The sequence below is a fragment of the Ascaphus truei genome, chromosome 12 (genome assembly GCF_040206685.1).
Source record: "Ascaphus truei isolate aAscTru1 chromosome 12, aAscTru1.hap1, whole genome shotgun sequence".
NCBI classification, from domain to species: Eukaryota; Metazoa; Chordata; class Amphibia; order Anura; family Ascaphidae; genus Ascaphus; species Ascaphus truei.
The window spans coordinates 1,124,695-1,413,052 of record NC_134494.1 but is presented as its reverse complement, the minus strand read 5'-3'; the positions used below and the strand labels follow the sequence as shown (position 1 = coordinate 1,413,052).

Genomic DNA, 288,358 nt, shown 5'->3' with positions numbered 1-288,358 from the left:
AAAATAAAGTAAACAAGGCACCTGGCCCCGATGGCATACATCCAAGAGTTCTCAAGGAGTTAAGCTCAGTAATAGCCAAACCATTATATTTAATATTCAAGGACTCCATTTCCACAGGCTCCGTACCACAAGATTGGTGTAAAGCAGATGTGGTGCCTATATTTAAAAAGGGAGATAGATCACAATCGGGAATTACAGACCTGTAAGCCTGACTTCAATAGTGGGGAAACTACTTGAAGGTTTAATACGGGATAATATTTAGGAATAGCTAATGGAAACAATATTATTTATAGTCAGCATGGATTTATGAAGGATAGATCACGCCAAACTAACCTTATTTATTTCTTTGAGGAGGTAAGTAGGAATTTAGACCAGGGTAATGCAGTTGATGTGGTCTACTTAGATTTTGCAAAGGCTTTTGATACGGTTTCACACAAGAGGTTGGTGTACAAAATAAACAAAATTGGACAAAGTAATAATATATGCTCCTGGATTGAAAACTGGTTTAAGGATAGAAAACAGAGGGTTTTCATAAATTGAACTTTTTCAGGTTGGGCTAAAGTCGTGAGTGGAGTACGTCAGGGATCGGTACTGGGACCCCTGCTTTTTAACTTGTTTATTACTGACCTTGAGGTTGGGATCGAGAGCAAAGTCCACCTTTGCTGATGATACTAAATTGTGTAAGGTAATAGAATCAGAGCAGGATGTAATTTCTCTTCAGTAGGACTTGGAGAGACTGAAAACGTGGGCAGGTAAATGGCAGATGAGGTTTAATACAGATAAATGTAAGGTTATGCATTTTGGATGCAAGAATAAAAAGGTGACTTACAAATTAAATGGGGATAAATTGGGGGAATTCTTGATGGAGACGGATTTAGGAGTGCTTGTAGACTGCAGGCTTAGCAATAGTGCCCAATGTCATGCAGTAGCTGCAAAGGCAAACAAGATCTTATCTTGCATCAAACGGGCACTGGATGGAAGGGAAGTAAACATAATTATGCCCCTTTACAAAGCACTAGTAAGACCACACCTTGAATATGAAGTACAATTTTGGGCACCAATCCTAAGAAAAGACATTATGGAACTAGAGAGAGTGCAGAGAAAAGCCACCAAATTAATAAAGGGGATGGACAATCTAACTTATGAGGAGAGGCTATTTAAATTAGAAAAGAGACATCTAAGAGGGGATATGATAACTATATACAAATATATTTGGGACAATACAAGGAGCTTTCAAAAGAACTATTCATCCCATGGGCAGTACAAAGGACTCTGGGCCATCCCTTAAAGTTGGAGGAAAGGCGATTTCACCAGCAAGAAAGGAAAGGGTTCTATACAGTAAGGACAGTTAAAATGTGGAATTCATTACCAATGGAGACTGATGGCAGATATAATAAATTGTTCAAAACAAAAAAAAGTTGGACATCACAGGGATATACCAAATAAGTATACATGGAAAGGATGTTGATCCAGGGATTCATCCGATTGTCAATTCTTGGAGTCAGGAAGGAATTTATTTTTCCCTTATGAGATATCATTTGATCTCTGGGGTTTTTTGTTTTGCCTTCCTCTGGATCAATAAGTAGGTACGGATATAGGATAAAGTATCTGTTGTCTAAATTTAGCATAGGTTGAACTTGGACGTACATCTTTTTTCAACCTCATCTACTATGTAACTATGTATGCAAGAGTCAGGATGGTGTATAGTGAGAAATTAGGGCTGAGATGTAAGAAGGAGCAGAAGAGTGTAAAGCTTTAAAAGTGAATTGAATTGAGTGTGTGATTTGATAGGAAGCCAGGAGAGGGATTTCAGCATGGGAGACGCAGAGACAGATTTCGGAAAAAGTAGAGTGATTCTGGCAGCAGCGTTTAGGATAGATTGTAGGGGAGACAGGAAGGCAAGACAGCAGGAGGTTGCAGTAGTTAAGATTGGAGAGAATGAGGGTCTGTGTCAGAGTTTTAGCAGTCGAGGAACAGAGGAAAGGGAGTATATTGGTAATATCGCAGAGGGAAAAGAAAAAAAACACGACAGTTTTTTGCTACCTTTTGAATGTGCAAAGAGAATGATATAGCAAATATAGCAGAGAGACATTCAGAAACTTTGGTCTGTACAGCATGTGTAAGGTCAGGGATAGAAAATGAAATGTGTGTCATCAGCATAGAGGTGATATTTGAACCCAAGAGATGTGATTAGGTCACATAGAGAGAGTGTGTCACCTAGAAAAGAGAAGGGGTCCCAGGACAGAGCCCTGGGGTACCCGCCAAGAGAGGTCGAAAGAGGAGGAGGTGTAAGCAAAAGAGATACTGAAAGTACGATGGGAGAGGTAAGAGGAGATCCAGGATAGAGCTTTGTTAGGAATGCCAAGAGTTTGGAGAATGTGAAGCAGAAGAGGGTGGTCCGCAGTATCAAATGCTACAGAGAGGTCGAGTAATTTGAGCAGAGTGTAATGACCTCTGTCTTTGGCAGTATGGAGGTCCTTAGTTATTTTATTGAGGGCTGTTTTTGTGACGTGAGCAGTGCAAAAGTCAGATTGTAGAGGGTCTATTGAGAAAATGGAGCAAGCGAGAGAATAGAAGATGTTCAAGGAGTTTAGAGGCAAAAGGCCAGAGGGAGACAGGTCGATAGTTAGAAAGTCAGATATGGTCAAGGTTGCTGTTGAGTAATGGTATAACTGTTGCATGTTTGAAGGAGGAGGGAAAGGTACCAGAGTAGAGGGAGGAGTTAAAAATGTGTGTGAGCGTAGGGATTATAGTAAGAGCAAGAGGTTTTAGGAGATGGGAAAGAATTGGGTTGAGAGGGCAGATGATAGAGGAAGAAGAGGAGATCAGCTATGACATCCCCCTCCGTGACAGCAGATAGAGTCAAGGAATGCAGGAGAAGAGTTAGGAAGCTGTGTAGGATGGGAGGAGGATACAGAGGGATTGCCTGACGTATTGATTCCACCTTTTCCTTGAAATAGTCGGCAAAGTCGTGAGGTGAGATGGAGGAAGAAGAACAGGCAGAGGGTGGTCTGAGTAGAGCGTCAAATACAGAAGAGAGTCCGCATGGGTTAGACTTGTGCATGTTGATTAGTGAAGAAAAGTAGGTTTGTTTAGCCTGGGAGAAGGCAGTTGAAACAGGATAGCATACATTTGTAGAGAAGGAAGTATGCGAGAGTGTGAGATTTCCTCCAGAGGCGTTCAGAGGAACGAGTGTAGGAATGCAGCATGCGCGTGTGGGAATTTAGCCAGGGTCTGGGGTTCAAAGGACGAGAAAGGCAGAGAGAAAGCTGGGGATGTAGATCAAGAGAGGTGGATAGGGCAGAATTGGAGTTCCTGACCAGGTTGTCAGAGTCTGGAGCAGAGCTGAGAGAGCAGATGGAGGAGCTTAAAGTGGACTATACAGCTAGTAGGTTAAAAGAGCGCATGTCCTGCAGAACTAAGGGGTAGATGGAGGTGGAGAAGTGAGAGTAAGAAAATGAGATGGTCAGAAAGGAAAAGGGGAAATAGAGAAATCGGAGAGAGAAAAGTTTAGTGAAAACCAGGTCTAGGTAGTGGCCATCCTTGCAGGTGATGGCTGCAGTCCACTGTTGAAGGCCAAAAGGAAAAAGTTAAGAGAGAGAAAGCGGGAAGCCCAAGGGAGAGACCCATCTGTATGATAACCCTGACTTTGCTCTGGGTCTGAATAGCAGAAACTTTAGGGATTTGGAAACAACAATTGTTTTGAGACTTAAGGATTTAGAGGGTAGAATCAATATTAAGACATTTGATCAAATTAAGTCGGAAAAGGACATCCATAATACAGATTTTTTTTGATACCTCCAAATCCAGGCATTTTACACCAAAGACTCCTCACGTCCCCTATTAACAAATTTTGAAAATACTCTGCGTTTTCCTCTAGAATATACAGAGAAGTGATCTTTTCTAGCAAAGACTATCCTAGGAAATAACATTTTATGTCCCAATGGGATTCGGTAACAGGGAATGTACAGATGCAGCCACGAGTATTAGAACTCTGCCTGGGTAAATTCTGGGGCAGTCTCACAGTAAATGCCTCAAAGTTGCTGCAATATTGCCTCAACATTTCTGTCATGGAACAAAAACCACATTTCTGTTTCACCCCCCCTTTCCTTTGCAGCTTTTGCTTGTCACGTTCTCATTCCAGCTGCATGTATTTTGCTCTGTGCACTCACAGTGTCTGTGTGTTAGACACAGTGTTGCGATCCCTGTCCGTGCATTATGCCAGTGAGTTGCTACAGCAACCTCAGCTTTTCCGTCAGAATGGGCTAGTCTGCCTTCACCCCCTCTGCCTTGCTTACAGATGGTCTGTCCCCAGGCTATCTTGCTACCCAGCATACACTGGCACTCCCTTTTCCACTTCTACACTGGCTGAGTGAGTACCCATCCTGTAATTTGCTCTACTGGCAGGATTTATCCTTTTTCACCTTTCCCCACTATCAAGCGCACTCACCATAGAGACATTCTCTCCCAACACCATCATCCACAAGTGCCTTTGTTAATCCATGCCTTTTCTCAATAAAGTGAAGAAAGACAAAGAACTTGTTGTGCTTGTTAAAGGAACGAGTTGAACCTATCTGGGCTAATCATACCACACATGACCCTGGCCTCCAGAATAATTTCTATGAGATTCTTAATGGCCCATAGGATTAACACAGCAGGGGGTCCCTGCAAACTGAATGGGGCTGCAGTGACCCCCTGCTGTGTTAATCCGATGGGCCATTAAGAATCTCACAGAAATGTTGAGGCAATGTTGAGGCATTTACTGTGAGACTTCCCAGAAACTCCCAGTAATTTCTCAGGTAAGTGTTCTAATACTGGTAGCTGCATCAGTAGAGCGTAGGATCACAGCAAAAAGATTCCAAGGAAAAATAACTTGAGGGCAACGCCAAATAAAAATAGAAAGGCTTTTTAATTAATTAGCTCAGAATGTGAGTGAAAGAAAAACGCACCAACACGTTTCATCCCGTGGGACTGAAAGGCGTTGGTGTATTTGTTTCTTTCACTCACATTGTGAGCTAATGAATTAAAAAGTCTTTCTATTTTTACTTGGAGTTGCCCTCAAGTTATTTTTCCTTGGAATCTTTTTGCTGTGATCCTACGCTCTACATTGCCTGTTGCCGACTGTACCCTGCAGGATTGCACGCCCTCGAACATTGGATTTACTGTGTACACACCTATGGGCAGGTAATGGGCTATAGCCCTTATAGGTTTACCTTTGGCCTTACTATTAGGGATGCTTATACATAGTGGGGGGTACTATACAAAGGCCATTGGTTGTGGTAGTCAGTGGACACCACTAGGTCATTTGTCCCCCCGTTTATATTTATGGACATTAAGCTATAACGGACAGTTCTAGTGTGTTTATTATTGCTTCAACAATAACTGTGAGACACATTGTGTTCAGAGCAAACACTTATATGTGAGCACCATCTCTATGCAATCTCTCCAATGGGAATCAGACCTAGGCTCCACACTAGAAGAGTGGGACGAGATATTCTTGGTAGCGGCCAAAAGGTTCATCTGTACAACGTTAAAGGAGAATGCATATAAAAAGGTACTAATGAGATGGTATCTCACCCCCCACTAAAACTCTCAAAATAAACCCAAGGTTACTCCCCCATGTGCCCCAAACAATGTGGAGAGCCAGCGGATTTGGTACACGTTATTTGTTATTTATATGATTGTCACGTGTATTACTACTGTGAAGTGCTATGTACATTAATGGCACTATATAAATAAAGACATATACATACATACATACATGCTGTGGTCGTGCCCTCGGGTAGCCCCAATATGAGAGCAGATTTGAGAATGGCTTCAGAGGATTTTGGGCCTCGAGATTCCGATGGGCCCCTGGCTTTTCCTGTTGAACCAACCAGCACAGGAATTAGCCAGAGTAGAGAACAAATTAGTTGCACATTTCGCAACAGAAGTGAGGTGCGAGATCGCAGCATTGTGGAAACAGAATGAAATTCCATCCATTGACAAAAATTAAGAATAGATTTGGGTTTGTTTGCCAGATGGAAAAATTAATGAGTTTAGTTAAATGACACTGGCACGAAATTCCAAAAGGTCTGGTTGCCGTGGCTGGCCCAGACAGACAATCCACGGGTGAGCAATGCCCCTGCTTGACTGTGATAGTGTTAGATGCGTTCTACTTTGACAGGCTGCAGACCCCGGAGGGGACAAGGTGGCAAATTAAGGAAGAGGGCAGGTGAAGCAAAGCGCCTGGTTGCACGACAGTCATGACTCCAGGATGAAGTTGGACAGCGTTGCAAAGTACAGAGGACAATTCAGACAATTGACAAGATCTCTACCACCTCCCCACCCCCCCCCCCACCCCACCAATGTAATGCCATAGCCCAGGGAAGTAAGTGACAATGGATCTGCGTGGACTGGACTCTGAGGAAAGCTCAGCTGATTAGGACTTTCCAGCAATCCCAGAAATGGGCAGCTGGGCAGATGAGGTAACAAGATCAGAGGAGAGTGAATTTGATGGAGAGAATGGTGAGGAATGTAAGGAAGTAAAAAAGGAGGAGTATGAGTGAGGAGAGAAAGAGCCTTAAACATGCATGGAAAAAATGGACAGAGGATGAGTGGAAGGAAGGGGAAAGTCTCTGATATATGTACGAACAAAAGACAAAGAAATAATACAAAAATGGGCCGATTGGGTGAGGAAGGAGAGAAATATGGAACGTTTAGGTTTGATTATGGATGATTGGAGGGGAAGTCCAGACAAGTATGAAGGAATACTTAACGAGGAATGTTTTGTGAGCATTGGGAAGAGAGAAAGGGGAAAAATTGTATTCATTCAAAGGACACTACAATTTGGCATACAAGGTGTATGTGTGATGGGCAAGGGTAACCAGGCTTCATAATAAAAAGGTTAAGCCCTCTGGTTGCCCTTGTGAATCCAGCAGCTATCTATCACTATAATCCAGGGCCAGGTATCTTTACATGAAAAAATTAGTGACCCCCTGTTTTTCCACTTTCCATGTTCCCTTTACCCCAAACTCATTAAACTTGTTGTGTGTATGTTTAAGTGGGATATTTGGGTATAATTATTTTGTTTGCCAGAATTCTGGGTCCGGAGCTACTGGTAGTACCTTCATTCTACCCGACTTCAGGCACTGTTTGCCAGTACACAAGTAGAATTACATCGGGGCTGTGCAGCGTCCCCCAGACTCCTGAGTTTCGAGCCCCGATATCACAGTCCTAAGTCCTTTACAGTCATGAGTCTCCCCAATGTCCATGTATTAAAGTATGTTTTATGATATTTGATACATTTTTTATAAGACTTTTTGCAGGTTGCCATGGGCAACCAGTTAAGGTGCCAGCAAGTCTGCATAGAGTCCATAATTAAAAAAGGTGAGGATGTCCAGAGGTGTGAAAACATTTGGTGGGCGAGGGAAGGGCGAATGGCCAGGTCTAGACTACAAAGGACACCCAGTGGGGACACCTTTTGTAGTTTCAAGACTTGGTGGAGCCGGCCCTGCAGGTGGCAATGAGTTAGGGAGGATGTAACCATAGAGTGCTCTCCCTTTGGCTAAAACCATTTCCTGCTCATCCGGCTTTGAGCCTGCTGGGTACGTCTACTCCTCTGACACCAGCCGGGGACGAGCCCACTCTTTCTATTGGCTAACGGGGAGGAATTCCCACACACCGATTGGCTGCTCCTTCCCCATCCGTTCTGGGGATAAGTCAGCAGAATGTACTGTAGGTAAGGTGCTGACCAAGAGAGGGAGCAAGTCCATCCAAGCCAACCAATGAGGTCAGTCAAAGCTAAGGAGGCCGTTTCAAAGTTGCTCTGTTGAAAATAAGTGACTGACTTTGTTTGGAAGCCTGAAAAGTCTGCCTCGCAGAGACAAAGTCCTGTCTTTTGCGCCCAAGTTCTCAGAATCGAAAGGAGCAGTCGCGGCTAAGAATTGAAGCCGAAAAGAGGACCAGGAGAACCGGGAGTATATCCCAGTCAGGGTAAACTCATCCAAGCAGGCGCGCAGCCCCAAGGAAAGCCTAGATTTCCCCCCCAGACCCCCAATAAGTGTATTTTTTTTACTGTTCCTTGTGGATTTCTTCTTGTTGTACATGGGTTTACCAAAATAAACGCAATTTGTTTTTACTATCTTGTTCTACATAATAAATGATCCTGCTAATGGTGTATAAAGTACCTCCATTGATGTTGAGGATGTTTGATGAATAGTTAGAAACAGAGCAGTTTATAAAACAGGACATTTTATGTTGATTATTTTTACACAAGTAGAAACAGTAGGGGAACCCCTGCTACAGCCTTAGTGAAATGATACTGTGAACGGTGCTTAGGGTATAAACTGTAGTGTATATCGGAGAAAAAGGACCCAATGTAGCACTCGGGTTCACATTCTAGGGATTAGTGATTGACTTAAAAACATAATCTTTATTAAACAGCAAATATAAAATATTGGTCCAACGACGTACTGAAGGTAAGTTGATCCGGGTGTCCGGGTAAGTACTGGGATTGCAGGTCACAGTGTCATGATGAATCTGTATTAGATGTGACCCCAGTACTTACCCAGACACCCCTGTTTCAATCACCTACAACACAGGTTCGCATTAGGATTACTGTGTTGCAACAGTACCAGTGGTTTATTAAAACCGTCTGGCACATATTTATTATTTTGATCCAGAGCCAATATGGCTTCCTATATTTAGGATCAACTTACCTTCAGTACGTCGTTGGACCAATATTTTATATTTGCTGTTTAATAAAGATTATGTTTTTAAGTCAATCACTAATCCCCAGAATGTGAACCCGAGTGCTACATTGGGTCCTTTTTCTCCGATATCCACTTATTTTTACACAAGGAAGTTAACTTGGTAAATGTTATAATACAGCACGTTTGTTCGTTTTCTGTGATAAAGGAAGTTTTGATTTACTGGTTACAGAAATTAGGGGGAACAAATCGCAGATTGCTAGGGTGGAAGTAGGTAACTATGTAGAATTATAGTTACCTCTGCTGAAGAGAATTGTGGAGAACAAAGGAGAAAGATAAAGCAGCTGATCTGCACAATGGCTGCTAAGGATCAGGGGATCATGCAGAGAAGACCTGCTGTGGAGTGCTCGGGGAGGGAGGATTTGGCAGCACACCAAATTGAATTCAGTAGATGTTTTTTCTACAGACAGTTTTGAGCATCAGACCAGAAGAAATTGAATATATTTTTGCAGTGACACCAGGAAAAGTATAACAGGTAATATTCAGGAGCTTTGCTCTGTAAGAAGTGTGGGACGACCTTTACAAGGCTAAAAAAAGAGAGGGGGAAATAACCACAGTTTATATGAAAGAACTAAGAAATAGACACAAAAGACAACTTCAGTAGTTATTTACAATGAGCAGTGCTTGACAAATCACCCAAAAATCTACTCGCCGAACTAAAAAATTTACTCGCCACCTAGTCCCGCCCCAACCCCACCTCTAGTCCCGCCCCCAACCCCGCATTTAAAAAAACCCATAAATTGAATAAATTCCTAGTAAGAACATTCGTTTTTGACATAAGTTTATTTATTGTATTACAAGGGTGAGCAAACTTTTTATGCCGAGCCCCCCTTTTCATCCATAAAATTTCTCGGGCTCCCCCTGCCTGATGTAATCAAAATCAAATGAAAAAAAAAAAACCATTATTAAATGCTAAACAATATAAATCGAAATATGTCTAAATACTTATATATTTCAACAGCTCGCGCTTGCAAAATTAGGCTGCGTCCACGCTGCCGCTGAGAGCGATGACATCACCAACTCTCTAAGCATGAGCACAGGGTGTCCTGCATAATTTTGCAAGCGTGGATCGGGGCTATTTGTGTGTGTTTGTGTGTGGCTGTGTGTGGCTGTGTGTGTGTATTGACTGCTGCTAAGCGCTCTTCAAAGTCAATTTTGTTTGTCTCCCCAAGCGCCAAGCTTGGGAGAGCGTACGTGCACAAAGGCAATACTTTTGGGAGGCATTTATCCACCTCTTTGCTACCTCCCTTCCCTCTCCCCCCCTTTTATTTCTTCCTTCCCCTCCTTGCTCTTTGTCTTGCTATCCCCAGTGTCATCCACACTCCTACCTACAGTATTATTTATTTTTTTCCGTTTTCAATGTTGTGTTTACACTTTTTTTTTATTATTTCTGTAAATTCATAGTATGATTGATATAGTGGCAGCCGACCCTTTCATTCGCAGAGGATCACAGTGAAGCAGGTTGCCAGCGGAGGAGACCAGGAACACAGCGCTATTGCAGGGCAGACACCGAAGGAGGGGCGTTTGACTTCACAGTGCTCGGGCGTGCTCCTCCCCGTACCTCCGAAGCCCCTGCGCGTGCGCACACACACCATCACGTGGCCGTCACCTGCACTATCCTGTTCAGCCACCCGCACACATCTTCGGCTGCCCGCCCATGCACATCTTCTTGGCCGCCCCTCGCGCACAGCTTTTTCGTCCTGCCGCGCACAGCGTCTGCCGGCCCGCGCACCCAGTTTTCGCCGCACGCCGCCTTCGCCCCCCTAATCTTGCGCCTCATTGCCCCCCCCCCCAGTTTGCACACCACTGCATTACAACACACACTTTCTCAATCAATCCCCACACACACACACACTCAATCCCCACACACACACTCAATCCCCACACAAACACACACACTCAATCCCCACACACACTCAATCCCCCCCCACACACACTCAATCCCCACACACACACACACTCAATCCCCCCCACACACACACACTCAATCCCCACACACACACACTCAATCCCCACAAACACACACACAATCAAATCACCACACACACACACACACACACTCAAATCACCACACACACTCAATCCCCACAAACACACTCAATCCCCCCACACACACACACACACTCAATCCCCACACACACACTCAAATCCCCCCCACACACACACTCAAATCACCACACACACACAATCCCCCCACACACAATCCCCACACACACACACACACACAATCCCCCCCCACACACACTCAATCCCCCCACCACACACACTCAATCCCCACACACACACTCAATCCCCCACACACACTCAATCCCCCCCACACACACTCAATCACCACACACACTCAAATCCCCACACACACACTCAATCCCCCCACACACACACACTCAATCACCACATACAAACTCAAATCACCCCACACACACACTCAAATCCCCACACACACACTCAATCCCCCCACACACACACACTCAATCACCACATACAAACTCAAATCACCCCACACACACACTCAAATCACCACACACACACTCAATCCACACACACAATCAGTCACACAATTTCACCTGGGGGGCGACATGCTCCGATCCCCCAACCCCCCATGCTGCTGAAAACTGGTGCGGGAAGCAGACAGGAAGAGAAGGAGGGGCTGTCTGTGTGCAGAAAGAAGCCCCGCCCCCTCTGCAAGACACAGACACATAGAAGCAGCAGCACGGAGCTTGTGGCCGCCCGTGAACAGCGCTGCCCGCCCCCAGGTTTCCCTGCAAGCAGCCCGCACCCCCCCTACATAATTTTGTGCGCCCCACAGTTTGCGCACTGCTGCATTATACTACAATGTGTGTGTGTGTGTGTGTGTGTGTGTGTATGTCAAATCTAGAAAAAAAAGCCAGATGTGAATGTTTCCTGCACCCCTTAACTAGTGCCTGGATGCCCCCGCTTCACAATATTTAGAACAGCAATCCCGCCTGGGATCTCACCTGATCCGCAGTCCCTCAATGTCCAGGTACCCTCATTCCCGCAATGTTATACATTGGAGGGGAGGTGTTCCCTACCTGTCTTCTGGGTTACGGGGGATTCCAATGTCTTCCGTGTGAAGCTTGAGTCAGATCTGGAAGAAGGTAGTATAGGTTATTTCGGTGTAGTATAGGGCAGTTAAGATATACAGGGTAAATAAAATATCCAGATCCAGATTGTGAGACACAGAGGGTGAGACAGAGAGAGGGTGAGAGAGACGGAGAGAGAGGGTGAGAGAGACGGAGAGAGAGAGAAGGTGAGAAAGACGGAGAGAGAGCGAGAGAGACGGAGAGAGGGTGAGAGAGATAAAGTGAGAGAGAAGGTGAGAGAGAGAGAGAGACGGAGAGAGAGTGAGAGAGGAGAGAGATGGAGAGAGGGTGAGAGAGAGACGGAGAGAGGATGAGAGAGAGACGGAGAGAGGGTGAGAGAGAGGGTGAGAGACAAAGAGAGGGTGACTGCGGGGGGAAGGGGTGACTGGGTGGGGTGATTGGGGGTGTGGGTGATTGGGGGGTGGGGGGACTGACTGGTTGATTGGGGGGGTGGGTGACTGGGTGGGGTGATGGGATGGGGTGATTGGGGGGGTGGGGTGACGGGGTGTCTGACTGGGTGGGGATTACTGACTGTCTGACTGGGTGGGGTGACTGGGCGAATGGGCAGGGGGGGTGGGGGTGGGATGACTGACTATGACTGACTGGGTGGGGGGGTGACTGACTGGGTGGGGGGGTATGACTGACTGGGTGGGGGGATGACTGACTGGGTGGGGGAGTACCTCTGGTGTCCTACATGTACACACACACATACACACACACACACACACACACACACTCTCACTCTCATACACACACTCTCTCTCATACCCATGTAAACACACACTCTCTCTCATACCCATACACACACACACTCTCTCTCTCATACCCATACACACACATACTCTCTCTCATACCCATACACCCCCCAACACACTCTCTCTCATACCCATACACACTCTCCCATACACACACACACACACGGGAGGGGGGGTGAAACACCCGAGCTGCGCGGGCAGCGTAGCGCCGAAGGGGGGGTGGGGAGAGAAAAACCTGAGCCATGCGGGCAGCGGGAGAGCCGGAGGGGGGAGAAACACCTCCGCTACCTCCCGCGCGGGCAACGGGAGCGCCGGGGACCGGATGTATCAGTATATATATAAATATTTATTAAAGTGCATTAAATTCCTCCCACCTCAAGCATCTGTCCACAATCCTCTCCATGACCAGATCAGTGCAGGTCTTGTAAGTAGGAGGTGACAAAATAATACAGGAGGATATATAGGAGGAGGAGGAGCAGCAGAGCATGCACGCACACCCCCAACCCTCGAGCAGGGGATTTTGTTTTTGCAGAGCAGGGGAAAAGCTACTGGCCACGAGCCAATATCCGATCGCAGCTGGCGAGTTGGCTACCGGGTTTGTCGAGCACTGACAATGAGTATATGAAGATAACAGACATTGCAGCCTGGCTTAGGTCCATAATATAGTGGATGCGCGCGGCAGTTATAGTTTGCTGTTGTTAGCCAGCCATTGTATGCTAGCGCCGCCTGCGCGGCAGCGAGCGTGGAGTCGGACAATAGCGGGGAAGACTCCAAAAAGTAAGTATTTGCGCCGCTACCGCAATGTGTGTGTATGTATGTACAATATTAATAAATCATTTATTCTCACAGCATGTCTTTTTTTACATTTTTAATATACACACACACACACAGTGTGACATACACACACAGTGACAAACACACACACTACCTTCCAAGCCTGTCGCTCATAGCAGCACGGACTGTGCACAAAGTGTGCGTCACGTGCACGCGCGTTTGCAGAGGCGCACGCCCACTATATTACGGGCCTTAGCCAGCACTGCATATAAGAGCATGAGAGGGAGAGGAATGTTTTGATGATGGAATAAAAATAGGAATTTAATAAATTAAAGTACACCTGAGAGAAGACAGGGCTACAGGAGAGCTGCAGCACATCCCTAATGCCATCCATTTTGGGATATTTCACGGTGTGGTGTTCAATGCAGGGCAGCCCAACACCTGCAGGAAATGTGGGGGAAGCGGCCATCATGCCAGAGACTGCCAGACTGAATTTTGCACACGCTGCTATGAAAAGGGCCACACAAGGCAGAATTGCACAGAGACAATGATATGGAACCTGTGTGGGGACTGCCCTAACTCCTATGCTAACAAAATGAAAGATATATGTAACCCCTTCACCCCCTAGTGAGATAGAAGGGGATCTGGTGTTATGGTGCTCACCTGCAGGTTTCTAGGAGCCTACACCTGCAAGGGGCAGAGGTAATCCCTCACAGTAACTTGCAGTAAGTAACCTTGAGGCAGTGGAGCAAGACGCTTGCAGAGTAAGCAAAATTGAATTTGCCGCCTCCAAGCGCGTCACGTAAGCGGTTCACCTAATGAGGGCGATAGTCCATAGAGACTGAAGCCATACAGAGGTGCGCTGAGGCTGAGGGAAAGCGGTTCTTTCCCTGGCCTTAGAGATTGCGCCGTCCGTGGGCGTGTCTGGGGGCGGGCCAGTGAATTCACGGAGCTGGTTCTCCCTCATTCGGCGAACCGTTCACGTGACCGGCCCTCCCTGCGCTCCGGCAAGCTAAGAAACTAAAGATTTCTTAAGACACGCTTCCGCAGGCGTGCTGAAGCGTGCGCGAGCCCCTACTAAAGCCGCTCTCATTGCGGCTGCAGGGGCTCAGTGCCGAGCAGCAGCGCGCCTCAGCACGGGTCAGCGCCTAAGCGATGACCATGCCCGAGGCCTAAGGACTCTGGCATGGTGCCTCGGACCGCGCTCCTGCTCTGCCTCGCCTGCAGAAGCTGGTGCTTTTTTGTGGCCTGACAGGTGAGGCAGTGATCGCGCTTTGGGGGCGGGGCGAAGGTGTGGCGGAGGTGGGGCGGGAGGCGGGGCTAGTCCCTCATCCCCATTGGATGTTTGCTGTCACATGACTGCTCCTCCGCTCCCCTCAGCGCGTATATTTAAACTTGCCTGTCGCCTGCATTTCCACACGCCTCCGCACGGATGCATAAGCGGCTCCTTAGGCTACGGTCCCACTAACTAATAGAGCGCACGCCTGTGCGATCAAGCCCTGCCCACCCAGTTCCTCCAGTCCCAGTCCTTACCTTGTCACACACCTTTCCCCAGCAGTGCGCGACAGGTTTTCAGGCAGGCAGGGGAGTTTGAGATTGGCATTTGTGACGGAGGCCTGGCAACGCCCCCGCAAACCTACCGCCATGCCCCCTCCCGTCGCAAACGTTCTCTTTCCCCTCAGACCGCAGATCGCGGTCTAGCGCTGTGCATGCGCCGCCCCCCCGCCGGGCGCGTGCCACAGTGCTGACTGGGGACTCAGCCTAAAGCCGCGCTGATTACAGATGCAAGGGGGTATAGAATGTCAATAGGAGAGTGTGCTGTCTTTTTTTTCCATTTAATTTCCTACTGAGTGCGAATAGCCGTGCGGCTATTTGCACTCAACTTAACTGAGTGCGAATAGCTGAGCTGCTATGAACACTGTAATGTCAATAGGCTTCTATGCCTTTACTCACTACCAAAGCATCAGAAAGTCTTATAGCTTAGTGGTTATGCTCCAGGTCATTAACAGAGTGGACCTGGGTTCGATTTCTGGCTGGGAGTTTAATTTTTTTTCCATTTTATTTCCTACTGAGTGCGAATAGCCGTGCGGCTATTTGCACTTAACTGTGAATATCCACTGCCGTAACTTGATACAGACAGCCAGGAACTTTGCAAACTGGTTGGGGTTTATGGTCAGCAAGATCAGTATAATAATATATAATAATAGGATCAGGAGCAATAATCAGGACAGGTTTTCACTGCCCTGTAAGTCATACAGAACTAGTACCTCACACTACCCCTTCCACGTGTAGGCTGGCTTCACCCCCTCCCATGTGTAGGCTGGCTTCACCCCCTCCCACATGTAGGCTGGTTCACCCCCTCCCACGTGTAAGCTGGCTTCACCCCCTCCCACGTGTAGGCTGGCTTCACCCCCTCCCACGTGTAGGCTGGCTTCACCCCCTCCCACATGTAGGCTGGCTTCACCCCCTCCCACATGTAGGCTGGCTTCACCCCCTTCCACATGTAGGTTGGCTTCACCCCCTCCCACGTGTAGGCTGGCTTCACCCCCTCCCACTTGTAGGCTGGCTTCACCCCCTCCCACGTGGTGTAGGCTGGCTTCACCCCCTCCCACGTGTAGGCTGTCTTCACCCCCTCCCACGTGTAGGCTGGCTTCACCCCCTCCCACGTGTAGGCTGGCTTCACCCCCTCCCACGTGTAAGCTGGCTTCACCCCCTCCCACGTGTAGGCTGGCTTCACCCCCTCCCACGTGGTGTAAGCTAGCTTCACCCCCTCCCACGTGTAGGCTGGCTTCACCCCCTCTCACGTGTAGGCTGGCTTCACCCCCTCCCACGTGGTGTAGGCTGGCTTCACCCCCTCCCACGTGGTGTAGGTTGGCTTCACCCCCTCCCACGTGTAGGCTGGCTTCACCCCCTCTCACGTGGTGTAGGCTGGCTTCTCCCCCTCTCACGTGGTGTAGGCTGGCTTCTCCCCCTCCCACGTGGTGTAGGCTGGCTTCGCACCCTTCCACATTAGAGTAGCTGCTCTTGGTCTCCAAGCTCAAGGGAAATACATTTAGGACTCTCACCCCTCTCTGCACAAGGAGAAAGGCTTCTCTTTATCACCCCCAGTCTCTGGGCAAAACTCACTGGTGCTACTATAGCGTGCAGTCTACCGGTGATCTGTGGTCCACTTCTGTCAGTTTAACCCTCATTTGCATTCCTATAGTCAGTTGACTGTCTGATACCAATTATTCAGCGGGAATGCGAAATTGGTTGTGATTCATTCCGACGAGTGGCCTGCATATGGAAATTTAAATGCCATCGGTTACAGGCATTTTACGGTGAGCCATCAAGAAAATTACGTGGATCCAGTGTTCGGAGTAAACACGCAAGGGTTTGAAAGGTCGAGGTTGGATGGTAAAATACGCATTTTGAAGAAAATGAGAGGTGTTCCTAATGAGCTATTTCTTTTTTTTTTTTCAATTTTTTTTTATTGTTTTTCACAAAATACACACATATCATACATTTCGTTATACAAACATTGGAGGAGTACTAACTGTCATGTACAACACAGTAAATATTCACGAATCATTGTTCCTGTTTAAGTTAAATATGTAACTAGTTGTGTTGAGTATTGCCTATTCACATACTCCCCCATTAGGTACATTAAAATGGAAGCGGCCGCTTCTTTGTGTGCATCTTTTATTGTCAGGGAAGAAAAAAGAAAGGATAGGGGGAGAGAGAGGTGTGAAAGGAGAGGGGGAGGAAAGTAGAGTTGGGGAGGGAGAGAAAGGGAGGGGAGGAGGGGGGGGACCAGCCCAATTGGCCCCTTAGTTTTTTCCGATAGCTTTCGTAGTAGTCTGTTACACACCTGGCCATATTTCCCATGTCTTATAGAACTTGTCCATTTTTTGGGTTAGTTTTGCTGTAAGGAGCTCCATTGACTTTATTTCGCGGAGTCTTCGTAGTATTGTCTGTTTGGATGGTGGATTTATTTTTTTCCAGGCAGCTGCCACACAACAGCGAGCTGCCGTGAGTACGTGTATTGTCATTTTGTTTCTGCCGTCTCTAGCTCGTCAATTGGTTTAGCCAGCACCATGGTCAGCGGGTCCATCTCAACCTCCACCCCCAGGTATTCTCGGATTAATGATTTGATCATGACCCAGAACACCTGAATCTTTGGACAATTCCACCAGATGTGAGCCATATCTCCTCTTTGTCCGCATCCCCTCCAGCACAAATCTGGGGTCCCGGGGAAGATCTGGCTCAACCTACTCGGGGTTAAGTACCATTGAAATAGAATTTTATAAATGTTCTCTTTGGTGGTGGTGCATACAGTATTGATGTTTTGGAAGCTGCCTCCCAGATATCATCCCAGTCTTCCCTATCGATCTCTATGTTCAAATCTTCCGCCCATTTGAGCATATAATTGTGTTGGGAACAACCTGCTGTTCTTGCCAGACCCAGATACACTTCCGAAATCAACCCCTTACAGTAATATCCTTTCCTGCATAGGCGCTCAAAATTTGTTAATGGTTGAAATGTTAATTCTTTGGAAAGAGTTTGCAGGTAATGCCTGATCTGCAGGAAGCCAAATATTGGCAGGTTCACTGTTTGGTGTTTTTTCTCTAGTTCCTGAATCGATAGGATCTTTCCGTTTCCTATAAACTGCTCTGCTACCATTATCTTTAACTTTTTAAATTCACTGAGTCTCTGTGGGAACAAGCCTGGGGGGAACTCCGGGTTGTTAAATATGGGTGTTAGTTGTGAGGGTGAGGCCGTTAGGTTAAACCTATCTTTATTCCATATTCTCCATGTACATTTCATTGCTCCCAGCTTTAATGTTTCTGAGAAGGTCTCCCTACCCCTCTCGGTCCACAGGGTGGCCGGGAGTGAGAGAGGTCTCGCATAGCTTGTGGTTGGTTCGTTGTTCCACATTATAACTTGTTTGAGTTGGGCCGCCAAATAATATTTCATGATATCCGGGACTGCCAAGCCTCCGCTTTCCTTTGGTGCTAGCAAGATAGTTCTAGCTACCCATGGTCTTTTATTTTGCCAAATAAATTGGAAGATTTTGTTTTGCATATTTTTGAGTTCACCTAGTGGGATATCAATAGGGAGAGTCTGGAAGTAATACAGAAGTCTTGGTAGGATGTTCATTTTTACCGTGGCTATTCTTCCTAGCCAAGATATCTGATATCCATTCCAGCTTTGAAGGTCTTTTTTTAGTCTCTCAAATAGGGGTGGGTAATTATATTGAAATAGTGTTTTGTACTCCCGTGTTATTTGTATTCCTAGGTATTTGATTTTTGTGGAGCTCCACCTATAATTGAAATTTATTTGCAGTAATTTGACCTCGGGTGGGGTAGGGATATATTTAATGCTTCCGACTTATCCATATTAGTTTTGTATCCCGAGATTTTGCTGAATTTGTCTAATTGTGAGTGTAAATTCGGGAGTGAGGTCAAGGGGTTGGCCAGAGTCAGGATAATGTCATCAGCAAAGAGGGATATCTTATAGTTTGTCCCCCCAATTTCAATACCATTTATATTTTTATCCTCTCTAATTGTTGCTGCCAAGGGTTCGATAGAGAGGGCAAATAGAAGCGGAGACAAGGGGCATCCTTGTCGAGTACCATTCTTAATGTTTATAGGGTTTGCGTCTCCTCCTGGGAGCTTCACGACGGCCGTGGGACTTTTGTACAGGGCTCTGACCCCTGCCAGATAGTGGCCCTTAAATCCAAATTTGATTAATGTTTGATCTAAAAAGTCCCATCTGATCCTATCGAATGCTTTTTCCGCATCTAGACTCAATAGGATGGCCTTCGTGGATGAGAGATGTACATGGTCGATTATGTTAATGATTTTCCTGGTATTATCTGAGGCCTGCCTGCCGGAAATAAACCCGACTTGATCCATGTGTATTAGGCTTGGTAGTTTGGGGGTTAATCTGTTGGCTAAAATTTTACTGAAAAGTTTTAGATCCGAATTAAGGAGGGCTATGGGGCAATAACTACCGCACTGTAGTGGGTCTCTCCCTTCCTTTGGTATGACTGCTAGATTGGCCTTAGACATAGATGCTGGGATGGTTGTTCCCTCCAGAAACTCGTTGAACATATCAAGGAGATATGGAGCTAGAATTAGCTTGGATGTCTTATAATATTGATTGGAGAACCCATCTGGGCCTGGCGTTTTGCTAAGTTTTAGTTGGGAAATGGCATTTAAGAGCTCCTCTTGGGAGATTTCTTTGTTTAGTTCTGCAAGATCCCCTTCTGAGAGGCTTGGAAGGTTACATGAATCTAAATATTTAGCTATAGCTTCCTCGTTAGAGGATCTATTTTTTGGGAACTTTAGATTATATAATTTAGAGTAGAAGTCTGAGAATTCAGCTGCTATCTGTTTCTCGCAATATGTTTTGGCACCTGTCTTTGTTTGTAAAGCTGATACTTGGGCTTTATTTCTCAGACCTCTTAGCTTGGATGCTAATAACCGGTCGGCCTTATTCCCTTTATCGTAGTATTTTTGCCTGGTCCACCGCAGCGCCCTCTCCACCTCATCGAGTGGTATCTGTTTGAATTCAGATCTGGCTTTATCTAATATTTTGAGTAATTTTTTTGAGGGATTAGTTTTATGTTTTTGTTCCAGTAATTGGACTTTTCCCGCCAATTCGTTGTACAATTTCTGTCATGCTTTTTTCTTGTATGAGGCTATGGAAATGATATTCCCTCTGATTGTAGCCTTATGGGCCTCCCATAGCATCGCTGATGACTCTACGGAGCCCTTGTTCAGTGTAAAGTATTCTCTGAGTTTTTGTTTAATTTCTATTTCTACATCTGGTTGGTTTAACAGAGAATCATTTAGTTTCCAGTTGTATTGGCTATTTTTATAGAAGGGGAGGGAGAGCGTCAGCGAGACCGGGGCGTGGTCCGACCAGGATATTGATCCTATATCTGACTGGGAGGTTGCCTGGAAGATATCCTTAGTACCCAGAAAATAATCAATCCTTGATTAGGTCTGGTGCGGGGGGGAGAAGTAGGAGTAGTCCCTCTGACCCTGGTGCTGAGCTCGCCAGATATCTATTAATGCGAACTCTTTCAGTATGTTACGGAATTCCCTAGCATTTTTCTCCATAGCACGAGGGAGGGGGGTATCTAATGTGCTCATCCTGTCCTGGTCGGGGTCTACAAGCATATTTAGGTCTCCGACCAACAACAGTATAGTTCTAGGCTGGGGAGCTAGGCTGTCACAAAGTTCTCTCAGGAAGTCAGCTTGGGCCTCGTTTGGGGCGTACAGTATATATTGACCATAGTAATATCCACCCCGGACAAGGTGCCTTGGAGGATAAATAATCTGCCTTCCGGATCTGCAGTTTCTTTTTTTAAAGAAAATTTAACATTTTGTTTGAAAAAAATAGCTACCCCTCTCTTTTTGGTTGGGCAGGATGCATAGTAGGTCTGAGGGTAATATCTCTGGAAGGTATTGGGGGGGTTGTCGTGTTAAAGTGAGTTTCCTGTAAAAACAGGATGTCTCCCTTCGTCTTTTTGAGCTCCTGAAGAGCGAGACGTCTTTTAAGTACTGAGTTTAGTCCTCTGACATTTAGGGATATTAGTTTAAGTGTTGTGTTATGGGCCATTGTTACCTGGATGGTATTTCAGGGCTTCTGTCTGTCCCTCCACTTTCCCAAGGTGGTGGGCGTCTCTACAGTCATACCTTGTCTTGACCTCTGAGTGGGCTTTTTGTGGAATCTTGGTTTCTGGAGACCCTGGCCGTCTGCGTATGTGCTCATCCCTGCTGGGTGTGTGTGGATAGAAAAACAGGGTTGTGTTCATTTTTATGTGCGACTTTTCTTTTGTATAGAGTACCTGGTGCTGATGAGAGTTGGTTCTGCAAGATCGTCCCCTGTGTTCTCTGGGCACGTGGATGGCTGGGGGGGCATGGGGGGGATGGGGGAGGAGAGGAAAGAGAGGGGGATGAGAAAAGAGTGGAAAAAGAAAAGAAAGTGGGCTGTCCAAGAGCCCAGTTTTAGAGACCCTCATCTCTCTAAGGATGAAGGTAGTAGGCCTATTGCCTCTGGGAGACTTCCCTGAGCGCCGCTCTCTGAGAGCCATCAGGGAGGCCGGAGAGCCCTCCTTCAAAAGGCATTGCAACTAAACATATTAAATCACATAAAACTTGTTCAACCATATAACTTCCGGGTCTAACGTTGCGGGACCCTTAACTAATTGCTTTCATAACCTTATGCTTATATGTCATGCTAACCTCGGTTTGGCATAGGGGTAGGGATGTTCCCCAGCTAGGGGAGGGGGGGGGGACAGAAGTGGAGGGGGGGAGGGATATGACCCGGGGCAGGGGAGGAAGGGAGGGGGGGGATAAACTGGGCCAGGGGGGGAGCACGTGAGGGTAGGAGGGGAAGGGTGTAGGGGATGGGAAGGGGGGGCGCTGGGGGAGGGGGAGGTCTATACAAGTATCACCCCCTTGGGTACCTTTCCTGGGAGCAAGGGGAGAGGAAAGGGGGGAGGGGAGAGAAATGTGGTTCCCCTCTCCCCCAGACAATCATCCCCCCCCTTCCGCACAACCAAAGCCCCCCCCCCGTCCCACCAAACATCATCACCCCCCGTCTACATCGGGTCTTCTGTCCGCCGCTCCCTGCTCTCGTCCTGAGACTCTTTCTCGCATTCCCGGCAGAGGCCAAGAGCGCCGACACTCCGAAGGAGAGCGACTTCATCTCGCAGCAGGTAAGTGGAGATCCACCAGGGGGGGTAGACAGGGGAGCTGTTTCTCTCTTTTATCCAGGGGAAGGGAGATCTGGGGGTAATGGAGGGTGCAGTCCCGCCGCCTCCGTCGGGTCGGGACAAGTTCTGAGTCTCGATTCTTATTCTTCCCCCACCTGGTTTCGCTGGGTTGCGATTCTCTGGGAAGTTTGCGGTACCTTCTCAGTTGGTCTTTGGTTCTGAGCGCCGTCAGCTTCTTCATGGGCAGATCCTCCGCTCGCCTGCGGGATGCCCAGGCCCCTCATAAATCTCGGGATTTCTTCCGGGTAGGATAGAGTGTGGTACTTCCCTCCTGATTGCACAACGATTTTGAATGGGAACCCCCAACGATATTTTAAGTTGTTTTCTCTCAGTTTCTGCAGGAGGGGTTTTAACTTTCTTCTCCTGTCTACAGTTTTCCTCGAGAGATCACTATAGATTTCGATTCGTGTGTTACGGAATTGTAAGGCTCCCTTGTCTCTACTGGCTGCTAATAATTTCTCCTTCGTAGAGTAGTAGTGGAATTTAATCAGGACATCTCTGGTCCTCTTGGGGTCAGTAGATTTTGGCCCCGGGGCTCTGTGGGCCCTATCCATCTCCAGTTTATCAGGGGATAAGTCCGGGACTAGGTGGATAAATAAGTATGTCAGGTAAGTGCGGAGCTGGTCCGTCTCCACGGACTCCGGGACATACCTTATTCTCAGGTTCTGCCTCCGGTCGCGATTTTCTTGATCTTCGGCACTTTCCTTTAATTCCCTTATTTCCCAGTGTAACCGGTTTATTTCGTCCTCTGCGGAGGATTGGGCCTGCTCCAAGGCTTCCACCTTATGGTTCAGAGTGTCCGTCTTAGCAGCCAGGAGGTTCATATCACTCCTTAAGGTGTTGACCGCTTTAGTCAGGTCATCCTGGATTTCTTTCCTCATTCTCGTGAAGAGGTTCTCCAGGTATTCTTTATTAATGTCGATGTTTGCCATTTCTGGCTGCTGTGTTCTACCTGGGTCTTCCCGAGCGCGAGTCAGGCCGCCGTCTTGCGAGTCCTTGCAGCTCCCTGCAGGTCGCTGGTTTGGGGTAAAGTAGCTTGCGACTGTTTGCTGGGCTGCTTTTTTGCCCTTGCCGCTCATGCTCTGTATGTTCCCCTGTCTGCTTATGGTCCCCACTTAATTTTTTTTTATTCCCTTTTATTTAAGGGGGGGGAGGTGTGAGAGTGTTGCGGAGCTTCTGGGGTGTTTCTGAAGCTGCTGAGTAGTTGTTTATTTATTTATTTTGCTCAACGCTGTGTTACTGGGGAGGTAGGGGGTTGTGGCACACTGAGGCTCAGGCAGCAGTTGAAAGTTGATGGTTGGGACAGGCAGCTGTATACCCCTTTAAGGGGAGATGGTGCCTCAGTGGAGTATTCCTTTAAGATGGCCGCTTCCTCCCCTGCCGCCACGTGGTGAGTCTCACAGCTCCTGCAGCCAGGGGGTACTCTCCCCTGCCGGGATAGCCTGATGGGGGTATGTTTATTTATTTTATTTATTCTGGGGGGGGGGGGCAAGCAGAGACCGGGACCGCAATGGGGAGATGCTGCTGCAGCTCCGGCTTCCCCTCGGGGCCGCGGGAGGCCGCCGCGGGCACACTTCAAGGGCAGCGCTCGCAGGGGGGGAATCCCCAAACCCCGCAGTTAGAGTGGACTCCGCGGGACACTCGGAGCTTAGCCCCTTCGCCTCTCCTCCTCCCACACCGCGCCTCCAGGCATTTCTTCTGACTTTTTCGCGCGAGTCAGGGGAAGACTTCTACCGGGGGTCGGGGCTCACAGGAGGCCTCCCAGAGCGCTGGCAACCCCTCTCCAAATCGGCGGAGAAGGTACTTCTTGTGCCCAGCTGGTCTTAGGGGTTCAGGACTGTAGGTTTTGGGGGGGATTTGTTTATTTAATTGCTATTTTTATGGGTTATACGTTGGAGGGGCTCTGAGCCAATCTCTCAGGCAGCCATTCCTCTTGACGTCACAGGAAGTCTCCCTAATGAGCTATTTCAATGACACCCTGATCACTTTTTCTGGAAAGTGCTAAGAAAGGATGCAGAAGATTTGTTTTTACAATTTCTTAAAGACATACGAAGTGTTTATTGTTACAAACCAATGAGCTATATTGTTCCTTTGTAGTATAATATAAACCAATACATACCATATTGTTCCCTTGTTTAGTAGATAAAGTAGACTGCACGCTATAGTAGAACAGTAGATGTAGACTGCACGCTATAGTAGAACAGTAGAAGTAGACTGCAAGCTATAGTACCACCAACTCACTGTTGCCAGTCACCCCACTGGTCACATGGCCTACTAGATCTTTCCTAGCTCTGAGTCATGCCTCATGTGCCTGGAGATTGCAACAATATAGCTTAACTCAGAACCAGCTCACATGCAGGAGTATGTGTAATGGGTTTAACCCCTACACTGCCAGAGTGCTGCCATAGGCTGAGTTCAGACAGGCAGCGATGCGACGTGCGTGCGTTCGCCACTCTTTCGCTTTGGTGGGTGGCTGTTTTCAAACTGAAAACGACCTCCAGCGGCGAAGTACAGCGTCATCACCGCTCCACTTGTTAACAACTAAAGCACTTCGCCTGCCAATCACAAACAAACACACTTTCTTTTTTTTTAAATTATTATTAAATGGCTGAGTAGTCCCGCCTTCAAGTCGCGTCATTCTGTCTGCTGCGCATGAGCACATATCGCACAGCAGAGAGGCGCGGTAGTGTAGCAGCATGTCTGAGCTCAGGATGCTAAAAGGGGTCTGGTTTTAGCAAGGGTGCTACATATATGCCACAGCAGAGAAAAACAAATGCCTCATACTGCCAGAGACCGCAGCACAAGCAGGGGAGGAGGAGACACACCCAGCTCCTGCACAGCAAACAGGGAAGATAAGGAGACAGACACACAAGGACATGTTACTGTCATGGGAGAGGGAGTTTGGCCGGTATTAAAGGGGTTGCACCCCATATGGCCAACCCCTGACCTCACTTGGGAGGCAAGGGGTTAACTGGACTGTTGCCCAGTAATGTGTTTTTACCCTGATTCAGCACCCAAATGTGTATTCCCTGTAACAATGTATTTCCCCCATTCCAGTGTCTGCACCAACACTCACACTGGGATCCGTTCGGGGGGAGAAGGGTTAATAGTTAGGAAGTGATTATTTTGTTCCATTTTCCCACATTTGCAGGCTCCATTTTGCAGTTCCCCATAGGCCGCCATGGGAGCTCCATACAATCCTATGGGGATTCCGGTGATTTGGGCCCATTCTCAGAGAAGCCCTGCAGGTGGCGCCTGAGAGGAGGAGCGGCGGTCCCCCATTGTAAGTCAAAGGAGCCATTCATTTCAATGGGGATTCCTCGACGCCGACCTCCAGGAACGAGTTGGCAGCCATCGAAACCGCAGCCGCAGAAGCAGATACAATATCTAAAAAAGAGCTTTTGATCACACTAGTTCAAGTTCAAATACAATTGGCGTGGGAAACTTAGGTTCTAGGGCACCCAGGAATAACATTCTTTTTGCCCCTAGACCCTAGGAACCCCCACACTCGACCACCACTGTGTCCGAGAATTAAAGACCCCCGTAAAGGGTCGCGCTCACCACGAGGGTCACGCCATTGACTCTAATGGCAGAGGTAAGAGCCGCGAGTGAAAACGGCTAAGTCGGAATGAGCAGAAACCCAGAACCCATAACTCCGGATCTGTTCAACCTAGAGGACTGAGATTCTGCCACCACGTATCCTAGTTCCGGCAGGATTGCATGGCAAATACCGACCCTCTCGGGGCAACAGAACGGAGTCAGGGTAATTGCAAAGTTTGGGTTTCTGCCATTGACTTGCATGGCGGAAAAAAGCCTCATATTCCAAAAGAGCTTTTAAACTGTATTTTTCTATCTCCAGTTCTGGGGGTCATGGAAGGCTGATATTTGCCCACTATGGCATGAGGACCTGGCAAATTTCAGCCCTCTCAGACCCACAGAACGGATTATTTTAATATGTGTAGATATTAAAGAATATACTGTTTTGCAAGGCTGGTATAAAAGCCCGGGAAAGTAACTGGCTCTGCTTTATGTTAATGTTCAGGAGGATGACACTGATCAAAGACTTGACCACGCTGATTGTGTACAATAGGGCGGAGAAACGCAGAGCCTGAGTGGTCTGTAAGTGCCATAATTCACACTTACAGACAAGGGTTTCCTGACCAGATGCAAGGCTGGTAGACTTTCAGGCGCCCAAAGGTTAGGGTATGGGGCTGAAACTCCATATAAACGATTGTAAGCCCTATACCCAGTGTCTCTGTCTCTCCCTCTCAAATCAAATCAGCTTTATTGGCATGACAAACAAACATTTTAGTATTGCCAAAGCTTGAGTAATAGGGGGTGGGGACAACGATTCCATAAATACTAGGGGGTAGGGTATAATGGGTATACAGTACATTAATTATTGTGGGCAGGGTATAATGATTGCAGGGTATATGGTTAACATTTACAGTACTGTACACATAGGGATGTGTGGTTAGTGGGCGTCTCTCAGCCTGTGACAGGTGCTGCCAGCTGGCCAGCTCAGCCAGCTCTGCTGTGGTCTCATCTTCTCCCAGGAGGATCGCCATTCTTTGGTTCTCTTCTATGTCACTAAAGTTCTGGATAAGAGCAGTGGGTTTCTCTAGGTGGGCACTCCTCACTTCAGAGTATTGTGGGCAACGTAGCAGGAAGTGTGTTTCATCTTCTATCACTCCTAGATCACATCGCTGGCACAGTCTCATCTCCCAGGGCTTCCAGTTTTTTCTGTGTCTGCCTGTTTCTATTTCTAGGCTGTGGGCGCTCATTCTGAACTGGCCTAAGGTCTGTCTCTGCTTTTGGTCTTTTACCTTCAGTAGGTAGGGGGCCAGAGTGTAGGCTGTGGTAGGCCTCCAGCTTCTTTGAGCGCTGTATATCATTTTCCCACACAGTCATATATTGCTCCTTCATTTTGCTGGCAATTAAGTAATTTTTTTGGAAGGCTGTTGATCTGTGTGGGGTTTTGTTCTTGGAGTGAGAGGACAAGTTGTTTGATGGCAAAGGGTTTAGTGAGGTGGTCCTGGCTGCTCACTGCTCTGTAGCTGCCCAGTGGCATGGGTTCCGGAGCATCCAATGCTGGTAGAACAAGAGCAGGAGACCTGGGATTAGAAGACATGGAAACAGAAGTACGAGGACATTGATGTTCAGCCCGCCTCTCCAGAAGTCTTTGATCCACTCTGATGCACAAAGCGATTAGGGCTTCCAGTGAGGATGGTCTTTCACAAGCCGCCAGCTCATCCTTTAAGGATTCCGAAAGTCTCTGCCAGAAAGCCGCGGAAAGTGCCCCATCGTTCCAATCAGTCTCAGCCGTGATAGTCCGGAACTCCAGAGCGTAACGTGCCACTGATCTCTGACCCTGCGAAATGTGGAACAAGGAGGAAGCAGCCATATCACTACCAGGGGTGTCAAAGACTAAACAAAATGCTCTTTAAAAGTTAGGGAAGTTGTAAGTGAGTTCAGTTTTCAGCTTCCAGATTGGTGAAGCCCAGGTCAGGTGTCCCCGGTGAGAAGGGAAAAAACATAAGCTACCTTGGTACGATCCATGGGGAAGCGAGAGGGTGACAGTTCGAATTGTATCTCGCACTGATTTAAAAACCCATGGCATCCAAGCGGGTCCTCCGCGTATATACTGGGCGTAGGAATACGCAACTCCGAAGAACCTGTTTCTTCACGGGAGACAGTGGGAGGGATAATGGAAGTGGAGACATTAAGCTGGGGAATCTGAGAGGTTAAGGTAGCAACCTGTTGGTTAAGAGCGGTAACCTGGTTGTCCAAAAAGGTAAAGTGTTTGGTGATAGTGGTTAGGGTATCTTCCACCTCAGGGGGGTCTGGGTCTGATGGGCTCTGCATAATGTAACGCTCGGCCTGCCCACAAGCCAGATGAGACCCTGGGACTGAGGTGGAAAGGACTAATACCACACACCTAGCAGTAAACAGGGGCACGGCCGGAGTGTGGAAGAAGCGTAGTTGGCCCAGGTAACAAAAATAGAATGGGTGCCGTATTTGCCAGCTCCACCAAAGAAAGGTAAAGTCCGTAAGCCAATGGTTGTGGATGGAGAGAGCAGCGTAGTAGAGTGTCCATAAGCCTGGGTCATGGAGTGGAGAGAGCAGCATAGTAGAGTGTCCGTAAGCCGTGTCCAAGGGATATAGAAGTCTGCAGAGTAGTAATGTTCAAAGCGAAATCCAAGTGTTCCAGAGAGCAGCGTAGTAGAAGTCCAAAGCCAAATGTCGAGATCCAGGGAGGTCAGCAGTATATCCAGGGACAGGAAAAGGAACTGAAAGACAAAAGGGGATAGGCAACAGCAGATAGCACCAAGGTATAGAAGCTATGCAGAGCAAAGAGGAAATGGTGAGGGGAGACTAAATAGGGGGCTGGGACCTATCAGAGGAAGGGGAGGAACAGAGGAGTTGCCCGAGGGAGGACCTGATAGGGGAGAAGTATCTGAGAGGCTGGGGCCAATGGGAGCAAGGGGAGGGGACGGAGGAGCGGCCCGAGGGAGGACCTGATAGTGGAGAGGTGCCTAGGCAGCTGGGGCCTGTCAGAGCAAGGGGAGGAGTGGAGGAACGGCCCGGGGAAGGGCCTGATAGGAGAGAAGGGTCTGGGGGTGGTTCTGATGGAGCAGGGGCAGGGAAGCGCATGATATGGGTGGCGCACCAGGGGAGGCGGAGTCAGGTGCCTGGCGCCAGCAAATTGAAGCCTGGGTCCACACGTGCCCATAGGGGTGATGCGCGCGACCCGGAAGTGTGGGAGCAGCTGTGGAGGAGGCCGCACGGAGTGAGGCACGCGGCCGGGGAGCCTGGGCGGCACGGAGCAAAGGTAAGGAGGCACTGGAAGCGTGTGTAGCCGCAACACGGATCCTTACAAGCCCCCACCAGGTGCACGTGGTCGATAATGTTTAGTATTTTCCGAGTGTTGTCCGAAGCTTGTCTGCCCGAAACAAATCCTGAGGGAGGACACAAAGCGCAAAAACTTCCTCTCCAGGGTGGAAAAAATCACATGGAATCATAAACCGATGTAGGCAGCATATGTGGGGAAAAAAGAAGAAAAAAAATATAGTGCAACACAGTTTTAATTAATATAAAATACTAGAGCAAGGAGCTCCAATACACTCACATGCTCCAGAACAATTTAGGGCAGTTTAACCACTCTGGGTTCCGACGCAGAGTACATCCCTCTTCATCGCCTTCTCTGTGTTCCCCCCCTTCCTTCCCTTTCCCCCTCACCCTTTGACAAAGGCCCGCTGCGGCTGAAACGCGTCAGAAGATCCACCAGACTTTTACCATGATGCCTCAATAAACTTTTCCAGTCACCAACTCAGCCTTTCTAGCGATTTTTCTCTACGGCGGTGCATCGTCTCTACCTCTGGTGGGATGTGTGTCCATTGTTCCAGCGCGTCATCGATAGCACGCCGGGTTGTGGTGTCAGCGGATCGCTCAGCTACTGCAGGTCAAACACCAACCACCGATACAGAGGAGCTGCCTGGTGGTTTGCAGTATGGCTGTTTGCGACCCATCCTGATTCAATTATCCGGCTTTACCCACTCCATTAACCGTGAGTCTCCACATTCAATGTTATTCGTGCTCTTGGAGAGCCAATTGTTAGGAGATCTTATGCTCACATGTTTTATCCTGGAGACTAGCCATGATTTGATTTTCCAAGCAGGACACAGCTACCCATACTGACTGTTTGAGCGCCTGAATGGTTAACCCCTAGGTTACCCAGTATATGCTTTATTACCTCGAATAGTTCTTCTGGCGATATTTTCTCATTTAATTTGAGAACAGTTTCTTCAGGAAGCGCAGGTAAGATGCATTCTTCCAGATACTTAGAGATAGCCGCCAACCCGGACTGAGCACTTTGGGGGGGGGGGGGGGGTCAGGTTTTATAATTTGTTGTAGTTCTCTGAAAATTCCTGTGCAATTCCTTTGTCTTTGAAGGTTTTTAGGCCAGATTTTGTCAGAATTGCAGTAATTTGGGATTTCACCCATAAACCTCTTAATTTATTGGCCAACAGCCGGTCCGACTTGTTTCCTTTATCATAATAACGCTGATTAGTCCATCTTAGTGCCCTCTCCACCTCCTCTAGTTGGACTCTCTTTAAGTCAGTCCTCGCTTTATCCAATATTTAGTACACTTTTTTGGAGGGATTACTTTTGTGTTTGGTCTCCAGGGACTGTAGCCTGCCCGCTAGTTCCTTATATTATTTTTGTCTCTTTTTCTTTTGTTATGACGCTATAGAAATGAGGGAACCTTGGATTGCTGCCTTATGGGCTTCCCATAGCGTTGCTGGAGAACCGACCGACCCCTTGTTTATATCAAAATATTCTTTCAGATTTTGGGAAACTGTACTCACTATTTCAGGCGAATTTAATAGGGAGTCATTCAGCTTCCAGCTGTAGCTGGTGTTTTTAGTAAAAGGTAGAGAGAGCACCATTATGATGGGGGCATGGTCAGACCAGGATTGAGCCAATATTTGACTGGGATGATGCCTGGAGGACATCCCTGGTACCCAGAAAAAGATCAATCCTTGAGTAGGTCTGATGGGGAGGAGAAGAGTAAGTATAATCTCGCGGACCCTGATGTTTGATTCTCCAGATGTCAAATAGCGGGAAGTCCTCAAGCAAGCTTCTGATTTTTTTTAGCATTCAGAGCAATTGTTCGTGACGACCCTGAGCTCTGGGAGCTGGACCTGTCCTGATCTGGGGCGTAAGTCATGTTAAAATCTCCTGCCATGATTATTGAGGAAGGGTTAAGTGTACTTACAGTTTCCAATATTGTCTGCAGAAAGGGAAGCTGGCCTTCATTCGGAGAATAGATATTGACCAGAGCTAGCGGCACTCCCGATAGAGAGTCTAGAAGTATCATGAATCTGCCTTCAGGACCTACGACAATTTTTTCTAGGGCAAAAGGAATATTAGTATGAAACAGGATTGCAACTCCTCTTTTCTTCATGCGGCAAGAGCCGTAGTACGCCTGGAGGTATGTCCTACTAAAGGTATTTGGGGGGGAGTTCGTATTAAAGTGAGTCTCTTGTAGGACCAGGATATCCCCTTTTAGCTTATTTATCTCCTGTTGTGCTAGCCTTCGTTTGCTCACAGAGTTTAGCCCCTTTAAGTTTATGGAAATTATTCTTATGTTTGTTTTATGAGACATCTTGCTTTGGCTGAGTTCGGGCCCACTGTTTTAACCACTTTTCCAAGGCGGTCCGGCCCCTGTCGACTAAGTCTGTTGACCCTTTGGGCCATGCATGCGCCATCCCCCAGCCATCGAAGAGCCCCCAAGGAGGAGGGGAAGGAAACCCTTGGAGGGCAGGGGCGAGGAGGGGAAGGGAGAGGGGAGGAAAGGAAACGGAGATAGAAAGAAAAAGATGGGCTATAAGAGAGCCCAAGCATGTTCAACCTTCTTTGCCCTAACGGCAAAGGGGAAGGGCTTACTACCCTTTGGAGAGCTTCCTGCGCGCTTCTAGGGTGGCGCTCATAGAGGGGAATCCAAGCCCCCCCGTGGTCCTCTTTGTGAACCACTCTTTCAACCTGAGCAACCACATCTTTAACTTCTTACGGGGAAAACTATTTACAGTTTGTTAGAGGGGCTTCCACAATGCCTTAAAACCTTGTACATTTCAACATCTCAAAAAAGCAGAGTATAAACAACTTTCATATCTGTCCATAGTTTTATCATTTCGGGCAAGGGGCAGATAAAGGTACGCTCATGTCCCTGTTTTTATGGGTGGGCGGGGGAGGGGATGGGGCGCGAGGGGGGAGGAAGGGGGGGGAGGGAGTGAAAGGGGGAGGGGCAGGGAGGATTGGGGGGACGTGGGGGAGGGGTCCTCCTTGTGAATCACTCCTTAAGCTTACCCAAACACAGCCTTAGATCCTTGAGAGAAAGACTATTTTCAATTTGGGAAGGAGGACTTCTTCAAGGCCTCAGGACCCTGACCAACTCTGCATCTTAGATAAGCAGTATATAGACAGTTTTTATACATGTTCAGTATTTTACTATTATTGTGTTCGGGTGGAGCTAGGTACACGTATACCCCTAACTCTGAGAGTAGACGGAGAAAGGGGCGGAGGGGGGGAGGGGAGGAATATAGGGGTGGGGGAAGGGGGATGAGGGAGGAAGGGGGAAGGAGGGGGGTAAGGAGGAGGGAGGGGGCTAGGGGTGGAAGAAGAGGGAGTGGTGGGGGGGAAGAAGGGGGAGGGGAGGTGAAGGGGACGGGGAAGGGGGAGGGGAGGTGAAGGAAGGGGAGGGCCAAGGGAGGGGGTTGAAGCGGGGGTGAAGCTCTAATACCAGCTTCATCGAGACTGAGAAAACTTTATTCTGATCATCCAAGCGGGGCCCCGCAAGCCCCGCCTATGATCTAAACAGGGAAACAGTACATAAGTGAACCATGCCACAGTGAAAGGGGTAGAGGGAGGGAGAAATTTTCCTCTCGCGGTGGGCACAAAGGGCCCTCTATGCCGCCTTCACACTCAGGGGCCCTGAGGTCACCCTGCGACCCTGGTACGAACCATTTGCTATCTCCCCCCCTGACAGGCTGAAGGAGCCCTACTGGCACCCCCTGAGTATATAGACTTGGAGAGCGTGTGAACAGACACACAATGTTTGTGGGACATGGGACACAAAACGTAAAGCATACCGGGTCTGCCGGTGAGTTCTTCAGGTCCCGCGTCTAACCATGACAGCTCCAAAATGGGGCGACACCCCCGCTGACTCTCTGCCCTTGATGCACTGCAGAGTGATGCACCCACGATAGTCAAGGCCTCGGGTGTCTTCTGGTGGCGGGCCTCTCAGAGGCACGGCGCTCCCGGCGGTTCAGCACAGCAGCATCTACCTGGCAAACCTCTTCTTCGCCTCCCGCCATGGAGAGGCCCAGTTCTTTCAGGAAGCGTGGGATATCCTCAGGGTATGTGATTGAATGGAATTTCCCTTTCAGCGCCACTATGAGTTTGAAGGGGAATCCCCAACGATATCTTATGTCGTGGGATCCCAAGATTTCCGTTACCAGCCGCATCTCTCGCCTTCTTTCAATTGTCGCTTTAGACAGGTCACTGTAGATTTGAATTTGGGAATTCCTGAAGGGGATCTCTTCTTTTTGTCTGCTCGAGGTCAGGATTTTTTCCTTTATCGTATACGATTGAAATTTGACCAAGACATCCCTGGGTCTTTGGGGGTCCTGGGACTTTGGGCCGAAGGCCCTGTGGGCTCTGTCAATTTCAAGCACCTCATGGGTTAAGTTAGGTTGTCACGGTAGCTTGTGACAGGGTATAATATACACCAAAATATCTGGGTTGAATTGAACATGACTTAGATATAATAAATATAGTTATAGAAGGAGAACACACCTTTTTTAACTCAGGATCCGTTTACTCCCCAGCAATCCTATGGGAAGCCCATAAGGCAACCATTAGAGGGAAATTCATTTCCATCGCGTCCCACAGGAAAAAAGCCCGCCAATAGCTAATCAAGGAGCACACAGATAACATCAAAACGATAGAGCAAACCCATAAAGCTAACCCCTCAAAAAGAATATACAAAACATTCATAACAGCCAGAACAAAACTTAGACAAATCCAGCTGGAGGATGTGGAAAAGGCCCTCAAATGGACCAACCAACAATACTATGACAAGGGTAACAAGGCAGATAGACTCTTGGCCAGCAAATTGAGAGGGGTGCAGAAAAGATCCCAAATTACGGCGATCAAGAGCAGGTTCTGGTGAGATACAACATAGTGACAGCAAAATAGCAGCTGAATTCACAAAATTCTATACTGAACTCTATAATCTAAGATCTAAAAATGGCCGCCCTGAACCGATAGCATCTGAACTAATAGCGCAATATTTAGACAAATGTCAACTCCCCACATTAATGGAGGAGGAGAACACAGTCCTCAATGCTGAGATTTCAAAAGAGGAACTGGAAGAGGCGGTCAAGTCACTAAAAATCACTAAGTCTCCTGGCCCTGACGGTTTCACCAATGTCTATTACAAGAGATTCTTGCCCATACTATCCACGCATCTCTTAACAACATTCAACCATTTTATGGAAGGGAACCAAATCCCCCCATCAATGTCCCTGGCCAGCCTGGCTATTATACATAAGGAAGGGAGGGACCCGATGCAATGTGGAAGCTACCGCCCAATCTCCCTTCTCAACTGTGATCTTAAATTATATAGCAAAATACTTGCAAATAGATTAAACCCCATCTTACCGAGATTAATAAATATTGACCAAGTAGGATTTGTCGCGGGCAGGCAAGCCTCAGACAACACTCGGAAGATAATAGATATTATTGAGCATGTCCACCTCACCGGGACCAAAGCATTACTGCTGAGCCTAGACGCAGAGAAGGCGTTCGATAGAATAGATTGGCTATTCCTGGACCATACTACGCGCAAATTTGGCTTTAAAGACGCATATCTAGAAGGGGTCCGTAGACTATACCAAAACCCATCAGCAGCGGTAAAATTGCCAGGGGGCAGTAACCAGAGATTCAAGATCACGAATGGAACTCGGCAGGGATGCCCTCTATCCCCTCTCCTCTTTGCACTAACCGTAGAACCCTTGGCATCTGCAATAAGAGCCAATAGAGACATCAAAGGAATAGAAATTGGACACAGGCAGCACAAAATATCACTATTCGCAGACGATGTCATCCTAACCCTTACCCAACCCCAAACCTCTCTACCCAACCTCCAAAAAGAACTTCAGGATTTTGGAATAATATCAGGGTATAAAATTAACAATGACAAATTGGAAGCCCTGAATTTGAGCCTGCCAGAGCCAGAGGTGAAACTCCTCAAACTAAACTTTATTTACCGTTGGACCTCCTCGAGTATTATTGTTATATTACTTCCAGACTCTCCCAGTCCACATCCATGGCTCAGAATTAAAGAACATTCAAAAGATAATCTTCCACTTTATTTCGCAGGGTAAAAAACCCAGAGTTACCAGGACAGTTCTCTTGGCCTCAAGGGGGAGAGGAGGACTTGGCGTCCCAGACATTACAAGATACTATCAAGCCGCCCAATTGCGGCAGGTAGTAGGCTGGAACGCCAACCCAAACCAATACTGCTGGCTAGATATAGAAATGTACTATGCCGGGACGCCCTCACTGCCGGCTTGCCTTTGGTCCCTGAGCAGGGAAAACATGCAGAATAGTAAATTCAAATTAGGCCCGATGAGGCACACATGGGAGACATAGGCGAAATGCAAATTCAAATTCAAGCTCTCAGGATCTAATTCTCAACTCACACCAATCCACCAAAATCCAAAATTCCCACCTGGCTGTGAGCCCAGACAATTCGATCAATTTAAAACAAAAAATATCAGAGTGGTTGCTGACCTCTTGAGTCTTGGGCAGTTCCTGAGCATAATATGAAATAGTAGGGCTGAACGTGTTCAAATACCTACAAATTCGACACTTTGTTCAAACATTATCCCCAAGGTTGGAATTTCCCCCTCTCACTGGTTTCGAGCGGCTCTGTAGAGAAACGGGCCACCAGAAAGGTCTCATAATGCAAATTTGCGCAGAATTGGAGAGGGCTGTAGAAGCCCCCACACACGACTATATGCTGCATTGGGAAGCAGAATTGAACATAGTTATAGACCGAGAGGATTGGGAAAGTATTTGGGAAACAGCCTCAGGAGCTTCCATATGTGACAAAAGGTAGGGGAGTGGGGAGAGTGGGTGGACTGGGCGCTTCCTAGTTGATAATAAATTGGTGTAATAAGTGACACACCGGTTGATACACAGATAAACCTTACACCAAATAGTGAATTAAAAATATATAGTGTAAAAGAGCAGCTCAACTTCCTCTGATGGGACAGTTCCAAGTCCCAGGATGTGGAATTTTCTTTTCTTGGAGTTGAGGAGGAGCGCAGGGAAAAATCGTGATATGTAAAAGATAAAAATATATATAGTGCAGATGGTAAATCACTGCTAAAATGATAATCAACAATAGGAATCGAACTCACAAAAGTCATAGTAAATTATTGCATGTCAGAGATCCATCTCTCTCTGACTGGAGCCCTTTAGATATCAGGAATCAGGATGTCCCTCGGTGGATTGATATGATATGTAAGTGAAAGAAAATCATAATAGTGCATACTATTTGAACTATAAATAGTGTATTCGTCACAAATGGTAAAGGAAACTCACATTTTCCATATATAAGACGGATGGTGGAGAGAACCGCCGATAGAAGGGTGGTAGAGTGCGGAGCTGCTACCCGGTGCTTCACTTGCGCCTCACAGTGTATTTCCGCATCAGTCTCTGCCGTTGCGTCACTTCCGCTTTCGCGTCACAGGTGAGGGCGGGAAGCCAAAATGGGTCTGATGTCAGCAGTGAATTTGCCAGTCCTTCAGTGTGCAGGTTCCCTCAAAAAACTCTACGCGTTTCGCACACTGCTTCGTCAGGAGTATAATTGTATGGGTGTACCCTTGTGTCATATATAGGCCATTCAATTAGTGAGAAAAAAATGTGTATTTTATTTTAACCCCCTCAGCGCTCACACATAGCGCGAGGTCCAAACCCCATAAGTTAAATACATGTACATAGAGCAAGATAATATTTATTTAACATAAAACACATATATAATAGGATAAATATATTAGAAAATTATAAAATAAAACATAATAAATGGGTATTTGTATTACATATATTCAAAAAAGTATATACCCACTAAATGTTCATGTAAACTAGTGCTAAGAATACACGTTGTGTATAGAAAAGTGGAGAGATGAATGGAGGAAGAGGAGAGAGGAAAGACATAGTTAGTATTAAATAATAAAATATATAACTTAATTTTATCATAATTATAAAAGGACCTTAATATAGATTAAAAAATATTTAATATCAGTACAAAAGGAGAATAAACACACTAGATATACCACTCCTATTATCATTTATATAAAGGACAGTTAAAAGGAACTAAAAATATTTCTATTATAGTTAAATTAAGAAAGCACCAATATCAATATCTACATTTAGACCAAGGGGGGACAGAGTCTGCATTTTGTGAATCCAGTAGGTTTCTCTTCTGGCCAGACTATTTAACCTGTTGCCCCCCGCCAATGTTTAGTGACTTGTTCTATACCTGTATAATATAGGTATTTTGGGTCAGAGTTGTGAAAATTTAAAAATGTTTAGATAGGTTATGGCTGATGAGACCTTTTTTAATGTTGCCCACATGTTCCAATATGCGGGTACGTATTAGTCTTGAAGTGCGACCAATATACTGTAACCCGCATGGGCATTGCAATAAATATATTACATAATCCGATTTACAATTGATGTAGCTTTCTATCTTAAATGTCACACCTGTTGTTTTAGAAGTAAAATTAAATTTATCGTTTGCTTTGTATTTACATGCCGTACATGAGTAGCAGCCATAAAAACCTATTGGTTTATCCAACCAAGTGCCTGCTGTATCTTCTTTCCTAGTTTTGAATGTTGTTGGTGCCAATTTGTTTTTGAGATTTGGGGCTCTTTTAAAGAGGACTGTGGGATTCTCAGGAATATGACCCCTTAGAACAGGGTCATTTTTTAAAATGTGCCAGTGTTTGCAAATGACTTTTTTTTATTTCATTAGCATCCTTATTATAAGGTGTAAGGAATGACATACTATATTTGTTTTTATTATTAATAGTTTGGTCTTTGATTTTATCTATTAGCAACTCTTCTCTTTGGACTAAATTCACTTTTTCAACAGCTTTTTTTAAAAATATGTTCATTATAATTTCTGTCTTTAAATCTGTTTAGGAGGATCTTTGACTGTTGTTGGTACATTGTTTCTTCGCTACAATTTCTTTTAATTCTTCGTAGTTGCCCATAGGGAATATTTTTTATCCATTGTGGATTGTGACAGCTATTTTCTAATATAAAGTTATTGCTGTCGACCTTCTTGAAAAAAGTCTTTGTTTTCAACTCCCTATTTTCTATAAAAATGACTAAATCTAGGAACTCAACCTCATATTTACTCCATTTATGAGTGAATGAAATATTACGGTCATTATTTTCCAGGGCCCCAAAGAAATTAGATAACTCTTCCTCACTCCCTTTCCAGATGAATATCACGTCATCAATAAATCTGTGCCAGGAGACGAGGTTTGCACCGAGGTCATGGGGGGGTTCTATATACTCCTCCTCCCAAATCCCCATGAAGATGTTAGCATAACTCGGTGCAAATCTCGTCCCCATGGCAGTGCCGCATTTTTGTAAATAAAATTTGTTGTTGAACCAAAAGAAGTTTTTCTCTAAAATAAAGCCAATATATTTAAGAATAAACTCTACCTGTTCTTTCTTAATTTCCGTATCCCTCTCTAGGATTTTCTTAACTGACTCTATCCCATCACAGTGATTGATTGAAGTATACAAGGCCGAAACATCAGTCGTGACCAGAATGTATTCATCCTCCCATTTTATATCACCTAAAATTCTTATTATATCAGTGGTATCTTTTATATATGATTTGAAATTTGGTACATATTTGGATAGAAAACGGTCGATGTATTGGGATAAATTGCTAGTCAGCGAATCAATACCCGATATGATGGGTCTACCGGGGGGATTTAAAACGTCCCTATGTATCTTGGGTAAGAAGTAGAACAGTGGTAGCATAGGATTTTCCTTACATAAAAATTTAAATTCATTATCAGTTAAAATTCCTGAGTTTTTCCCTTCTAATAAAAGTTCTTTGAGTTGTTTAAAAAAGGGATTAGTGGGGTTGTGGTTAAGGATCTGGTAGGTCTTTTCATCGCTTAAAATCCTATTGGCTTCTTGTAAATACTTAGACCGGTCCATTACCACAACTCCACCTCCCTTGTCAGCTGGTTTTATAGTTAATTCTTCATTTTTATAAGACTTTCAAGAGCTTCCCTCTCATTTTTGGTCATATTGTGTTTAAAAGAATCTCGGTTCGCTGTAATGTTATTAAAATCTGCTAAAATCATTTGATAAAAAACTTCTAAAAAGTGTCCTTTATTGTGGCTGGGGTAAAACGTGGATCTTAATTTTAAATCTGTGTGTTTAAAAACATTATCAGTACGATTTAGTGGTAGTAGTTTGTCTGAATTTCTCAAATCAGTGTTAGTGGATGACTGATGTAAAAAGTGCCTTTGAATGGTTAATTTTCTTAAAAATAGATTAGCGTCTATAAACAGATGGAAGTTGTTAGACCTAATGCTCGGTGCAAAGGTTAAACCTTTTGAAATGACACTTTTTTGAGTCTCCTCTAATTTCACAGAACTCAAATTAAAAATGTTGTCATACTTTATTGCTACAACATTCTTTAATAAGTTTCGTCTTCCTCTTCTTCCTCCTCTTTTTCCTCTATCCTTCTTTTTTTCTGGCTTTTGTTCGTGTCTAGTTTCTCTAAGGGAGCGAATCTGTTTGAAGTTTCCCAAAGGTCTAGAAACTGGCCTGACTCAAAAAAAGCGGTCTGGGTTAATGGTTTAGCTAATTCTTTTGAGATCTCTCTACATTGTTTGAAAACATTTTCCCTATGTGGAATGTGGTTAGATGATGTTTCTTTTTTAGAATTTTTGTGATGTTTATTCGTATGCTGTTGTGGTATTTGTGTCCTATCTTTTGGTATTGCTCCAGTTTTGGATGTATGATCCCTATGTGAGGTTTCTATATGGATATTTCTAAAATCTTTGCGTTTATCACTACCTTTGTTTGTGGCCCAGTTTTTGATATTCCCCGTAGCGTAGTCTTCCTCATCGCGTTCGTATTTTCTATCCTTATTTTCCTTTAGAGTTTTTTCTAAGTTTTCTAATCTTTTTTGCAGCGTTCTATCATTCTCCCTAAAAACAGGATGGCCCATTAGGGGTTTTATTGTTTCCTTAATGGTATTTATCTCTTCATCCATATGCTGTAATGTTATGAGTTTCATCAATTCAGATGAAGCATGATCCACAATGCCTTCCCAGGCTTTCATGAATACAGCATCATCTAAATCGAATGATGGGCGCTTCTTAATTCTTAATTCTTAGCACTAGTTTACATGAACATTCAGTGGGTATATACTATTTTTGAATATATGTAATACAAATACCCATTTATTATGTTTTATTTTATAATTTTCTAATATATTTATCCTATTATATATGTGTTTTATGTTAAATAAAGATTATCTTGCTCTATGTACATGTATTTAACTTATGGGTTTTGGACCTCGCGCTATGTGTGAGCGCTGAGGGGGTTAAAATAAAATACACATTTTTTTCTCACTAATTGAATGGCCTATATATGACACAAGGGTACACCCATACAATTATACTCCTGACGAAGCAGTGTGCGAAACGCGTAGAGTTTTTTGAGGGAACCTGCACACTGAAGGACAGGCAAATTCACTGCTGACACCAGACCCATTTTGGCTTCTCGCCCTCACCTGTGACGCGAAAGCGGAAGTGACGCGACGGCAGAGACTGATGCGGAAATACACTGTGAGGCGCAAGTGAAGCACCGGGTAGCAGCTCCACACTCTACCACCCTTCTATCGGCGGTTCTCTCCACCATCCGTCTTATATATGGAAAATGTGTGTTTCCTTTACCATGTGTGACGAATACACTATTTATAGTTCAAATAGTATGCACTATTGTGGTTTTCTTTCACTTACATATCATATCAATCCACCGAGGGACATTCTGATTCCTGATATCTAAAGGGCTCCAGTCAGAGAGAGATGGATCTCTGACATGCAATAATTTACTACGACTTTTGTGAGTTCGATTCCTATTGTTGACTATCATTTTAGCAGTGATTTACCATCTGCACTATATATATATTTTTATCTTTTACATATCACGATTTTCCCCTGCGCTCCTCCTCAACTCCAAGAAAAGAAGCATCCATATGTACCACAATCAAAGAAAATATATACAAAATACTGTTTCGCTGGTATCTTACCCCAGTTAGAATAAATCAAATCTACCCCCTGGCATCCGATTTATGCTGGAGAGGCTGCGGTCAAAAGGGGGACATGGCCCATATTTGGTGGACATGTCCGGAAATTCAGAAATACTGGGAAACTATACAAAAATTAATTGAAGAGGTCACAGACCTCACAATCCCTATTGACCCGTTGACCTACCTGCTGGCCAAGCCCTTAGAAACTTTGGACCGACCAGCAGGTAAATTAATCTCCTTCATTCTCATAGCGGCTAGATGTGTGGTGGCGGCCGCCTGGAAGAAGGTGTCTCCCCCTATAAACAAACGGTAAAAAATAGGGTGCAAGAGGTGATGGAAATGGAGAAACTGTCAGCTTTTCTGAAAAGATCCACTGTCACCTTCAATAAGACATGGGACCCATGACTGACCCAAATGGCACCCCAATGTTGGCACATTATATAAGATAAGAAAATAAGAAAAATAGCCTAGAGGCCCTAGCAATAGAGACTGAGGAGAAGGGAAGCAACGCCCCCCTCCCCCCCACCTCCCTCCCCCGCCCTCTTCCCCCTCTCCTTCCTTTTCTGTTTCAACACTCGCGCTCCCCGCGTAGCCCCCGGAGGGCCAGGGGAACGTTGAGTCTTTCCCTTTTCTTCTGTTTTCTTTTTTCTCTCTTTCCCCTGATGAACACTGATAAAAAGGAGGAAAATCTGTATTAGGCCGCAATAATGTATGTGACTTGAACGCTGTGAAATGTTTAAATGCCTAATAAAAAACTTTGAAACAAAAGGCAAAAAAAAAAAAAAAGAAGGAGAACACACAAGATGATACAAATAACAGACAAGAAATGGACACTAACTTAAGGGTTGGACAATGAAGCAATCAGGTACAGGATTGGCAATTCATTCAGCAATACAGGTTCGAATGAAGACATTACGAAAAGACACAAAAGACACTGGGCATAGAGCTTACACTCGTTTATATGGAGTTTCACTCCTAAACCCTGGCATTGAGTGCAAGTCATTGGAGGACAATTATCTGTACCCAATCCCCCCTTGCCACCTCACCTGAGAGGCAAAGTAATACCTGCCCACTGGGTGGATATTATTCTAATCGGGCTTATTTCCCTAGCCCCCTTCCTACAAGACTGGTGTCTGAAAGTCTGCTTGGGACAGGAAAACCTTTGTCCCGAGGTGTGAAACACAACACTTATCATAAAGTACCCACGTCCTGCTTTCCTTTGTGCTAGCATACACAAGCAGGGTGGGGGAGCCTTTGATCAGGGGGTTTATTGTAGACCACTTGTCTTCACCTTGAGCATTAACATACCGTATGACCCAAAATACAATACATTTTTCAATATCTACACATATTAAAATAATCCGTTCTGTGGGTCTGAGCGGGCTGAAATTTTCCAGGTCCTCATGCCAAAGGACCCTTGCCATAGTGACCAAATATCAGCCTTCCACGACGCCCAGAACCGGAGATACAAAAAAAAAGTTAAAATCCCCTAGTAACTTTAATGCAGGATTCTCCGCTATAAGCTAAAAGAAATCACTGCGTTTCACTCTCCCATTGAAATCAATGGGCTCCACCGCTATAGGCTTTCTATGGAGCAACTCCACCATTGAGTCAATGGGGAACTCAATATTTTCACATTTGCCCATACTCCGTCTGGTTGATCGGAAAAGGCTGGAAATGGGCATGCAGTCAGGCCGGAACAGTGACTACCTGCGACCAAAATCCCAGCCCTTTGGTACTCACAGGACCGGAGATATAGGCTTACACTTTTCACACTTTCAGACTTAGCCGTTTCAAAGCCACGCGGCTTTCCTCCATTAGAATCAATATGGCCAGCGCCTCCTTAGGTAATGCGTGAAATGCGTAAATGGAGCGACCCTCTTGGCGAGCGCGACCCTTTACAGTGGTCCTTAATTTTCGGACCCGGTTGGAGGTCGAGTGTGGGGGTTCCTAGGGTATAGGGGCAAAAAGAATTTTATTCCTGGGTGCCCTAGAACCTAAGTTTCCCATGCCAATTTTGATTGAACTTGACTTAAAGTGATCAATGCTCTTTTTTAGACAATGTATCCGCTTCTGCGGTCTGCGGTTTGGATGGCTGTCAACCTGTTCCTGGAGGTCCCCATTGAAATGAATGGCTTCATTGACACAATGGGGAACCGCCGCTCCTCCTCTCGGACGCCACCTGCAGGTCTTCTCTGATATCAGGCCCAAATCGCAGAAATCCCCATAGGATTGTATGGAGCTGCTATGGCGGCCTATGGGAAACTGCAAAATGGAGCCTGCAAAGGCGGGAAAATGGAACAAAGGGCTACAATAACTTCCTAACATTTAACCCTGCTCCTCCCGAGTGGATCCCAGTGTGAGTGTTGGTGCAGACACTGAAATGGGGAAAAATACATTGTTACAGGGGAATAGACATTTGGGTGCTGAAGCAGGGTAAAAACACATTACTGGACCGCAGTCCAGTTAACCCCTTGCCTCCCAAGTGAGGTCAGGGGGTTACCATATGGGGTGCAACCCCTTTAATACCAGGCCAAACCCCCTCTCCCATGACAGTTAGGCAGTAAGCTTATGAAGAGATCTTTGATAAAGGGGACCAGGGCCTCAGGAGAATTCTCCTCAGGGACATTTCGAATTCTGAGATTTTGTCTCCGGGCCCTGTTCTCTTGGTCCTCTATCTGGTCCTTCATGGCCCTAATCTCCAGAAACATTCTGTTCATGTCCTCCTCCATGTTTGCATGGCTTCCCGCCACCTCCTCCATTTTACCTTCAAGACCCTCTGTCCTCTCCGACAGGCTGACAGGCTGTTTAGGTCCACTCTCATTTCTTTTATTGCTAGTGCAATATCTTCCTGGAAGCCTCTGCGCATCCTGGTGAATAGCTCCTCTAAGTATTCTTTATTTATTTCTCCTGCGAGGGCGCCTGGCGTGGGTTGTTGCTCCACCTTTGGCTATTCCGTTGCGCTTTCTGCTGCGACATCTTGGGAATTTTCTCCGTGCAGGGCTGTGCGCGGACCGGCCACAAAATAACTTGTTACACCGGCGGGTTTTGTTTATGTTTTTGCCGGTTGGACGTCCTCTGAGTCTGCGGCAACGGAACGTATTTGATGTTCTCTTTATGCGTGGTAAGTAGCTCGTTGTACAATCACGGGTGGGCTCAGGAGCTAGCTTCCTAAGTTGCCATCCAGTACAGCATCACCGGAGGTCTCCTGTAGTACTTTTTTTTAATGGTTGTGGGATATTTAATTTCAAAAAGTTCATGATCAATAATCTTTTGTTATTAGTGGCACTGATGTTTTAACTTTGAGGCACCTGCTGAGTTGGTCACATACTTGGTAACTATAAGGAAAGGTAGTCAGTGCCTGTTACTTTAATTGAGGGTTGATCTCTACTTTAAGACTCCAATCCCTTTTTTCCTGTAGCTGTACAGTTTAGCCTGTGTGCCTCCTTGGAGATCCCGTGGCTCGGCTGTGAACTCTGTCTACCTCGGGGGAGAGACCGGGCAGTTCACTCTGGCAGTCCCGCAGGTATGAGTGGTATGCTGCCTCTCTCCGCTCCTCCACACCTCCCTCATTCACATGGACGCGGCCACCATCTTGTCGTGGCACCCGGCTAATCCAGACCCCGATCGGAACCCCCACATTACCTCCGCTCGCAGGAGGCAAACTTTGACCACCCGGGGGGACTCTGCAGCGTTCCCCGGCTCTGTGGAGGGCTCGATCCCCGTTGAACGATGCACCAGGATGAAAGTGCTGCCTCTGTCTTACCTCGCAGTTGTGGAGACCTGTAGCGGGGAGTTTCTTAGCAACCCCGGGGGGGCGGGGGGAGTTCCGCTGTTCACCGTAGCTGACCCGCACTAGGCCTGCTCTAATCTTTGCCAGGCAGATGGTCCTCCGTGGCTGCTTTATATTTTCTTTTAATGTAGGTGCGCGGGGCCGGCGGCCATTTTAACATGCTCGCGGTTCCGTCAGGGAAGGAGCCTTCTATCTTGGCACGGAATTTGGGTCGCTTTTTGTTCCGCAATCGCCCCCTGTCTGGTCTGTGGGGGTCACTAAAATCTGTGCTGTCCACTTCTGTGTTTTTTTGTTTGTTTTTATAATTAGTTTCTCTCTGTTTTTATCCCGTTATTCTACGGAATTATGCGGAGCTAAGGCGATGTGCGACTGTGTAGCTCAGCTCCCTGGCCACGCCCCGTTAGAGTGTTTTTTTAATCATTTTGTGCCAATAAATAGAAGTTTTAACTTCTGTTACCTTGCCTGGTGGAGTTTACTTCGGTTGTGCACCGCCGTTTTGTTTCTTGTTCTCCCTGCACTGCTGTTTGGATTGGAGCACGCCCAAGGCATGCCCAGGCATACGTCCGCGCCCGGGTGTAAAGATCTTCGAAAAGGGCCTGACGCAGGAACAGGAATCCACCTCCACGGTGTCCCACCTCTGTGTGAGGTGTCTCTCGTGGAGCTTCTCACTTGCAGAATATCTCTTACTGTAGAGCCTGTCTGAGTCCAGATGCAGGCCGCGATCACCGCGTGCAACTGGCACCGGTGATATCACATACTGTGTGTACTATAGAAAGCACCCCCCTTTGCACTGAAGGGGCCTCTCTTGAAGCAGCCAAAGCTAACTACTGTGGCTACACTGCAAAGCAATACTGTCTCAGCCTAGCTATCCTGCTCAGCTAAGGTGGCAGCATCCCTATGTTGGGTCTGTCCCTAGCTGCAGCAACTCACTGGTGACTCAGGGCTATCTGGGGCCTGGGGAGGGTACTCTGGCCTAGTGCATTGGTCATTGACCCTCTCTGCCTCCCATCCCTGAGTGACTTCCTTCCTCTCTTTCTCTCTTCTTGTCCCTCTTTTTCTCTCTCCTTGTCCCTCTCTCTCCTTGCCCCTCACTCTCTTTCTCTCTCTCCTTGTCCCTCTCTCTCCCCTTGTCCCTCTCTCTTTCTCTCCTTGCCCCCCTCTCTCTCTCCCTCTCTCTTTGTCCCTCTCTCTCTTTCTCTCTCTCTCCTTGTCACTCTCTCTCTCCTTGTCGCCTCTCTCTCGCTATCTTCTTGTCCCTCTCTCCCTCCTTGTCTCTCTCTCTCCCTTCTTGTCTCTCTCTCAAATCCAATCAAATTAGGTTTATTGGCATGACAAACAAACATTTTAGTATTGCCAAAGCTGAGTAATAGGGGGTGGGGGACAATGATTACACAAATACTAGGGGTAGGGTATAATGGTTATACAGTACATTAATTATTGGGGGTTGGGTATAATGATTGCAGGGTATATGGGTAACATTTACACATAGGGATTTGGGGGTTAGTGGGCGTCTCAGCCTGTGGCAGGTGCTGATGTAGTGTGCAGCTAGTTCTGATGTGGCCTCATCTTCTCCCAAGAGGATCGCTATTTTTTGGTTCTCTTCTATATCACTAAAGTTCTGGATAAGAACTGAGAATTTCTCCAGGTGTGCACTCCTCACTTCAGAGTATTGTGGGCAACGCAGCAGGAAGTGTGTTTCATCTTCTATCTCTCCTAGCTCACATCGCTGGCAGTCTCATCAGTTTCATCTCTCTCTCCTTGTCCCCCTCTCTCTCCGTCTCTCTCTCGCTCTCCTTTTCCCTCTCTTTCTCTCTCTTTCTCCTTGTTCCTCTCTCTCTTTATCTCTCCTTGTCTCTCTCTCTCTCTCTCTCTCTCTCTGTCCCTCTCTCTCTTTCTCTCTCTCTCCTTGTCACTCTCTCTCTCCTTGTCGCCTCTCTCTCGCTATCTTCTTGTCCCTCTCTCCCTCCTTGTCTCTCTCTCTCCCTTCTTGTCTCTCTCTCAAATCCAATCAAATTAGGTTTATTGGCATGACAAACAAACATTTTAGTATTGCCAAAGCTGAGTAATAGGGGGTGGGGACAATGATTACACAAATACTAGGGGTAGGGTATAATGGTTATACAGTACATTAATTATTGGGGGTTGGGTATAATGATTGCAGGGTATATGGGTAACATTTACACATAGGGATTTGGGGGTTAGTGGGCGTCTCAGCCTGTGGCAGGTGCTGATGTAGTGTGCAGCTAGTTCTGATGTGGCCTCATCTTCTCCCAAGAGGATCGCTATTTTTTGGTTCTCTTCTATATCACTAAAGTTCTGGATAAGAACTGAGAATTTCTCCAGGTGTGCACTCCTCACTTCAGAGTATTGTGGGCAACGCAGCAGGAAGTGTGTTTCATCTTCTATCTCTCCTAGCTCACATCGCTGGCAGTCTCATCAGTTTCATCTCTCTCTCTCCTTGTCCCCCTCTCTCTCCGTCTCTCTCTCGCTCTCCTTTTCCCTCTCTTTCTCTCTCTCTTTCTCCTTGTTCCTCTCTCTCTTTATCTCTCCTTGTCTCTCTCTCTCTCTCTCTCTCTCTCTCTCTCTCTCTCTCTCTGTCCCTCTCTCTCTTTCTCTCTCTCTCCTTGTCACTCTCTCTCTCCTTGTCGCCTCTCTCTCGCTATCTTCTTGTCCCTCTCTCCCTCCTTGTCTCTCTCTCTCCCTTCTTGTCTCTCTCTCAAATCCAATTAAATTAGGTTTATTGGCATGACAAACAAACATTTTAGTATTGCCAAAGCTGAGTAATAGGGAGTGGGGGACAATGATTACACAAATACTAGGGGTAGGGTATAATGGTTATACAGTACATTAATTATTGGGGGTTGGGTATAATGATTGCAGGGTATATGGGTAACATTTACACATAGGGATTTGGGGGTTAGTGGGCGTCTCAGCCTGTGGCAGGTGCTGATGTAGTGTGCAGCTAGTTCTGATGTGGCCTCATCTTCTCCCAAGAGGATCGCTATTTTTTGGTTCTCTTCTATATCACTAAAGTTCTGGATAAGAACTGAGAATTTCTCCAGGTGTGCACTCCTCACTTCAGAGTATTGTGGGCAACGCAGCAGGAAGTGTGTTTCATCTTCTATCTCTCCTAGCTCACATCGCTGGCAGTCTCATCAGTTTCATCTCTCTCTCCTTGTCCCCCTCTCTCTCCATCTCTCTCTCGCTCTCCTTTTCCCTCTCTTTCTCTCTCTCTTTCTCCTTGTTCCTCTCTCTCTTTATCTCTCCTTCTCTCTCTCTCTCTCTCTCTCTCTCTCTCTCTCTCTCTCTCTCTCTCTCTCTCTCTCTCTCTCTCTCTCTCTCTCTCTCTCTCTCTCTCTCTCTCTCTCTCTCTCCCTGTCCCTCTCTCTCTCCTTGTCACTCTCTCTCGCTATCTTCTTGTCCCTCTCTCCCTCCTTGTCTCTCTCTCTCCCTTCTTGTCTCTCTCTCAAATCCAATCAAATTAGGTTTATTGGCATGACAAACAAACATTTTAGTATTGCCAAAGCTGAGTAATAGGGGGTGGGGGACAATGATTACACAAATACTAGGGGTAGGGTATAATGGTTATACAGTACATTAATTATTGGGGGTTGGGTATAATGATTGCAGGGTATATGGGTAACATTTACACATAGGGATTTGGGGGTTAGTGGGCGTCTCAGCCTGTGGCAGGTGCTGATGTAGTGTGCAGCTAGTTCTGATGTGGCCTCATCTTCTCCCAAGAGGATCGCTATTTTTTGGTTCTCTTCTATATCACTAAAGTTCTGGATAAGAACTGAGAATTTCTCCAGGTGTGCACTCCTCACTTCAGAGTATTGTGGGCAACGCAGCAGGAAGTGTGTTTCATCTTCTATCTCTCCTAGCTCACATCGCTGGCAGTCTCATCAGTTTCATCTCTCTCTCCTTGTCCCCCTCTCTCTCCGTCTCTCTCTCGCTCTCCTTTTCCCTCTCTTTCTCTCTCTCTTTCTCCTTGTTCCTCTCTCTCTTTATCTCTCCTTGTCTCTCTCTCTCTCTCTCTCTCTCCCTCTCTCCCTCGTCCCTATCTCTCATTATCTCTCCTTGTCCCTCTCTTTCTCGCTCTGTCTCTCCCCTTGTCCCCCTCTCTCTCTCTCCTTCTCTCTCTCCCCTTGTCCCCCTCTCTCTCTCCCCTTGTCCCTCTCTCTCTCTCCCCTTGTCCCTCTCTCTCTTTCTCTCTCTCCTTGCCCCTCTCTTTCTCTCTCTCTCCTTGTCCCCCTCTCTCTCCTTGTCCCTCTCTTTCTCTCTCTCCTTGTCCCTCTCTCTATCCTTGTCCCTCTCTCGCTCTCTCCTTGTCCCCCTCTCTCTTTCTCTCTCCTTGTCCCCCTCTCTCTTTCTCTCTCCGTGTCCCTCTCTCTCTTTCTCTCTCTCCTTGTCCCCCTCTCTCTTTCTCTCTCTCCTCCTCCTTGTCCCTCTCTCTCTCTCTCTCTCTCTCTCTCCTTATCCCTCTCTCTCTCTCCTTGTCCCCCCTTTCTCTCTCTCTTCTTGTCCCTCTCTCTCTCTTTCTCTCTCCTTGTCTGTCTGTCTCTCCCACTCTCCCTCTCTCTCCCTCTCTCTCCCTCTCTCCCTCTCTCCCACTCTCCCACTCTCCCACGCTCCCTCTCTCCCTTCGCCTATTTACTTCTTCTGGGAGTTGAAGTTCTCCTTCGCTTTCAATATCATAGTGTTAGCAGACAGCTGAACTACAACTCCCAAAATCCCTTGTGTTAAAAGACCCTGCATTCGCAGGGATCAGCCAATCATCGCAGAGCTTTGGTAACCACACCCTTCCCCCTCCCACATATGGCTGCAGCAAGGTATGTTCAGATCTGCTTTGTTACCATTCATATTAAATACTCTGTATATAGTGTAGTATATTCACACGGTATCAATATCTCCTGCTGTATGACAGTGATACATTGTGCAATGTTATATATACTGACAACAGCGCAAAATATAGGAAACACTAATGGATAGTAGCATGGCTACAATTCGCTGGCTAACTAATCCCAGAATAGGTTAGTAATGTGTGGGAGAGAGTCCCCAGGAGAAATGCATGGGAAAGGATATTTTCTTTTTCAGGATCCCTTTCCATGCATTTCTCCTAGGGACTTTCTCCCACATATTATTAACCTATTCTGGGATTAAGCGAATTGTAGCCCATGCTATTATCCATTATTATTTCATATATGTTGCGTTTTTGTCTTTTCTCTTGTATTTTTCGTAGGTGTTTTGGTGTAGGACCACAGACAGTACAGGAGCATGGATTTGAAACAGATTGCATTCAATCTACTTATAGGTGCAATTGGAAGGTGTTTGATTTTGCACACTAATTGTTTTTTTTCCTGTGTGTGTGTGTGTGTGTGTTGTGATGTAGCCAAAGGTGACTAGCTAATGGATTTCTTCACACTTCACGTGTGTGTGTGTGTGTTTGTGTGTGTGTATATATATATATATATATTTTAGCATAGGTTGTGAACGTCTTTTTTCAACCTCCATCTACTATTATATTATAGTATCTTATCTTATCTCAACTTATTCTATAAACACCACAATTATTAAGGTTATGGTGGGTAAAAAAAAGTGACAAAAACCCTCCACAGTAAAGCATATAGCAACTGTAAATATTACTGTATTCTCATTTGCATGTCTTAGACAGGTCTGCAACCCTATCTTTCCCCATTATCGCCCAGCACACAGCGTTTCCACTGCAGCAAGGAATTCTGGGAAATGACATCAAGCCAATGCATTCTGTTTTAAACACAGCTTTTAGACAGAGGCTGGGACGAGATGCAAAGCCAGTAAACCCACATACATATATATATATACACACACACACACACACACACACACACACATTTAGAGGTATCAGTACCGTGTTAGCCGAGCTTCAATAATCAAAAAATAAATAGATGATGCCGTTCTGTGGCTAACGAAATGCTTTTATTTGTGCGAACTTTCGAGATACACTGATCTCTTCTTCTGGCGATGTTACAATGAATGAAGCAAAAGGTATACTTTTATATACACATATATATATATATATATATATAGAAAAGAAATACACAGCGCAAATCTAAACAGTTTGTTCCTGTGGATTGTAAAATTTACACCACTAATAGAGCCAATATTATTTAAATGAGGTACATACCCTGGTGTACACCTATCCCTACACACTGCAGCCAAATTAGGTCTGCGGCTCCACAGTCGCCGCCTTGAAGATATGTAGAAGCTTGACCTAGGCGCAAATATGACAGGGAAGAGAAAAAACACACAAAAAGAAATCATAGGGCAGTATATCTAATATTGCATAGACTTTAAGATGGTAAGAGATGCGCTTACACTGATTGGATAAGTAAGAGCCTGTAATCCTCTATGGGACTCGCCAACGTAGTTTTAACTCTGTGGCTGCTGGATCTCCAGATATCCTCTCCACGGGAACACAGCTGCTGCTGCTGCTGCATGCACTTTTTGTTCCTGGCACTCACGTTTCTCTATGGATGGATCTCATAAGAGGGGGGGGTGGGGGAGGGAGGGGATGGGGAGGAAATAATGGAAGGGAACAAAATAGTGTAAAATCGTTTTTAATCTAAAAAAGACTTATAAAATATAGCTATTCAACTCACATTCTGTGAGATAATAACAGGCAGTAGAGAGTATTTAGCGAGTCTCTCACACTCGTGTAGAAGCGCCGGTTACCAGTCCTCTCCGCAATCTCTGCTACTTCCGTGTCACGTGTTCGGACGTAGCATGTGACGCGGTGTGTGACGCGGCCCAGCTCTCGCGAGCTTCACTGTCTGCCAATGCAGGTATTCACTGCCGGAGCTCTCTGTAAATGTCTCTCTACACAGGCTCCTCGGCGTGTCTCTCTCTCTGCTGCAAGTCAACGCTGGCCCTACGCGTTTCTCCACTGACGAAGCCCAAGTGGAGAAACGCGTAGGGCCAGCGTTCATTTGCAGCAGAGAGAGAGACACGCCGAGGAGCCTGTGTGGAGAGACATTTACAGAGAGCTCCGGCAGTGAATACCTGCATTGGCAGACAGTGAAGCTCGCGAGAGCTGGGCCGCGTCACACACCGCGTCACACGCTACGTCCGAACACGTGACACGGAAGTAGCAGAGATTGCGGAGAGGACTGGTAACCGGCGCTTCTACACAAGTGTGAGAGACTTGCTAAATACTCTCTACTGCCTGTTATTATCTCACAGAATGTGAGTTGAATAGCTATATTTTATAAGTCTTTTTTTAGATTAAAAACGATTTTACACTATTTTGTTCCCTTCCATTATTTCCTCCCCATCCCCTCCCTCCCCCCCCCCCCTCCTCTTATGAGATCCATCCATAGAGAAACGTGAGTGCCAGGAACAAGAAGTGCATGCAGCAGCAGCAGCAGCTGTGTTCCCGTGGAGAGGATATCTGGAGATCCAGCAGCCACAGAGTTAAAACTACGTTGGCGAGTCCCATAGAGGATTACAGGCTCTTACTTATCCAATCAGTGTAAGCGCATCTCTTACCATCTTAAAGTCTATGCAATATTAGATATACTGCCCTATGATCTCTTTTTGTGTGTTTTTTCTCTTCCCTGTCATATTTGCGCCTAGGTCAATCTTCTATATATATATATATATATATACACATATATATATACACATATATATATATATATATATATATATATATATATATATAAAAACAAAAAACAAAGGAGAAAGCGCACAGCCCATTGCGTAAAAAGCGTAAAATTTAATACAAAAATAGAATAGAGGGAAACAAGCTCACACACAAACGAATAAAAAATATACAGGCATATAGTATATCACCACCACGATTCAGCACGGAGTCTCCTCCACAGCATGAGATGATACTTGCTGTCAGCTTCCAGTCCAAACGTTCAGACCTTGTGGGGCACAATAGATACTTTTGCTGGAGGTTCTTTGGTGTTAAGTTCCTCCAGGACAGGTTGATTGCAATCCACAATCAACACTGGGGCTCCTTGCAGCAGGAACAGGATCTCACCACGTGTGTTCCGTCCCCAGATGATGACGTAATGCCGTCGCTGCTATCCTGACGCGTTTCGTCAGTGATTGACTTTCTCAAAGGATATTGTCCCATAAACTGCAGCGGATGTATATGTACAGAAACGGTTGCCTAGCAACCCATAGTGCATTAAAAATGACTCCTAAACAATTATACAACTGCCTTAATAAACTTAAATATCAAAGAGATGCATATATGGGCTATTTGGAAGGAAAAAGAAGAAAACAAGCATGAGTAAACCTCACATTTGTACATTCTAGCTATTTGAATAATAACCTATTGATAAATCAGGGAGGACATACTAGAGAGATAAATTTAAGGAACAGAAGGGTATGGGAATTGAACATAGGGAAGGTGGATGGGAAAGAATGTAGAGCATGTTAAATATGGAGGGGGAAGATAGGGAGGGGGGGAAAAGGGGAAGGAATGGGGAACAATTCCTCTATAACCTCTATTAATACATAAATGGTGTAATACAATGCTTGTCCCAATATACATGATCGTCAAATAACATAATTTGTCCTCATACCTAAAAAAACAAGAGAGGCATTTTTCAACAAAAAGAGAACATGGGGGTAAGAGCAGTCATTGATCCAAAAAACAACTACACCTCACACAATAGTGCTAGTGTCTAGAGACTCATTGAATCCACCAGGTGCCAATGTGGATAACTGGTAAATCCAATAAGTCTCACGTTTACATAATAACTTGAAACGATTACCCCCCAATGCGAGAGGCGAGATGTATTCTAGACCAATAATTCTAAGTGATTTGGGATCCTTATTATGAACCAACTCATAATGTCTATAGATGCCATGACTGCAAACACCATTGATGGTGTTTCGTCTGTGCTCTAAAAATCGAGCACAGAGAGGACGTGTGGTGCGGCCCACATATTGTTTGCCGCAACCAAACGTCAGTATGTAGATGACATACATGCTTAAACATGTAATGGCACCCAAGACACCATGTGTGTTTCCCCTGACCAAGGAGACAAATTGATCAGACACCGTCAAGTGACCACAGGTGATACAGCGTGACCTGCCACACCTGTGGTTTCCAGGGGTCCTCGACATGACAGAAATTGATGAGTGACTATTCTTAATTTTAGTTGGTGCCAGTATATTTTTCATATTCCTGGCTTTCCGAAATATTATTGATGCTTTATTTGGTAAATGTGGCCCTAGATGGGGGTCAAATTTTAAAATATCCCAATGTTTATTGAGTATCCTTCCAATAGCACTGGATGATTGATTGAAACCTGTTATGAATCTCAAAGACATAGGCGTATTAGGAGTATGTATTTTTATATACCTAGATGTATTATCCCTCTTAACTCTAGATTGTACCAAAAGTGTTGATCTATCTAACATGGTGAAAATAAATGTGAACTAGCGCTAAAGTGTAAAACACAGTGTGATATTAAAAAAAACTTCTAATAAAGGATGGCTGCCCGGTGATACTGCCAGTACTAACAGAATAACATAAAATAGAGAAAAACCTGGCGCCAAATTGTCAGTGGAATGTCCTGTACTCCTCAAGGAATCCGCACACTTGCTCGACAGACCATGCAAAGAAATAAACACAAACAAACAAAAATCATAGCGCAACACTGTAGGGTGAGCAGTAATGCACTAATATAAGCAGACAATTAAGAATCCTAGCGACAATTAAAACAACTATTTATTAAAAAGAAGAACTATGCCAAGACAAAGGACCGCAGGTCATCTGGGACACAAAAATTGGAGCCCTACTTACAGACAGCAAGGCTTAAACTCGCATGGTAGGAACAAGTCCTAGATAGAGATGGTCTCCCTGCCGGGTGATGTCTCTGCTCCACTGCGGCTCAAACTCCAGTCAGTCCCTACGATGGTAGCCGGAACCTCTCCGGCCGTGGAAGCTGGTGTGCGGGGTCCACAGCTCTGCACCGCGTGTAGACACACGCCTCACTTCCTCCTCCGGAGCAACGGGAAGTCTCTGCGCGCCCGCGCGCGATAGTACCCGTGGCCTTAAAGGGACAGCTGGCAGGCAGAATGAAAAGCAGGTCTCCAAAGCCAAACGACCATAAACGTCCAAAGTCAATCAAACAGTGGCTATGCCACTAGCCCTACGCGTTTCGTAGATGTCACTCTACTTCCTCAGGGGCTGAAAACAATGATACTTAGTGACACATTAATATACCCTAGCAAATTAAAATTAATTGATCGTTTATAATTAAAACGGCCTGTATGTCATTAGTACCAAATCACTACATGGACTCTTAAACATACATAACATCAAACACATAAAAAAAAAGCACATAAAAACAGCAATACCAACATATGTCAAAATGTATACACCCTAATGTCATATGCATATTAAATAAACCAACATTGGTATGAAGATATTCAAACTCTCCCCATGGGTATACTCGATTGCTACACAAAATCCCTTTACTCTTAATTCAGCAGGTGTTGCACTAGTCAATGACGCAGTAACTGACTCTCTCCTAACAGATATCCCTAGACCAATCTATTTACCTAAAAAAGAACCCAATTCAAAATCTATATTGAGACCATTGGGGGACAAGGTCTTCAGTTCATAGATCCAAAAGGCCTCACGTCTATTTATATGTTTAATAATGTCCCCACCTCTCCAATCTGGAGTACATAGCTCAATGGGTTGACAAACCAGGCCCTTTGGGTCTCTGCCATGATGCAACATAAAATGGTGGGACACACTGTGCGTTGTTAGACCTTTCTTTATATTATAGACGTGTTCGTACATACGTCTTTGAAAGGTTCTACCTGTGCGTCCCACATATTGCAAGCCGCATGGGCATTGCAACACATAAATTACAAATTGTGATTTGCATGTAATGTGTGACATAATCTTGTACACTTTATCAGTAACATTAGATCTAAACTCAATGCTACACCGACTGTATTTACAAGCTATGCACTTTTTGCATGGTTTGAATCCATTAGGACCCTTGGTACTTCTCATTTTATCCCTCCCTTGATGTAAAGGACAACTGGGTGCCAATTTGTTTTTAAAATTATTTGCTTTTTTAAAAATGATGGAAGGTCTCGGAGTTAGTACCTGTGATAGTGTAGCGTCCTGTAGCAAAATTGGCCAGTGTTTGGCAAAGATGTTTCTTATTCTAGGGGTCATAGCATTATATTGTGTAATGAAAGAGATGTTACTCCTTCCTTGGTCTAACCCTTTATCTTTATATTGAAGGAGCTTATTCCTGTCCATATCTTGCACCAGGGATATTGTGTTCTCAAGTTCTTCTATAGGGTAATTCCTTTCAAGAAACTTTTCCTTGAGTTCATCAGCCTGTACCGCAAAAGACTCCAAATTTGAGCAATTGCGCCTCAGGCGGATGAACTGCCCTTTGGGGATGTTCCTAATCCATTGCGGATTGTGGTGACTTTTGGCCATGACGTAATTGTTGGCCTGTACAGGTTTCAAATACGTTTGAGTGTGTATTTGATCATCGGTGATGTGAATATTGAGATCTAAGAAATTAATAGTATTCTTATCATATTGGCAAACAAATCTCAAATTTCGTTCATTCGCATTAAGGTATAAAATAAATTCATCTAATAACTGCGGCGCTACATTGATGACGTTATTTTTATTTGGGATGGGGATTTGGAGTTATTAGATTAATTTATTTTATACCTTAATGCGAATGAACGAAATTTGAGATTTGTTTGCCAATGATGAACTCAAGGAAAAGTTTCTTGAAAGGAATTACCCTATAGAAGAACTTGAGAACACAATATCCCTGGTGCAAGATATGGACAGGAATAAGCTCCTTCAATATAAAGATAAAGGGTTAGACCAAGGAAGGAGTAACATCTCTTTCATTACACAATATAATGCTATGGCCCCTAGAATAAGAAACATCTTTGCCAAACACTGGCCAATTTTGCTACAGGACGCTACACTATCACAGGTACTAACTCCGAGACCTTCCATCATTTTAAAAAAAGCAAATAATTTTAAAAACCAATTGGCACCCAGTTGTCCTTTACATCAAGGGAGGGATAAAATGAGAAGTACCAAGGGTCCTAATGGGTTCAAACCATGCAAAAAGTGCATAGCTTGTAAATACAGTCGGTGTAGCATTGAGTTTAGATCTAATGTTACTGATAAAGTGTACAAGATTATGTCACACATTACATGCAAATCACAATTTGTAATTTATGTGTTGCAATGCCCATGCGGCTTGCAATATGTGGGACGCACAGGTAGAACCTTTCAAAGACGTATGTACGAACACGTCTATAATATAAAGAAAGGTCTAACAACGCACAGTGTGTCCCACCATTTTATGTTGCCTCATGGCAGAGACCCAAAGGGCCTGGTTTGTCAACCCATTGAGCTATGTACTCCAGATTGGAGAGGTGGGGACATTATTAAACATATAAATAGACGTAAGGCCTTTTGGATCTATGAACTGAAGACCTTGTCCCCCAATGGTCTCAATATAGATTTTGAATTGGGTTCTTTTTTAGGTAAATAGATTGGTCTAGGGATATCTGTTAGGAGAGAGTCAGTTACTGCGTCATTGACTAGTGCAACACCTGCTGAATTAAGAGTAAAGGGATTTTGTGTAGCAATCGAGTATACCCATGGGGAGAGTTTGAATATCTTCATACCAATGTTGGTTTATTTAATATGCATATGACATTAGGGTGTATACATTTTGACATATGTTGGTATTGCTGTTTTTATGTGCTTTTTTTTATGTGTTTGATGTTATGTATGTTTAAGAGTCCATGTAGTGATTTGGTACTAATGACATACAGGCTGTTTTAATTATAAACGATCAATTAATTTTAATTGGCTAGGGTATATTAATGTGTCACTAAGTATCATTGTTTTCAGCCCCTGAGGAAGTAGAGTGACATCTACGAAACGCGTAGGGCTAGTGGCATAGCCACTGTTTGATTGACTTTGGACGTTTATGGTCGTTTGGCTTTGGAGACCTGCTTTTCATTCTGCCTGCCAGCTGTCCCTTTAAGGCCACGGGTACTATCGCGCGCGGGCGCGCAGAGACTTCCCGTTGCTCCTGAGGAGGAAGTGAGGCGTGTGTCTACACGCGGTGCAGAGCTGTGGACCCCGCACACCAGCCTCCACGGCCGGAGAGGTTCCGGCTACCATCGTAGGGACTGACTGGAGTTTGAGCCGCAGTGGAGCAGAGACATCACCCGGCAGGGAGACCATCTCTATCTAGGACTTGTTCCTACCATGCGAGTTTAAGCCTTGCTGTCTGTAAGTAGGGCTCCAATTTTTGTGTCCCAGATGACCTGCGGTCCTTTGTCTTGGCATAGTTCTTCTTTTTAATAAATAGTTGTTTTAATTGTCGCTAGGATTCTTAATTGTCTGCTTATATTAGTGCATTACTGCTCACCCTACAGTGTTGCGCTATGATTTTTGTTTGTTTGTGTTTATTTCTTTGCATGGTCTGTCGAGCAAGTGTGCGGATCCCTTGAGGAGTACAGGACATTCCACTGACAATTTGGCACCAGGTTTTTCTCTATTTGATCTATCTAACATGGAAACTTTGTCAAAAGACTGTTTGACAAGTTCCGAGTCAAACCCCTTGTCTTTGAATTTCTTCTCAAGTATTTTAGATTGGGATATGAAGTCACCGTCCTTCGTGCAGTTCCTCTTCATCCGATGAAACTGGCCCAATGGGATGTTATTGAGCCAGCGGGCAGCATGATTGCTGTCCGCATGAACATAATTGTTTACACTGACCGGCTTGAAATGTGTTTTTGTTAAGATGTTAAATTCATCATCCACACCCAGTATCAAATCCAAGAACACCACTGATTTGGCATTGATTTCAAAAGTAAATTTCAGTCCTAAATCATTATCATCAAATTAATTCAAAATGTTTCTAAAGATATCCTCCTCTCCATCCCAAATTATAACTAAATCATCTATGAAACGGCCATAGTATACGCGACACGCCCCAAGCGCAGCACACCGCCACACGGCAAACTCCTCCCAATAGCCCTTGTATAGGTTAGCATAACTCGGGGCGAATCTCGTACCCATGGCCGTTCCACAAATCTGTAAATAATACATTTCATCAAACAAAAAATAGTTATGTGTTAATATGAATTTAATACTTTCAAGTAAAAATATTTTTTGAATAGAGGGGATGGTAGTATCCTGGTTCAGCCAGGAGCTTACTGCGTCGATACCCCTGGAATGCACAATGGAGGTTGTGGCAGGACGGGCTCGCGGCGGGGGCAGTAAGACGCTAGACACGATGGGAAACTTTAAACACTAGTGGTTTATTAGCCACAACCAAAATAAGTACGGGTGCACTGTCCCTTTAAGAAACTACTTTCTTGAAAATTAAAGCCTAGTCCCGTTAGGGACACTAACTCACTTCTTGAGCCCTTACTAACAGGACAGCCAGCTAATCTGGTCATGCCCAAAACGTGCTACACAAACGATTACCAATAAGCATAATAATAAAGTCTTATCTGTTATGCAGCTCCAACAGCAAACAGGAACACTGTTCCGGGGAGCAAGCTGTGTCCAGCCTCGCAGCAATCTGTATCTTTATCCTGGGTTGGGGTCCCAGCTGCTCCCAGCAGCAAAGCTCCTCGCAGGACTGGGGACCAGAGCAGCAGCAGCTGCTACGGCTTCCAAGCCGGGAGAGTTATTTCCATCTTCCTGTGGATAAACAAGCTCACCTTGTGTGAGCAACTTCCTGCTTTTTAAAGCACTTGTTTCACTCATGAGTTCAGCCCCTGTTTAATCAGTCTTCAGCTGTGCTTTCTCTGTCTGTGGAGATTAACACTCAGTGATCTGGCTGCAGCATCTCTCCATTCACTGTCACAGCCTACTGAGTCAGTGACTCTGTCACAACGTGTATAACAATGATACATCACACGTTGCCCACAAGAATGTGGGTTTCCATTTTATCTCGGAGATGGAGTCGACGACATGCAGCGTGTCCCTAATATGAGACCTCAATGAGGCCACTATAGGATGAAGAAAATAGCCAACATATTGGGACAGGCATGCTGTCAACGAATCCACCCCAGAGATAATGGGCCATCCAGGGGGATCGATGAGAGACTTATGAAGCTTCGGCAGATGGTAAAACACAGGTATACGAGGATGATCATTAAATAAAAACTTTAATTCTGATCATGTCAGAATGCCATCTGTATGTGCTCTACCCAAGAGATCCCTGAGTTCGATTTGATAACTGGATGTGGGATCAGTGGGCAGAATAGAGTAAGAGGCAGCGTCACCCAGAAGCCTGGACGCCTCCCTTAGATAGGCCTCCCTGTCCTGGATGACGATGCCCCCACCCTTATCAGCCTGTCCAATAACGATCCTCTCATTATTTTTGAGAGCATCTAAATCAACTCGTTCTGATTTAGGGAGATTATGTCGAATTCTAGAAGGCCCTGAACAAAGATGTTCAAAGTACTCTAGGACCAAATTATAAAAGGAATCGACATAACCTCCCTTCGATTGATAGGGGAAGAAGAGGGACTGCGGCCTGAACGGCGAATGCATAACAGCCAAATTACTTACCTGAGAAGAACAGGTCAAATCTGTAGGAAGTATAGTCAAATTAAACTCATCCAATGATTCCATAACTGCCTGTGTTGAGGTCCCACTTTCCACCAATAAGTGGGACAGCGCATCTAAACAAAGAGAATCATTCGTCAGTGAATCAACAGTATTATCAGAAATTTTCTTACCATTTTGAATATTAAAATGTCTTTGAAGGATTAATTTATGAATATAACAATTTAAATCAACAAATAAGTTGAATGCATTTGGGCCTGTACTGTGCGAAAAGGATAACCCCTTTTCCAACAATGCTTGTTCATAAATTGACAGTTGAAATGACGATAGATTAAATACCCCCGTAGATTCAGGTATAACTATTCGTCTTCTATGTTCCTTATTTCTTTGGACGGCCCTGCCTGCACTGACCCCTCTAGTCAACAGATAGTTTATACTGTTCTGTGGCTAACTAAATGCTTTTATTTGTGCAAGCTTTCGTGATACATGCAAACAAAAGTGAGTCAATAATTGAAAGGATTCTGATTATATATATATAAATCTTCACGACAGCTTGTCCCGCCCCTAGTCCCGCCCCAAAATAAATTAATTGAATACATTCCTAGTAAGAACATTAGTTTTTGACATAAGTTTATTTATTGTATTACATTATACTACAGTGTGTGTGTGTGTCTGTGTGTGTGTGTGGGTGTGTCGGATCTAGAAAAAAAAGCCAAATGTGTAACTAGTTTCCTGAACCCATTAACCAGTGTCAGGATGCCCCCGCTTCACAATATCTAAAGCAGCAATCCCTCCTGGGATCTTACCTGATCCGCAGTCCCTCATTGTCCAGGTACCCTCATTCCCGCAATGTTATATGTTGGAGGGGAGGTCTTCCCTACCTGTCTTCTGGGTTAGGGGGGATTCCTATGTCTCCCGCTCGAGAGTCAGATCTGGAAGAAAGCAGTTTAGGTTATTTCGATGTAGGTATAGCGCAGTTAGGATATATAGGGTAAATAAGATATCCAGAGTGCGTGTGAGACAGAGCGAGTGTGAGTGAGTGAGAGAGACAGACAGACAGAGAGAGACACACAGAGGGAGAGACAGACAGACAGACAGACAAAGAGACAGACACAGAGACAGAGAGACACACAGAGAGCCACAGAGAGAAAGAGAGAGAGAGATACACACACACACACACACACACACACAGAAACACACATACACACACAGAGAGAGACACAGAGAGAGAGAGAGACACACCCACAGAGCAACACACACAGAGAGAGAGCGACACACACAGCCTTTGCTCTTAAGCAGAAATGCTTTTAAGTAGAAATCTTTAAAGTAGTATGGAGGTTTAAAAAAGGAAGTTGGAACCATTGATCTGCTTCTCATCTCATCTCTTGTCTTGTCTTTTCTCAGGTAAAAACATCTCAAATTGTCTGTTTGTCCTGCAATCATCCTACCCTGCTGTCTATTTAGTTCAATTTAGGTAAAAACATCTCAAATTGTCTGTTTGTCCTGCAATCATCCTACCCTGCTGTCTATTTATTTCAATTTAGGTAAAAACATCTCAAATTGTCTGTTTGTCCTGCAATCATCCTACCCTGCTGTCTATTTAGTTCAATTTAGGTAAAAACATCTCAAATTGTCTGTTTGTAAATCATCCCCCTATTGTCTTAATTTAATTCATCTTTCACACTTGTGCAAGACAACACCCACCTTTGAAAAACCATTTGCTTTAACTACCCTCACATGTGCTAAATAAGTTTGTTGTACCAACCAGATGACTTTCTAAATGTATATAAGTAAACTCACAACAGCCAATGCTGCTTGCAGCCTTTGCTCTTAAGCAGAAATGCTTTTAAGTAGAAATCTTTAAAGTAGTATGGAAGTTTAAAAAAGGAAGTTCAAAAAGAAGTGGAAAAAGTGGACACAATCTACTGCTTCTGATTCCTGCATTTGATCTACGCTGGAAAGGAGGATATCATCCCAGACTGCACATCTCAACACATTACTATTGCTGTGATGCCGCTTTTACTTTTTATATTTGCTGTAACTTCACTTATTTTCAAATTATGCACTTCCTTCCACCAGCCTCATCATGTATCTAACTCTATTCATATTTCGCCATCTCTCCTTACTTCACCACTTGTCAGTTCACATGAACTCCTCTCTTACCTGCGCCCTCTGTCACCACACAGCTATACCTCCTGCACTAAAATACACCCCTACAAATCATCCTCACACATTCTCTTTCTGTCCATGCTTCTCCTCCTTGCTTCTGGGGATATCTCTCCCAATCCTGGTCCCTGCCTTATTTCTACTTGCTCTCGTCCTCGCCTTCCACATGCAACTTCTACTCCTTCTGGTGTTAACCCCTCCAACCTCATACCCATCCCCTGCCACCCTCTCTCCTCTCTCCCTTTCTCCTGTGCGCTTTGGAATGCTCGCTCCCTTTCTAACAAGTTCCTCTCTGTGCATGACTTCTTTCTCTCTCACTCCCTGCTCCTATTTGCCATAACTGAGACCTGGCTCACTCAGACTGACTCTGCTCTGGAAGCTGCCCTCTCCTATGGTGGCCTTTCCTTCTCCCACACTCCGCGCCCTGGTGGCAGGGGTGGAGGCGTGGGGCTCCTGCTCTCCTCTCTCTGCCGCTACCGAACAGTTTCTACTCTCCCCTCTCTTGCTTTTCCCTCCTTTGAGGTTCACACAGTCCAGATCTTCTCTCCTCTCCCGGTCCATGTGGCGGTCATCTATCGCCCACCTACCTATACTCATACCCCTTCTGCCTTTCTCTCTCACTTTGAATCCTGGCTCTCTTTCTTTTTCTCCTCAGACTCCCCTTTTCTTCTCCTTGGGGACTTCAATTGCCACATTGATGACCCCTCTCTCCCTTGGGCTTCCCGCTTTCTTTCTCTAACCTCTTCTTTTGGCCTTCAACAGTGGACTGAAGCCAGCACCCACAAGGATGGACACTACCTAGACCTGGTTTTCCCTAAAAACTTCTCTCTCTCCGACTTCTCCATCTCCCCTTTTCCTCTCTCTGACCATCACCTCATCTCATTTTCTCTCTCTCGCTTCTCTCCATCTCCATCTCGCCCTCGTTTTTGCAGAAACCTGCGCTCTATTAACCTACCAGCTCTTGATTCCACTTTACGCTTTTCCCTCTCCTCTCTCAGTTCTGCTTCAGACCCTGACAACCTGGTCAGGAACTACAACTCTGCCTTATCTTCCTCTCTTGATCTTCATGCCCCGCTTTCTCTCTGCCGTCCTCGCCCTTCTAACCCCAGACCCTGGCTAAACTCCCACACACGCATGCTGCGTTCCTCCACTCGTTCCTCTGAACGCCTCTGGAGGAAATCTCATACTCTCGCAGACTTCCTTCACTACAGATTTATGCTATCCTGTTTCAACTCTGCCCTCTCTCAAGCTAAACAAACCTACTTTTCATCACTAATCAACACACACAAGTCTAACCCACGCCGTCTCTTTTCTGTCTTTGACTCTCTACTCAGACCACCCTCAGCTGCCTCCTCTTCTTCCTCCATCTCACCTCAGGACTTTGCTGACTTTTTTAAGGAAAAGGTGGAGTCCATACGGCAGAACATCCCATCTGTTGCCTCCTCCCATCCCACAATGCTTCCCAACTCTCCTCCTGCCTTTCTTGACTCTTTTTCCGCTATCTCGGAGGAGGATGTGTCACTGCTGATCTCCTCTGCTCCCTCTACCACTTGCCCTCTTGATCCCATTCCCTAACATCTCCTAAAACCTCTTGCTCTTTCTATAATCCCTATGCTCACACAGATCTTTAACTCTTCCCTCTACTCTGGTACCTTTCCATCATCCTTCAAGCATGCAACAGTCATACCATTACTCAAAAACAGCAAGCTTGACCCTACCTGTCCTTCTAACTATCGAACTGTCTCCCTCCTGCCTTTTGCCTCCAAACTCCTTGAACGTCTTGTATTCTCTCGATTGCTACACTTTCTCCACACCTATTCTGTCCTAGACCCTCTACAATCTGGCTTCCGCACTGCTCACTCTACTGAAACAGCCCTCACTAAAATAACTGACGACCTCCACGCTGCCAAAGACAGAGGTCATTACACTCTGCTCATATTACTTGACCTCTCTGCAGCATTCGACACCGTGGACCACCCTCTTTTCCTTCACATTCTCCATACTCTTGGTATTCGGAACAAAGATTTATCCTGGATCTTCTCTTACCTCTCCCATCGTACCTTCAGTGTCTCTTTTGCTAACACCTCCTCCTCCTCTATTGATCTCTCTGTGGGGGTACCCCAGGGCTCTGTCCTGGGACCCCTTCTTTTTTCTCTAGGTGACCTAATCACATCTTTTGGGTTTAAATATCACCTCTATGCTGATGACACACAAATTTACCTTTCAACCCCTGACCTTACACCTGCTATACAGATCAAAGTTTCTGAATGCCTCTATGGAATATCATCCTGGATGCCAATCCGCCGACTGAAACTTAACATGGCAAAAACAGAGCTCCTTATACTTCCTCCCAAACCTGGCCCTACTACCTCCTTCTACATTGCTATTGGAAATACGATCATTCACCCAGTAGCCCACGCACGCTGCCTAGGGGTTACACTTGATTCCTCACTCTCATTCTCCTCTCATATTCAAAACGTTTCTAAAACTTGTCACTTTTTCCTCCGCAATATCACAAAGATACGCCCTTTCCTCTGTTACTCAACTGCTAAAACTCTGACTCAGGCCCTCATTCTCTCACGTCTCGATTACTGCAACCTCCTGCTGTCCGGCCTTCCTACCTCTGACCTGTCTCCCCTTCAATCTATCCTAAATGCTGCTGCCAGAATCACTCTACTCTTTCCTAAATCTGTCTCCGCATCTCCCCTCCTGAAATCCCTCTCCTGGCTTCCGATTAAATCACGTATCTCACACTCAATTCTCCTGCTCACTTTTAAAGCTTTACATTCTTCTGCCCCTCCTAACATCTCAGCCCTAATTTCTCGCTATGCACCATCCCGACTCTTGCGTTCTGCTCAAGGATGTCTTCTTTCTACCCCCTTTGTATCTAAAGCTCTCTCCCGCCTTAAACCTTTCTCACTTTCTGCCCCACACCTCTGGAATGCCCTTCCCCTCAATACCCGACAAGCCCCCTCGCTATCCACCTTTAAGACTCACCTTAAGACACATCTGCTTAAAGAAGCATTTGAGTAGCACTGGATAATCATGGACACATGACACATAAAGCTTGGCCCCCTGGAGACGCACTTACTAGTATTCCCTTCTACTGTCTCTGTACGTTCTCCCTACCTACCAATTAGATTGTAAGCTCCTCGGAGCAGGGACTCCTTCCTTAATGTTACTTTTACAGTATGTCTGAAGCACTTATTCCCATGATCTGTTATTTATATTATTTGTTATTTATATGATATGTATTACTACTGTGAAGCGCTATGTACATTTATGGCGCTATATAAATAAAAACATACAATACAATACACACACACACAGAGACACACACACAGAGAGAGGGTGAGAGACAGAGAGAGAGGATGAGAGACAGACAGAGAGAGGGTGAGAGAGAGTGACACACAGAGAGAGAGAGAGTGACACACAGAGAGAGTGACAGAGAGAGAGAGAGAGTGACACAGAGAGAGTCAGGAGGTGACTGACGGTGGGTGGGCAGGTGACCGATGGTGGGTGGGTGTCTGTACACTTACTCACACTCTCACTCATACACACTCTCACACTCTCCCTCACACACACTCTCTCTCACACTCTCTCCCTCACACACACTCTCTCTCCCTCTCACACACTCTCTCCCTCACTCTCCCTCTCCCTAACACACTCTCTCCCTCTCTCTCACACACTCTCTCTCCCTCTCCCTCACACACACACTCTCCCTCTCTCTCACACACACACACTCCCTCTCTCACTCCCACACACTCTCTCTCCCACACACTCTCTCTCCCTCACACTCTCTCTCCCTCACACTATCCCTCTCTCCCTCACACTATCCCTCTCTCCCTCACACTTGCTCTCTCCCTCACACTCGCTCTATCTCCCTCACACTCGCTCTCTCTCTCAATCATACTCAGTCTCTCTCTCTGTCCCTCACACTCGCTCTCTCTCTCCCTCACACTCGATCTCTCTCTCTCCCTCACACTCGATCTCTCTCTCTCCCTCACACTCGATCTCTCTCTCTCCCTCACACTCGCTCTCTCTCTCCCTCACACTCGCTCTCTCTCCCTCAAACTCGCTCTCCCTCTCTCCCTCACACTCTCTCTCTCCCTCACACTTGCTCTCTCTCGCTCTCTCCCTCACGCTCTCTCTCTCTCCCTCACACTCGCTCTCTCTCCCTCACACTCGCTCTCTCTCTCCCTCACAATCGCTCTCTCTCCCTCACAATCGCTCTCTCTCCCTCACACTCGCTCTCTCTCTCCCTCACACTCTCTCTCTCTCACAGTCTCTCTCCCTCACACTCTCTCCCTCACACTCTCTCTCCATCACACTCTCTCTCTCTCCCTCACAATCTCTCTCTCCCTCACACTCTCTCTCTCCCTCACACTCTCTCTCCCTCAGACTCACACACTCACACTCACACACTCTCTCACACACTCTCACACACTCTCTCACACACTCTCTCACACTCTCTCACACACTCTCTCACACACTCACACTCACACACACTCACACACACTCTCTCTCATACTTTCTCACATCCGCACCTCCGCAGTCAGCTGTCCACTGTGGCACCACTGGTCTTCCGTAAGGGTTTAAATATTAAAAACATCTTGGCCCCAAGTAGACTCAGTGAAAAAACAGTTGAGAATAGTTGTTCACAGCTAGTATCTGGAAATACAAAGTGTGGCAGATCTAGGTGTTTAATGTGTGGACATCTTCATCTGTCGGACACTTTTTCTTCATTTAGCAATAAATCTGAATACACAATAAAAGGTCCAATCAACTGTCTCTACATATATAGTGTATGTTCTATCTTGTCCATGTAAATTGCAATATGTGGGTCGCACTAAAAGAGCACTGTGTGTCAGATTCCTGGAGCATAGACGTTCCGTCATTAGGGGAGTGTTGGCACACAGTGTTCCTCGACATTTTTCCCAAGTGCATTCTAAGGACCCGAAGGGACTTGTCATTATGGGTATTGAAAGTATTCCAAGTACTCTACTAGGTGGAGATAGATTCAAAACACTTTGTATGAGAGAGTCTTTTTGGATATACTCACTTGGTACACTTTCTCCCAGGGGTCTTAATGAGTGTTTGGATACAAGTACACTGGTTTAGTGTCCTGCCTCTGCTGTTCTCTGCATTGCTGCTCTGGTTGCTATTTTTTGGTTCCTCTCTCCCTTTCCTAGGATAGGGTTCTGTGTATTTTTGAGAGGAATCATCTATACTATACTATAATTCCTTGATTAGATATTACTCTATCGTCATTCCAGTTTGATCCTTTTTAATAATTTTAATAATTTTTGATGTAATATTGTTGATGTTATGTATGTACAGTACAGGCATACCCAGGTTTAAGGACACTCACTTTTAGTACACTCGCGAGTAAGGACATATCGCCCAATAGGCAAACGGCAGCTCGCGCATGAGCCTGTCAGCACGTCCTGAACAGCAATACCGGCTCCCTACCTGTACCGAAGCTGTGCGCAAGCGGGGAGACTATAGAGCCTGTTACAAATGCTTTATTTACATCAGTTATACACGTATATGACGATTGCAGTACAGTACATGGATCGATAAGTGGAAAAAAGGTAGTGCTTCACTTTAAGTATATTTTCGCTTTACATACATGCTCTGGTCCCATTACGTACGTTAATGCGGGGTATGCCTGTATATAAGTTTTTTATGAATATGAATTTATTATTTTTATTTATTTTTTGTTAGTATTTAGTATTTATAGTTTATTTGTGAATGCTGTTCTCATCACACAAAGAATTAAATAAATATATATTTAAGATTTTTTTATTTTTTATATGGTGTAGTGGTATATAATTGTTATATTGTTATTATATTATATCATTGGATTGAGTTAATTTTTGGAATTAGAATTAAAATTATTATAGGTTTAGGTTTAAAAATTAATATTTAAATTTGATATATATATACTAGCTGATATACCCGGCGTTGCCCGGGCGTGGAAGGGCAGAGGGCATGGAGTGGAAGGGCGGGGGCGTGGATTAAGGGGCGGGGAGGGCAAAGGGCAGGGGGGCAAAGGACAGGGAGGGGCGGGGGGGCAAAGGGCAGGGGGGGCAAAGGGCAGGGAGGGGCAAAGGGCAGGGAGGGGCGGGGGGGCAAAGGGCAGGGAGGGGCGGGGGGGCAAAGGGCAGGGAGGGGTGGAGGGGTGGGGGGGGCAAAGGGCAGGGAAGGGCGGGGGGGGCAAAGGGCAGGAAGGGGTGGGGGGGCAAAGGGCAGGGAGGGGCGGGGGGGTGCAAAGGGCAGGGAGGGGCGGGGGGGGCAAAGGGCAGGGAGGGGCGGGGGGGGGGCAAAGGGCAGGGAGGGAGGCAAATGGCAGGGGGGGCCAAAAGGCAGAGAGGGGTGGGGGGGCTAAGGACAGGAAGGGGCAAGAGGGCAGGGAGGGGCAAGAGGGCAGGGAGGGGCAAGAGGGCAGGGAGGGGCAAAAGGGCAGGGAGGGGCAAGAGGGCAGAGAGGGGCAAAAGGGCAGGGAGGGGCAAAAGGGCAGGGAGGGGCAAAAGGAAAGGGAAAGGCAAAAGGAAAGGGAGGGGCAAAAGGAAAGAGAGGGGCAAAAGGAAAGGGAGGGGCAAAAGGAAAGGGAGGGGCAGGGGTGGCAAAGGGCAGGGAGGGGCGGGGGTGGCAAAGGGCAGGGAGGGGCAAGGGTGGCAAAGGGCATGGAGAGGCGGGGGTGGCAAAAGGCAGGGAGGGGCAGGGGTGGCAAAGGGCAGGGAGGGGCAGGGGTGCCAAAGAGCAGGGAGGGGCGGGGGGGCCAAAGGGCAAGGAGGGGTGGGGTGCCAAAGGGCACGGAAGGGCGGGGGGCCAAAGGGCAGGGAAGGGCGGGTGGGCCAAAGGGCAGGGAGGGGCGGGGGGGGGCCAAAGGGCAGGGAGGGAGGGGGGCAAAGGGCAGGGGGAGGGAGGGCAGGGGGCAAGGGCAGGGGGAGGGAGGGCAGGGGGCAAGGGCAGGAGGAGGGAGGGCAGGGGGCAAGGGCAGGGGGGAGGGCAGGGGGCAAAGGTCAGGGGGAGGGCAGGGGGCAAAGGGCATTGGGAGGGAGGGCAGGGGGGGCAAATGGTATTGGGAGGGAGGGCAGGGGGCAAGGGCAGGAGGAGGGAGGACAGGGGGCAAGGGCAGGGGGAGGGCAGGGGGCAAAGGTCAGGGGAGGGAGGACAGGGGGCAAAGGGCATTGGGAGGGAGGGCAGGGGGGACAAAGGGCATTGGGAGGGAGGGGATGGCAGGGGGGCGAAGGGCATTGGGAGGGAGGGCAGGGGGGCGAAGTGCATTGGTAGGGAGGGCAGGTTGGGCAAAGGGCATTGGGAGGGAGGGCGGGGGGGCAAAGGGCAGGGGGAGGGAAGGCAGAGGGGGGAAAAGGGCAGGGGGGGCAAGGGGGAGGGAGGGCAGGGGGGGCAGGGGTGGCAAAGGGCAGGGGGAGTCAGGGACGCATAAAATAACCCATCGTTTCCTCACCTTGCACACGGCCGCACTCCTCTTCCTCCGGGTCCCGGCCGCCCTCCTCCTCCACCTCGGGCTCCTCCGTGGCGAGGCTGAGACGCTCCGGTGAGGAGGTGCTGCGCCTCTCGTGGGGAGAGGTGGAGACGGCCGGAGGAGAGGCGGAGACAGCCGGAGGAGCGGCCTGTGTGAGGGAGAGCCGCGTGCTCTGTGTGTGTGGGGGGGGGGGGAGCGGCCTGTGTAAGGGGAGAGCCGCGTGCTTTGTGTGTGTGGCGGGGGGGGACGGGGAGAGGCCTGTGTGAGGGAGAGCCGCATGCTATGTGTGTGTGGCGGGGGGGAGGACAGAGAGAGGCCGGTGTGAGGGAGAGCCACGTGCTCTGTGTGTGTGGGGGGGGGGACGGGGAGAGGCCTGTGTGTGTGGTGGGGGGGACGGGGAGAGGCCTGTGTGAGGGAGAGCCATGTGCTCTGTGTGTGTGGCGGGGGGTGACGGGGAGAGGCCTGTGTGAGGGAGAGCCGCGTGCTCTGTGTGTGTGGCAGGGGGGACGGGGAGAGGCCGGTGTGAAGGAGAGCCGCGTGCTCTGTGTGTGTGGCGGGGGGGGGTGAGGGAGAGCGCCGGGTGAGGGAGAGGCCTATGGGTGGTGAGGTGAGAGTCCCCCGCTGTGTCCCGGGTGCTCGCTCCGCTCCCCTGCTGACTGTAGCGGTGCCAGGAGGGGGGGGGGGGTCTGGGGGAGGAGGAAAAAGCATGGGAAAGCGGGAGACCCAGGGAGAGGAGGAGGTGTGCGCAGGTCCCGATGAGAGCCGCACAGTGTGTGTGTGTGTGTGTTTTTTGGACCTTTGGCCCGTCACTCCGCCTCAGGCCAATGAGAGGTGTGGGGGGCGGGCCAAGGGGGTGGTGTGAGTGTGTGAGGCCAATGAGAGGTGTGCGGGGGCGGGCGGCCCAAGGGACCAATGAGATTGCCGCTAGGGACAGGGAACACAGTGAAACATACATACATACAATGCTTTCAAAAATATATAGTAGATATACACATATTCATCCATAACATAGAAAAGGAAAAAGTAGGGTCAAAAATTTGCACTCAAACACTGTATAATGAAAAATAGAAAGAAAATGGACTTTATTAGCAAAAAGTATAAAGTTTGATGAAACTTAGATTGGTATGAGAAGGATAGGTTTTTTACACACATTAGTGTTAATTTAGATAATAAATAATGAATTGAATAGTTTAAGCTATTTTCATTGTTTGGTGAGAACAACATTATTATTGGTGTTTTTTATTGTCACTTTTTGTAATATTGTGATGTATATTAACTCTCTAATGATACGATCTGTGGTGAAACTTAGAACCAATGTGAAAATGGGTTTACTCTATTCAGCCTATTTCATTGACTGTCCTCGACCAATCACACATCCCCTGACGAAGTCGCCGCAGTGTGATGAAACGCGTAGGGCTGGTGACGTCATCGCGTATGTGTTCGTGTTACTGGGAGTCCCTGGCGTCCTTGCGCTCTGGCTGGCGGCATTTTCAAGAGCTAGCAACTGCTGCATGAGGGAGCGAAGGGCGTGAAGGCAATTAAAGCCTTTTTCAACTTGCTGCAAACTCGGTATAGGAGTTTGTGGTGGCTTTGGGCTCTCTACAACTATTTTGCCTATGGGGACTCCACCTACCATCGCAGATGACCACAATGAGAGATTTCTCTCCCACGAATGGTTCTGTTTAAAATCCTGTAAGTGCAACATTCTTATGGGTTGCTGTTTTTTTAAATAAATGTACCAAATTTTTATTCAGTTACGTGCTATGGAGCTTGCGCTTTTGTTTGTTTTTTGTCAATAGATTGCACAAGTGATTGGCTATACCACTTTCCCAAAGCTGCAAAGACGCTCCCTGGATCTTCAATTGGGACTATACATCTCTCTGGATTCTTTTTTGTTTGAGTAGAACATTTTATTTGGACTTTTTCCTTTTATCACTATCACGTTATGGTTTGTGGAGTTTTTTTAGGTTTAATTGTGGTAATTCTATTATTAATATGTTGTTATAATTTTATTATGAATTTAATAGTATTCATTTATATCCTCCTTAGCGCTACTAAAAATCTTTGTGTTGTCCTTGATATATATATATATATATACAGTGCTCGACAAACCCGGTCGCCAACTCGCCAGCTGCGATCGGATATTGGCTCGTGGCCAGTAACCTTTCCCCTGCTCTCTAAAAAAAAAATCCCCTGCTCGAAGAAAAAAAAAAAAACGGAAAAAAAAAAAATCAGAGCTGATTGGCTGTGACGCGGGATGGAGTTGCCAGGACTTCAAAACCGCCCTTTCTGCATGGGTAAGTAATGGGGGGGGGGGGGGGGGGGGGGGGTGGAGTGCGTGCGTGTGTTTCTCCTCGTGCGTGTCTCCTCGTGCGTGTCTCCTCCTCCTCCATAGTATCCTCTTGTATAATTGTGTCAGCTCCTTACAAGACCTGCACTGATCCGGCCATGGAGGAGTTTGTACAGATGCTTGAGGTGGGGGGAATTTAATAAACTTTAAATATTTATATATACACTGGTACATCTTTCCCCCTCTCTCCGGCGCTCCCGCTGCCCGCACGGGACCTAACATACTCTAATAGGCCGGGGTGCTTCTCTCCCCCCCCCCTCCCTCCGGTGCTACCGCTGCCCGCGCGGGTCTGAAGATGCTGCAGTAGCCGGGGCTTTTCTCTCTCCCCCCCCTCCCTCCGGTGCTACCGCTGCCCGCGCGGGTCTGAAGATGCTGCAGTAGCCGGGGCTTTTCTCTCTCCCCCCCCCTCCCTCCGGTGCTACCGCTGCCCGCGCGGGTCTGAAGATGCTGCAGTAGCCGGGGCTTTTCTCTCTCTCCCCCCCCCCCTCCCTCCGGTGCTACCCGCTGCCCGCGCGGGTCTGAAGATGCTGCAGTAGCCGGGCTTTTCTCTCTCTCCCCCCCCCCTCCCTCCCTCCGGTGCTACCGCTGCCCGCGCGGGTCTGAAGATGCTGCAGTAGCCGGGGCTTTTCTCTCTCTCCCCCCCCCCCCTCCCTCCGGTGCTACCGCTGCCCGCGCGGGTCTGAAGATGCTGCAGTAGCCGGGGCTTTTCTCTCTCTCCCCCCCCCCCTCCCTCCGGTGCTACCGCTGCCCGCGCGGGTCTGAAGATGCTGCAGTAGCCGGGGCTTTTCTCTCTCTCCCCCCCCCCTCCCTCCGGTGCTACCGCTGCCCGCGCGGGTCTGCAGGAAGTAGCAGGGTGTTTCTCCTCTCTCCCCTCCGCGCACGTCCCTTCCCGTGTGTGTGTGTGGGTGGGTATGAGAGTGAGATTGAGTGTTTGTGTGTGTATGGGAGAGAGAGATTGAGTGTGTGTGTGTATGAGACAGAGATTGAGTGTTTGTTTGTGTGTGTGTATATGGGAGAGAGAGATTGTGTGTGTGTGTGTGTGTGTGTGTGTGTGTGTGTGTGTGTGTGTGTGTGTGTGTGTGTGTGTGTGTGTGTGTGTGTGTGTGTGAGAGAGAGATTGAGTGTTTGTGTGTATATGGGAGAGAGAGATTGAGTGTGTGTGTGTGTGTGTGTGTGTGTGTGTGTGTGTGTGTGTGTGTGTGTGTGTGTGTGTGTGTGTGTGTGTGTGTGTGTGTGAGAGAGAGAGATTGAGTGTTTGTGTGTATATGGGAGAGAGAGATTGAGTGTGTGTGTGTGTGTGTGTATGAGAGAGAGAATGTGTGTGTGCAGGACACCAGAGGTAACCACCCAGTCACCCCACCCCCCCACCCAGTCACCCACCCAGTCACCCCACCCCCCCACCCAGTCACCCACCCAGTCACCCCACCCCCCCACCCAGTCACCCACCCAGTCACCCCACCCCCCCACCCAGTCACCCACCCAGTCACCCCACCCCCCCACCCAGTCACCCACCCAGTCACTCCACCCCCCCACCCAGTCACCCACCCCCCCACCCAGTCACCCATCCCACCCCCCCACCCAGTCAAACGCAGTCACCCATCCAACCCCCCCACGCAGTCACCCAGTCAGTCATCCCACCCCCCACCCAGTCAGTCATATGTCAGTTATCCCACCCCCCACCCAGTCAGTTATCCCACCCCCCACCCAGTCAGTTATCCCACCCCCCCAGTCAATCAGTTACCCCCCGTCTCTCCCCCCTCTCTGTCTCTCCCCCTCTCTCTCTGTATCTCCCCCCCTTCTCTGTCTCTCCCCCCTCTCTGTCTCTCCCCCCTCTCTCTGTCTCTCCCCCCTCTCTCTGTCTCTCCCCCCTCTCTCTGTCTCTCCCCCCTCTCTCTGTCTCTCCTCCCCTCTCTCTGTCTCTCCCCCTTCTCTGTCTCTCCCCCTTCTCTGTCTCTCTCCCGTTCTCTCTCTCCCCCCCTTCTCTGTCTCTCCCCCTCTCTCTCTGTCTCTCCCCCTCTCTCTCTGTCTCTCCCCCTCTCTCTCTGTCTCTCCCCCTCTCTCTCCCCCTCCCCCTCTCCCCCCTTCTCTGTTTCTCCCCCCTTTCTCTGTTTCTCCCCCCTTTCTCTGTCTCTCCCCCCTTCTCTGTCTCTCCCCCTCTCTCTCTCTCTCCCCCCCCCTCTCTGTCTCTCTCTCTCTCCCCCCCCCTCTCTGTCTCTCTGTCTCTCCTCCCCTCCTCTCTGTCGCTCTCCCCTCTCTGTCGCTCTCCCCTCTCTGTCGCTCTCCCCTCTCTGTCTCTCTCCCCTCTCTGTCTCTCTCCCCTCTCTGTCTCTCTCCCCTCTCTGTCTCTCTCCCCTCTCTGTCTCTCTCCCCTCTCTGTCTCTCTCCCCTCTCTGTCTCTCCCCCCCTCTCTGTCTCTCCCCCTCTCTCTGTCTCTCCCCCTCTCTCTGTCTCTCCCCCCCCCTCTCTGTCTCTCCCCCCCCCCCTCTCTGTCTCTCCCCCCTCTCTTTGTCTCTCCTCCCCCCCTCTGTCGCTCTCCCCTCTCTGTCGCTCTCCCCTCTCTGTCGCTCTTCCCTCTATGTCTCTCTCCCCTCTCTCTCTCTCTCCCCTCTGTCTCTCTCTGTCTCTCCCCTGTCTCTCTCTCTCTCTGTCTCTCTCTCACTCTCTGTCTCTCACCCACACTCTCTCTGTCTCACACTCTGGACATGGATATCTTATTTACCCTATACCAGTATATCTTAACAGCCCTATACTACACCGAAATAACAAACTGCTTTCTTCCAGATCTGACTCAAGCTTCACACGGGAACCCCCCCTAACCCAGAAGACAGGTAGGGAACGCCTCCCCTCCAATGTATAACATTGCGGGAATTAAGGTATCTGGACATTGAGGGACTGCGGATCAGTAAGATCCCAGGCGGGATTGCTGCTTTAGATATTGTGAAGCGAGGCGTCCAGACATTGGTTAAGGGGTTCAGGAAACTAGTCATTCACATCTGGCTTTTTTTCTAGATCCGACACACACACACACACACACACACACACACACACACACACACACACACACACACACACACACACACACACACACACACACACACACGTAACAAGGACTAATTGTAGTATAATGTAATACAATAAATAAACTTATGTCAAAAACGAATGTTCTTACTAGGAATTTACTCAATTTATTTTATTTATGTATTTTTTTAAAAGCGGGCGGGACTAAGGGCGGGGTTGGGGGCGGGACTAGGGGCGGGGTTGGGGGCGGGATTAGGTGGCGAGTAGATTTTTTGGTTCGGCGAGTAGATTTTTGGGTGATTTGTCAAGCACTGTATATATATATATATATATATATATATATACATACATACAAACCAACAAACAAACAAACTAGATGCTCGGTGCACACAAACATGTAAATAAAGACCAAACTATACTTATCAATAGTGCTTGCAGATGGACGGGGAACACCAACCAGTCCCAAAGATATAAAGGACAGTAAATCCGCAGCACTCATGAATAGAAAAAAATGTTATTTAATAAAAAAATCATCAGGCAGTCAGACAAACTCCAGAGCGACGTACGTTTCAGACCGCTTTTCTCAGGGTCTGAAACATAACATACGTCGCTCTGGAGTTTCTATTAATGAGTGCTGCGGATTTACAACACACACACACACACACACACACACACACACATACACACACACACACGCTGAGAGACCCGGCGTTGCCCGGGATGTGAACCCTGAATAATTATGTGTAAATGTTGTATTATAATGGGTATTGCAAAGTTGTCATTTCATGTGAATGTTATGTAATATTTTTCCAAAGTGTGTTTGTAAACCAACAACAGTAGAAAGAACATGTATCTGAGCCCAATTTTGCAAAGTTTATGTTACTTGTTACGGTTGTTAGTTCAGAAAATGTTCTTCTTGGAAACCCTTGGTGAAAGATGGGTAGGTCCATTGTTGAGAGTAGAGTATTTCACGGCAGCCTTAAGTGGGTGTTGGCGAAATTGTTGGTAACAAAAGATGAGTGCAGTATGTGTGGCATGGCTGAGGGCGTGTGTGTGCGTGTGGCATGGCTGAGTGTGTATGGCGTGGCTGAGGGTGTGTGTGTGTGCGTGTTGTGTGGCTGAAGATGTGTGGCTGAGGGCGTGTGGCTGAGGGTGTGTGTGTGCATGGTGCGTGGCTTGGGGCGTGGCTGAGGGTGTGGGGCGTGGCTGAGGCCGTGTGTGTGGTGCGTGGCTGAGGGCGTGTATGTGGTGCTTGGCTGAGGGTGTGGGGCATGGCTGAGGGCATGTGGCTGGCTGTGGGGTGTGTGGGTGAGTGTTCTGTGTGTGTTTGTGTGTAAGTGACCCTGTGAGGCTATATTGTTTTGGCAAGCAGACATGTGGCAGGACGTGTTGTTGAATTGAATGAGTGCTATCTTATATTGTGAAGGACTGATGTGGCAGGAGGGTGAAGGTGAGGTGTGTGGCCCCCGGAGGGGGGTTGTGGCATCCTACGGGAGGTGTTAGTGTGTTTGTGGGCTACGTGCGGCTTTGGGGGGGGCGGGTTTTGGGCCACGGGAGGATTTGGGGGGGGTGCGGGCTACGGGAGTGTTTTGGGGGGGCGGCCGGGATACAGGAGGGCTTGCGGCATATGGGAGGGGTTGCGCTCCACGGGAGTGGTTGTGGTGTGTTGCGGGCTATGGGAGGCTGGGGGGGAGTGGGTTTGTGGGCTTGGTGAGGGTGTGTTGCAGCCTCCGGAGGGGGGACTGTGTTGCGTGCTACTGTTGGAGATACGGGCTTTGTCCGGTGGCGATGTGGTGTTGGTGAAAGTGAGTAGCAGAGGGTGTTGCGGGCTATGGGATGCTGGGGGGGGGTTGTGGGCTAGGTGAGGGGGTGTTGCGGCCTCAGGAGGGGGGGACTGTGTTGCGTGATAGTGGAGGAGATGCGGGCGTTGTCCGGTGGCCATGAGGTTCTGTGGCGGTGAAAGTGAGTAGCAGAGTGTGTGTATGTTTGCTGGGAGAGTGTCGTGTTTTGGCGGTGAACGTGCGGTACGGCGTGGTTGTGTTGAGGTGAAAGGGAGGGGTGTTGGCAGGGTAGGCAGGAGTGTGTGCGGGTGGTAGAGGGGCTGCGGTACCGGGAGAGGTCTGGCGTCCGGTCGTGGTCTGCATTGGTGGGGTGGGGGGGTTGTTAAGAGGCGGTGGCCATCAGTGTGTGGAGGTTATCGTGCGCTGCTGTGTGAGGGTGGGGAGTGTTGCAGTGGTGAAAACAATATGTATAGATAAGAGCCTGTACCTGATTCCGCAGTTCTTTTGGTGGTATCAGGCGGTGAGGGTTTTGTGGGTTGGGAGGTGAGAGCTGTGAAGCGTCGTCCCAAAGCAGTGAGGGTTAGGTGCTGTGAAGCGTTCCCAGAGCAGTGAGGGTTAGGTGCTGTGAAGCGTTCCCAGAGCTCAGTGAGGGCTGGGAGAGTGTGGCAGTGGTGTCGGTGTGTTGGCCGCAGGCCAATGAGAGGTGTGAGGGCGGGCGGGCCATGGGAGCCATCTCATTGGCCTGAGGCGGAGTGACGGGCCAAAGGTCCAATGTGATTGCCCCTAGACACAGGGAGACACAGGACGGACAGACTGACATACATACAACGGTTTGAGAAATATATATATGTATGTGTGTATATATATATATATATATATATATAAAATCAAAAATAAATAGACAATACCTTTCTGTGGCTAATGAACTGCTTTTATTTGTGTGAGCTTTCGAGATACACTGATCTCTTCTTCCGGCACTGTTACAATGAATAAAGCAAACAAAGGGTTTACTTAAAAACAGTGTCTCTAGGAATGTTATCTGTGCTTGTCCCTCCCCCATGTGTAGATGTGATTTATGGCTAGAGGTGTTAAATAGTTCCTGAATGATAGTGATGTAAGAGTGTGTGTGTATCTATGTAAATATAAATTAATGAAGAGCCCACAGTGTATACAGTGCTTTACAAAAGGTGTGTGTGGAGTGGGAGTATATATTAATGGTGTGGGTAGGTTTGGAAATGTGAGAGAGTGTTGCATTACTAAAAGTGTGTGTAGATACTATGTGGTCCCTATTGGTATATAGCAGGGGTGGGCAGCCTACTTTTCAATGTAGCCACAGGTGTGGCGAATTAGAAGTGAAAATAGCCGCCATGTAAAAATTGAGGTATTGTGTTGCGCATGCGAAAATTTTAAACACACACTGTTTGAACAAGTTTATAAATTCTCAGGGCCGTTCTATAGTGTGTGCGCCCGTGCGTGCAATTGCCGCATGCTTTTTGTGTGTATGCTGTGAGCGAGTGAGGCACAGTGTGTGTGTGTTATAAATAAGTTTGAAATAAATAAAGAAATACTTTAATAAAGTATTTATTAACATTGAACGTACACACACATTTCAGTGGCGGTAGCAGCGAGAAATCTTTCTTTTCCTCATCTTCCCCCCCGTCGGTCGGTTCCCATCTCGCTGCCATGCACGCGCGGCACCATTATAGAAAGGCTGACTAACCTCAGCAAACTATAACTGCCGCATGCGCACACGGCGCAGCAAGCGCACGCACTATAGAATGGCCCTCAGACCGCAACCCCCCTCCTCCTCATCCTCCTCTCATGCCACCACCACTAGCCATGATTAGACATCATCATCACCATCTCCTCATCACCATCTCATTTAACCCCTCTCATCATCTCCCTCAGCACCCTTGATCTCCCCCCCAGCACCCTTGATCTCCCCCCCCCAGCACCCTTGATCTCCCCCCCCAGAACCCTTGATCTCCCCCCCCCCACAGCACCCTTGATCTCCCCCCCCCCCAGCACCCTTGATCTCCCCCCCCCCAGAACCCTTGATCTCCCCCCCCAGCACCATTGATCTCCCCCACCCCCAGCACCCTTGATCTCCCCCCCTGAACCCCTGATCTCCACCCCCAGAACCAATAGGGACCACTTAGTATCCACACACACTTTTAGTTGTGCTACAAACTCTCACATTTCCACACCCACCCACACCATTTATATCCACTCCCACTCCACACACACCTTGTGTAAAGCACTGTATATACTGTGGGCTCTCCATTCATTTTTATTCACACTGATACACATACACACTCTTTCTTCACTTGCTTTCACAGTAACCTTTTGACACCTCTAGCCATAAAACATTTCCACACCGGGGGAAGGAACAGCACAGATAACATTCCAAAAGACACTGTTTTTAAGTATACCTTTTGCTTCATTCATTGTAACATCGCCGGAAGAAGAGATCAGTGTATCTCGAAAGCTCGCACAAATAAAAGCATTTCGTTAGCCACAGAACGGTATCATCTATTTATTTTTTGATTATTGAAGCTCGGCTAACACGGTACTGATACCTCTACATATATATATATATATATATATATATATATATATATATATATATATATATATATATATATATATATATATATACTGAGTTAAGTTATGGTGAGTAAAAAAAGTGACAAAAACCCTCCACAGGAAAGCAAATATGCAAATATAGCTGTATGCTCATCTGCATGTCTTAGGCAGGTCTGCAACCCCGCCTTTCCCCATTATCACCCAGCATACAGCACTTCCACTGCAGCAAGGGATTCTGGGAAATGACATGCAAATGAGCACACAGTGTCACCTTTTGCCTCAATAACCATTATATATATATATATATATATATATATATATATATATATATATGTAGCCCTCTTTCTTACGCTTTAGAGAGACTACGGATACTGCACACACCTGTGGCTCCAGGAGATCTGAGCCTCCACTAACTGGGAGCCTGGGGTAACACTTATCTTAACGGCAGCGCCTCCACTTACCCAGGATCCCCATCATGTAAGATTCCACTGGGCAAGAACCATAGCAACACACATATGCTTTGAACTGAATTTACTGGAACGCAATAATAACCTTTGTCACTTAATCATAATGAAACACATACTGTAACACACACATTATACTTATACTGCTAGTGGCTCGGCCACTCTCTCTTAAGGAGGAATGTCACTGTCCCGTCACCGCATGCCCCCACACCATGTCCATGTACTATAATTGTATATAGGCTCAGTCCTTTAGCCACTCCACTTGGTGTCCCCAAAGAGTGTTCCCTACGGCGGGATCAGAGCCTGTTGACCGGTGTTGGTGCACTTTGTTAAATACCTTCCGGTCACTGCGGTGACCGGTGACAACCTCAAAAAGGATCCGCCGATCCAGCGCAATTGGTCTGACGTCACGATGCTCAGCAACCTGGTCCCAGATGACTGCAGCAACCGCAACTCTGCACACTTTGTCCCTAGCTGTTTATTAAGTAAGGGGATGATGATCCTATTATTATAGGGCTTCCCTGCAGTCCACAACCTACGGTGACTCAGGGAATCTCTTAGGACCCTCAGGGAAGATCTAGCCTGTGCAGGTGGGTCACGGACCCCCTGCACTCACACTACCTCCTTCCGTGATCCTCCGGTGCCCTCTGGCTAGCGTGACCTCTCCCCCACGCTTCCCTTTCCTGCCTCCTGCTCATCCAGCCCTCCCATTGGCTCCCTGGCATCAGGTGACTTCGCTAGAGCTCCTGGGAGTTGTAGTTACCGACGGAGCCTCTCCCCCATTGGCTAGCCGTTCGTGCGCTTGCATCGCGCATGCGCGACCTCTCTCTGCTCTCAACTATTGCGCAACAACATGGCGGCGCCCTATGCTGTCGGGCCATCGCGGAACCTTCCCCACTACAGTTGAAATGGGCTGCAGCAGGGAAACATATACACATCCCTATATATATATATATTTATATATATATAATATAATATGACAAAAAGAACAACACAAAATTATGTAGCGCTTAGGTGGAAATTAGTGATAATAAAATATAATTAACTAATATAAGTACTATAGATTGCAACAAACCATAATGTGATCAGTGATAAAGGATAAGTCCAAAAGAATGTTCCACTTGTTGAAAAAATCCAGAGAGGTGAGAGACCCAAAGAAGATCCAGGGAGTGTAATGCAGCTTCAGATACTGTATAAGTGGTATAGCCAGCCACTAGGAATCTAAGAACAAAAAATAAACAGAAGCGCAAGCTCCATAGCATGCAACTGTTTAAACAAATGAGTACATTTATTAAAATCTGCAGCCCAAAGGAAATGCACTTACAGGATTATAAAAAGCAACCATACGTGGGAGAGAAATCTCTGTGTGAAGACAGGGGTGGGGGAGTCCAGGATAAGCAGGGTGCACCTGATCAGCTCGTAGCTACAACCAACTCCTGTCACAAGCTGGCGCCAGATCGCTATGACTCCATGTCCTCTGCTCCTGCATAGATCAGATGCTAGCACTTGAATTTGGCTGACTAGGACGCCCAAGACTCCATGTGCACAAACCCACACGTGATGACGTCACCAGCCCTACACGTTTCATCACGTTTGCGCGACTTCGTCAGGATAGGTCTGATTGGTCAGTAGCGGTCTGATTGGTCAGTAGCAGCCAATGAAATAGGCTGAATGATGTAGAGCTATTCTCACTCCTTGGTTACTGATTCAACAAAGTTCAGTAGATTACAAAATTAAATAAACATTTGTAGCCAGGTCCCCCTTCTGTTTGTGGGCCCCCCCTTTGGGTACTCACCATGCGGCCGATCGTGGGGAGGTGTGTGGGCATGTGCGCGCGTGACGCATTCTCTCCATGCTGCGGCCGGTTGCCGGAGACGCGTGCGGCCGGTTGCTAGGGCCGCGGTCAGGTTGCAAGGCGCGCCGGCGGTTCCCGGTGCAGGGCGCCGCCATGACAGTTCTTTGCGCATGCGCAGACTGCCGATGTGACGGAAGGCCCTAATGTAGATCGCGCATGCGCGGTACAAGCGTGCGAAATGCCACCAATCAGAGGAGGGCTCTGTAAGGGGACTCAAGTCCCATGAGCCTCTGGAGCGGCCCCATGATGCCAGGGAGCCAATAGGGCTGCATGAGCTCTCTGCTTGCAACAAATAGATACAATTCGCGGGGTTTGGGAGAGAGAAGTTGGTGACCGGAGCAGCTGCGGGAAGGAGGTAGGGTGCAGGAGTCAGTGACTCCCTGCACTAGGCCAGCAACCCCCCCTAGGCCCCAGATAGGTCCTGAGTCCCTCTGATAGCTTGTGGTGCTATAGGGACAGGCCCTAGGTTAGGGACCCTGCCCCATTAGCTGTTTGCTAGTTAGGGACACAGCAGACGCTGCGTTTCCCGCCACGAGGCTTGGGCTCAAGCCCACGCATTAAAGAGAGCTGGATTATCTTCACGGAGGCCAAGCAAGCAGTGACTGCGGCCTGAGGGCAGCAGACAGATCCTCGCCAAGGTACAGACGGTGCGGAGCTGCGGGGATATTATCCACGCCGGAATTCACCCCACGCGTAGGAGGATATCCAGGCGGATCCAACCCCAGTGCTATAGCAGCACCCGTGGCTGGAGCCAGGGCAGGTACCGTTATAAAGTGCACAAACAAGGCCTATCATCAGACATAGTGACTGCGCAGTCACACACGAACATATATATGACTTGGTAGTGTGAGACAGTGGGATTACTGGACACAGGGTGGGATCCTTCCGTGGGAAGGGCAGCATAAAGTGTTGGTGTCTGCCGTGGCGCATAAAGTGTTGGCGTCCGCCATGGCGCATAGAGTGTTGGCGTCCGCCGTGGCGCAAGATAGCGGTAGCGTCTTGAGAGACGCCGTGATTAGTGTCTCCTTTAAAGAGGGACACCTGTTGTTATGGTATTGATGTGAGATGTTGTATGGCATGTTAGTAAATGGTATTAGTTATTATACCTCACCGTGTATGTGATTATTGTGATTGTCCTGCGAGGAACCACTCCCCCTCTGGTGGGAGCCATCGCAGGTGGAGGCGCTGCACCGATGTAAGTGATTACCCCTAGTATAATTGCCCCAGGTTCCCTGTGGCGGAAGCTCAGCCCTCCTGCGAGCCAACAGGTAAAGCACCACACCTGGTAACATTGTATGTTCCCTTTCACCCCACACTATATCTGCGATTGGGGGGGGGGGATACCCGTTACATTTGGAGGCGCTGCTGAGATTTCAGACCTGGGGTGCCCTATTCAAAACAGTATCAAAACAGTATCACCAACGATCAGCATCATGGTAATTCCCTCATGTCAAGAGGTCCACGCGTGGGCTACCACCGTCCGTGAACCACCTAGACACGTTGTTGCCGTAGGGAACGTCCCGGCGTTAGTGGCGGAAACTGACATCCGGGACTCACTGAGAAAGCTCTTAGGGCCAGATAAAGTATGGTACCGTGGCAGGGTGTTCGACTCTACTTATCATTGGAGTGCCCTACTATTCACCGTGGGGCGGGACATATGCCCAGATGCGGCCCCGAACACTCTAGTAGCCCCCGAGTGCCCACCAGAAGGATATCCCCTTATATACTCGGACTTACCAGTAATAAGGGAAATGTTTTCACTAAGAGCCCCTCCTCAGGATCCAGACGAACCGTCCACCAGTACTTGGACACCACTTGCACCCGTGTCAAGTACCCCAAACCGGGTTGAGCATCCCCAACCCAAAGTCTCCTTTACCCCAAGCGCCCTCACGGAAGCCAATAGTTGGGCTGACCTCTCCACCCGACCCCGTACCCCGCGAGGTACACCCCAGGCATATCAGAGAGAGGGTAACGAACGAAGGTTCCATAATGGGGGTGACGCTACCCCAATTCGTAGAAGCCTTCACCATGGCCTCCCAGTCTCAAGGCTACCGGAAACTTAAGGCCTTCTCGGGAGTACTTCCAATACCCCTAGGGGAGGAAGAATAGACCTTTGGAGGGAGAATGCAGTAAAAGTCGTAGAGGAATGTTCATGCACTGACACTGTAAAGCGGCAGCGTATCATGGAATGTCTCATGCCTCCCGCCTCTACCATTGTAACCATCCACAGAGACCAACACCCAGAGTTGACGGCGTTGGAAATGGTGGCGTTCCTGTTGGAAGCGTACGGACTAGCCGAAGACGAAGGAGCGATCTGGACGAAGTACTTCAATCTTTATCAGAAGGAGGGAGAAGACTTGTCGGCCGTTATTCACCGCCTGCAGCTAGTCTTGGGAATCCTACTCAATCGTAAACTGATTCTCGCCTCTGGGATGGATGAAGCGCTCCATAAGCAGTACTTGCGGGGATCAAGCCCCACTCACCCCATAGCCAACATGCTCCGCAGCAAAATAATGGACGGGGGTCCCTCTCCGTTCACCGAGTTGCTGCGCCAAGTGAAAATGCAGGAGGCACATGTTATGCTACACTCTACCGCTAAACCTAAGAGTCCCTCCACCTCAAAGGGAAAGGGCTCTATGGAAAAGAAGGAAGAGTCTGCTGCCTCGTCCAAGGGGTACAAGCCAAGACCCACCGATAGACCACCTTCCCCGTCCAAGGTTCGTCCGGAACGATGCGAGGTTGTGTGCTATAACTGCGGAAAGAAGGGCCACGTCCTTCGTAACTGTCCAGAGAGAGAGGACCCTCCAGAAGAACACCCTCCTGATATGGGGAAATCAGCCCGATCAATGGTCTGCAGTGTACCAGTGGCAGAATCTGACCCAGAACTCCCTCATTCTGGAACCCAGGATGCCCCTTCTGACGTCTCACCCAGTGGAGATAACAGTCAAGTGGGCCCCGCGGCCATCGTGCCCGTTGTACTGGAAGGGATCTACACATCGGCCCTACTAGACACAGGGTCACAAGTAACCATAATATACTGCAAGTTCTATGACCAGCACCTCCAACATTGCCCCCTGAGGCCGGCCGACCATATGAAGGTTAGGGGATTAAGTAATGAAGACTACCCCATCGATGGGATTGTAAGGGTTCAGCTGGAAATACTCCAACTGAACACCGGCAAGAAACACCCCATGCATGTAACGGCAATGGTATGCCCGGAGCCCCAAGACCAGTGCAAGTATCCAATAATCTTGGGAACCAATGCTGATATAGTACAAGCTGTAATCAGAGCCTACTTGAAAGAGACCAACAAGTTGCCGTTGGCCAATTCGCTTCTAGACCCCATCTTACGAGAAGAGTGCCACCGGGTATATGTTCTGGAGTGTCATGGGGACCTCTACAATCGTCAACGCAGATTGACGACCATATTACCAGGGGGAGTACAAAGAATGGCCGTCTGGTGTTGTTACCCCGATAGGCAGGAGGACGATCAGTTCTTCTCTCTGGAAAGTACCCCCGAGGACGAAGTTCAGAGAGGTTATAGGGTACTACCCGAAGTGAGAGAGTGGACTACTAAAATACCTCTACGAACCCACATGTATGTGCAGAATCTCTCCCCTTTCCCGATGGAATTTGACGCTGATCAGAACTTGGGTTGCATATACCAAGTCAGCCCTGTGAACACCGCGCCCCAAGTGAAGGCAGCGACCGTGGCTGGACGGTTAGCCGACCTGGACTTCAACGTCGGCGAGTCGACGTTGTCCCCTGAATGGAAAACACGGTTGACAACTCAGTTGAATAAACGGCGGAATGTGTTCTCCACGAGTGAGATGGATGTGGGGTGCAGTCGCAGCGCCCAACATATCATTCGACTGAGTGATGCCACCCCGTTCCAGGAACGCTCTCGTCGCATCACCCCGCGGGATGTGGATGATGTGAGGGACGCCATCCAAGACATGGCAACCGCTGGGATTGTGACGGAGGCTCGGGGCCCTACGCGTCACCCATAGTGGTGGTGAGGAAAAAGAACGGGTCCGTACCACTGTGTGTTGACTATCGAACTCTGAACAATCGTACAATACCGGATCAGTACAACCTTCCGCGCATTGAAGAGATCCTGAATGCGCTAAATGGAAGTCAATGGTTTAGCGTGCTCGACCTCCGATCCGGGTACTATCAGGTGCCTATGAATGCGGAAGATCAGGAGAAAACAGCTTTCGTCTGCCCCTTGGGATTCTACCAATTTACACGTATGCCCCAAGGTATATGCGGGGCCCCTGCTACCTTCCAGAGACTGATGGAGAAGACTATCGGGGACATGAGCCCTCGAGAGTGTCTGGTATACCTGGATGACATCATTGTCTTTGGGAGAACTCTGGAGGAGCATGAAGACAGGTTGCTCAAAGTAATAGACCGTCTTGGGAAGGAAGGGCTGAAGTTGTCCCTAGACAAGTGCCGGTTTTGTCACACCTCGGTGACCTACGTGGGGCACATCGTATCGGCTCAAGGGATCACCACTGACCCAGCCAAGGTAGAAGCAGTCGTGAACTGGCCGTGTCCCGAAAATGTCACAGAACTACGATCCTTCCTGGGGTTCTGTGGGTACTACCGTCGCTTTGTGGAAGGATACTCCAGTAGAGCTAAACCCCTGAATAATCTGCTGAAGATATACCCCGCAGAAACCGGGAAAAAGGCTGTATCGGCTAGCCAACCATTTGGTGATAAATGGACGTCTGAGTGTGAACAGGCCTTCATGAAATTGAAGAAATGTCTGACTGAAGCGCCGGTGCTTGCGTATGCTGACCCCGAACAACCATACGTTCTGCATGTGGATGCCAGCCTCAATGGATTGGGTGCCGTCCTACACCAGAAGCACCCTGAGGGCCTCCGGCATGTCGCCTACATCAGCCGCAGTCTGACGCCCAGTGAGCAGCGATACCCCGTCCACAAGTTGGAGTTCCCAGCTCTCAAGTGGGTGATCACTGAGAAGCTCCATGATTACCTTTATGGGGTTACGTTTGAGGTAAGGATGGATAATAATCCTCTCACGTACATCAATACGTCGGCCAAATTAGATGCAGCAGGCCACATATGGCAGGCCGCCCTCAGCAACTACAGCTTCTCCTTGAAGTATAAGCTGGTACCATTGAATATCGGGGCGGACGCCCTCTCCCGAAGGCCAGGACTACTAGCTACTCCAGATGATGAGAAATGGGAAGAACTTCCAGGACCCGGAGTGCGGGCTATGTGTAGAACTGCCGCCATCGTCAACGACCAAGTGGCCTTCTCAGAATTACGAGCGGCCGACTCATTGGGATGCCAGTCGCAGGCTGTCCCAGCCACCTACTGCGACCCAAAAGGGATGCACATCACGCATGACAAGGTGTTATGGTGGAAAGATTTGGTAGACTATCAAATACGAGATCCTGTTGTCAGTATCATCCGACAAGCCGTTGTAAGGAAGAACCCAGCCCTTCTGAAGCGTGCTCCAGATGACTTAGTGGCTTTGCTCATGCGGGAATGGGACAAATTAGAAATAGACAATTGCTTACTCTATCGGGTGGTGCAATATCACAACCAGTGGCAACTAGTCCTCCCTAAGAACTTACAATACCTAGTGTTGAGGTCCCTACATGATGATCATGGACATCTTGGGATAGAAAAGACCTTTGGGTTGGTTCGAGATCGCTTTTTCTGGCCCAAAATGCGGGAGGCCGTTGAACGCCACTGTACCAGGTTTATACAGCGCAAGACCCTGCCTACCCGAGCAGCCCTCATGGGCCATCTGAAAAGTTCTGGCCCCATGGACCTTGTGTGTATGGACTTTCTGTGCATTGAGCCTGATAGCCGGGGAATATGCAACGTGTTGGTCATCACGGACCATTACACCCGGTATGCCCAGGCCTTCCCCACAAAAGATCAGAAAGCCATCACAGTGGCGAAAATATTATGGGAGAAATACTTCGTGCACTACGGTCTTCCCAACCACCTTCACTCCGACCAAGGGCGGGACTTTGAGAGCAATTTGATCAGAGAACTCCTCAAAATGCTGAACATCACCAAGTCACGCACGACCCCGTATCACCCTGAAGAAGATGCACTGCCCGTGCGATTTAATCGAACCTTGCTGGATATGCTCGGAACGCTACAGAGTGCTCAGAAAACTGAATGGAGTCGACACGTGGAGGCCCTGGTGCATGCGTACAATTGCACCCGACACGAGTCAACGGGATTCTCCCCCTACTTCCTCATGTTTGGGCGAGAGGCGAGGCTACCAGTGGATGTACGTCTTAGAGTTTCGACGGATGGGATACACAATGCTACCCATTTCAAATATGTGCAAAGACTTAAAGACAGTTTACAGCAGGCCTATCAACAGGCTGAGAAGGCTACAGCTAAGTTGAACGCTGGAAATAGAAGGCGATACGATCATAAGGTCAAGTATCGGGAACTTCGTCCTGCGGACGCTGTGTTACTTAGAAATCTGGGAGTCCCAGGAAAACACAAATTAGCTGACCGATGGAGGGACGGGGTATATGAAATAGAGTCTCAGATGCCTGGCCTCCCGGTCTATCGCATCAAAGAAACTGAAGGCCGGGTAAAGGTATGGCACCGTAATCATCTTCTCCCCATTCCACAAGTGGGAGATGAAGAGACAGAGATACTGGCCACACCGCTCAACGGTGAACCCGAATTATCAGAGGTGGGTCAAGAGACTGTCGATAATGAGACCCACTCTGAAAGGCATGAAGACCCTATGGAGGGACCCTCTCAAAGGGACTACCCTGCGGATGGGGCATCTCCCGGAGGAGCTACGGGTAAAGGGCCCCGTGGGCCAATGCCTACTAAAGTAGCACCAACAGGCCAGCCTTTGGATGCACAGAGCCCGTGCTTTGTGCCTAACAGTGACTGTTAAGAGACAATTTTCCCCTCAAGGGACGAGGCTGAGCCTCAGGACTGTGGTTATTACTCCCCCGAGGGAGTTGCCGAAGAACAGCTTCGCCGGAGCCAGAGAGTAAGGTACCCTCCAACCCGGGTAACCTATGATCAAATTGGGGCACCCCATTATGAGGCCCAGCAGTCGGCTCATTGCAGAGTGTGGTCTGTCATTGTGATGTTCAATGAAATGTGCAATCTGATCTAGAGTTAATGAAGATCGTATGTGGTTATGGCATGTTTATTGTATAATGATGTTGTACCATTTTCATTATATAACTTCTGTACATAGTTGTAGTGAGTTGTGTCCCAAGCGAGGACGTTGGGGATTTTACCAGGAGGAGGATGTAGCCAGGTCCCCCTTCTGTTTGTGGGCCCCCCCTTTGGGTACTCACCATGCGGCCGATCGTGGGGAGGTATGTGGGCATGTGCGCGCGTGACGCGCTCTCTCCATGCTGCGGCCGGTTGCCGGAGACACGTGTGGCCGGTTTCTAGGGCCGCGGTCGGGTTGCGAGGTGCGCCGGCGTTTCCCGGTGCAGGGCGCCACCATGACAGTTCTTCGCGCATGCGCAGACTGCCGATGCGACGGGAGGCCCTAATGTAGATCGCGCATGCGCGGTACAAGCGCGCGAAATGCCACCAATCAGAGGAGGGCTCTGTAAGGGGACTTCAAGTCCCATGAGCCTCTGGAGTGGCCCTATGACGCCAGGGAGCCAATAGGGCTGCAGGAGCTCTCTGCTTGCAACAAATAGATACAATTCGTGGGGTTTGGAAGAGAGGAGTTGGTGACCGGAGCAGCTAGGGGAAGGAGGTAGGGTGCAGGAGTCAGTGACCCCCGGCACTAGGCCAGCAACCCCCCCTAGGCCCCAGATAGGTCCTGAGTCCCTCTGATAGCTTGTGGTGCTATAGGGACAGGCCCTAGGTTAGGGACCCTGCCCCATTAGCTGTTTGCTAGTTAGGGACACAGCGGACGCTGCGTTTCCCGCCATGAGGCTTGGGCTCAAGCCCACGCATTAAAGAGAGCTGGACTATCTTCATGGAGGCCAAGCAAGCAGTGACTGCGGCCTGCTGGCAGCAGACAAATCCTCGCCAAGGTACAGACGGTGCGGAGCTGCGGGGATATTATCCACGCCGGAATTCACCGCACGCGTAGGAGGATATCCAGGCGGATCCAACCCCAGTGGTATAGCAGCACCCGTGGCTGGAGCCAGGGCAGGTACCGTTATAAAGTGCACCGACAAGGCCTATCATCAGACATAGTGACTGCGCAGTCACACACGTACATGTATATGACTTGGTAGTGTGAGACAGTGGGATTACTGGACACAGGGTGGGATCCTTCAGTGGGAAGGGTGGTATAAAGTGTTGGCGTCCGCTGTGGCGCATAGAGTGTTGGCGTCCGCCGTGGCGCAAGATAGCGGTAGAGTCTTGAGAGACGCCGTGATTAGTGTCTCCTTTAAAGAGGGACACCTGTTGTTATGGTATTGATGTGAGATGTTGTATGGCATGTTAGTAAATGGTATTAGTTATTATACCTCACCGTGTATGTGATTATTGTGATTGTCCTGCGAGGAACCACTCCCCCTCTGGTGGGAGCCATCGCAGGTGGAGGCGCTGCACCGATGTAAGTGATTACCCCTAGTATAATTGCCCCAGGTTCCCCGTGGTGGAAGCTCAGCCCTCCTGCGAGCCAACAGGTAAAGCACCACACCTGGTAACATTGTATGTTTCCTTTCACCCCACACTATATCTGCGATTGGGGGGGGAATACCCGTTACACATTTATAAACAATAATACTTTACAATAAATCATAATGATAAATTGGATTGTTCCCACCACACACTGAGGATATCCCAACTAATTGTTTGAATTAAATTAAATTAAAACACTCCTAATACATTGCATGTGTAGCCAGGGCTAGGGGATCTTCCCCACGACCCCCCTCGCAGGCTTCCCTGTTTTCCCGCAACCCCCCTTACCCCTCGAGCTGGTGCAGATGCGCACAGCAGAGCGCAGGAGCGGGAAGTCGTGGTGGCTGGGTAGCAGCGGCCTTCTTGCGGATGTCAGAGCAGGGAGTTCGCGCATGAAGTATAGAGTGAGGAGAGAGGGGACTGCAAGGAGATGGAACACAAGCAGCCAATCAGGCTGCTACATTTGTATAAGAGGAACTCATGCTGACAGTTAGGCAGGAGGCAGTTGAGAGAGAGAGAGAGTTCTAGCCATGACAGGGAAAGAGCAGGTTGTGCCCACAGAGCTGTGCTCTGGGGGCAAGGCAAGACTACCCTTGCAGGCCCCAATTAGTTTCCCTTCACTTAGTTTGTGGCCAGGGAATACCTAGCATGTAATGAGTACAGTAGAGTCCTTATTATCCAACCTTCTGTTTTATCCAACATCTGCAAGCGCACGCCACAAAACTAACTGTTGAACTGAATAACTGTTGAATAATTATGTACTGTGTTAATAAATCTAATATGTGTATGTATGTGTAGCCCTGGTAAGAATTTGGGCTATATGTCTATCCTCCTACTGATATAAGCCCTGCTAAGGGCAGGTCGCCAGTAGTTATCATGGGTTTCCCCCGCTTCAAGTCCTGCCCTGATCGGTGGAGATAGGCCCCCCGACTCTGTGTGGATGGCAAGAGACACAGGGGAGGGGCCTGCTGACATCATGATATGTGGGGATGTCTAACGTTAGTTGGCTGTCCCTGTCAGTGACAGTAGTGTGAGTTGAGTTCTGTCCTGGGATCAGAGAGGAGGTGTTCCAGGAGAATGCTGTGTTACCCTTGGAGGGGGAGACTCAGGCCCTTCTGTTACCAACAGGTATGCACCACCAACACACATGTAGCCAGCCCTCAGTACACCCTAGGGGTCCGATCTGCGACCGGGGAGGGGGGGGAATATGGGCACGCTGCTGAGATCCAGAAACAGGACAGGCTTTCAGCGAAGCAGAGCTGGAAGCGCTAAGTGCACCTTCCATGCAAGTGCTGTAGAAAGTAGGGCGCAAATGCACATCAGGGGTAGTCAGGGGAGCGTGGACTCTCGCACAGTACGCCTTGGGTGCCCTAAAAGGGTGTTGTAAAAGGGGTGTGTGGCTATAGCTGTCCTAATCCCTTGAGGCAGATAGTGTGAGGCAACTGGGGGAGTTAGCCTGTTAACTAGTCAAGGGACCATGGCCCAGGGCCCGCACTATGAGTGGCCAAAAGTAGGAGACGCCCGTATTTAGGGAGATGCCCGGGTACACTAGCCAGCACCCAGATAAAACACACCACAGAGTACTTGCAGGAACCGTCAGCGAGTGCGGTGCACAGAGAAAGAGTTCTGCCTAGCCTGGGGTATGCCATACATAATATCAGTGGGTGAAGCATTCAGAGAGTATGCAGAGAGCATTCAGTGAACAGTGTGAGAACAGTCAGTGTCTAGGAACGAGTTATGCACTAGACACTGAGAATAGTGAAGTTATACATTTGGAGGGCTCACAACAGATGGCGGCCGCCAATACATGTGCTCTGCGGGGCAAGAAGGAGTTAAAAATGGCGACAGCAGCGTCATGCATGGCCCAGCAGCTATCAGCCGTCCCAAAATGGCGACTCCCGCCAAACCAGGATTGCGAACGTGAGGCATGCAAAGAGACTGTGAGAGAAATGTGGCGAGAGATGTGCAGGGGTTTGGCGCCAAACCCAGACCCCCTGCAAAAGGAGCAGAGCGGCACGAAAGCCGAAAGCCCAACCACCTGTGCTGTGACTGGCCGACAGAAGAAGCCACGTCACGCTGAGCGAGAGAGTGCCCCTCCTCTTTTTTCCACCAGAGGCAGGGGGCACTGTGAGAGCCAATCAGAATTGTCCACTCCGGAAAAGGGAGGGACAGGAAGGGAGAGCGAGGAACTTCACTTTTGCCTGACTATTGAAGAGCAAAGAGCTAACGAATTGAAATATGTCTGAACTGAGCATGACAAACTTCCAGTTTCCAGGAGGCTTCCTGGTGATGGAGATTGAAGTCTTGGTCCAGGGTGGGAAGGGAGCGATTGGATCAGGAAACACACCGAAAAAGATAAAAAATAAAATACAATAATAGTGCAGTATGTCAATACAATCAGGAGTATAAATGATATCTTGGCTCTGTAGAAATTCCTACTTACAACAAGTGGAATATAAATAAGCAGTGTTCTGACTCTGTCAGTGTAGATGAGGTTGCATTTCCAGTAGAGGGAAAGGATTCAGGATCAGGGAAACTTCAACCGGAGCCATGTGAGTATGGTATACTCGAATACAAACCGGGTAGAGTGTGCATGGAAAATATAAACGGACTAATGGTATAGATTGCAGGAGCAATTTTATCACACACAAAAATAAGTAGGTAATGTACTTACAATAAGTACATATTACATGTACATATCAAGGTATTGTGAGGCAGTAGAGTGCTGGTCCTGGATGGTAAAGTCACTTGTGTCTTCCCTCAACCTCAAGCTTGCCGCCGATGGATGGTGTCTGACGTCACTTCCGGTGAGCGGATGACGACATCCGGCTGGAGGCAAAGGGGACGGACAGCAACGGAATGGCAGCAGCTTCAGGCGTCTTCACTTGGTGGGCAGCTGCAGCAGACTGGACAGGCTCTACGCGTTTCGCTGTGAGAACAGCTTCCTCAGGAGAAAATTAACTACCCATATGGGGGGTCCTTATTTATAGTGTGAGTGATAAAAATCTAATCACATCTGACTCAACATGGCCAATAGAATAATTAATCAATTAACACGCAGGCTAGTCAAAACTTTGCAGCACAGCAAAAGAGGATCAAGGATGCAGAGTAGCTCAGATAGTTAAAGTTTTTTAAATAAAGTATTTTTTAAAGTGTTTATTTGGACCGCAGAGTTTTTGTGCCTCTTTTGGCTAGCCTGCATGTTAATTGATTAATTATTCTATTGGCCATGTTGAGTCAGATGTGATTAGTCCGTTTATATTTTCCATGCACACTCTACCCGGTTTGTATTCGAGTATACCATACTCACATGGTCTCCGTTTGAAGTTTCCCTGATCCTGAATCCTTTCCCTCTACTGGAAATGCAACCTCATCTACACTGACAGAGTCAGAACACTGCTTATTTATATTCCACTTGTTGTAAGTAGGAATTTCTACAGAGCCAAGATATCATTTATACTCCTGATTGTATTGACATACTGCACTATTATTGTATTTTATTTTTTATCTTTTTCGGTGTGTTTCCTGGTCCAATCGCTCCCTTCCCACCCCGGACCAAGACTGCTTTTGTAGGGAATCTTTGCATATTCCTTGGAAGGTTGAGAATTATTGTTTTCTGGGTTACACACTTATATGTTATTTTTTCATTACATTTCTTCTATTGAGAGCTTTAGCGCCAATTCAAATCACTTGGGTGGAGATTGAAGGCCGTGAGTATCTCCGGTGCCTGTGCGTCCACTGCAGGACACCCGGACCGGCCCCAAGCACGACAGCATAATGCCCTCAATGTGGCACGTTCTACCTCTGGCCTACCGAGCCATGGCCTATGATCAAGACCCCTTGGGGTGCCTCTCCGGGAACCCTAACGGAGATGGTTGAGGCGGTGGAGGCTGCCCTGGATCCCTGCATCACCAGTGAGGTGGGAACCAAGGCCCAGCCAACTACAGAGCCGAGAGATGTTCCGGCAAAGAAGAGCGCGACCGCAGTGGAGGTATCGGAGCGGGCCCGTTTTGTACCAATACCCACTGGCAGTGCGGCAAAAGACCCAGGTGACTCCCTAGCGGAGGAGCCGAGCAAGTCGTCTTCAGAGGAAGATGGCGTATCATCGGTGGCGATGCGCCTACCGGCGAACCACTCCAGCTGTAACAAAGATGGCGGTCCACTTACCGGAGAGAGGGAGCAGACGAGTCCGGACATCCCCCGACGGCGAGCACTGGTGCGGCCTGAGGCGCATAGAAGTCCCACGGCCGTTGTAACTCCCAGTGCGGCGGAGACGGGATCCGAGACGGCTCCGGAGGAATCAAAGATCATCAGCCGGCAGCGGAGCGGTAAGGAGACACCCCCACCCCCTTACTCCCGCCAGGCGAAGACGGAACCTGCAGAAGGCGAGAGAGAAAGGCTTGCGGCCTTCCTGCCCGTCCGCGACCCGGATGGTCCACCACCGCCCCTTCCGGTCCTCGACGCACTTCCGGTGCGAGACCACGGAGCGGATGGAGATTCCGCAGGCACCAGTGATGACGTCACTTCCTGGTCCAACTAGCAAAGAGGCCCAGGAGAGTTGTTCTCCCCACGGAGAAAAGCCATGGCAGCTGCGATGGCCACTCTAAAGGCCCAAGGCATTTACCGAGGAGCACGAAGCACGCCGGAGAGGGTAAGTCGAAAGATGCCCACTGGTCGCGGCATTGCCCGATTGATAGACACATTCACGGACATTGCCGATGCCCCAGTCCCTACCCCTAGCGCCATTGCCCCTGCCCCATCACAAGTCATGACACCGGGACCTAGCGGGGATAAGTAAGAATCCCAAGTACTCTAAAGATTGGAGGGATTGGGAACTGAGTGATGAAGGGTCTGATGGGGAGATACCGTATGCAAATGTAATTCGTGTACCTAACTGTAGACGGACGTTCACAGAGGTACACAATTGGAGACTTTTATAAGGTGAAATTATAATAAGGCTTTATTGTGCCTTTTCCTTTTCATCAGGAAATCATCCAAACACAGGGGGAGGGGGGGATCAAAGCTTCTATTCACTTGGGAGTATCTCTAGTGAAAAATACCATGCAATTAATTCACAACTCCCTAAGTCAAGCATGTCTCGCAGCCCCAAAACATATAGCATGAAATAAGCAGATATAAGCAGTCTCTTAATAATGAAAGTCTTATCTGTTTCTTGGAGGGAAAATCTTCTCAGTTCCTGGTTCAGCTTCAGGTGTAGTAGTTTTCCCTGTGTCTTGAAATCAGCTTTGCTGTGTCTTGTGGCAGAGCTCAAGACATGGTCAGCTCCAGAGATCTGTGTTCTCTTGATCAGTCTCTGCTGGGAGACTCAAGAACACTGCTCTGTCTCCAAAGTTCATCTCTCAGTCAGAGCTAAGGACTCACTTCCTGTCTCAACAGACAGGCTTTTGTAAGCAATCTAGATCAGGCAGGTTGTGTTTATTAATTGACTACCAGCAGTTAACCACCACACTGCTAGATTAAAGGCACATTACTTAAACAGGGATTACTCCCTAGTTACACTAACCCTGTACCATTTTCTCCTGTGCCTAGAGGGAGGGTCCGAGGGTCCCATACTACTGTGGAGGCAGGGCCTGTGTGTAAGGTGGTACACAAGATGAACCCCACCATTTACACCGACGATACAAAAGGTAGGCGCAGAGGCTCGCACTCTACTGAGGCGGCCACATCAGGTGTGTCCTCACGAGTGGAATCAGATGCAGGTACCAGTGAAGGGTCAGGGTATGAGCATCAAGATAAGTGGTGGGCACCCCTGTTTACCGGGTACCACAATGGTATGGACCGTACGAGGTTCCTGCTCATAAAGAATAACGTAGTCGACCATTGGTGGACTGTAGGTGCCTTTTCTCCCCAGGAGGTGGCGGATGAGTTGGAGTTTCGCTACCAGGAGATAAAGCAGAAGAACATCCTTCCTAAGGGGGCTGCCATATTATATGATGATGTTATCCCAGAGGAGCCTGAGTTTTGGGTACTGCCAAGCAGGGCGGGTAACCGTAAACTTACCAAGCTGAGCCGAGCAGACAGGGCCATAGTGGCTAGGTATAGACAGTCTCATGGCTATGAGTTTCCCTATGTGCCTGAGCCGATAATGCAGGAAATTGAGGAGCAGAGGGATAGCTGGCTCCGAGAAGCAGTAATGGAGTACTTACGAACTAGGTTCGTTAAGGCGGGTTATCACAATGAGGATAAAATATGTGATGTTATCCGGGCCTGGAGCATTGGGAGAAGCATCTACATGCATAGTGTAGTGTATCGGCCGGAGTCTAGGTCAGTACAGCCGTACTATGTTAAGATAACGGATCATAATGGTCCAGAAGTAAGAAAGCCTGACCCGCGACATTATTATTAGTTGGTTCTCCATGTTGGGAGTAACTGTGTGCCCTTTTGTTATACGCCATCCGGGTGGAATGGAATCAGTGACAGTAATGTGAGTTGAGTTCTGTCCTGGGATCAGAGAGGAGGTGTTCTAGGAGAATGCTGTATTACCCTTCGAGGGGGAGACTCAGGCCCTCCTGTTACCAGCAGGTATGCACCACCAACACCCATGTAGCGAGGCCTCAGTACACCCTAGGGGTCCAATCTGCGACCGGGGGGGGAGGGGGAATATGGGTTACATATGTATTATACAAACGTATACTGTACTGCATTAAATATACTACATACTTATACTGCATTCATATTTGATTTGTTTCACTCCCCCCCTCATGTTTCCTGATTATCCAACATTTTCGGTTATCCAACATGGTCTCAGTCCTGTTTAGGTTGGATAACTGCAACTCTACTGTATATATCAAGTCTTTCATGATGGTAACTAATGGTAACTTTTTTTGTGTAGTAGTAGAATACAGCTAATAGACAAAGAGAGAAAATATATAAAGTGCCATACTGTAAGTATCATGAGATTAGTATAGCATGCTGGCAGCTTCTAAAGTTAATTTATCTAACAGCTATTCAAAAAAGTTTTAATGAAGCCCATAGTATTATAAACAAATATTTGCTCTAGCACTGTAGCGGCATATCACCTAACTGTGCTACAGTACAAAGACATCTGTATTCAGAAAGTATTTTTTTTTTTATAACTTTCCTTTTTATTTGGTAATACAGTGCATATAAAACATCACCTCCCATTAACATACATTACTATATATCCATTTCTGTCAGAAAAAACAAAACTTAGACACATGACGACCTACAGACTAGACAAACCACAGGTAAAGACACACTAATGGGACAGACATGTCATACCGGACTGGGGTGAGGCACAGGGGGGTGAGGGGAGGGGGGACGATGAGGTGACCCTGCAGGCTGTATCTTTGGGATGGAAGCACTGTGTCTTGATGTGTGCACTTGCCGCTTCCTGTTTACCGTCTGGAGAGCCCTACTCTATCTGTCTCTATGTCTTCGTCTGGATTAGCCCATCAAAGGAGAACGCATTCGCTATTATTAGTGCAAGATTGTGGCGGCGTCAACCCCCGGGATGTCGGTTTGGGCTATCCATGGGGCCCATATTTTTAGAAATTTGGGGCCAGAGTCGTTGACAATAGGTTCGACTGGCTACGCCAAGCGGTGCTTGAATATCTAGAGGCCAAAACAAGCCTGCGAAAAATTATTGTTGAGTCGTAGATCTGTATGATCATGGAAGAGTAGTCTGTGGGTCGAAGTATATGTTAGGATAGGGTTGAGCTTCATCACTAAGATGGCCCCAAAAGGTTACACTGTTTTTGGGCCACAAATTTCGATGGACAGGTGCTTAAAAAGCTCAATCCTAAATTATATCAGTAATTCCATAGACTTCTTCCCGTTGGAAGTGGGTCAGATGTTCTTTTTCATCGCTGTAATGAGCGTATGAATTCATACTATCAATGACAATGTACTGAGTTGGTAGTGTCTAATATGTTATGCAACGTGTTTGTAATATTACAGGTCCTATGCTGAAGGATGGTCCTACTAAATTGGTTCCAAGTGGGGACCATTGGATTCACCATTGGCCGAGTGTAGCCATGGTTGTTTCTGGCTATTCCTCTGCCCTCCGTAACACGTAAGTCCTGGTAGATGCAGGCAGTGTTAGCCCTATCTTGGATTTACCCCTTCCTCTACAGCTTCCTTGAGTGTCAGGAATTGTATTTATTTATTTTCTATTTATAAAATGTTTTACCAGGAAGTAATACATTGAGAGTTACCTCTTCTTTTCATGTATGTCCTTATTCTGAAGCCATGGTCACGTGTGATGTGTGAATTGCCCCAGATAGCATTAACTCATCTCCCTTTCCAAATCACTCCAAGTCCTATAATATTTCCTTGACTTTATTGGAAAAGCAGCTGTAAATGCAGGCACTTGTGGAGGTGTGTAGTAGTGATTTGTAGTTAGAAACAGGTAGAAAGAGATGGCCTTGCCATAGGAGAGTAACAGAGATGCGTGCTGTACTCACTGTCTGCAGGGTGGAAAAGGAAGTGAGGAGCAATGTGGGTAAAAGGAATAGTCTTGGGACAGACTATCTGTGAACAAAACAGGGGGGAGGGCATACTAGCCCATTCTGGTAAGGATCTCAGAGGCTGCAGTAGCAACTCACTGATTACTTGCCCAGAGTCAAGAAATGCAACATTGTTACATATCGCACAGGCACAGTGTGTGTGTTTAAACTCCATGCAGCTGAAATAAGAACTGACAGTCAGAAGCTGCAAAGGAAACAGGGGGGTGAAACAGGGATGTGATTCTTGTTCCATGACAGTCCCGGACATAGCGTTAAGATGACAAATAATACATGTTTACAAATACAGTTACATAAGTGAACAGGGTATACATTATATACAAGACATTGCATGCACAGTTAAAGATACTATATATTACAGGCTTACAGTAGAGGCAACGTTTATTCTAACATTTGCCGTAAACTAGCCGGGTTACATTCTGGGTATGTGCTGGGTATGTTCTGGGCTAGTTTGAGGCACGTTTAAGTCATTTCTGCATTGACTAACGACCCATAGGATTAACACAGCAGGGATCCCTGGCATTCCAATTCAGTTTGAATGGAACTGCCAGGGACCCCCGCTGTTAATCTGATAGGCCATTAATCAATGCAGAAATGCTGGGGCTAGTTTAAGGAAAGTTTAAGGCATGTATTCAGAATGTACCTGGGTGTTTCCTGTTTTTTTTGGGGAATTGCCACTGGTTTTTGTTCGAATAAGAGTTGCCTCTACTGTAGGTACCAATGTACCAGACCAGATTAAAATGTGAGCCTTAGTTTTGAAAGAACTTAAACTGGTGGTGGATGTGAGAGTGTCCGGTAGGTTGTTCCAGTTTTGGGGTTCACGGTAAGAGAAGGAGGAGCTGCAGGATACTTTGTTGAGCCTTGGGACCATGAACAGTCTTTTGGAGTCTGATCTCAGATAAGTGCTGCATGTGGTGGAGGTGAGGAGCTTGTTCAGATAGATCGGTAGCTTGCCCAGAAAGTATTTGAAGGCAAGACAGGAAAGGTGAACTTTGCGCATAGATTCAAGTGATGACTAATCTAGGTTTTTGAGCATTTCGCAGTGATGTGTGGTGTAGTTGCATTGGAGAATAAAACGGCATATTGAATTGCAGAGGGTGTCAAGTTTGCTAAGGTTGGTTTGGGGTGCCGAGCTGTATACTGTGTTGCCCAATCGTGGGTGCAGACCTTGGGCCCTCCCCTTCTGCTCTAAGGCAGAGGCACACCTAAATGGTAGGGAGTCTAGTCTAGCTCTCCGCAGCAGGGCCGCCAACAGAAATCATGGGGCCCAGGACAAATGAAAGGAGCAGGCCCCCCTCCCCCCGAACCAATTACGCACCTACTGCGAAAAAATGTTTTTTAGCACACAACTTTTACTTTACTGTTTTCTTATTGTGATACAGAAAAAAAACATTACAATGCAACCTGTTTATTTTTATATTTTCAACAAAATACAGGTAACTGCCTGTCTGGGTGGCTGAGTGACTGGGTGGCTGAGTGACTGGGTGAGTGACTGGGTGAATGACTGGGTGAGTGAGTGACTGGGTGGGTGAGTGACTTGGTGAGTGACTGGGTGAGTGACTGGGTGAAGGATAAGTAGCAAATTTTGACACAGCGTTTAATTTACAGTAATCATTGCAAAACCTTGTTGTACCGTCTGGTTTTGGGACTAAAACTATAGGGCTGTTCCACCCACTTTGGGATTCCTCAATTACACCCAGTTTTAGCATTTTTTTAACCTCTAAACTTATAGCCACTCTTTTGGCCTCTGGGATTCGGTACGGTTTAAGGTTAACTCGGACCCCTGCTTCAGAGACTAGGTCATGTTCAATTACCTTAGTTCTACCTGGCTTTGTAGAGAAGACTTCTTTATTTCTTCTCACTACAGTGGCGGCCGGGCTAAACCTAATGCGGCTGGCCCCGCATTTTAAAAATAGCACGGGCGGACGGTTTTCCCGCGCCTCGGGCGCTTTCAATAGTAAGCGCCATTAGCGCTTATCTATTGAAGCGGCCGCCGCGCGGGAAACTCCATTTTTAAACGGAGAGCAGACCTGTGGCGCTCCCGGCCAGCTCCAGGCAAACGTTAGATTAAAAGCTGCCACAGCAGTAGGTCCTGGACCTCTTGTTTCCGATGAATGGGCAGGGTTTCAGCTATGCTAACCTCTGGGTCAGTTTCTCGATTCTCTGATGGACCTGGGGGTAATAGGGTTAATAAGACCCTATCTTTCCAGGGCTTAATTAGGTTTACATGGTAAATTTGCTCGAGGTTTCCGCCTACCTGGCTGTCTCACCTTGTAATTTACTTCTCCCACTCTTTCCATGACCTCATACACTGGCGACCAACTTTATTCTTACTTGGCTAGCTCCGCGAATTTTAGAAGATCCCGGCGATGTGCGGTTTTGTGTCGTTTTCTCCCGGGGTATATAGCGTTATATTGGCGGCTGTGATTTAAGCATTTTATTCCCAATGGCTGCAATACTGCAATGCCGTGTAAAAACGCATGGGGGAGTTTGCGAGCTGTTGTCTTTAAAGCCGTCCCCTATAACCCCTAACATACAGTACTGTACATTTTTATTCATAGTGTAGATGTGCAGGGGGTCTCCGGAGCTGAACCGCGTTGGTTTCAGGTCGGGGGACCCCCTGCTCCCTGAGATACAGCCCCCTTTATGAGGTGCCGATATCCCTAACCCTAACCCTAAACCCCTAAAAAGGCCTGTATCTCGGGGAGCAGGGGGTCCCCGGACCTAAAACCACAGCGTTTCTGCTCCGGAGACCCTCTGCACATGTACAGTATAAATAAAACACACGCATCAATAAAGAATCGTTCTTTACCTTAGCGGCTATGTGCTATGGTAATGAAGCAGCATTTCTGTATTATAATAATATTGTACAGTGAGCAGGGGGTTCCCTGAGCCAGAAATTAATGCTCAGGGGACCCCCTGCTCCTGCACAATTTTATTAAAAATACAGAAATGCTGCTTCATTACCATAGCGTATAGCCACTAGGGCAATGAAGGGTTAAGGCATAATAAACAATAAATACATTACATACATATTTTTAATGTGTGTTTTAAACCTCCCTGCCTTCACTGTAATCTATGTAAAAACCCCAGCCCCTATTGTGTGTTTTAATCTTCCCTACCTTCACTGTAATCTATGTAAAAAGCCCTCCCCCTATTGTGTGTGAAGCTTCCCTGCCTTCACTGTAATCTATGTAAAAAAAACCTCCCCCTATTGTGTGTGAAGCTTCCCTGCCTTCACTGTAATCTATGTAAAAAACCCTCCCCCTATTGTGTGTGAAGCTTCCTTGCTTTGACTAATCTGTGTAAGCCCCCCTCCCCATATTGTGTCAGTTAAATTTGTCTGGCCTGTGTTTTCTGTGAGTGCAGTGTACTGTATGTAAATGTGGGGAGGGGGATCCCGTGTAAAAACAAACAAAGTAATGTCCCCTAACCCCTTAATCACCATAGCGGTTATTAACCGCTTCAGTCATTAAGGGGTTAACCCACCCACACCCACCACTCGGGATGCCTACATACCCTCCCACACTAACCCCCCCCGTGAGGCCTAATCACCCAGTACCCACAAGGGAGGCCTACCCATATACCGTTGGGGAACCCCCCCCCCCCACCCCCAGTACCCACAATAAAAACAGTACAGTGACCCACAATAAACAGCATTATATTTATTAAATACATTACCCACCCCCTGTGCCCCCCCATAAATACAAGATTTATCCTTTTACATACAGGGTTCATAACGCAGCCCCACGCGAGTCCCCGGTGGGCTGACGGGGCACCTGAACAGACCTACAGTTTACCAGCAGCCATTTTTACACAGGTTCTGGAGGCCTGCTGGTGGATCCCGCCAGCACCATGGCCCCCAGGTGGTTTCCTTGGGTCACCGTGGGCCACAATTGGGTCCCCACGGTAGGCCCGCGGATGTCTGGGAGCCCCGGGTCAGACCCACAAGTGTCTGCGGGGCCTCGGGTGGTTCCCTCGGGGGTCTGGGTAACTCACGGGTGCTCACTACGGGTCCACGGTGCCCCCACAGAAGTGGGACCACACATCATCATCCCCGCACCTACGGGTCGGCGGTGCCCCCATAGAAGTGGGACCACACATCGTCATCCCCGCAGACTACGGGTCGGTGGTGCCCCCACAGAAGTGGTACCACACATCGTCATCCCCGCATGTGTCACCCGTGGAACCACCAGCCTGATACCCTTGGGATACCCGAGAATACCCGCAGGTGGTCTCCAGAGGTCCCACGCAGAACCACGGAACCAACCCTGGATGTAAAAAAAATAAACCTGGCATATACATTCAATACATACACCCTCCCCCCCAACACCTACAGTACAATAATGTGCAAAATAACTATTATCCAGATATGGATAATAGATTAATTGCCCATTATTAAAAACATTAACTAGCATATTCAAATAAATAAAGTACTTCTTACCTCATCAATACGAAGTGTCCGTAGCCAGCAACATCCTTGTCTTGCCCACAACATACATAGCAAATACAAAGCCAATACATTGCAAGTACATTCAGATATCAATTAACCCCTTAAACACCTTATCAGATAATAACCGCAAAGGTGATTAAGGGGTTAAGCCACACAGGCCCGATACTTACCCTTCACCCATGAGTTTGTACAGTGGCTTCATCATGCAACTATATATATATATACTGTATATATATATATATACAGAGAGAGAAAGATATATATATATATATATATATATATATATATATATATATGACGTCATGAAAAGACACATGGCCAACCTCACATGGTATGGTAGCCAATCAGAGCGTGGGAACTCCATCCCTACTCTGATTGGCTCTAGTACCATGTGACAGAGGCTTGGGGGGAAAAAGGATGTGACATCATTGAAAGCTTGTAATATATTGAAAGCTATGTAATATATAAAATTAGATAGATGTATTCCTTGGTATTGTATTGTGTAGAAAGAGTGTCCAGTCCGCGCTCTTGCTCTTTAAGAAATTGGAATAGTAGTTCCTCTCTAATCTTTTGCAGCTCTTGATGTTGAAGGTGTCTTCCCCCACCTCCAATGTGGATCTCTGCAGAGAACTCCAACAGCGATACCCAGTTCCAAGAAAAAGAAAAACACAAAAGCGCACCAAGATTGAGATATACAGTGTATTATAGACAATTAAAATTAGTAATATACACTTACATGGATAAAAACTTTATTGATCCTGATCACGATCGTGACTTCTATGGTGAGGCAACAGTAGGGATGAAGGGGGATGATTTCCGTCTCTGCAAACAAGCCCCGCGCGCTGGGACTGTGTCTCTGGCTATGCTGCGTTTTCAGCTCCACACGGTTGTCAGCGTGATGGCCTGCGTGACGCGCATGCGCGGCGGATAAGGCCCCCAATAGTAGTCCCGAAGATGCCTGCCCGTTTTCAGTCTTAGATCGTGATTTGTGGAAAAAAGCACTTGTGTGAAAACTGGCTGTATGGGAAACAAGCCAGCAACACCCTTCGCGACGCGTTTCGAATACAAAAGTATTCTTCCTCAGGCGATATCAGGGGCACCTGTTTGGGGTCCTTTATATACCAGACTACATTTGTAATTGGTCAGTATCAATAAGCAGGCATCCAATCAGATGTTCTTAGAAAAGGGGGATGGATTAGAATCCCTAAACCTGCCCCTTAGTAATTAATATAGTATACAGATAAATTTTACTAAATTATTGTGGTGGCACTTAGGATAATAAATAAATAATAAAAACGAAAGTGCAACTTACTAGTAGAGATATATAAAGTGAAACAAACAGGTAGCCCCTTCTACAAGTGCAACATTTAAAATATATTTGTTGATATATAAAAAACAGATAAAACATTGTGCTAAAACATACAAACATTACATGAAACAAATAATATTAAGGGATGGGAATAAAATCAATATAAGAAAAAAGGGGGAGAAACAGAGTATAAAATTTAAATTTGGAAAGAAAAAAAGGAAAAAAGGAAAAAAGAATTTTGAGGAAGAAAAAGGGGGGGGGGGGAGATAAAGAAAAGAAAAACATAGTGATTAAGAATAATTAAAAATACATATATCTCAATTTGGAAGGCTTTCTAAATTAATAGTTAATGATATAAGCAGACTGTAAAGCGAACATTACCAATTGTTAGATTACCGCAGGAAAGGAGTCAATTCTACATAGTCATTTAACCCCCCAGGATGTTTGGTTTGGAGTGTGTAGATCCAAAATTGCTCCCTCCTTGCGATATGTAGGTCCTTATCACCAGCTCTAATAGTTGTAGTAATGTGTTCTATACCCATATATTTAACCCCAGTTGTACTACACTGATGAACATCTTTAAAATGACACAACAAATGGGTTAATGGTTTACCGGAGGCCAATATTTTAGGAATGTTGACAATATTTCTTAGATGTTCCATCACACGTATCTTAAGATGACGTTTCGTGCGACCTACATATTGTAGTCCACATCCACATTGTAAGATGTATATAACATATGTGGATAGACAGTCTATATAATTAGTAATTTCATATTTTTGATCTGTCACATTGGACTTAAAATAGTCTTGTGTAAACATTCTAGGGCAAATTTTGCATCTATTGCATCTATGATTACCCTTTAGCCCCAACAGATCTCTGAGGTCCTTTTTCTTATTGGGGATACTACCTTTAAGGAGGCTCTGGGCCAATATGGTCTTAAGATTGTTGCTTTTTGTAAAAACAATTGGCGGTCTTTTTGGTAAAAATTTGGTTAAAATGGGATCCAGATGTAAGATGTACCAGTATTTGTTAAGAATATGTTTTATCTTATTATGTGACCTATTAAATTTGGTAATAAAATACGGTATTGTATTGTGTGTTTGAGGGAGATCAGCGATAGCCTTGGTTTTATAGGTTGTATTTTGGTTGGTACTTATATTTTTTCCAGGCTAAATTGTTCTGCTCCAGGCGTGAATTAGTTAAATGTTTCATTGTTCGGGATGGAGTGTGAATTGTTTAGGGATGTAAATAATGATTGCTAATTGATTTTTGTTTACTTGGTTGATTCATTTGCAGAATGTATATGGTGCATAGATTTTATGCATCATTTATATTGGAATGTGAGGTGTTTCATTGGTTTGTGATGCTATAGATTGTGAGATCAGTTAGGATTATTAAAGGAAATTGATTTTAATGTAGTGTCTATATGGAGAAGTGTTTGGTTGTAGGACAGTATGCTTTTGATAATCCTTCTACATTTATTTGTATATTGGTTCATCGTGTGTATATATACTGTGTATATATATATATATATAGTTGCATGATGAAGCCACTGTACAAATTCATGGGTGAAGGGTGGGTATCGGGCCTGTGTGGCTTAACCCCTTAATCACCTTTGCGGTTATTATCTGATAAGGTGTTTAAGGGGTTAATTGATATCTGAATGTACTTGCAATGTATTGGCTTTTGATTTTTGTTTACTTGGTTGATTCATTTGCAGAATGTATATGGTGCATAGATTTTATGCATCATTTATATTGGAATGTGAGGTGTTTCATTGGTTTGTGATGATATAGATTGTGAGATCAGTAAGGATTATTAAAGGAAATTGATTTTAATGTAGTGTCTGTATGGAGAAGTGTTTGGTTGTAGGACAGTATGCTTTTGATAACCCTTCTACATTTATTTGTATATTGGTTCATCGTGTGTATATATATATATATATATATATATATATATATATATATATATATATATATATATATATATATATATATATATATATATATATATATATATATATATATATATATATATATATATATATATATACTGTGTATGTATATATATATATATATATACTGTATAATCACCATGACTATTAAGGTTATGGTGGGTAAAAAAAAGTGACTAAAACCCTCCACAGTAAAGCATAAAGCAACTGTAAATATTCCTGTATATTCATTTGCATGTCTTAGACAGGTCTGCAACCCTGTCTTTCACCATTATCACCCAGCAAACAGCACTTCCACTGCAGCAAGGGATTCTGGGAAATGACATGCAAATGAGCACACAGTGCCACTTTTTATCTCATGCTCACATTACATGAGCAACCCTTAGTCAATGCATGCTGCTTTAAACGCAGCTTTTAAGCAAGGACTTGGGAGATGCAAAGTCAGTTAACCTACTCACAGACATGTTTCAACCTTGATGGGTCTCATCAGTGTGAGGTTGGCTTACTGACATTTGCTCAAATGAGATAAGAGTAGGTAATCACCACGACTATTAAGGTTATGGTGGGTAAAAAAAGTGACTTAAACCCTCCACAGTAAAGCATAAAGCAACTGTAAATATTCCTGTATATTCATTTGCATGTCTTAGACAGGTCTGCAACCCTGTCTTTCACCATTATCACCCAGCAAACAGCACTTCCACTGCAGCAAGGGATTCTGGGAAATGACATGCAAATGAGCACACAGTGCCACTTTTTATCTCATGCTCACATTACGTGAGCAACCCTTAGTCAATGCATGCTGCTTTAAACACAGCTTTTAAGCAAGGATTTGGGAGATGCAAAGTCAGTTAACCCACTCACAGACATGTTTCAACCTTGATGGGTCTCATATCTGGATAATAGTTATTTTGCACATTATTGTACTGTAGGTGTTGGGGGGGAGGGTGTATGTATTGAATGTATAGGCCAGGTTTATTTTTTTTACATCCAGGGTTGGTTCCGTGGTTCTGCGTGGGACCTCTGGAGACCACCTGCGGGTATTCTCGGGTATCCCAAGGGTATCAGGCTGGTGGTTCCACGGGTGACACATGCAGGGATGACGATGTGTGGTCCCACTTCTGTGGGGGCACCGCCGACCCGTAGTCTGTGGGGATGACGATGTGTGGTCCCACTTCTGTGGGGGCACCGCCGACCCGTAGGTGCGGGGATGATGATGTGTGGTCCCACTTCTGTGGGGGTACCGCGGACCCGTAGTGAGCACCCGTGAGTTACCTAGACCCCCAAGGGAACCACCCGAGGCCCCGCAGACACCTGTGGGTCTGACCCGGGGCTCCCAGACATCCGCGGGCCTACTGTGGGGACCCAATTGTGGCCCACGGTGACCCAAGGAGACCACCTGGGGGCCATGGTGCTGGCGGGATCCACCAGCAGGCCTCCAGAACCTGTGTAAAAATGGCTGCTGGTAAACTGTAGGTCTGTCCAGGTGCCCCGCCAGCCCACTGGGGACTCGCGTGGGGCAGCGTTATGAACCCTGTATGTAAAAGGATAAATCTTGTATTTATGGGGGGGCACAGGGGGTGGGTAATGTATTTAATAAATATAATGCTGTTTATTGTGGGTCACTGTACTGTTTTTATTGTGGGAACCGGGGGTGGTGGGGGGGGGTGTTTCCCCAACGGTATATGGGTAGGCCTCCCTTGTGGGTACTGGGTGGTTAGGCCTCACGGGGGGGGGGTTAGTGTGGGAGGGTATGTAGGCATCCCGAGTGGTGGGTGAGGGTGGGTTAACCCCTTAATGACTGAAGCGGTTAATAACCGTTATGGTGATTAAGGGGTTAGGGGACATTACTTTGTATGTTTTCATTTTTGTCTCTTTTTTGCAGCAGCGGAGGGGCCATGTGCAGGTGGGTAGTGGGTGTGGGTGTGGTTATTTACACGGGATCCCCCTCCCCACATTTACATACAGTACACTGCACTCACAGAAAACACAGGCCAGACAAATTTAACTGACACAATAGGGGGAGGGGGACTTACACAGATTAGTCAAAGCAGGGAAACTTCACACACAATAGGGGGAGGGTTTTTTACATAGATTACAGTGAAGGCAGGGAAGCTTCACACACAATAGGGGGAGGGTTTTTTTTACATAGATTACAGTGAAGGCAGGGAAGCTTCACACACAATAGGGGGAGGGGTTTTTACATAGATTACAGTGAAGGCAGGGAAGCTTCACACACAATAGGGGGAGGTTTTTTTACATAGATTTCAGTGAAGGTAGGGAAGTTTAAAACACACAATAGGGGCTGGGGTTTTTACATAGATTACAGTGAAGGCAGGGAGGTTTAAAACACACATTAAAAATATGTATGTAATGTATTTAGTGTTTATTATGCCTTAACCCTTCATTGCCTTAGCAGCTATACGCTATGGTAATGAAGCAGCATTTCTGTATTTTTAATAAAATTGTGCAGGAGCAGGGGGTCCCCTGAGCATTAATTTCTGGCTCAGGGATCCCTCTTCTCACTGTACAATATTATTAAAATACAGAAATGCTGCTTCATTACCATAGCACATAGCCGCTAAGGTAAAGAACGATTCTTTATTGATGTGTGTGTTTTATTTATACTGTACACGTGCAGAGGGTCTCCGGAGCAGAACCGCTGTGATTTTAGGTCCGGGGACCCCCTGCTCCCCGAGATACAGGCCCCTTTAGGGGGTGCCGGTATCCATCTGCTTGGTTTACAGGCCGCGGTCACGTGATCGGGCCCTTTAAACGCAGAGGGATACCGGCACCTCATAAAGGGGGCTGTATCTCGGGGAGCAGGGGGTCCCCCGACCTGAAACCAACGTGGTTCAGCTCCGGAGACCCCCTGCACATCTACACTATAAATAAAAATGTATTTCAAATGTATTTATTTATAGTCATTTATTTATTTATTTAAATTTATTTATTTATTTTTTGGCGGCTGCTGTGTGTGAGTTTTTTTTATTGTGGGTAGCGGGGTGGGTGAAGGGGTTATTAGCCCCAACGGTGGTTGTTTAGGGCTTGGGGGGGGTAGCGGGAGGGCTTAACCCCTTCATGACCGTAGCGGTATTAACTGCTACGGTCGTGAAGGGGTTAAGTGCACCCGCAACCCCCCCGCAAGTCCTAAACTCACACCAAGGGCCAAATACCCCCTTCACCCACCCCCGCTACCCACAATAAAGCGGGCACGGTGGGTTAACCCCTTCATTGCCTTAGCGGCTATACGCTATGGTAATGAAGCAGCATTTCTGTATTTTTAATAATATTGTGCAGGAGCAGGGGGTCCCCTGAGCTTTGATTTCTGGCTCAGGGAACCCCCTGCTCACTGTACAATATTATTAAAAATACAGAAATGCTGCTTCGTTACCGTAGCACATAGCCGCTAAGGTAAGGAACGAGTGTTTATTTATATATGTTTTTTATTCATACTGTAGATGTGCAGAGGGTCTCCGGAGCAGAACCGCTGTGGTTTTAGGTACGGGGACTTCCTGCTCCCTGAGATACAGGCCCCTTTAGGGGGTGCCGGTATCCCTCTGCTTGGTTTACAGGTCGCGGTCACCTCATAAAGGGGGCTGTATCTCGGGGAGCAGGGGGTCCCCCGACCTGAAACCAATGCGGTTCAGCTCCGGAGACCCCCTGCACATCTATACTATGAATAAAAATGTATTTTAAATAATTTTTAATGTGCCGATATTTGCGCAGAGAGAGCAGCGGTTCTCTCTCTGCTGCAAATACATCTCGCCCCCGCCGGCCTATAGTATCATTGATGTGCATTTACAGTACTGTATGTGTATGTTAGGGGTTATAGGGTTTGTTCTTATACAGTATATATATATATATATATATATATACATATATATACTGCATTACAATTCATGAATTTATGCCATCTGGCGGACACACGAAGCATTGCAGCCTAGTAAATCCTGAACCATTATCAATTAACACATCAACCGCGCGTCAGCTGTGTAATGCGCCTGGCTGGGAAGGCAAAAGGAGCCCGGCATGCTCCGGGTGAACAGAGTGGCATTCCAGGAACATGCCAGGTACATGCCAGTGATTAGTAAGAATAAAAGCTGCCGCAGCAGTATGGCCCATGCCACTTAGCAAGGAATCTACTCTCTATGGTGGGAACCAGAACTAGCACCCTACCGCCTGGATAAAAACTAGAACTAGCACCCTTATTATTCATATTCCTCTGTGCCTCTTGAGCTTTTTCCATGTGTTCCCTCACTATAGGTAGGACTGCAGCTATGCGGTCCTGCATCTGGGCAACATGTTCTATTACACTTCTGTGTGGTGAAACCTCGTGTTCCCAAGTCTCTTTGGCTATATCCAGTAAGCCCCTTGGGGTTTGTGTCGGCCATACAATAGTTCAAATTGGGAGAAACCTGTGGATGATTGGGGAACCTCCCTAGTGGCAAATAGCAAGTATGGTAATTAACAATCCCAGTTTTTCCCATCCTTATCAACCGCCCGGCGTAACATGCTTTTTAAGGTTTTATTGAATCGTCCACTAAACCATCTGTTTTTAGATGATAGACAGAGGTTCTGAGATGCTTGATTTTTAAGAGTTTACATAACTCTTTTGTTACTTGGGACATAAATGGTGTTACCTGGTCAGTTAAGATCTCTTTAGGTATTCAGACCCGGGTAAACAGGACTATTAACTCTTTTGCTATGTTTTTAGCAGAGGTGCTACGTAGGGGAATTGCCTCCGTATACCGGGTGGCATAATCTAATATTACCAATATATGCTGATGTTCCCTAGCAGACTTTATTAGGGGTCCTACTAGATCCATAGCAATCCGGTCAAATGGTATTATGGGAAGGGGTACCAATGGGCTACGATACTCTTTGAATGGGGCGGTGATCTGACATTCTGGGCATGCAGAGCAATAATTTGTAATTTTGACTGTGGGTTGCAGGTGCTCTTCTGCTGCATTGTACCTTTCTACGAGGGCCACCAGCTTGTCTGCATTGTGGGGGTCACTCTGGCTGACCCAACGGCGTAGGGCGAAGGGAAGTTTCCTCAAGAACTTGTCCATGACTAACCATTCTACGATGTGGCTTGATGGGTTGATCTCGGGTTGTAGCCACTTTCGGGCGAGGTGGATGAGGTTATACATCTGGGATCGGATGGCTTTATCCAACGTGAAGGACCATGCGTGGAACCTTTGGGCTCGAACAGCCGTGGTTAAGCCAAGGCGGGCGAGGATCTCAAACTTCAATTTTGCATAGACGTTAGCTTCGGCTGGCTCTAGATCAAAGTAAGCCTTCTGGGGTTCGCGCTTAAGAAGGGTGTGATTAGACTGGCCCACTAAGCTTCTGGCCAACCCTCTCTCTGTGCCATGCGTTCAAAAGTGAGAAGATAGGTTTCAACATCATCCCAAGGCTCCATCTTCTGAAGGTAGTGGCTTGCCCTGGTCATTTTCGGGACTGGGCTGCCTCTGCCAGTGGAGCCTTAGTGATAGCCTCTCTCAGGACCTCGAGTTCCTGCTGTTTGACCTGGGTGAAATGTTGTTGCTCCTCTCTCAGCAAGCGATTTGTCTCTTGCTGGGTTGCATTAGTCTCTTGCTGGGCTATTAGCAGCTGTTGCTGGGTTGCATTTGCCTTTTGCAGGGTTACATTAGTCTCTTGCTGGGCAGTGACATTGTGTAACCAACACACTCACCAAGTCTTCCATATTGTTTAAAACAAAATCTTTTTTTTATCTTTTTTTAAAGTTCTTTTACCCGCAGACGTTTTAGTGTTCTGCCCGCATTCTCCACCATATGTGACAAACGGCTTACTCAGGGGCTCTGCCTTTTTTTTCTGGGACTGCTAGAACACAGTCTTTTAGGGTAGGAAAAAACAATGAGGTGTAACGTACTGTTCCTTTAAGCAGGCTACTGCCTGTTTTTTTCAGTCCCAGGCACTGAGACTGCAACACTGGATACAAAAGGCAAAACAAAACCCTGCTCATCTGAGCAATAAATAACCCAGGTTCAACCTGACTAGGGTTGGGGCGGCTTGCCCGCTTCCAACAAACAAAATAAGGAACTTTACAAGTTAACAAAGGAACAGAAAGATTTACCCTGTTTGGGGAACGGCTTTTCCCCTTTCTGCTTCCAGCAGCATTCCTGATTCCAGTCTCTTGAGGAGAGGGAAGAGGAACCAGGAAACCAGCTTTAAATACCTGTTTTCCAATTAGCAGGACAGGTGACAGAAATCAGGCAGCAGACAAACTCTGGTCTGGATCCCTCATCCCTCAGTTCCAGCACCTGCTAAACTGTGGGATGGAGTGCATCCATTCTGAGGCTGCACTTTCTAGCCTACACAGGACAGAAGCTGTCCAGTATCCTGGGAGCCCTATATATTGAATTTATTACCATCCCTGGTTCCTGTCACTATATCTATCTATTTATATATAAGTGTGTATATAATTGTATATTGATTCGTATAGTCTTTCTCTCCTCCTTAAGAAAAATATATGTATATGGTCCATAATACGGTTTTATGCAGTTTTATTAATCAATTATGTATTAGCCAATCAATTAAGGGAGGTACATTTAAATACCCTGGTAGGGATTAGGTAACAATAGCAGCCCCTGACGAAGCCCAAGTGGAGAAATGCGTAGGGCCAGCGTTTTTGGAGCAGAAAGAGACGCGCCGAGGCACCAAGCAGAGAGACAGTCTCACGGAGCTACGGCAGTGATTTCCTGCACTGACAGACACCAAATCTCGCGAGAGCCGAGCCGCGTCATACCGCGTCATACCACGTGATACGGAAGTAATCGTGGATGCGAGGAGGACTGGTAATCGGCGCCTCTATACACGAGTGTGAGAGACTCGCTAAATAACTCTCTACTGCCCTAAATTCACTCACAGAATGTGAGTTGACTACTTGTTTTTATTGTTAGTTTATTTTTATATTAAAAAGGTTTTACACATTTTGTTCCTCCTTGTATTCCCTTCCCATCCTCCCTTATGAGATCCATCCATAGAGGAAAGTGGTTTTAAAGACCATCCGTGATTGCTGCAGCCGTTGCTGAGTCCTGAGGACAAGCATTCAGAAGATCCAGAGGCCAAGGAGAAAAGCTGCAGTAGCTGTGTTCGTGAGTCCCATAGAGGATTAAAGGCATTGAATTATTTTACCTGTGTAAGCGCATCCCTTACCTTAATATAGTCTGATTATAACCAGATATACTGCCCTATGATTTCTTTTTTGTGTTTCTTCTCTTCCCTGTCTTATGTGCGCCTACGTCACTCTTCTGCATATCTTCAAGGCGGCGATTGTGGAGCCGCAGACCTAATCCGGCTGCAGTTTGTAGGGATAGTTGTATTCCAGGGTATGTACCTCATTTAGAGATTGTATTGGCTTAATAGGTGGTGTGTATATTATCTCTCCGCTTAAACATATTGTTAAGATTTGCGCTGTATGTTTCTTGTCTGTATATATATATATACACACACATATATATATATACACACACATATATATATATATATATATATATATATATATATATACAAAAACACAGAAAAAACAGGCGCACTCATAGCGTAAAATTGTATAACAATAAATTTATGGAGTAAGGGATAAAAATGCACACTCACAAACAAAGCTGAAAAAAATGCGTTTTTGAGTACAACTCAGCCCGTTCAGATGCAGGAACCCAAGAAGGAGGACTTCGGTGTGATGTCCGCGGTGTGTCTTGCCACAATAGCCCCTCTAGGTCCTGGCAGGGACCGAAAGCCACGAGGGACGCCGCCTTCCCCTCTCTCTGGTGCTACACAGAGCATACACTGAATAGAGTCTCGCGTGAACTTGATGATGTCAGCGAGGTTTCAGCCGGGGAGAGTTCACAGTGTAAACAGGAACTTGAATGTCTGAATGGCTGGTAGCAAAATGCTAGCAAAGCAGCAGGAGTGCAATAATGTAGATGAGTGCAAATAAAATATATAACCTGGACAGTAGGCTCCACAGCAATCTCTACGCGTTTCGTCTCAAGCGAGACTTCATCAGGAGTTCCTGATCTCCTGATCTCCTGATGAAGTCTCGCTTGAAACAGGGAACACGAGGGACGCTGCCTTCCTCTCAATCCTGCGTCACACAGTGAGTACTCAGCTCCAGATACCGCGTCAGTGGATTTGACCCGAAAAAGTTCCCATGTATGCAACGAGTGGACAGCTGAGAGTAATACTTTCAAAAACGCAATAAATTGCTGTAGCAAGCCAGTGAGTGGAAATATAATAAAACTGGGCAGTACACCTCCACACAACACTCTCTACGCATTTCGTCTCAAAGAGACTTCATCAGGAGATCTCCTTCCTCAGGGACGTGCGTTGGATGCAGTGCTGATGTATTTATCTTGAATACAACAGCTTTGGACTCCCCTGCCTGTGTGCTGTCTCGTTTTTCCTGGATCTCCATCTGGTAAAAAAAATTCTGTGTATATATATATAAAAAATTCTGTGTATATAACTTAACTCAGTATTATGGTGTGTGTGTGTGTGTGTGTGTGTGTGTGTGTGTGTGTGTGTGTGTGTGTGTGTGTGTGTGTGTGTGTGTGTGTGTGTGTGTGTGTGTGTGTGTGTGTGTATATATATATATGAGATTGGTGCTTCAAAAACGCTTATGTGTGATAAGCACAAATACAGTGCATGTCAGAACACAATACAGAGAAAACAGATAGACGGCGCCTTGAAAAATAAAGTCCAATGATTGTCCAGATGTACTGTAGAGGTGTTATACTCCTCGTAAGGTGTCAAATCCTGTACACCTGTATCCAATTTGTGGCTCCGTAGATAACGTCCCGTGATATGTGGAGTTAAACACAAAGAGAAATCATAGTGTACACTGTACACTGTGCAATCAAGTTGGAGGCACGCCTGCATGGATCCCCTGCTGATCTACACTACTCTTCAATCAAAAAAGTGAGTGGACTTTGATATACCTACTGCTCTCTGATATTGTCACCACCTCTGTTCTGTGACTTACCTTAGTGTGGTAGGAGAACAGGGAACTTTCAGCCTATGGCGCTATGTTCCCCTAATACCCTATAAATCCCACTATTGGAAGCCATATAGGCAGTCACATACTCATGAACAGTCTACAAGGTTGACTTGGATATATATCCTCAAGAAGCAGTTTGTCCTCACTAATAATTCAAGCAAAGAATATGTATCCGTGACATATGGGACCTGTTATATAATATACCTGTTCATATATCTGTTGCACCTTTTTGGACGGAAGTCCTTTTTTTCTATATATCCAAAATTTAAATACAACAGTTTCTTTTCCGTGCATGTTGTCGCCAATCCTGCATTATGATTCTCAGATAATGGGCGAAGGGCATGCATCAACTTGGTTCTTCATATATGAGATTTAGAAGTGGGGAAATCCCCTAAACCCCCTTCCATGATGAGTTTTTTGGGTAGGGGTACTTGCGGTTGCTGTCATCGGGTGACAGATCTAGTTGTAGTGTAGTCTTTGCTCCATGTAGGATTGCTTTCATTAAGTGTCACGATAGATGCGTTGCCCCTCCGCTCCTCATTCAGCGGACATCTTTGCAAAATTTCTCCGCCTGGTCGTGCAATGTCAAGATTTCTATTCTCGGGTTTCAGGATATTTCAGGGAAATTTGTATTTTTTGGTTAATGAGAAACTGTGGCGAAGTAATCCTGAAAGATCACGATCCGTTTAGTTTCGTATATCAGTTGGTCTGTTTCCTCCAATGCTTTCAGAACTTTAAGTTTATCATTAAAGTTTAGGATCTTTGCTATAATAGGTCTTGGTTTATTACCCTGATCTTGTCTCCCAGGGCCCATTCTATGTGCTCTCTCAATTTTTATTGGGTATTCCTAAAAATGGGAGCCGTTTTTCACAGAAGTCTATGAACTGGTTTTGCTTCAGGGATTCTGGTACCCCAATGATTCTAATATTATTGCGCCTGGATCTGTTTTTCAGGTCATCCAGTTTTTCCTCTTAAGATCCTGTTTTTTTTTGTTTTTTTTGCAGCTCCTTTTCACTGATTGCTGAGTCTCACACAGGTCATCTTCCACGGTGCTGATTCTGGCCTCTTCTCTTCAACCCTGGAAGTGTGCGCGGTAAGTTATTTTTTTAGAGCATCTGTTGATATTTTTATTTTGTCTGTTTTGTTCTAATTTTGGAAAGAATTCTCTGGCCACTGACCTGGTAGCAGGTTGGTTGGTTGCAACCACATTTTCTTCTTTGTCCTTAGTCAGTGCCTTGTGGCCGTCAGCCATTTTGGAAGTGTCCTTCGCTCCCCTTTCTACAGCCTTTGACATTTTGGAGGCATCTGGGTGGATATAGAGTGATATTTCTCCATAAACTGATGTTGTTTAATGTTTGTGTGGTACCTTAATCATTTTGGCTAAATTATTTGCCGTATTTTCACTGCGCTAGCGCTATACTGAAACTCCAGTGTGTACATTTTAAGCCCCAATCATTATTATTAAGGGTTCTTCCTCCCCATCCCAAATCCTAATAAGGTTGTCTATGAAACGGCCATACTGGACTAGGCCCGCCCCAAGCTCTTTGTTCAAAATGAAGTTTGTTCCCAATAACACATGAAAAGTTTAGCATAGTTGGGGGCGAACGAAGCTGGCCCCCATGGCCGTTCCACAGACCTGTAAATAAAATTTATTATCGGATAAAAAATAATCATGAGACAAAATAAACTCAATTCGGTTTGGAGGGAATCTGTTGCCCCCCAAAAAAGAAAAAATGCTTAATGGCCAATAGGCCCTTCTGATGCTCTATATTGGTGTATAAGGCCTCGACATACAGCAATGCCAATTTGAAAGTTGATGTTGCTAATGGAATTCACAATATGCAATGAGTCTCTAATATACGATTTGAGAGTAACTACATAGGGATGTAGGAAAGGATCCACTTACCTTGATAAATTAGATGTCATGGACTCCACTCCAGAAATAATGGTCCTGCCTGGTGGGTTAGTAAGGTCCTTACATACCTTAGTTCCCAGCAGAAAAGGAGACTGCGCTCGTCTGTTTCTCCTGGATATCTCTGTTTATCCACCTTTCCCCCGCAGCTCCCAATTCCTCTGGCGATCACCCGGGACAACAGTCAGAAATACAATAAAGTTGGAGCGCAGAGAGAAAAGGGTGGTGTTAGACAAAATCACTTTAATGGGTAAAATAACATTTAAAACTTACAATTAGTAAAGCTGCATCGCCCATGGGGTTCCCAAGCCTGTCCTCACTAACACTGCCTCCCTCGGCAGTGTCCTACTGCGAGTCGCTGCCCTGCTACAACCCGGAAGTAGAAGTCCAATACAGGGCTCTCTCGCGAGATCACTACTCAGGAAGTGCTGGCTCTGGCTGGATAATAAAAATGAACCCCCGATGGGCTATAGGTACCACTCTCCAAGACAGAGTGTGAACCCTATATTCTATGCAACCCCTCAACGCGTTTCGCGCGATCTTGCGCTTCGTCAGGAGGTAGTATACATCTCAGGGGGCTGCCTTATATAGGCCACCACTCCCCTAATCATGCTAAATCTCATACACTTGTGCATACTTGTTACAATGAATAATTAATGATCCTGTGATTAGACAAATACTCTCAACATGACATACATAACAACAAATCACTATTATCTTATACATTCGATTTAAAACCTTTTCCCCTAAAATTTACTTTCAAATTACTGTAAATGTTCCTTAAAATACTCCCTAACTTGTACATAGATCCTTAGATCATTCACCTGCTAGTCAGCATGTTGGAATTGCCTACTCTAATAAAACTTAATCTAGTTACAGATCACTAAACATGTTTTATATTTTATATATAAAATATCTTTATTCTCTTTCACCTATTTAAAAATTAATTAAAAAGTACCAACTAGAATTTTAAAAAACTGTTCAAATTAAAAACCATTATTTTACTTGTTATAAAATTAGTATCCATATAGCTATCTCAGGAAGGGATTTAACTCTATCATTTCATTCAGACCATCAGGCATTTTACTATTAAGTGTGTATATCCAAAATTGTTCGCGTTGGAGTAACTTTAAATCTCTATTCCCTTTTCTAATGTCTTTTTGGACTATCTCTAAACCTCTAAACCTTAGACCTTCAGGTAACCCATTGTGGTAATGTAAGAAATGTAGGGACAGATTGTGTACTTTTTTGCCATGTTCCACATTGCGTTTGGCGTTTCTAATACCGTTCACATGTTCGCCAATTCGCACTTTTAGTGGTCTTATAGTTTTCCCAACGTAACATTTGTTGCATGGACATGTGATAATGTACACTATAAAATTTGTTTGACATGTAATAAAATCTTTAATTTCCCCAGGGGGACACACCTAATGATTGGAACAACGAAAGTGAATGGATTGATCTATTTGAAATCAATGATAATCAAAATAATGTCAGTGGTACATCTCCTAATGAAACCAACCCCCACGCATCTAATAACGATGCCTCATTTGAAATCGAAAATACCTACCATAACCTGCTAAGTTTATATGAGGAAAGTGACCTGGGGAAAAACACTGTACATACAGGTCTAAAACCTAAATCTGTTTTTTATCCCCATGAATCAAAAGGGCCATATATAGAACTATTTGGCAAATTAGTAGAACAGGAGATTCGAACACTATGTAACAACAATCGATACTATATGGCCAATGACAACCTTACCCGCAATGAAAGGGAAGCTATAAAAAGTCTAAACGAAAATAGGCAATTAATTATACGCCAAGCGGATAAAGGGGGCGGTACAGTGCTACAAAATCGCGAAGACTATATAGGTGAGGCCTATAGACTCCTCAATGATAAAATATCATATCAGAAACTAGGGACAGATCCAACTAATGAATATTTGGGATATCTAGATAGATTTCTAAGGGATGCAAAAGAGAGAGGCATTCTAAGTTCCCAAGAATTCCAATATGTCTATAATAGCCATCCACGAGTACCTATACTATATCATATCCCAAAAATCCACAAAACATTGAATAACCCCCCTGGACGACCTATTATATCGGGTATAAATTCCCTAACTGCTAATCTGTCGAAATATGTAGATACCTTCTTGGCACCAATTACTATGGCCCTTCCATCCTACATTAAAGATAGTAGGGCAGTCCTAAATGAAATGGACAAGATCCAGTGGGAGGAGCATTTTATTTGGGCAACATTAGATGTAAGTTCTTTATATACATGCATTGAACATGGTTTGGGAACCAAGGCGGTGTCGCATTTCTTGTACAACGATAACACGCTATCGAGCATACAACAGGAGTTTATTGTAGATAGCATCATGTTCATTCTACAACATAACTATTTCCTGTTTGAGGGTGAATATTTTATCCAAGTAAATGGAACAGCTATGGGTACCCGCTTTGCCCCAAACTATGCGGGGCTATTCATGGGCAAATGGGAAGAAGATTTTGTGTGGATTAATAATGAGTTTTGCCAATATCTGGTTTATTACGGCAGGTATATAGACGATATTCTAATTATCTGGTCTGGAACTAAAGATTTACTAGATAAATTCATTGCATTCCTAAATAAAAATGATAGAAATATTGTTCTAAGTGGAGATACTAATTCTGTAGAAATCAATTTTCTGGACCTCAATCTAAAAGCTGTAGGCAACCGTATAGTTACCAAAACTTTTTTTAAGAAGGTGGATGCTAACTCTTATCTAGACTTTAGTAGCAATCACTCTGTAAATTGGCTCAATAATATACCATATGGGCAATTTTTGCGGGTGAAACGAAATTGTTCAGAACCTAAGGATTTCAATGAACAATCTAACATTTTAAGACAGCGCTTTATAGAGAAAGGTTATGATAAAGATCTAATACAGAAATCCTTTATCAAAAGTGAAAATAGACCCAGAAACACACTACTAGCACCATAAAGAAAAGTGAGATCCGATAGTAATGACACAACACCTATGTTTATAACAGACTTTTGTAAACAGGAATCCAAAATTAGACACTTGGTGAACAAACATTGGGAGGTGTTAAAAATGGATCCCATTCTAGGCAAAAAACTTAAGGATAAACCAAGGTTATCTTTAGGAAGGCACAAAATGTAAAAAATATTTTGGCCCCTAGTTTTTTAAAGGGATCTAAAGTTTTAAAGCAAACACACTTTTTGACGAAACCTTTGGGTAATTTCAAATGTGGGAAATGTGTAATGTGCCCATACATGTCCACTGATAAGGTCTTTGTGAATCAACAAACAGGGTCAGAATATAAAATTAAAGATTTTATTACATGTCAAACAAATTTTATAGTGTACATTATCACATGTCCATGCAACAAATGTTACGTTGGGAAAACTATAAGACCACTAAAAGTGCGAATTGGCGAACATGTGAACGGTATTAGAAACGCCAAACGCAATGTGGAACATGGCAAAAAAGTACACAATCTGTCCCTACATTTCTTACATTACCACAATGGGTTACCTGAAGGTCTAAGGTTTAGAGGTTTAGAGATAGTCCAAAAAGACATTAGAAAAGGGAATAGAGATTTAAAGTTACTCCAACGCGAACAATTTTGGATATACACACTTAAAAGTAAAATGCCTGATGGTCTGAATGAAATGATAGAGTTAAATCCCTTCCTGAGATAGCTATATGGATACTAATTTTATAACAAGAAAAATAATGGTTTTTAATTTGAACAGTTTTTTAAAATTCTAGTTGGTACTTTTTAATTAATTTTTAAATAGGTGAAAGAGAATAAAGATATTTTATATATAAAATATAAAACATGTTTAGTGATCTGTAACTAGATTAAGTTTTATTAGAGTAGGCAATTCCAACATGCTGACTAGCAGGTGAATGATCTAAGGATCTATGTACAAGTTAGGGAGTATTTTAAGGAACATTTACAGTAATTTGAAAGTAAATTTTAGGGGAAAAGGTTTTAAATCGAATGTATAAGATAATTGTGATTTGTTGTTATGTATGTCATGTTGAGAGTATTTGTCTAATCACAGGATCATTAATTATTCATTGTAACAAGTATGCACAAGTGTATGAGATTTAGCATGATTAGGGGAGTGGTGGCCTATATAAGGCAGCCCCCTGAGATGTATACTACCTCCTGACGAAGCGCAAGATTGTGCGAAACGCGTTGAGGGGTTGCATAGAATATAGGGTACACACTCGGTCTTGGAGAGTGGTACCTATAGCCCATCGGGGGTTCATTTTTATTATCCAGCCAGAGCCAGCACTTCCTGAGTAGTGATCTCGCGAGAGAGCCCTGTATTGGACTTCTACTTCCGGGTTGTAGCAGGGCAGCGACTCGCAGTAGGACACTGCCGAGGGAGGCAGTGTTAGTGAGGACAGGCTTGGGAACCCCATGGGCGATGCAGCTTTACTAATTGTAAGTTTTAAATGTTATTTTACCCATTAAAGTGATTTTGTCTAACACCACCCTTTTCTCTCTGCGCTCCAACTTTATTGTATTCCTTACATACCTTAGGCATGTTATAAATCAGGGGGGCGCAAACTTTTTTCCCTGCGCCCCCTTGCTAGCGGTCCCTTCACTCCCGCCTCTCCCTAACCCCCACTTACCCGCGCTTCGGCGTCATGACGTCACGTTGCCATAGCAACGTGACGTCACATGACCTCGCGGCCATGGCGATGCAGGAAAGAAGCCGCCGAAGCCAAGGTAAGTAAGGTTTATGGAGGCCCTGAAGCTCCCCTTCAGGAAGCGCGCGGGGCCTCTGTAAACCCCGCGCCCCCCCATCGGCAGTCTCGTGCCCCCCCCATGGGGTCGCGCCTCCCAGTTTGGGCACCGCTGTTATAAACAATGGCAACATGTGGCTGAGGGTACGTTCTGTATTAGTAATAATGCCATAATTAATCGCATCTTTCAATTAACATAGCAAAACATCATTTAATATAGGGTAAAAACACGGAGAATAAAGAAATAAACTCACACTCTCCCAATTCAAAATGCACAGTGTGTGAGGATTCGCCATCCTGGCGGTCGCAGACCGTCTCCTCACCTCAACAACCCTTCCGTGACAGACACTGAGGATGTGCGATCTCGTGGTCCCACTATGCGTGTGCGGATCTTGTGCGGTCTGATTCCCTGTCCGCGGATTCTGTCTCCTCCCCCCGCTCTGATGCACGACGGGTGCGTTCGTCCAGCCTCCCCGCTGACGGGCGTTCCAAGCTCTGTCCCCGCTCTGGTGATGGACAGGACCGGCGTGGGAGTGACGGGTGCCTCGGTCTTCACCCCCTGACCTCCGTGACGTGCGTGGGTCGGCGCGCGATCGGTCCCACCCCATTCGCTCTAGGGACGTCTAGGACCAGCGTGGGAGTGACGCGCTCCGCCCTCTGACCTCCGTGACACGCGCGGGTCGGTGCACGATCGGTTCCTTCCCCATCACTTATTAAGCTGCATCCTAGGGCACGCCTTCGTGCCCCAGCAGCCAATTGAGGTCTTCCTGGTTCCACCCTGGCTGGCTATTGGAGGCTCCTCCTTTATATACCTTCCTACTGCATTCAGTCTTTGCTGAGCATAAGCAGAGAGAGAAAAAACGAAGCACTGGTTCCACTGAAGTAAAAGTTAACACAGAGGTCCGTTCCCACAATAAAAGTTTAATGGATCAAAAGCACAAAAACAGAACACCTATGCGTTTCGGGCTTATGGCCCTTTATCAAGGTGAATAGAAATACCTAAACAAGAGCATTTAAATACCTTAATTCAGTGCTGGCGTGACCAATCCGCCGCCACTTCCTGGTTCAGAGGGGAGAGTGACGCAGGACGTGACGCGGGACGTGTGAATTAAGGTATTTAAATGCTCTTGTTTAGGTATTTCTATTCACCTTGATAAAGGGCCATAAGCCCGAAACACGTAGGTGTTCTGTTTTTTACTTCAGTGGAACCAGTGCTTCGTTTTTTTTCTCTCTCTGCTCCTGTTCATCCACATCAACGGAGGCACGGTACACCCCAGGAGAAGTGATATACCAGGCTCTACAACTGTGTGAGTTATACTCTTAAGTGAGCCTTTTTCACTCTCCTTTTTCCTATAGTGGCTGCAAGGATTTTGTCTGTTACCCCATGTTATTACCATGATGCTGTATTAGTGCTGGACACCGGCAGGTGTATACTGTCCTTACCTCATTGCATGTGGGACTTTATTTTCCAGTTACACATCCAACAGGTGTATGGGTGTAATCTAATATCCTAGCCTTATTTTTTGCTTTCTTTGGAGGGGTAATCCGCTGTATATGCAAATGAACTATTATTGTTTGCTGTGATTTTTGTTTAGAGCACCATGCAACTTTTTCTTTCCATTTGCTGAGCATAGTCTAGTGTAACGTCGTGCCTTGCTGCATTCTAGTTCCTGTGACCATGCCTTGCCTTGCTTTTTAACCTCTTGTTGCCTGACCCTGCCTGTCTCTTGGATTCTGCATCTCTCCTCTCGTGGTCCGGCTACGAACGACCATTCTCCTGTCTCCAGTCCTGACCTTGGCTAAGTACTCCTACGATCCGATACTCTCCTATCCTGAACCTGGCTATGTACTCTGACGATCTGCAACTCTCCTCTCCAGACCTGGCAAGTACTTATACTATTCTCCAATCTATAACCCTGACCTGGCTTGAACGACTACTCTACATCCTAGGCGCACACGCATGGCTGTGGGAAGGCGTTAACCAATTCCTTACCTCAGCACCGCAGTCGTGCTTCGTTTGTCTTGAGCTATGCGTTACAGGGGCAAAGGAAATAGGGGAAATGTACATATCTACCACAACGTGGGAGATTTTAATAAACTGAGGTCTAATCTACAAGTAATACACTGGGATGATGTTTTTGCAGGGACAAATGTAGAAGATAAATGGGCAGTCTTTAAAACATTGTTAGAAAAGCACACTTATCAGTGTATACCCTTCGGTAATACGTATAAACGAAATAAGTCAAAACCAATGAAGGCGTTTAAATTCTTTAAGTCAGAAGGGACAGAGACATCGTATCAGAATTATAAGGAATGTAACAAAAATTGCAAAAGGGCAATCAAATGCGCAAAAATGGATAATGAGAAAAGGATTGCAATAGAAAGTAAGGTCAACCCTAAAAAGTTCTTTAAGTACCTTAATAACAAAAAAATGAGGAAAGAAAATACACTGGCGACACACTTTATTCGAGCTCGGCTAGTCCCACGAATTCGGGTATACCCGTGTGTATTGAGGTTTGTGACTGTTTTCTGCCCGAGTGCATTGAGGTATTTTCCAGGCAGGGATTGAAGCATTTTATTCCCGCTGGCTGCAATACTGCACAGTATATATATATATACTGCATTACAATTCATGAATTTATGCCATCTGGTAGACACGCGAAGCATTGCAGCCTATTAAATCCTAATCATTATCATTTAAAAGATCAGCCGCCCGTCAGCCAGGCATGAACCCAGGCTGGGAAGGCAAACGCAACGGGGCTTGTCAGAGGTGAGGAGCGGCGCATTCCAGGTATCTGCCAGGTACATACTGGGTATTTGCTCGAATAAAGTGTGTCGGTGCAGTATAGGACCCTTTCAGTGTGAGATGGGTAGGCAGATTATTGGAGATAAGGAAAAAGCTGAGGTATTCAACAAATTCTTTGAATCTGTGTTTACCAGGGAAGAATCAAGTTCAATAGTAGTGCCGCAGGAGGAAGTCAGAACCTCCATATTAATGAACAATTGGTTAACTGAGTGTAACGCTCGGCCTGCCCACAAGCCAGACGAGACCCTGGGACTGAGGTGGAAAGGAGTAATACCACACACCTAACAGCAAACGGGGGCACGGCCGGAGTGTGGTAGTACAGTAGCGTAAATGGTCCTGATAACAAAAATAGACAAAGTTCAGTACTTGCAAACTCTGGTGTTAAATGGTAAAGTCCGTAAGCCAATGGTCTAGGTGTAGAGAGGGCAGCGTGGTAGAGTATCTGTAAGCCTGGGTCGTGGAGTGGAGACAGCAGCATAGTAGGGGTCCATAAGCCGTGTCCAAAGGATATAGAGGTCAGCAAAGTAGAGAGTCCAAAGCCAAGTCCAAGGGGTACCAGAGAGCAGCGTGGTCGATGTCCAAAGCCAAGGATCAAATTCCGGGGAGGTCAGCAGAATATCCAGGGACAGGAACAGGGAACTGAAAGACAAGATAACCAAGCACAAGCAGACAGCTTGTACACAAGGTACAGAAGCTATGCAGAGCAAGGAGGTAATGGTGAGGGGAGACTAAATAGTGGTCTGGGACCTATCAGAGGAAGGGGAGGAGCGGAGGAGCGGACTGGGGGAGATCCTGATAGGAGAGAAGGGTCTAGGGGACGGACACGGTGGAGCAGGGGCAGGGAAGAGTGTGATGCGCGCACTGCACTTGAGGAGGTTGGGTCAGGCGCACGGCGCCAGTAAATGGAAGCCTGGGTCCGCGCGCCCCGGAAGTGCGGGAGCAGCCATGGGAGAGACCGCGAGGACTGAGGCACGCCACCGAGGAGCCCGAGCAGCAGGGAGAAAAGGTAAGGAGGTGCTGGAAGCGGGGGTACCCGCAGCGCGGATCCTTATACTGAGGAAGAAGTTCATAAGCGACTTGAAAAAAATTAAAGTAAATAAGGCACCTGGCCCCAATGGCATACATCCAAGAGTTCTCAAGGAGTTAAGCTCAGTAATAGCCAAACCATTATATTTCATATTCAAGGACTCCATTTCCACAGGCTCAGTACCACAAGATTGGCGTAAAGCAGATGTGGTGCCTATATTTAAAAAGGGAGCTAGATCACAACCGGGGAATTACAGACCTGTAAGCCTGACTTCAATAGTGGGGAAACTACTTGAAGGTTTAATACGGGATAATATTGAGGAATACCTAATGGAAAACAAAATTATTAGTAATAGTCAGCATGGATTTATGAAGGATTGATCATGCCAAACTAACCTTATTTGTTTCTTTGAGGAGTTAAGTAGGAATTTAGACCAGGGTAATGCAGTTGATGTGGTCTACTTAGATTTTGCAAAGGCTTTTGATACGGTTTCACACAAAAGGCTGGTGTACAAAATAAAGAAAATTGGACTCAGTAATAATATATGCTCCTGGATTGAAAACTGGTTTAAGGACAGACAACAGAGGGTTGTCATAAATGGAAGTTTTTCAGGTTGGGCTAAAGCTGTGAGTGGAGTACCTCATGGATCGGTACTGGGACTTCTGCTTTTTAACTTGTTTATTAATGACCTTGAGGTTGGGATTGAGAGCAAAGTCTCCATCTTTGCTGATGATACTAAATTGTGTAAGGTAATAGAATCCGAGCAGGATGTAATTTCTCTTCAGAAGTGCTTGAAGAGACTGGAAATGTGGGCAGGTAAATGGCAGATGAGGGTTAATACAGATAAATGTAAGGTTATGCATTTGGGATGCAAGAATAAAAAGGAGACTTACAAATTAAATGGAGATATATTGGGGGAATCCTTGATGGAGAAGAATTTAGGAATGCTTGTAGACAGCAGGCTTAGCAATAGTGCCCAAAGTCATGCAGTAGCTGAAAAGGCAAACAAGATATTATCTTGCATCAAACATGCAATGGATGGAAGGGAAGTAAACATAATTATACCCCTTTACAAAGCATTAGTAAGACCACACCTTGAATATGGAGTACAATTTTGGGCACCAATCCTAAGAAAAGACATTATGGAACTAGAAAGAGTGCAGAGAAGAGCCACCAAATTAATAAAGGGGATGAACAGTCTAATTTATGAGGAGAGACTAGCTAAATTTGATTTATTTACATTAGAAAATAGGCCTATGGGGGGATATGATAACTATATATAAATATATTTGGGGACCATACAAGGACCTTTCAAAAGAACTATTCATCCCACGGGCAGTACAAAGGACTCTGGGCCATCCCTTAAGGTTGGAGGAAAGGAAATTTCACCAGCAACAAAGGAAAGGGTTCTTTACAGTAAGGGCAGTTAAAATGTGGAATTCATTACCCATGTAGACTGTGATGGCAGATACAATAGATTTGTTCAAAAAAAGGTTGGACATCTTTTTAGATGGGAAAGGTATACAGGGATATACCAAATAAGTATACATGGGAAGGATGTTGATCCAGGGATTAATCCGATTGACAATTCTTGAAGTCAGGAAGGAATTTATTTTTCCCCTTATGAGATATCATTGGATGATATGACACTGGGGTTTTTTGTTTGCCTTCCTCTGGATCAATAAGTAAGTATAGATATAGGATAAAGTATCTGTTGTCTAAATTTTGCATAGGTTGAACTTGATGGACCTACGTCTTTTTTCAACCTCATCTACTATGTAACTATGTAACATGTTTTGTTCACACATGACCTTCATCAGGTGGTCTAATAAATATCTTATAACACACCTCCTTAATGATGCATATGGGTAACCGTGGCTGATACTATACACCGTATTCATTGACCGTGGCCTTTTGCAGACACACTAACCAGAACACTTTTCTACTGTCTCTGCACGTTCTTCCTACTTGACAATTAGATTGTAAGCTCTTTGGAGCAGGGATTCCTTTTCCTAATGTTACTTTTGTCTGAAGCACTTATTCCCATTATGTGTTGTTTGTTTTATTTGTTATTTATATTATTATGTCACTTGTATTACTACTGTAAAGCGCTATGTACATTAATGGCGCAATATAAATAAAGAAGTACATACAAATGCCATCTTCACTGTTACGTCTGCTTACTGAATATTCGCACCTGCATAGTAAAAATAATCATGTAACGTCTATTTTTGCAAGGGAAACAGGTATCAGAGATTATACATAGAAACCCCTGTTTTTTGTTGTAATATTTGATTTGTGTTATCGCAACAGATACACATATCTATTTGTTATTCTGGCAAATTACTGTCAGGCCCATGATATTTCCATATCTATTAAATGTGCTCTTTTTGGAATACCTTCTTATCAATGACCCCTCATACTCTGCAGAACCCCCCAAAGAATACCTTTCAAGGTACATTTTAAAAGGATAGTGTTTATTCTAGTGTGAGGGGAGCCGTATTTCAATTCCACCTAGTCTGCACTTGGGATTATCATTTTTGACCGTTTGATATTTTTTATGGTCATTTTAGCAATTGTGATTTACATTCATTTTAATATTGTTGTTTTTCAAATATATTGGTAATGTTTAACATGCATTCGCGTAATTTATTTTGATCTGTTAATAACAGGAGCAAAGTGCCTCTATTTTTCCTCCCAGAGATATAGATGTATATCTATACTATAATTCTAAGTTGGATTCCGTTTGTTTGTTTGTATGTCCGAAGCATCAAAATCTCAGAAACTGCACCACGTAGCACAACAAAACTTTCACTGGACATTCTGCTGTGGATTTGTAAGGCTAAGGCCCCGCTCCCAGAGTCAGCGCACCTGCGCTGCTGACAGGCGGTGCGCTGAGATACACAGACCGCGATCTGCGGTCTGTAGGGAGCGGGAGCCGGAGCGGGAGGTGGGCGGGAGGTGGGAGGTTTGATCGGGAGGTGGGCGGGAGGTGGGAGGTTTGATCGGGAGGTGGGCGGGAGGTGGGCGGTTTGACAGGGAGGGGGGGCGTGGCTTGAGCGGAGGGACCCGCTACTCTCCCCCCCCTCCCTCCACGGACTCGGGCTGGAGCTGGAAAGTAAGTTTAAACACACACACGCAGGCACTCATTCATACACACACACACACACACGCGCACACACACACAGGCAGGCACTCACGCACTCATACACACACACACGCGCGCACACACAGGCAGGCACTCATACACACACACACACACACAGACAGAGGCAGGCACTCACGCACTCGGGCACACACATACACACACAGATAGGCATGCACGCACTCAGACACACACACAGAGAAAGGCACTCACCTGCTGTCCCTCCCCGCTCCCCGAAGCCTCTCCTCCTCCCGAAGCCTCTCCTCCTCCCGAAGCCTCCCCTCCCCATTGGCTCACAGCCACACACGTCACGCGTCAAAGCTAGAAAACACCATTCTCTGGTGTCTCCAGCGGCTGACGCGCTACAGCGTGTAATCAGCTGTGCAGCCAGTGGGGACCGGGACCGGCTCGCGAGGATTCCCCTGCTGGTGGGGAACTCGCGACCCGCCGCCCGCGCCAACGAGCGCAGCGGGACCGAGGCCTAAGTCAACGCAACTATTTTGAGCTTCCAATGTGACTCACCTCCCAAATTATGGACATTCTAAGTTTTACTCTGCTGTCCAGCAAATCTGTTAGAGCAGGAGCGGGGGGCGTGGCTGCTAAGGGAGGAGGCGTGTCCTTGCCTAGATCGGGGCTGTGTGTGTGTGTCTGTGTGTCTCTGTGTGTGTGTGTGATGTGAGATGTGCGGGGGAGATGTGCCAGCGGGGGGAGATGTGCCAGCTAGCGGGGGGAGACGGGGGAGATGTAACAGCGGGGGGGGGGGGGGGAGATGTGCCAGCTAGCGGGGGGAGATGTATCAACGGGGGTGGGGCGGGCGGTAAAATTTGCCACCAGCGCAGGGAGATGTACCAACGGGGGGAGGGGAGGGGGAAATGTGCCGGCAGCAAGGGGACATGCCACAGCAGCGTGGGGGGATGTTCTGGCAGCAGGGGGGGGACATGTTTCCGGCAGCGGGGGAGACACACACAGACACACACACATATACACACACAGACAGACACACACAGACACACACACAGACAGAGACAAATCTCACCTTGCACTACATCCAGCAGCGGGGGGGAGGGTTCGTGGGGGTGGGGGGGTGGTGCCAGCAACAGGGGGGGTGGGAGGGGGGGGGGAGACGGACAAAGCCGGGCACAAAAGCTAGTATTCTTATAAATTAATGGGTTACTTAAGTGTCTGTCACTGCAGGGCTACACAGACAGAGAGGACACTTATTCCATTGTATCCTTTTTTTGTCACTGCTGGGTGACATATACATCCCTCTTTGTCTAACACCAATTAAAACCCACTAGGATAAGAATGACTAGTTAATAAAAACCAATTACTTTCCCAGTGGTACATAAAAAACATATGATAAGTAATCCTGACGAAGGATGCAGTTCCAAAACGCATAGAGGTTACGCAGGGGTCACCTGACGCGCATGTGCACTGGCTGAGGTGGTATCGCGGAGGAGTGCTGGTGTAGATTCCAGCATCACATGCGGATACAGTCCGGACTGTATTTCAGTATCCCCATGTGGTAAGCCTGCTTGTCCCCATCCGACTGTTCCCACTTCCCTCAGGGCGGATTATTACTGCTTTCTGGGTCTGCATCGTATTACTGTCAGTAGGAAGTAGTTCTCTTGTTTCTAGACCATATGGTCTAGTGCATAACACTTATCATATGTTTTTTATGTACCACTGGGAAAGTAATTTGTTTTTATTAACTAGTCATTCTTATCCTAGTGGGTTTTAATTGTTGTTATATGTATGGGGTCGGTTGACATGCTAAATAAAATAGGTTGACACCTTATATGTGATTTTAGCGGTTTATTATAGCATCTCCATTTAGTGAGCCCATGCACTAATACCTGGTGCGCTTTGTGTGCATTCTGCTTTTTTAGTTTGTCTGAGACTCCCCGTAAGGGTATGGAAAATAGCTGAAGCGCTCAAATGCAGGTATATCTCAAAATGATAATAAGCCAGACCACTGTACCAGGGTACTAACAATTGATATAGTACCTATTGTGTCATATAATGGGTACTATCCTCCTGAAGACAGGTGGTGTGTGGTGCAACCCACTCACCATCAGTCTCATTGGCAGGTTCCCCTGAAAAATATGCAAATACTCACATCCTGGTAGGGCAGGCAGGCAGGCTGTGCAGCTACTCAATGCAATACAGGGAAAAGGGAGACCAAAAAGCGCACCAGCACAAACGGAGCAGGAAGAAACCAGGACAAAAAGGACAAATAAGGAATTTAAGATTAACAGTTTTATAAATTGTAAAAGTCAATTTGTGATTTATCTAATAACATGTGGTTGTGGCAAGAGGTATGTGGGGAGGACGACTAGAGCCCTTAAGGTCAGGATGTTAGAGCATTTAAGGCTCATAAAATTGAGAGACACTAATCATCCAGTCTCAAAACATTTCACTGAATGTGGTCAGGGAGGAATTAATAATTTTTCCTTTTTGGGGATTGAATCAGTTATTTCTAAATCTAGAGGAGGTGATCATATCAACCTTCTGGACCGCAGGGAGGCGTATTGGATCTTCACTCTCCAAACGCGCTTCCCTATGGGCTTGAACATTGACTGGCAACTAACACATTTTTTGTAAACATTTTTGTGATAGACGTATTATGGTGTAATTAGTTGGTAATACAGATTAAATAAGACAATTGTCATTATATTGGACATTATATTCTTATCATTATAACCTTTGAACCTATGCCTTATCATGCAAATATTATGCTAATATGTAAGCTTAAATTGTTCTTTGATGTATCTTGTGGATAATACTTCATATTTTATAATGGTTGTATTTCCCTGGTTCCTATGATTTAGGTACACAATCTGTGTTATGCAGTATGTATGTGTAATATGTCTTTAAATTTACTTTTCTTGCACATTTTTTTAATCATGTCTAGAGGTTTTTATTTTTAACTTTTTTTTGTATATAACTTAGTTGCAACACAGCTAGTTTTTTAATCCACCTTGTTAATGTTTTTCCTTGATATAATAGTACCCTTTATTAAGCATTAGTTTAGTTTAATATAGCTTTATTTCGTTTAAATATGCTTGTCCAGTTAGCAGCAATGTATTTTGTTCTGCTGGAATGGTCAATAAAGCTTTGTTATTGTGTTCCTATGTTATCCAATGCATTTCGAACGTCGCAGCGTTCTTTTTCAAGGATAAAACACAATGTGATAACATCCATTATATATATATATATAGGTATATAATGGATGTTATCAAATTGTGTTTTATCCTTGAAAAAGAACTCTGCGACGTTCGAAATGCATTGGATGGGTCTTTTGCCACATTAAAGTGCCCTTTTAATCATTTTTTTGTCCTGGTTTCTTCCTGCTCCGTTTGTGCTGGTGCGCTTTTTGGTCTCCCTTTTCCCCGTAAGGGTAGTCTTATATATAGGAGCGTTTGGGGAGGAGCTCTGCACACAGCAGCAAGGGGATTGTGGTGTTTAAAGAGATACAGAATATTATACGGACAGTAGGAGCGCAATTCCTTGTTGCATTTGATCCCTCTTTGTCACCCCATTTGTAGGACGATATTGCTTTAAAGGACAAGTACAATATATATATATATCGCTATCTGCAGAGGTCACTACGGGGTCATACACTCCCACAAGGACCAGAGACCATTCTTGCTGCATCTCACTAACTCACTGATGATGAACAAGGACAAGAAGCAGATGACTGAGAGCATCTTGACTCACACCCTGGAGATCATCTACCTGCTGACTAGAGAGGTGAGGGCTGCTGGGAAAAGTGATAATCACACCACTCTTATCAGAGCATTAATATGGGAAGTACTTGGAAACAATATCCAGGGACAAATGTAATTATACAAAACAATAACACAGGATCAGGCAAGATGTTTGGTCATATGTAGAGCCCAGTGCCACATATATACATGATTGGGCAGCCGGAAAGGATAGGGTAAGAGAAGGATGTCGTTTGACAGAGGGAAGAGACCCAGTGATTTGAAGTACTTTGGTCCAGGAAGAGACTGTGCAGAGTTAGATCCTGGACCCACAACATATAATACATATATTAAAATAGGGGATGTATTGTGCCTGTGCTACAATATTCTGTAATATTCAGAGAATGGCACAAGTAATGTAATAATTACATAGCATTTTTTTTTTCTTTTTTTTTAACATTTTTATTAGGAAACAGGCAAATTTACAGGCATATATCACGTCACAATATCATAATACACTTTGATTTTCAAATTTTCCATGTTGGAGGGGGGGGGGTGTACCGCCAAGAGTGGCGCGACCTCTGGGTCACTGGGTGACCAGGGGAGCGAGAGGTCTGAAAAAGAGAGGGGGGGGGGAATCGAGGGGGAGGGGGTGGTAGGTATGGAGATGGGGGGGGGGTGAGCCTCCCCCGCCCCGTTGACCCTGGCATCCTTCAGGCTGTGGTCTGGATGGTCATAATTTCTTCTATCAGATTCTCTTGGGTGTCAGTGAATCTCCCAGGGGTCCCAAATTTTGTAGTGACTTGCAGTCTTGCGTTTGAGAAACGCCGTCAGACGTTCCATAAGAATTACGTCATCTATTCTTCTCTTAACCGCCTGAATGGAGGGGGGGAGATCTTTTTCCAGGAGAATGCACAGCACACCTAGCCGCGGTAAGGCTGGAGGAGATTAATTTTCCTACTGGGCGGTCAATTTTCTCTATTGGCCTTCCCAGGAGGAAGGTGTGAGGCTAGTTACCTCCTGGTATGTGAGGCTAGTTACCTCCTGGATTAAAGTTTGGATAGAGAGCCAAAATTTTTGGATTTTTGGGCATGACCACCAAATGTGGGCCATGTCTCCTCTCTGTCCACAGCCTTTCCAACATAGATCTGAGGCCAGGGGGTAGATTTGCTTCAATCTAGCTGGGGTAAGATACCAGTGGAACATGATTTTGTAGATGTTCTCTTTTTTTGTGGTACAGATGGAAGTTCCTGAAGCAGCGTCCCATATATCCTACCAGTCTTCTCTATCTATGTCTATACTTAGTTCCGCCGCCCACTTTGACATGTAGTCGTGAGTGGAGGGGCCTGTTGATCTCTCCATACCAGCGTATATGTTAGAGATCAATGCTGTTTGATGTGTACTAGTTCGGCAGAGCCTCTCAAAGCTGGTGAGGGGAGAATACTCAAATTTTGGGGACAATTTTTGGAGAAAATGTCTAATTTGGAGATACTTAAATGGGCTCAATTCTGGGGCCTCGTGTTTTGTTCGTAATTCTTGGAAGTTCAGCAGCCTTCCATCGCTCAGTAGGTCGGCGACCACCCTAACCCCCTTCAGACGGAAGTAGTCAAACTGTTTTGGTTCAAATCCTGCGGGGAAATGGGGATTGTTGTGGATCGGAGTAAGCAGCGAGCCTGGAGCAGTTAGTTTAAACTTTGATCTGCATTTCCGCCAAACTTCCCAGGTATGTCTGGTGGCACCAAGGTCGAACCTACGGGGTGGTCTATCCCCCTTGTCTATGCACCAAAGGTGGGCCTGCAGAGAAGGCGTTTTAACGTAGTGGGATTAAATATCTCGCCAGCAATTGAGACCCGGGTCTGCGTTCCACACTATGGCTTGACTCAACTGGGCCGCTAAATAGTACTTTGTAATATCTGGGATACCCAGACCCCCTCTTCCTCTTGACGTCAGGAGGACAGATCTGTCAACCCTGGGCCGTTTGCCCTTCCAGATGAAATTAAACATTCTATTCTGGATATTTTTGAGTTCAGGGCTGGGAACATGGATCGGGAGTGTCTGGAAATAGTATAACAATCTGGGGAGTATATTCATTTTTACCGAGATCATCCTTCCAATCCATGAGATCTGGTAGTCTTCCCATTTATCCAGGTCTTTTTTGATTTTCCCGAATAAAGCCAGGTAATTATATTTGTACAATGACTGGTAGTTGCCTGATACATTCACTCCCAGGTATTTAATGTATGAGGAACTCCATCTATAATTAAAGTTCAGTTTCAGTAAGCTAATGTCCGATTCTGATACATTTAAGTGTAGGGCTTCTGATTTGTCATTATTAATTTTGTAGTCCGAAATTTTGCCGAACTCCACCAATTCTTTATGAAGATTGGGAAGCGATGTTTGGGGCTGAGTTGGGGACAGTATTATGTCGTCGGCAAAGAGCGAGATTTTGTAATTTGTATCGCTAATTGGTACGCCCTGGATGTTTGTGCTCTCGCGTATTTTGGCCGCCAGGGGTTCGATCGTCAGGGCGAAGAGGAGAGGGGATAAAGGACAGCCCTGCCTTGTACCATTTGTTATTGGAAATCTTGCGCTGTACCTCCCGGGAGTTTGATTGCCGCTGATGGATTTTTGTACAGTGCTCGGACCCCCTCTAGAAATGAATCCCTGAACCCAAATTTTTGTAAGGTTTTGTCTAGGAATAGCCAATTGATTCTGTCAAACGCCTTCTCTCCATCCAGGCTCAGGAGAATTGCCTTGGTGTTTGTAAGGTTAATGTGATCTATTAAATTTATAATTTTGCGGGTGTTGTCTGAGGCCTGACGGCCCGAGACAAATCCCACTTGGTCGTTATGGATAAGTCTGGGTAGGATGGGATTTAATCTGTTAGCTAGTATTTTGCTGTATAGCTTAAGGTCGTTGTTCAACAGCGATATGGGGCGGTAACTCTCATATTGCATTGGGTCTCTCCCCTCTGTGGATTATTGCTAGGTTAGCCAATGATATTGATGCTGGTATGGGGTCACCTTCCATAAAGGAGTTGAACAAGTCCAGCAAGTAAGGAGATAGAGACAGGAGAAACCTCTTGTAGTAGGCGTTTGTGAATCCATCAGGGCCGGGGGCTTTGAATAGTTTTAGAGCTTTTACCGCGTCTGCCAATTCCTCTTTTGTAATTTTCCCATTCAGTGTCTCGTTCTCCTTCTCTGTTAAGGATGGGAGGTTGCAGCGATCTAAATAGTTCGAGACTGCCGTAAGCCTTGATGCTCTATTATTTTCCTCTTGAGTTCTGAGGTTGTATAGTTTGGTATAAAATTTGGTGAATTCCTCCGCATTGTGTCTGTCATTATATAATATGTGACCTGACCTGTTCTTGATCGCAGTTATTTGGGACCTTTTTTGTACCCCTCTTAATTTACTGGCCAATAGTCTGTCAGCTTTATTGCCCTTATCATAGTATCTCTGGTTAGTCCATCGAAGGGCTTTTTCGACATCCTCGAGTTGGATCTTTTTCAACTCGTTTCTGGCGGTAGTTAAGGTTTTGTATATTTTCCCCGAAGGGTTGGATTTGTGTTGCTGTTCTAGTTTGATTATTTTCTCTGTCAAGTCTTTGAGGAGTTTTGCCTTAGTTTTTTTTCCTATGGGATGCTATGGAGATAAAAGTACCTCTGATGGTTGCCTTATGGGCTTCCCATAGTACCGCTGAGGATGGGACTGAACCTGAGTTGTTCCTGAAGTACTCTGATAGGGCTGACTTGATTTCTCTCTCTATTTCCGGGTGATTCAATAATGAATCGTTTAGTTTCCAGTTAAATGCGCTCGACTTTGTGAATGGAACTGAGAGAGTTAATGAGATAGGGGCATGATCCGACCATGTGATCGGGCCTATATCTGATTTTTGGGAGGCCTCCAAAACATTCTTGGTTGTAAAAAGGTAATCAATGCGGGAATAGGTCTGGTGGGGTGCGGAGTAAAAGGTATAGTCCCTTTGGCCCTGATGTTGGGATCTCCAAATGTCCACTAGGGAAAAATCTTTGATAATTGCTCTAAATGCTGTTCCCATCTTTAGGGATAGTACCGTGTGTGGGCAGTTAAAAGGGAATGTCTTATCCTCCAGTGGGTTTAAGGCCATGTTTAGGTCACCCCCCACTTTCAATGACGATAGGTAGGTAGGGTCGATTGTGTTTAGGACTATTTTTAAGAACTCTGCTTGGTTCTCGTTTGGTGCATAGAGGTTGATCAGGGTGATCGCCGTGCCTGCCCGTGAGCCATATACCACAAGAAATCTACCACCTGGGTCTGAAACTTTTTTGACGAAATTGAATGGGGTTCCCTGGCGGATTAAAATTGCTACCCCTCGTTTCTTGCTACTGAACGAGGAATAATAGCCCAGCGGGAATGTATTATTAAATATTTTAGGCGGCTCGTGGTCTGTGAAGTGTGTCTCCTGGAGAAAGATGATATCTCCTTGGGATCTTTTCATCTTCTGGAGAGCTAGTTTTCTCTTCCTATGGCTCTGTAGTCCTTTAACGTTAAGGGAGATAACTTTGATTGGGGCCTGGTTAGCCATTTTTGTTATCTCTGGAGGGGTCTTTGCGAATCGCCCCTTTCCCAACCGGGGGACCGTGACTGATTACTGTGTCTATGGGGTAGGTAAGTACATCTCTGGCGGAAGAGGGTGACCTGTTGTCTGGACCTGGGTCAGCGGTGTCGGGGGGGTGGAGGGGGAGAGGGTGGGCGGGAAGGGTAAAGGACTGCTGGGACAGCACCAGCAGGCAGAGAGAAAAAGGACGGGGGCCTGAGGGTGCCCCCAATAGGGTGTAGCCGGAATTGCGTACCGGCATTCGGACTTACGGTCCTTGGGGGGTAGACCCGGGAGTACAGACTGGCTCGTCCAGGAGGGTGTGGACCCCTTAATGGTTTTTTTCAAAAACCTTTTCCCTATGTGTGTATAGCCAACAGGGAGAAGGAGAGAGAGAGGGGGGGTGGCGGAGGGAGGGTGCTCCATAGTGGGGTAGGTGTGGCCTGTGATGATCGAGTGGAACAGGTGATTTTTTGCATAAGCATACATTCAGGTAACGCAAACGGTGGTTTCCCAGCATGGCAGATCAGTTGTAACAACGAGTCCCTCTGAATAAACGTTGTGACATTAACATCATATTTAACTTTTTAACTCTAACAAGCATAAACCATAATGAACACACAGCTATCTTATACAGTGCCTATTCTGTGGGGCTGATTTGCTGACAGAGGAGGGCTGTCTGTAGGTCTCTTAGCCGACCTCTTGTTTGCGGCGGGAGGGGGAGGGGAGGGGGGGAGGAGGGGATGGTGGGGAGGAGGGGATGGTGGGAAGGGGGGAGAGGGGGGGAGGGGGAAGGGGAAGGGGGAAGGAGGGGGAGGAGGGGGAGGAGGAGGGGGGAGGGGGATGGGGGGAGGGGGAGAGGGGGTGGGAGAGGGGAGAGGGGAGGGGGGAGAGGAGAGGGGGGGAGAGGGGAGAGGGGAGGGGGGAGAGGGGAGGGGGGAGAGGGGAGGGGGGGGAGAGGGGGAGGAGGAGGGAGGGGGAGGGGGGAAGGAGGGGGGGTAGGGAGGGGGGGAGGTAGAGGGGAGGTGGGGATGGAGGGGAGGGGGGGAAGGAGGGTGAGGGGGCATGAGGGGGGGAGGGGGGGATGGAGGGGAGGGGGGGAGGGAGTGGGGGAAGGGGAGGGGGGGGAGGGAGTGGGGGAAGGGGAGGGGGGGGAGGGGGGAAGGGGAGGAGGGGGGGAAGGGGAGGAAGGGGGGAAGGGGAGGAGGGGGGGAAGGTGGGAAGGACAGGCGCTCCGTAGTGGGGTAGGGGTGGCCTGTGATGGTCGATTGGAACAGGTGATCTTTTGCATAAGCGTGCATTCAGGTAACGCAAGCGGTAGTTTCCCAGCATGGCAAATCAGTTATAACAACGAGTCCCTCTGGATAGACATTTCGACATTAACATCATATTTAACTTTTTAACTCTAACAAGCATAAACCATAATGAACACACAGCTATCTTATACAGTGCCTATTCTGTGGGGCTGGTTTGCTGACAGAGGAGGGCTGTCTGTAGGTCTCTTAGCCGACCTCTTGTTTGCGGCGGGAGGGGGAGGGGAGGGGCGGGAGGGGGGCCGGGGCACAAACAGAGGCAGGGGTGGGGGAGGCACGGGGGGGCAGATACGCTTGTAAGGCTATGGATAGCCGACAGTCCTTCTGTGTGGCCCATGGATTCAGGCCCTGTCCAAACCCCCCCCCCCGCTCCCCCCCACAGACCGTCTTCAGGAACAGATACGGCTCTCTGCAGCTGGCGCCGCGACTTCCTCTCATCGGTTCTCCGCAAGAGAGGAGGCCCCCCTCGGCTCCAAGTAAGCTCTCCTCCCGGGATCTCCAGCCCCCCCCCCCCTACCCCACCCAAAAGCCGCAACCAGCCCTCGTCTCTGCTCCTTGGTCCGCTCGTGCAGGTCTTCTATGGTGGTGCAGGTGGGTCTCCAATGAGACTTGGTCCTCAGGAGTGTGTTCAGCAATGGATTCGTCTCCCGCAGCCCCTCAGGGGCGTGCTGTCTTTCAAGTAATCTCTCTCCATGATGCAGGTGGGCCGTCTGCGCTGCCGGGGATTTTGTCACGCCGTTCAGGTGCACTCCACGGGGTAGATGGCCGCTAGCAGGTGTATCTGCGTCTCTTCTTCAGCGGTCACTGCAGGCGGTCGTATCCGCTCAGCGCTGGGATAGGTCTGCGGCAACGGCCAACTGGGAATAAGGAGGTTAGTTTGGGTGTTCCTTTACTTTCTTTTTGCCTGCGCTTGGGTTGGAGCAGTGGTTCTGCAGGAGGGGCGGCTAGGCCCGTCTTCCTCTTCAGCGTCTCAGCTTGGGCGCTCCTCTGATCCCCAAGAGGGCAGGGGAGTGAGGCCTAGTGCTCTTGCGAATGCCGCCATCTCAACTGGGTGCCTCAGGGTTAAGAATTTCCCATTTTTGCTGGCCGTTAGTCTAAATGGAAATCCCCTCCTGTAGCGGACGCCACTTTCGCGCAGGAGCAGCGTTAAAGGTTTGAGTTCCTTCCGCCTGTTAACGGTGGTTCTGGATAAGTCGCTATAGACTTGTATTCTTTCCTCTTGGAAGATAATGTCTCCTTTTTCTCGGCAAACCGTCAGGATTCTTTCCTTGGTGGTGTAGCTGTGGAATTTTAAAATCAGGTCCCTTCTTCTATTCGGATCCTCCGACCTGGGGCCGGTCTATCTCCATGTCTCTGGGTTCCACATATCCACACAGGGAGGAGAAAAGTTCCAATAGGTACGGCCGGATGAGATCACGGAGAACAGCCTCTGGGACGTTGCGGATCCGCAAATTCTGTCTCCTGTCCCTGTTCTCCTGGTCCTCTATCACGTATTTTAGGCCCGTCACCTCTTCCCCCAGCCGAAATACTTAATCTTCAGCCTCCATTAGTCTCTGGAGAGTCTCTCCCTGTTTTGTCTCGAGTTCGGTGATTCTCTCGGTCAGGCCTGAGATCTACTCCTTGAGCTCCGTGACGGCTGCCTTGAGATCTTGTTGCAGTGAGGAATAGAATTTGTTGTGGAGGGATGTCATTAAATCCTCAAGGTATGCTTTTGTTATGAACTCTCCTCTGTCTTGGCGGTCGCTTGCAGTGGTGGGGGAGCCGCGTGCGTCGGCGCCATCTTGGTTGTCAGGCGCCGCACCTGGGCTTCTCTGCGCCGGCGGGAAGTATTTAGTTACCGCCGGAGTTGAGGCTTTTTTCTGTCGCGACTGCATTGTTGCGGTGGTCCCCCTTCTGGGGATGTTTGCTTGGGGCTGTGGACGTTAGGGGAAAGGCGGTGGTCCAGGGGGGGGGCGAGGCGCAAGGACGGCGCAGGCACCCGGGGGTCCTTGTAGGGGGAGCGAGACAGAGTTATTTATTTATTCTGTGGTATTGTGTCTGGGCTGCTGCAGTGATATGGGACTCAGTGCTTCTGACAACAGTAAGTGCACTTTGTGGGATGCTGGGACCTACGTGATGGGCCGCCTCTCCCTCTCAGCCACACCACCAGGTTCCACCCCCTCCCGGCGTCCCCCCTCTCCCACAGATCCCCCGATCCGGGATTTATTTATTTCCTCCTTACCGCTCGCGCCTCTCCTCGCGGCCGCGGGAGGCTGCAGCGAGCGTCCCTCTAGCTCAAAAGGCAGGGGGAGCTCCGTCCCCATCCGCCGCCGATTCCCCGGTCCCAGACCTCACGGGACACACAGTGCCTTGCCGCCTCTTCCCTCCACTGGGCCCGCGAGACTCGCAGGGGGGTCTCCCATAGCTGATCGTCGGATCGGCCGAATCAGTCACTCCGGCGCTCCGTGATGCACCAGGGCTGGGTCCGCAAAGCTTAGGGTAAAGGTGTTTATTTTATTAATTATACAGGGGTCCACAGGGCTCTCCTAAAACACTGCCATGTCTGGTGGCGTCACCGGAAGCCCCATTACATAGCATTTTTAATGTGATGTTTGTACACATTATCTTGGTGATCATATAGGCACAGGGAAGTCAGTGATACAATACACAGAAATGGAGGGGAGGCCACTGAATAGACTACTGGAGTATAGCGATGTTAACAAGAGATTTGTCCTTCTTACTGCAAAGCAGCAAATCTGCAGGAACATGAGGGACACATCTCTTGTTAACGTCTGTCTATTGCTCTGCACAGTGATATTTATTACTGTCTCTCTCAATATGTAGGATTATATAGTTGTGAAGAAGCACGGTGAGCATGTCCCAGACGGCACCAGTCCCCATGTGCCAGAAGGATTCTGCAGGACCCAGAGCATGGAGCCTCCAACTAACTCCCTGATACATGAGAGAAACAATGACAAGAAGCTGATGTCTGAGAAGATCCTGGAAGACATCAACAAGATCATTCACTTGCTGACTGGAGAGGTGAGGGCTGCTGGGCAATGATACATTTTACAATATTTAACCATACGTCACAAAAGCTAGCACCCTTGAGGCCTTTATTACAGAGGGTTTATTCATGCATTTTTGCCCCAAGGTGCTGTTGGCAAAGATTTAAATTGGCCTCTGCTTGCTCCATGAGCATCTGCACTTTCAGGAAATTGAAGTGTAGACAAAACGTGGTGTTTTTTGATGCAATATGGTTAATTCAGACAAATATTACATATTACATACTGTATTTCAAAGTTTGAAAGTTATTCCTGTTTTGCATATTAGATTGGAAGTCTCGTGACCAAATATGCACATGATACTAACACCAATTTAAAATTAAACATTTCCTATACTGTGTAGTTTGACACACAATTTATGGTCTAAAAATGATATTGCAAAAATATGAAAATTCCATCTTCGCCGTAGAAATCAACTACAGTACCCTTGTTAGTTAAAAAGTGATTCCCTTAAAGATAATCATGTGGCAAAAGACAGATTATCCATGTGTGCATTTCTTGGGCGTGCACCTTAATTAAATATATAATTATGTGGGGCATTTTGTATGCTATGGGGGTGTTTTCTATTTCACAGTCAATTGGATGAAAAAGTTTGAGAACTTTTGAAACAAACTTTTCGAACAGACTTTTCCTTCAACTTTTCTATCGAAATTACTTAAATTGCTACAATGTCTCTACTGTAAATCGCCATGCCAGCAGGCACACTTGGGTTAAGCTCCACCTACGGACGCAATAGAACAAAAAAAAACCTCTACAGATTGTCTCCAAATGCTAAGTAAACTCAATCAATGTCCTGTATCAGATGCAGGACATGAGTCGTATCCTTAATATGGAAACGTAAAATGTTGTGTGTTTTTATTAAATTTTAAAAACTTTATTGTACTATTGGCATTTTTCTCTGTGCCACATATGCATGAGGATAATTCCTCATGACTAAAGTATACTTCATCCATCAAGGGAATTTCTTCCTCATATTCTACTATTCCGTCCTGTTAGTTCTGTGCTTATTCATATCAATATACGTTCACTGTAAAGTTCTTTAAATACAGGAGGGCCCCGGACATGCCGCGGGTTCCATTCTAAGGGCCTGGCGGAAAGTGGAACCGGCGATTTTCGGCGTATGCGCATCCGCAAACCGGCAATTCCCCCTTCTGCGCATGCGCAACCTCCGTTCGGCGTGCGCAACCTTCGTTCTGCATATTCGCACCCTCAGCAAACGCCCGTTCTACGCATGCGTGACCTCTGACTTCCCTGTTCTGTGCATGCACAGACATGGCTACCCCCTTCTTGGTACTGCCGTATCAGCGGATTGCAGAGAAGCGGGGCCCTACTGTATATCATCAGGTGGAGATATATAGCCACTTTAAGGTTATTTTGATATCTGGTGATATTGACTGTGTGGTTTAGTGGTTTCTGGAGACTCAGTATAACATCCCACAGGAATACTGGTGTATGTAATTAACATTAAATTAGCACCGTTTACGATATATACTATGCACTATTTTTGTTTTTCTTTTTTCATTAACATATTGCACTGAGCATTAACCCATGATGACCAGCACCAAGAAGGACCATTTCTTCGAACACTTGTACATAACCTTTTGAACATTTAATGTGAAATCTAAAAACGTATTAAATGAAGGTTGGTAATCAGATAGTTAACGGACCCTAAATGATAGTCCGTCCGCACGACAGTTAGTCCACTAGTAGGTAAAAGTAGGCTTAATAGCTCAGTGCTTTTGGACAGTGTGTCAGGTAGTATCTATAATGGGATCCCCAAGCAGACCCCAGAAGTGGATAAGGTGCTCCACATTAAACTGGGCAAATTCCCGGTAGGGGTGTGGTCCCAGAGAACACAGCCTCCGAGGATCAGTGTCTTGGTTGGATAAGGCAGATCTATGTGTCCTTGCTCACAAAAACCTCTCCTACCTCTGAGGGGGAAAAAGAAACCCTAATAAATCAGGGGTATACTGAATAGAGATCCCTAGGCTAAAGGAAAGTGGACCTGTGGAGGACTAACATCCGTCAGAAAGGTTTCCAGCAGAGCCGCAGGCAAAAGATACACTCTGCTGCCCCCGGAACGGCTCGGCACATACGGATGACATCATTGCATGCACGTTTCGCGTGTTCACACACACTTTGGGGCCTATGCAGAAAGGTCCAATAAGTCCGTTTTTGTCAAAAAAGCCTACTGTTATTCTCTAAGCTCCGATATTTTGGCGATACTAGAAATTTACCGCAAAAAAAATTTCCGAAAAAAAATATATATATATCGCCAAACGTGCACTGATAAGCCACTTTTCGGCACTGATTGGCAGTTTCTCCAACTCGCTCTATTCTAGTAGCCCCGATCAGCTTGTCGAGGCTGATTGCCGCTCTAGAATTGAAAATTCCTCTCCAAATAGCCTCGCCACAAAATGTAGGCAAGAAGGTGGGGAGAAGCTGCTGAGAAGCGGCGAGAGGGGGCTTTGAAAAAAAAATGCATTTTTGATGCATCGGATTGATGTTGGTAGTCCCTGGAGTTGATATCCATTGATATCCGCACGAGAGACCCCCGGCATGAATCAGATGCACGAAAAATGCATATACAACAAACTGTATTACCTTAGTGGTTAACTGCTAAGACGATGAAGGGGTTAACCACCAGTGCCACCTTGTGGGTATGGGGTGGGTGAGGGTGGTATTTGGCCCTTGGTGGGTAGTTAGGCCTTGCCGGGGGATTGCGGGGCCTAGGAAGTGGGGCTGTTAGCCGTTAATACCACTACGGTAATGAAGGGGTAACCCCTCCCGCTACCACCTGGTAGGCCTAAACACCCATCCTTGGGGCTACTACCCGCTTCACCCACCCCCACTACCCACAATAAACACAAATACACACAACAGCCACACTTCCTAGGCCCCCAATAAACCATTACATCATCTAATAAACACCAATACACAACCCCCCCACCCTCTGTGCACCCACATAAAACCAATATTTATTTTTTTACACACACGATTAATACCACAGGCTGGTGGGGGTCCCTGGGTGGTCCCGATGGGTGTCCGCAGGACACACAGTGTACCCTGGGGGGGGCACAGGTCTCTGGTGGCCCTTGAGTGGTATCGCTAGGCTCAGTGGCCCTCCAGGTGGTGTCCGTGGGTGTCCGTGGGCCCCAATGTTTGAGGCCCACGGGATGGTCCCCGCGGATGTCTGGGGGTCCACGGGTCGTCCCCATGAGTGTCTGGGGGCCCTCGGGTGGTTCCCATGGGTGTCTGGGCGTTCTCGGGTGGTTCCCATGGGTGTCTGGGGGCCCTTGGGTGGTCCCCGCAGGTCCTGTGGGGGCCCCAGTTCCTCCCTGCAGTTGTCCGTGGGTCCTCAGGTGGTCACTTTGGGCTTCCATGGGTCCTCAGGTGGTGTCCGTGGGTCCCTGCTGGCCTGCGGTACCATTCCTGTATTAAAACAAATAAAACATGGGCTGCATTTCAATAAATACACCTCCCACCTACCCCCCAACACGTAGCAGGACTATGATCGGCCCAGCATTCCGGAGCTCATATGAGTATAGCTAGAGACACAGTGTGAGGTTTGAAAAGTTAATTCCTCTCCCCCTTTTGATAATAGATAAGAAAATGATATATGTGGCAACTGGATATTCATTAGAAGCACAATCATGTAGCCACCATAACTCACAATTCACAGGCATGAAACCAAAGGCAGATTGGGGAGGGAGGAGGGAAGGGAGAGCAGAGGCAGCCCCACCTCTCAGATACTGCAATCCCTGCCGTGTAGAAAATGAACCCCTTCTGTGGAGTATGTCCAGGGGAGATGATAGCTGGAACCGGATGGCAGTCAGACCAGCATCTATGCAGCCAAGCTCCTGGCTGAACTGGCTGCTTCACTGGCAGGGTGCAGGAACACTTTAATCCATAATGCTTGTATGTGTGTCTCTAGCGCAGTGTGCATTCATGCATGTAACAGGCAGCAAGGGTTATTCAAAAAGAGAAAATCCGGAGCACAGCTAGAAAGAAGGTGTACCGGTGGGACAGAGGGCCAATATCAAAAATGTATTAAATTAAAAACATATAGACAAAAATCCTGACAGATTCTCTAACATGTTTCCCGCACAGGGCGCTTTATCAAAGAGTAATCTGCCAGGAAATAACAAGACACTGATATAGGACAACTCTCAGCTATGATTCTACCATAAACATTTAAACTACAAAAAACACCAACATATATGACCTTGTGTGTATATATAAACAAGAAAAAAGTGACAATGCAATATGCAATAAAAGATGTACATACACCTATGTGACAAAGCCAGGATTTGTCTAAAGCAAACGTTATTAAACATGATATTGAATATGATGTAGAAAAAATGGTGGTGCACTGCTGAAAAGATAGGGCTGGAGGCTAATAACCAAAAAAATAAAAATGCTTTATTGAAGATGCATAGTTGCAGATGCTACAAAGGAGGTCCTCTAACGCGTTTCACGCCGAAATGGCGCTTTATCAAAGAGTAACCTGTGTTCCTAATCTACTTCCTTATATACCCACTCCAATGCAGGGGTGAATTCGCACCAAAACCAGTCAATCAAGATTAACTAGTACAGAGTCCCCGTATGTAACTACGGAAGCCTCACAGGGGAAAAACTCCTCTGCATGGGATAGGCAAAGCCGGAAGTAAAAAAAACATAAACAATACAAATACAAAACGAACTGTGCAGCAAACATGTTAAAGAACATGAATGACAGAAGAAAACAGATGATTAGTGATAAAAAAAAACATAAAAAGAACTAAAGATTAAAAATACAAAAGAAATATAAAAGAAATAAAAATGATTTTATAAACAACATATGACTGATACATAATGAAAAAAACATATTACAGAACACATAAAGATCCTTAAAGTGACCTAACCCTCATAACCTCAACAGTAACATGTAAATATATTAAGAAAAAAGAAGAATATATTCATATATATATATATTCTTCTTTTTTCTTAATATATTTACATGTTACTGTTGAGGTTATGAGGGTTAGGTCAGACCTAACCCTCATAACCTCAACAGTAACATGTAAATATATTAAGAAAAAAGAAGAATATATTCATATATATATATGAATATATTCTTCTTTTTTCTTAATATATTTACATGTTACTGTTGAGGTTATGAGGGTTAGGTCACTTATATTTATATATATATATATATATATATATATATACAGTGCTTGACAAATCACCCAAAAATCTACTCGCCGAACCAAAAAATCTACTCGCCACCTAGTCCCGCCCCCAACCCCCCCCCCTAGTCCCGCCCCCGCTTTAAAAAAAATACATAAATAAAATAAATTGAATAAATACCTAGTAAGAACATTCGTTTTTGACATAAGTTTATTTATTGTATTACATTATACTACAATTGGTCCTTGTTACGTGTGTGTGTGTGTGTGTGTGTGTGTGTGTGTGTGTGTGTGTGTGTGTGTGTGTGTGTGTGTGTGTGTGTGTGTGTGTGTATGGGAGAGAGAGATTGAGTGTGTGTATGTGTGTATAAATGTCGGATCTAGAAAAAAAAGCCAGATGTGAATGACTAGTTTCCTGAACCCCTTAACCAGTGTCTGGATGCCCCCGCTTCACAATATTTAAAGCAGCAATCCCGCCTGGGATCTTACCTGATCCGCAGACCCTCAATGTCCAGGTACCTCATTCCCGCAATGTTATACATTGGAGGAGAGATGCTCCCTACCTGTCTTCTGGGTTAGGGGGGATTCCGATGTCTCCCGTGTGAAGCTTGAATCAGATCTGGAAGAAAGCAGTATAGGTTATTTCGGTGTAGTATAGGGCAGTTAAGATATACAGGGTAAATAAGATATCCAGATGAAGAGTGTGAGACAGAGAGAGTGTGAGACAGAGACAGAGAGACAGAGAGACAGAGAGGGGAGAGAGACAAAGAGGGGAGAGAGACAGAGAGACAGAGAGGGGAGAGAGACAGAGAGGGGAGAGAGACAGAGAGGGGAGAGAGACAGAGAGGGGGAGAGAGACAGAGGGGAGAGACAGAGAGACAGAGAGGGGAGAGACAGAGAGAGGGGAGAGAGAGACAGAGAGGGGGGAGAGAGAGACAGAGAGGGGGGAGAGAGAGACAGAGAGGGGAGGAGAGACAGAGAGGGGGGGGGGAGAGACAGAGAGGGGGGGAGAGACAGAGAGATGGAGAGAGACAGAGAAGGGGGGAGAGACAGAGAGGGGAGAGAGACAGAGAGGGGAGAGAGACAGAGAGGGGAGAGAGACAGAGAAGGGGGAGAGACAGAGAGGGGAGAGAGACAGAGAAGGGGGAGAGACGGAGAAGGGAGAGAGACGGAGAGGGGAGAGAGACGGAGAGGGGAGAGAGACGGAGAGGGGGGAGAGACGGAGAGGGGAGAGAGACGGAGAGGGGAGAGACGGAGAGGGGAGAGAGATGGAGAGGGGAGAGAGACGGAGAGGGGAGAGAGACGGAGAGGGGAGAGAGACGGAGAGGGGAGAGAGACGGAGAGGGGAGAGACGGAGAGGGGAGAGACGGAGAGGGGAGAGACAGAGAGACAGAGAGGGGGGAGAGAGAGACAGAGAGGGGGGGAGAGAGAGACAGAGAGGGGGGAGAGAGAGACAGAGAGGGGGGAGAGAGAGACAGAGAGGGGGGAGAGAGAGACAGAGAGGGGGGAGAGACAGAGAGGGGGGAGAGACAGAGAGAGGGGGAGAGACAGAGAAGGGGGGAGAGACAGAGAAGGGGGGAGAGACAGAGAAGGGGGAGAGACGGGGGATAACTGACTGACGGGGGGGCAACTGACTGACTGGGGGGGTGGGATGACTGACTTTGACTGACTGGGTGACTTTTGACTGACTGGGTGATGGGGTGGGGGGGTGGGGTGACTGACTGTGTGGGATGATTGACTGGGTGGGGGGGTGGTATGACTGACACTATGACTGACTGGGGGAATTTTGACTGACTGGGTGGGGGGTGGGGTGACTGTGTGGGGGGTGGGGTGACTGACTGGGTGACTGGGTGGGGTGACTGACTGGGTGGCTGGGTGGGGGTGACTGACTGAGTGGAGGGGGGGTGACTGACTGGGGGGTTAACTCTGGTGTCCTGCACACACACATTCTCTCTCTCCCACACACAAACACGCAATCTCTCCCATACACACACACTCAATCTCTCTCTCCCATACACACACACACTCTCAATCTCTCTCTCATCCCCATATATACACACACACACACACACACACACACACACAATCTCTCTCTCATACCCATACACACACACGGGAAGGGACGTGTGCCGGAGGGGAGAGCGAGGGGGGGGGGGGAGAAACACCCCGCTACTTCCTCCCTCCCCGCGCGACCAGCGGGAGCACAGAGGGGAGAGAATCACCGGCAACTGCAATATCTTCAGACCCGCGCGGGCAGCGGGAACACAGGAGAGGAGGGGGGGAAAGAAACACCCCGGCCACTACAGCATGTGACCCGCGCGGGCAGCGGGATCACCGGAGGGGGGGGGGGAAGAAACACCCCGGCCACTACAGCATGTGACCCGCGCGGGCAGCGGGATCACCGGAGGGGGGGGGGGAAAGAAACACCCCGGCCACTACAGCATGTGACCCGCGCGGGCAGCGGGATCACCGGAGGGGGGGGGGGGAAAGAAACACCCCAGCCACTACAGCATGTGACCCACGCGGGCAGCGGGATCACCGGAGGGGGGGGGGGGAAGAAACACCCCGGCCACTACAGCATGTGACCCGTGCGGGCAGTGGGATCACCGGAGGGGGGGGGGGGAAAGAAACACCCCGGCCACTACAGCATGTGACCCGCGCGGGAAGCGGGAACACCGGAGGGGGGGGGAAGGGAACACCGGAGGGGGGGGGAAAGAAACACCCCGGCCACTACAGCATGTGACCCGCGCGGGCAGCGGGAACACCGGAGGGGGGGGGAAGGATGTATCAGTGTATACAGTATATAAATATTTAAAGTGCATTAAATTCCCCCCACCTGAAGCATCTGTCCAAACTCCTCCATGACTGGATCAGTAAATTGTAAATTATAGGAGCTGACACAATTATACAGGAGGGGGGGGGGAGGAGGAGGAGCAGCAGCAGCCGCAGCAGAAACGCATGCACTCAACCCCCCCCCCCACATTACTTACCCATGCAGAAAGGGCGGTTTGAAGTCCTGGCAGCTCCATCCCGCGTCACAGCCAATCAGCTACAATTTTTTATTTTCAATTTTTTTTTTTTTCGAACAGGGGATTTTTTTTTTTTGCAGAGCAGGGGAAAGGTTACTGGCCACGAGCCAATATCCGATCGCAGCTGGCGAGTTGGCGACCGGGTTTGTCGAGCACTGTATATATATATATATATATATATATATATATATATATATATATTAAAACCCATAATGTGATGAAAAAAGAAAATAAATAATCAATCTAAAACTATAATAATACATAAGATGATGAACATTCTATAACATTAAATATTATATATAAGAATATGTGATTATCAAATATATGGATATAAAAAATTACCAACATAAACACCAATGTGGATATATGATTGCTAAAATCTAAATAATCAATAAATCAATAAATATTAATAAAGACAAAATAATAACTATGTAACTACTATGTAACTATGTAACTATGTAATAAGAAAATATCTTACTATATCTCAATAATCCTAAATAATGAAAATAAACAGAAAATGATAATAATAATAATATCATAATGAACAGTGTTCGACAAATCACCCAAAAACCTACTCGCTCAACCAAAAAATCTACTCGCCACCTAGTCCCGCCCCCAACCACGCCCCTAGTCCCACCCCCAACCCTAGTCCCGCCCCCAACCCCGCTTTAAAATAAAATATATAAATAAAATACATTTAATAAATTCCTAGTCAAAACAACATTCATTTTTGACATAAATGTATTTATTGTATTACATTATACTACAATTAGCCCTTGTTACGTGTGTGTGTGTGTAAATGTCAGATCTAGAAATAAAAGCCAGGTGTGAATGACTAGTTTCCTGAACCTCTTAACCAGTGTCTGGATGCGCCCGCTTCATAATATCTAAAGCAGCAATCCCGCCTGGGATCTTACCTGATCCGTAGTCCCTCAATGTCCAGGTACCCTCATTCCCGCAATGTTATACATTGGAGGGAAGGTGTTCCCTACCTGTCTTCTGGGTTAGGGGGGATTCTGAGGCCTTCCGTGTGAAGCTTGAGTCAGATCTGGAAGAAAGCAGTATAGGTTATTTCGGTGTAGTATAGGGCAAGTAAGATATATAGGGTAAATAAGAGATCCTGAGTGTGGGGGGAGAGAGAGAGTGTGGGGGGGAGAGAGAGTGGGGGGGAGAGAGAGAGAGTGGTGGGGGGAGAGAGAGAGAGTGGGGGGGGAGAGAGAGAGAGTGGGGGGGAGAGAGAGAGAGAGTGGGGGTGAGAGAGAGGGAGTGGGGGGAGAGAGAGAGTGGGGGGGAGGGAGAGTGGGGGGGAGGGAGAGTGGGGGGAGAGAGAGAGAGAGAGTGGGGGGGAGAGAGAGAGAGGGGGGCGGAGAGAGAGAGTGTGTGGGAGAGAGAGAGTGTGGGGGAGAGAGAGAGAGTGTGGGGGAGAGAGAGAGAGAGTGTGGGGGAGAGAGAGAGAGTGTGGGGGAGAGAGAGAGAGAGTGTGGGGAGAGAGAGAGTGTGGGGGAGAGAGAGAGTGTGGGGGAGAGAGAGAGAGTGTGGGGGAGAGAGAGAGAGTGTGGGGGGGAGAGAGAGAGAGTGTGGGGGAGAGAGATAGTGTGGGGGAGAGAGAGAGAGAGTGTGGGGGAGAGAGAGAGTGTGGGGGGGAGAGAGAGAGAGTGGGGGAGAGAGAGATAGAGTGGGGGAGAGAGAGAGTGGGGGGGGGAGAGAGAGAGAATGAGGGGGAGAGAGAGTGTGGGGGGGGAGAGAGTGTGGGGGGGGAGAGAGAGTGTGGGGGGGAGATAGAGAGTGTGGGGGGGAGAGAGTGGAGAGACACAGAGGTGGGAGACACAGAGGGGAGAAATGGTGGGTGACACACAGAGTGTGGGTGATACACAGAGAGAGAGGTTGGGTGACTGACGGGGGCGGGATGACTGACTGGGGCGGGGGTGACTGACTGGGGCGGGGGTGACTGACTGGGGCGGGGGTGACTGACTGGGGCGGGGGTGACTGACTGGGGTGGGGGTGACTGACTGGGGCGGGGGTGACTGACTGGGGTGGGGGTGACTGACTGGGATGGGGGTGACTGACTGGGGCGGGGGTGACTGACTGGGGCGGGGGTGACTGACTGGGGTGACTGACTGGGGTGACGGGGTGACTGACTGGGGTGACTGACTGGGTTGACGGGGTGACTGACTGGGTTGACGGGGTGACTGACTGGGTTGACGGGGTGACTGACTGGGGTGACGGGGTGACTGACTGGGGTGATGGGGTGACAGACTGGGGTGACGGGATGACTGACTGGGGTGACGGGGTGACTGACTGGGGTGACGGGGTGACTGACTGGGGTGACGGGGTGACTGACTGGGGTGACGGGGTGACTGACTGGGGTGACGGGTGACTGACTGGGGTGACGGGGTGACTGACTGACTGGGGTGACTGACTGGGGTGACGGGGTGACTGACTGGGGTGACTGACTGGGGTGACTGACTGGGTTGACGGGGTGACTGACTGGGGTGACGGGGTGACTGACTGACTGGGTGGGGTGACGGGGTGACTGACTGGGGTGACGGGGTGACTGACTGGGGTGATGGGGTGACTGACTGGGGTGACTGGGTGGTGGGGTGGTGGGGTGGTGGGGTGATTGGGGGGTGGGGTGACGGGGTGATTGGGGGGTGGGGTGGCAGGACACTTCTGGTATCCTACCCACACACACTCCCACACACACTCTCCCATGCATGCACGCACACTCTCCCATGCATGCACGCACTCTCCCATACACACACACACACACACACACACACACACACACACACACACACACACACACACACACACACACACACTCCCATGCATGCATACACACACACACACTCTCCCATGTATGCATATATATACACACACACACACACACACACTCTCCCATGCATGCATACACATACACACGCACGCACACACTCTCTCCCATGCATGCATACACACACATACTCTCCCATGTATGCTGCATACACACACGCACACACACAGACACACGACAGGGGGAAAAAGAGGAAAGGCCGCGCGACCGAGCACCACCACCACTGCCCCTCTCGCCCCCCCGCGACCATCTCCAGCCCCGCACAGGGATCAGGAAGGGGCGCGGGAAGCCGGGGTAAGTGGGGAACACTCCCAACCAGCCCCGCGCGGGGATCAGGAAGTGGCGCGGGAAGCCAGGGAGGGAGAAGGGGGGGGACACTTCTGTCCCGCGCGGGAAGCCGGGGTAAGCGGGGAACACCCCCAACCAGCCCTGTGTGGGGATCAGGAAGTGGCGCGGGAAGCCAGGGAGGGAGAAGGGGGGGGGGGGACACTTCTGTCCCGCGCGGGAAGCCGGGGTAAGCGGGGAACACCCCCAGTACCATCACCAGGGGAACGGGGGAAGCAGGAAGTGGCGCGGGAAGCCGGGGGAGGGGGAGAAGGGGGGGACAACTCCGTCCCGCGCGGGAAGCCGGGGTAAGCGGGTGCCGGGGAGAGAAGGGGGAACACCCACGCTACCATCTCCGGGTGGGAAGCAGGGAGTAAGGGGGAACTGGAGGCAGGGAAGGAGCAGAGGGGATGGAGGATTGGAGAGTACTTACTCTCGTACTCTCCAACAGATCCCCTGGCAGAAAAAATGGCCATTCGTTGGGGGCGGGCTAATATAGAGCCTGGCCGCGCGCCCACAAAGCCTGGGAGCGCGCGCCACTCAACTGGCAGGTAGGGGGAGTTTTTCTTTTGTTTCAGCGCGAGCGCGGGAAAAACAGCAGCGCGAGCGGGGGAAATTTTAAAAAACAAATACGTGTTCTGCATGGGCCAATATTTACTCGCCCGGGGATTAAATCCACCCGCCCAGGGCGTGTAAATGTATAGGATTGTCGAACACTGATAATGAAAATGCATAAATTCAAAAATATATATATATCTAAGGACATAAGAAAAAGATTCAGAGTTAGCTTAGACAATTAATGTGTCATCCACACTCATTATGACCTATCCAAAAAATGGGATATGTATTTATACGAAATGAATTAATTCCCAATCTTGGTTAAACCCACTTGGATGTAAAGAATCCATGCTGAAGATCCAGAACATCTCACGTCTGTTGAGCATGTTCAACCTATCACCTCCCCGAATGGGTGGGGGAACATGCTCAACAGCCAAGAAAGAGAAGTTCTGGATACCGTCCTGTGGACAGTGTTCAAAGTGTCGTGACACTGGGTGCGTTGTAGTACATTTTTTAATAGCTCTAACATGCTCCATTATCCTCAACTTCAAAGGCCTTATGGTGCGTCCAACGTAGTGTCTGCCACAGCCACAATTAAGTATATAAACAATGAAACTTGAATTGCAGTTAATGAATGTAGATATTTTAATTTTTTCCCTATGTTTTAAGGATTGAATACTCGTCAATGGAATGGCATATTGGCAAACAACACAATGGCCGCACTTGAAGAAACCTTTTGGTATATTAGAAATACGCTGTTGGCGATGTGAGTGAAACAAACTTGGTGATAGAAAACCTGCCAATGACTTTGCTTTTTTTTAAAACAAATTTCGGTCCATCCTTCACAATATTCTCTAAATCAATGTCTAGCGTTAAAGTGTCCCAGTGTTTATATATTATATTTCTAATTGAATCTGCTTGTTTACATTGCTGTGTAATGAAAAAAGGTACCTTGTAATCCATTTTCCTACTCATTTTCCTACATTTACAATTGGGATTACACCTACTGGGGAAAAGATCGCCCCGATTAAGTGATCTTACCACATTGAGAGACTCCATAATATGAACCCTATTATAGCCCCTCTTTAGGAATCTGCGAACCAAGTCCTCAGCCTGGGTCTCAAAAGACTCCTCAGTAGAACAAAGTCTTTTGAGTCTCAAAAATTGTCCCTTCAAGATCCCCCTCTTAAGGGGTCTAGAATGATTTCTGTTAGCTATTAGAAATGCGTTATGAGAGTTGGGTTTTCTATGAACATCTGTTTGTATTGTCTTATTGACATCTACTGTATGTACAACATTATGTCCAAGTAGCAAATGTGTTGAATATCGAAATCATAAGTAAATGTGAGATTATAATTATTAATATTTAAAGTGTTAAAGAAAGTTTCAAAAGAAAGAAAATCACCATCCCAAATGAAAAGCAGGTTGTCAATATAACGCCTGAAGAAAATAATGTGTTTCCTAAAAATATTGTGATCACTAAAAATAAAGATAGATTCTCAAAAGCCCATAAACAAATTAGCATAAGACGGTGCAAATGAAGTCCACATAGCAGTACTGTAGGCGGACGCTCACAGGGGTATGCAAGGGAGACTGATTATAGTGAAATTAAATACGCCTTTTATTGCGCCTTTAACATCAGGAAACCATCCAAACAAGGGGTAAACAAAGCTTCTATTCACTTGGGAGTATTTATAGTTAAATACTATGCAGTTCACAACTCCCTTAGATAAGCATGTCTCCCAGCCCCAAACATATAGCATGAAATGAACAGATATAAAAAGTCTTGTAAATAAAAGTCTTATCTGTTCCTTGTGGTTTGAAGGGAAAATCTTCTCTGTCCCTGGTTGCTACCTTTTCTTCAGGGTTTGTCAGCATTCAGGTTTAGAAGTTTCCCCTGTGTCTTGAAATCAGCTCTGCTGTTTCTTCTGGCAGGGCTCAAGACAAGTGTCTCCAAGTTCAGCTCAGGTGTGAGCTAAGGAGTCTCACTTCCTGTCTCAAAAGACAGGCTTTTCTAAGCAATCTAATTAGGCAGGTGGTGTTTGTTAATTGACTACCAGCAGTTAACCACCACACTGCTGGATTAGAGGCACATTACCTGAACAGGGATAACTCCCCTGTTACAAGTACCCTTAAATTGTAAATAAAATTGTGAATCAAAAGTGAAATAATTATGTGCTAATAAAAATGTAATACCTTCAATCAAAAAACTGCAAAGTGAAGTGGGTAATTTTGATAAATGAAGATAATGTTGTACTGCAGCAATACTTTGGTCGTGTTGTATAATACTATAATAATACTATAAAGGGACATAACGTCCATAGTATCGCAACTATAAGATGTCTCCCATTTAACATTTTGCAAATCCACCAACAATTGGTTCGAGTCTTTAAGGAAGGAGGGCAATGATTGGACCAGGGGTTGAAGAAAACTATCTATGTACCGAGAGACACCATCTCACAAAGATCCAATACTGACCACTATAGGTCTGCCTGGAGGGCAGGTCAGTGATTTATGGATCTTTGGGAGATGGTGAAAAATGGGGACGATGGGATGTGGACAGAACAGGAAATCAAACTCTTGAGGACTTGGTTCACAGATTCCTAAAGAGGGACTATAATAGGGTTCATATTATGGAGTCTCTCAGTATGGTAAGATCACTTAATCGGTGTAATCCTAATTATAAATGTAGGAAAATGAGTAGGAAAATGGATAACAACGTACCTTTTTTCATTACACAGCAATGTAAACAAGCAGATTCAATTAGAAATATAATTTATAAACACTGGGACACTTTAACGCTAGACATGGATTTAGAGAATATTGTGAATGATGGACCGGAATTTTTTTAAAAAAAAGCAAAGTCGTAGGCAGGTTTTCTATCACCAAGTTTGTTTCACTCATATCGCCAACAGCGTATTTCTAATATACCAAAAGGTTTCTTCAAGTGCGGCCATTGTGTTGTTTGCCAATATGCCATTCCATTGGCGAGTATTCAATCCTTAAAACCTAGGAAAAAAATTAAAATATGTACATTCATTAACTGCAATTCAAGTTTCATTGTTTATATACGTAATTGTGGCTGTGGCAGACACTACGTTGGACGCACCATAAGGCCTTTGAAGTTAAGGATAATGGAACATGTTAGAGCTATTAAAAAATGTACTACCACGCACCCAGTGTCACGACACTTTGCCCACTGTCCACAGGACGGTATCCAGAACTTCTCTTTCTTGGCTGTTGAGCATGTTCCCCCACCCATTCGGGGAGGTGATAGATTGAACATGCTCAACAGACATGAGATGTTCTGGATCTTCAGTATGGATTCTTTACATTCAAGTGGGATTAACCAAGATTGGGATATAATTAATTTCCTATAAATACATATCCCATTTTTTGGATAGGTCATAATGAGTGTGGATGATACATTAATTGTCTGAGCTAACTCTGTATCTTTTTCTTATGTCCTTAGATATATATATATACAGTATATATATATATTTTTAAATTTATGCATTTTCATTATGATATTATTATTATTATTATTATTATCATTTTCTGTTTATTTTCATTATGTAGGATTATTGAGATATAGTAAGATATTTTCTTATTATTTTGTCTTTATTAATATTTATTGATTTATTGATTATTTAGGTTTTAGCAATCATATATCCACATTGGTGTTTATGTTGGTAATTTTTTATATCCATATATTTGATAATCACATATTCTTATATATAATATTTAATGTTATAGAATGTTCATCATCTTATGTATTATTATAGTTTTAGATTGATTATTTATTTTCTTTTTTCATCACATCATGGGTTATATATATATATATATATATATATAAAAGTATACATTACCGCATAGCAGCAAAAAGGGAGACAGCACTCAGGTGAATGAAAATAAATGTATTAAATACAGCACATAACTCCAACGTTTCGATCCCACAGGGGGATCTTCCTCAGGGTGGGATCGAAACGTTGGAGTTATGTGCTGTATTTAATACATTTATTTTCATTCACCTGAGTGCTGTCTCCCTTTTTGCTGCTATGCGGTAATGTATACTTTTATTATTTATATGGGACATGCACCTATTCATTATTAAATTTCTATTGGAGTGCCAGTGATTTTTTATCACATATATATATATATATATATATATATATATATATATATATATATATATATATATATATATATATAAATATATATATATAAGACACACAGATGAAAAGAACAAAGACAATCCCCTTAGTAGCACTCTAAATTACACCTAAACTAATCTATAAGATTAAGATGGTTAAAAAAAAACAGATGCTCCGCCAATTCAGAAAAAATGAACAAGATTTTATTGATTAAACAACAAGACACACTAACTTAAAAACATAAAAATACTAAAGACAGCCTATGAAAATATATATGTATCAAAAATATAAAGAGAGGACTATTAATCAAACACTATCAGTATTACAAAAAGAAAAAAAACTAAAATGTGTCTAAATAGAGTTTAAATAATGACAACAAAGTAGTTTAGTCTAACATAATAGGCAATACAAAATACAGTATATTCCCACTGACATATGCATGAAAATATATATATATATGAGGAGTGGCTGACACTGTGATGTTGGCTATTTTTATTTCGAAGATATTTTACCAGGAATCTATACTGAGGGGCACCTCTCATTTTCAAGTATTGATACAGAGACGGCAAACTCCAAGGACCACAAGCAACGCGGTTTGGAGTCAGTTGGCATTTTTCATGGACATGTGCTGGTTTTAATCATTGCAGGGTATGCAGAGGTCGAAGTGTTATGGTACTACGGTACAGAGTAACATTGTTGAAAGGTGAAACCGCGCTCGTGCTTCCAGAGTTTGCAGTCACTGTCGTGACGAAACGCGTCAGGGCACGCTACCACGACACTACGTCATCACGCAGTGCGCACTTTACGGCCGGAGAGCGCATGGAGCTGATCTGAGGCTGAGAAAATCTCTAAACTGCACGGACACTGAGAGACTTTGTTCCTAATCAGCCGACATCTGCTGGAGGTGAACTGGAGGGACGATTTACCATCTATCTGTTCCAGGACGGTGTGGCCTTGCTGGTGGTTATTATATATATCACAAATTGCCTTTTTATCTTGTACCTTTGTGAGTGTTCTTAATCCCCTTGTCCTCTTTTTTATTGATTAAATGTACTGTTTTACACTATGGGACGTGCGCTCTCTGTTCTTCTCTCTCTCTCTCTCTCTATATATATATATTAAGAAAAAAGAAGAATATATATATATATATATATATATATATATATATATATATATATATAAATATATTCTTCTTTTTTCTTAATATATTTACATGTTACTGTTGAGGTTATGAGGGTTAGGTCACTTTAAGGATCTTTATGTGTTCTGTAATATGTTTTTTTTTTCATTATGTATCAGTCATATGTTGTTTATAAGTTCATTTTTATTTCTTTTATATTTCTTTTGTATTTTTAATCATTAGTTCTTTTTATGTTTTATTTGATTACTAATCATCTGTTTTCTTCTGTCATTCATGTTCTTTAATATGTTTGCTGCACATTTCGTTTTGTATTGGTATTGTTAATGGTTTTTTTTCTTCCGGCTTTGCCTATCCCATGCAGAGGTGTTTTTCCCCTGTGAGGCTTCCGTAGTTACATACGGGGACTCTGTACTAGTCAATCTTGATTGACTGGTTTTGGCGCGAATTCACCCCTGCATTGGAGTGGGTATATAAGAAAGTAGATTAGGAATACATGTTACTCTTTGATAAAGCGCCATTTCGGTGTGAAACGCGTTAGAGGACCTCCTTTGTAGCATCTGCTACTATGCATCTTCAATAAAGCATTTTTATTTTTTTGGTTATTAGCCTTCAGCCCTATCTTTTCAGCAGTGCACCACCATTTTTTCTACATCCTATTTTGTTCTCACTGGACGGATGCACGCAATCGTCAGGAGCAGCAGGGATACAACACTGTGAGTTACATTATGGTTATTTTCCAGGATTGTACATTCATGTTATTGTGATTATATGGGTATTTGCAGGGCTCCAGCCATTGGGTGAGAAGACTACCCCTCTACTGTATATGGTGTTTGCACTGAGAGTTCCTTCATTTATGGGCTCCCCTCTGCATTAATTTTGAGGTTTGTCTCTCATTTGCTTCTCCATGTTAGGCTTTTATTGTGCGTCATATACCCTGTCACTAGTTCCACATTACCTCTCTACAGTGCCCTGGACTCCTCAGCTATATTACTACCACTTATACTTGGAAGCTGGAAGCACCATTTAGAGATTAATTTATCATTTTTTGCTATGATATTGAATATAAATAATAATCAATAACACTTCATGATTATATATCCTTCATAATAATATAACTAAAAATATTGTGATATCTGTGATATTTGTGAAGATTGGACCATTATTTACTTCACAATGTTCTTTGTCAATAGAACAAATTAAGGTTTACCAACAAGAGTAATACATGAATAAAGACCACCTGCACTACTTATTGATGCTCTTGATACAAAATGGAAAACAGGAAGGATGAATGAATAAACAACAGGAGTGTGAATGAATATAAGAGGGAGAGGGAGGGAAGGAAGGAGAACAGGGGTTGGGGAGGGGGATGGGAATGGAAAAAGAAGGTGGGGGAGGTCAGGGGGAAGGGGAAGATAAGGTAGGAAGATTGATATGGGAGAGACAAAGAGAGACCCATATAATAAACCACCTTTCTAAAACGATGTATAGTGGTCACCCAAGCAAGAAGTGCTTGAGTTCCTATTCAACATTCAATCCTCTTGGATACAGGGTGTCCAGAATGAACACCCAATACATTTCCAGTTTATTACGAGTACTCTCTCTATCCCCCCGTCTCCTTGGTGTGGGAATATGCTCAATTCCCAAAAATTTGAAATTGGTAATGCCCCCCCCTGGGGCATTCTGAAAAATGCCTGGATACGGGATGTTCCAAATCCCCTTTCCTAATCAACCTGGCATGTTCAGCGATCCTATTATTGAGGGGCCTAATAGTTCTCCCCACATACTTCTGATACCCCACCACATATAATAACACAAATTACAAAATTAGTGTGACAATAAATGAATGATGACATTTTGTAACTAAATTTAAGTTGTATGCATTTAACCCTTCTAGTAGGCTTCACATATTGGCACCACCCACAGCACCCACATTTGCTGAACCCAATAGGTAGGCTGCCAATGTGGTCATTAAAGGATGAGTTGAACATGCTTGGAGAAATCAGAGAACCCAATGTTCTGGCTCTCTTGAAGACAAACTTGGGTCCCTTTAAAATAACTGATTTTAATTCTGGGTCTAACTGTAAAGTACTCCAGTGCCTCTGGACTACCTCACGAATTTGGTTAGCTTGCCCATTATATTGAGTAATGAACAATGGGTCCATTTGTATTTGATTACCCATTTTATTGGTTTTATTTGTTTTGTGCTTAACCAAATCTCTTCTGTCCTTGTTTTGCGCCTGTTGGAAAGCACTCTCTACTATATGTTTATCATAGCCTCTTGCTCCAAATCTCTCACTAAGATCTCTAGAATGTGTGAGAAAAGACTCCTTCTTGGAGCAGAGTCTCCTATAACAAAGAAATTGGCCCTTGGGAATACCATGGATAAGGGATCTCAGATGACTTCTGCTGGAATGTAGAAATGAATTTCTAGAGTGTAATTTCTTATACACATTGGTTTGTATTTTATTGTTAAGGTCCATATACTGTAGAACGTCACATCAAGAAAATGAATATGATGTATATTAGTGTCCATAGTAAATTTTAGGTTGACATTGTTAGTATTTAAATAGTCAAAAAATGTGTTTAAAGTGTCAGTGTCCCCATCCCAAATGAAAATTAAATAATCTATATAACGTTTATACATGATGATGTGATGACGAAATATATTGGTGCTCCCGTAGATGTGAGTAGATTCCCATAACCCCATAAAAAGATTAGCGAAAAAGGGGCAAAAGAAGTCCCCATAGCAGTGCCCTTAATTTGTAAAAAAAAAAAACTGTGAATCAAAGGTAAAATAATTGTGTTAGTAAAAATAAAATACAATCTTGAATAAACGTGCTTTGTGCCTGTGAAAGTGTAGAAGACTGTAAAAAGTGTTGAGTGGCAAGAAGACCGTGCTCGTGTGCTATAATAGTGTATAAAGATGTGACGTACATGGTTAACCAGTGATAATTATGATTCCAGTTGATCCCTTCCATGGTCAACAGAATATCTGTTGTATTTTGAATGTATGAGGGAAGGGAATGTACTAAGGACTGTAGAAACCTATCCACATACCTGGAAACACCATCTACCAAAGATCCGATGCTGGACACGATGGGCCTGCCCGGGGGTTGTCTAGCCCCTTGTGGATCTTTGGGAGATGGTGGAACACAGGCACGATGTGATGTAGACAATTCAAATAGTTAAGCTCTTTCGTAGATACTACATACAAGGTGTTTCCTAGCTCTAAATGATTCTGTAAATGCTGCTGGAATTTCTCGGTAGGGTCTGTTGTAAGTTTGGTATAAAAAGCCTGGTCATTCAGTTGTCTCAAAGCTTCCACTCTATATGAAGAGGCAGACTGAATGACCACAGCACCCCCCTTATCTGAATTTTTAATCACTATAGATTGATCTTCTACTAAGGTTCTGAGACTACTCCGTTCTACCCTAGAAAGATTATTATGTGTAGGAACTACAAATGAAATCCCACTGGCCAATATCTTTAGGTCCCTCTCAACCAATGCCTCAAAGGCAGAGATGAAAGGGCCCCTGGAAACACTAGGTACAAAAATAGATTTCTTCTTAAGCCCTGAATCAATATGGCCAAAAAAAGAGGTAGTAGTATCAGAACCTTAGGATTCAGTATAATTCTCTTGTTAGAGAATCTTAATATCTAATGAAAACACTGTATCTTTAAATGTTTGTGGAACCTCTACAGCAGAGTTTCCCAAATGGTGGGTCGCGACCCGCACCGGGCCACGAAAGCAAAATGCCGTGTCGCCTAAAAAAACTCTTGTCGGGGGGCACGGCTAGGACACAGGGCAGAGCGGTCGCACTTCTGCTAGGCTCCGTAAAAAACAAAACTAAAAGTCTGCTGCTGCTTAGCTGTGCACTTGTGCAGGACCCCATGCAGAGAAGCAATCAGCAGTAGCTCTGCCTCTAACACTTCCTGCATCTTCATCATCATCTTGGAAGCCCAGAGCATGCACAAGCTGTGGAACCCTAGCTTCACTCCAGCAAGCTCCTGCTCCATTGTGTTTCCGACTACAAGGTAAGTGCAGAAGCCACCCCCCCCCTCCCGCTCCTCCCCCAGCAGGCAGAAAAAAATTAACTTTCAGAACTAACAATTGCACTGCAAGCACTTTTGGACATTTTATTGCACGGGGACTACTGGAACTGGGTGCCCCTGGTCTCTCTCTCTCTCTTTGCCATCCTTGTTCTCTCTCTGCCCCTCCCCCCTCCTGGTCTCTCTCTTCCCCCCCTGGTCTCTCTCTGTCCCCCTCCCTGGTCTCTCTCTGTCCCCCTCCCTGGTCTCTCTCTGTCCCCCTCCCTGGTCTCTCTCTGTCCCCCTCCCTGGTCTATCTCTGTCCCCCTCCCTGGTCTCTCTCTGTCCCCCTCCCTGGTCTCTCTCTGTCCCCATCCCTGGTCTCTCTCTGTCCCCCTCCCTGTTCTCTCTCTGTCCCCCTCCCTGGTCTCTCTCTGTCCCCCTCCCTGGTCTCTCTCTGTCCCCCTCCCTGGTCTCTCTCTGTCCCCCTCTCTGGTCTCTCTCTGTCCCCCTCCCTGGTCTCTCTCTGTCCCCCTCCCTGGTCTCTCTCTGTCCCGCTCCCTGGTCTCTCTCTGTCCCCCTCCCTGGTCTCTCTCTGTCCCCCTCCCTGGTCTCTCTCTGTACCCCTCCCTGGTCTCTCTCTGCCCCCCTCCCTGGTCTCTCTCTGTCCCCTCCCTGGTCTCTCTCTGTCCCCCTCCCTGGTCTCTCTCTGTCCCCCTCCTTGGTCTCTCTCTGTCCTCCTCCCTGGTCTCTCTCTGTCCCCCTCCCTGGTCTCTCTCTGTCCCCCTCCCTGGTCTCTCTCTGTCCCCCTCCCTGGTCTCTCTCTGTCCCCCTCTCTGGTCTCTCTCTGTCCCCCTCCCTGGTCTCTCTCTGTCCCCCTCCCTGGTCTCTCTCTGTCCCGCTCCCTGGTCTCTCTCTGTCCCCCTCCCTGGTCTCTCTCTGTCCCCCTCCCTGGTCTCTCTCTGTCCCCCTCCTTGGTCTCTCTCTGTCCTCCTCCCTGGTCTCTCTCTGTCCCCCTCCCTGGTATCTCTCTTTCCCCCTCCCTGGTCTCTCTCTGTCCCCCTCCCTGGTCTCTCTCTGTCCCCCTCCCTGGTCTCTCTCTGTCCCCCTCCCTGGTCTCTCTCTGTCCCCCTCCCTGGTCTCTCTCTGTCCCCTTCCCTGCTCTCTCTCTGTCCCGCTCCATGGTCTCTCTCTGTCCCCCTCCCTGGTCTCTCTCTGTCCCCCTCCCTGGTCTCTCTCTGTCCCCCTCCCTGGTCTCTCTCTGTCCCCCTCCCTGGTCTCTCTCTGTCCCCCTCCCTTGTCTCTCTCTGTCCCCCTCCCTGGTCTCTCTCTGTCCCCCTCACTGGTCTCTCTCTGTCCCCCTCCCTGGTCTCTCTCTGTCCCCCCTGGTCTCTCTCTGCCCCCCCGGTCTCTCAGTATGGACATTCTTATCTGTTTTATTTTACCTATAGGCCAGTATAGGCGATAACATTTTTAGTGGGTCACGAAGTAGAAGTATAAAAATAACCGGGCCACGGGAAAAAAGTTTGGGAAACCCTGCTCTACAGCAATAGTGGCTATATTATCAAGTGAGTCAACTGAACTACCCAAATCAGTCATCTGAATAGAGAAGATTTTTTTCAAAGCTAATTTCCGGGTATACTTCTGAAGATCTATCACTATGTTGAATAGGTCAAATTTCTTGTAAGGAGCAAAGTTTTGTCCCGTGTTTAGGAGTAAAGTCTGTTGAGGTGTTAATACAGTATCCAAAATGTTGATCACATTATTAATTGATGGATTCATGAGTATTTTGTCCTCTTGCTGGATCCGCTTGGCCAGCCTGTTCTTTTTTCCGTGTCTTGGCCTCTTCCGATTTTTGGCTGTGAACCGGAAGGCTTCGAAAACACGGGTCTAGCTTCCTCTTCGCGTGTCAAACTGGAACATCTTCTATCCCTGGATCCTTGGTCAGAGGCATCTACTATATAGTGACCCATTTTGGAAAAGGAAACAGAAGCTCTATCAATACCGTCAGATGAGTCTGTATCCCCACTGGATGTATCTGTGTGGCGTTTTTTTTTTCTTCCAATCTTTTTCCTTTATTGGAAACAAACAGGGAACATATACTGTACAGATATATTGCGTTCGTATGCACATAACATATAGAGTACAGTCATTGAAACCAATAAAGCATTTTCGTTTTTTGTTGGGGGGGGCGGACAGGGGCGGGGGGGGGGGATAGTGTAGTAGACAAACAGAGGGGGGGAGGGAAAGGTCTGGGGAGGGAAGGGGAGGGGTTGGGGGGAGAGGTGTGGTCGACTCCTTTTAATCCTTCTCCCGCTGGAGGATCAACTGGTTTGAGTGCTTGTTTATGGAAGTGTTGGGCCTCTGCAGTCTAGTCATGGCCCCCAGATATTGTAGAACTGGGGGATTTTCTGTGTGAGCATGGCAGTAAGTTTTTCCATGATCATAACCGTGGTAATTCTTTTCGTGACCGTATTTTTTTAGGGTGCTTTGATCTGCTTCCAAGCAGCTGCGATAGAGCACCTTGCAGCAATTAGGATGGCTGAGATAAGTTTAGTTAGGGGGACAGGAAGGCCATCAACTTGTTTTCAAGAAAGGTCAGAGGGTCCATGGGAATTTCCAGCCCCGAGGGTTCACAAAGCAGTTTCTGGATCTTATATCAGAACCCCTGGATCTCTTGGCATGACCACCAAATGTGAGCCTTGTCTTCTCTTTGACCACATCCTCTCCAGCACAGATCTGGCGTGCCGGGGAAGATCTGGCTCAACCTACTCGGAGTTAGGTACCACTGGAATAGAATTTTGTAGATATTTTCTTTTGTGATCGTGCAGATTGAGGTCTTGGATGCTGCCTCCCAAACATCCTTCCAATCATCTATATCTAGTTGTAGGTTGAGGTCTGCACACCACTTTTGCATGTATGCATGGCTTGGGTTCACAGATGTTGACTCTAACCCCCTATAGATCTCTGAGATCAATCCCTTCTGGTAACAACCCTTGATGCAGAGGGACTTAAATTTGGTCGGTTTGGGAAATGTGGTGTTTTGGGAGAGCACTATAATAAAGTGCCTAATGTGAAGGAATTTAAACGGGTTGAGGTCTTGTACTTGATATTTATCTTGGCACTCTTGGAAGGACAGAATGTCCTCTTTCGTCAGCAAGTCTGCTACCTTTCTAATATTGAGGTCTTGAAATTGTTGAAATTGTCTCTGAGAACACCCAGGCGGGAAATCCGGGTTATCAAAGATGAGGGTAAGTTGAGAGGGGGTGATCGACAGGACGAACTTCCCTTTGTTTCTAAGCCAAATGCTCAGCGTACACCTCATTGCTCCCAGATCGTATTTTCTAGACCCTTTCTCCTTATCGCTCCAAACCCACAGAATCGCCGACAGGGGCAAAGTTGCTGCATAGTGGGATTCTATCTCAAGCCAACATGATGTGGCCGGGTTGTTACTACATGTCACCGATTGGCGTAACTGGAATATTTGGGCTTGGATATTTTTAAGGTCAGATATGGGAATGTCTATGGGGGGGTTTGAAAAACATATAGGAGTCCGGGAGGATGTTTACTTTGGTTGAAGTGATCCTACCAAACCAGGAGATCTGAAGTTTATTCCAGGATTCTAAGTCCTTTTTGATTTGGTTAAATAACGGGGGGTATAGAGAGTTGTAGGAGTTTGTTATTTTAACTCTAAGATACTTTATATCAGGGGACTTGCGCTTTGCATTGATACTTTGGGAACTCAAATCACAAGCCTGGTACAACAGCTTTCCCAGCTTTCACTACAGCCTATTCTGCCACCGGCCCCAGCCGCACAGGGTGGCGATCGGCCATCAGAACTTAGGATTCCTACGCCTAAAGCATATGCGGGTGACCCTCTAGCCTGTCGTGGGTTTTTGAACCAATGTGAAATACAGTTTGAGATTTCTCCCAGCCTGTTCCCCACCGGACACACCAAGGTAGCCTATGTTTACTCTCTTTTAACAGGGGACGCCTTGGCATGGGCCTCTCCCATCTGGGAGTTGCGTGCGGAAATCACCCAGGATTACCAGCTCTTCCGCCAAGAATTCCAGCAGGTATTCGATATTCCCGCCCGCAGAGATACTGCCGCTGCTTCTCTTGTTCAATTGTCTCAAGGTCGTAGGTCCGTAGCCAAATACGCATTGGAATTCCGGACTGTCGCGGCGGAGACGCATTGGAACCAAGAAGCTCTTATTGCTGTGTTTTGGCAAGGTTTGGCCGATTCTGTAAAGGATGAACTTGCAGTCCAGCCCAGGCCCCAGGGATTGGAGGAATTGATCGCACAATGTATACGAGTAGATCAGCGCCTACAACAGCGCCGTCATGAACGCCAGCGTCCCAGAATTTTCTCTTCTCACCCTATTCTTCCCAGGTCCTTCCCAGCTATTCACCATGTTCTAGATGCTGTGGAACCCATGCAGATTGCCAGTCAAGAGTTCCGTAATACCGACAGGATTGCCGATAGAACCCCTGACCGGATTGACGAAAGGGCTCGTCGCCGGAATGAGGGCCTTTGCTACTACTGTGGATCTCCTGAGCATACGGTACGTTTTTGTCCTTTAAGGCCCAAAGAACAAACACGACCAATGGGGCAAGAGGGACTCATTTTGGCGTCAATATCTTCTCATCCTATCTCTGAAGATAAAGTCCTGTATTGGACGAAACACGTTGGTGCGGCTGCTGTATACACCCATGAGTGAGCTTATTAATAAATAACACTCGATTTTATTCTGGAGTTTGCCCCGTATTTTTTCATACAGTGATCCAGTTTGCAGTGCATCCTTTGCTCTCCTTCATCTCTATCTCTGAAGAGGAATTCCCTAAGAGAATTATGCTTCCAGTCTCGCTTGAAGGTCCGAATTTACTCGTAACCCCCGCCGCTTTTCTTGATTCAGGATTCGGTGGTAACTTTGTGGATCAAGATTTTGCTACTCATAACAAAATTCCGCTCATCGCCGATTGGCCTCGAGGCTATTGATGGTCGTCCTTTGCAACCTGCCTTCATCACGTTAGAGACTCTTCCGCTCACCCTTTCTGCCGGCACTCATACCGAAATCATATCCTTTGACGTGATGCACTCTCCTGCCGTTCAAGTTATCCTAGGATTACCCTGGCTACAGCAGCACAACCCACGCATTGATTGGAGGGATGGCAAGACAATTCAGTGGGAGCCAGAGTCAGATGCCTCATCATTACCGGTCATTTCTCCTACTACAGTCCTCGCGGGAGTGGAAATGCCCCCGGCTAATGATTCCGCTCTTCCTGAAGCATATGTGGATTTCATCGACATGTTTAGCAAGACACAATCGGAGGTTCTACCGCCTCACAGATCTTATGATTGCCCCATAGATCTGGTTTCCGGCGCTGTTCTTCCGAAATGTAAGTCCTACCTCTTGTCTCTCCCTGAAACTGAAGCCAGGGCAGCATACATCAAAGAAAACCTTGAAAAAGGATTAATTTGTAATTCTTCGTCCCCCGCTGGTGCCGGTTTCTTTTTTGTCAAAAAGAAAGACGGATCCCTGAGACCATGCATTGATTACCGAGGGCTAAATCTCATAACAGTCAAGAATCGATACCCCCTTCCGCTGATCTCTGAACTTTTTGATAGGCTTCAAGGGGCAAACATTTTTTCCAAACTAGACCTCTGAAGAGCTTACAATCTTGTTCGCATCCGAGAAGGCGATGAATGGAAGCCTGCCTTCAATACAAGTTTCTTGTAATGCCCTTCGGCTTATGCAATGCTCCTACTGTTTTTCAGGATTTTATGAATGATGTCTTCCGTGATGTTCTCAACTCTTTCGTAATCGTCTACCTGGACGATATCCTAATTTTTTCTAAAAATCTTCAAGATCATGTCCAGCATACCAGGCTCATTCTCGCTCGCCTTCGTGTCAATAATCTCTACGCTAAGCTCGAGAAATGTCTTTTTGATCAAACCTCTACTGCCTTCTTAGGCTATATAATTTCAGATAAAGGATTTTCAATGGACCCTGAAAAACTTAAGGCTGTTTTGGATTGGCCTCAGCCCAACTCTCTCAAAGCCATCCAGCGTTTTTTGGGCTTCTCCAATTACTATAGGAAATTCATCCGAAATTTTTCTACCACTGTGGCTCCCATTACTGCCCTTACCAAGAAGGGAGCTGACCCGTCTGTATGGCCTCCACAGGCCGTCTCGTCCTTCGAAACCCTGGAACAAGCTTTCGTCTCTGCACCCATTCTGCGACATCCAGATGTTAGTCTTCCATTTTCTTTAGAAGTTGATGCGTCTGATTGTAGTGCAGGCGCCATCCTGTCCCAGAGATTCTTCCCTCAAGATAAGCTTCATCCATGCGTTTTTTTTTTAAAGAAGTTTTCGCCCCCTGAAAAGAACTATGATGTTAGCAATAGAAAGCTCTTGGCTATCAAGATGGCCTTACAGGAATGGCGACATCTCCTGGAAGGCTCCCGCGAACCTATTTCTATATTAACCGATCATAAATATCTTCTTTATATCGAAAATGTACGTCGTCTGGGGTCTCGTCAAGCCCGTTGGGCACTATTTTTCTCAAGATTTAATTATACTCTGTCTTACATTCCCGGTTCTAAGAACACAAAAGCTGATGCCTTGTCCCGACAATTTTCTCCTGAGGAAAGATCCGAAGAAACCCCTGAAACTATCGTACCTGTACTGACGTAGGTTGAACCGCGAAGGTATTAGACTTCCAAGACAACAGCTCGCAAACGCCCCCCTGAGTTTTTACACGGCATTGCAGTATTGCAGACAGCGAGAATAAAATGCTAATATCACGAGCGCGAAAATAACGCAGTTCACTTTGGCCGAAAACGACAAAAAAACGCACCTAACCGGGATAATCTGAGAGCCACGGATCTAGCCGACTTAGACTCAGATCGTCCGGCACTGGAGTAGATGAGGTTGAAAAAAGACGTAGGTCCATCACGTTCAACCTATGCTAAATTTAGACAACAGATACTTTATCCTATATCTATACTTATTGATATTGTTACCCTGTCACATGTACCTTTTCCATTCAGCACTGAAATATTCAGTGTGAAGAGCCTTATGTAGTCTTTTTAGGACAGTATATTGTGCAAAATGATATGTAATTTAATCTCTGTACAGTATCTCTTTTATATCAATGTACTCAGGAGAGCCAGGGCAATCACATTTCATATTTCTTTTCATGATTACACTACGCTGGCATGAGAAATTGTGATGTCTGAAGACAATGATCTTGATATTTATCTTATATGTGTACACTGTTTTCAATAAAGATTCCCGGGCAGATTTTTTGTATCGCAAAAAAACATGTTACGTGTTTTTACATATACTTTTACAAAATGCATACTTTCATGGAGGTATTTTTGTGCTTGAGGGTAGGATTGTCTTGCCAATGATTGCATGTGCCTTTTGCATCCAGTCTTAAAAAAAATGTAAGTATGAATAGCCTTACACAATCGTACTACATTTGGGCCTGATCTGATGTTGTATGAGAAAGTTCAGTGCAGTTGGGAGTCTTGAGTTTCTGCTCATAAATTTCCATTGCTTTCAACAAGATTCCTGAACAGAAAATGTTGTCAGAAAAGAGATGCTACCAATGTTTGAATTCCTGGATGCACTTTTCAAAAATATACTTTTGTTGGGGTATTTCTATGCTAGGGGATTGTCTGGCCTTGTCAATGATGGTGTGCATCTTTTACATTCAGTACTGAGTGATTGAGGTGTGAACAGTCTTGCTAATTTGGGGTTTGGGCGAAATAAGTTTCTAGATCTATACATTTTGGATAGGGTACTCTGGAAATAAGAGACAATATAATCTAGTGTTAGAATGAAAGGATGACTTCTCGTTAGAGAAATCTGGAATATATAAATAAAATAAGTAGATCTAGGTTCATATTTATGACATCATATCTCGATCACATGACATGCAATTCAATCTCAAAAGCCACCACTGCTTAAGATGAATTTGGGAGAGACAAAAGAGAGAGTTTTCATGGATACATACTGTAGACTCTCACATGTCATCAATAGTGTATTGCAAAATGTTGAAATGTCACTTGGCCATGCAGGTGGAAACTATCCTTGGAAGCAAAAGGGTTAAGTATATAATGAGCCTGTTCTAGAGCAATCTTTGTATCTGTATTTTCTCATCTGACGTTCCATAAGTAAAAGAGTCTTACAGGAATAATTATTATACAAGTATCTGGATACTGAGTGGGGGATTCTCTGCATTTCAGGTACCTATGAAGTGTGATGATGTTGAACTCTATTTCACCATGGAGGAGTGGGAGTATTTAGAAGGACACAAGGAGCTTTATAAGGACGTGATGATGGAGAATCACCAGACCCTCAGCTCACTGGGTAAGGGACATGTTTGACATTCTAATTGAGATGTCAGCCCTATGTTTGCAGCGTAGCCAACTTTAACCCCTTCAGTGTCCTGATGTTGTACAATGTACACAATAAGAGCTGGCACCTTGGTGGCCATTATAACGTTCATTATAAATCATGCTCCCCGGCTGCAGATGTAGGGGCATTAAATCAGCCTCTGCTGGCTCTTCCAAGAAATGCTGTTGATGTATAAGAACACTGATCACAATTTCAATGTACTGTAAAAGTAAAGAAATTCTAAACTGAATGTTTTTTCTCCTTCCCCCCCTTCAAATTATATTTCGTCTTTGTGGCTTGAAAGGGCAGATTTCCCCCCTGGGATTTCAGAGGAGAGGCGAAGAATGGGTCGTTTTTGTTAAATGGGTATCTAATTATTTGCTTTACCTTACCTTCTATACCAACAGGGAGGGGAGACAATCTGTGATTTTGTGATTTGGGGGCTGTATCCATGCTGATTCTTGCCACTCTGGTCCAGTTTGTCTGTGTCTCCAGATAATTAAATTATCATCTGGAGACGCACCAGAGTGGCAGTATGGAGACAGCCTCCCATAGAGAGAGCAGTGTTGGGGGGTAGGGGAGGCTACAGTGACAAAAACTTCCAGACAGGACAAGAACAAAATATATATCTCTATCTGCAAAGGTCACCACTTGGTGAATCACTTACACAAGGACCAGAGACCATTCGTGGAACATCTGACTAACTTGCTGATGATGAACAAGATTAACAAGGAAAAGAAGCAGATCATCGAGAGCATCTTTGATCACACCCTGGAGATCATCTACTTGCTGACCGGAGAGGTGAGGGCTGCTTGAAAATTTCATAATGACACCACTCTTATCGCCTTCACTAAAACAGGGACCTGCAGAGCATTAAAATAAGAGGAATTTGAGAAAAAATTTCAGGTGATTGTAGAACAGGATGAGGGAGCGGGATGTGTGATATGTGGAAAAAACAAAATGAAAAATACATAGAGTAGCACGGTTGATAGCAGGATAAAACTGTCTGGACTACTAATCTTCAAACATTATACTCACAACGATGCGAGTGCAAAGAGCATATCACACTCAAAAAGCTGGTGTGTAGATGAATATAGATTGAAGTGTCGCCAGTGGTCAAACGCTGTGTGTGGGTAGTCTTTGATATGGAAATAAGATGGAGACACCATAGCGCAGAATATCTGTACTGATATAATATTTATAGTATAAAATAATCCCTCCAGGATGCACACGTACAATGAGGACATGTTAAAAGGGCACATCAAAGTGTAATAACAGACGGAATCCAGGAGAGGTGGTGAAGGCGACACACCGGGTCAGAGTGAGAAGGATCTCCTAGGTTAGCGGTTGCTGTTTCCAGGCTGCCGCAACAGAAAGCGGCTCCAGCAGAGGACTGACAAGTTCTTCTGATCCACGCGTGCACGCGTGGAGAGATTGCCTTCGCCCCGCATCTGTTATTACACTTTTATGTGCCCTTTTAACATGTCCTCATTGTAAGTGTGCACCCTGGAGGGATTATTTGATACTATAAATTATATTATTTATTTATATATTATTATAAATATTACTACCCACACAGCGTTTGACCACTGGCATCACTTAAATCCACATTCATCTACACACCAGCTTTTTGAGTGTGATATGCTCTTTGCACTTGCATCATTAAGTATAATATTTGAAGATTAGTAGTCCAGATAGCAGGATAAAACTATCAACCGTGTTTTTTTTTACATATTACGCATCCCGCTTCTTCATTCTGTTCCTCAATCATCTGTGAGAACATAAGATGTCTCTTTTCTGTTGGAGGTTGATTGGGAAGCTTAGTACATTTATTGTATTGTTTTCTATTGTATCACGTTTATTTTCTTATTTTTGGACTTAGTGCACTTTTTACTATCCACCACTAGGTGTCAGTGTTTATCCACATTTCTTTGGTTTAGATCAGGGGTGGGGAACCTTTTTTCTGCCAAGGGCCATTTGGATATTTATAACATCGTTCGTGGGCCATACAGACGCAGACAGGCAGGCATACGGCATGCATGTATGCACAGAGAACCCCGCCCCCCTACCTCTGGTAGTTACTGCTTCTGCTGGGGGGATCGTGTAGGGCGGATGCTGGGGTAAGTGCGGGGGGAACTGCTGGAGAAGCATGGGGGAAGTGCGGGGAATGCTGCGGGGACTGCTGCGGGGGGAGTGCGGAGGAAGTAGGGTGGCTGCTGGGGGAATGCTGGGGCTAGTACGGTGGCTGCTGGGGATTGTGAAGGGCTGCCGGCATCTCACACCACCTCCTCCCTCCTCCCGATCAGGCGTGCGGCTGCCATTTTTTTTAAAATTAGCATGACCCCGGTTATAGCAGTTGCCTCAGCAGGGACAGACCAAATGATTTCGAGGGCCTTATACGGCCCTCGGGCCTGACGTCCCCCACCCCTGATTTAGATGTACATTTGTTTATATATTTTGCACAGTTGAAGTGCACCAGTCCTGTTGTTTCTTTACCAAACAATTTCCAGGGACAGATGTAATAAGACAAAGGAGAGCCCAGGAAGAGGCAAATGTATGTCTTTATTTTATATAGCGCCATTAATGTACATTGCGCTTCACAGCAGTAATACGCATGACAACCATATAAATAACAAAAAATAATAATAACATCTAAAGGGAAGAAGTGCTTCAGACATAAAAGTAACATTTAGGAAAACGAGTTCCTGCTTCGAAGAGCCTACATTCTAATTGGTAAGTAGGATAAACATTCAGAGACAGTAGAGGGCATTCTGGTAAGGGCATCAAGGGGCCAAGGTTTATGTATGGCGTGTTAATTATCAGCCATGGAGCCATTCATGTTCTTCCTTAAGCAGGTGTGTTTGAGGTGGATCTTAAATGTGGATAGAGAAGGTGCTAGACAGATATTGAGGGGAAGGGCATTCCAGAAGTGTGGGGCAGACAGTGAGAAGGCGGGAGAGGGCTTTAGATACAAAAGGGGTAGCGAGAAGACATCCTTGAGCAGAACGCAAGAGTCGGGGTTGTGTATAGCGAAAAATTAGGGCTGGGGTGTAAGGAGGGACAGAAGAGTGTAAAGCTTTAAAAGTGAGGAGGAGAATTGAGTGTGTGATACAGGATTTTGTAGGAAGCCAGGAGAGGGATTTCAGCAGGGGAAACGCCAAGACAGATCTAGGAAAGAGTAGAGTGATTCTGGCAGCAGTGTTTAGGATAGATTGTAGGGGAGACAGGTGAGAGTCAGGAAGGCCGGACAGCACGAAGTTACAATAGTCGAGACGGGAGAGAATGAGGGTCTGTGTCAGAGTTTTTGCAACAGAGGAAAGGGCGTATCTTGGTAATATGGACTGCCCAGGACCACATAAAGACATGATTGGGTAGCAGGGGAGCACAAAATCAGATAGTGTTACATGTAGTTTGTCAGAAGGAATAAACCCAGTAATTAGATGTACATGGGTCCAGTGAGAGACATGTTTATGCCGAGAGATCCTGAACCCACTACATATAATATACTGCACCGACACACTTTATTCGAGCAAATACCCAGTATGTACCTGGCAGATACCTGGAATGCGCCGCTCCTCACCTCTGACAAGCCCCGTTGTGTTTGCCTTCCCAGCCTGGGTTCATGCCTGGCTGACGGGCGGCTAATCTGTTAAATGATAATGATTAGGATTTAATAGGCTGCAATGCTTCGCGTGTCTACGAGATGGCATAAATTCATGAATTGTAATGCAGTATATATATATATACTGTGCAGTATTGCAGCCAGCGGGAATAAAATGCTTCAATCCCTGCTTGGAAAATACCTCAATGCACTCGGGCAGAAAACAGTCACAAACCTCAATTCACCCGGGTATACCCGAATTCGTGGGACTAGCCGAGCTCGAATAAAGTGTGTCGCCAGTGTACATACAGTGGTGAGAAAAACTTTGTGAACCGCAATGATAATTACAGAAATTCCATAGTTTTCCCAGGATAACCTTTTTGTATCAAAACAATTTTTTCTTAAATATCCAATAGGGTTTATATTAACCAATTCCACATCTTTTGAAAGAAAATGATGTATGAATTAGACAAACAATGAGTAATAAATAGCCTGGGTATGTGAAAAAATAAGTGAAACCCTGGTTTTATCAGCTAAATTAAAGGGGATAATTAAAATCAGATGTTAAAATAATTAGGTAGATCTTCAGGTGGAGGTTGGAAGGCCCCGCCCTACAGATGCAGCCAGTTATATAAACAACTTGCCGCAGCACGTGCTTGTGAAACGTGGACCAAATGTGGAGCGTTCATTGCAAAGTGCATAGCAAGGGGAATGGACCATAAGGATTAACACAGTGGGGGTCCCTACTTCTGAATGGGATGCCCGCTGTGTTAATCCTACCTGGCTTCATTAGTCTGGAAGAGACGTCAAGTAAGAGTAGACAGAATCGGTCACTTTCTCTGCGCGCCTCTAACAGGCGATCACGCGGCTTTTATTTTAATAACATTGTATTGAAGCAGGGGTCTCTGGAGCTGAACCGCATTCATTTGGGCCCCGAGGACCCCCTGTTTCCTGAGTTACAGGCCTCCAGTATATGGTAACTCTGCTATGTTCAATTTCCCGATCACGTGGGCCATGGCGCAAGAGAAATCAACATGCAGGAGATTCCAGCACCCCATACCGGGCCCTGTAACTCAGGAAGTAGGAGGTCTCCGGGGCAGAACTTAATGCAGTTAAGACCCCCTGGAAACTCCCTGCTTCAATACTAACTGCAAAGGTAATGAAGGGGTTAAACTAAACTACTTAGTTTGTTGCTGATAGAGGGGTGGGTGAAGGGGTAGTTTCCCCTGGGTGAGTGGTTAGGCCAACCGAGAGGGTTGCTGGAGGGGTTAACCCCTTTATTACCATAATGCAGGGGTACGCAAACTGGGGGGTGCGAGATTTTCCTGGGGGGGCGCAGGTTGTTGCAGAGGTCCCGCGCTCTTCCCCAAGACATTTAAATTAAATGGATCACGTGAGGCCTCTGCAACTTCACTTACCGGGATTCAGATGCATTGTGTGACACGTCACCATGGCATCTGACGCTGCGTGACCGTGTGACGGGACATCACATGACCCATCGCCATGGCAACGCATCGTCAAATGATGACGCGGGGTCACGACATGTCACATGACCACATGACGTCATTTGATACTGCAAAACGAGGTAAGGGGGGCACGAGCACTGGGGAGACCAAGCAGGGGGGGTGCAACTCCAATAGTTTGTGCCCCCTTTCCATAATGGCTGCTACTGCCAAGGTAATGAAGGGGTTAACCCCTCCCACTACCCATCCGAGAGGCCTAACCACCCACCCTCTCTACCCCCAACAGACCTACCCCCACAAAGTATAGTACAGGACATAAGACTCTGGTGGGATATAACCACGTTAGAAAATTATATAAACACTAACAGGATCCCCAGAGGTCTCCGGGTAAAGAAAGTACCGACTTTTGGTTTCGTTAATAGACAGTTTGAGCAAGATTGGATAAAGATCTTAGATCAGTGCTCAATAAGACTAATGGAGCTAATTATACAACAAAAAATCCACGAGAAAGAGTTGTTGAATGTAGAGATCACATCCTTTCAGAATAAATTTAAACCCTTTGAGACATGGGATCAATTCATTAGAAATGATGTTACTTTATTAGAGAATTTGGAAACGACCGAGAATGGTATCAGTGATAAGAAACAGATTAAGTTTGAGAGAGACAAGGCTGATTACATCAGGGGCCATGTTTACTGTTGGCAAAAACCACCACAGCGGGAGGGGTCAAGACCAAGACCATTTAAGAAATACCATGATAGAGGAACAGATAATCGCACACCTAACAAATCTATACTCAAAAATAGAAGGGTAGACACATCCAGCTTTGATTCTGACCAGTCAGAGGGGGACACTAGACCACACTCAGTGTCCTTTGATAGATCTGATGACTATGGGAGGGAGTATACGGATACCCATAGAATAGACCCCAAACCGTCTACGTCTACTGCCTTAATGTTTTCTAGACCCCTTAAATCTGATTCTAAATCAGTATCAAATAATGGTTCAAAAAACTCAAAACCACATGAAGATCAAAGAGAAAACGGGGAAATAAGAGGCAGAACGAAAAGGAAGAAATATACCTGAATAAGTCTATAGATAATTTGATTAACCTCTCAGGAATTGAGTTAACTATTGATCAGCTATCTTTACTTAATCGTGGGTTAGTCTTTGCCCGACTGATAATTTTCAGATTTTTGAGACGGTGATAGATTTACAGAAGTTCACTCGAAAACTATCCCTCAAATTTTTTTTTGCTTCACAGGCCTCACATGTATCATCTAATATCCATATGAATGCTCAGGAGAATGAATCTATTTCTAATGATAATATTACTATGTTTGACTTTAGAGATCAATGTCAAATCAGATATGGAAGAGATGTTAGTGCAACAAGGTGAAGAACCTAATTTACATACACAATCATTTTTTGGCAATCATGATTCAGGTTTAAGGAAGAAATCCATTTTTTTGTCCCAGTTCTCAAAGCGGTCCGTACATTACGGCCTTTGAGAAACTGGTAGAACGGGACATTCGTTTGCTTAATAAAGGTTTTTCGTTTTCTAATGTTATGAACAATAACCTCACCATTTCTGAAATTGAACAATTGCAAATTCTTAAGCAAGATGAGAGATTAATATTCAAGAAAGCCGATAAGGGAGGTGCCCTGGTGGTCTTATCATCAGATCATTGTAAGAAAGAGGCATATAGACAACTTAATGATTTATCTCTCTATCAACCTTTAAGATCTAATCCAATTGAAGAATATCAGAAAGAATACATGGAATTGTTGGATATGGGTAGGATTCTAGAAGTCATCAATCATAAAGAAATGGGGTTTTTGGCCTGTCCGCATCCCGTGACACCCATATTCCATCATCTCCCAAAGATCCATAAGTCGCTGGTCGACCCTCCTGGTCGACCCATTGTGGCGAGTATTGGATCTTTGGGAGATGGGTTGTCTCAGTATGTGGACGGTTTCCTTCAACCCTTGGTGTACCAATTACCATCCTTCATTAAGGACACGTCAGATCTGATTGGATCTATCAAGGGACTTCAGTGGAAACGGGGATACAGGTGGGTCACCTTAGACGTGACCTCCCTGTATTCTATCATTACACACGAACATGGCATTCAGGCTCTTCAACACTTTTTGAATTTATCTGATTTATCTGTCACTTTACGCACATTTTTATTGGAATCAGTCACTTTTTTACTCACACACAACTATTTTATGTTTGATTCACGTTATTTTCTTCAAAAATTAGGCACTGCTATGGGTTCTTCTTTTGCGCCATCTTATGCGAATCTTTTTATGGGTTTTTGGGAGACACGACACATTTATCACGATTCTAATTTATTTCGTTATCACATTATATTTTATAGGCGCTTTATAGATGATCTTATTTTGATGTGGGATGGGGATTTGGATTCACTGAGCACTTTTATTAATACACTTAACACTAATGATTATAATTTACATTTCACATTTACACAGAATATCCATCACATACATTATTTAATCATGACACTTTCAATAGATATTGATAAGAAAATACAGACGGACATTTTCCGTAAACCCCATTCCAAAAATGCACTTTTATGTGCGACGAGTTGTCATCCACCAGCGCTCATTAAAAGTATACCCAAGGCGCAGTTTATTCCGTTAAAGAGGATATGTTCAACAAAAGAGATGTTTTTGAATAGGTCACGTGAAATGACAGCTAACTTTAAAGAAAGAGGCTACAAACAGGAGGATATCATTAAAGCATTTAAATATGCAGATTCCCTGGATAGGGATGAGATTATAAAAACTAACAGAGGTAATAAAAAGAAACGAAACATTTATGAGGACAATTCAATTTGTCCATCCTTTATTTCTGTATACAGTAAACAATCTAAAGCAATTAAAGAAATCTTTCAAAAACATTGGAAAGTACTTACCCTAGACCATGACATTGCTGCACTTGTACAGGGAGGACCAAGATTCATTTATAAAAAAACAAAAACTTTAGGTAATCATTTGTCTCCTAGTTTATTCAACGCACAGTCCAATAGACAACCACTAGGAAATATTCCAAAAGGTTTTTTTCCCTGCGGGCGGTGTTCAATTTGTAAATACTCTAGGTCTATAAAAAACATTACTACATGTGAGGGCAACCATCGTATTAACAGCTTTATGAATTGCCACACAAGTCATGTTATTTATCGCTTACAGTGTGGTTGTAAGATGTCTTACATTGGACGTACGATTAGACCTGTTATAATAAGGATACAAGAACACATCAGACATATTCTGAAAAAAGATATGTTACATCCCGTGTCAAGGCATTTTTCAATGTGCAGCCTTGGTGACATCTCTAATTTTTCTTTTTCTGCCTTGGAACATGTGAAGATCCACCCTAGAGGTGGAGACAGATTAAACAAGCTTAATACAAGAGAAATGTATTGGATTCATGTTATGAACACATTACATCCCAAGGGGATTAATATAGAGTGGGATCTTAAACACTTTTTAGTTTGATTCTGAGTAATTATTATTAATTATCTGATTTTAGGATGGTTACATTTATATTTATATTTATTTTCATCATAAAATGATATAATTTACATACACACTATTTAGTCACCTTTGGCAATTCATTTATGATAGTTTAATTATGATATATATCACATATATTATTATATATATGTATATTACTATTAAGGGTATTTAAGCATATTAATTATTATATAAGTTTCTAGATCACATATATACATGAATCCATTTACATTTTGATAGTAGGTCCTCTCATCCTTACACATCGTTATATATGATTTAGATGTGATATTGTATACCATGTATGTTATTAGTATATTGATGTAATTAATTTTTTAACGAGAGTTTTCAATGGCTCTTTGTATATATATATATATATATATATATATATATATATGTTGCTTGGTTTTTTGCTACTCAGTTACTGGTACCTGTTGTATATATAATATGTTTGTTTTATTACACAAGTATTGTTTTTAAATGTATTTTGTGTCTCTTAGTGTCTTGTTAATACATCTTCATGTTCATGATGATGACTTGTAAGTGAACTCCATTAACTACTTAGGGGCATAGGTTCCCTGTTCATTAATTAATTGGTTATGCAATCACCTGGTGTTGTGGTTTGCTCACTAATTTAGTTTAACCAATAGCATGTTTGGGCTCACTATATATGCATCATTATGTGTTATACCGGATACTCTTTGACAAAGTCCCAGGCAGGGACGAAACACGTCAGAGTTTGCTCTGTAGCACTATTTCCAGTGTATATGCACTAAATAAATACAACCTTTTATTTCTATTGCATGTGGATTTCCCATTTTTCTAACCCTGACGGCAGCAGTGCACCGCCTCTCTGTTGTATTTTTTTCTACCCCCACAAAGGAATGGGCAAATGCCCTAGTAGCCAAATATGGCTATTGGCACTTTTGCCCATTCAAAATGAATAATATTGGAGATAAGGAAAAAGCTGAGGTATTAAACAAATTCTTTGCCTCTGTGTTTACCAGGGAAAAATCAAGTTCAATAGTAGTGCGGCAGGAGGAAGCCACAACCTCCATATTAATGAACAATTGGTTAACTGAGAAAGAAGTTCACAAGCGACTTGAACAAATTAAAGTAAATAAGGCACCTGGCCCCGATGGCATACATCCAAGAGTTCTCAAGGAGTTAAGCTCAGTAATAGTCAAACCATTATATTTAATATTGAAGGACTCAATTTCCACAGGCTCAGTACCACAAGATTGGCGTAAAGCAAATGTGGTGCCTATATTTAAAAAGGGAGCTAGATCACAACCGGGAAATTACAGACCTGTAAGCCTGACTTCAATAGTAGGGAAAGTACTTGAAGGTTTAATATGGTATAATATTCAGGAATACCTAATGGAAAACAAAATTATTAGTAATAGTCAGCATGGATTTATTAAGGATATATCTTGCCAAACTAACCTTATTTGTTTTTTTGAGGAGGTAAGTAGGAATTTAGACCAGGGTAATGCAGTTGATGTGGTCCACTTGATTTTGCAAAGGCTTTTGATACAGTTTCACACAAGAGGTTGGTATACAAAATAAAGAAAATTGGACTCAGTAATAATATATGCACCTGGATTGAAAACTGGTTAAAGGACAGACAACAGAGGATTGTCATAAATGGAACTTTTTCAGGTTGGGCTAAAGTCGTGAGTGGAGTATCTCAGTGATCGGTACTGGGGCCAAAAGGGGGCGTGGCACCTGTCAAAAATAATGTATGCCTCCCTACTACTGGGGAGTAACTGGGCAGAAATTTGGCTAATTTTGTGGCGGTATGGTACCATCTCATCATAACCTTATATGCGTTCTCCCTTAAGGTCGTGCACATGGAGCTTTTAGATGTCACCGTCACAATCTTCGTCCACTCTTCTAGATCCAGTACGTCTCCTAAATCTTTTTCCCAACTAGTCATGTATCCTGTTTTGTTCGTCACTGTCCCGCTAGACCTGGTCACTTCCTTTCACATCTGCGATGTGAGTCCCGTTGTGGATGTCCCTGATCGTTTAGAGCTTTTCGAAGTTCGTCATTGGGGTATGTGGCTGGGCAGTTTGATAAAATGCCCTGATCTGTAGGTATCTGAAAAACTCGTCATTGGGGATATTTTTGTTAGATTTAAGTAGATCAAATATTTGTATGCCTCGTCTACCTTCCAGGTCTACCAATTTATTTATATTTTTTTGTTTCCAGATAGTGAATTCTGCACTGGACTGGCCCGGGGCAAAAAGTGGGGTGTCCCACAGTGTGGTCATTCCCGAAGATTGTGGGACAGTGTACATTTGAGTCTGGTGGCCTCCCAAACAGAAAGCGAGTTGGTCATTGAGGATAGCGGCAGTTTGGCGCCTAATCGCACTTTTTTGGGATACCAAATCAAGTGTTCAAGCTCCACAGGGGAGCAAAGCTCTTTTTCTAGAGCGACCCATCTTTTGGAGTCTATATTAGAGTGCCATTGCACAATTTGACATAATTGTGCCGCTTTATAATAAGACAACAAACAAGGTACCGCGAGCCCTCCTGCCGAGGTTTGTTTGCGCATAATTTGTTTGCCAACCCTCGCCTTCTTCTCTCCCCATATAAACTTATCTATCTCGGATTGGAGCGAGAGGGTATCCTTCAATCCTAATGGCACCGGAAGGGTTTGGTAGAGATAGAGAAGGCACGGCAGCAAATTCATTTTAACACAGTGGATTTTACCAATCCACAAAATCTTATGGGTGGCCCATCTCTTAATGTCCCCTCTCAGGGTTCTCAACAGGCTGGGATAGTTTGCTTGGTATAGTGTGTTATATGTCTTGGTGACGTTGATGCCTAAATATTTAATTTGGTACTGTTGCCATTTAAAATTAATATTTATGGCAATCAGTTTCTCCAAATGTTTAGGGAGATTTATGTTTAGGGCCTCCGATTTAGCCTGATTGATTTTGAACCCGGAAACCCGATTGAATCGTCCCAGCAAATCGAACAAGTTTGGTAGAGAGGTAAGGGGTCTGGATATTGTCAGGAAAACATCATCCGCATACAGTGCCACTTTATGCGGCTGGCTTTCAATGTCAATACCCGTGATGTCTTTGCTCTCGTATCTGGGCCGCCAATGGCTCCATACACAGTGCAAAGAGGAGGGGGGAGAGTGGGCATCCTTGTCTCGTTCCGCTCTTGGTTTGGAAGGAGTCTGAAGCAAGTCCCTGGTGGGTAACCCTAGCCGACGGGGCCGAGTAAAGAGCAAATATAGCTTTTATCAATTTATCTCTCATGCCAAATGCTCCAAGTGTGGCCTCCACTTAAGGCCAGTCTATCCTATCAAATGCTTTTTCTGCATCCAGACTGAGCGCCATAATTGGTATTGATTTAGAATTAGCGATTTCTATCAGATCAATAATTCGTCCGGTGTTATCTGAAGCTTGTCGACCCTGGAAAACCCCGACTTGATCTGGGTGCACCAGTCTGGGTAGGATGAGACTTAATCTGTTGGCCAATAGTTTAGCATATATTTTTATGTCCGAATTAATCAGGGATATCGGTCTGTAACTCTTGCAGTCCTGGGGGTCTTTCCCTTGTTTGTGTATTACCGAGATGGACGCTTGGAGCATATGTTGAGGGAAGGGGGTGCCTCCGAGCACTTGGTTAAACATACGGAGAAGGTATGGGGTCAATTGTTTCCTAAATTTCTTACAGTAAAGGTTCGAATATCCATCGGGACCCGGGGCTTTAGAGGGTTTGAGATTTTTAATAACCTCTGATAGATCCTCACTTATGAAATCACTACCTATTACCTCTCTATCTGACTCGCTCAGGCCCAGCAGATTCGAGCTCTTCAGGAAATCCAGTAGGGCCCTGGTTGTTCTGGTAGAACGGGATACTTATACCCCATCATATAGTTTTTCGTAGAAGGATTTGAATTCCCCAACTATATTTTTGGTACTGGCCGTAACACCTCCCGATTCCCGGCGCAGGGTTTGTATGTTATAGTTATTTGTTTTAGAGTTAATCATGTTAGCCAGCAAGGTATCTGGTTTGTTTGCTTTCTCGAAAAACTTCTCTTTGACCAACTTAACGATTTCTCAGCCTGGGAGGTAAGGAGTAGATTCAGTTTAATCTGGGTGTCCTTAACTCGTTGGAAGGTGGCCACATTCGGGGAACTCTTGTGTTGCTCCCATAGCTGCTTTAGTTCTGTTTGTTCTTTTATAATTTTTGCATTGCTTTCCCTTTTTTTTTTGGCCGCTAAACTAATCAAAACCCCCCTCAGTGTTGCTTTATGTGCCTCCCAGAGGGTTATGTGAGAGCGAACGCTACCTTCATTTCTTTAAAGAAATCTTTGATCATCTCTCCGATCTTTCCTTCCAATTCGGGGATCTTTAAGAGGGATTCGTTTAGTTTCCAATTTGCCCCCGGTCTGTCCAGCCCTATCCATGCGCACCGTAGCTCTATGGGTGCGTGATCTGACCATGAAATATCATGGATCCCGGTATGGGTGATCACCGGACCAGTCTACTAGAGACAAAGAAGTAATCAGTTCTGCTGAATGAGTCATGGGGGTGGGAATAGAAAGTGTAGTTTCTGTGTAGTGGGTGCATCTCTCTCCAGACATCGACTAATTGTAAATCCCTTAGTCCTTGTTCCAGGGCTAAAGGCCGTGGCATTGTTCTGTGTCTGGGGGGGCCTGATCTGTCTAGTGATGCGGTTAGCACGGTGTTGAAATCGCCGCCTACGATCAGAGTGCCTTTACTGACTTTCCATAAGGTATCAAACGTTGTTTTAAAGAAATCAGAGTTTTGTCCATTTGGGGCATATACTGTGGCAACCGTTATAGGCTGTTGGTTAATGGATCCCGTAATCGGGAGGAATCTACCCTCCTTGTCTGTTTTCACCTTATCCACCACCAGCCCCACCCTATTGTGGATCAATATTCCCACTCCACGTTTCTTTTCTTTTGCAGAAGATAAATATACCTGTTTAAACTGTTTATCAAAATATTTGGGGAAGCTGGTGGTGCTAAAATGCATTTCCTGGATTAACACGAAATCCGCCCTCTTTCTCTTGTAGTCAGTGAGTGCTATCTTTCGTTTGCGGGGACAGTTCAGCCCTTTGGCATTGTGTGAAATAAAGGTCAGAGGCATGATGTTTGTGTGATCTTACCTCTCATCTGTAGTATTTCTAATTGGGGAGTCAGACCTGTTTAGGGGAGCCTCTGGTCCTCTGCAGTGCACAGCTTTTTGCTCAACTTCAGCGGGGTACCACCTATGTAGGAGACGGTGTGGGGTGTGGAGGAGACATAAGGAACATGGGACACATAAAGGGAAAAGACACAAAAAACACAAAAAACAGGGTGGGAGAGACCTTTGTGGTCTGGGACCACTTCCTCCCCCTTGCCTTTGGGTTGGTGGAAATCCATAGAGCTCCCTCCATTCCCTCCCCTTTCATCAGGGCTGCTCCGTTCCAACCTTTCCCAAGGACTTTCTTGGGGTCTAGGGCGGCCGCCCTAGCCCGAGAGTGCAGGCACACGACGACGACGAGACCTCAGTCCTAGCCGACAACCCATTATCTTTGTCAAAAGTGTTCAATGTACTAATCATACTTTTAAACTATTAAATCACTAAATCAACTTGCTAACTAATTACTTTCACGAACAATAACTCTGGGTAGTTCTTTTACCCCCTAAGCAACTGTAATGTGCTGAGATTCTCCCCTCTTCATTTACCCCTATTAACCCTTCGCCTCTCCTTATGACACCTTGCTGTGAGTCCTACTTCCTGTGTCTTTTTGCTGGGGAAGTTTGCCATTTCGGACCATAGTGTAGCTTGTTGCTTTCCCTTCCTTTCCCCTACCGGGAGCCTCTCTAGCTAGAAGTCTTCCTGCCCCCCTATACTATCACCATCCTTATATTTCCATCCTGCTTCCTTAGATCTCTTTCCCTCTGAACCTGCTTTACCTTCACCCCTCCATACTGCTTCCCCCCTGTGTCTGCCTGCGTTCTTTCTGGTGTCGCTCCTCTCCTAGCCGTTATTTCCCCTACTCCAGCAATTCCTCCATATGCTCCCCCTCTCCCTTCCATTTCGCTTTCCCTTATCCTCCCCCCCTGCCCCGGCGGTGGCTAGCGTTGCCGGTGCCTTAGCTGTCCTGCGGTGCTTCTGCAATGTTTTGGCTGTCTCCGCCCCTTCCGGGTCTGCTCGCCGGCATCTTGAAGGGGTCCAGGTCCCATCCGCTGGGACATCTTGCGGGAAGTGTTGGCTCCGCCCCTCCTACGTCATCCGGCTCCGCCTCGATTTCAGTCTATCGTCGGAGCTTATCCAAGATGGCCGCCAGTCTCCGGGATGTGCCGCTGGGCTTCCAAGGTTGTATGGGGCAGAAATTTTTTATAGCAAGGTGCAACGGGTCCCTTCCTGGGCATCGAACTGTGGGGTTTCAGCATCCATAGCCACAACAGGTGGATCAAACAAAAGAAGGTAAGCGGAACTTTAAACTTTTAATGGAATCCCCTCGGTCTCTCCTCATCTGGGGCTGCAGGGTGCCTGTTTTTGTCCGCTTTATCCGCCTCTCTCCAAGATGGATCTGGGGCTGCTCTTCCTCTGGTTACATCTTCTGGTAATTTATTTTGTAGGCCCAGTTTTGTGAGGAAGCTTCCCCCTTCCTCCAGGCACCTTAGTGTGTGTGATGCCCCGTTCCTGGTGACCAGGAGGCCAAATGGGTATATCCACCTATACCTGACTCCTTCATCACGGAGTATCTTTGTGATGGGAGTAAGCTGCCTTCTTTTGAGTAGTTTAGTGGTGGAAATGTCCTGGAAGACCTGTATTTTATGGCCCTAGAATGTGGGATCATTACAGGTCATTTGGCAGAAGGATTCCTTTTTTTTTTAAATAATGAAAGTGCGCAATTATGTCTCGAGGGGGGTCTCCTTGCTGCGGTCGCGACCGCAGGGCTCTGTGGCACCAATCTAGATGGGTCTCGTGCTCAGCTTTGTCGGGCATTAATTGCGTCAGCCATCTTCCTAGGAAATCCTCCGGGTCCATCTCCTCCTCTGGTGCCCCCCTAATCCTCACGTTGTTCCGGCACTCACGATTTCCGGAGTCCTCTTGTTTTTCTGTGCGATCTCTCACGGTTTCCTTTATTTGGGCCATTTGTTTGTCCGTTTTGTAGAAGGCTTTAATTGTGGAATCCAATTTTTTCTCCAGGGAGTCTGTGCGTATGCCAATGCTGCCAATATCAGCCCTTAGGGTAGCTAATTCTGTTTGGAGGCATTTTTTAATATCAAGGCAAAACTCTTTCATATCTCTTCACCGCATGACTTGGTTGCCTCGGTCATTGTCTTCCTCTTCTTCCAAGTCAGTGCCACTCTGTGTAGGCCCCTCGTGTACTTTGGTGCGCGCCGAGTCTCCCTTTGCGAAATAGTCGGTTAAAACCATGGAGGGTCGCTTGGATCTCGTCCCTTTCGACATCCTGGGGTTTTCAGCTTGTTGGGGATATGTGTTTGGGGGTGATCAGTTGGGTTTTAGTACTTTATTTATTTATATATTTGTCGGCTGAGAACGGAGCTAACGGCTCACACGTCCATGCAGTCCGTCGTCGCGCATGCGCCTCCCCGCATTATTTTAAACAGTAACTAATCAAACCAAATATTTACTAAACCAACTCAAAATTAATAGTAACAGTTACCAATCAAACCAATTAATTTCTTCAACATTAATGAATTAATTTAAACATTAAAATACAAAGAAATAAATTCAAACAATATCTGAAATAACCATTAAACGCATTAGCTAACATAATACAACATGAAATAAAAACGAACAACAATCGCAAACATTTGATTACCATCAAGCAGGAAAAAAACAAACTCTGACATCCACATAATAAACTGTAATTAAAAAAAACAACAGCAATACCAAGCCAGAAAAGCCCCCCAAATATTGTCATAATAGTGTATTAATCTGTACCCTAAAGTGGTACAGATTAATACAGAGGCGACAAACTTTATTCTAACTCGACTAGCTCCGCGAATTTCAGATTATCCGGGTTATGTGCGGTTTTGTGTCGTTTTCGCCCGGAGTGAATTGCGTTATTTTCGCGCCTGTGATTTAAGCATTTTATTCTCGCTGTCTGCAATACTGCAATGCCGTGTAAAAACTCATGGGGGCATTTGCGAGCTGTTGTCTTTGAAGTCTAATACCTTTGTGGTTCAACCTACAGTACGTCAGTACACAGTCTGTACATGCGCGCGCAGTAATAGTAAAATTGCATATTTAAAGTACAGTACATGCATTTGCAGTGCTGTGCTGCTGTACGGTAGTGTTCTGTATGTCTCATTTGAAAATTGTTGAAATGCATGGGCGTGTACAGTACTGTAACAGTGTAAAGGGAACCCTCGCTACTGACATTGTTTGAGTAGCCCTTTTGGCAATATTGTATCTCCTTTCACATGTCAGTGCTACACACTGTATCAAACATTTAGAAACATTTAGAAACCATACACTGTATCATTGCATATACAGTACAGTACTTACCTGCCCTGTTAGAGGGTATAGAGCTACAGTAGCCTAGAATTTATTTGGGATACATACTCCTTTTGGTCTACCCTTCCTCCACCTTATTTTTAATTCGCCGCTAACATAGGATTTATGTATTGAGGACCGTATATTTTAATTGAGGATCTCTCCCAATAAATTTGTTTTTAACTTGATTTCATTGCACACATTACATTTCTCCCACACCATTCCTTTGAACATGTGTCTGGTTTGAATCACATTCCTGCTTGACAGCAGTAATTTGCTGCGCATGCGCCCACCACTGCTTACTTACTGTACCTGAGTGAGTGACCCGACCAAAAAGAAATTTAAAATAATTTTTTTTTGGGTTCCAGGTTTCTGCTCATTCTGACTTAGCCGTTTCAAAGCAGCGCAGCTTTCTCCGCCATTACGGTCAATGATAGGATCCTCCTCGCCGGCGTGACCTTTTCTCGTCGCCATTACTGGTCGGACCCTGTTGGGGTCAAGTGAGGGGGTTCCTAAAATCTAATGGCAAAATGAATTTTATTTCTAGGTGCCCTAGAACAGACGTTCCCACGCCAATTGGCCGTGAGCTTGAGCTTAACGAGGCCCTAGTTCCCACGCCAATTGCGCGATCATTGCTCTTTTTTGACAATGTTGCCGATCTTGTGGCTTTGCGGTCTGGCAGTAAAAAAAAACAGTTTTTGGTGCCTGAGGCACAGGGAGTTAAAGTGACTCGCTTTTTATGTACTGTATTTAGGGGTTGTATTTGGGGGTTGTATTTGGGGGTTGTATTTGGGGGTTTATTGATCAAATTATTATGATTATGATGAACTGCCTTTTGAAATTACAGTACTGTACACTACGGAATCAGTTATTTCTTTTGAACTGCAGCACAACTAATCCTTCAGCCCTTGCTGCTTAATGCGCGCATGAGTCACGCACCAACCCCCTCTCTCCACAGAGTCGTTAATGTTCTGAATATTGCCATTGTGTTCTTAATCTGTCCATAGCCGAGCTACAGTTCAAAGCATCAGTGCGTCTGCGTGTAATCACACCACCCCCCCCACCCCCCAACCCTTAGAGGCTTTGTAAGTAGAGTAAAAAAAACATTAACTGATTCATGTTGTTTTTTCATTCATTCTTATACTGTCGGGGGGGGGGGAGCTGGTGTGATTGTTGTCAATTATTATGATTAGCAGGAAAGTGAATAAATATTTATTTTATTTTATCATGGGGAAACATGAATAATGCACATTTATAAGAATATTATTTAATAATATATACTGTAATGTATAATATATATATATACAGTATACTGTATACAGTTTTGTAATATTATTTTTTCCTTATTTATCTTGTTAATACAGTACTTCATTGAGAGAGGAGAGGTTTTGTGTAGAGTATACGTGGTGCTTTGCATATACATTTTGCAGGCACAGGTCCCTGCCTGTCCGGTGGAGCTAACAATCTACTGTTTGTTTTTGGTGCCTGAGGCACAGGGAGTTAAAGTGACTTGCCTCGACATTTGTTACACTATCAAAGGAGCAAATGGAAACAATGTAAGACAAATCAACATGTCCTTTTATTGGTGGAGTAAGTACAAAAACATTTATTTACAAATACTGTACAATGTAAATACATTTTAAGTGCATAGCAATTCAAAACATCAACAGGTGTATGGTTTACTGTTACAGTACATGTGTGAAAACATTTGTCAGTCAGTATGGTTTACAGTCACATGTTTTAAAAACAAATTCTTAATTCACAAAAAAAGCAAAACGCAATATCTCCTTTATTAAAGAACGACAAGTCAATACATACTGTATACTGAACAGTGGGATGGTGTGCAAAACAGTCTGCACCACTACAGTCCTTGACCCAAAATACAATACATTCTTTAATATCTTTAAAATATAAATATATAAATATAATTTAAAATAATCCGTTCTGTAGGTCTGAGCGGGTCGAAATTTGCCTGGTCCCATAGTGGTCTCAGTATGGTATGGTCTCACAGACAGTCCTCCACATTGTCCATCCATGGCCGATTCCTTGCATGGCGCAAAACGCCATTAATGCAGTCTCGAACGCCTTTCATTACAGGATCTGTAATTGGATAAAAGCGCCGCATTTCATCCAGAATTTTTTTCCTTAAATTGACAGGAAGCGCCTTTTTTACGCGATTCCCATCGTAGTTCACTTTGAAGGCCCACTCGCAGTACAAAGAGTAGGGAACATGGTGCTTAAATATGAACAAGGCATACTTGTGGGGTGCACCAGCACTCTTCACCCTATTCTTCTCCCAGAGTGCCAGTGGCAGATCACACAGGGTGATGTCGGGCACCGTATCGATGCGAGCGGGTGTAGGTGTGCTTGAGGCGACGGGCGATGGTAGGTTGTCTGGGAGGAAGCTTTCCTCCAGTCGTGGTCGCCGTGTTGTCTCCTGGCGTGGTCTTGACGGGGTTGTCATGTCCTCCTCAACGGCATATATGTACACTGCATCTTCTGGTGGAGGGGGTGCGTTTGGTGATGGAAGGGGGTCGAAGGTCCCATTCATCACATCCATGTCACCCCCCTGCTCCGGCGTCGGGGAAACAGGGGCATTAGCACTGAGCAAATAATGTATGCTCGCTATGTCAGCCTCTATCTTCTCCATCCGTCGATCCATCCATTGATCCATTTGTAGCATCCGTTGCTCCACATTTAGCATTGTCTCCAGAAGCAGATCTATCTTTGCCAGCACAATAGAATTCCCGGGGAGATCCACACTTATCCCATTCAGCATCCGGTCTAATGAGCTGCTTCTTGTGCATGGCGTCTGGACATCTGGGGGGATGGGTGCAACGGAGGATGAGATGGGGGTTCCATGGACAGAAGCGGCATCGACATCGAGGAAGAGTGCAGGAGGTGACCTGTGGATACCCGGTAGAGGAGAAGCGGCAGCGTCGTCGAAGAGGGATGGAGAAAGTGACCTTTGGATTTCTGGGCACGAAGCAGAGTCGTCTAAGAGCAAAGGAGAAAGTGACCCGTGGATTTCAGAGGTGGCGGCGTCGTCGGGTAGAACCGGAGAAGATGGGGGTGGAGAAGACGGCTGAAGATTTCCGGGACAGCTACAGCAGAATCGTCGAAGCGTATTGGAGGAAGTGGTCTGCGGGTTCGATGGGCAGGCTGCCATTCGTTTTGCGTAGAGAGCACATCACCGTATATCTTCTTGACATAATGAGGCTTACAGTACCTACACAGTTTATTCTAATGCGGCTAGAGCCGCAAGCCGCGAGGTTTCCCGGCTTTGATACTGAATCCCCTCGGCGTGCCGCGCGTCACCGATGCGCGGTCACACTTCATCGGGAGCCTGCATGCACGGCGTGAGTGCCCAGGGCTCCCCGAAGGGAGCCCTGGTGTCCCGAGATGTGGGGGATGGCGGTGGAGGGCCCCGGGGGACCGGTGGACCCGGAGAGGGGAGAGGGGTGCCTCGATTGGAGGACCGATCCTCCGAGGCTCCGGCGCGCGCACGGGACACCTCGGCGCGCGCCCGGGTTCTGTCGCAGCCGAGACCAGGTAAATGTTAGAATGAACTCGGCCGCGACAGTACGTCTAAGAAAACCCTTAGCCTTTGGGGTCAGCAGAAGGTTTTCTTTATTGGCCTTAGCCTGTCGCTTTTGCCTTGGCATGGAAACAGCTGCCGCCTTTCGCTTTTTCAGCATGACAGGCACGGCAGAGGCGAGTTGGTTCCTGCATCCATAGAATCGGGGTTGCTCCATGGAAGCAGGTGGCATACAGTAATGCAGTATCTGGACAAGGGCAAGTTCAGATAAAGATCAGCGAGTGGTGGGCTATGCAAAGTTTGTAACCTTTTATGCATGGCGACCAGGTACAGGTGTTGAAAGTGGGCATACTCTAATGTGAGTCATTACCGTATAAATACACCATCCATTTTGTGTATTGACTGCACATAGAATACACATCGACTAAACATCGAATACACATTCTTGTGTTTGTATTTTTTTCTACTCGCAGCAATGCCTGTAAAAAGATTTCAAAGGACATCAGCATGCGAATTAAGGAGATGTACACTAGCGGACAACGAATTGCTGCTATCCAGCGCTGGCTAGCTACTTCTGACCTCATTGTGCCAGCAACCACCGTGTGCTATCATGCATACGGAAAAAACAGAGACCGCAAAAGGGCACCAAGGGGAACTAACGCGTAAGTATATTTATAAAACTTAACAAAAAAAAATATAGAAAATTGTACAACGGTATATAAAGGATGTATATTTATATTTATATTACAACAGTATATATATTTTGTATATTTATAGTACAACAGTATATACATTTTGTATATTTATATTTATAGTACAACAGTATATATATTTTGTATATTTATAGTACAACAGTATACATTTTTTGTATATTTATATTTATCGTACACCGGTATATATAGGATGTATATTTATATTTATATTACAACAGTATATATATTTTGTATATTTATATTTATAGTACAACAGTATATATATATTTTGTATATTTATATTTATAGTACAACAGTATACATTTTTTGTATATTTATATTTATCGTACAATGGTATATATAGGATGTATATTTATATTTATATTGCAACAGTATATTTATATTGTATATTTATATTTATAGTACAACAGTATATATATTTTGTATATTTATATTTATAGTACAACAGTGTACATTTTTTGTATATTTATATTACAACAGTATATATATATTTTGTATATTTATATTTATAGTACAACAGTATATATATTTTGTATATTTATATTTATAGTACAACAGTATACATTTTTTGTATATTTATATTTATCGTACAACGGTATATATAGGATGTATATTTATATTTATATTGCAACAGTATATATATTTTGTATATTTATATTTATAGTACAACAGTATATATATTTTGTATATTTATATTTATAGTACAACAGTATACATTTTTTGTATATTTATATTACAACAGTATATATATATTTTGTATATTTATATTTATAGTACAACAATATATATATTTTTTATATTTATAGTACAACGGTATATATAGGATGTATATTTATATTTATATTACAACAGTATATATATTTTGTATATTTATATTTATAGTACAACAGTATATATAGGATGTATATTTATATTACAACATTATATTTATATACATTTTATATTGCTGTATATTAATAAAACAATATTTTTTCTTTACATTGTAGAGAGACAACTCTTCTGGTGGACAAAATAAGTGAGGAGAAGGATGAGAGGAGTGCATTAAGGGTTAAAAACACACTGCAGGAAAAGCACAATCTGACTGTATCCGAGAGAAGCATAAAGAAGATGAGACGCAGCATTGGATGGAAATATGGACGTGTGAGGTTAGTACTGGACAGTACAGGCGGTAAAAGTGTTGTTTAGGAAACTGTGCTGTACTGTGCCACTAAAATGTTTTATTCCTTGTCATTACAGAGCGTACCCCATGATACGGGACGCAAACAAAATCAAAAGAGTTGTCCAGGGCCAGGCATGGATCGACAGTGGGGAGACTTTCCAGGATTGCATCATCACTTATGAGTCTACTGTGTCGCTGGAGAGATTTGCAAGCTTTGCATTCCACAAAAAAGGCCGCATATCTTTGAAGCCGCGGCCAAAACACCCCATGAAGCTGCATGTGTGGGGTGCCATATCTATTCGTGGACCAGGATGCATTGTCATCTTTGAAGGTAAAATATATCAAATATAATGTAGCCTTATGCACTGTACTTTACTAGTGTTGCCTTACTGTATGCACTGTACTATTGTGCAGTTTTTTGAGCACTTTTCTTTTCTTGCTATAGGAATCATGAATAAAGCTTTCTTCCAAGACAACATTGTCCCTGAGATAGTGCAATACATCACACGCGAGTTCCCCAATGGTCACGGCTTCTACCAGGACTACGATCCGAAGCACACCGCGTCAACAGTGCATATCCTTGAGCGCGGTATCAACTGGGTGAAGACGCCAGCGGAATAAGTGCGGTAACTGTGTCTCATTTTTTCCCCACTGTTTTCACTGTGTACTGTACTGTATCTCTTAAACTAATTGTCCTTTTTTTCCAATGACAGATCGCCAGACTTATGTATGCTGGGTGATAATGGGTAAAGGCGGGGTTGCAGACCTGCCTAAGACATGCAGATGAGCATACAGCTATATTTGCATATTTGCTTTCCTGTGGAGGGTTTTTGTCACTTTTTTTACTCACCATAACTTAACTCAGTATTATGGTTTAGCCTATCCCATAGCCTCTCTTGCATTCCCAGTAAAATCAACCCCACACTGATGAGACCCATCAAGGTCAAAACAGCTGTCTGTGGGTGGTTTTCTGGGTATGCACCTTAACCCTGGCTGTGCTCAAAGCTGTGACCATGCAGCAAGCTTAAGCCTATAGGGAACCATGTTAAAAATGGTTATTGAGGCAAAAAGTGACACTGTGTGCTCATTTGCATGTCATTTCCCAGAATCCCTTGCTGCAGTGGAAGTGCTGTATGCTGGGTGATAATGGGGAAAGGCGGGGTTGCAGACCTGCCTAAGACATGCAGATGAGCATACGGCTATATTTGCATATTTGCTTTCCTGTGGAGGGTTTTTGTCACTTTTTTTACTCACCATAACTTAACTCAGTATTATGGTTTAGCCTATCCCATAGCCTCTCTTGCATTCCCAGTAAAATCAACCCCACACTGATGAGACCCATCAAGGTCGAAACAGCTGTCTGTGGGTGGTTTTCTGGATATGCACCTTAACCCTGGCTGTGCTCAAAGCTGTGACCATGCAGCAAGCTTAAGCCTATAGGGAACCATGTTAAAAATGGTTATTGAGGCAAAAAGTGACACTGTGTGCTCATTTGCATGTCATTTCCCAGAATCCCTTGCTGCAGTGGAAGTGCTGTATGCTGGGTGATAATGGGGAAAGGCGGGGTTGCAGACCTGCCTAAGACATGCAGATGAGCATACAGCTATATTTGCATATATATATATATATATATATATATATATATATATTGTGACAGAAACCAGGGGATGGTAATAAATTCCGTATATAGGGCTCCCAGGATACTAGACAGTTTCTATCCTGTTTGGCCTGGGAGTGCAGCCTTATAATACATACACTCCATCCCACAGTTTGGCAAGCGCTGGAACTGAGGGATGAGAGATCCAGACCAGAGTTTGTCTGCTGCCTGATTTCTGTCACCTGTCATGCTAATTAGGAATCAGGTATGAAAGACTGATTTTCTGTTTGCTCTGGTCTCCCCACAAGAGCCAGGAGGCTGGAAGGCTGCTGAACTACAGAGGGGAGAAGCCTCTTCCCCAAACAGGTTCAATCTTTCTGTTCATTTGTGTAAGACTGCAAAAGTACCGTGTTTTGATGTTGGAAGTGGAAAAGCCACTTCCAACCCTGAGTCAGGGATATCTAAGTTAAGTTATCGCTCAGGTGAGCAGCTTTTGTTTTGATCTGTTTTCTGTTGTATGCACTGTGGCAGTCTCAGTGCCTGGGACTGAATAAACCAGGCATAGCCTGTTTAAAGGAACAGTACGTGACGCCTCATCATTTAACCTACCCTAAAAGACCGTGTTCTAAACAGTCCCGGACAAACGACGGAGCCCCGGAGTAAGCCGTTTGTCACATATGGTGGAGAATGCGGGCAGAGCACTAGGGGGTCTGCGGGTTAAAGAACTTTGAAAAAAAAAAAAAAAAAAGTTTTTTTCATCCTCTGCAAACAAGATGGAAGACGTGGTGGGTGCGCTGGTACGCAATGTCGCTGCCCAGAAAGACACGAATGAAACCCAGCAACAGCTGTTAATAGCCCAGCAAGAAACTAATGCAAACCAGCAGCAGACGAATGCAGCCCAGCAACAGCTGCTAATAGCCCAGAAAGAGATTAATGCCAACCAGCAACAGGTGAATGCCAACCAGCAACAGGCGAATGCAAACCAGCAACAGACGAATGAAGCCCTGCAAAACGCGAATGCAAACCAGCAAGAGACAAACCGCTTGCTGAGAGAGGAGCAACAGCGGTTCTCTCAGGGCTTACAGCAGGAACTCGAGATCCTGAGGGGGACTATCAGTAACCTTCCACTGGCAGTGGCAGCCCCAGTTCCGAAAATGACCAGGGCAAGCCACTACCTTCAGAAGATGGGACCCTCGGATGATGTGGAAGCCTATCTTCTCACGTTTGAACGCACGGCACAGAGAGAGGGATGGCCAGAAGCTGAGTGGGCTGGTCTAATCGCACCCTTCCTAAGCGGCGAACCCCAGAAGGCTTACTTTGATCTAGAGCCAGCCGAAGCTAACGTCTATGCAAAATTGAAGTTCGAGATCCTCGCCCGCCTCGGCGTAACCACGGCTGTTCGCGCCCAAAGGTTTCACGCATGGTCCTTCACGATGGATAAAGCCACCCGAAGCCAGATGTATGACCTCATCCACCTCGCCCGGAAGTGGCTACAACCCGAGATCAACTCAGCCAGCCACATCGTGGAACGGTTGGTCATGGACCAGTTCTTGAGGAAACTTCCCTCTGCCTTACGCCGTTGGGTCAGTCGGAGTGACCCCCACAATGCGGATGAGCTTGTGGCCCTCGTAGAAAGGTACAATGCAGCAGAAGAGCACCCGCAACCCACAGTCGTGGAGCAACCCCACTACCCGAGGTTCCAGGACTCTTCCAGAGACGGTAAAAGGGTACCGGGGTTAAGGGGCGCTGAAGAGCGGCGACCACCTTCACGCAGCACCAGCGGTTCGCACACTAAGGGCAATAGCCAACATGGGGAGCCGGGAAAAGGCTCTAAGTGGGACACAGACTATGTACCTAAATGTGTAAATTGTCATGAGAGGGGCCACACAGCAAAAATCTGCCCACTAAATGATGAGCCCATGCAATGCAACAGCGTGGAACCTTATTCGCTGTTGTCCCAATGTATGGGCCCTAGCCCAGAGGACCCCTTGAATAACCATCTGTGGGCATTTGTAAAGGTTAATGGTAAGAGGGTTCGGGCACTTCTTGACTCTGGGAGCATGGTCACACTAGTGTCCGAATACCTCTTGCCCATTAAAAAGAAACAGGGAAACAGTTCACAAAGAGTGGCAATTTGTTGTATACATGGGGATAATCATGAATATTCCACTGTTGATGTTTTTTTTGAAACAGAGTTTGGTTCTTTAGATTTCAAGGTGGGTATTGTACCCAAACTGGCACATGATGTGTTAATAGGGACCGACTTTCCCCATTTTCTAAAAATGTGGTCCCCCGCTCAGAATAGCGCCCAGAGTTCAATAGCGGACCATAACGAAGTATTAGAAGAAACAAATCCTTTCCCTTTTTCAGAAATGGAGGTTGACGAGGGCCCAAATAAGAAGGGGGAAAAGAAGGAGTGCTGTAAAATTCCCTTCCCCATCACTACTTTGGTAGGGAATACCCCAAATCAAGATGTTGAGCAGACACTTACCAACCCAGAACCGGATAAGACCCTCGCTGACCTAGAGGTCAGTCCTGGGAGTTTTAAGAAGGCCCAGTGGGAGGACCCCACATTAGCGGTAGCAAGGGGAAATATACGGGACCAGAATAGTACTCCTGGCCAACCAGATAGGTCACTTGCTTACCCCTACTTCGAGGTAGAGAACGACCTAGTATATCGGGTTGATAAAAGGAAATCAGTTACAACTAAACAATTGTTGGTACCACGGACATTCCGTAACGTAGTATTACACCTCGCACATAGTCATCCATTGGGGGGACACCTAGGGGTGGAAAAGACAAAAGAAAAGGTTCTCCGAAGCTTCTATTGGCCTGGGGTTCTGGCAGAAATTACGAATTATTGTTCCTCATGCCCAGAATGTCAGATCACCGCCCCGTTCAAGGCGTACCGCAGCCCATTGGTACCCCTTCCCATAATAGAGGTACCATTTGACCGGATTGCTATGGATCTAGTAGGACCCCTAATAAAGTCTGCTAGGGGACATCAGCATATATTGGTAATATTAGATTATGCCACCCGATATCCGGAGGCAGTTCCCCTACGTAGCACCTCAGCTAAAAACATAGCAAAAGAGTTAGTAGTTCTGTTTTCCCGGGTCGGGATTCCTAAAGAGATTCTATCTGACCAGGGAACACCATTTATGTCCCAAGTAACGAAAGAGCTATGTAAACTCCTAAAAATCAAGCATCTCAGAACCTCAGTCTATCATCCACAAACAGATGGTTTAGTGGAAAGGTTCAATAAAACCTTAAAGAGCATGTTACGGCGGGCGGTTGATAAAGATGGGAAAAACTGGGATTGTTTGTTACCGTACCTGTTATTTGCCATTAGGGAAGTTCCCCAATCATCCACAGGCTTCTCCCCATTTGAACTATTGTATGGCCGACACCCAAGGGGCTTACTGGATATAGCCAAAGAGACTTGGGAACACGAGGTTACCCCTTACAGAAGTGTAATAGAGCATGTTGCCCAGATGCAGGACCGCATTGCTGCAGTCCTACCCATAGTGAGGGAACACATGGAGAAAGCTCAAGAAGCACAGAGGAATACATATAATAAGGGTGCTAGGGTCAGAATTTTTTCTCCAGGTGATAGGGTACTAGTTCTGGTTCCCACCGTGGAGAGTAAATTCCTTGCTAAATGGCATGGGCCATATGAGGTCTTGGAAAGAGTGGGAGAAGTAAATTATAAGGTAAGACAGCCAGGTAGGAGGAAACCTGAGCAAATTTACCATATAAACCTACTCAAGCCCTGGAAAGATAGAGAAGTCTTGTTAACCCTAGTACCCCCAGGTCCGTCAGAGAATCAAGAAACTGACCCAGAGGTTAGCATAGCTGAAACCCTGTCTGTTCATCAGAAACGAGAGGTTCAGAATTTAGTGAAAAGAAACAAAGAAATCTTCTCTATACGGCCAGGTAGAACTAGCGTAATTGAACATGACCTAGTCTCTGAACCGGGGGTCCGAGTTAACCTTAAACCGTACCGAATCCCAGAGGCCAAAAGAAAGGCTATAAGTTTAGAGGTTAAAAAAAATGCTAAAACTAGGTGTAATTGAGGAATCCCAAAGTGGGTGGAACAGCCCTATAGTCTTAGTCCCAAAGCCAGATGGTACAACAAGGTTTTGTAATGACTACCGGAAACTAAACGCGGTGTCAAAATTTGATACTTATCCTATGCCCAGGGTAGATGAACTTGTAGAGAGACTGGGCAAAGCCCGATATCTCACAACCCTAGACCTAACAAAAGGGTACTGGCAGGTTCCCCTCACAGAAAGGGCAAAAGAAAAGACAGCCTTCTCAACCCCAGACGGCCTCTTTCAGTATAAGGTGTTGCCTTTTGGCTTACATGGAGCTCCCGCCACATTCCAAAGAATGATGGATAAAATTTTAAAACCACATGCTCGGTATGCTGCCGCCTACCTGGATGATGTGGTAATCCATAGTGAAGATTGGCAATCCCACCTTCCAAAGGTCCAAGCTGTGCTTGACGCAGTCCGGTCTGCTGGACTAACTGCTAACCCCGCTAAATGCACTATTGGTCTGGAGGAGGCCAAGTATCTGGGATATTCTATTGGCAGAGGTTTACTCAAACCCCAAACACTCAAAGTGGAGGCGATACAAAATTGGCCAAGGCCAGTTACAAAAAAACAAGTAAGGACCTTTTTGGGGTTAATTGGGTACTATAGAAGGTTTATTCCCAATTTTGCAACTAAGGCAACCCCACTAACTGACCTCACAAAAGCAAGAGGACCGCTAATGGTAAAGTGGTCCCCTGAAACCGAACAGGCCTTTAGAAGCCTGAAAGAAGCTCTCTGTGCCCAACCAGTGTTGGTCACACCTGACTTCTCCAAAGAGTTCGTAGTCCAAACCGATGCATCTGAGGTAGGGCTGGGGGCGGTACTCTCCCAGGAGTCTCAAGGTGAGGAGCACCCCATCCTTTATTTAAGTAGGAAACTAAATCCCCAGGAGAAAAATTACTCCATAGTAGAGAAAGAGTGTCTCGCAATAAAGTGGGCTGTAGAGACGCTCAAATACTACCTGTTGGGGAGAAAATTCCGGTTGGTCACAGATCATGCACCCCTTACCTGGATGTGACAAAACAGGGAAAAGAATGCTAGAGTGACCAGGTGGTTCCTAAGCCTACAACCCTTTAAATTTTCTGTGGAACACAGGTCAGGGCACAAACATGGCAATGCTGACGGGTTGTCAAGGATGCACTCCCTAATATCCATGGTCGCTCATCCCTCGAGGTCTGAGCTGGGGGGGAGGATATGTGACAGAAACCAGGGGATGGTAATAAATTCTGTATATAGGGCTCCCAGGATACTAGACAGTTTCTATCCTGTTTGGCCTGGGAGTGCAGCCTTATAATACATACACTCCATCCCACAGTTTGGCAAGCGCTGGAACTGAGGGATGAGAGATCCAGACCAGAGTTTGTCTGCTGCCTGATTTCTGTCACCTGTCATGCTAATTAGGAATCAGGTATGAAAGACTGATTTTCTGTTTGCTCTGGTCTCCCCACAAGAGCCAGGAGGCTGGAAGGCTGCTGAACTACAGAGGGGAGAAGCCTCTTCCCCAAACAGGTTCAATCTTTCTGTTCATTTGTGTAAGACTGCAAAAGTACCGTGTTTTGATGTTGGAAGTGGAAAAGCCACTTCCAACCCTGAGTCAGGGATATCTAAGTTAAGTTATCGCTCAGGTGAGCAGCTTTTGTTTTGATCTGTTTTCTGTTGTATGCACTGTGGCAGTCTCAGTGCCTGGGACTGAATAAACCAGGCATAGCCTGTTTAAAGGAACAGTACGTGACGCCTCATCATTTAACCTACCCTAAAAGACCGTGTTCTAAACAGTCCCGGACAAACGACGGAGCCCCGGAGTAAGCCGTTTGTCACAATATATATATATATATATATATATATATATTATACATTACAGTATATATCATTAAATAATATTCTTATAAATGTGCATTATTCATGTTGCCCCATGTATTATTCATGATTATTTTTATATTTGTATTTTTTGGTTCATGATAAAATAAAATAAATATTTATTCACTTTCCTGCTAATCATAATCATTGACAACAACCACACCAGCTCCCCCCCCCCGATAGTATGAGAATGAATGAAAAAACAACATGAATCAGTTAATATTCTTTTTACTCTACTTACAAAGCCTCTAAGGGTTGGGGGGGGCGGGGGGTTGGTTGGGTTGGTGTGATTACACGCAGACACACTGATGCTTTGTACTGTAGCTCGGCTACGGACAGATTAAGAACACAATGGCAACATTCAGAACATTAACGACTCTGTGGAGAGAGGGGGTTGGTGCGTGACTCATGCGCGCATTAAGCAGCAAGGGCTGAAGGATTAGTTGTGCTGCAGTTCAAAAAAAATAACTGATTCCGTAGAGTACAGTACTGTAATTTCAAAAGGCAGTTCATCATAATCATAATAATTTGATCAATAAACCCCCAAATACAAACCCCAAATACAGTACATAAAAAGCTAGTCACTTTAACTCCCTGTGCCTCAGGCACCAAAAACTGTTTTTTTTTACTGCCAGACCGCAAAGCCGCAAGATTGGCAACATTGTCAAAAAAGAGCAATGATCGCGCAATTGGCGTGGGAACTAGGGCCTCAGTCAAGCTCACTGCCAATTGGCGTGGGAACTTCTGTTCTAGGGCACCTAGAAATAAAATTCATTTTGCCCCTAGATGTTAGGAACCCCCTCACTTAACTCCAACAGGGTCCGACCAGTAATGGCGGCCAGAAAGTTTCACGCCGGCGAGGAGGGTCCTATCCTTGACCGTAATGGCGGAGAAAGCCGCGCTGCTTTGAAACGGCTAAGTCAGAATGAGCAGAAACCTGGAACCCATAACTCCGGTTATGTTCAACCTAGAGGGCTCAGATTCGATCCCCATGTATTCCTAGTTCCTGCAGGATTGCATGGCAAATAGCGACCCTCTCGTGGCAACAGAACGGAGTCAGGGTAATAGTAAAATTTAGGTTTCTGCCATTGACTTGCATGGGAGAAAAATGCCACTTTTGTAATGTGCTTTTAAACTGTACTTTTGGATCTCCGGTTCAGGGGGACGTGGAAGGCTGATATTTGTCCACTATGGCAAGGGTACTTCCGCATGAGGACCAGGCAAATTTCAACCCGCTCAGACCCACAGAACGGATTATTTTAAATTATATTTATATATTTATATTTTAAAGATATCAAAGAATGTATTGTATTTTGGGTCGAGGACTGTAGTGGTGCAGACTGTTTTGCACAACATGCCACTGTTCAGTATACAGTATGTATTGACTTGTCGTTCTTTAATAAAGGAGATATTGCGTTTTGCTTTTTTTGTGAATTAAGAATTTGTTTTTAAAACATGTGACTGTAAACCATACTGACTGACAAATGTTGTCACACATGTACTGTAGCAGTAAACTATACACCTGTTGATACTGTACATGTAGAATAAATACATAGTTTTATTTTTTCGGTTTTATTACACAGTGTACTGTACGGCCGGAAAACATCAGCATACAGTACTGTTTCAGGTACAGTATACTATTCTAATCAATAACAAGGGCAAAAAAACTGTAGACGTGGGGTTTTAAATCCGATTCAGCAATGTGCAGGTGATTTGGATAATTTGGATCAGACCAAAACGTCTTCAGAGTATCTGTCCCCATCCAGATGAGTTTCCTACGTAGGTAATGCGTACACTGAGAAAAAATCACGCTGACACATGTTCAGAATGATAATGTCTGACTTTATTACTACATCCTGCGTTCCTATATAGGGGCTGTAAGGGGGGTTTGTATGCAAAGGAGCTGTCTCAGGTCTAAAGGTTGTTTGCCAATACACAGGGCAGTGTCTCATTGGTTCTTTGTTTGGTCTTTTCCTTATATGGTCTTGTTATTGTAGGTTTTCTTGGACACATCAGCATTTGAGTGGAATTCCTCGGTGCCATCTTCCTTACTTGAAGGGAGGGGTAGCTGCGGTAGCAATTTTGAGTAAGGAATCATAGCAAAGTATTACAGATGAAGAAATAGGCATTTTATCCAATCCATCACAGTCCCCCTTGAAATGTCTATTTCTGAGTCTGTCCCTAGATGTATACTAACTCATCTGTCCAGATGTGCCTGGGAACTTTTTTGTGCTGTACGTTAGACGAGTCATGGCTTGTCCATGACCCCCCTTGCCACAGACTTTGCACATAAGGAAGTCAGATGCTGTCCCTATGGATTTATACTATTATACTTAACTGGGAGGGACTGTAACGGAGTAAATGGACCATCTTCCGAGAGTGGAGTATTATTATCTGACTGCAGAAAAAGGGTAGGAGTGCTATTGTCAACAGCTTTGGTCATAAATTTTTTAAAACATGGGAGAACACAGCAGACAATAATCACAAACAAAACAAAAATAATAACTATTGCAATGCCTATTTTGGCAAGAATCTTTTGCCATCCCGTTTTTTCTTGCTTGACCATTTTGTGGTCGGTATCCCCAATCTGTTCCCATGTTCCATCCTACTGCTCCCCAGTAATCACATTCCTGTCCCCAGTAGGAATCCGTTACGCATATATAAGTGGACCTGAAACCGGCATTGCTGTATAGATTACATTGCCAATGTGTTGAGGGGCAGCGGACTATATTACAATAATCAAAAGAGAAGGTAGCTACATGAGTATTCTATGAATTATACCAAAATGTGACTACCCCTTCATGTTGGGTGATAGCAATCTCTTGTGCCCCCCACCCTAGACCCAACAAGCAAAAGATATATAGCATCATTTTCCTTCTGAGGTGTCCTCGTTGGGAGCTGGAACCTTCTTGCAATGAGAGGCGTGTATCCAGGTGTTCTTGCCAGCTAGTTTGACTGATGTGGCTGTGGTCAACAGAACTTGGAAAGGACCATCATATCTGGGCTCTAGGGAGTGTTTCCTTACAAATCTCTTCACGAGTACCCAGTCTCCGGGCACGAGTCTATGAGTCCCGGTATCTAGATCTGGATCTGGAATAGAAGAAAACACTCACATATTGGTTAGTTCTTGCGCTAGGGCAGTTACATATTTGGTCAAAACATCAGACTGCATTTGTAACTGCTGTGGGTAGTATAGGTAGCCACAAGTGTAGAGATGCAGCGCACTGCAAAGAACTGGATCCACGGGACAGCAGCAGTTTGATAAAAATAAAGTTCTTTATTGAAAAAGCATGGTGCAGACAGGAATGGGTGCAGGAAAAAAGCATCTGTCTCTAACACGTTTCACGCCTGTGTGGCGCTTCGTCGGAGAGTACTCTCTGACGAAGCGCCACACAGGCGTGAAACGCGTTAGAGACAGAGGCTTTTTTCCTGCACCCATTCCTGTCTGCACCATGCTTTTTCAATAAAGAACTTTATTTTTATCAAACTGCTGCAGTCCCGTGGATCCAGTTCTTTGCTGTGCGCTGCAACTCTACACTTGTGGCTACCTGAATCATCTCAACTGGCATAAGCACGCATTCCAGAAGGCACAATGGGCAAGGTCACGTGAGTTTGTACCTTAAACAGTACTTAGAGGTATTTTATTGGTGTTTTTACAAGTTGTCAGTACCAGTCCACATTGGCAGTGAGGGGGTGGGGCTCATATATCTCCATTACCCACACTCACCAGGACATTTATTCAGATGTCAGACACATATACTCACCCATGTATACCTCACTCATTTATATACCTTAAACCCAGCCTATTACCTTCAATCAAGAAATTATTGTTTATTACATATCTTGTCACTTGAGCACTATATTTGAAAAATGTTCTTCTGCTGTGGGTAGTAACAACCAAGTTTGTGGGCTGTACCAAACAGTATCTCAAATGGGGATAGAGCATGTTCCCCTCGTGGGGTGTATCGAACACTGAACAAAGCAATGGGTAGACTATCTGGCCAGGGCATATTTGTTTCCTGGGCCATTTTCAACATTCTAGTTTTCAGTATGCCATTCATTCTTTCTACCTTTCCGCTACTCTGGGGATGGTATGGGGTGTGGAAAGCAAGGGTGGTCCCTAGCGCGGACCAAATTTCTTTAGCTAGCGTAGCAGTGAAAGTGGGGCCTTGGTCGCTTTCTATTACTTCAGGTACCCCATATCTACAAACCACCTATGTCAGGAGTTTTTTTTCTGTTGTTTTCGCAGTGATTTTGGTGACAGGATAGGCTTTTGGCCATCCTGAAAACATATCTACAATTACTAACGCATATTCAAAACGGCCCGACTTTGGCATCTGAATATGGTCAATCTGGATACGCTGGAAAGGGTATAAGGGCCTTGCAAGGTGTTTCTGCTGTGGTTTTTCCACACGTCCTGGGTTACACTTTGCACAAATTGTACATGATTTGCAGAAATTACTAGTCATTGGGGTAATTCCAGGCGCCACATAGTATTTGTCGATCAATGCATTCATAAGAGTCTAAGAGAGATGTGCTGCTCCATGTGCCCATTGTACCACAGCAGGATACTGCACCGACACACTTTATTCGAGCAATTACCCAGTATGTACCTGGCAGATACCTGGAATGCGCCGCTCCTCACCTCTGACAAGCCCCGTTGTGTTTGCCTTCCCAGCCTGGGTTCATGCCTGGCTGACGGGCGGCTGATCTGTTAAATGATAATGATTAGGATTTAATAGGCTGCAATGCTTCGCGTGTCTACCAGATGGCATAAATTCATGAATTGTAATGCAGTATATATATATATACTGTGCAGTATTGCAGCCAGCGGGAATAAAATGCTTCATTCCCTGCCTGGAAAATAACCCAATGCACTCGGGCAGAAAACAGTCACAAACCTCAATACACCCGGGTATACCCGAATTCGTGGGACTAGCCGAGCTCGAATAAAGTGTGTCGCCAGTGTACATTGCCCGTGGCAGACAAAGTTTCTTTTTGTACTCATAAATTCCTTCTTGGGTGATGCACCTCTTCTCTTCCAGCTTTCCTTTTCTTCCTTTGTTGCAGATTCTTACAACTTCTTCAGATATTCTCGATTTACTGGGAGGTTCTGCATTAATGGAACCATCCTTGTCGTGTCCACTCGATCTTCCACTTCTCGTATCCCGCTGGCAGCTTGTTTTGCCGCAGCATCCGCCAGATGGTTTCCTCTGGCTTCTTCTGTGTTCAGTTTCCCATGGGCTTTTACCTTTAGGATGGCCACATGGCTTGGACGGAGTAGGGTGTCCATCACAGCTTGTATGGCTGAGCTGTGTTTCACTGGTGTTCCTGCTGCTGTCAGAAATCCCCTGGTTTGCCAAATGATGCCAAAATCGTGTGCTACACCAAAGGCATATCTTGAGTCAGTGTAGATATTCTCCGTTTGTCCTTCTGCCAGTTTACACGCTGCAGTGAGAGCTTGTAGTTCGGCCTCTTGTGCGGATGCTGTTGATGGTAGTGTGCTTGCCAGTAGGACCACGGAGTCTGTGGTGACAGCATAACCCGTATGGTAGGTGCCTTGTTAATCAGCATATCGAGAACCATCCACAAACAGAATTAGATCTGGGTTCTGTATCGGCATTTCACTCACCGTGGGCAGATGAGCTGTTTCTAGCTTCATGAGTTCGAAGCAATCATGGGGTAGGTCGACTCCAGCTGTGCTTTGTTCTTGTTCGTGTCCCTGCACATCTCCCCCTCGGGAAGTGGAAGAAGAGTGGAGTGGTTAAGCACTTGGCACCGGAGAAGGGTGACATTGTCTGGAATGAGAAGCGAGCATTGCAACCTGATGTGTCTGGCAGTGGACAGATATTTTGGCTGTGTCTGATTAAGAATAGCAGCAATGTCATGTGGTGCCAGGAGAATGAGGTCATGCCCTAGAACGATATCCGAAGTTTTATCCAGCAGTGCTTGAGCAGCAAAGACAGCACGAAGACAGGACGGTCCACCACGAGCCACAGCATCGAGACGGCTGGAGTAATTACCAATAGGTCGACATCGGCCAGCGTGTGGCTGTGTTAACACTCCAGTTGCATGTCCATTTCATTCTGATACGAAAAGCTTGAAAGGTAAATCATAGTCTGGGAGGCCCAAGGCAGGGGCCGAGGATATTACCTGTTTGAGAACAGTGAAATTCTTGGAAGCCTCTGGGGTCATCTTGAAGGGATTTGTTGTTAAGACATCGTACAATGGTTGCATCATTTACTGCTTGAAGATCTTGAACCATTCTATACTTATCAGGTTCACCCTTCGCGGTGAGTTTCTTCACAGGGAAAAGAGGGGTATTGCAGTTTACGGGGAAGTGGGGCCCCTTGTTTGAGCTGTACAACAATGGGTGGTACCGTTAGGTGCCCGATATCCTCAGGGCCTGTGGACCATAATTTGGATGGGATCCTATCCATGACAGCGGGTGGTATACTGGCGGCAGAGGGTTTGTCCGCTAATGCCAAAAGTATTGGAAGGGAACAAATGGCAGAGACATCTGACTCCCAGAGCGGGGAGGTTACATCAATGGTGCTGTCCTCGGAGAATATTATGGAGGCCTGTAACCTGGATAAAACATCAGCGCCAAGCAGATTAAGCGGGCAGGTAGAGGAAACTACAAATCGTGCAAATAGTTCAGGTTAGGGACCTATCTGCAGGGGTCGTGTTAATGGGCTAGAGCGCGGAGTGCCGTCTACCCCCACACATAAAACATCAATATCAGACAAATAGGAAGGGTCGGGTATGTCTGCAGCTCTAATTACGCTCCTGGCTGCACCTGTGTCTACCAGGAAGGGGGTGAGGTAACATACATTATTGGGGCGCCTTTTACCTGCTTGGGCGTCTGCCCATATAACCTTGGGCTGCGGTCGGTACTGGGGGGTGTCTGGGGTTAGTATTCCAGGTCATGTTTGCCTCCTGTGCAGCGGCCTGTGACTCACTATCTGAGTCAAAACTACCAGGCGTACTATAGTGGACACTGCTGCTGGGTCTGTGTGCTATTGTTGTGTCAGGGTAGACTTGAATCCCTACCGCTGGGGCAGTGATTGTTTGGGGTTAAAGGGCTGGCATCAGGGGCATCAGGGGCATTAGGGGCGCAGTCGGGGTGTAATAGGAACCGTCCACCTGCAGTACAGGATATAGTTGTGCTACATGGGCAGTCAAGGTTGGTTTGTCATTCGTGGGCGGGGTAGTGGGTTGTATAGGTGGGGGTGCTGCTGGAGCTGGGAGCGAAGGTAACAAAGGAGTGAGTATAGGTAAATCAGTCACACCGTGGCGCTGCACACCACAATTAAAACAATCTTCCCTGCATTGGGGGTTTTGGGTGCCACACCTTAAATTTGCTTTCTTTTTCACTTGTTATTTTATTAACTTCTGTCCTGGCAATGATAAAATAAATGCAGCGGGACCCTTCTGTCCCTCAACAGAATTCTTTTGACCCATATTAACGTAAGGTATGTTTCCCTGTGGGATTCAAAAACACACAAGACGGCGCTCACTGAGCTTCTCACTCCCACAGAAAAAGACCCCTCTTTCTTGTTGCTATTAGAACAGAAGGAAAAAGAATATTTTCTGGTTTTAAAAGACCCATTCGTGTGGCCAGTATGAACAAACCCTTTAAATAAATCTTTACCAGTTACCGGGAGGGCTGCTCCCATTCATTTTCGTTCTGTTCTCTCTCTTTCCGCCACTACGTGGCAGGCTAAGACTCCTTTTTCAGTCTTACTTGCCTGTGTTCCCATGGTTTTTTTTTTTTTTCAAGCTACACTGCAATTACCAGCAAAAAATGCCCTGCTTTTTTTCCCCCTTCTTTCCCTTCACTTATAACACTTTCTTTCCCTTCCAAATAATATACACAGTATCTAATTGTATCCCAATTTCTGCATATAAAACTTTCATAAAAATAACCCTGAATACCTACTTCCACAACACAATCATATGCCTTGATCAGCAAATTCACTTGCTATTTCTTTCCTATTCACTTTCTTTCTTTCTTACTGCAAAGCGTACGTTAATGCGGAAAAAACAGGAGTTCGGGCAGTTTAACGTCTAGGGGCTATCTCTTTTACTCTCAACAATCCCCACCCGTCCTCATGAATTCTCAACACTAATACACAAACACATTTTGGACATAACATACAACTTGATTACGAGAGAGAAAAAAAGGTTGTTCAGGAATCAATCGTCAGGATTCCGCGCTGCTACCAACCGTAACGCGCCTTAACACCCCTTCCCTCTGCAACGCGCTAACCACGCAGTCACTCCAGAGATCATGTGTTCCTCTCTGAACCGACTATCCCTTACTCCCCCTTTTCCCCTCCTTCCACCAAGTTTACAACATACAGTGACAAGACCCCTAGTCAGCCGGCAAAAATCCCACTCCACTTTGGCCTCCCACTTGCGGCACTGACTAACATATACAACATGTAAACGTATACCAGGTGACAGATATTCTAGGTAACAGGTTTGAGTTTAAAACGGGCTCTGAGCAAGACCTGTCTTTAGGTGACCTTCGGACAGCCGTATGAGACACAGAAATAGACCAACAGCGGAGACAGTGCGTATCGGTAGATAATAAATGTTATCTTACCGTACTCCAGAGGTGATCAGTCTCCTGCCGCGTCCGCACTTGGTCCACCGCGGTCCCTCTGCGCACGGCTGTCTGTTGGTTCACAACCCAGGGCCCCACGTTGGGCGCCAGCTGATTTGGATATTTTGGATCAGACCAAAACGTCTTCAGAGTATCTGTCCCCATCCAGATTAGTTTCCTACGTAGGTAATGCGTGCACTGAGAAAAAATCACGCTGACACATGTTCAGAATGATAATGTCTGACTTTATTACTACAGCCTGCGTTCCTATATAGGGCTGTAAGGGGGGTTTGTATGCAAAGGAGCTGTCTCAGGTCTAAAGGTTGTTTGCCAATACACAGGGCAGTGTCTCATTGGTTCTTTGTTAGGTCTTTTCCTTATATGGTCTTGTTATTGTAGGTTTTCTTGGACACATCAGCATTTGAGTGGAATTCCTCGGTGCCATCTTCCTTACTTGAAGGGAGGGATAGCTGCGGTAGCCATTTTGAGTAAGGAATCATAGCAAAGTATTACAGATGAAGAAATAGGCATTTTATCCAATCCATTACACAGGAACCATCAAAATCCCCCCATTAGCCGTTTTCTTTTCTGAGGAAAAACAAAAAGAAAAGTTTTAATGTACAGTAATGCTAAGCCCCCTATAGAAGTACCCAGCCAGCCCCACCAATAATTTTCTCCTGTTCACATGCGCATGCGCCTAGCGTTCCACCAATAGTTCAGTATCTGCAGTACAGTACTGTAGAAGCCGCTCAGCCAATGATATTGCTTACAGGAGAATCGCTTGACTTTGGAATCGCACCGATATTGATACTGTATTGTCAAAATAAAAAAAAAACAGAAAATAATACGGCAACAATACTCACCATAGTATTTCCCATTCAGCTGGCGCCGGCGCCGGTCCACTGCCAGTCCAGCTTTCTTAACTAGACCACCTGTAGTCAGCTGGTGACGCTGGAAATTGCTTAGGTACATGCAAGCTTCATCGAAACTGCACGTGAAATCCGGCTCAGCCTCAGGCTCAGGCTCAGGGTTGTCACTGATGGCGGGACCGTCATTGGAAGCCGGTGCTGGTGCATTGCTTGGCAGCGACTGTTGTTTCTTAGTTGGTTTTAACACGACCCTTCGCCTTTTGCCGCCTTCATGATCATAGATACCGGAAAAATCCGGTGATACACACCAATACCCTCCAACAAATTGTGGCTCAATACGATGAAAACAGGGATCGCTACATAACCTTTTCCTTATTGCACGCTACCACGTATGAGGAGTTGGCGAAAATTTGTAAAAGTCATAGTTTTCGATAAAATACTGATAAATTTGAACAACTATTGCCATCTTATCCTCTGTTGCATTAATCGCGGCACATATCAAATACGCGTAACTTCTGTCGGGTTTTTGGAAAGCGGGCTGCAATTGAACACTCATGGCGGGCGGGTCTCTGTAGAATAGTGTACTATAACTGAAATTGGTCTTTGTCTTTCTTTAATATGAAAAGCCTAAATTGATACATTTTTGCAACCCCTTCTTTCAGTCTCAAGGCCAAGTTACAATAGCACACTGTGGTATCTTTTTTAAACGAAACACCTGCAAGTCGACACATTACTGAAGCGCATGCGCATTACAATTCATGAATTTCTGCCATCTGGCGGACACGCGAAGCATTGCAGCCTATTAAATCCTGAACCATTATCAATAAACACATCAACCGCGCGTCAGCCGGGCATGACCCGTGGCTGGGAACGCAAAATGAACGCGGCATGCGCCAGCTGAAGAGCGTTGCATTCCAGGAACAAGCCAGGGAAAAATGGTGATTTGTTAGAATAAAAGCTGCCGCAGCAGTATATTATCAGTCAATGTGCCTCCCCCCCAAAAATCAAAAAACACATCCAATGAAACAACCTGTTAAAAAAGACATTTGCAAACATTCAATATATTACTTACCATTAGAAGCGTTGGCCCTCCAACCCCGGGGAAACAGGAAGCTCACGTACCTTGAAGGCCTCCAACAGCATCCGATGCCATCTGCCATGAAGATCCGGATCAGGTACCCAAATCTTCTTTTTTCTTTCTTTAATCACCTTCTTCTATCTTCATCTGTCACCATTTCTTGATCTCCTATCTTCATCTGTCAATCCAAAACGCCCCGTGGTAGATCCCAACCGATGTTGTCTCGTCATCTTCTTGGGCTCGAATGAGGCGTCACGGCCTTAAATAGGGCTTGTGATGTCACATTTAGCCTTCAAATGGTTAACAGCCACCTGATTGGCTGTTAAAACGATGTTACGACTTTAATTTTTTTTTTAAATGACGTCACTTAAAGGGAATGATCCAGCCAATCAAAATGGCTGTGCATCATTTGCCTATAAGAGGACGTCACTAAATCCAAGATGGTCGGCGTCACATGGTATTTCAGCCAATCAGAGTGTGGAATTGGTTCCCACGATCTGATTGGCTGAAATACCATGTGACGCCGGCTTCGTGACGTCATTTAAAAAAAAAATTAAAGTTCGGTTGGGATCTACCATGGGGCTTTTTGGATTGACAGATGAAGGTAGAAGATCATGAAATGGTGACAGATGAAGATAGAAGAAGGTGATTAAAGAAAGAAAAAAGAAGATTTGGATACCTGATCCGGATCTTCATGGCGGATGGCATCGGATGCTGTTGGAGGCCTTCAAGGTACGTGAGCTTCCTGTTTCCCCGGGAGTCGGATGGCCAACGCTTATTATGGTAAGTCATATATTGAATGTTTGTAAATGTCTTTTTTAATAGGTTTTTTCGTTGGATGTGTTTTTTGATTTTTTGGGGGGAGGCCCATTGACTGATAATATATTAATCTGTACCACTTTAGGGTACAGATTAATACATTATTATGACAATATTTGGGGAGCATTTCTGGCTCGTTATTGCTGTTGTTTTTTTATTTACAGTTTCTTATGTGGATGTCATTGTTTGTTTTTTCCTTCTTGATGGTAATCAAATGTTTGCGATTGTTGTTCGTTTTTAGTTAATATTGTATTATGTTAGCTAAAGCGTTTAATGGTTATTTCAGATATTGTTTGAATTTATTTCTTTGTATTTTAATGTTTAAATTAATTAATTGATGTTGTAGAAATGAATTGGTTTGATTGGTTAATGTTAGTATTCATTTTGAGTTGGTTTAGTAATTAATTGGTTTGATTGGTTACTGTTTAAAATAATTCAGAGTTGTTTTAGGAATTCATTGTTTTGATTGGTTAATGGTTTCATTAATTCATTGTTGATGTTGTTATTACTTGTATTCATTGGATTAGCTGGCTACTGTTTTTATTTAGTGAAGTGTGTTTTTTTGGAGTTTGGTTATGTTTTATTATTGGGTGTCTGGTGCATTAATGTATTGTGATTAGGGTGCCCATTGAGTACTATAGAGCAGCGGTGCGCAAACTGTGGGGCGCGACCCCCAGGGGGGGCGCGACACTGCCGACGGGGGGCGCGGGGTTTACAGAGGCCCCGCGCGCTTCCCGAAGGCACTTAAATTAGGGGGAGCTGCAGGGCCTCTGTAAACCTTACTTACCGTGGCTTCGGCGGCTTCCTCCCTGCGTCGCCATGGCAACGCGGCATCAAAATGACGCTGCGAGGTCATGTGATGTCACGTTGCTATGGCAACGTGACGTCATTACACCGGAGCGCGGGTAAGTTGGGGTTGGGGGGGGCGCGGGAATGAGGGGACAGCCGGCAGGGGGGCGCAGGGAAAAAGGTTTGCGCCCCCCTGCTATAGAGGCTTATCATGCCCATAGTCAGTCCGGGGTGGGTGCTTTGAACTCATGGGTGGGTGAAGGGTGTATTATCCCTAAGGATGGGTGTCTTGACCTTGCGGGTGGTTAGCGGTTTGGTTAGCCCCTTTATTACCTTAGCGGTATCAACCACTAAGGTAATGAAGGGGTTAAGTCCCCCTGCAATCCCCCCGCAAGGCCTAAACAGCCACTAAGGGCCAAATTCCCCCTTCACGCACCCTCTCTAGACACAGTTAGCCTGGCATGGGTGTTTAACCCCTTCATTACCTTAGCGGTTAGCCGCTAAGGTAATGAAGTTGCTGTAAATGCATTTTTCCTGCATCGGATGCATGCCGTGGGCCTGTATTAATGGCTATCAGCTCCGGAGACACCCGCATCAATCCGAGGCAGGAAAAGGGTCTGGTTTTTTTCTAAGTCCTGACATCGCAGCTCATCGACACATCTCCCCACCAATTTACCTAAATTTTGAGGTGAATTGGATTTGGGGAGAAGCTTGCCTTTTAGGGCTGCGATAGGTGGTGACAGGCGACTCGCGGGTACTAGAATTGCGCGAGTTTATGATCCTTCCGAAAATGGTCGATAAGTGACTGATCGCCGCTCAATTGGCGATTTTCTTTGAGTCATAAAATTTTGCGGCAATATCGAGGCTTACTGAATACGAGTAGCCATTTTGGCCGATAAGTGCTCGATAAGTGCCTTATCGACGCTTACAGAATGAGGCCCATAATGTGATCCATGATCGTTGTGCTCATATAAACAAAGTGGAGTCAGTGAGTTTGAAGCAGGGAAGTCAGTGAAACAATAAGCAGAAGTGGAGGGGAAGCTACTGAATAGATTACTGATGTATAGAGATGTTGACAAGAGATTTGTCCCTCTTTCTGCAAAGTAATACATTTGCAGGAATTTGAGGCTTTAATGTCTGTCTCTTGCTCTGCATAGTGATATTTATTACTGTCTCTCTCAATATGTAGGATTATATTGTTGTGAAGAAGCACAATGAGCATGTCCCTGACAGCAGCAGTCCCCGTGTGCCGGAAGGATTCTGCAGGACCCAGAACATGGAGCCTCCAACTAACTCCCTGATACATGAGAGAAGCAATGACAAGAAGCTGATGTCTGAGAAGATCCTGGAACACATCAACAAGATCATTCACCTGCTGACTGGACAGGTGAGGGCTGCTGTACAATGTTGCATGTTTCCATCTTTATATCTTCTTTCAGCCTTTTCTTGATCAAATTTTGTCCTACAGTATGTATCTGTATTTTCCTGTCTTCCTTGCCAGGGCCGTTTTAAGACCTTCGTAGGCCCTAGGCACTTTTATTTCTAGAGTTCTGTGTATCCGATATTTTTACTCATTTTTATGCTAATTTCGTTGTTTGCTTGTTTCTTTCGATACTAGCGATATTTGGCATCGATACTTTTGTTTTCATATTTAAAGGTATCGATACTTTGAAGGCATTTTAAATTAAAATTTGCTGTTTTCTCTGATTTTGTGATTTTTTTTGTTTAGGTATTTTTTCATGTGAAATATTGTAGGCCCTAAAAGGTTCGTAGGCCCTAGGCACTGTGCCTAGTCGGCCTAATGTATAAAGCGGCCCTGTTCGTTGCTCCCCTGGCATTTCCAGAAGTAGAAGATACTTATAGACCAATTGCTTTGTGTGGATACTGAGTTTAGATACTGCGTCTTTCAGGTACCTTTAAAGTGTGATGATGTTGCTGTTTATTTCTCCACGGAGGAGTGGGAGTATTTAGAAGGACATAAGGAGAATTACAAGGATGTGATGATGGAGAATCGCCAGAATCTCGGCTCACTGGGTAAGAGGAGGTTTTCTGTCATTCTAATAGAGGAAATTATATTTATCCTCTCTAACTGCTCTGCTGAATGAACTAAACATCCAATTACTTAGTATCCCTTCCCTGGGCCAGACTTGTTTAAATACTTGGGAGCTGGCTCTTAACAGTGCAATTATAAGAATGCTCCTTCTCTACTACCACAATACCTGAATACTTCCAGCTCATTCAGCAGTACCATTGCTTATTTTATAAACTACACTTGGTGAGGCTAAACGGAGTATACCATATATTGTATGGAGTCTCAATTTGCACCATATGCAGCTCTCTCCCTCTTTAATTTTCTTGTGATTTTGTGGTTTATGCCCTATTTTTATTGATATGTTAAGCTTTTAAATATAGCCTTTCAGTGTGCTCCAAAATGGAAGTCTTTGTTCTTTAGGGTCTCTTCTCTTTTCTCTCATACAGCATCACTGCTTTGTTTTTGCTTATTTGACAATAGTTCACAGTGATGCACGTAGCTCTTGTATTTATGGAAGAGTGTAGGCAAATAATTTGAAAATACAATACAAGTGAGTGATTCTACTCCCTTATTTCTATGTATCAAATGACAAATATTAGCACAAAGTTATTATTTTGTCACAACCCATGCAAACATATACCTGCAGCAGACGGCTTCTATGTATTAATCTTGCTTGCACCATTTTGGGAGACCGCTGCTTCTGTCTGCGATAGGGATTGAAGGCAATAGTTGAAACCTGTAAATCGGTAGCATAAGGGAACATTATCCATTAAACAATCTTATTGGTATCAATATCTTCATTAAGACTATTTGGAGATAAACTATTCATTTTCAAAATCCGGTAGGTTTCTTGTTTATACAATATTTTAAACCTGTCTCCACCCAGAACTGATGGGGAAATATCCCCAAACCCCATTCGTTTTAAATCCTCTGGATTCCTTTTTTTTTGACAGCTTACAAAATTTTTGGAAACATTATGGGTCATAATTCCATTTTATATTGTGCACAATGGGCGTGTAGTGCACCGTATATATTGGTGACCACATTTGCAGGTTAAGGTTTTATGTGTAGCCTATATAAGACATTTGCATGGAGTACTAAGTCACCCCCCCTGATAAAGTCACCGTAACAGGTGACGAAATGCATCTGGACACGTGACCGTGTTTTTTGAACCAATTAGGTGATGTCAACACACATCAACGGGGACACAACATCAAAGTGAAGGTACACAGTTAGTGCAGCAAGTTCATGGAGACTCAAAGAAATTCGCAGAATACTGGGCCTGTTTACATTATTTTCCTGTGCTCTGTATGTGGAGCATTCCTGAGAGCTTTGTGAATTTTGTCTCCCTATGAAGCCTTTTATCTTCACAGCTAAGATCACAGAGACTCAGTGCCAGACACTGCAGCAGCCCAGGGTGGAGGTTAACTTCATGTGTGATTGAGACCTGTAGATGGTACATGATTTATGTGTTCTTGGTCTCAAATAGTGTTCACCTAATCCGTGGCCTTGCCATGCACCTCGTCCCTCTGAGCCGCAGTGAGCCATTACTGGGACACTGGAACTTTGTTTGCGGTCAGACAGAATTATTATTTGTGTTTTTGCAGTTAAGTGTGTGTACGGCAGGTGGGGCACTGAATACCTTTGCCTATGGTACTCTGCACTACACTGTAGCATTCAGTGCAAGAAAAAGTAAGCGCAAACCCAATAATATATCACAAAAAAATTAATTAAATAAATTAATATCACCAAGAGGAGATGATGCTGGTGTGATGAATTCCTCAATCCCTCAATAGGCAACAGGAGGAGTACACAAAGTGCAAGAACTCCTCTCTTGTATAAATGGTAGTTCACTAATCAGATCAACATGTGTTAAGAGAAAAGAGAAAAGATCATAGTACAATACAGTTTAATAAACAAAAAATCCTTTGAGCAGTGAGCTCCAGTACACTCACAAGCTCCACGATAATAAACAGCATTGTAACCAACTCAGGGTTAGGAGCGACACCGATAGTACAACTACACACGAGTCCTCTGGATAGAATCTGTCTCTTCCGCATCCAAACAGAGTATGCCGTCACAGAACTTCCTCAGCTTTCCTCCAATGGTAAGGGAGGTGGCAGGCTACGGAGTCAGCGACAGTGTGATGGTCTTTGCAATGGAAGGACAGCTGTTTCACAAGGAACGGCAAGAAGCTCCACACAGCTCACGAGTCTCTGCGCAATTTCAGATAACCCTAAGCGTTTCAACCCCTGAAGAAGTCCGAATACCCGGATGAAACGCGTAGGGTTATCTGAAATTGCGCAGAGACTCGTGAGATGTGTGGAGCTTCTTGCCATTCTCTGTGAAACAGCTGTCCTTCCGTGGAAAAGACCATCGCGCTGAAGCTGACTCCGTAGCCTGCCACCTCCCTTACCATTTGAGAAAAGCTGAGGAATTTCTGTGACGTCAGACACTGTTCGGATGCGGAAGAGACAGTTTCTATCCAGAGGACACATGTTGATCTGATTCCTGTGAACTACCATTCATCCACGAGAGGAGTTCTTGCGCTTTGTGTACTCTTACTGTAGCATTCAGTGTCTGAAGCAGGTGCCTACATTGAAGATAAAAAATGATACGTGTCTTTGTCTAAGGACCTTGGTCAGTACATATACATCTGCAGTACTGTTGTAGTTTCCCGTTTTATTAAATAACAGTGTGTATTTATGGAATCTGTGTCATAAAGTAACTTCTGTTCTCTGTGTGACATGGGACATGATGGCGCATACAACCCTTTCCAGTTATGCATATATGATATATTTATTGCGCCATTCAAGTCAGGACAGATAAGAGACAAACTCTATCTGAGGTCTATCAGTATATCATTGACAAGTATGAATACTACAGCAATTCACCAAACCAGAAAGGATGGAGGAATTCTATAAGACACAACTTAAGCTTGAATGATTGCTTTATTAGAACACCTCCACATCCCAGGAAGAAGGGAGAATGCTGGGTGCTGCACCCATCTTGGATGTGTATGTTCGATCATGGCAACTTTTGAAGGAGAAAGATATCGGTTAGGACGAAGATATTGAATTATAGAGCATCCCGAGTCAGTAATCTGGCTCCATCAGTTATCAGCTCCAACCCAAGTGCCTACTTCAATTACATTACCAGTACGTAGCAACCAATACCAAAAACTAGATGAACCTACATCCCAACTACCTGCCCTAACCTTAGAACCTGTCTTCGTCTGGCTACCTATCCCAATAACATTAGCAGTATGGACCAACCAACTCCAAAAATGAGATGAACCTACATGCCAACTACATGATCAACTCGATCATCTACGTGCACCACACTCCTTGCATCAGTGGGTCACTGCCACCCAATTTTCAAGGTGTCTAATTAAGGTAAATATAAATGTACTTTAAGCCCTGACGAAGCATAGGTTCCTATGCGAAACGGCCCGTCGGTTTTAGATGACGTCATTCCTTTGACGCAGGTGGGGGAGACCAGGATGATGCCAGGAGCTCCGGTGTACCGAGCCATCTAGCAGTCACGCTGCAGACCGGGTAGTATTAGACACTGTCTCTGATTTCACGCATGTTTTATGCTGCTTTTATGACCCAACGTGTAGTGAGAGAGCACTAGGAGGGTGTATACAAACGGCTCCTTATCAAGAGGACTAGCGGCATATTTATATGCATCACGTTAACACCAGTGTTGTTCCTTTGTATACTGATGCAGAGATACATGTCCTTTTTGCTCATTTGTGTCAAGCTAGGAAATGAGGAACAACAAGGATACTGTATATTGATACAGACATATATGTTGATTATGCTCAATTGTGTCAAGCTAGGAAACTAGTAACAATAAGGACAATATAGCTGATTGCAGCTACCTCCAAGTATACACCGCTGGGCTCTTCTGGCGACTCGAGACTTGTATCAGGCAGTTTTATTAGTTTTGTGTATACTATACAATAATGTATACATCAAACATACCTGGTATATGAGAATCTCCTCACCCTGGTCACCACCTACCTTATTTTTAACGCACTTCTTCTCCTTATCCTATACCCCCCTGATGTTCCTTTCCCTAGTATTTAATAAAACTTTTTTTGTTTTGCGTTGCGTAGCACAGGGCTATTGGCCCGGAGTATATTGTATAGTCCACCCTTATTTATTTTACTCACGAGTGCAGCCCTGGGTTTCTTGCTCCACTGGGGATCTACACCCCCTTTGGATTTATGTGTAAATATAAATGTACCCAAGTTTATATACAGTGCTGTACTGTACAACTTTACTGTAGAACTGTCATTCCCAATGACACGCATATGCTTTCCATACTCACATTCATGCATGCGCACACATTAAATATGTTAAATATGTGCATGCGCAAACTGTACTTTAAGCATATAATTATTGTTTATTAATAGTGTACAATACATTTTTTCACAATTATTTTACAGAATTCAAAACATCAAATCGACAGCCAGAAGAAGATGACGAATGAAAGTCTTACACATTATTATTTAGACACTTTTATACTATATTTTAATCGTAGTGATATATTGTATACATTATTATACTTTAACATAACCGCAACTGCAAATTATTGCAAATGCGAAGTGTCGATACAGTATGACAGCATTCAGTGTTCACGGTGTTCGCTGTTTTTTTTTTTCTGTAGGCATAGAATAGACAAAGCCACCCCCCATTTTTTTTTTATTCTATCTAGCGGAAAAGTCTCCCCCTCTGGCGGCCTCCTCTTAAATTCAATTTTCTATCAAGTGACACTCATAGCATTCCATAGACATACACGTGCATAGATACAATATAAAAAAAAAATGCAAAAATACTATATAAATAATTAAAGACATATACATTAGTGTTGGGCCGGGTCCTGAATTTTGCCGGGTACCAGGTTCCCGTGGGAAATGGGCAATTTCACCAGGCCGGGTACCCTGCCCGGATAAATTACACTTACCTGCAGGGTTAGGAAGACGGCTCCGGAGGGTGAGGAGGACCGCAGTGACATCATGGGAGCAGCAGCAGACGTCCTGGTGGTGGTGGCAGCAGCCAAAGTGCTTGTTCAGCCGGCAGGAGCAGCCGGAACAGAGCAAACAACTGTTACTGGAGGGAGCCGGGGAACCATTTGACCAGAGTAGGAGCGTTCCTATTGGACAGCCGGGGAGAAGCCAATAATTGTAGTGCCACATTTTACCAAAATTTGAAAGAATACATCATAATAATTCTGAGACACCTGCTGGAAGTTACAGTACACACAACAGTAGGTGTGAAGTGGGCTAAATATTCAATTCAATATGATAATCTCACCTTTTGTTAGGGAACAATAAAACCAGGAAAGGGGTATTATTAATCTATTATATTATCTCTTGGGATTACTGCTCTACATGAATGACTCACTAATTGCTGAAAGATTATCTCCAAGTTTTTGACAAATAATTGATGACCGATTCTCCTGCTTACTTTGCCTGCTGAAACAGAAAGCTGTATCTGGAAGAGTAAAAAAATAAGTTTAGTGAAAAAGACTATTATTTTTTACACTCAAATATAATCACATTCCTGTGACCATACTCACATGTTCTAAAACAATGGGTAACACATTATTTATACATTTATACAGTATTATTCATATAATTGTTGCACGTTTGGAAATGTAGAGTCTCATTCCAGTAACGAAGGATCCCCTTGTGATATTCTTCTTTGTTTGCCGGCTTCATATATTTCCTCAGGGGATGTTTCATAGCATGACACACCAGTTCTATGGGTTACAATCTGGGGATCTGAAAATCTAGAGACAAAGACAGTATATGTTTTACAATAAAAAAAAGCACACAGCAGCATAGTACAGTTAATAGGATACAGTTCTACTGCTCAAATCAGTTACAGTACTTCCAGTTGAAGTCTCCAGTTCCGATTTGTCCTCCTTGCGGCTCCCACACAGGAACCCCCTTCCCCCCTGCTTTTCATGCGCATGCTTCACCTGGCTTTTTTAAAGAGCAGCATGGGAAGTACGAAATTCCCCCGCGGGCAGCCAAAGGACTGCCCACGGAGCGTTTCTGGAGGCACGACGGAACTGGTGACTTCATCTGTACCCTGGCGGTGTTCTAACCCAGTTGATTACACATTCCTTAACAAAGGTAGCAGAGGCACTGTGCTTTGGGTCGTTATCTTGGAAGAAGCGGTGACCAGGTGGAATTCATGTCTAATGTATGGCAATATCGGGGTGATAATGGACTCTTGGAAAAACACTGTTATACAGGGAAAGGGTAACATGTAGATACATTTACTGTTCTTTCTAATTAAATGTAGATAACACAGATACACACTGACTGACCTTCAAATATAATGTATGGGTCCTGGGCACCAGATTGTCCCCACACATGAACCTTGAGTGGATGCTTTGTCCGAGGTTTCAGGGATAAATGTTTTTTTTCCCCTGAATTCCATAGTGGCAAATCTTTCAAGGGTGACTGATATCTCATCTGAAAATATAACATCATCAAAGCTTCCTCCACTCTCAATCCATGCACGTGCTTGGTTGACTCTTTATTTTGTTGGCCCCCATTATGATGGGAAACACTCAGCAATTACAAGAAAGTGCTTGTTAAATTAATACTACAGTACTGTATCTTTCTACTACCGTAATATATGTGGTGATTTACAGTAGGATTTGGCTAACATAGATAAATACTGTATAGCATACACAGAAATGGAACTATACTGTACTTTACATAATAACAATGCTACAAGCTACTGTAGGTACTGTAAACACATTCAAATTTTAAGAGCCACACTTTAATTTTGTACAGTGAAGCAGTTTATCAGACACGTCCATAGGTCCAGGCCAATGTGTGTCTCATTAGCCTGATGCTGGTCTTACACTGTAACGCCTGGCCAGTCCCCAGTACTGAGGTGGGTAAGGGTATAACACGCACCCATAGCAGTGAGGGCGTGCCCAGGGTGTGGTAATGCGTTGCCGGGCCTGGTAAGAAAGTGTTAACAAAATACTTGCTGAGTCCGGAGTGCCAGAGGTCAGAGAGTAATGTCCATGTGCCAGAGTTCAAGTGTTGGAGAGAGCAGTGTAGTGATGTCCGTAAGCCAGAGTTCAAGAGTTGGAGAAGGCAGCATAGTGATGTCCGTAAGCCAGGGTTCAAGGGCAGGAGAAGGCAGAGTAGTCAAATCCAAAGCAGTGCACAAGTTCAAACCAAGGGAATCCAAACAGGGGCAGGGACAGGAACCAGCGCTGAAACAGACAAGGGAGCTAGGCATAGACACTGCACACACAGGATCTACAGGAAAGCTATGCAGAGCAATGACTAAGAGGACAGAGTGGGGTTATAATGGAAAGGGGACCAATAGGGATGAGAGGTGGAGCAGAGGCTTGAGTGAGAGTTTGCAGGTATAGGTCTGAGAGAGCAGGGGAGGAGACAGGGAAATAATCTAGAGAGATGGCTTGTAAGCCACGGGGGGCATAGCTAGAGTTTAGGGGCGGCAAATAACTGGAGCAGGTGCACGCGACTTCTGTAAGTGTGTTATGCGCGTATCACAGGGTGCGATGGACACGCCGCCGGGGAGATGCTCAGCACCGGAGGAGGAAGGGAAGGAGAGGCGGAGGAGCCAGGTAATGCAAGGGCTGGGGTGATAGATGCACGTCGAGGGATATGGCTACCACGGAGTGTAGCAAGTGACCGGGAACATGCACGCACAGTGCGGGAGCCGCGCACATGACCCGAACGAGCGTCAGGGTACGCAAACCGTGCCGCGGAGGAACGGCCGTGAGAGGAGGATGGGAGAGAGTTAGGACAAAGGAAAGAGGGGTGGTTAGAAGTTGTGGGACCTGGGGTAACAGGGACACGATGGGAAGCGTGAGCCCCCGATCCATTACATACACATTGCAAGATCATGCTGCTTCTGCAGAATTTACAAAACCTCTGCAGCTGAGCGCTCATCATTTTCATGACTGATCTCATCACCAGCCACACCACTTCTCTGTGAAAATAAGGAACATGATAAAAGATTAAAAGAGTGCAGATGCATAAGAATACTGTGTGAATGTGTGAAGAAAAACATTACAAGTACAAGTGCATATAGTACTGTACTTTCTCGGTTCTGACCTGGCAGACCCTTCTACGAATCTTAGGGGGTCATGCACCAAGCAGCAGAAAATTGCATTCGCCAGGGGTTTAAATTCGCCATGTTTTTGGTGTGTTGCCCTCGCTGTATGCAGGAAGGGCCGAATCCCTGGCGAATCACAGCGAGAGCAACAATGCCAAACATGCCGAGTAACCGGTGGCGAGACAGTCCGCCTGGCGAGAAGCTGCCGAGAAGCCGTCCCCTGCCGAGATGTGTCTACAGCAGAGAGAGATCCGCCGCAAACATCTGCAAAATAACTATTATCCAGATAGGGATAATAGATTATTTCCCATTATTAAACACATTAAGTAGCATAATAAAATAAATAAAGTTCTACTGACCTCATCAGTAAGAAGCACCCTCGCCAGCAAAATCCGTGTCCTCCGTTGCCAACAAAATACATATCAGAATGTAATTGCAATGTATTGGCTATCAATTAACCCCTTAATCACCTTAACGGATAATAATCGCAAAGGTAATTAAGGGGTTAATCCATCCTGTTCCCGATACCCACCCTTCACCCATTCATTTGTACAGTGGCTTCATCATGCAACTATTTATATATATATATATATATATACACATGATGAACCAATATACAAAGAAATGTTTAAGGGTTAACAAAAACATGCACAAATAAAAATACCACTTCTCCATATCAGCCACAGTCTAACAAAATCCTATTTCCTAATAAAATCATTCTTATCTTCCAATCAAAAGCATCAAATGCCAATCAAAAATTTGAATTTATATTGTATACATGATGCATAAATTCTGTGCACCATGTACACTCTGCCAATCAATGTTAGCAATAAAACATTCAAAAGAAAATACACTGAAATCCAAACAAGTATACTATTTAAACCAAGCAAGGCAACTGAAATAAATTATCATTAATTAATCAAATCCCAAAACAATTAAAATACCATCCAAATCAATTACACAATTAACTCTTTTAATTGTTAAACAAACTCATTATCCAACAAAGTTAACATCTGCCAAAATAGTAGTACCAAAAAAAACCCACTATAAAAAAGCAAGCCTCACCCTGACCTCAAGTACAGCATACAACACCAAAAATTACATCTGTCTAAATTTAATAACATTACACACATTTAAGAATAGCAGCATATCAAAATACGTTTACATAGTGCAAAACAAGCATTCCCAACCAAATCATTTCTTACCCTGTATATATATATCGATAGAGACATACATACATACATACATACATACATACATACATACATACATACATACATACAGGGCAAGAAATGAGAATGGAAAAAATTTGTATCACATGTAAAAATTACAAAAAACAGTTAAAGTTAAAAAAAAAATTATTTTTTTAACTTACCATTAGCTGCCCCACTCTCTGACTCCCATTGACACCAAGCTCTCGAACAAATCCACGCACAGCAACAGGAACCCATAAAATAAAAAACCATAAAATAATAAACAAAGCTTGTCTTTTATTTGTAATCCATTCCGTCACCGTCTTCATCTGTGTTCTTCCGGCTTCTTCTGGGGTGTTCTGGGGGTCTTCTTACCGTCTGCTGCCACGCCCTCTTCTCTTCTTTCTTCCGGAGGTCCGTCCTCCTCGGCGTCTGCCTTCAAAATCAGACGACATAGGCTTTTATAGGCCTATGACGTCACATTGTCGTCATATGGTTCCCACGGCCCTGATTGGGCCGTGAAAACCATCTGATTTTTTTATTTAATTTTGATGATGTCATTTAAAGGCAATGAGAACTACATCCCTACTCTGATTGGCTCTAGTAACCATGTGACAGAGGCTTTGTGGAGAACGGATGTGACGTCATTTAAAGCCTGTCACATGGTACTAGAGCCAATCAGATTTGGGATGTATTTCCCACGCTCTGATTGGCTACCGTACCATGTGAGGCCGGCCATCATTCTTTTCATGACGTCATCTTAAAGGCAATTGAAGCACAGCCATTCTGATTGGCTGGCGTCATTGCCTTTAAATTACGTCATTAAAATAATTTTTTTTCCCCAAAATCACATGGTTTTCACGGCCAGAATTGGTACTGCAGGCCTGCGGGTAACACCCGAGGGCCCCCGCCAGCCTATAGTATCATTGATGTGCATATATGTGTATGTTAAGGGGGTATAGGAGTTGTTGGTGTTATATATATATATATATTTATTTATTTATATATTTATTTATTTATTTATTTAGTGTGGGGCTGTTGTGTGTGTATTTTTTTTATTGTGTGCAGCCGGGGTGGCCGAAGTGGGTATTAGCCCCAACGGTGGTTTGTTTAGGACTTGCGGGTGGGAAGCGGGAGGGCTTACCCCTTCATCACCGTAGCGGTAATAACTGTTAAGGTCATGAAGGGGTTAGGTGCACCCGCAACCCCCCCGCAAACCCTAAACAACCACCAAGGGCCAAATACCCCCTTCACCCACCCCGCTACCCACAATAAACCTGGCACGGCTGGTTAACCCCTTCATTGCCTTAGCGGTTAGCCGCTAAGGTAATGAAGTGGCCTTTAAATGCATTTTTCCTGCCTCGGATGCATGCCAGGGGGCTCCGGTGCTGGTATTAATGGTATTAGCTCCGGAGACCTCCGGCATCAATCCCAGGCAGGAAAAAGGCCTGATTTTTTCTACATGCCGTTCCGCTGCTCATCCGCAGCCTCTCCCCAGCAACTTGTCAACTTTTTGGGGTGAGAGGGATTGCCATAAAAATCTCAATTATAGAGTGGCGAATAGCGGAGCAAACCTACTCGCCACTACTAGAATTGAGCGGGTTTCAAAACATGGCTAGTTGTGGCGCAAAGTGCCTTTTCGCCGTGCCAATGGCGGAAAAAACAACCCGCCAACAAACTTGGCGGGTTTTTTTTTGCTTTTCTCCAAGTTTTCGGCCCTTACTGTATCGGGTATGCATTTTTGGCGCAAAACGGGCAAAAAGTGACTTTGCACCGTGTTAGGACCAGTATGTCAGGCCAGAGTCTGCACTCATGTTAAGCTTCCATTTTGTATGGTCATAACTAGTTAAGATTCTGTAGTCAGCCTTTTTGCTGAAATATAATTCATAAATGCACTCAGTTTCTCTGCTAAATTGCATTTCATTCTCCCTGGCCAGGATATTACTAGATACTTTTGTGAGGTCAATTTCCTGGTGTTTTAGTAGAATATAATAGAATGGTTCTCTGCAAGAAGCAAGGTAGTGAAATAAAGTTGCTAAGACTCAAGGTCTCTTTTGATAACAGACAATGAATAAGCTATGTATTCAGAACATTGCTTGTATTGAAAAGGGACACGTCTCAAAAGTCACGCCACTAATATGTCCTGCCCCTAAATCACGCCTCTAATTAAAGCTACGCCCAAGACACACCTAGTATACGCCTATGTCACGCCTATGATACGCCTATGTTACGCCTCTAACTAATATCTTTTTTCTTTCTGTATAAAAATCATTACCCTATGAGTAATAAATTGAGACAAAGGATTTGAAACCTGGCGTGCGTTACGTTTCATTTTGTTCGTCTCCCAGGCCTGATAAGGTTCATCAAAGATCGAAGATAACAGTTGCAGGGCGTGAAAGCTTCCTGGGAAGTCTGCTGCAAACAGGTGCAGATAGTGTATCCAGTCACAAGGCTTCAGTGTACCTGGCAGAGGAAAGGTTCCTCTCGGTTCTGGAGCGTGGGTGAAGGAATAACGGATTTTCCTTTCACGCCACTAACTGCATGAGGCCCTTAGTCTTCCTTCAGGCATGATGCTGGACACAGTTCAGTGACACCTGGATCCCCACTTTTGCTAGCCACAGTTCGATGTGGACTATTCTGTATCCATTCTTGTACATTATCGCCATGATATATTCCTTGGAAATTATTTTGGCATTACTGTTTTCCAGAAGGTCTGAACCACTAATGAATGTGTATTCAATGTGTATTCAATGTGAATTGCATCTTCGTTATACATTATGCTGTATGTTAAAGGTAAAACGACAGGTACAGGTATATGCCTACTTTTGATGCCTTGCAAACATTGCCCAGCCCTACACTGAATGCTGCCCCTGTAATAAATCTTACAGAAATGCCATAGCCACACACCGTGACCTTGATCTCAAATAACTCTTGTTCTCTTGTTCTTTCAGATACTTTATCTTGTGCAATGGATCGATCCTGCTTCTACGTATGTAACAACCTGCGTGCTGCTGCCAAAACCCTCAGACGGCGAAAGGCGGCAGCTGTACCCGAGACCCCCAAAAACAAAAAGGCTAAAGTGGGGAAAGAAAACCAAACAGCACCTAAACCTACAAGGGTCAAGAATCCAGGACAGGCATGGAGAAAGGAGAACATGGCCAAAAGCATATCCAATAAAGTTTTTTGGTGTGGGGTACCTGATGCTGCACCTGGCAACCACATCCCCATCACTCCCAGCTCCAGACCCTGCTCACCTCACCCAGGATCCAGCACAGCCCAACCTGATCACCCCTGCTCACCTCGCCCTGAATCCAGGATATCCCAACCTGACCAACCCTGCTCACCTCGCCCTGAATCCAGCAAATCCCAACCTGACATACTCTGCTCACCTTGCCCTGAATCCAGCAAATCCCATCCTGACAACCCCTGCTCACCACGCCCTGAATCCAGCAAATCCCAACCTGACACCCCTTACTCTCCTCACCCTGGATTCAGCACAGCCCAACATGACACCCCCTACTCTCCTAACCCTGGATTCAGCACAGCCCAAACCGATGCCCCTTGCCCACCTCATCTCAGCCCACCTTGCACTGGATCCAGATCAGTCAGACTCATCTTGGAACAGTTGGGTGGATGTGGAACACCTGTCCCTATCCAGCAATGCAGGGACAGAGTGGAAGCAAAGTTGGACCTGATTTTGGAGAAAATGGAGAGGATGGAGAGGGACATAGCGGGTCTCTATTCTATTCTATGCACACAGCAGCAGGAGAGAGCAAGACATCTGGAGGTGCCCTTAACACCCCCTGAGGCATCCTCTCCACCACCGGAGGCACCCTGCCCACCCCTTGCTCCTCCAACACCTGAGGCACCCTGCCCACCCCCTGTGTCTCCATGCTATACCATGATGTTAGAGAACATCCCAAAGGAGGAGGACATTTTGGCTATGAGACCCCTGGATGGAGAGAGAGACCAGGAGGAAAATGTCATCCCACAGCAGTTAGCCATGCCCGCTTTCAAAAATATACCTGGGACTCCACAGAGGCAAAGACCACCCGTGATGCGTGGAAATGCAGTAGGTGACATCCCGCTTTCCGTTATACCAGCAGAAACTCTGTCCAGATATGCGAACAACTGCGGTGGACAGCCTCATCGATATGCTGTACTAATTTTCAAGCACCATGTCAGTTTTGATCTGTATTCCCAGTGGTGCCAACAAGTTAACTTTGACGGCTCGAGGGGGAAGATGGCGATTCCCACCAATTTGAGGAGAGCCATTATAGACGAACTAAAGAAGCAGTTTAATATTACCACTGTACATTTCAAAACCATAAAAGAGAGCATCAATGCCATTTTGCGGCATCAGAGGGCTCTGGGCTGGAGTGCTCCGGGTGAAGAATATGACTTTCTGAAATAAATAAATACTTTTTTCTAAAATGCTTTTAATCTAATAGATTTATAGAAAATTATAATAGGTACATTTAGTTGTGCATTGGAACAGTAATATAATACATTATCTTATAGGGTGTGATATGATCAGATAGACTCTTAAATACAGTAGCATGGGGAGCCAAAATGATGTGGTTGAAAGTAAAATAATGTATCAAAAATCTACAATAGAAAAGAGATAAAAGTACAAATGGGAAATAAAATATAAGATATAAAGAAACTGTATAGGATCAGTAAAAATATAGATATTACAATATGCATTTCTGCCAGCAGTCACCATTTGAATACTTTAATTCAACCTGACATTCAGAGACACACACACACCTGAGATACCTGGAACATAATGTACACTAATAGGATAAGCAAAGTATGTTTAAGGAGAAGGAGCGGCTCAGTGAGTACAGACACTGACTAGCACTGAGTTTGAACATGGTTCAATTCCCAGTGTTGGCTCTTTGTGACCTTGGGCACGTCACTTTATCTCCCTGTGCCTCAGTCACCAAAAACATAGATTGTAAGCTCTACAGGGCAGGGACTATGTCTGAAAAATCTCTCTGTAATGAGCTATGTAAAATTAGCAGCGCAATACAAGAACAACCAATTATTATTATTATTATTATTATTATAATAATTAAATTACTTCCATTAGCATATATCCCAAGTATCTCAGGTGTGCTCTTTTTTGTGCACAGGTGTTTCTAAGTGTTTTTTGAGTGAATATATATATTGCACTTAGGACTCTAGTAGAAACTCTCCCCCTCCCTTTCTCCCCCTGTTCGCCTCCTGTCCCCATCCCTTTCTCTCTTTCTTTATCTCCCTCACTCTTGCCCTCTCTTTCCATTGCTCCATCCCTCTTTTTCTCTATCTCTCCCCCGTACATAATCTCCCTTCCTTTCCCTCTCCCTCCCTTTACACCCTCTCTCTCTCCCCATCTCTTTCTCCCTCACTCCCTTCCTCACTCCATCTCCTCATCTCCCTCTATTCCCCATCTCTCTTTCTTGCTCTCTCCACTGAATTAATCAAATGTGCCAATAGTATTTACCAGTGGTATTGTATACATTAAAGGGAATGAATGTCCCTTTTTGAAACCAAATCTCAAATATTTGCTTGTGTAAATAAACGCCATATTTGTGGATATGTTCTCATGTGTGGTTTTATCAGTTTTCAGTTGGCTAGATGCTACTATTTAAAAAAAAAATATTTCCTCTTTTATATGTGATAAAGATATAGTAACTGTGCAGAAGGGTGTCCTCTTTTAAATTGTCAGTATTTCTTAAAAATACCATTTATTTTGGGTCCCCTTTTTTAATATGTAGTAATAAATCACATTCCATTAGACGTTTTTCCATTATCTTAATTTTTTCTTGTGCTATCGATTTGTCCCTTATTCAAAAGGACAATGCTTCATTGTTTAGCTGCTTTGCTTAAAGAGTTCTCAATCAGCTTAGGGTATTTCTTCCTATGCAAAAATCTATTTTTTAAAGTCAGCCTCTGGTAGGGATTCTTCATCTCTAATGCAGTTCCTTCCCAACCTTTGCCACTGCCCAAATGGAATCTCTTTAATAATATCCTGTCATCAAGTTCACTATTGCAGTCCACATTCTTTCTACAGGTTGTCCACACTATAAGAGGGATGGCGTATTTACTTTCATCATGTCCAGGCCTCTTTTAGTGGAACACCCTGTATATACTGTAGTTCACTATGTATCTGGCCATTTGAATGGAATACCGGTAATTCAATATCCAGAAATGCAATGTTTTCTGAATCAATATGAGAGGTACATTTGACGTTCAAACCATTATTAATATACAAATGTATCTATACCCTTTTCCACCTTTCTTTCTTATAATATTGTCTTCAATTAAATCTCTTCCACATAAAAATATTATCTAAAAAGGGGTTATTATTCAAAATGTATGCTTCTTTCAATTTTCCCCATCTACAAATTGGCATAGCTCATGGCAAATGTTGTGTGCATGGCTGTCCCACAGTCTTGTATTACAAATTCCCCTTAAAATAGAAATAGTTTTGATCTAGAATAAAAAGAATGACCCCAGTGATTTAATCTCTCCCTTTCTTATCAATATGATCATGTACATATAAAAAGTGTTACTGCAACCACACCCTTTACATGGGGGGGTTTAGGTATACAACAATTCACCCTCGCACGAAACCCATAATAAATCCTCTTTCTATTTCATTTATTAGACCTAATACAGTGGCGGCCGCCTTTACCCTAGGGCAGCCATAGCGGCACAACTCTGATAACCGCGGGCAGATGCAGTATGGTTTTTTTTTCCGGAGTGTATTGCGGTATTTTAACGCTCGTAATATTAGCATTTTATTAGTGCTGTCTGCAATACTGCAATACCGTCTAAAAACTCAGGGGGGGCATTCGCAAGCTGTTGTCTTCAAAGTCTAATACTTTAGCAGTTCAACCTTTGTCAGTACACAGTCTGCGTGTGCGCGCGCAGTAATTGTAAATGTGCATATTTATACAGTCATGTGCAGTGCTGTATGTCTCATTTGAAAATTGTTGAAATGCATAGGCGTGTGCTGTAACATTGTCACATTTCGGCATATACAGCGCTCTCCCCTCGGAGACACACACAGGATAATTTACTGCACTGCAGTATTTCAACTTCTTATCTTATCTACAGCACAGTACACCTCTACCCCACCATTCCTTTGAATGTGTGTCTTTCTGGTTTCAATCACATTCCTGCTTGATAGCTTATAATTACTGTGCATGCTTCTGTAAGTTCACCACTGCTTGCTTGCGAAGTTCAAGAGTGAGTGACCAAAAAAATAATAATATTTTTTTCTCCTCATTTTATCTTGATATTACGATTTTCAATCTGTGCTGTGCGTTTGACTGCACATGGTTGATTTGTGTGCTTTTTATGTATTTGGGTGTGTAGGGATCAAATTATTATGATGACCTGTCTTTTGAAAATATGCTATTTCTTTGAACTGCAGTACAACTAATCCTTCATGCAGCTGTACCCTGTACCCCCCTCCCCCACGCACACACAAGGCTCGCTCAAGGATTTGAACCTCTTATCGACATACACCTCTCCAGAGCCATTCCGTTTCTAAAGCTTGCCATTGTGTTTTTAATCGTCTGTCCCTAGCCGAGCATCACCTCTCTGCGCCTGCGTGTAATCCTCTTTGGGATTGGAGATACAGTACATAGCTGATGATTACTGTGCATGTGTCTGTAAGTTCACCACTGCTTGCTTGCAAAGTTCAATAGTGAGTGACAAAAAAAAATTCTCATTTTTTATTTTTATTTTCTCCACAAGCCTGCCTAAACCATCTTGATATTACGATTTTCAATCTGTGCTGTAGCTTTTGACTGCGACACTGTGCGTTTGACTGCACATGGTTGATTTGTGTGCTTTTTATGTATTTGGGGGTGTAGGGATCAAATTATTATGATGACGTGCCTTTTGAAAATATGTAATTTATTTGAACTGCAGAACAGATAATCCTTCATGCAGCTGTACCCTGTACCCCCTCCCCCCAACCCCCACAAGGCTCGAGGATTTGAACCTCTTATCGACAGACACCTCTCCAGAGCCATTCCGTTTCTAAAGCTTGCCATTGTGTTTTTAATCGTCCGTCCCTAGCTGAGCATCACCTCTCTGCACCTGTGTGCCTAATTTACCTATTGTTGGCTTTGAGTCACCTCTCCGTAATCCTCTTTGGGAAGGGAGCTACAGTAGCTGATGATTACTGCGCAATACACACCCATCCACCCCCCCAACCCTTTGAGGCTTTGTTTACGGTAACGCTTTTGATAATCCATTCTCGAATTTGATATGTAAATCTGATTTGCACAACACTGTGAAATTGAGAGTTAAAAAAAACATTATCTGATTCATGTTGTTGATGCAGTAAATTACAACTTTTTGGTCATTCTTTATTTTTCTTTGGTGTAGGTGTGTGTGTGTGGGGGGGTTGGGTTGTCAATGATTATGATTATCATGAATGTAAAGAAATATTTATTTTATTTTATCAGGAACAAAAAATACAAATATACAAATAATCACGAATAATACAAAATGCAGTCTTTATTCAGTTCTTCTGTCAGATGAAAATTGAGGGCCGGTGGATAATCATGAATAATGCACATTGATAATAATATTAATTAATAATATGTAATATATAATAATATATATATAATACACTAATATCATTTTTCCCGTCTTTATCTTCTTCCTCATTCTGTTTACAGTACAGTAGTTCAATAAGAGACGAGAGGTTTTGTGTACATTATGACTGCAGTTTAGATACACTTAACTATACAAGCAGTTCACAAACTTTACACGATACCCCCCCTCTCCTCCAGTCCATCCTTTTTTTCTGAAAAGAAAACAAAAAATTAGTGCAGTTATGTGAATACTGTATTATGGCATTGTGTGCTGTATATTACTGCCAAACTAGTCTATACGGGAACTACTGTATACTGTGACTACTGTTAAATACTTTGTAACCAGATGGCTGGTGCTGTTCTCTGAGGAAAGATTTTTTTTTAGCAGTTAGGTGCATACTGTATTATGGCATTGTGTACTGTATAGCTACTCCATATTGGACAACAGTATGCAGTTAGTACTGTCAAACTAGTCTATACTGGAACTACTGTATACTGTGACTACTGTTAAATACTTTGTAACCAGGTGGCTGGTGCTGCTCTCTCAGGGAAAAAAATCTGTGCCATACTTACCTGTATCATACTGTACTTACAATACTACAATACAGTACTATACCATACTACCTTCCTGATGCTTGCCCATTACGCACAATCACAATGGGCAACACAGTCGCAATATGGTCAATATATTTATTGCATCGTTCCACGGTGAGTACATCGTTCCAAAAACGCATTATGCCTTGCACCAACTCATCATTTTTGAGGGTTTCACGACTTTTCGGATATGGTCCTTCAACTGATGCCAGACCATATCAATAGGATTGAAGTCTGGCGATCTGTCATTGGAGGGGGAAAAAAAGGACAATTAGTTAAAGAGATACAGTACACAGTAAAAACTGTGGGAAAAAATGAGACACGGTTACCGCACTTTCTCCGCTGGCGTCTTCACCCAGTTGATACCGCGCTCAATAATATGCGCTGTTGACACGGTGTTTATTTATTTTATTTATTTATAAAATATTTTACCAGGAAGTAATACATTGAGAGTTACCTCTCGTTTTCAAGTATGTCCTGGGCACAGAGTAAAACAAATAATACATGGTTACAAATACAGTTACATAAATGAACAAGGTATACATTTATATACAAGACATTGCATGCACAGTTAAAGAAAATATATATTATGAGCGTATGAAACAGTTACAGACCAGATTAAAGTGTGAGACAGCCTTAGATTTGAAAGAACTTAAGCTGGTGGTGGATATGAGAGTCTCTGGTAGGTTGTTCCAGTTTTGGGGTGCACGGAAGGAGAAGGAGGAACGTCCGGATACTTTGTTGAGTCTTGGGACCATGAATAGTCTTTTGGAGTCTGATCTCAGGTGATAGGTACTGCATGTGGTAGGGGTGAGGAGCTTGTTCAGGTAGCTGGGTAGCTTGCCCAGAAAGTATTTGAGGGTGAGACAGGAAAGGTGAACTTTGCGCCTAGACTCTAGTGATGACCAATCTAGTTCTTTGAGCATTTGGCAGTGATGTGTGTTGTAGTTGCATTGGAGAACAAAACGACAAATTGAATTGTAGAGGGTGTCAAGTTTGCTAAGGTGGGTTTGAGGAGCCGAGCCATATACTATGTCTCCATAGTCAATAATTGGCATTAGCATCTGCTGTGCAATACGCTTTCTGACCAGGAGACTTAGGGAGGATTTGTTCCTGTAAAGTACCCCTAGTTTGGCATAGGTCTTGGTTGTCAGGGTATCAATGTGCATCCCGAATGTTAAGTGGGAGTCAAACCATAAGCCCAGGTATTTAAAACTAGTGACAGGTGTTAGGGTGGTTTTAGCGTTGGTTCTAATCAGGAGCTCAGTCACTGGAAGCTTTACAAATTTAGTCTTGGTCCCAAATACCATTGTTACAGTCTTGTCAGTGTTTAAAAACAGTTTGTTTTGGGAAATCCAGTTTTCGAGTCTCAAAAAGTCAGACTGAATTATGTGTTGAAGGTCAGAGAGGCTATGGCTGTGTGCATACAGGATTGTGTCATCTGCATACATGTGTATTGAGGCTTCCTTACAAGCTGTGGGAAGATCATTAATGAACACTGAGAAGAGTAGGGGCCCCAGAACAGAGCCTTGCGGGACACCACAGGTGATATCCAGGGGGTTGGAGTTAGAGCCTGAGATGGACACATGTTGGGATCTTCCTGATAGGTAGGACTGAAACCAGTTTAAAGCATGTTTCCCTATTCCAGAGCTCTGGAGTTTGTTAAGCAGGATAGCATGATCAACTGTGTCAAAAGCCTTTGCAAAATCTAGGAATACTGCACCAGTGAGTTGTCCCCGTTCCATTCCACACTGGATTTCATTGCAAACTTTTAGCAGGGTAGTTACGGTGGAGTGTTTGGGACGAAACCCAGACTGGAATTGGCTAGGGAAATTTGTCTTGGTGTAGAACTCGCTTAATTGGGAGTGGACACATTTTTCCATAACTTTGGATAGAATTGGGAGAAGTGAGATTGGCCTGTAGTTTGAGACAGTGTTTTTGTCCCCACTTTTGAAGATTGGGACAACTCTGGCAGTTTTCCAGGTCTTAGGGATATGGCCTGCAGACAGGATAGAGTTGACTATGGACGCAATTGATTTGGCAATGGCTGGGGCACCAAGTCGTAGGAACCTAGATTGTAGTAAGTCGGGTCCACATTGGCTGCTTAGTTTTAGTTTGAGGAGCGCTTGTGTAATCTCCTCTTCAGATACTGGGCTAAATTGAAAATTGTGGGCAGTGTTGGGAGGGGGTGGGACTATAGGGGTACTCCCAGGATGAGATTCAGGTTTGGGGTTTGTGCTGCGTTTCGCTAATAAGTTAGTGGCACACCCCACAAAGTAATCATTGAATGCATTTGCAATGTCAGTGGGGTTTGTCAGAGTAATATCCCCCTTAGTGATATTACTTGGTTGTTGATGGTTAGGAGGCTGGAATATATTGTTGATAACCTTCCAGAAATTAGCTGGGTTTGATGTATTCTGGAGGAGATTGTCAGAGTAATATTGTGCTTTTGCATGCCTTGTTTGCCTTGTGCACACGTTCCGCAGGCATCTGTAGTGATTGAGATCCTTGGTAGTGCCAGTTACTTTGTAGCTTTTCCACAAGGCATCCCTGAACTGGTAGAGTGCTATAAGGTCAGGTGTAACCCATGGAAGGTGGGCCCCCCGTACCCTTATTTTGCGTAGTGGAGCATGGGTATCGCAGAGTTTTAAGAACTCGGATTGGAAATAGTCGAGCGCAGAATCAGGGTCGGGAATTAAATCGATTCTGTGCCATGGGCAGTTGGTAAGGTCATCCAGAAACTGTTGTGGGTTAAAGTTTTTAAATGTTCTAGTGAGGAGAACTTTGGGGCTTGAATGGGGCGGTTTAATTTTCCTTACACAGTACACTATTGCATGGTCACTGAAAATGTCAGGAAGGATGCCAGAGGATTGGATTCTGCTGGGGTTTGAGGAGAGAATCCAGTCTAGCAAGGAATGGTTATGCGACTTCAGGTTTATTCGTGTGGGTTGGGAAATGAGTTGCGATAGGTTAAGTGACTTGAGTTGTATCTGGATTTTGTGGTTTTTAGGGTCAAGCCAATTGAAGTTGAAATCCCCAAGAACTAGCAGCTCACTCTTCTCATTCAGAGAGGAAATGGAGGCAAGAAATTGGGTGATATCAGTCAAGGATTGTAGATGGGCTTTAGGGGGGCGGTAGATGCCAGCAAGCAAGATGGGCTTAGAAAAGGGGAGGCAGATTTTGCCAACTAGAGTTTCAAAAGAGGGTGGACTTGGTGGGCAATGTAGCAGTGTAAATTGTAAGGTGTCTGCAATATAAAATAACACCCCTCCTCCTCTCTTTGACCTATCTCTCCTAAAAATGGAGTATCCCTGAATGGCGATATTTGCATCAGGGGTTTTAGAGGATAGCCATGTTTCTGTAAGAACGATGGCTTTGGGTTTATGCATAAGGCACCATGCCCTTAGTTCGTCTAGTTTGGGCAGCAGGCTCCGGATGTTTATATGGGCGACAGATAGCCCTTTTTGGAATTTAAAGGTGGAATTCTCAGGGGCATGGGACAGAGCTGAAATGGGAGGACCTGGGTTAGTTTCAATATCACCTGCTAGAGAGAGTAATAGTATGAGAAGAAATTTGGGTAGTTGTTTGCAAGTTGTAAATTTGTGGTGTTTTCCATTAGAGTGAGCAGTGGTTGATATGCTGGTTTTTAGTGTTCTCCACCAACATTCAGTAGATAGTGCAAGGCTTTTGAGTAGTCCAGGGTGTATGGTGATGTTGGGTGTGGGCAAGGATGGAGGAGTTTGTAGTGGATAGAGGGAGTAACATCTCCATGAGGCCAGGAGAAAGAAAAAAGTTAGAAGACATAGCAGGTTCATGATGCCAGAGGTAGGCAGTGTTGCATGGAGCTGTTATGAGCAGAGTGAGTGTGTGCAGACTAAACAGCAGGGGTGAACCTGTACCTTGTCATGTGTTTTGCTGCATTGCAATGCTAGGGTCAATTCAGGGTTTCAGTGTTTTGTGCAGTCAGTTTTGGGAGAGGCTGCAGTGAAAGAAGTTGTAAAGGGGTGGGGGGTTAAACTATGCAGGCTAACAAGCATGGGATCATAGTGTGATCTGAATGGCTTACCGTTTGTTGTCTTGAGTTAAAGAGTTTGCAGAAAGAAGCAGTCCCCAGTCACCTCTAGTCAAACTGTAGTCTAACTGTATCACTTAAAAAGCTCACTTTAAATGCCTCACTGCCCAATGCAGCTGAGCTGTTAGTATTATACACAAAAAAAGGTCACATGACCCTCCCCCTCCCCAATCAGTCACCTTGTTCCATTTGTTCAATTAACAGCACAGAGTTAAGAGGAAAAAAAAAAAAATACTTTTTACATTCAAACATACTAACTTATATATCAATTCAACAAGGCCAGATTCAGTCTTATACACAGGGTTTCAACATCAGGAACATACTTATATATCAATTCAACAAGGCCAGATTCAGTCTTATACACAGGGTTTCAACATCAGGAACATACTTATATATCAATTCAACAAGGCCAGATTCAGTCTTATACACAGGGTTTCAACATCAGGAACATACTTATATATCAATTCAACAAGGCCAGATTCAGTCTTATACACAGGGTTTCAACATCAGGAACATACCTGTGAAGAGAATGCAATTAGATCCATGTCATATCAGCTGAGGTTATTGGTTATTGGTCTTGCATGAAGAAGGTGAGTATATTAACTATATATATATATATTAACTGTAGTCTAACTGTATCACTTAAAAAGCTCACTTTAAATGCCTCACTGCCTAATGCAGTTCGGTGTGCTTTGGATCGTTGTCCTGGTAGAAACTGTGACCATCCAGGAACTCACGTGTGATGTATTCCACAATCTCAGGCACAATATTCTTTTGGAAGAAAGCTTTATTCATGATTCCTATAACAAGAAAAGAAAAGTGCTCAAAAATCTGCACACTAGTACAGTACAGTGCATAAGGCAAAAGCATGTGACATACATTTTACTGTACCTTCAAAGATGGCGATGCATCCTGGTCCACGCCTAGAGATGTCACCCCACACATGCATCTTCAATGGGTGTTTTGGACGCAGCTTCATAGATATGCAACCTTTTTTTGTGGAATGCAAAGGTGGCAAATCTCTCCAGCAAAACAGTAGACTCGTCAGTGAAGATGCAATTCTGGAAAGTTTCTCCACTGTCGATCCATGCCTGGGCCTGGACCACTCTCTTGATCTTGTTAACGTCCCTTATCATAGGGTAAGCTCTGTAATGACAAGGAATAATTTTATCGGTACAGTACAGTTTCTTAAACAACACTTTTACCTCCTGTACTGTCAGGTACTAACCTCACACGTCCATATTTCCATCCAATTCTGCGTCTCATCTTCTTTATGCTGGTCTCGGATACAGTGAGATTGTGATTTTGCTGCAGAGTGTATTTGACACTTAAGGCACTCTTCTCATCATTCTCTTCACTTATTTTGTCGACCAGAAGAGTTGTCTCCCTACAATGTACAGAAAAACAACAATCCGGTAAGTTACAGTGCAGTAGGCCACAAGTACAGCACATCATTTACAGTAAAAATAGTATAAAATTAGATAGATCTACACAATATATAGTTCAATTAATATGCAGCAATATAAACAATAATACATATACTGTATTATATAGTTATATAAATATACTTACGCGTTAGTTACCGTTGGTGTCCTCGTGCGTTGTTTGGTTTTTCCGTGTGCATGATAGCACACGGTGGTTGATGGCACAACGAGGCCAGAAGCAGCTAATCATCATTGGATATCTGCAATTCGGTGTCCGCTCGTGTACATCTCCTTAATTCTCATGCTGAGATCCTTTGAAATCTTTTTAATAGGCATTGCTGCGAGTAGAAAGAAATACAATCACAAGAATGTATATTCGATGTTTAGTCGATGTGTATTCAATGTGCAGTGAATCCACAAAATGGATGGTGTATTTATACGTTAATGACTCACATTAGAGTACGCCCACTTTTAACACCTGTACCTTGTTGCCATGCATAAAAGTTTACACACTTTGCATAGCCTCCCACTCGATGATCTGTATCTGAACTTGCCCTTGTCCAGATATATTGGGGGATATGGAGATATATTGGAGATAAATGGAGATATATTGGGGGAATTCTTGATGGAGAAGTATTTAGGAGTGCTTGTAGATAGCAGGCTTAGCAATAGTGCCCAATGTCATGCAGTAGCTGCAAAGGCAAACAAGATCTTATCTTGCATCAAACGGGCAATGGATGGAAGGGAAGTAAACATAATTATACCCCTTTACAAAGCATTAGTAAGACCACACCTTGAATATGGAGTACAATTTTGAGCACCAATCCTAAGAAAATACATTTTGGAACTAGAGAGAGTGCAGAGAAGAGCCACCAATTAATAAAGAGGATGGACATTCTAACTTATGAGGAGAGCTAGCTAAATTAGATTTATTTACATTAGAAAAGATGCGTGTGAGGCGCATGTGCGAAGGCTAAGGGAATGGATGCGTGAGTGGAGAGCTCCTTCCCCTTCGACACATTAATAGCTAATAAAGCGCAAAAAAAACAGTGGAAACACTTTAAAAAATAGATATCTACAAATCGGAAACGAAGGAGATGCAAACCAAACCAAAATCGGGCAAAGCCACGGCCGTACTCACGACTTATTTCAATAAGTCTGATCCGGTGCGCACACAGAGAGTGGGACCCTCGCCGCCGCATGTAGGATCAGAGTCGGATGAAGAACTAAATATGGAGGAACGATCAGAACCCCGGAATACGGAGGCATGACCCGAAAAATCATGAGAGAATTCTGTAATGAACTTAAAGCATATATGCACACAGAACTCTCTGACCTCCGCAGGGACATTAACGGAATTGGCACCAGAACAGACGAGATAGAAACGCGGCTGGATGCTACCATAAAATCAGTCCACAAAAACGAGAAAACTACATCCAACCTACAGGCACAAATTAATGAACTTGCCAATAAACAAGAAGATCGGAGAACCGGGACCACCGGAATAACATCAGGGTGAGGGGGGTCCCTGAAGAAATTGCAGACCCTGAGGAGTTCATTACAAAATGGCTGACGAGCCTGTTCCCAGATAAGCCAGAGGCAGATCTCCACCTAGATAGGTGTCATCGGGCTCTCAGGTCCAAACCTCAGCGAAATGACCCCCCAAAGGAAATTATTGTATGCCTGCATTTCTTCAGGATAAAGGAGGCAGTGTGCCAAATTGCTAGAGCCAAGGACTCTGTGGAATTTGAGGGGATCAAGCTCCTGATTTTTCAGGACATTTCGCCAACCACCCTGCTCAAACGGAAGACTCTTACCCCGGTTACCAGGCTCCTGAGAGACAAGGGCATTAGGTACCGTTGGGTCTTTCCCTTCGGTCTCCTGGTCCTAAAGAATGGCACAGCACATACCCTGCGTAACCCAGAGGACAAAGACCAATTCCTGCTGAAGCTGGGCCTAAAAGAAAAAATCACTAACCTGAACGATGCAGAAGCGTCCTCCCCCGAGCCGGGCTGGATCAGAGTGACACGCCGGTGCATCAAATCGCAGGATAAGGCCCTTAATTGATGTCCATCAAAGACCAATTAAGCCTTAAAAGGGCAACACCACTGGACTGTGCGTTTGTTCGCGAAAGTTAACAATAAAGTTGGGTTCTTCAATCTTTTGGCTCAGAGCGGCGGCCATCTTGGTGTCCTCGTGATACAACTCTACACAGCACAACATACGGCGGCCATCTTGGTGTTCCTGTCAGCACTACAGCACGGAGCAGAACAGACGGGGATGGCTCCCTCCGCTCCCAGCGCAGAGCCCGATTGGTGGGACCTACCACCACAAGTAATGCGGCCGCCCCTTGCCTCCTTCACCCTGCATGCCCCGCTACCCCCGCCCTGCAATGAGCTGTACTCGACGACTCAGAGAGACACCGGCGCAGGGGTACGCGGCGGGGGCCGGCCCCAGAGAACGAGGGGGGGCTTCCGTTGTCCTCTGCGGGGAGGTGGACACTGACGAGTTCATAATCACAAGGATCGCATTGTTATTTCTTGGGGGTTGAGGGGGGCGTAGGGGGGAGGGGTTGGGGGGCAATTAGGTAATATATGAGAGGGTTAGGGGGGGAGAGGGTACCTCACCAGATAGATTCACTATTAGATCTAGGAGACAGGCATATGATAGTGACATCCTCATGTCCACATATTATTATGCTAGTTATATAATGGGAGCATACAGATCAAGATAACCGGATGAGAGAGACAGAGATGCATACCCTAGGGTCTACCCTCCTTCCCGTTGACACCCACCCTGTTAATGTATGCTAACGTGGTTCATCACCGGGGCCCCCATAGCGTAAATCTCCCCACTTAGTAGCTGAGTAGTCAACAAGATGGCGTCACTGCAGCCAAGCAAGTTATTAATAGTATACCCAACTAATCCAAGGTTTCCCCTATCCCAAACAGAGTGGTTAGAAGTCTACTCATTTAAATGTAAAAAAGTACACTGGTTATCTTTCTTAAAAAAGTCGAAGGGGGGGACTCCCCCTTCCCTGGCTGCCGCTATGTGGCCGACAAGGTATGCCCTGACTAACAACAGGACATACCACAAAGTCCTTCGGGAGGAGCATGCCCAGAAAAGCTTAGGCAGCTGTACAATGAGTGCAGATAATTGTTTACAATTTGCTCTCCCAAAGGCAAGAGATCCACAGAGGTCTATGACCTTATTTGGATCTCCGCAGTTGTTTTTGTTGTTGTTTTTTGTCTCCTTTCCTTCCCCCTTCCTTTCCGCTGGATTGCTGCGATGCCCGCCTGGTGTTGATGCCCTTGCCAGAGACTTTCCAAACCCAAGACAGTGGATGTGAAGGTACTGCTGCGGCCAAGTTTATTCGAGCATTTGCCCGTTCTTGGCCGCAGCAGTAGCCTGGCGCGCGCCCGAGAGTGACGGGCGCGCGCCGAAGCAGCGGAAGAGCGCCCTCCGATCGGGGCGCTCTCCCTACCGCTGCCGGGTCCGCCGGGTCCCCCGGAACCCCCTGCCGCTGTCCCGCAATCGCGGGACACCAGGGCTCCCTCGGGGAGCCCCTGGACGCGCGTGCAGGGGGCGCACGCTCCCGAAGACGCGTGACCGCGCGTCTATGACGCGCGGCACGCCGAGGGGCGGCCACTAGCAAGCCGGGAAATCTCCCGGCTTGCGGTACCGGCCACACTTTAATAAAGTGTGTCGGTAGTGTACAATGCACCACACCACACCACAACCCACACATATCACTTATACTAGTTCTCCAAATCACCTCGCCATGGGGTTGATTATCTTGTCCCACAATGTGAAAGGCCTGAACAGCCCGAATAAGAGAAAGGTAGCATGCGCGGATTATCAAAGAAGGCAGGCAGATATTATTCTAGTCCAAGAAACACACTTTAGCGCTATGAGTACACCGAAATACCTTGACAAGCACTTCAGGCAATTCTATACCTCATCCTCTACCAAAAAAAAGCAAGGGGTAGCAATCATCTTCCATAATAAGTGCCCATTCCAAATGGAGAAAACTTTTAAAGACAAGGAGGGCAGATACCTAATCTTGATAGGTTCTATCAATGGCCAAATATTTACATTAGCAACGTTATATGCTCCCAATAGTCAGGACCCACAATTTTTTACAACCTTCTTCAACAAGCTACATACAGTCGCCCAAGGACCACTAGTCATAGCGGGTGACTTCAACATCGCGCTTAACCCTAAACTTGATAGATCGGGTCCAGCACAGCGTTATCCCAAGTCTATACCAAATGCCCTGCGTAAGTGTTTAAAAAAGAACCACCTATTAGATATATGGCGGGAACTGCACCCTCATGATAGGGACTACACCTTCTTTTCACACCCACACTCAACATATAGCAGAATCGACTACTTCTCTATCTCTAGCAGACTGGTTCCAAAGATCTCCCATACTGGGATCCATGATATTTCATGGTCAGATCACGCATCGATAGAGCTGAGATGCACACAATTAACTCTAGATAGACCGGGAGCAAATTGGAAACTGAACGAGTCCCTCCTGAAAGACCCGGGATTCTCTCAATTAATTGCAGCAGAAATAGAGCAATATTTTGAAAACAACACAGGCTCGGTAGACTCTCAGCTTTCCCTATGGGAGGCCCATAAGGTGACTCTGAGAGGGGTCCTCATTGGCTTAGCCTTCAGAAAGAAAAAAATAAGAACGGCCAAGATCCGATTATTACAATCTAAATTAAAGCAGCTTTCAGATGATCATAAACAAACCAACAACCCCAGTATCCTTAAAAAACTGAAAGACGTAAAAATCGAGCTCAATCGTTTGTTAACCTCCCAGGCTGACACTTCATTGAATTGGTCAAAGAGGATGTTTTTTGATAAAGCGAACAAGCCAGATACTATGCTTGCTAACAAATTAAGATACAAAACTCCAAATTATAACATCCAAGCTATTAGGAATAAATCAGGCGTCATTTCAGGTAACTCTAAAGTCATTGTAGAAGAATTCAAAAGGTACTACGAAAATCTCTATAATGGAGATAAAATAGCGCATAATCCTCAAACAGATTGAGCAAGGGGAAATTTTCTCGCCAATTCTAACCTAACGAAACTGACAGCAGAGGAGAGAAAGGTCCTGGGCAGAGACTTTACTTTAGAAGAGATTTCCCTAATCATTAGTAACTTGAAGGCGTCAAAGGCACCAGGGCCAGACGGCTTTTCAGGCTTATATTATAAAAAATATAGTGAAATATTAGCCCCCTACCTGCTCAAAGTATTCAACACAGTTCTTGCTGGTAGCCCTTTCCCCGAACATATGCTCCAAGCGTCGATATCAATAATCCATAAACCAGGAAAAGATCCCCTAGATTGTAAGAGTTATAGGCCCATCTCAATCATCAATACGGATATCAAAATATATGCTAAATTAATTGCCAACCGTTTAAGTCAGATCCTACATAGACTAATACACCCAGATCAGGTCGGCTTTGTTAAAGATAGACAAGCGGCCGATAACATCCGACGAATCATCGATCTGTTAGAAATAGCCAATTCCAACAAAGTAAAAGTTATGGTGTTAAGTTTAGATGCCGAAAAGGCGTTTGATAGGATCGACTGAGCATATTTGAAAGATACGCTTGGAGCATTTGGATTCGATAGTCACTTAATCACAGCCATAATGGCACTCTACGCAGGCCCAACAGCTAGAGTTATCCATCAAGGGTTCCCCTCGGATCCCTTCAAGATCAGAAGTGGAACACGACAGGGTTGCCCCTTATCCCCCTGCTCTTTGCCATGTGTATGGAGCCCCACGCGGCTCAATTAAGGGATAATCTGGATATTTCAGGGATTGAAATTGAAACTCAAACTCACAAATGGCCCTGTATGCGGACGATGTCCTTATGATTTTGTCCAAGCCCCTCACCTCTCTCCCCAATCTCTTCAGCTTGCTGGACAAATTTAACAAAATATCAGGGTTCAAGATCAACCAAACGAAATCAGAGGCCTTAAACATCACGATCCCGAAAGCTGAAGAAAAGCTTATATCACTTAATTTTAACTTCCGGTGGCAAAACAAAGTGATCAAATATCTAGGGGTCTTTATTCCCCGTACTTACTGGGAATTATACAAAGCTAACTACCCCAAGCTCATTCGAACCCTGAGAGAAGATTTAAGGTGCTGGTCAAAATTTAATATATCATGGATAGGCAAAATATACAGTATAAAGATGAATTTACTCCCACGTATTTTGTACCTCTTCCAAACACTCCCAGTCCCCCTGTATATGACAGAAATTAGCAAGTTACAAGCCACCTTATCCAAATTTATAGGGGGGGGTAAGAAGGCACGAATTAACAAACAAACATTATTGAAGCAACCGACAGAAGGTGGCCTGGCAGTACCTTGCTTGGTATCATACTACAGAGCAGGCCAATTATGTCAAATCTCTCAATGGCAGATAAACCCCGATTCGAAAAGGTGGGTAGCAGTCGAGAGCACGGCCTGCTCCCCATTGGAGCTGAGCCACCTGATGTGGACCCCAAAAATAGCGAGATTAAAAGCTATACACCAGCCGCTATCCTCAATGACCAATTCACTAGCAATCTGGGATGCTGTTAAACTCAAATGTGGCCTTACCACCAAAAATACATTGATGATGCCCCTATGGGGGAACCCACACTTTGCTCCAGGTCTAGATAGTACAAACTTTATAATATGGAAACACAATCATATCTCAAGACTTAAAGAGCTGGAAGGAAGAGACAAAATTATAACATTTGACCAAATTAGAACAGATAAAAAGATCCCGCACTCCGAATTTTTTAGGTTCCTCCAGATCAGAGCATTTTATAACAAAACTAGCCCCCATCCCCCATTGACAATATTTGAAAAGCTCTGTCTCAAAGAGACAACAACTAAGGGACTCACATCGCAGTTGTATAGAGAAGTGGTCGGTTCAGCTGCCAAAGTCACTCAAAAATAAGGATACATGTTAAAATGGGAAGCAGATCTCGGTGAGACTATAGATGAAGATTCATGGACTCAGATAGTAACGGCAGCTGCCAAGAGCTCAATATGTACGACATTGAAGGAGAACGCATATAAAGTCCTGATGAGGTGGTATCTGACCCCACTCAAATTATTGAAAATTTCCAAAGGGATCTCCCCACTCTGCCCTCGACAATGCGGAGAACCGGCGGATCTGCTACATATGCTGTGGTCCTGCCCTCGACTGGCCCCGTTATGGCATACAATTAGAGATTGGCTTGAGAGGATTTTGGGCCTCAAAATTCCATTCGACCCAGGGCTCTTCTTATTGGGTAGAGCCCATAGGGGAATCTCAAAAGCAGACCTTAAACTTATTGCTCATTTTGCAACAGCAGCGAGGTGCGAGATCGCAGCTTTATGGAAACAATGTGAAATTCCTTCAATTTCCAAGATTCAAAACAAAATTTGGTTCGTCTGCCAGATGGAGAAGTTAACAAGTTTAGTTAACGACTCTGGCGATAATTTTCTAAAAGTTTGGTCACCATGGCTGGCACAGACAGACATCCCAGGGGTAGTAAGATCCACAATTTTGCTTTGATAATATTAAAATGCGTTCTCCTATAATGCAGTAACAGACAGGAGTTCCAGAGAAGCTCAATCACATACAAAATCCACAGGATCCAGCGAAGAATAGCTACATCCTAGGCAGTCAAGGATAACAGAACGACCCCGAAGACTCGGTATGGTATCGTGGCAGTCCAGCATTCCCCCCCACCTCTCCCCCCCACCCCCTCCTCCTCCCTACCGTCCCCTTTTCTCTTTAGTTTCTTATTATTTTTAATATTCACGGTCAAAACGCTACTGTAATTAAATGTACCACAGTCATTATACAGCTCAGATATTGAAAATGCATGACACAATTTTTGATCCGGCAATGTATTATGGCTGTAACATACTTGTAAAACCAATAAAAATGACAAGTTAAAAAAAAAAAGAAAAGAGGCGTGTAAGAGGGGATATGATAATTATATAGAAATATATTTGTGGACAATATAAGGAGCTTTCAAAAGAACTATTCATCCCACGGGCAGTACAAAGGACTCTGAGCCACCCCTTAAGGTTGGAGGAAAGGAAATGTCACCAGCAACAAAGGAAAGGGTTCTTTACAATAAGGGCAGTTAAAATGTGGAATTCATTACCCATGGAGACTGTGATGGCAGATACAATAGATTTGTTCAAAAAAACGTTGGACATCTTTTTAGATGAGAAAGGTATACAGGGATATACCAAATAAGTATATATGGGAAGGATGTTGATCCAGGGATTATTCCGATTGCCAATTCTTGGAGTCAGGAAGGAATTAATTTTTCCCCTTAATGGTTTTGTTTGTTTGCCTTCCTCTGGATCAATAAGTAAGTATAGATATAGGATAAAGCTATTTATTAACACAACTAATGTTGGGTTCCGGAGGGTGACTCATAAGCACCAAAATCCAGAGGGGTAAAAGTGAAACCCTACTCACAAGACACTGGATGCACATAAGCAGTACAAACTGGAATCGCACTGATGCTCTCCAAAGATGGTGACCAGAGCTCTCTCACAGGCGTCCCCACGTGATAGGGGTGGAAGGTGAGTCACACAAACTGCGGGACTTCCGGGTGGATATGACGTCACGCCCCGCGGTGTTCCCAATGCCAATGTTCCTCTCTTACTCCTCTTCCCCCACGGCTTCACCAGCTGCTATGCAATGTCCTCCGCGAACCAGATATCAGCTCTAAAATACACGAAAACTTCCCGACACGTTTCGTGCGCATGCGCGCACTTCTTCAAGGGATATATATTTCACTTTTACCCCTCTGGATTTTGGTGCTTATGAGTCACCCTCCGGAACCCAGCATTAGTTGTGTTAATAAATAGCATTGTTTTAATTTTATAGCCTTGCTAGTGTGGTTGTGTTTGTCTGTCATGTCTGTTATGTGTTGTTAGTTCGTTACGCTTTTAAGTCACCATTGATTGGCATACTGCACCATAATTTGTTTCTTTTTCTCTTTTTTCATATTGCACTGCTGTTTGATGAGAGTCGTCAGTTTATTTCTTCATCACCTGTTCATCTAAGGACTTTATTTGGACTCCACACTGTATGGTTTGGATTTTATTTGATTGACATTTATTCATCACTTTTTGGCGCCGGTAATCTCTTCTTTTTCCAGACTTTCTGTACATAAATGTTTTCACTAGCAGTAAACCATACACTTGTTGATGTTTTGAATTGCTGTACACTTAAAATGTTTTTACATTGTATTTGTAAATAAATGTTTTTGTACTTACTCCACCAATAAAAGAAAATGTTGATTTGTTTTAAATTGTTCCATTGTCTCCTTTGATACTGTAACAAAATACAGTGTTTCTAGAATGTACAGTACTGTCCAGGCATACTGTACTGTATACTGTATGCATGCTCAGTTCTGTACATGACAAGAGTATTAAAACAATAAATGCTGTACGGGTATAGAATACATATATGTACTGGAATACATGTAGAATAAATGCATACTTTTTATTTTTCGGGTTTATTATACAGTATATATAAAAAAAATGATTGTATACGGTCAGAAGACAACAGCATACTGTTTCAGGTTTTCTATGAAGCTCTCGGTTACAGTATCCTATCCTAATCAATAACAATGGCCATTAAACCACAAAACTGTAGACTCCGGTACGTGTTTTTTTTAAATCAAATTCAGCAATGTGCAGGCATTGTAACACAAAGCGATATTATCCATCGAAATCCCTCCATTTGCCGTTTTCCGCATGAGATGACAAAGTTTTCTTTTCTGAGGAACAAAAAAAGAGTAACATTTTACTGTAATGTTCAGTCAATCCCCGAAAGAAGTTCCCACAGTCAGTCCCACCAATAATTTTCTCGGGGAGCGTCTCCTGTTCACATGCGCATGCACCTACCGTCGATGTGATGACACGCATATGCGTTTCAAGAAGGTTCCAATGTGCATGCGACTAGCTTTTCACCAATTGTGCAGTATCTACTGTAGAAGCTGCTCAGCCAATGATATTGATTACAGGAGAATCGCTTGACTTTTGAATTGCATTGATATTTTCAAAATTAAAAAAACAGAATACGGCAACATTACTCACCATAGACTTTGCCAATCAGCTGGCGCAAAGCCACTGCCAGTCCCGTATTCTTGATCATACACGTCGTTGACAGGTGACAGCGGGACTACTACACCTGTAGTCAGATGATGAGGCTGGAAATCACTTAGGTACATGCAAGCTTGCTCGAATCTGTACGCGAAATCCGGCTCAGGCTGTAGGTATCCGGGCGGGGACAGACAGTAAGAGTTGTCGGTCACCAGGTTTTCACTGACGGTCGGACCGTTATTGGAAGCTGTCGCTGTCGCATTGCTTGCCAGCGACTGACGTTTCTTAGTTGGTTTTAACATGACCTTTCGCCTTTTGCAGTCTCCATGATCATAGATACGGGGAAAAAACGGTGATACACACCAATACCCTCCAATAACATCGGGATCAATACGAAAAAAAGTATATCTGTATAGTATAGTCTTAGAATGCACTGTGTGCAAATACTGCAGGCATCTATGCAATTTTGTCACATTTCAACAATTTGTTGCCAATACCAGCATATATCAATTGTACCAAGAGTCAAGGTATAGCTGTATAGTATAGTCTTAGAATGCACATAAACAAAAATGTTTATACTTGTCCTGGAACTAGATTCCACATTTCTCTGTCTCTCTTTGCAGCTCATGGGATTCATATCTCCCTAGTTTAGCTGCCTGTTATTTTCCCTGTCCCAGCAGCTAGCTGCATGTGAAAAGGCAACATTATTGTTACTTGTTGTTTACACAGCCCTAGTCAGTGTTTGTTGCCTGCAATCTACTATTCTCCTAGCTGAGAGTGGGCTATTCCTACCCACCTGTCCTTGCTGACAGTTAGTATAGTCTCACTTCCCTTCTAGTGTGACCCTTGCCCCTCACTTCATTTTCACCCTGCACTCTTTGTGAGTACCTGCCTGCTATTTGCCCCAGCAAGGCCTTTCTGTTTTACACTGCCATACCTTGATACACTGCACTTCAGACAGAGAAGCACTCTCTACCCACACTACATATGCAAGTACCTTTCTTCCTGTGATTTTCCCTCAATAAAACTAAGAAAGACAAAAGGACTTGTTGTGCTTTGGAAGAGGGAAGGCATGAGTTAAGCTTACTGGAATCATTCATATATCATTCGTGACCCTGGTTCCAGGAAAATACTAGCCAGTGTTCATGCCGTCTCTCTGCCACTGCTTGAATCTCTCACAGGTGTCGCCACATGATGACATCACCACATCACTACCACCTGATGTACGCTTCACGCCCACTTGTGCACCTGTGAGAGATTCAAGCAGTGGCAGAGAGACGGCATGAACACTGGCTGAGTGAATTATAAGATAAGTTGAAATGAGTATTAACTTGATAGATTTGTGAGACCCTATATGGTATTTAGTTTCCAAATACTGCACCGACACACTTTATTCGAGCAAATGCCCGGTTTGTACCTGGCAGATACCTGGAATCCGCCGCTGCTCACCTCTTGCATGCTGCGTTGCGTTTGCCTTCCCAGCCACAGTTCATGCCTGGCTGACGGGGGCCTGATCTGTTAAATGATAATGTGAAGAATTTACTAGGCTGCAATGTTTTGCTTGTCCACCAGATGGCATAAACTCATGACTTAAGTAAGTGTGGGCTTTGCAAGTTGTTTCGTTTAAAAAAAGATACTTTATCCCAGTACAGTATGCTATTGTAACTTGTCCTTGAGACTGAAGGAAGACGTTGCAAAAAATGTATCAATTTAGGCTTTACATACAGTACTGTATTAAATAAAGACAAAGACCATTTTCGCTTACACTATTCTACAGAGACATGAGTGTTCAAATGCAGCCCGTGTTCCAAAAACCTGACAGAAGTTATGCTTATTTGATATGGGCCGCTATTAATGCAACAGAGGATAAGATGGCAACAGTTGTTCAAATTTATCAGTATTTTATCGAAAACTATGACTTTTACAGATTTTCGCCAACTCCTCATTTGTGGAAGCGGGCAATAAGGAAAAGGTTATGTAGTGACCCCTGTTTTCACCGTATTGAGCCCCAATTTGTTGGAGGGTATTGGTGTGTGTCACAGGGTTTTTCCCGTATCTATGATAATGGAGGCGGCAAAAGGCGAAGGGTCGTGTTAAAACCAAATAAGAAGCGACAGTCCCTGCCAAGCAATGCGCCAGAACCAGAACCAGCACCAGCATTAGCTTATCATCATGGTCCCGCCGTCGGTGACAACCCTGAGATGGATTTCGCAGCCAGTTTTGATGAAGCTTGCATGTACCTAAGTGATTTCCCGCTGACTACAGGTGGGCTAGTCCCTCTGCAAACTATCGACGTGGGTGATGATGAAAGCTGGACTGGCAGTGGCCCGCCGGCGCAAGCTGAATGGGAAATTCAGTAATACAGTATGGTGAGTACTGTATTGTTGCCGTATTATTTTGGTGGGGCAGGCTGGGTACTTCTTTAGGGGGCTGACCATTACTGTACATTAAAACTTTTCATTTTGTTTTTCCTCAGAAAAGAAAACGGCTAATGGGGGGATTTCGATGGATACACTAATATTGTGCTGCACAGTATGCTGATGTTTTCCAGCCGAACAGTATACTGTGTAATAAACCCGAATAAATAAAACTATGCATTTATTCTACAGTACATGTTCAGTAAATTACTGCACATACTGGGGGCGAGATGTGTTTGCAGCAGAGAGAGAGATTTAATAATATTGTACAGTGAGCAGGGGGTTCCCTGAGCCAGAAATTAATGCTCAGGGACCCCCCCTGCTCCTGATCAATATTATTAAAAATACAGAAAATGCTGCGTCATTACCATAGCGGATAGCCGCAAAGGCAATGAAGGGGTTAACCCACCGTGCCCGCTTTATTGTGTGTAGTGGGGATGGGTGAGGGGGGTATTTGGCCCTTGGTGTGAGTTTAGGACTTGCGGGAGGGGGGGGGGGTTGCGGGTGCACTTAACCCCTTCACGACCGTAGCAGTTAATACCGCTACGGTCATGAAGGGGTTAAGCCCTCCCGCTGCACCCCCCCCCGCAAGCCCTCCCCAACCATCGTTGGGGCTAATACCCCATTCACCCACCCTCCCGCTACCCACAATAAAAAAATACACACATAGCACAGCAGCCGCCAAAAAATAAATAAATAAATACTGTATAAATAAATAAATAAATAAATGACAATAAATACATTTGAAATACATTTTTATTGATAGTGTAGATGTGCAGGGGGTCTCTGCAGCTGAATCGCGTTGGTTTTAGGTCTGGGGACCCCGTGCCCTCCGAGATACAGGCCCCTTAAGGGGTGCCGGTATCCCTCTGCATTTAAAGGTCCCGATCACGTGACCGCGGCCTGTAAACCAAGCAGAGCAGAGGGATACCGGCACCCCCTAAAGGGGCCTGTATCTCGGGGGGCACGGGGTCCCCAGACCTGAAACCTGTGCGCTTCTGCTCTGGAGACCCTCTGCACATGTACAGTATCAATAAAACACATACAATATACAGTATAAATAAACACTCGTTCTTTACCTTAGCGTCTATGCGCTATGTTAAAGAAGCATCATTTGTGTATTTTAATAATATTGTACAGTGAGCAGGGGGTTCCCTGAGCCAGAAATTAATGCTCAGGGACCCCCCCTGCTCCTGATCAATATTATTAAAAATACGGAAAATGCTGCGTCATTACCATAGCGGATAGCCGCTAAGGCAATGAAGGGGTTAACCCACCGTGCCCGCTTTATTGTGTGTAGTGGGGATGGGTGAGGGGGGTATTTGGCCCTTGGTGTGAGTTTAGGACTTGCGGGAGGGGGGGGGGTTGCGGGTGCACTTAACCCCTTCACGACCGTAGCAGTTAATACCGCTACGGTCATGAAGGGGTTAAGCCCTCCCGCTACACCCCCCGCCCCCCGCAAGCCCTCCCCAACCATCGTTGGGGCTAATACCCCATTCACCCACCCTCCCGCTACCCACAATAAAAAAATACACACACAGCACAGCAGCCGCCAAAAAATAAATAAATAAATACTGTATAAATAAATAAATAAATAAATGACAATAAATACATTTGAAATACATTTTTATTGATAGTGTAGATGTGCAGGGGGTCTCTGGAGCTGAATCGCGTTGGTTTTAGGTCTGGGGACCCCGTGCCCCCCGAGATACAGGCCCCTTTAGGGGGTGCCGGTATCCCTCTGCGTTTAAGGCCCCGATCACGTGACCGCGGCCTGTAAACCAAGCAGAGCAGAGAGATACCGGCACCCCCTAAAGGGGCCTGTATCTCGGGGGGCACGGGGTCCCCAGACCTGAAACCTGTGCGCTTCTGCTCTGGAGACCCTCTGCACATGTACAGTATCAATAAAACACATACAATATACAGTATAAATAAACACTCGTTCTTTACCTTAGCGTCTATGCGCTATGGTAAAGAAGCATCATTTGTGTATTTTAATAATATTGTACAGTGAGCAGGGGGTTCCCTGAGCCAGAAATTAATGCTCAGGGACCGCCCCTGCTCCTGATCAATATTATTAAAAATACGGAAAATGCTGCGTCATTACCATAGCGGATAGCCGCTAAGGCAATGAAGGGGTTAAGGCATAATAAACAATTAATACATTCAATACATATTTTTCACGTCTGTGTTAAAACTCCCTGCCTTCTCTCTAATCTATGTAAAACCCCCTTCCACTATTCTCGCTTTTAAAACGCCCTGCCTTCTCTCTAATCTATGTAAAAAAAAACCTCCCCCTATCCCCCTATTGTGTGTGTGCGTTAAGCTTCCCTGCAATCTATGTAAAAAAAACCTCCCCCTATTGTGTGTGTGTTAAATCTGCCTGGCCTGTGTTTCTGAGTGCTGAGTGCTCTGCGTTAAAGGCCCCGATCACGTGATCGCGACCTGTAAACCAAGCAGAGCAGAGGGATACCGGCACCCCCTAAAGGGGCCTGTATCTCGGGGGGCACGGGGTCCCCAGACCTGAAACCTGTGCGCTTCAGCTCCAGAGACCCCCTGCACATCTACACTATCAATAAAAATGTATTTCAAATGTATTTATTGTCATTTATTTATTTATTTATTTACATTTATTTATTAATTGTGCTGCTGCTGCAAGTCCTAAACTCACACCAAAGGCCAAACACCCCCCTCACCCCCAATAAAAAAAATTCACGCACAGCAGCCCCACAATTAATAAATAAATCTAAATAAATAAATAAATAAATACATGAAGAGAAATAAATATATACTGTACAGTATATACTGTATATATACTGGATATATATATATATACATTATACAGTATATATAATAACAATCCCTATACAGTACATATACAGTATATACTGTGTACAGTATATATATACTGTATATATATATACTGTATAGTATACAGTATATACACACAGATGATGAACCAATATACAAATACAGTACATGTAGAATGGTTATCAAAATCATACTGTCCTACAAATAACGCATCTCCATACAGTACAGACAATAATAATAATAATCCATTTAATAATCCTAACTGATTTTACAATATAAAACATAACATTCCAATCCACACAGTACATTGCATTTACATTGTATACTGTAAATCATGCATAGCATTAAATCTATGCACTATATACTGTACAGTACTGTACATTCTGCAAATGAATGTTAACAATATAATTGCAAGCTACTCTACCAGTAAATACAAACACTTCCAAACAAGTCAACTACAGTATTTTAACCAATCAAGTAAACCAAAATCAATATATACTGTAAGTACCAACCAGAAAACACAATTTAAAACCAAAGCTAACCCTTACAATACAGTACCAAGGATTACATCTATCTAATTGTAAAAAACCTTATACATTATACACAGCATTGTTTAAAGCCCCCTCCCCCCTAATGTTTCTGTTAAGCAGATTACACTGAAGGGAGAGAGATATAAAGGCCTAAAGCCCCTTCCCCCCTAATGTTTGTGTTAAACAGATTACAATGAAGGGAGAGAGATATAAATTCCTAAAGCCCCTTCCCCCCTAATGTTTGTGTTAAACAGATTACAATGAAGGGAGAGAGATATAAAGGCCTAAAGCCCCTTCCCCCCTAATGTTTGTGTTAAACAGATTACAATGAAGGGAGAGAGATATAAATGCCTAAAGCCCCTTCCCCCCTAATGTTTCTGTTAAACAGATTACAAAACAGATTACAATGAAGGGAGAGAGATATAAAGGCCTAAAGCCCCTTTCCCCCTAATGTTTGTGTTAAACAGATTACAATGAAGGGAGAGAGATATAAAGGCCTAAAGCCTTACCTGCATTGGTAAACCCTCCCTGCATTGGTAAACCCTCCCTGCATTGATGTCGTGCAGTGTATGTAAATGTGGGGAGGGGGGGGGGGCAATGTGCATAATGTACTGTGAGGTCTAACCACCCTCACCCCCTACCCACATACTGTACCGTTACCCCCCCCCCCCCCATCCTGGCCATGGCCCCTCACGCACAGCAGCTCCACAATTAATAAATAAATCTAAATAAATACATGAAGAGAAATAAATATATACTGTACTGTAAGTGCCCGCTTTATTGTGTGTAGCGGTGGTGGGTGACGGGGTTTATAAATGTGAGTTTATAAATAAAATAAAGAATATTATTTCTAGGGGCCCTAGAACAGAAGTTCCCACGCCAATTTTGCGCTCATTGCTCTTTTTTTGCTCTTTTTTTACAATGTTGCTGGTCTTGCGGCTTTGCAGTCTGCAAGCAAAAAGCGCTAAGTGTATGAAGTCTGGGTGAGCGCTTTCCACATTTGATGCCTACGGCACCTTCCCATTTCTACACACTTCAATACCTGCACAGTTGGTAGCGCTTTCCATCCCAGCTACCATTCTGGATATTCACCTCTCACAGGCCATTCTTGCCCGAGTCTGTCCTATCAGACAGGGGCATTAACCTGTATCCACACCACCTGGACAATTTCTCTCTGTCAGAGACTTGTGCTATTTATTTTATATATTTTTGTGTAATTATTCATGCAATTTTATGCTCATTTCATATGTGGTTTTCAACATAAAGTGGCTGCTGGGCCTGATCCTAACTCATACAGTATAGCGCTTCCCTGTTTGTTTGTTTATTGCAAGCAAAAAGCAGTTTGTAGTACTGAGTGTGAGATAAATTACTGTATTTATCAGTGTTGATCAAAGAGAGTTGATCAGAAGGATTCCACTTACTGTATATACAGCACTCTATTGTCATTCATACAGTACTGTATACTGTAGTAAAGGGTAGACAACACATGGTCTTGCAGTATACTGTATTACTAAAAATCTGTCAGGTTGACCAGAATCACTGCGGATATCGGAAAATAATACAATTTTATTAATTCTACGTAGAATTAATAAAATTGTATTATTTTCCGATATCCGCAGTGATTCTGGTCAACCTGACAGATTTTTAGTAATACAGTATACTGCAAGACCATGTGTTGTCTACCCTTTACTACAGTATACTGTATGAATGACAATAGAGTGCTGTATACTTTATAAGGGGAATCCTTCTGATCAACTCTCTTTGATCAACACTGATAAATATCATATTTATACCCCTTTAGCACCTGTCGTTCCATCCTATGCACCCATTTACTGTACAATGGTGATTGCGGTCGTATTCACGTACTTTATGTGAGATAAATTAAGCAGTTCTTTTATTGCTGAAGTCGCCACAAAAAACTTTTATTTACAAATACAGTACAATACAATGGTGAAACATTTCAAGTTAACAGCAATTCAAAACATCAACACACAATAATACATACTGTACAGTACTGTATGATTATTTATTTATAATACAGTATACAGCTCTGTACTGTATACAGTATGCAGTATACAGTATACTGTACTATATTTGGGCCTTGTCTTTGGGGGTTTATTCATGCAATTATTAAGGTGACCTGCCGTTGGAAATACTGACACAGTACAATCCTACAGCTACACCACCCACCCCCTCCAGTACAATCCTACAGCTACACCACCCACCCCCTCCCTTAGAGTTTTTAATCCCTCCCTGGCCAAGCATCAATCGTCTGGCTAATCCAATCCAAGCCATTGTTTTGTTAATCTGGCCCTGGGCTGGCTACGGTAACAAGATTCAGCAGGAGGCCAGCCAGAGTACTGTATCATCCCACCATCCACCTTCCTTAGAGGGAGGCCTGTCTGCTTTGGAAAAATCCCCTCTCGAATTTGAAATGTAAATCTGATGTGCATCCGTTTGCTTACAGTAACTGTTCTGTTCAGAACAGCCACTGCTTCTAAATTACTGAAAATATACAGGATAAATATACAGTAATGTGAAATAATCGTACAATATACAGTAATGTGAAATAATAGTACAGTAGTTCATTGAGAGAGGAGAGGTTTTGTGTACATCATTACTGCTGTTTATATACTGTACATTTGACTGCACAAGCAGATTTGACGAACACAAGGCCCCCCCTCCCCCTTGGGCACCCTTTTTCCTGGAACGACAAGAAAACAAAAACTTTGTTCAGTTACTGTACTGTACTGTATGTGCGTACTGTATTATGGTAGAACTACTGTACAGTAGGTGGCTGGTGCAGCTTTCTCTGGAAAGAAAAAAATGGAGCAGTTAGTAGGCAGTTACTGTAGTACTGTCAAACTTGTCTACTGTACTGTATACTGGAACTACTGTATACTCTGACTATTGGGAAAGAAAAAATCTGTGCCATACTTACCTGTATCATACTGTACTTACTGTACAATACTACAGCACTGTACTACTTTCCTGATGCTTGCCCATTGCGCGCGATGACAATGGGCAACACAGTGGCAATATGGTCTATATATTTATTGCATCGTTCCACGGTGAGTACATCGTTCCAAAAACTCATTATGGCTGTATACAACTCGTCCTTCTTGGAGGGTTTCGCCACTTTACGGATGTGGTCCTTCAGCTGATGCCAGACCATTTCGATCGGATTGAAGTCTGGCGATCTGTGATTGGAAAGAAAGGACAATTAGTTTAAGAGATACAGTACACAGTAAAAACAGTGGGGAACATATAAATGGGACACGGTCTACTGCACTTACTCCGCTGGCGTCTTCACCCAGTTGATGCCGCGCTCAAGGATATGCGCCGTCGACGCGGTGTGCTTGGGATCATTGTCCTGGTAAAAGTGATGACCATTGGGAAAGTCTTGTGTGATGTATCGCACTATCACGGGCACAATGTTGTCTTGGAAGAAATCTTTATTCATGATTCCTATAGCAAGAAAAGAAAAGTGCTCAATAGTACAGTACAGTGCATACGGTAAGGCAACACTAGTCAAGTACAGTGCATTAGGCGGCATTATATTTGAGAAATTGTACCTTCAAAGACGACAATGCATCCCGGTCCACGCCTAGAAATGGCACCCCACACATGCAGCTTCACAGGGTGTTTTGGCCGTGGCTTCAAAGTTATGCGGCCTTTTTTGTGGAACGCAAATCTTGCAAATCTCTCCAGCGACACAGTAGACTCATCAGTGAAGATGCAATCCTGGAAAGTCTCACCGCTGTCGATCCATGCCTGGGCCTGGAGCACTCTTTTGATTTTGTTTGCGTCCCGTATCATGGGGTACGCTCTGTAATGACAATGAATAAAAAATGTTAGCGTCACAGCGCAGTACAGTTTGCAAAACAACACTTTTACTTTACAGTTCCTCCTGTACTGTCCAGTACTAACCTCACACGTCCATATTTCCATCCAATTCTGCGTCTCATCTTCTTTATGCTGCTCTCGGATACAGTCAGATTGTGGTTTTCCTGAAGAGTGTTTTTAACCCTTAATGCGCTCCTCTCATCATTCTCCTCACTTATTCTGTCCACCAGAAGAGTAGTCTCCCTACAATGCAAAGAAATTATATTGTGTTATTAATATGCAGCAATATAAAATGTATACTGTACATGTAATGTTGTAATATACAGTAAATATAAATATACAAAAAATGTATACTGCTGTACTATAAATATAAATAGACAAAATATACAGTATACAGTACTGTTGTAATATAAATATACTATATAAATATACTGTTGTTATATCATAATAAATACACATCATATACTGTATATTCCGTTGTAAGATGAATTGCAATATACCAAAAGTGTATACTGCTGCACAAAAAATATAAATTGACCACACATACACTACAGTATATACTGTTGTAATATAATAAATATACTATATAAATACGGTATACTGTTGTTATATCATAATAAATACACATCATATACTGTATATTCCGTTGTAAGATGAATTGCAATATACCAAAAGTGTATACTGCTGCACAAAAAATATAAATTGACCACACATACACTACAGTATATACTGTTGTAATATAATAAATATACTATATAAATACGGTATACTGTTGTTATATCATAATAAATACACATCATATACTGTATATTCCGTTGTAAGATGAATTGCAATATACCAAAAGTGTATACTGCTGCACAAAAAATATAAATTGACCACACATACACTACAGTATATACTGTTGTAATATAATAAATATACTATATAAATACGGTATACTGTTGTTATATCATAATAAATACACATCATATACTGTATATTCCGTTGTAAGATGAATTGCAATATACCAAAAGTGTATACTGCTGCACAAAAAATATAAATTGACCACACATACACTACAGTATATACTGTTGTAATATAATAAATATACTATATAAATACGGTATACTGTTGTTATATCATAATAAATACACATCATATACTGTATATTCCGTTGTAAGATGAATTGCAATATACCAAAAGTGTATACTGCTGCACAAAAAATATAAATTGACCACACATACAGTACACTACAGTATATACTGTTGTAATATAATAAATATACTATATAAATACGGTATACTGTAGATGTACACTACAGTTTTCTATATTTTTTTTGGTTAAGTTTTATAAATACAGTATACAGTACTTACGCATTTGTTATCTTTGGTGCCTTTTTGCGGTCTCTGTTTTTTCCTTGTGCATGATAGCACACGGTGCTTGATGGCACAACGAGGCCAGAAGCAGTTAACCAGCGCTGGATATCTGCAATTCGTTTTCCGCTCGTGTACATCTCCTTCATTCTCATGCTGAGATCCTTTGAAATCTTCTTAACAGGCATTGCTGCGAGTACTGTAGAAATAAATACAAACACAAGAATGTGTATTCGATGTTTAGTCGATGTGTATTCAATGTGCAGTGAATCCACAAAATGGATGGTGTATTTATATGTTAATGACTCACATTACAGACCACCCACTTTCAACACCTGTACCTGGCCACCATGCATAAAATGTTGTACATGTTGCATAGCCCACCACTTGCTGATCTTTATCTGAGCCATTGTCCAGATACTGCATTGTGCCTCCCGCTTACATGGAGCATCCCCGGTTCTATAGACGAAAGAACCATCTCACCTCTGCTGTGCCTGCCACACTGAAAAAGAGAAAGGCAGTTACCGTTTCCAAGCCAAAGGCAAAGCGACAGGCTAAGGCCAACAAAGAAAACCTTCTGCTGACCCCAAAGGCTAAGGCTTTTAAAACACGTCAGCCTTATTATGTGAAGAAGAAATACGGTACTGTGCTCGGTACGCAAGACGAATGGCAGCCAACTCACCGAATCCGCAGACCACTTGCTCCCATAAGCTTCGACGACTCTGCTGTAGCTGTCCCAGAAATCTTCAGCCCGGCTTCTCCACCCCCATCTTCTCCGGTTCCATCTGAAGATGCTGCTGCCTCTGAAATCCATGGGTCACTGTCTCCTTTGCTCTTGGACGACTCTGCTTCTCTCCCGGAAATCCAGCGGTCACCTTCTCCATCCCTCTTCAACGACGCTGCAGCTTCTCCTGTACCGGGCATCCCCAGGTCACCTCTTCCACTCTCCATCGATGCCGCTTCTCTCCAGAGAACACCCATCTCATCCTCCGTTGCACCCATCCCCCCAGATCTCCAGATGCCATGCACAAGCAGCTCGTTAGACCGGATCCTGAATGGGCTAAGTGTGGATCTCCCCGGGAATTCTAGTGTGCTGGCAAAGCTGGATCTGCTTCTGGAGTCGGTGCTACATATGGAGCAACGGATGCTACAAATGGAGCAACGGCTGGATCAACGGATGCTACATATGGAGCAACGGATGGATCAACGGATGGACAAGATAGAGGCAGACATAGCGGGCATACATTATTTGCTCGGTGTTAATGCCCCTGTTTCCCCGACGCTGGAGCAGGGGGGTGACATGGATGTGATGCATGGTACCTTCGACCCCCTTCCATCACCAAGCACACCCCCTCCACCAGAAGATGCAGTGTACTATGCTATTGAGGAGGACATGACAACCCCGTCAAGACCATGCCAGGAGACAACCCGGCGACCACTACCGGAGGAAAGCTTCCTCCCAGACACCCTACCATTGCCCATCGCCTCAAGTACACCCGCTCCCAAAAGACCTCCTACACCCGCTCGCATACAAACAGAGCCCGACATCTCCCTGTGCGATCTGACACCGGCGCTGAGGGAGAAGTATAGGGTGAGGAGTGCTGGTATACCACACAAGTATGCCTTGATCATATTTAAACACCATGTTCCCTACACATTGTACTGCGAGTGGGTGTTCAAAGTGAACTATGATGGGAATCGCCAAAAAAAAGCTATTACCCTGTTACAGATCCTGTAATGAGAGGCGTTAGAGACTGCATTAATGGCGTTTTGCGCCATGCAAGGAATCGGCCATGGATGGAAAATGGGGAGGACTTTCAGTGAGACCATACTGTAATATTGTGCTGTACTGTACAGTACATGTTTTACCCTATAGTACCTGCTGTACTTAAACAAAGGATACTGAATGTTGTTGTGTGTTGCACGGTTTTTGTACTGTATTTGTAAATAAAAGTTTTTGGTGGCGACTTCAGCAATAAAAGAACTGCTTAATTTATCTCACACTCAGTACTACTGTACAAACTGCTTTTTGCTGCCAGACTGCAAACCCGCAAGACCAGCAACATTGTAACAAAAGAGCAATGAGCGCGCAATTGGCGTGGGAACTTCTGTTCTAAGGCCCCTAGAAATAATATTCTTTATTTTATTTATAAACTCACATTTATAAACCCCGTCATCCACCCCCGCTAAACACAATAAAAAATAATCACACACAGCATCCCCGCAATAAATAAATAAATAAATAAATACAAATAAATACATTTGAAATACATTTTTATTTATAGTGTAGATGTGCAGGGGGTCTCGGGAGCTGAACCGCACAGGTTTCAGGTCTGGGGACCCCGTGCCCCCCGAGATACAGGCCCCTTTAGGGGGTGCCGGTATCTCTCTGCATTAAAGGCCCAAATCACGTGACCGCGGCCTGTTAAACCAAGCAGAGCAGAGGGATACCGGCACCCCCTAAAGGGGCCTGTATCTCGGGGGGCACGGTGTCCCCAGACCTGAAACCTGTGCCCTTCAGCTCTGGAGACCCCCTGCACATCTACACTGTGAATAAAACACACACATCATTAAAGAATCATTCTTTAGCTTAGCGGCTATGCGCTATGGTAAAGAAGCAGCATTTCTGTATTTTTAATAATATTGTACAGTGAGCAGGGGGTTCCCTGAGACAGAAATCTAATCTCAGGGGACCCCCTGCTCCTGCACAATATTATTAAAAGTTCAGAAATGATGCTTCATTAGCATAGCGTATAGCCGCTAAGGTAATGAAGGGGTTAAGGCATAATAACCAATAAATACATTCAATACACTACCCACTACCCATGGCAACCTCCGCTGCTGTACAGTAAAACAGAGAAAAAAATTAACACTTTCAAAGTAATGTCCCCTAACCCCTTAATCACCATAGCGGTTATTAACCGCTACAGTCATGAAGGGGTTAACCCACCCTCACCCACCACTCGGGACGCCTACTGTACATACCCTCCCACTCTAACCCCCCAACCCGTGAGGCCTAACCACCCTCAACACTCACCCACTAACTACCCACAAGGGAGGCCTACCCACATACCGTTGGGGAACATTCCCACCCCCCACCCCCCACCCCCAGTCCCCGCAATCAAAACAATGCACAGCCCCACAATAAACAGCATTCTATTTATTAAATACATTACCCACCCCCTGTGCCCCCCCCCCATAAATACAAGATTTATTCTTTTACATTCAGGGTCCATAACGCAGCCCCACGCTAGTCCCCGGTGGGCTGGCAGGGCACCTGGACAGACCTACAGTTTACCAGCAGCATTCCACAGGTTCTGGAGGCCTGCAGTGGATCCTGCCAGCACCATAGCCCTCAGGTGGTCTCCTTGGGTCACTGTGGAACACAATTGGGTCCCCACGGTAGGCCCAAGGATGTCTGGGAGACCCGGGTCAAACCCACAGGTGTCTGCGGGGCCTCGGGTGGTTCCCATGGGGGTCTGGGGAACTCACGGGTGCTCACTACGGGTCCGCAGTGCCCCCACAGAAGTGGGACCACACATCATCATCCCCGCATGTGTCACCCGTGGAACCACCAGCCTGATACCCTTTAGGATACCCGAGGATTCCCGCGGGTGGTCTCCAGAGGTCCCACGCAAAACCACGGAAGTAACCCTGAATGTAAAAAAAATAAACCTGGCCTATACATTCAATACATACACCCTCCCCCCCAACACCTACAGTACAATAATGTGCAAAATAACTATTATCCAGATATGGATAATAGATTAATTGCCCATTATTAAAAACATTAACTAGCATATACAAATAAATAAAGTACTACTGACCTCATCAATACGAAGTGTCCGACGCCAGCGCCTTCCTTCTCTTGCCCACACAAAACATAGCCAAAACCAAGCCAATACATTGCAATTACATTCAGATATCAATTAACCCCTTAAACACCTTATCGGATAATAACCGCAAAGGTAATTAAGGGGTTAAGCCACACAGGCACGATACCCACACTTCACCCATGAATTTGTACTGTGGCTTCATCATGCAACTATATATATATACTGTATATATATATATACAGAGAGACAGAGAGAAAGAGAGAGAGAGATATATATACAGTATATATATATATATATATATATATATATATATATATATATATATATATACTGTATATATATATATATATACACACACGTTATATACAGTACACACCCATGATAAACCAATATACAGTACAAATAAATGTAGAAGGGTTATCAAAAGCATACTGCCCTACAACCAAACACGTCTCCATACAGACACTACTGTACATTAAAATCAATTTCCTTTAAAAATCCTAACTGATCTCACAATCTACTGTACTGTATATGATCACAAACTAATGAAAAAAGTCACATTCCAAAATGCATAAAATCTATGCACCATACTGTATACATTCTGCAAATTAATCAACGTAAACAAAAATCAATTAGCAATCATTATTTACATCCCTAAACATTTCACACTCAATCACGAACAATGAAACCATTAACAGATTCACGCCTAGAGCAGAACAATTAAGCCTTTGAAAAAATATAAGTACCGACAAAAATACAACCTTTACAACCAAGGCTATCTATCCCTGACCTTCCTCAAACACACAATACAATACCAAGGAATACATCTATCTAATTTTAAAATACTTTAAACTCACAAAATAATTAAAAACACATCTAATCCAGCTTTTAAAACATCATCATTTCTTACCCTGAATGTATACTGTACAGTATATCTTTCTAGACATATATATTGTACATACATACATACATACATTGGCAAGAAATGATATACCACAAAAAAAAAAATACACATGTTAAAAAACCTTTTGAAAAAATTAACAAGTTAAATAAAATACATTTCTTTACTGTAGTTCACTTACCATTACTTGCCCACACCGATTCCCGTTGCGCAGCTTACTCACAAACCAATCCACGATCAGGAACCCATAAAATAATAAACCATTCAAAATAATAAACATTAAACTAAAAATCCAAATCAATCCACGGGTCTTCTACTTGTAATACATCTTCATCTGTATTCTTCTTTCTTCTATCTCCTTCCGGGCGGGGCAGGGCGTGGTCCTCTTTCCATCATCGGCCACGCCCTTGTCTTTTTTCTTCTCCGGAGGTCCTTCCTCCGCGGCGTCTGGCTGCAAAATGAGACGACATAGCCTTTTAAAGGCCTATGACGTCACATTTTTCGTCATAGTTCCCACGGTCCTGATTGGACCGTGAAAACCATGTGTTTTGGCATATAAAAAAAGAATGATGACGTCACTTAAAGGGAATGAAAGCACAGCCAATCAGAATGGCTTTGCTTCAAATGCCTTTAAGGTGACATCATTAAAAGACACATGGCCGTGCACACATGGTACTAGAGCCAATCAGAGCGTGGGAACTTTATCCCTACTCTGATTGGCTCTGGTATACCATGTGTCAGGGGCTTGGGGGAGAAAGGATGTGACGTAAATAAGGATAAAGTTCCCACGCTCTGATTGGCTACTGTACCACGTGACAGGTTTTCATTGACGTCACATCCTTTCTCCCCCAAGCCCCTGACACATGGTATACCAGAGCCAATCAGAGTAGGGATAAAGTTCCCACGCTCTGATTGGCTCTAGTACCATGTGTGCACGGCCATGTGCCTTTTCATGACGTCATCTTAAAGGCAATTGAAGCAAAGCCATTCTGATTGGCTGTGCTTTCATTCCCTTTAAGTGACGTCATCATTTTTTTTTTATCGGCCAAAACACATGGTTTTCACGGTCCAATCAGGACCGTGGGAACCATGACGAAAAATATGACGTCATAGGCCTTTAAAAGCCTATGTCGTCTCATTTTGCAGCCAGACGCCGCGGAGGAAGGACCTCCGGAGAAGAAAAAAGACAAGGGCGTGGCCGATGATGGAAAGAAGACCACGCCCTGCCCCGCCCGGAAGGAGATAGAAGAAAGAAGAATACAGATGAAGATGTATTACAAGTAGAAGACCCGTGGATTGATTTGGATTTTTAGTTTAATGTTTATTATTTTGAATGGTTTATTATTTTATGGGTTCCTGATCGTGGATTGGTTCGTGAGTAAGCTGCGCAACGGGAATCGGTGTGGGCAAGTAATGGTAAGTGAACTACAGTAAAGAAATGTATTTTATTTAACTTGTTAATTTTTTCAAAAGGTTTTTTAACATGTGTATTTTTTTTTTTTTGTGGTATATCATTTCTTGCCACTGTATGTATGTATGTACAATATATATGTCTAGAGAGATATACTGTACAGTATACATTCAGGGTAAGAAATGATGATGTTTTAAAAGCTGGATTAGATGTGTTTTTAATTATTTTGTGAGTTTAAAGTATTTTAAAATTAGATAGATGTATTCCTTGGTATTGTATTGTGTGTTTGAGGAAGGTCAGGGATAGATAGCCTTGGTTGTAAAGGTTGTATTTTTGTCGGTACTTATATTTTTTCAAAGGCTTAATTGTTCTGCTCTAGGCGTGAATCTGTTAATGGTTTCATTGTTCGTGATTGAGTGTGAAATGTTTAGGGATGTAAATAATGATTGCTAATTGATTTTTGTTTACGTTGATTAATTTGCAGAATGTATACAGTATGGTGCATAGATTTTATGCATTTTGGAATGTGACTTTTTTCATTGGTTTGTGATCATATACAGTACAGTAGATTGTGAGATCAGTTAGGATTTTTAAAGGAAATTGATTTTAATGTAGTGTCTGTATGGAGAAGTGTTTGGTTGTAGGGCAGTATGCTTTTGATAACCCTTCTACATTTATTTGTACTGTATATTGGTTTATCATGGGTGTGTACTGTATATAACGTGTGTGTATATATATATATATATATATATATATATATATATATATATACAGTATATATATATATATATATATATATATATATATATATATATATATATATACTGCTGCGGCACAGTTTATTCGAGCATTTGCCCGTTCTGTGCCGCAGCAGTAGCCTGGCGCGCGCCCGAGTGTGACGGGCGCACGCCGAAGCAGCGGAAGAGCGCCCTCCGATCGGGGCGCTCTCCCTACCGCTGCCGGGTCCGCCGGGTCCCCCGGAACCCCCTGCCGCTGTCCCGCGATCGCGGGACACCAGGGCTCCCTCGGGGAGCCCCTGGACACGCGTGCAGCGGGCGCACGCTCCCGATGACGCGTGACCGCGCGTCTATGACGCGCGGCACGCCGAGGGGCGGCCACTAGCAAGCCGGGAGATTTCCCGGCTTGCGGTACCGACCACACTTCAATAAAGTGTGTCGGTAGTGTACTGTATATATATATCTCTCTCTCTCTTTCTCTCTGTCTCTCTGTATATATATATACAGTATATATATATAGTTGCATGATGAAGCCACAGTACAAATTCATGGGTGAAGGGTGGGTATCGTGCCTGTGTGGCTTAACCCCTTAATTACCTTTGCGGTTATTATCCGATAAGGTGTTTAAGGGGTTAATTGATATCTGAATGTACTTGCAATGTATTGGCTTGGTTTTGGCTATGTATTGTGTGGGCAAGAGAAGGAAGGCGCTGGCATCGGACACTTCGTATTGATGAGGTCAGTAGTACTTTATTTATTTGTATATGCTAGTTAATGTTTTTAATAATGGGCAATTAATCTATTATCCATATCTGGATAATAGTTATTTTGCACATTATTGTACTGTAGGTGTTGGGGGGGAGGGTGTATGTATTGAATGTATAGGCCAGGTTTATTTTTTTTACATTCAGGGTTACTTCCGTGGTTTTGCGTGGGACCTCTGGAGACCACCCGCGGGAATCCCCGGGTATCCTAAAGGGTATCAGGCTGGTGGTTCCACGGGTGACACATGCGGGGATGATGATGTGTGGTCCCACTTCTGTGGGGGCACCGCGGACCCGTAGTCTGCGGGCATGACGATGTGTGGTCCCACTTCTGTGGGGGCACCTCCGACCCGTAGGTGCGGGGATGATGATGTGTGGTCCCACTTCTGTGGGGGCACCGCGGACCCATAGTGAGCACCCGTGAGTTCCCCAGACCCCCATGGGAACCACCCGAGGCCCCGCAGACACCTGTGGGTTTGACCCGGGGCTCCCAGACATCCTTGGGCCTACCGTGGGGACCCAATTGTGTTCCACAGTGACCCAAGGAGACCACCTGAGGGCTATGGTGCTGGCAGGATCCACCAGCAGGCCTCCAGAACCTGTGGAATGCTGCTGGTAAACTGTAGGTCTGTCCAGGTGCCCTGCCAGCCCACCGAGGACTAGCGTGGGGCTGCGTTATGGACCCTGAATGTAAAAGAATAAATCTTGTATTTATGGGGGGGCACAGGGGGTGGGTAATGTATTTAATAAATAGAATGCTGTTTATTGTGGGGCTGTGCATTGTTTTGATTGCGGGGACTGGGGGTGGGGGGTGGGGGGTGGGGGGGGGGAATGTTCCCCAACGGTATGTGGGTAGGCCTCCCTTGTGGGTAGTTAGTGGGTGAGGGTTGAGGGTGGTTAGGCCTCACGGGGTGGGGGGTTAGAGTGGGAGGGTATGTACAGTAGGCGTCCCGAGTGGTGGGTGAGGGTGGGTTAACCCCTTCATGACTGTAGCGGTTAATAACCACTATGGTGATTAAGGGGTTAGGGGAAATTACTTTGAAAGTGTTAATTTTTTTCTCTGTTTTACTGTACAGCAGCGGAGGTTGCCATGGGTAGTGGGTAGTGTATTGAATGTATTTATTGGTTATTATGCCTTAACCCCTTCATTACCTTAGCGGCTATACGCTATGCTAATGAAGCATCATTTCTGAACTTTTAATAATATTGTGCAGGAGCAGGGGGTCCCCTGAGATTAGATTTCTGTCTCAGGGAACCCCTTGCTCACTGTACAATATTATTAAAAATACAGAAATGCTGCTTCTTTACCATAGCGCATAGCCGCTAAGCTAAAGAATGATTCTTTAATGATGTGTGTGTGTTTTATTCACAGTGTAGATGTGCAGGGGGTCTCCAGAGCTGAAGCGCACAGGTTTCAGGTCTGGGGACCCCATGCCCCCGAGATACAGGCCCCTTTAGGGGGTGCCGGTATCCCTCTGCTCTGCTTGGTTTACAGGCCGCGATCACGTGATCGGGGCCTTTAACGCAGAGCACTCAGCACTCAGAAACACAGGCCAGGCAGATTTAACACACACACACAATAGGGGGAGTTTTTTTTACATAGATTGCAGGGAAGCTTAACGCACACACACAATAGGGGGATAGGGGGAGTTTTTTTTACATAGATTAGAGAGAAGGCAGGGCGTTTTAAAAGCGAGAATAGGGGGAGGGTTTTTTACATAGATTAGAGAGAAGGCAGGGCGTTTTAAAAGCGAGAATAGGGGGAGGGTTTTTTACATAGATTAGAGAGAAGGCAGGGCGTTTTAAAAGCGAGAATAGGGGGAGGGGGTTTTACATACAGTAGATTAGAGAGAAGGCAGGGAGTTTTAAAACAGACGTGAAAAATATGTATTGAATGTATTAATTGTTTATTATGCCTTAACCCCTTCATTGCCTTAGCGGCTATCTGCTATGGTAATGACGCAGCATTTTCCGTATTTTTAATAATATTGATCAGGAGCAGGGGGGGGGTCCCTGAGCATTAATTTCTGGCTCAGGGAACCCCCTGCTCACTGTACAATATTATTAAAATACACAAATGATGCTTCTTTAACATAGCGCATAGACGCTAAGGTAAAGAACGAGTGTTTATTTATTCTGTATATTGTATGTGTTTTATTGATACTGTACATGTGCAGAGGGTCTCCAGAGCAGAAGCGCACAGGTTTCAGGTCTGGGGACCCCGTGCCCCCCGAGATACAGGCCCCTTTAGGGGGTGCCGGTATCCCTCTGCTCTGCTTGGTTTACAGGCCGCGGTCACGTGATCGGGGCCTTTAAACGCAGAGGGATACCGGCACCCCCTAAAGGGGCCTGTATCTCGGGGGGCACAGGGTCCCCAGACCTAAAACCAATGCGATTCAGCTCCGGAGACCCCCTGCACATCTACACTATCAATAAAAATGTATTTCAAATGTATTTATTGTCATTTATTTATTTATTTTTATTTTTATTTATTTATTTTTTGGCGGCTGCTGTGCTGTGTGTGTGTATTTTTTTATTGTGGGTAGCGGGAGGGTGGGTGAATGGGGTATTAGCCCCAACGATGGTTGGGGAGGGCTTGCGGGGGGGGGGGTAGCAGGAGGGCTTAACCCCTTCATGACCGTAGCGGTATTAACTGCTACGTTCGTGAAGGGGTTAAGTGCACCCGCAAACCCCCCCCCCTCCCGCAAGTCCTAAACTCACACCAAGGGCCAAATACCCCCCTCACCCATCCCCACTACACACAATAAAGCGGGCACGGTGGGTTAACCCCTTCATTGCCTTAGCGGCTATCCGCTATGGTAATGACGCAGCATTTTCCGTATTTTTAATAATATTGATCAGGAGCAGGGGGGGGTCCCTGAGCATTAATTTCTGGCTCAGGGAACCCCCTGCTCACTGTACAATATTATTAAAATACACAAATGATGCTTCTTTAACATAGCGCATAGACGCTAAGGTAAAGAACGAGTGTTTATTTATACTGTATATTGTATGTGTTTTATTGATACTGTACATGTGCAGAGGGTCTCCAGAGCAGAAGCGCACAGGTTTCAGGTCTGGGGACCCCGTGCCCCCCGAGATACAGGCCCCTTTAGGGGGTGCCGGTATCCCTCTGCTCTGCTTGGTTTACAGGCCGCGGTCACGTGATCGGGGCCTTTAAACGCAGAGGGATACCGGCACCCCCTAAAGGGGCCTGTATCTCGGGGGGCACGGGGTCCCCAGACCTAAAACCAACGCGATTCAGCTCCGGAGACCCCCTGCACATCTACACTATCAATAAAAATGTATTTCAAATAATTTTTATTGTGCCGATGTTTGCGCAGAGAGAGAGCAGCGGATCTCTCTCTGCTGCAAACACATCACGCCCCCGCCGCCCATACAGTAGTATCATTTATGTATATGCATACAGTATACAGTACTGTACAGTATGTGTACAGTACTGTATGTTAGGGCTTATAGGGGTTGTTGTTATACAGTATATATATATATATATATATATACAGTATATATGCTGCATTACAATTCATTATAGGGGACGGCTTCACAGAGAACAGCTCGCAAGCGCCACCATGTGTATTTTCACGGCATTGCAGTATTTCAGCAAGCCGGAATAAAAAGCTTAAATCCCTGCCGGAAAAGAACGCAATGCACTCTGGCAGAAAACTATCAGAAACCTGAATACACCCGAGTATACCCGAATTCGCGGGACTAGCCGTGCTCGAATAAAGTGTGTCGCCAGTGTAACTACCAAATTCACTGCATAAACCGTTTCTCTTGTAGAGCGACCATTATTTGCATTTAGCAAGTTGGTCAGCCACTCGCTTTAAACAGCAGAATATTTGAGGCTTGTTTTTCTAAATGCAGCATTACTTCAACCGCGCCTCGAGACAAGTATTAACATTTTTGTTTATGTGCATTCTAAGGCTCCGCTTATAGTGCCGGCTACAGCTACGGCTACGGATGACGTCTCCCGTTTCCGTAGCCCAAGCGAAAGTTGTAATTTGATTTTCGGAGACGTCTCTAGCTACAAGGGGAGTGACAGAAGGCAGAGGGGTGGGGACAAGAGCAAGGGGGAAGGTTGAAATGGAGGGGAGTTGTAATTTCTGTTTGTATGCTGAATTTACAGTACATTTACTTAAAATTACAGGAGAATTTACTATTTTAAAGTTGTTCATATAGTGTGTTTCACTTGACAGACACACACACACACACACACAATCAGAGCCGCCAACAGAAATCATGGGGCCCAAGACATATGACATCTCTCTCTCTCTCTCTGTTTTCTCCCTCTCTCTCTGTTTTCTCTCTCGCTCTGTTTTCTCTCTCTCTCTCTCTCTCTCTCTCTCTCTCTTTCTCAGCCAGTACCGTAGATGCCATAGAAGAAGAATCTATCTCTCTCTGTTTTCTCTCTATCTGTTTTCTCCCTCTCTCTCTGTTTTCTCTCTCGCTCTGTTTTCTCTCTCTCTCTCTCTCTCTCTCTCTCTAGAAATATATTTGTGGACAATATAAGGAGCTTTCAAAAGAACTATTCATCCCACGGGCAGTACAAAGGACTCTGAACCACCCCTTAAGGTTGGAGGAAAGGAAATGTCACCAGCAACAAAGGAAAGGTTTCTTTACAGTAAGGGCAGTTAAAATGTGGAATTCATTACCCATGGAGACTGTGATGGCAGATACAATAGATTTGTTCAAAAAAAACGTTGGACATCTTTTTAGATGAGAAAGGTATACAGGGATATACCAAATAAGTATATATGGGAAGGATGTTGATCCAGGGATTATTCCGATTGCCAATTCTTGGAGTCAGGAAGGAATTAATTTTTCCCCTTAATGGTTTTGTTTGTTTGCCTTCCTCTGGATCAATAAGTAAGTATAGATATAGGATAAAGCTATTTATTAACACAACTAATGTTGGGTTCCGGAGGGTGACTCATAAGCACCAAAATCCAGAGGGGTAAAAGTGAAACCCTACTCACAAGACACTGGATGCACATAAGCAGTACAGACTGGAATCGCACTGATGCTCTCCAAAGATGGTGACCAGAGCTCTCTCACAGGCGTCCCCACGTGATAGGGGTGGAAGGTGAGTCACACAAACTGCGGGACTTCCGGGTGGATATGACGTCACGCCCCGCGGTGTTCCCAATGCCAATGTTCCTCTCTTACTCCTCTTCCCCCACGGCTTCACCAGCTGCTATGCAATGTCCTCCGCGAACCAGATATCAGCTCTAAAATACACGAAAACTTCCCGACATGTTTCGTGCGCATGCGCGCACTTCTTCAAGGGATATATTTCACTTTTACCCCTCTGGATTTTGGTGCTTATGAGTCACCCTCCGGAACCTAGCATTAGTTGTGTTAATAAATAGCATTGTTTTAATTTTATAGCCTTGCTAGTGTGGTTGTGTTTGTCTGTCATGTCTGTTATGTGTTGTTAGTTCGTTACGCTTTTAAGTCACCATTGATTGGCATACTGCACCATAATTTGTTTCTTTTTCTCTTTTTTCATATTGCACTGCTGTATGATGAGAGTCGTCAGTTTATTTCTTCATCACCTGTTCATCTAAGGACTTTATTTGGACTCCACACTGTATGGTTTGGATTTTATTTGATTGACATTTATTCATCACTTTTTGGCGCCGGTAATCTCTTCTTTTTCCAGACTTTCTGTACATAAATGTTTTCACTAGCAGTAAACCATACACTTGTTGATGTTTTGAATTGCTGTACACTTAAAATGTTTTTACATTGTATTTGTAAATAAATGTTTTTGTACTTACTCCACCAATAAAAGAAAATGTTGATTTGTTTTAAATTGTTCCATTGTCTCCTTTGATACTGTAACAAAATACAGTGTTTCTAGAATGTACAGTACTGTCCAGGCATACTGTAATGTATACTGTAGGCATGCTCAGTTCTGTACATCACAAGAGTATTAAAACAATAAATGCTGTACGGGTATAGAATACATATATGTACTGGAATACATGTAGAATAAATGCATACTTTTTATTTTTCGGGTTTATTATACAGTATATATTAAAAAAAGGATTGTATACGGTCAGAAGACAACAGCATACTGTTTCAGGTTTTCTATGAAGCTCTCGGTTACAGTATCCTATCCTAATCAATAACAATGGGCACTAAACCACAAAACTGTAGACTCCGGTACGTGTTTTTTTTTAATCAGATTCAGCAATGTGCAGGCATTGTAACACAAAGCGATATTATCCATCGAAATCCCTCCATTTGCCGTTTTCCGCATGAGATGACAAAGTTTTCTTTTCTGAGGAACAAAAAAAGAGTAACATTTTACTGTAATGTTCAGTCAATCCCCGAAAGAAGTTCCCACAGTCAGTCCCACCAATAATTTTCTCGGGGGGCGTCTCCTGTTCACATGCGCATGCACCTACCGTCGATGTGATGACACGCATATGCGTTTCAAGAAGGTTCCAATGTGCATGCGACTAGCTTTTCACCAATTGTGCAGTATCTACTGTAGAAGCTGCTCAGCCAATGATATTGATTACAGGAGAATCGCTTGACTTTTGAATTGCATTGATATTTTCAAAATTAAAAAAACAGAATACGGCAACATTACTCACCATAGACTTTGCCAATCAGCTGGCGCCAAGCCACTGCCAGTCCCGTATTCTTGATCATACACGTCGTTGACAGGTGACAGCGGGACTACTACACCTGTAGTCAGATGATGAGGCTGGAGATCACTTAGGTACATGCAAGCTTGCTCGAATCTGTACGCGAAATCTGGCTCAGGCTGTAGGTATCCGGGCGGGGACAGACAGTAAGGGTTGTCGGTCACCAGGTTTTCACTGACGGTCGGACCGTTATTGGAAGCTGTCGCTGTCGCATTGCTTGCCAGCGACTGACGTTTCTTAGTTGGTTTTAACATGACCTTTCGCCTTTATAGTCTTAGAATGCACATAAACAAAAATGTTTATACTTGTCCTGGAACTAGATTCCACATTTCTCTGTCTCTCTTTGCAGCTCATGGGATTCATATCTCCCTAGTTTAGCTGCCTGTTATTTTCCCTGTCCCAGCAGCTAGCTGCATGTGAAAAGGCAACATTATTGTTACTTGTTGTTTACACAGCCCTAGTCAGTGTTTGTTGCCTGCAATCTACTATTCTCCTAGCTGAGAGTGGGCTATTCCTACCCACCTGTCCTTGCTGACAGTTAGTATAGTCTCACTTCCCTTCTAGTGTGACCCTTGCCCCTCACTTCCTTTTCACCCTGCACTCTTTGTGAGTACCTGCCTGCTATTTGCCCCAGCAAGGCCTTTCTGTTTTACACTGCCATACCTTGATACACTGCACTTCAGACAGAGAAGCACTCTCTACCCACACTACATATGCAAGTACCTTTCTTCCTGTGATTTTCCCTCAATAAAACTAAGAAAGACAAAAGGACTTGTTGTGCTTTGGAAGAGGGAAGGCATGAGTTAAGCTTACTGGAATCATTCATATATCATTCGTGACCCTGGTTCCAGGAAAATACTAGCCAGTGTTCATGCCGTCTCTCTGCCACTGCTTGAATCTCTCACAGGTGTCGCCACATGATGACATCACCACATCACTACCACCTGATGTACGCTTCACGCCCACTTGTGCACCTGTGAGAGATTCAAGCAGTGGCAGAGAGACGGCATGAACACTGGCTGAGTGAATTATAAGATAATTTGAAATGAGTATTAACTTGATAGATTTGTGAGACCCTATATGGTATTTAGTTTCCAAATAACTACCAAATTCACTGCATAAACCGTTTCTCTTGTAGAGCGACCATTATTTGCATTTAGCAAGTTGGTCAGCCACTCGCTTTAAACAGCAGAATATTTGAGGCTTGTTTTTCTAAATGCAGCATTACTTCAACCGCGCCTCGAGACAAGTATTAACATTTTTGTTTATGTGCATTCTAAGGCTCCGCTTATAGTGCCGGCTACAGCTACGGCTACGGATGACGTCTCCCGTCTCCGTAGCCCAAGCGAAAGTTGTAATTTGATTTTGGGAGACGTCTCTAGCTACAAGGGGAGTGACAGAAGGCAGAGGGGTGGGGACAAGAGCAAGGGGGAAGGTTGAAATGGAGGGGAGTTGTAATTTCTGTTTGTATGCTGAATTTACAGTACATTTACTTTAAATTACAGGAGAATTTACTATTTTAAAGTTGTTCATATAGTGTGTTTCACTTGACAGACACACACACACACACACACAATCAAGGCCGCCAACAGAAATCATGGGGCCCAAGACATATGAATGGAGCAGCCCCCCCCCCCACAACCCATAGCGCGCATACCACGGAAAAACACATTTTAGCATACAACTTTTACTTAACCCCCTAATACATATAAAAATACACCCCCATTATACTGCTTTTTAGGTGGCAGTACTGGGTGAATCCATGCAGAGGGTTGTGCTGTCTGCACGAGTGTAGGGTAGAAAGGGAATATATATCCTTCTACTTTAATTCCTCCGCCATTTACGATTGTTAAATACATATAAATACATATAAAAATACAACCCCAATAATAAAACACTGCACCCAGTGCCGGGTCGGCAGCGGCAGAAGTCAGCTGGGCTAAGCTTCCGCCTTGCCAGCATGAGAAGGAGGCCCGGTACACACACGAGCAGCCATTGTGGGACTGAGAGATGCCTGCAGCAGAGCAGGGCTGGCAGCAACTGCTGTGACCTGCAGCCGGGCCCCTGCCACCACCAGCCTCCCGCAGTCCCTCTAGCCCCCGGGCTACCGCCACCCTCTGGCCCCCTGCAGTTCCACCAGCTGTCGGGCCCCCGCCACCACCCCCCTGCAGTCCCGCAAGCCGTTGAGCCCCCACCACCACCCCCCCATCTCCAGCCACCGCCCCCTCCCCCCCACCACCACACCATCCTCCTCCCTGCAGCCACCGGCCCGACCTGTGATAATCCCCAAGGCAAGCCTGATTTGTATATGTATTGGGGGTGTATTTTATATATGTATTGGGGGGGAGTGGGGTATATTTGTAGATGTATTGGGGGGCAGTGGGGTATATTTGTAGATGTATTGGGGGGGAGTGGGGTATATTTGTAGATGTATTGGGGGGGAATGGGGTATATTTGTAGATGTATTGGGGGAGAGCGGGTTATATTTTTAGATGTATTGGGGTGGTGGGGTATATTTGTAGATGTATTGGGGGGGGGTGGGGTATATTTTTAGATGTATTGGGGGGAGTGGGGTATATTTGTAGATGTATTGGGGGAGAGTGGGGTATATTTGTAGATGTTTTTTGGGGGAGTGGGGTATATTTGTAGATGTATTGGGGAGGAGCGGGGTGTGTTTTTATATGTATTGGGGGGGGTTAAGTAAAAGATACGCGCTAAAAAAATATTTCCGTGGTAGGTGCGCTATGGGTTGGGGAGGAGGGGGGCTGCTCCTTTCATTTGTCCTGGGCCCCATGATTTCTGTTGGTGGCCCTGCTCTCACACACACAATCACACACAATCACAATCACACACACACAATCCCCCCCCCACCACACACACACAATCACTCAATCACACAATCCCCCCACACAATCACACAAACACACAATCCCACACACACACACAATCCTCCCACCCACACACACACACATTCACACAATCCCACAATCCTACACAATCACTCACAATCACACACACAATCTCACACACACACACAATCATACAATACACACACACACACACACACACACACACACACACACACACACACACACACACACACACACACACACACACACACACACACACACACACACACACACACACACACACACACACACACACACACACACACTCCCCCCTCTCCCTGCACTCACACACAGACACATTTCCCCTCTCCCTGCATCAGATCAGAAGCTATCTGATTGGTTACAGCCTGTCACATGAGGAGACCGTCTCTGTAAAAATCAAATTCTACTAACTACAGAGATTTATGTCTTTTCGTCGCTCCGTCGCCCCTACTATAAGCGCATGTGTAGGAGGACATGCGCAGAGGTATGCAATGGAAACTTTTTCAAGGTGAAATTAAATAAGGCTTTTATTGCGCCTGTTTCTTTAACATAAGAAAATCATCCAAACATATGCAAATAAGGGGTCAAACAAAGCTTCTGCTCCACTTGGGAGTATTTCGAGTTAAACCTATGCAGTCAACAACTCCCTTTAGATTAGCATGTCTCCCAGCCCGAAACATATATCTTGATATGTGCAGATATACAAAAAAGTCTTATAAAGGAAAGTCTTATCTGTTTCTTGTAGTTTGAGGGAAAGTTTTCTCTGTTCTTGTGTTGCTGCCTTTTCCTCAGGCTATATCAGCATTCAGGTTTAGAGGTGAATTCCCTTGTGTCTTGCTGGCAGTGTGCTGTTTCTTCTGGCAGGCTCAAGACATCTGTTCCTATGGTCAGTCCCACAATTTGTGAGACTCAGGAAAAATCTCCCTTCCTGTTTCAAGGGCAGGCTTTTCTAACAAAACTATAATATAATACAATACACAGACCCACATTAAACATCATTCTATTTATTAAATACATTACCCACCCCCTGTGCCCCCCCATAAATACATGATTTATTTTACATACAGGGTTCATACCCCAGCCCCACGCGAGTTTCCGGCGGGCTGGCGGGTCCCTTACAAACCTACAGGGTACCAGCAACATGTTTCACACAGGTTCTGGAGGCCTGTTGGTGGGTTCCGTCAAGTGCCATGGCCCCCAGGTGGTCTCCTTAGGTGACCGTGGGCCACAATTGGGTCCCCATGGTAGGCCTGTGGATGTCTGGGAGCCCCGGGTAACACCCACAGGTGTCTGCTGGGCCTCAGGTGGTTCTCACGGGGGTCTGGGGAGTCACAAGTGCTCACTACGGGTCCGCGGCGCCCCCACGGATGTGGAACCACTGGTTCTTCCCCGCACACTACAAGTCTGCTGTGCCCCCACGGATGTGAGGCCACCGGTTCTTCCACGCAGACTGCGGGTCCACGGTGCCCCCACGGATGTAGGACCACCGGTTCTTCCCCGCAGGTGTCACCCGTGGAACCACCAGCCTTATACCCATGAGATACCCGAGGATACCGCAGGTGGTCTCCAGAGGGCTCACGCAGAACCAAGGAACAAACGCTGAATGTAAAATAAATAAACCTGGCCTATACATTCAATAAATACATCCCACTTTCCCCCCCCAACACCTACAGTACAATAATGTGCCAAATAACTATTATCCAGATAGGGATAATAGATTATTTGCCCATTATTAAACACATTAACTAGCATATTAAAATAAATAAAGTACTACTGACCTCATCAATAAGAAGCATCCGTCGCCAGCAACATCCTTGTCTTTCGTTGCCCACAAAATACATAGCCAATACATAGCCAATACATTGCAATTACATTCAGATATCAATTAACCCCTTAAACACCTTGGGTATCATGCAGTAAGCGGCGGAAAAATGCATTAGCCAGTTTAGCAATTAGCCATGCTTTTCACATGTTAAACTGGCTGTATGCTGTAAGGGGCGAATCCCTGGGGAATTAATGCGCCACCACCATTTGATGAAATGGCGTGTAACCGGTGGCGGGACGGCTGCCTGGCGAGAAACTGCCGAGGAAGCCGTCCCCTGCCGAGTTGTGTTTACAGCAGAGAGAGATCCGCTGCTCTCTCGGTGCAAACATCAGCACAATAAAAATTATTTTTAAAACAACTTTTATTCATAGTGTACATGTGCAGGGGGTCTCCGGAGCTGAACCGCATTGGTTTCAGGTCGGGGGACCCCCTATTTCCCGAGATACAGACCCCTTTATGAGGTGCCGGTATCCCTCTGCATTTAAAGGTCCCGATCACGTGACCGCGGAATGTAAACAAAGCAGAGGGATACCGGCACCCCATAAAGGGGTCTGTATCTCGGGAAGCAGGGGGTCCCCGGACCTAAAACAAAAGCGCTTCAGCTCCGGAGACCCTCTGCACATCTACACTATGAGTAAAACACACATATAATAAAGACTCGTTCCTTACCTTACAGGGTATCTGCTATGGTAGTGAAGCAGCATTAATATTTATTTAATAATACTGTACAGTGAGCAGGGGGTCCCCCGAGCTGAACCGCATCACTTTGTGGACCAGGGACCCCCTGCTTCCCGAGTTACAGGTCCCGGTATGTGTGATCGGATGGGCAGTGTCGCCGCCATGTTTATAGCGTCCCATACGCTACGTGCCTGCAACAAACATGGCGTCCACACTGTAACCGATGCCCCAAACTGGGGCCTGTAATTCGGGAAGCAGGGGGTCTCTGAGCCATAAATAAATGCGGTTCAGCTCAGGAGGCCCCCTGCTCCTGCACAATATTATTAAAATACATTAATGCTGCTTCATTACCATAGCGGATAGCCGCTAAGGCAATGAAGGGGTTAACGCATAATAGCATGTTTATTGGGGACAAATGCCCCAAATAAACATAGCAGTAATACACAACATACAATACAATAATGGGCAACATTACTATTATCCACAAATGAATAATAGTGCAGTTGTCCATTTAAAATACATACAGAACAATAAAGACATTAAATACATTTAGCACTCACCCATGTGCGGCTGCCACGATGAAGGCCATCCTCATCTTCATCCTGCCCATGCCCCATCCGCTTCTGCAAAACAGACACAAGAATAAAAACATCCAATGTAATGTCCCCATACCCCTTAATCACCATAGCGGTTATTAACCGCTACAGTCATTAAGGGGTTAACCCACCATCACCCACATACCCTCCCACACTAACCCCCCCCCTCACCCTGAGGCCTAACCACCCTCACCCACTACCCACAGGGGAGTCCTACCAAATACCCTTGGGGCCAATACCCCCTCCCCCAACACAAACAGTACAATAATGTGCCAAATAACTATTATCCACATAGGGATAATACATTATTTGGCCATTATTAAACACATTAAATACCGTAATAAAATAAAGAAAATTCTACTAACCTCATCAATAAGAAGGCTCCGTTGCCAGCATCATCCTTGGGGTCCGTTGCCAAAATAATAAATAGCCAATACATATCAATGACATTAACATACCAATGAACCCCTTAATCACCTTATCGGGTACTAACCTCAAAGGTAATTAAGGGGTTAAGCCATCCTGCAATGGCAACACCACTTATGCATAACATCCTCAATGAATTAAAAAACAAATTCCTAAACAAATCTCATTTAATTATTCAATCTAAAGCCTCAAATGCCACTTAAAACATTGCATTTACAGTGTATACATGTAGCATAACATGTAAGCTACATGTACACGCTGCAAATAAATGTTAACAATACAATAATCCAACTCAAATAGCCTGACATCACAAGAAGTATATTATGTAATGCAATAAAGTCACCATCAATGAATTAACAGACATGAATTACATCCCTAAACAATTAAAATACCATCCATACCAATTACACAATTAACTATAGCTATCGTTACAGAGAACAAGTTCAAAACATACAAAAAAGTACACCAAAAATTACAATATACTAAAGCAAGCCTCTCCATAACCTACAGTACAGCATAGAAGCCCAAAAATTACATCTCTCTAATAATAAAATACATTTAACACACATCTATGCATAGCAGCATAGCAGCATAGCAGCATAGCAGCATAGCAGCATAGCCACAATCATTTACAATACAGTAAATCAAGCTTTAACAACACTATCATTTCTTACCCTGTATGTATATATCTCTCTAGACATACATACATACATTCATACATACACTGGCGACACACTTTATTCGAGCTCGGCTAGTCCCACGAATTCGGGTATACCCGGGTGTATTGAGGTTTGTGACTGTTTTCTGCCCGAGTGCATTGAGGTATTTTCCAAGCAGGGATTGAAGCATTTTATTCCCGCTGGCTGCAAAACTGCACAGTATATATTTATATAATGCATTACAATTCATGAATTTATGCCATCTGGTAGACACGCGAAGCATTGCAGCCTATTAAATCCTAATCATTATCATTTAACAGATCAGCCGCCCGTCAGCCAGGCATGAACCCAGGCTGGGAAGGCAAACGCAACGGGGCTTGTCAGAGGTGAGGAGCGGCGCATTCCAGGTATCTGCCAGGTACATACTGGGTATTTGCTCGAATAAAGTGTGTCGGTGCAGTACAGTGGCAAGAAATGATATGCAAAAAAAAAATTAACACATGAAAAAGCAAAAAAAAAAACACATTAACATTAAATACATTTCGTTATTTAACTTAACATTACTTGACCCCACCGACTCCCGTTGATCAACTTACTCACTTTGAATGATTAACTGAGATTTGTTTAGGAAATTGATTTTTAATTCATTGAGGATGTTATACATAAGTGGTGTTGCCATTGCAGGATGGCTTAACCCCTTAATTACCTTTGAGGTTAGTACCCGATAAGGTGATTAAGGGGTTCATTGGTATGTTAATGTCATTGATATGTATTGGCTATTTATTATTTTGGCAACGGACCCCAAGGATGATGCTGGCGACAGAGCCTTCTTATTGATGAGGTTAGTAGAATTTTCTTTATTTTATTACGGTATTTATTGTATTTAATAATGGCCAAATAATGTATGATCCCTATGTGGATAATAGTTATTTGGCACATTATTGTACTGTATGTGCTGGGGGAGGGGGTATTGGCCCCAAGGGTATTTGGTAGGACTCCCCTGTGGGTAGTGGGTGAGGGTGGTTAGGCCTCAGGGTGTGGGGAGGGTATGTGGGGGAGGGTATGTGGGGGATGGTGGGTTAACGCCTTAATGACTGTAGCAGTTAATAACCGCTATGGTGATTAAGGGGTTAGGGGACATTACATTGGATGTTTTTATTCTTGTGTCTGTTTTGCAGAAGCAGATGGGGCATGGGCAGGATGAAGATGAGGATGGCCTTCATCGTGGCAGCCGCACATGGGTGAGTGCTATATGTTTTTAATGTCTTTATTGTTCTGTATGTATTTTAAATGGACAACTGCACTATTATCCATTTGTGGATAATAGTCATTGTGCCCATTACTGTTTTGTATGTTAGGGGGGTATAGGTGTTGTTGGGGTCATATAAATATATATATATATATATATATATTTAGCTAGTGTGGGGCTGGTGTGTGTATTTTTTATTATTGTGGGTAGTGGGGGTGGGTGAAGGGGGTATTAGCCCCAACAGTGGTTGTTTAGGGCTTGCGGGTGGGTAGCGGGAGGCCTTAACCCCTTCATGACCATAGTGGTATTAACCGCTACAGTCGTGAAGGGGTTAAATGCATCCGCAACCCCCCCGCAAGCCCTAAACAAACAACAAGGGCCAAATACCCCCTTCACCCACCCCCGCAACCCACAATAAAGCTGGCACGGCTGTTTAACCCCTTCATTACCTTAGCGGTTAACCGCTAAGGTAATGAAGTGGGCTTTAAATGCATTTTTCCTGCCTCGGATGCATGCCGTGGGGGTCCGGTGCTGATATTAATGGTATCAGCTCCGGAGACCCCCGGCATCAATCCCAGCCAGGAAAAAGGACTGAATTTTTTCTAAGTGCCGATCCGCCACTCATCCGCTGCCTCTGAGCAGCAACTTGCCATCTTTTTCTTGCGTGGCTGATCCGCCAGCAAAACGGTATTCTATAGAGGCGAATAGCTCCGCTTAGCTACTCGCCTCTACTAGAATACAGCGTGGCGGAAAAAGTTGGATTTTTAGGCGGAAAGTGCCTTCTCGCCCCGCCACAGACGAAAAAAAAAAAACGCCAGCCAAACTGGCGTTTTTTTTAATCTCGCCACTTTCTCGCCTGTTACTGAATACGAATTGGCTTTTTAGGCGGGAAAGTGGCGAGAATTGCCTTTTCGCTGCTTACTGCATGAACCCCCTTATCGGATAATAACCGCAAAGGTAATTAATATATTGGTATAATATAATATATAATATATTAATATTTTATTAATATTGTGTGGAAGCAGGGGGTCTCCTGGTCTGAACCGCATTGATTTCTGGCTTAGAGACACCCTGCTTCCCGAGTTACAGGCCTCGGTTTGGGGCATCGGCTACAGTGTCGCCGCCATATTTATAGCGGGCACGGTGCGTATGGGATGCTAAAAGATGGCGGCAACACTGCCACCCAATGACACATACCGGGGCCTGTAACTCGGGAAGCAGGGGGTCCCTGGTCCACAAAGCAATGCGGTTCAGCTCAGGGTGCCGGTATCCCTCTGCTTTGTTTACATTCCGTGGTCACGTGATCGGGACCTTTAAATGCAGAGGGATACCGGCACCTCATAAAGGGGCCTGTATCTCGGGAAGCAGGGGGTCCCTGGACCTGAAACCAATGCGGTTCAGCTCCGGAGACCCCCTGCATATGTACACTATGAGTAAAAGAGTTTTTGATATGTTTTTAATGTGCCGATGTTTGTGCAGAGAGAGAGGCGAGTCTCTCTCTGCTGCAAACACAGATTTGCAGAAACGGCCTATCGCCAGGCTATCGGGAGCCAGGCTCTTTTATCACTGGCTCATCGGTGTTTTGCTTTCGCAGAGATTCGGCAGAGATCGGCATGGATTCGGCCCTTACTGAATACTGCGAGGGCAAATCGCCAAAATCATGCCTATCGGCAACACTTGCCTAAAGCATTTTTTCGGCGCTTAGTGCATGAGACCATAAGTTTGCTAAAATCTGCCTTTCTACAATTCTCTGGCAGTATACGTTCTATTGCACACATCAGAAGAATACCTTTGCTTTACCCGGATACAATTTTAATGATTCTGTAATGTTTAAATGATTGTAAGTGGGTGCTGTCTAGGGAGTAGTGACAATATACAGCAATATAACACCTGAGAGAGGAAAAAAATTATCTCTTTGAAAACATTACTTTTTATTTCTCCTGTGTAATATTGTAGTATACATTCCAGTCTGATTCCCATCAAAATTAGCCAAGATATTAATTCTATTATGCAATTACTCTTTTAGCTAGTCTTTTATGTGGGTACAAGGGTGCCACATCTGAGGGTCAGATATACATCTGTGACATGTTTGCATCCCAGTTACCTTAATGCTGTGTGTTCCAGGAAGGTGTATAAAAATTCAGTTACATGGACCAATTTTAATAGGCTGCAGAAAATATCTATATACAAAGGTAAGTTAACCCCTGAGCTGCTTTAGCTTTTGCCACAGTACTTATTTAGCTTGCATGCCAGTTGCATTTAGGTTCCTGTATTTTATACTAACTGAAATGTTCAAACAGAGTTATTAAATTATATTTAGTTTATTAATTAACCTCTTTACTCTGTGCATTTCTTTACAACAGATGGATCCGTGAGCAGAAATACACCTGCAGAATGTCACACCACTCTTTGCTCACCAGATTGTTTACGTGATGATAACAATGTTATTAAAAGGGATCAGGGAGCAAATCACTTGAGGACAAATAAACAAGTCAAGAGTGACAGAAAATCTGTGAGAATTGTGGCTAATGAATCAACTGCACATGAAGAAAGAAATCGCACAGGCTTGCATATGTATACACTCAGAAAACATACAGCAACAGAATCTTCATCTACTAATGTTAAGAAGTGTAGCAAAAGGAACACTAATGCACAGAACATTCACAAAACCTTGTTAGTAATAAAATATAAATGCAGTGAATGTGGTAAATGTTTTAATAATGAATCAGCTTACACAATTCACAAAAGAAGACATGCTACAGAGATTCTGTATAACTGCTTTGTATGTCAGAAATGCTTTTCTAGCCACTCAGATCTTGTTAAACATCAGACAGTTCACAAGAGAGAGAAGTTATTTGCTTGTCCTGAATGTGGGAAATGCTTCTCTTGTAAAGCACTTCTTTTTAGACATCAGATAATTCACACAGGAGAGAAACCATTTCCTTGTTCAAAAGGTGGGAAATGTTTTTCACAGAACTCAGTTCTTGCTATGCATATGACTATTCACACAGGAGAGAAACCATTCCCTTGCCCTGAATGTGGGAAATGTTTTTCCCAGAAATCACATTTGGTTACACATCAGAAAATTCACACAGGAGAGAAGCCATTTTCTTGCTCAGAATGTGGAAAATGTTTTTCCAATAACACAAATCTTGTTACACATCAGAGAATTCACACAGGAGTGAAGCCATATGCTTGCTCTAAATGTGGGAAATTTTTTAACAGGAACTCAAAGCTTGCTATACATCAAAGAATTCACAAAGGTGAGAGACCATTTGTTTTCCCTAAATGTGGGAAAAGTTTTACTGCTAACTCATATCTTGTTAGACATGAGAAAACTCACATAGAAGATAAGCCATTTCATTGCTCTAAATGTAGAAAATGCTTTAGTAGTAAGGATGATCTTAATGGGCATAAGACAATTCACAGAGGAGAGAACCCATTCCCTTGCTCTGAATGTGGTAAACGTTTTGACAAAAACTCAAATCTTGTTGCACATCAGAGAATTCACACAGGTGAGAAGCCATTTGATTGCTCTGAATGTGGGAAATCTTTTACCAGGAACTCACATCTAGCTACACATCAAAGTATCCACAAAGGAGAAAGACCATTTGTTTGCTCTAAATGTGAGAAATGTTTTACTGATAACTCCTATCTTGTTAGACATCAAAAAATTCACAAAGAAGAGAAGTCATTTCCTTGCTCTGAATGTAAAATATCCTTTAGAAATAAGGGTGATCTTATTACTCATTGGAGAATTCACACAGGAGAGAAGCCATTTGCTTGCTCAAAATGTTGAAAATGTTTTAATAGAAACTCACATCTTGTTAAACATCAGATAATTCACACGAAATATACCATCTGTTTGCTCTGAACGTGGGAAACGCTTTAACCAGGGTTCAGTGTCATGGGAGAGGGGGTTTGGCCCGGTATTAAAGGGGTTACACCCCATTTGGCCACCCCCTGCTCTCACTTGAGAAGCAAGAGGTTAACTGGACTGCAGTCCAGTAATGTGTTTTTACCCTGCGTCAGCACCCAAATGTGTATTCCCCTGTAAATATGTATTGTTACCTAACCAGGTTATCTGATCTTTGTAATCAAAATAATCTCTTTCCACCTCTGGGTCCTATATGCTGTCATTGACAGTGAGCTAGTATAATAGCTATCTTGCACATTGAAACAATAAGCCACAAGGTTGCTAATTACTTTTTATTTCTATAATTATTAGAGTTTTACTTATGTATTTTATATTAGATGCATTGGCACTGATGTATCAATTTTGTCTTTGTAAAGTA

The 288,358-nt window shown here is 45.0% G+C and overlaps 1 protein-coding gene across 5 annotated transcripts; it reads left to right on the top strand.

Annotated features, from left to right (window-relative positions):
* The first annotated feature begins 49,667 nt into the window (after window positions 1–49,667).
* Window positions 49,668–231,232, top strand: LOC142464295 (uncharacterized). 5 transcript variants are annotated; one of them, XM_075567769.1, is made up of 9 exons: window positions 49,668–49,703; window positions 117,080–117,168; window positions 133,291–133,495; window positions 142,162–142,359; window positions 171,875–171,998; window positions 172,669–172,826; window positions 215,453–215,650; window positions 216,174–216,297; window positions 228,569–231,232. In XM_075567769.1, the coding sequence occupies exons 3-9, from the start codon at window positions 133,415–133,417 to the stop codon at window positions 230,029–230,031; spliced, it is 2,346 nt and encodes a 781-aa protein (XP_075423884.1). In that variant the 5' UTR covers window positions 49,668–49,703; window positions 117,080–117,168; window positions 133,291–133,414; the 3' UTR covers window positions 230,032–231,232. The 5 variants fall into 5 exon arrangements, with proteins under 5 accessions (XP_075423884.1, XP_075423886.1, XP_075423885.1 ...); XM_075567771.1 differs by having other exon boundaries at window positions 49,678–49,703; window positions 133,345–133,495; XM_075567770.1 differs by having other exon boundaries at window positions 49,684–49,703; window positions 117,029–117,168; window positions 133,345–133,495.
* The last annotated feature ends 57,126 nt before the right edge of the window (window positions 231,233–288,358 follow it).

Coding starts and splice junctions, on each gene's coding strand:
- LOC142464295 (XM_075567769.1), top strand. CDS start 133,415: ATGATGAACAAGGACAAGAAGCAGATGACTGAGAGCATCTTGACTCAC. Junction 172,827..215,452: donor TCTACTTGCTGACCGGAGAG/GTGAGGGCTGCT, acceptor CTCAATATGTAG/GATTATATTGTTGTGAAGAA. Junction 216,298..228,568: donor CCAGAATCTCGGCTCACTGG/GTAAGAGGAGGT, acceptor TTGTTCTTTCAG/ATACTTTATCTTGTGCAATG.